This window comes from Strongylocentrotus purpuratus, unplaced genomic scaffold (assembly GCF_000002235.5).
Source record: "Strongylocentrotus purpuratus isolate Spur 01 unplaced genomic scaffold, Spur_5.0 spur5_contig_863, whole genome shotgun sequence".
NCBI lineage: Eukaryota > Metazoa > Echinodermata > Echinoidea > Camarodonta > Strongylocentrotidae > Strongylocentrotus > Strongylocentrotus purpuratus.
The window spans coordinates 944,078-1,175,000 of record NW_022145572.1 but is presented as its reverse complement, the minus strand read 5'-3'; the positions used below and the strand labels follow the sequence as shown (position 1 = coordinate 1,175,000).

At 37.9% G+C, this 230,923-nt stretch overlaps 9 protein-coding genes across 10 annotated transcripts; 7 read left to right on the top strand and 2 right to left on the bottom strand.

Annotated features, from left to right (window-relative positions):
• Window positions 1–37,791: 37,791 nt before the first annotated feature.
• On the top strand, window positions 37,792–60,172 carry LOC588093 (thyrotropin-releasing hormone-degrading ectoenzyme). The gene is made up of 18 exons (XM_030972477.1): window positions 37,792–38,108; window positions 44,064–44,355; window positions 44,766–44,886; window positions 45,606–45,760; window positions 48,089–48,202; window positions 48,770–48,907; window positions 49,910–49,975; window positions 50,394–50,554; window positions 51,615–51,821; window positions 52,393–52,481; window positions 53,087–53,220; window positions 53,708–53,911; window positions 54,774–54,847; window positions 55,303–55,404; window positions 56,006–56,170; window positions 56,568–56,708; window positions 57,579–57,660; window positions 58,802–60,172. Exons 1-18 carry the CDS (start codon window positions 37,792–37,794, stop codon window positions 58,964–58,966), a joined length of 2,727 nt encoding a protein of 908 aa, XP_030828337.1. The 3' UTR covers window positions 58,967–60,172.
• Window positions 60,173–62,713: 2,541 nt separating this feature from the next.
• Window positions 62,714–71,964, bottom strand: LOC115919293. Its single transcript, XM_030972711.1, has 7 exons — window positions 71,624–71,964; window positions 69,612–69,811; window positions 68,994–69,135; window positions 68,497–68,652; window positions 66,755–66,937; window positions 64,731–65,001; window positions 62,714–64,045 (listed from the first exon to the last, which is right to left on the bottom strand). The coding sequence occupies exons 1-7, from the start codon at window positions 71,634–71,636 to the stop codon at window positions 63,964–63,966; spliced, it is 1,047 nt and encodes a 348-aa protein (XP_030828571.1). The 5' UTR covers window positions 71,637–71,964; the 3' UTR covers window positions 62,714–63,963.
• A 2,528-nt stretch (window positions 71,965–74,492) lies between these two features.
• LOC591747 (brefeldin A-inhibited guanine nucleotide-exchange protein 3) lies at window positions 74,493–109,489 on the top strand. Its single transcript, XM_030972704.1, has 30 exons — window positions 74,493–74,576; window positions 76,762–76,951; window positions 81,204–81,328; window positions 81,771–81,908; window positions 82,407–82,475; window positions 84,448–84,552; window positions 85,537–85,573; window positions 88,402–88,486; window positions 89,035–89,154; window positions 89,613–89,737; window positions 90,307–90,530; window positions 91,168–91,280; window positions 91,769–91,947; window positions 92,541–93,226; window positions 93,578–93,725; window positions 94,165–94,337; window positions 94,793–94,958; window positions 95,890–96,006; window positions 96,795–97,013; window positions 97,853–98,096; window positions 98,583–98,936; window positions 99,344–99,692; window positions 100,549–100,728; window positions 101,704–101,968; window positions 102,489–102,756; window positions 103,256–103,500; window positions 103,992–104,379; window positions 104,971–105,199; window positions 105,827–105,957; window positions 106,358–109,489. Exons 2-30 carry the CDS (start codon window positions 76,867–76,869, stop codon window positions 107,967–107,969), a joined length of 7,179 nt encoding a protein of 2,392 aa, XP_030828564.1. The 5' UTR covers window positions 74,493–74,576; window positions 76,762–76,866; the 3' UTR covers window positions 107,970–109,489.
• Window positions 109,490–115,494: 6,005 nt separating this feature from the next.
• Window positions 115,495–130,322, bottom strand: LOC587957 (WD and tetratricopeptide repeats protein 1). 2 transcript variants are annotated; one of them, XM_030972687.1, is made up of 15 exons: window positions 130,221–130,322; window positions 126,883–126,999; window positions 126,084–126,167; window positions 125,613–125,659; window positions 124,886–124,997; window positions 124,336–124,523; window positions 123,554–123,690; window positions 122,877–123,044; window positions 122,248–122,469; window positions 121,459–121,651; window positions 120,783–120,959; window positions 119,893–120,137; window positions 119,066–119,243; window positions 117,731–117,923; window positions 115,496–116,808 (listed from the first exon to the last, which is right to left on the bottom strand). In XM_030972687.1, exons 2-15 carry the CDS (start codon window positions 126,934–126,936, stop codon window positions 116,626–116,628), a joined length of 2,181 nt encoding a protein of 726 aa, XP_030828547.1. In that variant the 5' UTR covers window positions 126,937–126,999; window positions 130,221–130,322; the 3' UTR covers window positions 115,496–116,625. The 2 variants fall into 2 exon arrangements, with proteins under 2 accessions (XP_030828554.1, XP_030828547.1); XM_030972694.1 differs by lacking the exon at window positions 130,221–130,322 and having other exon boundaries at window positions 115,495–116,808; window positions 126,883–126,969.
• A 4,206-nt stretch (window positions 130,323–134,528) lies between these two features.
• LOC115919322 (fibropellin-3-like) lies at window positions 134,529–138,426 on the top strand. The gene is made up of 4 exons (XM_030972818.1): window positions 134,529–134,659; window positions 135,211–135,396; window positions 136,437–136,576; window positions 138,256–138,426. The coding sequence occupies exons 2-4, from the start codon at window positions 135,239–135,241 to the stop codon at window positions 138,411–138,413; spliced, it is 456 nt and encodes a 151-aa protein (XP_030828678.1). The 5' UTR covers window positions 134,529–134,659; window positions 135,211–135,238; the 3' UTR covers window positions 138,414–138,426.
• Window positions 138,427–154,678: 16,252 nt separating this feature from the next.
• LOC580916 (caspase-3) lies at window positions 154,679–168,778 on the top strand. Its single transcript, XM_030972678.1, has 6 exons — window positions 154,679–155,055; window positions 162,584–162,893; window positions 163,481–163,782; window positions 164,335–164,510; window positions 166,470–166,614; window positions 167,391–168,778. The coding sequence occupies exons 1-6, from the start codon at window positions 154,908–154,910 to the stop codon at window positions 167,624–167,626; spliced, it is 1,317 nt and encodes a 438-aa protein (XP_030828538.1). The 5' UTR covers window positions 154,679–154,907; the 3' UTR covers window positions 167,627–168,778.
• A 1,963-nt stretch (window positions 168,779–170,741) lies between these two features.
• Window positions 170,742–185,354, top strand: LOC105447382 (DNA polymerase zeta catalytic subunit). Its single transcript, XM_030972471.1, has 16 exons — window positions 170,742–170,899; window positions 172,270–172,459; window positions 173,101–173,287; window positions 173,767–173,841; window positions 174,176–174,257; window positions 174,701–174,824; window positions 175,480–175,689; window positions 176,229–176,333; window positions 176,941–177,034; window positions 177,707–177,840; window positions 178,831–178,950; window positions 179,485–179,613; window positions 179,997–180,168; window positions 183,016–183,149; window positions 183,699–185,219; window positions 185,320–185,354. Exons 2-16 carry the CDS (start codon window positions 172,321–172,323, stop codon window positions 185,352–185,354), a joined length of 3,261 nt encoding a protein of 1,086 aa, XP_030828331.1. The 5' UTR covers window positions 170,742–170,899; window positions 172,270–172,320.
• Window positions 185,292–209,095, top strand: LOC115919278 (DNA polymerase zeta catalytic subunit-like). The gene is made up of 19 exons (XM_030972671.1): window positions 185,292–188,082; window positions 188,871–189,897; window positions 190,453–190,581; window positions 191,384–191,787; window positions 192,218–192,333; window positions 193,285–193,403; window positions 194,040–194,158; window positions 194,690–194,831; window positions 195,534–195,778; window positions 196,328–196,471; window positions 197,136–197,205; window positions 197,912–198,019; window positions 198,914–199,023; window positions 199,533–199,647; window positions 200,380–200,517; window positions 201,439–201,629; window positions 201,956–202,259; window positions 203,002–203,163; window positions 203,619–209,095. The coding sequence occupies exons 1-19, from the start codon at window positions 185,447–185,449 to the stop codon at window positions 203,772–203,774; spliced, it is 6,435 nt and encodes a 2,144-aa protein (XP_030828531.1). The 5' UTR covers window positions 185,292–185,446; the 3' UTR covers window positions 203,775–209,095.
• A 13,311-nt stretch (window positions 209,096–222,406) lies between these two features.
• LOC100890337 (cell wall protein DAN4) lies at window positions 222,407–228,142 on the top strand. The gene is made up of 3 exons (XM_003724747.3): window positions 222,407–222,631; window positions 224,534–224,889; window positions 226,545–228,142. Exons 1-3 carry the CDS (start codon window positions 222,621–222,623, stop codon window positions 227,537–227,539), a joined length of 1,362 nt encoding a protein of 453 aa, XP_003724795.2. The 5' UTR covers window positions 222,407–222,620; the 3' UTR covers window positions 227,540–228,142.
• The last annotated feature ends 2,781 nt before the right edge of the window (window positions 228,143–230,923 follow it).

The window sequence follows — 230,923 nt, the reverse complement described above, 5'->3', positions numbered from 1 at the left end:
GAAAAGACGAAAGATATGCGTTACCAGAACATACAGCATAGCTTGAAGGTATGAGGAAAATACATGTACTACCAATTAGAAAAGGATTAATGGGGCATTCACACGCAGAGTAATTACTGAGATTTAAATCTCGAATTTTTAATTGAGATCAAAATCTCACTAATTGGGAGCAGGCGAATGTGCATGTACAACGTGAACACAGTCATGTACTGCCAAATCGAAAAATGGTTAAATGGGCATTCACTAGCAGATTAGTTAGTAAGATTTTTAAATCGCTTTGTTTTAATCGAGATCGAAAGTTTACTTGTTGAGAGCGGATAAATGTACATGTGCAAAGTGAGTACTTGTACTGCCAAATTGAAAATGATTAAAGGGACATTCACAATTGGAGTAAAATTAGTGAGATTTTCATTTTTTTCGAAATCGAGTTCAAAAACTCACTAAATAGTGATAATCTGATCGCGATCAGAATATCACCTTGTATAAGGAGCGTGTGAATGTCCTTGTGTCACGGGAGCAACAAATAACTGCGATGAAAATGGTAACGTTGACAACGTGTACGACGATAGAGAAGTTGTTGTTGAGAAGAAGGATAAGGCTGATGATGATGATGATGATGATGCGATGATGATGATGATGATGATGATGTTGATAATGAAGATGGTGATGATGATGAATATAATAAAGCTCTCAATGATAGTAACCATTACAAAAAAGTACCATGGTAATCATGTTGTTTTTTTTTACAAATTACCATCCACCATGGTAACCATGGTAATCATGTTACCAAACAATGAAACACATTGTTTGATGACCCTATGTTTATCTTTGTTTGATACCATGATAACCGTGGTTACCATGGTACTTTTCATAAGGGAAGCTTTAGATGTCATAGTGGTAGCTGTGATAAGGATTAGGATCATTTATCAGAATGACGATGATGATAACGATCATCATCATCATCATCACAAGCGAGATGATGGCGATGATCCTCATTACCGTGATAAAGAGAACAAAAATGTATTACTATGTATTGTTTTGAATGCATAACATGTCTGAGGAGTTAGTTTGGGAAAAACATATCTGTCATCTTGAAAAGTGCAACTCATACAATGAGATCACGTCCATAATAAAATTTGCACAACCCATCGTTTTCTTCCAGGGATGCCTTATTTTGAAGCAAGAGACCTGGGGAAAAGAGTGAGTGTCAAAAGGTCATATGTCCATTGTCTCATCAAATTAGGTAAGAAAAATATCAAAATTATTGTTTAGCATAGGCCTACTACGTGTAAAATGAATGAGCTGTATGTGCACATCATCAAAATGATCGTCGGGAATATGACATTTTTAAATATATTTCAGCGTAATCTTTTTTTCGTGTGACCGTTTATACCTCAAGAAATTTTAAATTTGAACGAAAATTTCTCAGTAAGCTGGTAAGTATTAAAATGAAGCAAATATTGAGTATTTTTTAACTTCGTTGCCTGGCTAAAATTCACGTTATAATTCTATCTTGTTCTCTTTTAAAATAAATGACAGCAACTGGTGTATGTCAACATCTAGGTCATTTAGGTCCTTCTGGTTTCGCAGATTTCGGTTTGTTAACATTTACACTGTTCTACTTTCAAAAAATATTTTTCTGTGACTTTTTCAAAGTCAGGATTATTCTCTTTAACTATCAGATGTTTCTTAAGCCCTTTCATTCGACTGGAAGAGCATAAGATGCTACCGCAAATGGTCCGGGGAGATTCGGAACATAGAAATGGCATTATCCGTTCAAGAGATTGACATTAAGCTGGTCATCGTCTCCAAACATTGACAAATCACTCGAGAAGGCCGATGATTAGGAGTGTAAAATCACCCGATGATATAGATTTGCTCCAGGAGAGAGGTAGAGTCGCGCCCATTTGCGAGGGTTGTTAGTCCCGCTTTTTAAGAATGTTAGTGGCTCCGGAAGACGCCGTCCGGTCGAGGGAAGGCATGGAGAGAAAGAGAGAGAGAGAGAGATGGATAAATGGAGAGATAGGGGAGACCTGGGAGAAAGCAGGGACCCGGAGAAGAACGAGAAAGTGATTGTTAGAGATAAGGCAAAGAGAAGCGGGGATTAAAATGTAAAGAGCTGTGGAGATTCATATCGGAGATGTTACGGAGGGGGTATCAGCATGTTAAGTATTTAAATTAATTATTTATCACGATGCATGTTGCACGCTTGTAAAAGCAAAATAATCATCGTGAAGCGGTGTGTTTAATCGAATATCTTTATAAATGCGAGGATGGGAGAGTGGGTGGGTGCGAAATGTGGGATACACCAGTGACACACAAACACACGCCACGTTTATGTGTCGCGGGGTTTTAAAGAAACTGAGAATAGATATTCATGTGGAAAAGATATTGACAATAATGATGATGATGATGACGATAATAATAAAAAATAATAATAATTATTATAATAATTATATAATAATAACTATGATATTATAGTATTAATGACTGCTTTGAGAGAAATAGTTGTTTTTATACGCTCAAGGGAAGGTTAGAATTGTGCTATTACCCGAGGCGTGCCGAGGGCAATAGCCCAATTGTAACCTTCCCGAGAGCGTATAAAAACAACTATTTCTCGAGTATTAAAGCAGTCATTAATACTTTTATATGCCGAAAAAAAAAAAAAAAAAAAAAAAAAAAAAAACTTTTGTCGAAGATGGGATTCGATCTCTTGCGTACAAAAGGTGATGTAACTAAAATCACCGCCTTAAACCGCTCGGCTATCGCGCTCTGTTACCATACATAGCAGTTTTTTCTTATATATATATATATACATTAAAATGGATTGAAAACGGCTTCGCGTGGTGGATGCTTCGCGGCTGCTCCATTAAACAGGCCCTTCTTTTACTTTTGCAATGCATATTGGCACGAATTTAGATCAAGATCTATCGGCAGATGTTGTTTTTTTGTTTTTGGAAGTTTATTTTCGTCTTCATGTCAACAATACAAGATAAAATTGTCGGTAAGATCGATCGAGATTCAATTGTATTGAAATTACCGACCAATTCTTCGCACACGTACGGTATCCTCGATCGCTCAGACCATTTTTTAACATGTAAACCTATGGGGTAACTATGGAGACTGAACTATTTTCCCAATAACCATGGTTACTGGGATTATAGAACTGTTTTAACCATGGTTACTGGGAATTTTACAGAAATAGTTGAAGTTTATGAGGCTGGATTTCTTAAGTGAGGTATATAATTGTTTATATTGCTCACGTATCCATCCCAGGGGATGCTCAAGACACCTAATAGTATTTGTATTACCTGGTGACTTAAGGCGCTAAAAGTATCAAATGATAAATTCCTATTCCTACCAGAAAACCATTTACTAAACCTGGGTAGAGAGTGGCAAATATAGATTGATATCTGGACAAAGGACATTAGTGCAGCGACGTGACTCGAACCACACACCATGTGATCCACAGTTCGGTGACGTATCCTATTGACAAAGACACCTCTGCAGGCAGAGTAGAGTATTTTGAAGAAAAAAATCGAAGGGGATAGATGCCCTGACAGACAATTAATTTTAAGAGAAAATACATGGAAGGAGGAAAAAAGGACAAACGGAAGGAAGTGTTATAATAATGAAAAGAGGGGAAAACAACAGACGATGCAACTGGTAACCTTACATTAAAAACTTTTTGGAATGACTTAAAAATATGAAAAAAAGGGTCAACAGTTTCATGAACGTCAAAGACAATTAAAATTGCTTTCTTTCATAGACCCGAATTTCAATGTCTTATATTTATTAATGCCGGACAAATTGGAAGAGACATGAAGTTAGTACGATTAAGAAACAGACAAACGTACAAACATACATACATACAAAGATCTGGGAAATGATTGTGTTAAGAACACAGTCAGAGACCAAGGGAGAAAGAGAGGCAAGTGGTGAAGAAGTGATAATTGTTTTAAATTTATCTGTTAATAATTGAATAAATCATCCTTAATATGTAATTCACCGACACACGTGGGAAGAGGGGGCGCACGTGTTCTGCCTCTAATGGAATGGGGAAAACAGTCTTATGATGAGAAATTAAACAGAGAGGAAGATAGAGATATATGTACAGAGAGAAAGACTAAAAGAGGCAGGAGAGATGGGGAAGACTACGACTCGCTTGAATTGATGGCCATGTTTTCTCACATTTCATATACGTACAAAGAGCGGGGTTTTAGAAGAATGATCTTTTCTATCAGGGGAGGATGGGGAAGGGGGTTCGGGTTTTGGGAGCATAAGGGTTCTTGCATGCATTTTCTACATTTGTCTCACTAACATTATTTAATAACCAAGAAAAAAAAAACGTGTGTGTGGGGATCTTGAAGGAAATTGTGGGAGCTTGAGCCCCCAAGCGCCCTCTAGAACCGTTACCGGCGATGTCCCCCCCCCCCCCCCTCCCCTCCCCCTCTCGCTTACTGACATCACGCCTCTCAACGTCGGATTCAACCCTGATATGATCTGGGTTATAGTATAACCTCGTAATACCCATAAGACGCTGCAATATAAACCGTACATACTTGAATTTCCATCTACAAGTACATACGCATATTTACCTAAATCTCTAGCACGTACATCTTAGCCAGGCCTCTATTCTTTCCCGAGCTTGCCTTGCATAACCTTTTCCACGTTCTTTTTCATCGTTCATATAAAATGTATTGTTTAAACAGAATTCCCTGTTTAAAATTTTAAGGAATAAACACAAACATCGAAAATGTACACAGAAAAAGTGATCACTAAGTTTCAAAGTAGCAAATGACAAAGCAAAAACAGAGCGGGATATATAGAGAGAAGAAACAGAATAAGAAGCAGTAGGAGTTTTTTTTTTTTATTAAAAAATAATTTGAAAAACATATACAAATACGAGCTACACTCTATACGCCGCAGAATATGTCTCCTGTTGCGTATATGCTGATTCAAAACCTTGTCAACGGCGAAAGATGCAATTCTTACACCCCGTTTCTATTTTCTTAATCATTATGGGAACGATTTGTAAAGGTATTAGATACTTTAATCTAGCAAATAGGTACAAACAACCATTTCAAAACGTGTTATTCGCATTATGATCGGTCGTGTGAAAAGTTATCTTCAAATCTGTTTCAGACAAATATAGGCCTAGACCACCTTTAGCAGATGAACCTATCCAGGGAAGTAATAACATTATGAACCCGAACGTATAATCAACCATTTGTCTTTAAAATATTATTGTTGAGTGTTGAAGAACATGCGCAATGAGCCTTGTAATGGACTTCTCATTGGAAGGAAGCTTATGCGAATCATCATTGCAAAATAGTAATAATGGTCAAGAGATTCGTATCATAAAAAATCAAAATCGTTTGTATTTGTATTTGCCATTATTTCAATGTCACAAAAAATGTACTCTGTATCAAGTGTCTAGATATTGTTTTCTAAACTTCTGGCCAGGGGCCTTGATTCAAACTACTATCCAATAGAAGAAAGAGAGAGAAGCACAAATATGGGACCCCATTTCCTAATGAACTTCCTTGGTTTATTCACATTGTAACAACCTGGTAGGATGTACCACCCCCCCCCACCTCGCCGTTAATGACAGGAGCCGAAATGCGTCACTTCTTGGAGTATAGTAGACAAATCATTGCATAACTTTAACATTGATTTACACCAATGCTTCTTAATAAAGTACTTCCTCTTTTCTTTCAAAATTATTTTCATGGACATCTTTCAAATTTGAAGACGATCGCTTTCTCGTCTAAAGCCATGTACAGAAACATGATCGCATCTCAACCTGAATTTCTCTATCGTGAAATTCAAATAATTTGCACACGAGACCAGTAGGCATGATCGTGCATGTCAATTTGCCCGCCAGAATACTTATTTCTCTTTAGTTCGTTTTCGCCTGAAATGACGCGTAATAGAAGATTAGAAGATTGTATGAGAAGCTCAAATAATGTTATTATATTCAGCATTCCCAGGTTTCGTAGAATTCTCGAAAAAAATCGTTAAAGGTAAATCAGATTGTCGACTAGGCTATTTTTTATTTCATGTTCTTCTAGCTTATTTTTCTATATCATTTAATTTTGATAATATTCTCGCGAGACGTTACTTCTCTTCCTATAGTTCATTTTCGCCTAAAAAAGACACATAAATAATGAAATCAAAATGTTTTATAAGAAATTAAATTAATGGTATCATGAACAGCAATTAAAGGGTTCGTAGTTTTCTCTTAAAAATGAGCGAGAAAACAGAGTCATACGACTAAGTTTTTTGTATCAATTTCTCTTTTTTTGTCTTATATATCTCTGTTTATTTAATAAGTCGCTCGAAATATTATTTATTTTTCTAAAGTTCGTTTACGCCTGATACAAAATTAGTATGTTGTATGAGATGCTCAAACAATGTTATTATATACAGTATTTTTCAGGCTCGTTAAACTTTCAAAATTAGTTGAGTAAGCATGAATCATGTCGACAATGTTTTTGTTTTTTACTGTATTTAAAAAATAAAGTGAAATTCGATATGACTATAATAGAATTGTTATAACTTTCGCTCGACGCCTCGTTTTATCATTATATCTCAAAGAACAGCCAATGGACGTAGATTGTGCTGATGTCAACACTTTTACAAAGTGTTTCTCATGCAACGTTTCAACTTCCAGGCAAGCCAAATATGCCATTGGGCTATTCATTAATCTACAATTAAAGAAGTTGGTTCCAAAGCATGCTTAATCAACAAAAGTAAGTTCGTTGAAAGAACAGAACGTATATTATTGCTAATAATTAATATAAACATTGCGCTTCACCCTTTTCCCCAGAAAACATTTGCAAAGTACATTGATGTACGTTCAGACCTCCATTTGTAACTATGACCAAAGGCAACGATCCCCTATGTGGAGAGACCAATCGATTTTATGTTATCCATGCAAATATTTCTCTTTATATATATAAGCTCAAACGAATCACTCTTACATTCTTGATATTACGCCAACTGTGGAAAATATGTAAGAAATTGTCGCCAGTGTTATTAAGCCATCATGGAGTTACTTAATCTTTCAACTCAAAATATAGCTGATACCAAAACCTCAATTTATCAGAATTGTTTAGTTATTAAAAAAGATTCTAGTTACTACAGAATTCACCTTCCAGAATAACGTCTTAAGGGTTTCTTTCTTACTGAAGTTTTATTCAAATGGATTTCATCGAAACATTCTTGTGAAGGTTGTCAGATGAACCTGCATGATCACATGATCACACTTAATGTCCTTATCATTCTGACTTATGCCACATATATTTGGTTCATATGTGGCCTTTAACAGGTCTGGCGGCTGGGGGATCGTCTAACCATGACAAAGTCACTTTCAAGTAGAACGTCTTGCATCGGCGTAGATTGAAGGAAAAAAGGAAAAGAGAAAGAGATTACATTCACAACGAAGATTGCCCGGAAATAATTTCAAATATAAAACAACGATTTGTCGGTCGTTTACGAGGTGGGAGGTGAGAAGCGGAAGAACATGAAAATCGTGTCCAGAAAGTTCAGAAAACGACCTTATAATCACCTCGGTCATCAGCTGGTGAAACGCGCCGCCTCATTAGGACCTTAGTATTCCGGCCAATCAACGTTCACACTGTATGCTACTTCGGATTCCTTGCACAGCATAAGATGCCTCGCATCAGTTGCGCGTGTCCACAGATGGGGCACCTCTGTGAAATGAAAGAAGTCGGGCGTGCGCAGTACGTTTCTCCGTAGCTCATGTAATCATTTGGCGCCAATGAGAAGGTGACCTTAATCCAGTTGCACTCGTTAAAGAGCGGTGCATCTTCATGAAATTCATTAGCAAGAGCATTGCACCTGACCATCCCAAGCACTTTTCCTCGTCTCCAATTCCCCCCACACATGGAACGCGCGCCCAACTCAAAATAGCATTGTGCGACACTGCAATTTGATGTGCTCAATGTAGAATTATACATGAACTGATAGAGCATCGTGCAGTACCTGACTCGGGTCAACTGTGGCGATAGTGAAAGGAAGTGTGGAGAGGTTTTGTCTTGGAAAAAAATGCGTGGGCACACGTGCAATGTCGGCTCGTGAAACGCAATCACCGCTTCGCCCGTTGCATTATTACAAGCATCAACCGACAAAATGAAGAATGAACAAAAACTAAAAGAGGTGTCTTTAAATCAACAGTTAGAAGCAATTAGAGACGTTTGTGATTCACATAGAATATACCGTTTTACAAACATAATCATTCAAATTATTTCATGCATACTTTGTGAACAAAAGTGATTCTTGACAACCTGAAGGCTTGCTCGACATAGCAACAAATGTATGCAATCTAGATTCCAAGTATTGTAGTTTATTAATTAATAACCGGTTAATAGAATATCTCGTGACTAGGTCCCGAAGGAAGAAAGGGGAAAGAAACATCCATAAATTGGAATATGTTAGTAAACCAGTCCGTTGTCTATATGTGTATAGTGTCAATGTAGATAGTTATACAATCTTTAAAGCCTTAGTACATTGAATGGTTTTAGCATTTGTACACGAATATACATTCGGTGTTCAGGGTATTAAGAATTTGAAATGGAGTTATGCGCAATGTCACAGTGATGGAAAAATAGTTTCCCATGATTTCCCGACTTGTGGATACACCAAAGAAGTTATGGAATAACTATATCGAATTAGAACCTTCCAATTATGAAAAGAAAACACATGCTTAATAAATTATTCATCAAGAGGAAATGTATATTGTACCCATAGTAGCCATGGGCTATATACTGTATAGGGGCTGATAGGCTGTAAATTAATTACGAAAAATATTAGTTTTAAAGAATTTACGATTTGCCAATATAGGCAAGTCCTCATGTTGATAATTTCCAAAATGTTTTACAAAAGTGGGAATTCTCTAAAGCAAAAGTAGACTAAATGGAGTAACATTTTACCGATTGATGTTTTTCATTTTTATGTCTAATTTTTGTTGTAATGAGAAAAATTATTATTGGGATCTTAAAACCTCTATCAAATTCACAACTATTTCATATTGTGCTTATTTGTCTGTATTTAATAGAGGTATAAAGCTCAGACATTATTGATTTTCTGATATCTTTAAGATACTACGAAACTTTTCATTGACCATAATAAGTGCACATCCCATGTATACTGCCCACAGTATATTGGGCATCGCTGAATAGAATAATAAACAGGCCAGTTTGATCGGTTTGACCAGCGAAAGTGAATCATGTGATTATACTCAATCGTTAAGGTATATAGTTACACAATGATAAGATGTATATTGCAACATGTAATTGGCATTCAAGAATATCAAAATACTCTTTGCAATCATCAGTTATAGGGAATTTCCCTAAATATATCGGACCAAAGCTGCGTCCTGTATCAATCAAGTCGTTCTAATCAAATTATATCAAATAATCAAAGCGTTTTCATCGTAATATTACCAGTTTATAGGGCCATAGTAATTATAAACCCTTATACTCTTGGAAAATGGACCTAATTCTCCGAGCCGGCGTATAATAGAGCGTATCGATCGAACCGCGAGGCGACTCTCTCGGGTTGAGGACGTTTAAACAGTCGGGTGATCGTGTAACCCTTAGGCTGCGGACTCGAGGGACAAGCGAGTTGAAACTTCATTACCCCAGATTCCCTGCGTGGCAGATTAGCCGATCGATGAAGGCCTCTTGTCGAGGAAGTGCCGTTGATATGTCAGGGATGGAGGCGTCAAGGTCATACTCTAAACGATTAAAGTCACGAATTCAGAGTTTACCACAGCGGCCCGTATTTCACAAGGCGGAAGTGAGATGGCTGAGTTCTGGTAAAAAGTGAAGAAAATAAATTTGCGCTTTCTCATTAGTTGTTTGTCAGTTTGAAAGAATCTGACAGTACAAAATGTCCCCTGAAAATTGCTCCTCAAATGCCCTTATTGAACATTCAAGATTGAAATCTTTTTGTCGATATATAACAATACAGTATTTTGTTTCCATTAGCATTCTGTACGTACAATGTAAACATAATAGTTTAACATGGTATTGTGTGCTGAGAGCCAGTGTGTCTTGTTGACAGGAAATGACTGAAAAGTGTGGACTAACTCTCAGGCCATATGTTTGAGTAGTAATTATCATATACACAATACATTGCATGTTACTTCCATCAAGATTGTGTCAATATCTATCATTTTGATGATGCCCAAATCTCACAGTATACGCCAATACTTACGTAGGCCCTACTACACAATCACTATTTTCTAATTCATCTCAGTCAGTTTCCAAATGTCATCTTTCTGTACGTACGTTCGAATTAATCGTATCAATTCAGTTAGAACGTTTCTCTCATGTCTTTGACCTTCCCCTTTCAACACTTTATTGCATGCACATGATAAAGATTGGCGTCTCTTTTGAGACGCCGCTTAGTGGCCCTTTCTTGGCTTAAAAAATTCGGTTGCTTCTGGATCATTAAAGTTACAGTAAGGTCTCTCTAAGGGCTTAAAGAACCAAGGTAACACCATATATTATATGAAGGGTGAAATTTTATTCCGGAGATCCCCACCAAATCATTCGGTCTGTAATAAAAATAGAGAGAAAATACATATTGTTTAGTACTGTGCTACTTAAAGTTACGTATCTTCTTGTTTGACGATAAACAAATATGACCTCCTTAAATCAGTTTTCTTGTGTGATTTCGTTCATGTAGGCCGAATAATCAACTGCTATTATTGAGATAGCTGTTTAAAAACTTCTTTAGTTTACGCAAAAGTTTGGTGTCCCGACAATTTTTGTATCCGGACAGTTAATTTAAAACAGCCATTCGAAGAAGTTTATAAGTCTCATTTCATAAATCTTCTAGCGGTTGACAGAATTAGAGCGATTTAAACTTCAGCATTAAAATGGTTACATGGCAATACTAGGGAATGAAACACTGGCGGTACTGTTAGTTATGTAACATTATTTTATGTTTATACTTTGAGACACTATCGGATAAGTAATGAATGGTCTTTTAAATCAGCAGTAGATATTAAGTAAGTCCAGCGAAATGTTGCAGACCATTTGTTACTTTCATCTGGACGTAATACAAACTAATTATTAAGGCTTGTTCAGATAGTGGCGCGGTAAACCGCCTTTTAAAAAAAAAGCGCCTTTCATCCCTTTCTTTTAAGATAAGGTTGAGTTCTGGTCATGCAATTGCATTGTGAAAGAAACGGAGTGGATTCGATCAGAAAAGGTTGATCATTTAGCATATAAGTATTGGTGTGTACTGCAAGGTTCTGGAATCATCAAAATGATAATAAATTTGTCCCAGTCTTGGTAAAGTTACAAGCACTGTATACAGAAAGATTTATATGGGACTACCCTATATCTATCCAGTCAACATAGATATAATAATTTATCAAATATATAAATTAGTAGGCGATTTCCGGGCAAAATTTGTATTATCACGTATTAGTCAAAACATATTCTTTCACATGATTGGCAATAAGAGTTTCTTTTTCATTTGTTTTTTAAATGGAGGCGTTTCCAAAAATTGGTCTTTACCTTTAATAACATGTAATGAATGGCAACTGTACGTTACAAAGGACTCGTGCGTATTCACTGAGCTCTGTGTTATAAGATACAGAAATGAGAAGTGTATTTCACTTTGCGTCATCACAAAAGAAAATAAAACGACGCAGATTTGCCGCGTCATATCTGAACTTTCTAAATATTCTACTTTTATCTGTTTTAATTTTTTTCTTTTTAGTATCTTGAACGAGCTCCGTTATTGTTATTTTGTTGTGTGATACAAATTCTATTTACAGTCATGTTCTAAATGTCAAATGTACAGTGAAATGATGACGATTTCAAGAGGATTGTATGATACACGAACGTGTTACATTCAGGTGTCAGTCATTGATTCGTTTTATTTTATTTCATATGATGATAATGAATCTAAATATGTATATCTGACTTTGTTCAAAAAATTATTTTTCAAAAATCCCAGTTTTTGAATACATTCAGGATTAATGAAAACTTCTCCGATTGTATTATATATATCGCTATTTTGGTGGGAAATGTTTTGCTCTGCCAAAAACGGGTATTTTTTTTATATTTGTTATTGCCAGCAAAGAATTGAAATTTGATCATCCTAATGAGCCTTTCTTGTAGCTATGAAAAATATATAATTTTAAAACGTGTACAAATCTTAAGTTTTACGGAAAATAAATAAAAGCTTGACCAAGCTTTCCATTACCTTTCCATTCCTAACCCTATGATTTATCCTCCTGATGCACACAGTCAAATCCAATTACTGCTCCTATAAACGCAGTGAATAAAAGCTTAATTATGAAGTGAAATTAAATTGTAGTAATCAATCTATATTATTAGACCAATATTACAGCTGCGCACTGCTCAATAATCATCCATTGTCATACGTTGCACAACCTAAAACCCAACAAGATGTACTATACCTTATATAATTTTGTTTTAAATAATATTGTTACAAGTTTGTTCCCTTTTATGGGGTAGTAAATATTTTGCACACCTCTCTTAGTTATGCAACATTTTATATAGATTATATCATTACGGTTTGTTATATAATCCTGAAACCATTAAACCTTAGACAGCAGCGTTGTTGATTGATTTTGTTAGTTTATCTTCGTTTTTTTTTTTCGTTTTTTTTTTTCGTTTTACTTTGATATTATTGTGTTGTTGTTAAAAAGTGCGGATGAACAAAATAGCTGTAGGCAGCAAAGGTCATACTTACGTTCTGAGTGGTATAACATTCAGAAGTAAGAAGTGTGTTACGCCTTTATTTTCCCCGGTGGTTTCCCGCATTTGCCCACACTCTCCCTGCATAATCTAAACGAAGCTTTATCGAGGAAATTTAGGGCATTGAACAAAGGTTCAGGTTCGATATTCAAATTTGACTTGAAAGCGCTAACATCGGACATCCGATATCCTTTAACCATAACACTCGAAATCTGTTCTAAGAAGGACCGCTTGGAGAGATCTTTAACTTGAAATCTGTCTCGAAGCTTTCCGCTAAGGTAAGATGGGGTACGGAGATTGGAGACCTAGATCAGGAGAGACAGGTGGACGGAACGGGGGATGGGTAGGGGATAAATAAATTGGTGGGAGAAACAAGATTGGATGATTTTAAGAGAACCACCGACAGAGAGGTATAGCGCGAAACACATTAACAGGGTTTTCTCCATGTAGAGGTGTAACATTTGTGTGCGAGGGTAGGGCGTGTACTCGTGTGTGTTACCAGTATATACGACGGAAACTAATATTACGAAATGAGACACGAAATGCAAAAGGAAAGAAAGAATCTACAGGAATGAAAATGAGAGACGATGGCCGGAGGATTTGAGAGGGATGTAAATACCTGTAGATGGGAGAAGACGGTAAAACTCAATGAGTGAGGGGTGATGACAAAAAAAGGTGAGAAACGGAGACGGAAAAAAGTCCGGCTGTCCATGTATTTAGCTGATCCGGAAACGCGATGAGGAGGTATTATAAACGAGAGATAAAGAGAAAAGGGCAAGTGGATGCAATGTTTTGCAAACTTTTACCCCGTTGTTTTTGGCAAGCAGTACTTATTCAGCATAATTGGTGATCAAATGACACGAGCACGGACTATTAAAAAGGATAAAAATGAAGAAAAAAAATTAGTTATGCTAATTGCCAGCATACAAATACATTTCCACGGCAAACAAGAGACAGATACGATTACACCACACCTTTTGTATTATATATACACATGCAGAAGAATTCCTATAGATCATTGAAACGTAACAACTACATTACAGGTTTGGCCAATCATTTCAGTATCTACGTTTATTTAATTGTTAGTTTGTATATGTTACACGATTTCCACGGACGCTCTTCCGAGAGATTGGAGCTGCCAATTTCAGATGATTATTGACTATCCTGATTATACAGTGACGTATGAACGCATTCAATTACCTCATATACCTCGCAGAAAAAAACATTCATTTAAGAACATGAATTCAATAACTTCGGCTAAAAGAAGAAGAAGGGAATCAATTTCTTTTCTGCAGTAAGGCGTAGGAGTCTAATGGAAAAGGTTAATTCGTAATGTAAACCCGACAATTTAATGACGAGAGAAACCTAAGTTGAGAAAGTAGGCGGGCTGAAAATGTTTTGGACAGGGTCGATCCCATATCGCGATGCAGTACGTCATGGCAATTATCGTTACATCTTTGAGCATTCCCGTACTCACGAAGCTTCCGTGCTGCTCTGAATATCTCGTTATTGATTCGTTGTTATTTAGTTTAAAATAGCAATTCAATGGTTTTATTTACATGCTCTGTTAATTTAAATAGCATGCATCAAACCGATCGCAGACATAAACTAATTAATAAAAATCATCCAGTGGTAATGTCAATAGCCTTGTATGCCATGGTCTAGAATGCGCTATTATTGCATTGCTCTGTTACATACGAGGACATTATTTCATAGGCAATACAAAAGGGTATGGCAATAACCCTTGCTGAAGTCTTTATCCATATAATTTAAATATGCTAATTTGTCTTGTATACGTGAGTGGTATTGTAACACAAATATACAGAGCTCCCTTCAGACATTGATATACCGAAAGCTAAATACTTTCCTGTAAGCAGATATAAATTTCATGAAAATGTTCAGCCTTTAAATCGGTAATCCTTTATTTGATTAACAATAACTAACAAAAACTAAAATTGATTGAACCTTTAACGCGCAAATGTCCAAAAGCTTTCAATCAAGGCAGTTTCTAGAACACGTTCTGTCTTTAAACGTAAGATTTAGATCTTTAAAGCTATGGTTAAGTATAATAATATTGCACGATATCTTACGCATTTTAACACTGCAAATCTCTTTGAAAATCTCTTCATCCGATACGAGCATATTCAATTTTGTCCGCGTTACTTTATTTTTTGGCGTCGAAGTGGCCTTTTATCACGAGAGACAACAATATCTTGAAAAAATACTTGAATTCAACGTTTCAGTTTGAGAAGGATTCTTCACCCTATTTTTCATACAAATGTACACTACAGTTATCATCTTATTCATTACATTTGAGGAAGATTTTGTCTAATGCACATATTAGAAATATTGAATTTACTTGTCTACTTCGATGTCTCTCTCTCTCTCTCTCTCTCTGTTTTCTCTCTCCCTCTCTCACTCTATGTCTCTTTCTTTCTCTCTCTCTCTCTCTCTCTCTCTCTCCATCTCTCTATCTATCTCTCTCTCTCTCACTCACTATCACTTTATCAGCGTGTAAGTCTGACTCTAATTTAGCGTGATCATTTAAAAATATGATGCTCTCACTTGGAGAGAACAATATGGGTGAGCATAATTCACAGGTTCCTTAAAAATGACGGTCTTGGAAGAAAATAGACATAGTCAATATGTACACATAAATATTAAGATATATATATATATTATACTACATGTATATGTATATTATACCATGACATTGTGATCGTGTAAACATTACTTGGAGGTTAAGGTAGCATATGAGGGGGGAAGGAGGGAAAATATACCCATGCCTGTGTACAGTGACTTTAAAGTATGCACGGTTTCAGGTTTTCGAGTATACACAATCATAAATGACTGGCATAATATTGACAAAGTTAAATGGACTAAGCAGTTTGTTTATATCTCTTTCTCTCTCGCTCTTACTTTTATCCCTCCCCCCCCCCCCCCTTCCATGTGTCTCTGCTATTTCCCGATTGCTCACTCGTGCGTAATACGTTAAATCAGAACAGACAGCGCCCGTCAAAGCTACTTAATAAATGTCGTGCAAAATACTTTGTCGTGCGTGAATGAAGAGAATTCCAGAATTCTGAAAATATGAAATGCTTTCCAGCACGCAAATGGAAGGGGGAAAAGCAACATAAATGGTATTGTATCTGAAATTTTGTTGAAAAAAAATATTTGCTAATGATCATACACGCTCTGTCTGTATCTAAAACAATCGCAAGAAATAAGGGATACAATTTATGACATAGTATATTGTAACAATTACGACATCTTTTTTCAGTCAGAAATTACTAATTTGCATACACGGCATGTAGTCAAATGATTCATTATCATTCAAATGACTGTATATGTGCATCAAGAAAGAAGGAACCCTCTCCGAGGGTATGAATGCATGACACGTCTTGTTTAATACATTATATAATAAACCTGTAGATATCAAAGAACAGTGGTCCTAATGGTCAACATTTTTATTTGTTTAGAAACTTAAAGATAACGTTGAGTTCTGGTCTTGCGATTGCATCGTGAAAGAAACGGTGTGGAACTGATCAGAAAAAAGTTGATCATGTAGCATATAGTATTGGTGTGTATTGCAAGGTTCTGGAATCATCAAAATGATTAGAAATTTGGCCCAGTTTTGGTAAAAGTAACAAGCACTGTTCACAGAAAGATGGATAAGAGACTACACAAACATTTGGCATAAACATGAAGCCCACATTTTAAAGCTGTTACATGTAATATTTATAATATGAAGGCATTTGAAGAGCCATGCTCTCCAGGGAACATTGTCCCTCTGATTTTCTTCCACACTTGCATAATAAGAATGAAAATGCTAGCAAATTATTTATCACCTCTCCCCAGAATTAAACCTTCTCTTTAATGAATTTAAGATTCATGACGTGTTGAATATATCATATAATATGACGATCCCCTCATTTCACATAATGTGATAAGGGCTAGCATGGTTGGCAGAATGTGTTGGTTGATAGGAATTAAAATACCCGATATCGATAGTGTGGGAATAATTGCTTCAGTGTACGGTAATAATGTTTGTATTGCAATTCTATTTCCATTGTTGAATATTTCGTTGGAATCACTCACAGGCCTCTGCACGTCACTAATTGTACAGAAACATAGACAGTAGCAGTGTTCAAATTAAATACAATGTCCAGTATTTGCATGATTGCGTCAGGATAAAAAGTTACAATCATGCATGATGTTTGTTCAGGGGATCCACAAATGATTCTGCCCGCGGTTCAAATAAATGCAAATAACAGCAAGGTTGCTTCAATAACACCATAATAATGATATAAAGGTTGAAATGTTAAAGCCATTTCATATTTTGGTAAGGGCCCGAAAGCTTCTCGATAGAATTAGTTGATTCGGTTGATAAACAGCAAGATACTAATAATTCTACGGCGCTTTTAATACCTCTTTGAGTGGAATATTAAACGAATGAGAAGTGAAATGATAATTTACATCGCGGGTCATTATGTAATTTCCTGAATGCGAAATGCTTTTCCGCAGTTTAGAGTTCCTATTGCATGTCTTTTAAAAACACATAAAATCTGAAAAAGAACATAAACATATCGATAAGTTTCATTGCATTGCCTCTATCGACAAACAGATCTGGATATTTTAGCGACTGGGTTTTCTTTTCTTTTTATACGGATGATGATGATGATGAATATGATAATGATGATAATAATAATAATATTAATAGTAATACAAATAATACTAATGATGATGAAAAATTATAAAATAATAATAATGTGTGAGATTTTTAAGGCGCCAAATCCACTTGAAATCAAATACTCAAAACGCACTTGTGCAAAAAAAATGTTCGTTTAGCCAGGGCCAAATGCCATTTTCTTAGCGGAGGATAGTTATCGTAACTAGTAGTATTTAAATTCCCGCATATTTTTCTTTCAAACTAGAATCCAAGAGAGGGAAAGCGAAGAAAGTGTGGACGATGGGGAATATAGGAGCTAGTATGAGGGATAGAAACACAGAGACAGAGAAAGAGAAAGACGGGAAAATGAATCAGAGGGTATAGAGGTAGACGTTGGAATATAGAAAGAGAGAGGGAGAGGTGGATACAGAGAAAAAGAGAAAGAACGATACATTGGGATAACGAGTAAGAGTAAGAGAGAGAGAGAGAGAGAGAGTCGGAGAGAGAGAAATGTACATACGAGAGGTGGAAGTTACAACCGTACTACGAGCACCGATACGGAATGAACGAGAGCTTAAATGAGTGTGCTAACACACATCCGATGAGTATATTAACCGGCAGACGACTCGTTCGCGGCGCACGTTTTCCTTCTCCCGCCAAAACAAAGTCACTGTCACTTATTTTCACGCGCGTGTGCAGTCTCGAAAAATGAGCTCGAGTTGTCTCGTCATGCTCTCCCATTCCACTAGATAGAGAGATAGAAAGTTCACGCATCCTAGCATTTAGTGACCTACACCAGTCCTTCAGTCTTCATCTTTCTTTCGCTCTGCATCACACACCATATAGTTGCCTGGAGCATTTGTGAAAACTTCTTCGTTTCAAATACGCGTTTTGCCGATCACTTGTAATGATGGTCAACGGGAGCCTGCTTTTTGCTTCGAGAAGTTGTCAAACGGCGATATTTTATCGCTTATCTAATCGCCTATCGCGATCAACCTAATGAGTGAGATGTCAATGGACTGGAGCAACATCGGGAGAGAAAGAGGAGCACTTCGGAATTAGGTCCCTTCCGAAAATCGTAGCTCTGAGAGAGCCCAAAAACGAAATGCATTTCTTAATGTGAAATATCTTTTATTGGTGGGAAAAATGTACATTTAATGAGCCTAGAAGTCGTTGATGGATGTACCCCATGAACAGCAATCTATACAGGATGCCGAAGCCAAACCAAACATTAATTCAATTTGGTGTCAGATTCTAAGGATTTCGACAATTTCAGACACAAAGATTGAGTATTAATATCGTCGGATTAAAGGATTGTGTTACTGAGAGAAACGCGACCTGATTCTTGCTTTGCCCAGGAGGGTTTGGGTATCGAGTTAGTGCGAGGGAATTGAGGAATTTCTCAATTTTTGGTCGTTGATTGTGGTTCGTGTAAGATGTCACGGTCACCTGTGAGCGACAGACCGTTGGAGAGCGGGAGGGAGAACGGGTGTTGTCGACAAACTAACGATAAGAAAAAGAGCCTGCAGCTCCTTCATCACAAGACAGACTCGCAGAAGCCGCTGGTAGCGAGATGTGAATCGGAAGGGGTGGAAATCACAGCGGTAAGGATGCCAGGGAAACGAGAACACATCGTTAACTTCGTCTCACGGTCACGTAAGGGCGCGGGGGAGGACGAAGTCCGCGTGTCGGGAGGAGGAGGTTATCGACATCACTCCCGTCGTTGTCCACCATACTGCATGAAGAGCATCCTTTGTTTTGCCGTCCTCATCCTCCTTATCATCACTTTCGTATTAGTCGCGCTCCTTGTACGGAGTACATGCGATCACTTTTTCAACAAGCCCTCAAACACGAGTGCTCCGGATACCGTAGTTACACCAAGAGTAGGTCTGGTTTTCGAGCCATCAGCCTCGCCATTGGTGTGGGAAAACTTCCGTTTACCCACCGACCTGAAGCCGTCCCATTACGTACTCAGCATTAGAACTGACATTCACACGGGCATCTTTGCTGGGAACATCACCATTCATTTTGGATGCCTCGGGAGCACAGATATTATCCTCCTACACACGAAAGAGTTGAATTACTCGGTCGAATCATTCCGGTTTGTAACAGAAGGTGGTAATGAAGTAGTCCCTCTGAATGGACCGCCGACATTCTATGAGGAGAATGACTATCTGGTTCTACGGACCCTCTCCCCCTTGGAGCAGGGAGAAAGATACTCACTTAGTATGCAGTATGTGGCCAAATTCAATGCGAATCTTCTTGGTCTCTACCAGGGCAAGTACGTCACGTCCCAAGGAGCCACAGAGTAAGTACACCAAGTTACAAATTCCCCAATGAATCATTGTTTAACCTGCATTGGTTAGTTCGTTTGCTTAATCATAGAGAAGCACATCTGTCTTTTATGTGTTTTACAATCTCCGTCACATTGAATTCGTAGATACTTAGACCAGGAAAACCCTGAAAGCATTATCCAAGCATTTATTAGCATAAGGCTTGATTGTTATAATGGAATATTGTTTGGCATCATGCATGCCAGGTTCACAAATAATGAGGCAGCGCGTTAGATGCCTGTGCAAGGCTCGTATCCAATTCCTTAAAATGTCCCCATATTTAGCCATATAATTGCATTTAAGATACTTTTGCTTGTTTAAAAAGCTTTGAATGGTCAAGCCCCAATATCATGTCTGAACTATTATCTTGTAAATCACATCCATATTCATGTTACTCACGAAGAACACAAGACAAGCCGTTTCTACTAAGACTAGATCTATAGCTCCCATGAGGGAGATGAGTCTCACCTGCACCTCCCTCATGGGGAGTAACAATTAGAGATTGCGTTTTATAATCTCCGTCACATTGAATTCGTAGATACTTAGACCAGGAAAACCCTGAAAGCATTATCCAAGCATTTATTAGCATAAGGCTTGATTGTTATAATGAAATATTGTTTGGCATCATGCATGCCAGGTTCACAAATAATGAGGCAGCGCGTTAGATGCCTGTGCAAGGCTCGTATCCAATTCCTTAAAATGTCCCCATATTTAGCCATATAATTGCATTTAAGATACTTTTGCTTGTTTAAAAAGCTTTGAATGGTCAAGCCCCAATATCATGTCTGAACTATTATCTTGTAAATCACATCCATATTCATGTTACTCACGAAGAACACAAGACAAGCCGTTTCTACTAAGACTAGATCTATAGCTCCCATGAGGGAGATGAGTCTCACCTGCACCTCCCTCATGGGGAGTAACAATTAGAGATTGCGTTTTATAATCTCCGTCACATTGAATTCGTAGATACTTAGACCAGGAAAACCCTGAAAGCATTATCCAAGCATTTATTAGCATAAGGCTTGATTGTTATAATGAAATATTGTTTGGCATCATGCATGCCAGGTTCACAAATAATGAGGCAGCGCGTTAGATGCCTGTGCAAGGCTCGTATCCAATTCCTTAAAATGTCCCCATATTTAGCCATATAATTGCATTTAAGATACTTTTGCTTGTTTAAAAAGCTTTGAATGGTCAAGCCCCAATATCATGTCTGAACTATTATCTTGTAAATCACATCCATATTCATGTTACTCACGAAGAACACAAGACAAGCCGTTTCTACTAAGACTAGATCTATAGCTCCCATGAGGGAGATGAGTCTCACCTGCACCTCCCTCATGGGGAGTAACAATTAGAGATTGCGTTTCACTTGCGCTCCAACGCTTTGGAATGATCTACCACTCGACATAAGTAAAGCCTCTTCCAATGCTGTCTTTAAAGTTTTTTTTATTTTTTATAAAGGCACTTGTTTTCAGAAGCTTTTGAATAGTTTTGGATTGTGTGTCTGGAAGGAGCACTGATAATTGGTCAAAAGTTTGTTTTCATCACAGTGCAGTACAGTTTATATAGTAGCTGCGCTATATACAATTATCTAATCGTTATTTATTAGCATGATGTATTAGTTGTTGTTGGTGTATTTTTCTCATTACCATTATATGCAAACTTATATTACACCAACCTCTGTAGTATCTGTGATAAATAAAAGTATGTATATTATCCTTGAACGCCCAGGTAAACGGGAAAAGTGGAGAAGAAAAAAAACATAATTAAAAATAGTTCGCGTAACCTTTCAGTGGTGGTAAAAACTCTTACAAGACCTTTGAAGGGAAGTCCCCATATTTGTGTTCAAAACCAATTATAGGAAAGCGATCGATGCTATGACTTGCTCGGATAGAAGATTATAATGGCTGATGAATTGGTAGTAGTGAAGGGGTAGAAATTATGAGCGAGAAAGAGTTTGAAAACATCAGCTAGAAATAGGGTCTCGGCCATAAGATGACGAGATTCAGGCAATACAAAACAAAAAAGGTAGATGGGGAATATAAAGGATAGAAGCTAGATAAGGTGAAAACTGCAAGACAAATCAGAAACTCGTGATGAAGGAAGTCAATTTGCAATAAATTGCAAAAACCGTGGCATGGAGGTAACAAAATGGATGTGCAATATGAATAAGATGATATTGATTATCATATTAAAAGTTAGATTTAAAATCGTGTTCTGCGAAAAATTAGTTTTTGATATTCAAAAGTTGGGAATCAGACTCATATATGGCTGAAAAAATCGGGCTGATACATTAGAAACAATATCGTATGACTGCGATACTGAGAACTTAATTCACTAAATATCACACCACTCATACTAATCGCTGCAATAAACAACTATCCATGGCAATATGGTACGTGTATTTGTGTGTGCGCGCGTGTGTGACTGTGTGTGTGTGTGTGTGTTCTCTAATTATTTGCAAAGGTGACGTTTAATACTTCGTTTCGTGATAAAGGTTTATAATACCAGGGACCTCCCTGATATTGTGTATTTTGAGGTTTAAGAGCCATCCGAAAAAATCAACACAAGACCACTGAACCATCTAAACAGATAAATACCACTTTCGGGAATGTGGTTCTACGCAACCCTGAGGCCAAAGAAGTCTGACCTAAGTCTGTTCTATTGAATTGTTGATAAACACGAGAACATATAAACAGGGATCCTTCTATATATTACATTGATTATGTAATGTTCTTCACATGGTAATTGACAACAAAATGCTTTAGCTAATAAATTACATTTTGCAGAAATAATAAATGATACAAATAATCAATCAATATTCAATTTTAACTTGTTACAAATGTCAATACTTGCGAAATGCGATAAGTAATGTCATTCTCTTTAGTAAACCGTTTTCATACAATTTAACGCGAACGACGAGGGAAATACCATTTGCACGGTATAAGCGCAATAATGATTGCCTCCTCAAATGGATTCAAATGGATACAGTAACAATTTGAAGTTTTAAATTTTTTTTATTCCCTTGTATTGTTTGATTATGATGTCAGGAAAGAACGAAGGGGTGAGGTTGATTGATTAATTGACTTTATTTAACGAGCACAAACAATAATTAGATAAGAACATAATATGATAATGTGACAAAATTATTTTGGAAGGGACACCAAATTACAGCACATCTGGGACCCGTTTCACAAAGCCTTTTTTCAATGACAAATGACAAAAACCAGTCACAAATCTGCTGATAACCAATCAGAAGCAAGGATTGCAGTAGCTTATAACAAAGATTGTCATTTGTCACTGATGACAAGTTTTGTGAAACGGGTCCCAGTTCTACCGAGGGATCCAAAGAAAAATAAACCTGGCATGCATCTGCCTGAAAAGAAAATATATTATGCGATCAAGTTAGACCTCGTGCAATGAGGAAGAGTGATTCGAAGTTCATGGGATATCAAACTCTTGTAATGCACTGATTTTGCTGAGATTCGAAATCGCCAATCAAAATATAACAATGCTTAGAATGGTTGACTGGCTTGTATGCATCGGCTTACTTCGAATCATCGGGTCATCGGGTCGGGTCGGGTGGTCGCGTTATCCGACCTTTAGTGACAAATTCCCTTTCTTTACGTATTGTCGGGGGTAGTGTTGTGAAATAAACCCCCTTCATTTACAAATGGCCCTCTGGTCCAATTTACCCGACACTTTGTGAAAACCTTACGGCAAATATACGAAAGGTCGCGTACTCAAAATCGTGCATTTTCACATGATCTTCCGTTTCCGGCCCTTTCATGAAAGGTTGTGTAACGCGACCACCCGACATGACGCGAAGCCCTGATGATTCGAAGTAAGCCGTATGCATCGGACACGTTCAAAGGAATATATCACGGGAATTGCGTCGTGAATTTATGCATAGCTGCGATATTACCTTGGCAACGCGTGAAGAAATATCAAGAGATCAAGTTGTTATGATTCCGAGCCATGGGTATAGTCGGTGGTTTTCAGTAAGTATGGCGAAATATTGGAATTCAGGTTAATGGATGTTAATCCTAATCTTGGAAAAACCCTTATTTTACATGTTGTGGAATAGAAATCGTACGTCATAAACGTCTCCATCGGTGTGCTTTAGCATCAAAGATGACAGACACGGAACAGGAAAAGACAGTTATAAAGTGCTGCGTTCGAAACGATATGTACTCCAGATTGATCCTTAGTCTTGTCATACGTCAAATTTACCGATAGGGGTGTCTGGTGTGTACCAGAGTTTGAGGCATTCTGTTACAAAAGCAGCGGGAAGTATTAAATAGAAGACATGATGATAATAACAATGATGATAATAATACTGATAGTAATAAAAAATAGTTATGAAAATAGTAATAATGAGGATAATAGTAATAATATTATATATAAATAGGATTTTTATTGAAATCAAAACATCAAAAACCAAGAGCAAACAGTCCAAAGACTGACAACCGTCTTGGGTCAAAATAAAATTTAAATCAAATGTACATCAGAAAAGGCAATAATGAATAAATATATAAGTTACATAAGTTAAAATATCAAATAACTAAACTATTATCAATAAATATTGCAAAAAGGACATATAAACAATAACAACAATACCGGGTATCATTTTTTCCCTGTAACACCTCATTAGTATCTAAATGTATACTGCTGTTCCTGGGGTTGTTATGGTGCATTGGATACGTTCTCTGACTATGAAACATAAGTTACGGCGTTCGATTTAATCTTCATTTGCCACTCTTCACCCAGGTGAAGTAAATTGGATACCCGGCTTTTAGAAGAACAGTATCGACAAATCATAGTATTATTATCATAATCATTTTTAAACATTACAGCATATTGATATTTAGTTTCGAGGGCGGATCAAGGCACGGGACCCAAGTGTTATATATTTGATACATTTGATTCATGATTTTGTTTTTAATGAATGAAAAAGGGCTTTCTTTGTGCCCAAAAAATCTTTACATAATTTTCAGATTTTGTGTGGATTTTGATCGAATAAATACTCGTTTGAATCTTGCTAAACCAAACAACCATACAAACTATACACTATGGCGCACGCACGCACGCGCCCACACGCGCAAAAGTAGTACGCAAGCAATGTAAAATGACACAGATGCGTGTAATACTTTGGGACAAATTTCTGAAATCACAGATTTCAATTATTCATCATACCAAATTCAAGTACCCTTGAGGCCAGCGGTGGCTAGCCAGGCACAACGTATGTTTTAAATTGCCAGTCCGTTCATGTGTACCGCAATCCTATAGAATGTTCGTCATCAAAATATATTTCCAGTTCTTTTATCAGTACTTATATCCTTGTTCTGAAGGCCCATTGGTCTCAAATATCTCACATCCCTCTGTTAAGATTTAAATTAATTGTTTGTATCGCACATTGCAATCGGGGTGGGGGTACTTGTAATTAAAAAACATATAGGGAAGTTTGGTATTGAATCGGTCTCATCCGTAAATAGAGGGAAAGACATGTCCTACAAATAATCTCATTATTCCTCCCTATTTCCTCTGCCACAGACGTTACTTTTGGCACTTGATTTATGACGACAGAACATCAATATTTGAACTTAAGATACCATTATTTCCATCTCACAAATCTCTAAAAGAAGATGCATTTGTGCTACAATACAATATTTTGTCAATTACGTAAACAGAAAGAATTCTTGAATTAAGCGAATATCACTTGTTAGTGTTAACTGCTAACATGTCATTTTCTGACTAATCATATTTTTTTGGAAGAGAAAATTGCCCTTGTTACAGATGTTACTTTGAATCATCGTAGTCAGTTAACCTATGTAAAAAACAATATAGATAAGCGTAATATCCCGGAAAATTTAAACGCTAAATGGGATAAAACAAAGCTCGATGGACGACCTGATGTGGTGGTGACTACTGCTTCTGGTTATGAAGATACGTGAATAGATAATTGAATATTACACACTTTGAAATAAATATTTCCTTGTATATTACACAGTTTGAAACAAACATTGCATTTAACCCAGCCCAAGGAAAAACGTTCAACATGTCAAATTGAAATGGAACATTCACAAAATTTAATACAAAATTATTGATTTAATGATTCTCGAAAGAACTCATGACAATTGTAATGACAGAGATTGGCGCCGGAATAATGTTTTAGTAGACATGATTTTTGTGATTAACAACGCATTTATTTGACGGCTGTTGCAATGGAAGGTGACCTTGGGTTGGGGTCCAAGTGGTCTTAAATCCAGACATGCCCCTCGAAGCGACCTATGTCAATACCAAATGGATGCTTAAAAATCGATTTGTCTAACACGCTTAAACACTTTTCGTTCTTGCTCGAATTCATTTGCGCTTCGTCTTGGAAGTAATGGTTCGTTTTCCTTTTGGAATATCTTTTTTCGTTAGGTAGTCCTGTTAAGAGTTAAAGGTTCTGTTCTTATCTCCTGAACATTTTCTAGGTTAATGTGTTTGGACTTTATAGGATTTCATTTGGACCATTGACCTTTATTCCTATTCTTAAAATATTTCAAACTTATCTATGAGACAGATTAACTGGGTACAGGTTTTGTTTTACCTTTGGCAATGATTCCTTTATAAAAAAAAAAATTAAATTACAGCCAGACACGTTGATCGACCGGCAAGCAGATGGGGCTTTTATGTTCCCCGAAAACATTCACAGCAACAAGGTGAATAAATCCGAGGTCCCTAACACAAAGCTTAGCAATTGATTGAATTGATCACTAAGTGCAACCAATCGCAACAATGTACAATACGATCAATGTTACTGGCCCCAAAACAGAGTCTAGAATCATTTTACTTACATATCTACAAATGGCTTTATTTCTTTAAGGGTTTTCTTTGTTTATATAGTACAGGGTTTCATTACAAAGACAACGTACTGAGTTCATCATGGTGTGTCTGCATAATCTTCATTACTTTTTTTGTTTCACTATACGAAAGTATATCTTATAAAACACAATGTTTTAAGAGTATGCCTCCTCGTATCTTTCTTCAGCTATCGCATCTGACATGAATGAAGCAATGCAATAATCACGACTGAAAGAACCGCATCTGCACTTGTGCAGAAACAATTTTGTTGATCATCAATGACTGGAACCGTCAGACTTAATTATTAATCCGCGAATGTATCCCTGGAAGCCAACATTGACAGAAAAGCAGTCAGCCATTTCTAGGAGTGCACGTCACATGGCATGTCAGGGACTTTTAGATTCTGCACGACGAGAACGTGGACTGCCCTTTTAAGGCAATGTGACGTCACTGCCAGTGCCTTAATAGGACCTCACATTGCCTTAAGGGGGCAGTCCACTGTTCACATACGTTCACTGTTCATATACCTCCCTATACATTGTGAAAGGGAGGTATTTTATTCATGATGTAACAAATATTCAAGTGTAAGTCCAACCAAGATCAAGGCGATAGGGACTTTTAGATTTGTACGACGAGAACGTGGACTGCTACAGGTGACATCCTTTTAACGCAATGTGACGTCCTTTTAAGGTACTGCCGGGCTGCGAGTGCCTTAAAAGGACGTCACATTGCCCAGTTCATGTTCTCGTCAAAATCCCTACTTTCACAACGTAGTTACCTCCCGTCTCCGTGGCAGAGGAATTAGTGACTTTTAGATTTGCACGACGTGCACGTGGACTGCTACATGTGACATCCTTTTAATAAGGCAATGTGACGTCCTTTTAAGGCACTGCCAGTGCCCGGCAGTGCCCTAAAAGGATGTCACCTGTCATCAAGTCCCTATTGCCTTGATCTCGGTTGCACTTATATTTGAATGAATATATATATTTGTTCCATCATGACTAAAATACCACCCTTTCACAATCATGGACAGGGAGGTTTATGAACAGTGTACGTTCTGTACTTCCTGCGACCTTGGCGCTTTAATGATTACCTAGGAAAACGAAATTCCCTTTAACCCAAGGACAATGATCATCCATTTATTCAGTCACCATCCTATCAACCATTTCACTTCTAATACCAATCTTCATTATTGTATCATTATGACTTATGATCTGGTTTGTGTTCTGCAAGTGAAATTTAATCCATAGGACAATGCAAACTGGGGTTTCTCATTAAAGTGCTATTTCATATTTTATTGTACGACTAATATTGATGCGATTATGAGGGGACAATGGCTTCATTTGGATTCATTTTATTCGAGTGTTATCATGAATACTATTCTTTCTAAATGCTTGAAATGAATGGGGAAACGGGGGTTGATTGGTGAGATTAACATTTATGAGGATTTATGACGAGTCATATAAGTTATACAATTGTATTTAACTGGGAGATAGTGGGTCAGCGAGAATGGTCACATCTTTTGTATTATATCGTATTGTCCTCTAAGAAATCTCATAAATCATATACCTGTTGTGGTGACCTTCTAATGGAGATATTACCTTGTGTGTACATTAGCAACAAATACCATTTTTATTGTGAATTTTGAAGTTCTCCCTTTTGTCATGAGTGCACTTTTAAAAGATGATCCTTGGAATTGTTGAATGATTTAAGATTGACATTATACGCTGCAGTAAAACAAAAGTGTTATAAAATTGATGATTTGCCAAAGGACATTGTTAAGCCTGCCGAGTACGAATTTTGCTGACAAAAGTAACAAGCTTAAGAATCAATTCTAAAAGTTAATTTCAGGCCTCACAAGGTTTAACAGGACGTTTTAATTAGAAAGATTCTTTTGGGGATGAGCTGCATATTTGTCAATGGAATTTCATTTAAATCCAATCAACATCACAGAAATAATGATCCCCTTATCTTCCAAAGCTCTGACCATACTTTAAATCCACCAAGTGTCGTCTAGGACACACCCCATAATGGCGATTTTCTTCATTTTTGAGCCAGTGGTTCAATACACCCATTCCACTGTTTCATGGCATTGCCTTTGTATCGAATGATTGGTTCAATCAAACTATATCGTGTCAGTAATCAGTTGTTCGCTTATTTAAATGAGGAATACAAATCGAGGTATGAATGACTCAGCACTTACTTTAATGATGCTACAACCTACCGACCAAAAATGATGTATTTGCATCGTCCTTTCAATCGATTTTATTATGAAAAATATGGTTAATTATACACAGGCCTACAAAACCAGTGGCATTTTATCATCGATTGATCGTGATTAATGAAACATGATCAAACACACTTTCGAGAAATCAACCCAAGGCAATTTGAACAGCGTTGTGATTGACCCTCAAAGATGTGCGAACGATATAAAGACAAGTAACATGATCAGAACAGGATTTCTAAGAGAAATCTTGCCCTTGAGTTGATTTTTCGAAAGTCTTTGCGATTATGTTATAAATATAATGTTCGAGAAGTAAATTGCGCTTACCCTGTATCAATGCATATAATTGCTGTTTGCACTTTCTAAAGTGTAAAAAGCAATAATAGCAATAATACCTTATTAAAAAGATGTTGTAGTCGTGTGATAATACAAAAAATTATGACAAATGTGTCATTCGACTGTCGTTGGTTCTCCTCTGCCATTATACAAATCAAATAGCTTTAACTAATCAAAAGAGGTAAAGAAGATGTTTCAATTCCATGATTCGTTTCATACCATCCTTTCTTCATGATTCGGTTTCCCAAATGTATTTTACTGTCAGAATTTCATATTTCCGGGGCGATTCTATCGACGGATGTAATCTCCTACCTTTTAAGTCCCCCGGGTTTCTGTCGTTTGTCCCGGTACTCTTCAATCTTGTGATCCCAGGCCAGCCCGCAACAAACACCGTGGTGTCACCCTGGAAGAAAAAAAGAATCTTCCTTTGTGATCATACGCTGAGAAATAATCAATTAATTGGACATGCTGGAAAAGTTCACATGACTAAGACATGTAGGATAACAGTTGTCCAAGCTACATTGTGCGCATTGCAATATACTTAACACATGAGGCGTCATTTACCCCTAACGTAGGGTTGCGTTAACGTCTTCCATGGCTTTAGATGCGTCATTCTGACATGTGTCATGAAAGTCTTCGATCTTGAAACCCCAGGTCAGTCAGCTACAGAAACCGTGTTGCCTTCCTTGGGGAAAAAAACCTTCTGCTTTTATCAAATGCAGAGAAATAATCAATTAAATGGATGTGCTGGAAGGGTTTGCATGTCCAGGATGTGTAGAAGGAAGGTTTTCCAACCTACCTTCCGCACAATGGAAAACACGTTAAAATTAACCGAGGCCTCATTTACCTGGCGTGGGGCTGCGTTAAATCTGGCATAGTTTTGGATGTTTCTTTCCGACATAGTTCATGACACTCTTCAGTCTTGTAACCTCAGGCAAGTCCGCAACAAAACCCATGTTGTCAACTGGATGAAATCTTCCTTTTGAACATGTACAGATAATTAATCAAATACTTGGACAGGAGAGTGTATGTCTCGCGAAGAATTGTTTTCCAAACACTGACTCACAGAGCAGAGAGGTTCGTTTACCTTCTGCCCTCTGTAATACCCGTTCACACGAGGCGCCATTTCCCTGACGTCGGATTGCGTTTGTGTCGGACACGAGTTTAGATTCGTCATTCCGACTAGTGTCTTGATGATCCGCAATCTTGTAACCCCAGGTCAGTCCGCAACGAAAACAGTGTTGTTAATTAAAGGTACTATGTCCCATTTGCAAGCCAAAAAAATGAAAAAGAAAAATTCCAACTGCAATTGAAAGATAATACTAATTTAGAACTTCCCTTAAAAATGGTGGGGCTTGAAGATGTCTTCAAGTGGGAAAATAACGACTATAAGTTGTCAAATCGACTTTAGGGCTATAGTGCCCAAAAGTAATAGTCTTGATTTTCAGACAATTGTACCAAATGGTCATACGTTTTATGCTGCGCAAAGATTCAATCAGTTTAATCTTGGCCATCACAAGAAGTGGGTTATTGATGTAGACAAATGCTCATGCACCCTTTACAACTCTTTTCATGTATGTTATTACCAAAGAAGAAAAAAGCCAGTCAGTCACTCAATAGTGTCTGACAGTGAAGTCTAGCAAGTAAACGGGTTTCCTTGCATAATTTGAATATGAGGACACTGCTAACATTTAAATTTCACAGATAAGACATACATGACATATTCATAATTCCTGCAAAGTTCTACAGAATTTGAGGTTGGCTGCAAGAGGGACATAGTACCTTTAACGGGAAGAAATCTTCCTTTTGATCATATACAAATAAATAACCAATTACTTGGACAGGAGTGTGCATGTCTGTGAAAAAGGGGTTTCCATGGACTGACGCACAAAGTTTCGTCTACCTTCTGCCCACTGTAATACTTGTTGGACACGAGACGTCATTTGCCTGACATAGCACTGCGTTTTCGTCTTGTCTCGGTTTTTGATGCGTCCAGTGAATGTCGCATCGTACAAAGGTACAACATTAGCAGTACAGAATATTGCTTAAGTAATAAAGGTGTAGTGGCTGATTGCCTGCACATATTTGATTATCCCAGGTCATAACGCGATCGAAAGTTGTTAGACGGAAATTATATCGTACTGAGGCATTTCGGATTAAAGCAATGTACGTTTAAAATAATCTCGAAGTCTGTTAATGGAATTCCGTGGTTAGATAAACTGGCTCAGTGTAATCCTGAACGAATTAATCATGCAGTAGATTTGTTTTTTTATAGAAAAGGACAACGAGGTAACAATAATTCTGCTGCAAATGGCAGTTAATGAAAGGCAAAAGTCACATGAGCACATTTGCGACTATATGTCAATTTATGTTGTGCACTTACATCTAGACGATTAGCTCAATTCTTAAATTTCATTACTCAACCATTACTCAGCCTTTTTACCCTAACTCCCCAATTATTTTTCAATTAAAGTTCAGTGTTATGGAATAACAAAAAGCGCTCTGATATTATTTTTAGGCATGTTAACAATTCTCTTGAGACAAACAATGCAAGTTCAGAATACTGTTGAATCGCGTCATTTAATACCATTGTAACTCCTCTCACCTGACAACTTCTATTTTGCGAAGGTCAGCCAAGGTTCTTCTCACTTTTCTGATGATATAAAAGTTACGAAGCTATCGTAAAAGTAGTTTCCGAAGATCGAAATTAAATTACTTGACAACGAGTGGAATACGTTGAAGATAAAAACGACTCAGCTGAAACTCGGACTTTGGCGCTTTGCCAGGGGGTCCTTTCTCTTCAATAATCTAGAGGATATGAAGCTACTTACAATGTAATTTGCACTTCGCTAGGCTACAATTTCATCTCATTTCCCCCATTGCCACAAAAGACATCGGAATACATCTTGGAGAAATGTAGGATCCTCTTCAGGGGGACGGGGCATTCACTCCTTCCTGCGAACTATGTTTCCGACACAGAAGGTGTATACCCTACAATATGTTTATTTTTCAAATTTCCTTCCAGCTGCATCAAGTCTGAACAAATAAACCCTGCTCTAAATATATTTTTAAAAATGGTCATTTATTACGACTGATGTAAGTAGTCAGTATTCGCTAATGATTACAACAAGATTGTGTGCGGTATGTGCTTCGATATGTATGATATAATATATAGCACGAATGAAAATACTTATGATAATCACAGTGTCTTACGATGTATTGTATTGTAAAGTCCTTTGTTTTCTCTCTTGCTATTTTTTTATCTGGCGAAAAGAAAAATAATGATACTGGGTCGATCTCGCGTATTATATTATATTCTCCTATTTTCAGTAAGGCTTTCAGACAACTAACGTGACTCACCGAATGAGATATGGTATTCAAGAATAAATCCTGGTCTGTAGCTTGATAGATACATAAAACACCAATGAGTCAGTGGTATACTTTTGGTACTCCAAGCGAACAAAATTAGTGACATAAATGTGCTACGGCATTCAATGCAGTATTACTAGAAGTTTTTACTAACAATAATTCAAAACTTTAATTGTAGAATTGTTATGGTTACCTAAAAAAATCATTTTGACCTTTACCCGCTCAACAAGTCAACACAAGTAGTTTTAAAAGGAGAAGATTGTTCTTAACTTCTTCTACCCATCCCGAACCCGTTTACAGCCTTCATGAAAAGAACCTCTGCATCCATGACCAAAATGAATTATAAATTCTGAAATCAATTTTTTTTTACTAGTATTGGACAATCCGAAAACTATGTAAAAAAGTTCAACAAGAGATATTGAGTAGTTGTAGGGCAGACACCCTAAGCATTATCACAAAACGTGACGAAGGCATCAACAAGATTGTGAAATATCAAGATACTAAGGTGTAAGCGCATTTATTTAGTATAGCAGTTTTATGTCATGTTTTCCCAGGGTACTAATGGGTGATATAACAATCATAAGAACTGGAACTGTTTTCCTAAAAAGAATCTAGTCTTCCAAACTTCACATCACCTAAAATAGCAGTTGTCTTTGGGTGCAGATGATGCTGATTTGGCTAGACTCATCATTTCCTTGTCTCTAAGGACGACAATTGAACAGGCTGATCTACTAGTAATCGTATTGATTTCCTGATTTACTTACCGGCTACACCACCGCCCCCTCATTTGGTGAAAATCATACCGAACGCACCCGTTTTTAGCCGTACGAGCTCCAGGGTAGGTGCTCTCCTTGCGCTGAAATGGGAATTATCTCGCCAAGATCGGAGATCAAGAGGGCGATAAGATGCTCCCTCAAGGATGGCGTGGAGGTGTGAAGAGGGTAAGAGCGTTGCCCCCTGGTACTACTTAACCCCAGCCCTCTTGTCTCAACAGATAGAATGAACTACAATACCATAACCACATACTGAACAGAAATTGAGACGCGCCAGGTTAATATCAACAAATTTGCAACCGCTCCAGCTTCATTTCTCTCCCTTCTCCTTGTTTCAATCTTCACTCAATTTACGTCCAATTTCTTATTTAACGAAAGCCTTATGATGAGTTTTATAATGGTGGTAATGTTCCTGAAAAGAAAATGAGCGCAGTTTCAATTCCGAATGACCTACATTTCCAAAGGCTAATCCGCCAAATCGCTCTACATCTTCAAGGTTTTAAGATGCATTGTCCATTATTTTGGAAGGTGGTGGAGAGTTAGGGAGGGGTGCCTAGGAATAGAGACTTTAGACTCATGGTTTCAGTCGTAGAGTCACGTAACCTTTCCGTTAGAAAAACCCCACTTCATCCAAGTATTATGGATGAGAAAGAGAAAAAATATTATGCCTCATTCTTCTATATCATATTTTCGTGACTATTCAAGTTGAGTTATCGGACCTTTAGAAGTGTGTAATCTTCCACTCAAATCTTTGGGTAAAGCTTAAAGAGAAAGTTGAGTTCTGGTCATGTGATTGCATTGTGAAAGAAACTGTGGAATCTATCAGAAAAGGTCGATCATCTAGCATATAAGTATTTGTGTGTATTGCAAGGTTCTGGAATCATCAAAATGATAAGAAATTTGGGCAAATCTTGGTAAAGTAACAAGCACTGTACACAGAATGATGTATATGGGACTACACGAGCATATGGCGAAAAAAAACTACCCCCGATTTTTACGATGTTTCATGTCATATTTAGAATATGAAGGTATTTGAAGAGCCATGCTTTTCAGGGAACATGTTTAATCTGATGTTCTTCCACACTTGCATAATAAGAATGATGACGCTCACAAATTATTTTTCACCTCTTCCCAGAACTCAACCTTCTCTTTAAACCAGATATTTTTTGTATAGGCCCATTAGTGATTTCAGTTTCAGATTTCGATGAAACATGAATATCTAAAGTTTGAGTTTAGTTTGAAACGTTCGCTAAAATGACAAATTCAAAGCAAAAGGTATTCTTCAATATTTTGTCAAGCTCATTACTCCACCAAAATTGATCCTTAAGAGTTTAAATGTGCATGCAAAAAAAAAACGCTAAAGAACATGCAATTTTATATAGGAATACTATCAACTCTAAAATGGATTTTCTAGATTTGTCATTCGTAAAGAACTTCAGCATCATCGGAAATGTTCTAGTAAATTTCCCGGATTATGAACAGGATTGTCCTTAAAAAATTGCTTGTGTAAGTAAAAAATAAATAAGGTAAAGATGGTTTAAAGATGTAATTCTTTGCTCAATGAATGATTAAACCACGTCGCCTCGAAATTTTCGACTTACACATGTCCCTTCAAACATGTGAATGTAATATGCATGTGACTTGGTTCGGGAACAGATGAAACAGACAGATATAATGTTAACCGAGAGTTTCGGGGTTAACCGTTCGCGGGATGATTAGTCGTCTAATAGATTTCGTTCGATGAGTGGGCGTGGGCGTAATAGCGTCATTTGGCAGACTGAAATATGAATACGATGAGAATGAATGAATCGAGCCCGATAACCATGGATTAGGTTGATCTATAGTTAATTTCATTTTGTAATAAGTTGCTTCGAAAACGTTTGATTAATGTGCCATTTCACTGGCACGTAGCAGAAGTGAAAGAGGGTAGAGCCCACGGAACAATTGTCTTTTGTTTTGACAATGTGGGGAGGGAGGGAGCAATCGATTAGTACATTATTTTAGCAGGACTTCTGCTTTTTGTTCACAATAACAAATTATACTCTATAGATATTGTCGACCTATGTTTCTATCTTTTATAAGCAATTAAGTACACTTGAGGTATTATAAAGTTTTTAATACGTATAGTTAATAGAAATATCATCCCCCCCCCCCCCGCGTAGCGATGTGAACACCTGGGAACAGAGAGCGCAATGTGAATGAAATGCTTTTTTTAATGACGTAAGTGCCATGTTGGGGATCGAACCCATGACCTACGTACCTCCAGGCAAGTGTTTAAACTACTCGACTACGGACCTCTACATTCTCTCCCAACACTGTACGTTACCTTTAAAATTATATCAGATAAGAAGAAAAGCAATAACAGCATGTGGTCTTGACCACGTCTAACATTAGAAATGCTTAAGATAGTCCGATGAACCTTGCATAGCTACACGTATGTGAACTGAAAAGCAACGTGTAATCTTCAACAGTATTTGATTGATTGACTCTTCTAAGGCTGATCATGATACTACTAATACTAGCAAGGATATGTGTTATTAGATGTAACTCTTGTTTCAGTCACGAATGATCGGTGTCTCGAAACCAATTCAAATTTGAATTTACTTTACCATTTGATAGCATTATAACAAAATGTCATACCTTCTATGCTCTTGAGATTTGATTCATGGTAGGATAAGTATCCAAATTTCATTTCCTAAATTCATTTTCATTATCTTGATGACTATTCACCAAACCCTTCCGAATGACTTGTCAAAATTTACTTTGACATGTTAAATACTTGTATGTTTAATATTTTTATTTGTCAATATGAATCGACAGTTTCAAATAAACAAATATATATTATTTCTTAAATGGTATGCATTTTCTTATTTTCCTCGTTGTTTCAAGATTGAGTAAGGTGTATTAACCTGACATTCTTCACGATTTTGTGCAGCCCATGGTATCTCCACTTTCCCTAATTTAATTGACACAGGGCTATTACTAATAGATGGTATTTACCTGCTGCGGCGGGAAAGGCTGATGTGAAGAGCGTTTCTTAATCTTAAATTGTCGACAATCCCCGTAAATTTGACCTTCCCAATTACCCCTGACAGTTTTCCAGTCAAAGTCATTCGTCTCCGAAACTCGCTCAGGGCTCGCGGAGATTTTCTTTCCGGGGATTCTAGCTGTTATATAGATTGATTTGTAATTGTTTCTAAGGGATTTTTCCCCGTTTTATTTTCCGACTTATAATCTTTTATCTAAGGGATTTGCCTTTAGTAACCAGTTACTAGCTTCCATTGTGTCGTCTATCCTAATTTTCGTGACTTCTTCACTGATAGAAAAGAAAGAGAATGCCTTTTAGGCAAATACAGGTATACAGTTTTTTTTCCATTACATATATTTAGAATATTTCTAGGAAGTTATTCAATAGGGGCTTTAGATAACCAGCGCTAATTTCCGTGTGGGGGCTTTACATTTTCAATCTGATTTATATAGTTGTAGAAAGACGAATACACGACAGATATGTCGTAAAGATTTTGTTCATAGTAAGGAACTTCTTCTTTTTAACACATCTTCTTTATATTATATCAAACTACAATTTGAAGTATATTATTTGTAGGACACCTATTAAACTTTAGTTCATTTCTATGATTGATTTAGTCTCGAAATTCTTGACGGTTATTAAATCTTTATAGGTTGAAGATAGTGGTAATGAGGATGATAATGATTATGATGATAATACAAATTAGTAGAAGTATTCGTATTAATAAGTAGTAGTAGTAGTAGGAGTAGGAGTATAAGTAGTAGTAGAATTAGTAGTAGTAGAATTAGTAGTAGTAGTAGTAGTAGTAGTAGTAGTAGTAGTAGTAGTAGTAGTAGTAGTAGTAGTAGAAGAAGAAGCAGTAGTAGTATTGTTATTATCATCATCATCATATTATCATTACATTACTATTATTTTGTTCCCAAATTTCGTTGACTCTTGCGATTACTTACTCAAACCTTTACTTTGTCCTAGCACCAAGTTTTCTTTCCTCCTTTCCCGTTGGGTTAGTCCTTTCATAGCTTTTTCTCCGTTGATGTTTTTTTCTTCGATTCAGTCCTGTTGTGATCTTTGATTGAAGAAAGCGGTATTGTTTCCGTCTACGCAGCATGATCATTGTAATACCTCAGTCACACAGACAAGCCGATTCCAAATCGAACCCACACTGATTCTGGCTATTCAGAGTCATGTTCTTTTGTTGGTCGGTCTTTCGTCGGTCAGGTGTCGGTCTCGTCGGTTTGAATTAGGTTTTACACACCCACTCTTCCAATACCTCAGTCACAACGCCAAACCGACTATCGATTTAAATGGTTTATCTTCAATTTATTGGGCTTAATTAAACTTTACATTCGCACTATCGACGGTCCAGCGATAGTATCGTGTGTATGATTTAAGTATTACACTCATGAACTATTGTAATACGTCAGTCAGACTTCCATGTCGATTCTAAACAGACTCGTCAGTCAGATTGCCATGTCGATTCTTAACAGACTCGTCAGTCAGACTTCCATGTCGATTCTAAACAGACTCGTCAGTCAGATTGCCATGTCGATTCTAAACAGACTCGTCAGTCAGATTGCCATGTCGATTCTAAACAGACTCTTCAGTCAGACTTCCATGTCGATTCTAAACAGACTCGTCAGTCAGATTGCCATGTCGATTCTAAACAGACTCGTCAGTCAGACTGCCATGTCGATTCCAAACAGACCCGTTGGTCATATTGACTGCAATGTCGATTCTAAACAGACTTCTCGGTCAGATCGACTGCAATGTCGATTCTAAACAGACTCGTCGGTCAGATCGACTGCCATGTCGATTTTTAACAGACTCGTCTGTGTGACCGGGGATTTAAACCCCACCATCTATTGTGTACAATTTAACATCACAGGTGAAACTGTGCGTGTTACGGACATGACCCCCAATGACTTTCACAAATTGCATCAAGGACAACAAAATGTTTTACGCCTTCCTGTTGAGTGAACTTGAACTTTTACCATTCAGCATTACCAGCAGTTTACAGGTCATCGTGAACTTTGAGGTGCAAGGAACTGATTTTGCCCGTTGTTCAACAGTTCAACAGTTATTTCTTCCACATTTTTCCGCATTGTTTTCTTATTTTATGTATTGATAAATGTATGCTTAAAGAGTGTGGAACGAAGAGGAACGATACGGTTTATTAAATAAATTCTGTAACTTTTGTTCATATCTTTCTACATTAGACCATGAAATGCGCTGCACATATAACGTATGAGTACTTGAAAGAAGTGCTTATAACAGGGTCAAACTGGGATTCAAATTTTGAGTACGAAATCTTCTTCGTTTCATTTACCTACAAAGGGGGTCCCTAAAAAGAAATATAAAAAAAAATGAGTGACTATACTTTCCACACAGGTCATGGCCTGGAAAAGTTAGTGCATGGGATGAAGTTAATCATGCAATTGTCATCATAATTATAATATGAAAATTGCTGTGCATTACCAACTAAATATAATTATACTTCAGTTTAACCTATTGATCAATGTAGAAAATGAATGATGAATTGATAGCAATAGGGCATTTATTATATGAAATTCGATTCCTTTTTTGTTTCCAATTGAATGATGAATGACTTCCGTTGCCATCATAGTGAACAGATAGCTGGACATGTCCTTAGGTCAAGAAACTTGAACCAAACATGTAATGTATACATGTAACTAGAATCTTGTTCACGTGTGATCATACTGAAGTCTTCCAGAAATGGAATAGACGAGGATTGAGTTTGGTACTTTTTGTGAGGAAAAAATTAACTATATTTAGGGTTTCACAAGGGCATGTTCACGATTTAGTTACATTGTACATGAAAGGAAACACTGACTGAGAAAATTTGTCGAGAACGAAGTTTACATTGACAGATTTTGTGAGAATCACATGGTTAATTTAACCCCATGCAGTCACAACGAGAAGACCAACTCCAGACCGATAATCAACCATTTGGTTTATGTGATGGTGTAATTGAGGTATACAGACTGATAAAAAATAAAGATCTTTTGCTTTTTATAGCGGAAGAGACCGTTACAAAGTAAACATTTTTAAAAGTTAAATAATACCTATGTCATGAGAAAAATGAAGATAAATGTCATATTGAAATTATTATATTGTGATCATGTTTCTTTACAGAAAATGCATAATTATATAGGAATCACCTTTCTATCCTCTAACGGGCTGTATTTTTAAACGGAATGACTCTCGAAGGTTCCACAGATGCAATCCAGGAAAATAAAACAAACTATTCCTTTTTCATGACCGTGTTCTGATAAATTTTTCAGGTGATTTTTGTGACATGATTATTTTGTTCCCTCATTGTTAGGCTTGTTTTTCTTCTACTCTTGGTTAAGTCAAAAGGATAGTTACAAAATTGTCTCTTTCCATATCCTGTGCTCTTTTTTGGTGGTATTGAAAGAAGAAGAAAACCCATTTGCGATTAACCTCGAATTACGTCAAGTCTCCTGTTTGGTACGACCTTTTTTAATGCTTTTTTAGTTGCTTTTAAAAATATTGTAATTACACGTAGATGAATTGGGTATACTTTTGAAGGATTTCTACCCGATTAAACGTACCCAATTTGAATTGAACTTCATAGTCACTAGGCGCGGACGTTGTGCTTCCGTCTTATTCTTTTCTGTTCCTCTTTTCATTCCGCCATGGGATTGTACCTGAAACTGGATCGATGCTTGAGGGCACGTTTAGCTAGAAATACCAATCAGCCACCAGTCTCATCCATCATCTGCTACATTTCCTCCAAAATCCTATCATTGATATATCTCCTATTTTACGTCAACTTCTTTCAACTTTTTTTTGTTTCTCGTCCATAAAATAATTTGTCTTTTTAATGGCATAATGGAGGTTACAGAAAATTGATAAAAAATGTGTCGGCAACAATTGGTCGTTGTCGGAAGAATTTCAGGAGTAAGAACGAAAAGAAGTACCGGTTGATTTTGTTTTGGTTTGCTTTTGCGTAACCTTTTTTTGGGTGAATTCCCGGTTTCTCCTCTTTTTTATGGTTTCGTTTGATTTTGTCATATTTTTATAAAAATGCTTCTAAGAAGACCGATCGAGAAGACGTCCTTCTTTTCTAGCTGGTGAAACATTTTAATCATAACTTACATTCACCTATTAATACATTTGTTTTAACTTGTTTTACGCTTTCTCATTTTTTCATAAGATGGGCTGTCAGTCTACATGCATGGCGCCGTTTATATGTATGTAGCATGTTTCTGGAACCAAACTCTTCATTGGTGGCAAGATGTAGTGTTAAACAGATAAAAATGAAGTGTGCAAGAACAGATTGGATAGATAGAAATACATGCTGTCAGCAACCCTAAGCTAGTAGAAATATGACTACATTTTAAGCGACACTGACCTCCTTATGAAGTAATTATCCATCAAAAAAGGACAGTCATCTAGAAAGAACGTTGACTTCCTTGTTAACGTCAAGAGCTATATAGAAAATGAAGGCATGTGTGCGCGTGTTATGTGCGTGAGTGATAAAAGTGTGTATACCAGACTATAGCTACGTGGCGTTGGTGCAGTATGGAGCTAATAGACTGTTATTACATGTTAACTCAATCAGAGCGTCCTTGTGAGAGCAGTTATCAGTGCTATTCCGATTGCTCTAATGAAGGGTAAATTTGACGAGTATATGCGAGTTAACCTTTTGGTAATTATGTTCTTCAGAGCGATTATGCCAAAGCAATGGAGCGCATTGAGTTGTAATTTGACAATTCTGATGGCGAGGAGAAGTTGTTTCATTTCTCTTTCTGGGCTTGTCGTCGCCACAGATGCCATATGATGGTACTACGCAGTATAATACAACATACTGGTATTGCATAGCCTCGGTTAAGATGAAATGTTTGGGTGTTGGGGTAGAGGTCATTGCACGCCCTACATAAGAATTAACGAGCATCAGATTTTGAGATCCAATATTTTAGAGTAATATCTTGGTTATGAGGCAGTGTAAAGATTTGTCTTATTTCAAATCATGGCAAAGTCCCTGTATTGTTAACCATTACCTCTTGCAAATTGAAGGAAACGGAAGGATTTGTTTTTACTTGCGTCATCGAAGGATGAGGGAGAGGGGGAGGGGTTCTAAATAAATGAATGATTCCGTGAGTGTAATAACTGTTCGAAGAGCGGCCAATCGTGCTTCATCAGGAATAATATTCGACTTCTCTCACTTTCAAGTAGGCGAATCAGATCGCTTGTTCCGCTATATACATAGATTTAAATGTGAATTTATATATTTTGTTTCATTTTATTGTTTTCATATAAATGATTTAGTCCCTGTATTGTTAACCATTACTTCTTGCAAATTGAAGGAAACGGAAGGATTTGTTTTAACTTGCGTCATCGAAGGATGAGGGAGAGGGGGAGGGGTTCTAAATAAATGAATGATTCCGTGAGTGTAATAACTGTTCGGAGAGCGGCCAATCGGGCTTCATCAGGAATAATATTCGACTTCTCTCATTTTCAAGTAGTCCGAATCAGATCGCTTGTTCCGCTATATACATAGATTTAAATGTGAATTTATTCATATTTGTTTCATTTTATTGGTTCAATATAAATGATTTATAAGTGGAAGGAAACTGTCCATTAAAAATAAAATATTTCATCTGTATCCCTCCATTTTACTGACCAGACTGAAATGTCTACATTTGTTTTGTCATGCATTTCTGTCTTTCCATATTTATTCTGCACCGCTCAGTGGAGAATTGCAAAGTGAGGTAAAAATCAATGAGGACACAGTGTCAATACCTGCTCGAAGCGTCGACACGGTTTGTCATTTGGGAAATAAATAGTACAAACTCTCGTTAGCACGAGGAGAAAGGAGTGAAAGTGTTCAATTCAGTCACACCGGACAAATAGTTAAACCCTCCGGGGTCTTTCGGGAGAAGAGTGCGTTAATCACTACGGGAGCCGCGATATATATACTTGTCATGGTGGTTTTGTTAAAGGCAATACGGATAAAGTCATAATTTAGGTGATGTGGTTTGAGGTACTACGAGTTTAAATATGTTTGCAGTGATAATTAATATATTAAATTATTTTTGAAAGCTCTTAAATTTGATAGACCCGTCGGATCTGTCTTCTTCTGAAAGGTACAATGTTTTTCCATTGTTTTTATTAGTGTTTCTTTATTTTGATGTCTTAATTTCTTCTTTACAGAGAACTTTTAATGTTTAATTTAAGATAAAACATCATCCATGAAATATGCCTAATATTAATGTATTGAATTTTGTTTTTATCATGTTTACCTCAATTTGGTAGCCATGATTTTCATTTATACTTGCATTTTAATTTTAAGCGAATAAAAAACATGAAATGACAAAAATGAAATAATAGATAAAATCAGGGATTTACTCCTGAAATAGTTGATATGCAGATATCTCAAAAAATGCCGGAGGGAATTCCTTTTGATAAGGAATTGCCCCGTTCATCCCTAGGGGAATTCCAAGATAACGAGTTATTGAAATCTATCATGCGAATTCGACTTTCATCTGCGCTTTGCATTCGTTTACATAATCCTGTAAATAGTTTATTTTTAAATGAGCTTCATGACTTGTGTGCAATGATTGTTTTTATTTTTGTAATCGAGATTTATTAAAATAACTTTATTTTAGGAGGAACTGTCTATGTTTCATTCATGTCTCAAAAGATATTACAAAAATGTAAAGTAAAAAAAAAACCTGTATGAAAATATAGACATGACCCCCCACCCGCAGATGCGCTTTCACACGGGTACACACACACACACACACGCACCAAAACTTACTGATATATTGACATCATATCATATCGAATGAGCAATTTAAAAATAGCAAGCTCCGCCCCCCCCCCCCCCCCCACCAGACTGAATCTCTTTTATACACCATGATCTCCGACGGTATGTACTTAAATATAAGTATGTTGTGACCCCTTTACCATCCAAGGAGCTATTTTGATTCCCAGGGACTTTGATAGCTCGTGTAATTACGAGGTTCTTGCTTCCCGGCGACAGGGAAAAGTATTGGAACCGAAGGGTACGTAATATAAGGGGTGTGTGTCGCTAATGACCACGCTGACGATGCCCACGAGGCAATCAGTAATGGGCACGGTGAAAGAAGATGAAGAAAATCCTTAACCACTTATGAAAAGTAACGACAGATAGCAACCATGTCACTGTTCATGTTAATCTTTTTTTACTCGATGGCCTTGAGAATGAGTGGGATCAACAGCCTCAAGAAAGACACTATATATATATCATGTACAAACATGTATATTGAAACGAATTTTCGAACAGTTGGTATGATTGATATTCAGTTCATAGGCTTCTATTTCCTTAGGTATCAATCGTATCACAACAAAAATATCACACTCGAATTCCGCTGGTGACCTCGAATGCCTAATTCAGAACACTGACAATTAGTGGTGAAAAGAGATAGCACATAATCGTATCGTACGATAATATCCAATACTTTGATTAACCTCAGTTCTGTGAAACATGCTCCAGCGGCAATTCTTCCATAGAATATATTACACTAAGCAAATTCCCAACTTTAATCCTGGACCAGTCACTAAATAGGCTACCTAACCCTTATCCTAGACATACAGCCGAATCGCAACTCTAACCCTAACCTTAGAGACTTCTGATAAAGTAAGTTTGACGAAAATTATTTATTTATTTTTGTTTATAGACACTATGTTGCATCGTTCCTCTCGCCTATCCACGCTCGACGCGTTTACCCATGCTTCGACGAGCCCGCCTTCAAAGCTAACTTCTCCATCAGTATCATCCATCCCGTCGGCTACAGCGCCTTCTCCAACATGGACGTCGTCGACCAGCAGACGATTCCGGCGAGGACGCCCGACGGCGAGGTGTGGGAGACGACCTCGTTCAGGACCACGCCAGTGATGTCGACCTACCTTGTTGCGTTCGTCGTCTGCAAATTCCACAGCAAGACGAGAGTGGTCAGAGATGGAGTTGAGGTATTGTTTATTTTGATATGTTTTTTGTTGTATGTTGGGAAATGTGACCTGAAATAACACCAGGGCTATACATTTAAAAGCAGGCTTACTCCTGGATAATCTTTTTTTCATTACACTATACAAGCTAAGAGAAGAAGATAACTCGAAAGCAATGTACAATTTGCTTGCTGAACATGCTAAAGATTTTGCATTTTTCAGCCCTATCCATGTGCAGACTTTGGAATTACGTCATCCAGGAGGAGTGGTTGTGACTTTTTACCAGACAATTCTTCTTTCCTTCTCTTGCTCTCTTCTTTCGTTTTCTCGTTGTTCTGCCAAGATCCCTTCTATCATCTAACGAAAGACAATAGACTATTGTGGTATATGTAATTTCACTTTTCTTTCCCCTTTCTATATGTTTACGGTTGAAGTTCCGAGTTTGGGCAAGAGAAGACGTAATTGACCAGGCGTATTTCGCGCTTGACATTGGAGTCAGGCTTTTCAACATTCTAGAAGATTTCAGCGGCTTCGATTATCCATTGCCCAAATTAGGTATGTAATACGCAAGATTCTACACCACCGATAGAGCTCCTTTATAGACTATCACAATATGTTCAAATAGGAAAATGATATATCTGATCAAACAAACATTGTGTATGGGTCACTGTAGGTAGATCAGTTTAGATCTCACACCTCTTACTTCTGTTGAGAGTCAATAGAAGAATAATTTACCTTTGAGGCAACTATCAGAGTCTTTGAACGGTAGAAATGCTCTCTACTTTTCTGCTTTCCGATGAATAGAATGTTTTCTTTCACAACCCTGTGAAATCGGCTAGGTAAACCCTTTATTTTCTCAAGAACTAAATCTTCCTTCCAATTACATATATATTCAAATATATTATCAAATGTTTCTTATTTTAAGTGTACTCTATCAAAAGTTCCCCGTGTAATATATAGAACAGTTTGCTTTCCTGGTGATGGTGATGGTGATCATATATTAAAAAAAATATATATATATACAAAATTTAATGATCGACAATTCGAACTCAAAGTATCTTTTTTTGAGTCTGTTACTAAGCCTATTAAGCAGTAGTAGTATTAGCAGTAGTAATAGTAGTAGTAGTAGTAGTAGTATAGTAGTAGCCGCTGTAATAGCAGCATCAACGGTGGAAATTATTGGATAACTTGTACAGCACAAGGTTAATCTTCCACACGGTCTAATACATGTATATCTCTAATTCCTCAGTGCAAAATATGGGTTTTTCTTTCAGATATGGTAGCCTTGCCTCAGCTTGCGGTTGCCGGCATGGAGAACTGGGGTCTCGTGACCTACCGCGAAGAATACATGCTCTATGACGAAAGAGAGACACCAACAGAAACCCTTCAGGAGAACACTTTCATAATCGCCCATGAACTCGGTCATCAGGTAGGATGCATGAGCTCTGCTAATTTCTTGAACTCTCTCGGTGGGGAAACGATGTGGACCTTATGTAATCCGTGAGGAAAACTGACGTTGATCGGCAGATAACGTGATGTTTGTTTTTTTGTTTGATTAGTTTTATTTCTGCGTTCAAATAACAAATACAAGGTTATACATTTTTACATAAGTATTACATACATAGCAAATCATGTCTAATAATATTATACAATAACCATAATAAAAAGCATACAAACAACTATAAAGGATATTTGTATATTTTTCATTGAACTAAAGAGATACATTTCAGAACACAGGAGACCGCCATCGTGAGCGGTTAGGCTGGAAATGGATGGATGTGTAGACGTAAAGACTAAAAGTTGATTATTGAAACTCTTTTGCGAGCCGCAAATATAAACCATGCAGTGAACAAACCAAGAGTGGTTCATGTTCTCGATATATAGGAAGTGAATTTCAGTACGGAGTCTCTGTTATTAATATTTCGTACCGATTCCGGTTACGTAGAATGCTAATCGATGTTTCATACCATGTTCAAAAATTACAAATTTCACGCACAGAAAAGCTATGCATCCCCTCTGCTAGGCAGCAGCTAGTAAAACTGTGGCTACATGATAATTATGAAGAAGCCATGTAGTGATCGATAAATCTAATGATGTATTGATTGGCATTTCCTCTACAGTGGTTTATCTGTGGTGTGTTTTTGTGTGTGGTAGTTGTGTTTTGTGAATCCCACCGGAATGAGCAGTGTTACACAGGGTAAAATTTGTAGGAAATCGGTGTGAAATTTGTTTAAACACGCATCAGGACAAATAACCCCCTAAGCAATCATCCCTGGAAAATTATTTCCTGGAAAACTATCCACCCCCCCCCCCTACCCCGAGGACAATAACCCCCCAGAAAATTGTACCCCGAGTACCATTACCGCCCCGGAAAACTACCCTCGAGGACAATTACCTCCTCCCTCCCCGAGGACAATTCCCCCACCCCTGAAAATACTCCATAGGACATTACCCACCCCCCCCCGCCCCACAGGACAACAAAGGACCACCACACCCGAGGACAATTCTCCCCCCCCCCCCCTCGCTTTTCGTAAAAGGGGAAGTCCAGCCTGATAAAGGTTGGTGTGTAAAAAAAAAAAGTTTTGTCGGGGGGGGGGGGGGGTAATTATCCACGGGGGGGATATCTCCGGGGGCTAATTTTTTCCGGGGTATTCTGTCCTTCGGTGTAGTTTTCCGGTGGGGTAAGTAAGGGGGGTGATTGCCCACGGGGTAATTGGCCTAGACAGTTTAAACACCAGTAACACAGTGTTTGAGACACGGGCTTATTTCCTACAGGGAAATAGATAGCATCAGAGGTTGCCTAAAGAGGTCATCCCTTCCCCTCCTTCCCCTCCTTCCCCTCTCCATTTAAAGTAACATTTTAACAGCAAAGCTGGGGGCTGGAGGAATATTGCAAATTCACTCTCCTGTGATGTTTTTGAGGGGGGCGTTCTTACCATTTTTGACAATACTAGATCTGTCCGTGACTCGTATGATAATTGATTGATCCGCTGATTTTGTCTCGAATTGCTGATTTAGTTTTATTCAAAATGTAAGTATTTTTAATTTTAAAAAGCCCACAATAAGTAGGGCCTATTCAATACACACATGGAACACATTTTCTATCAAAAAACATTTCAGGGTTCCTTAGGCAGTCACGTTTATGACGCTGCCTAATCTTTCAGGGTTTTCTTTTTTAATACTGAACAACAATCGAACGTCTGAGAACGAGCAGCTGGTATATGAACTTTTTCAGAACTGTTGTTATCATATAGCCTATCAAATTTGGGAGGTGCGATGGCTCAGTAGTAGAATAGTGGTGTCGTAACCGGAAGGTCCCGGATGCGTAACCAAGTCGATGCGCTAGTTAACTTTTTCAAGGCATTAATCCTCATTGACCGAGTCCCTGGAAGATAGCTTAAAGCCGTCGGTCCCCTGGTTGCTTACTTACGAGCGTACGCATGCTTTCTTAGCAGTCAGGTAAAACAAGCAAACAAAAAATTGTCTATAAGAGATAATGAACATGTAGAAAGTAGTATTTTTAAAGCCCCATCGCACAAGTTTGGCCAGGAGGGATTAGACCTCCCTGCATGGTCACTGACATGTAGTTATCTCATCAAATAAGCTCTCAATATAAAACAGAAGAAAAAGAGGATCATGGGGGACCAATGGCCACCGATTAGGCATTGTTTGTTATTATAGAGGGCGCAAGTAGCATAAGTAGTGCAGTGGGGCTTTAAGTAAATATTCCTTCTTTTTTGTGTGGTGCTTTTGACAGTGGTATAGCAACCTGGTAACGCAGGTGTACTGGGACGAGCTCTGGCTGAAGGAATGCTTCGCTACAGTCATGGGAAAGATTGCCCTCGAACACCTCTTCCCAGACTGGGCCATGGTAAGTTGGGAAATTTCCCTTTTCTTCCAATTTTTTATTAATACCTAACCATTAACGTTTCCCTGGATCGTGTTAACCCTTAATACGGCTTGAATCCTCATGGAATATGTGCAAAATCACCATTGGTGTAATAACTCATTGGAACATCAAGGAAAATGTCCATAAAGTTCTAATTTTTCATTTGATTTTGATAAAACTTCCGTTAAAGAAGTCTGTACAAATTTCAGAATAGAGTATTTAGCATAAAATATCGTTTCAAAGTTTCAAAACAAGACCTTGCTTACATTAGTTTTTATCACCTGACGAAGTGTTGCAGATAGCGCACGAAACGTCGTGATCTTTTAGATTCCTTATTGACCACATTGCGAGACAAACGAATATCACTAGCGATATTATTTTCGATACTACATCCGCAATGAGTAATATATTTAGCATTAAGAATACTATTGCCTATCAAAGTGGATTAAAATTTAAATAATTAAAAACACGGTCATGTCGTTTTTTTATTTAACAAAAATCAAAATCTGTTTATAAATAAACAATCTTCTTTGTATCATGTTCGTACAGTGGGATGAGCAGTTCGTGGTAAAGGAATTACAGATGGTAATGAAGCTGGATTCCTTAGTGACGTCACACCCTATCCAGCAGCCGGTCACCAGGGTGGGTGACATCATGGACAACTTTGACATGATCAGTTACCAGAAGGTATGTGTACAAAGCAATGTTGTAGTCGAGTCCAGAACGTCCACGGCCAAGACTGCGTCCAAGACACTACCTCTTAAGACTGAATCCGAATTCAAGTAAAAGAAAATGGTTCTAGGACACCTACCCCCCCCCCCCGGACATCTACCCCCAGATAACCACCCCCAATCAACTCCCCCTTAGGACAACTACCCCCTAGGGCAACCACCCTCTAGGACAATTACCACCCGGGACAACTATCCTAGGGGCAGTTGTCCGGGTGGTAGTTGTCCGGGGGTAATTGTCTGGGGTAGTTGTCCGGGGGTAGTTTTCCGGGGGTAGTTGTCCTAGGGGGTAGTTTACTGGGGTAGTTGTCCGGAGGTAGTCGTCTTAGAGGGTAGTTGTCCTAGGGGAGGTTATCCAGGGGTTGAATGTCCAAGGGGTAGGTGTCTGGATACGAAAAAAATACCTCTTAAGTCTGAGTCCGACTCCAAGTCAATACCTTCAAAGTCTGAGTCTGAGTCCAGACTGTACCGGAATCCCTTTCGCCACCTTATAATCTATTTGTCTGATTTTGGTCCAAGTTGACATCTTACATTCAAACTCGATAGCTAACACTATGAATATGACGGACAAAGAACGAGGACAAAATATACAGTTCCTCAGGTAGATAAAGGAACATCCTTGTACTGCTATTATGTTAAAATGTGTTAAGAGGTGAATATGCATGTGACACCTGTTCTACACATTTTTACATAATAGCAGTGAAGGGATGTTCCTTTGTCTACCTGAGGAACTGTATATTTTGTCCTCTTTCTTTGTCCGCCATATTCATAGTGTAAGTACCGAATCATCAGCTACAATCAATCAATCATCACAGAATCAGTATATCACAGTCATGAAGAGACAGTTACCCACTATGATATTTTAAAAAGACAGATACTCAACAAGGAAAACATCATCGTGTGGAAGACTACAATGTTCTTAAACGTAGAATTATTACGAAATAATCTATATTCATTTCAGAGCCCTGCTATTCTCCGTATGCTTGAACACAGCATTAGATACGAAACCTTTAAGGAGGGCTTAGAGGTAAGTTGAACTACCCTTTTACTCTTTTTAAATCTCATTATTTCACCAGTACCTATATCAGTTTATGGGTAGTAGTAAATTTGAAACTACTTTTCGAAAGCGTTTGACTGCATTCATGGTTGTCAATCCGTTGCAAGCTAGAACGAGAAGAGGATAAACTGACAAAATATGAAACAATAAAGCATTCAAATTTAATTTTCCTCACATCCCGTAGTTGAAATATTGATAATTGTTTTTAATCGTTGAATATAAGAAGAAAAACCCTGACCTCGTTTGTTTTAAGTTAAAAGGGTTATTTCAAAGTGAAATTCGACGGCTTTAAATTAGCTACGGATCTAATAAATCTAATGATATCATTTATTCCTTCCCTTCTCGTTATTATGATCATGAATTAAAACTTTTCCGTCTTAACTTCTAGGTATTTCTTCGCAACAAACAGTATGGCAACGCAGATGCATGGGATATTTGGCGAGCGATTACATCGGTAAGTATTAATGTCCTGTGGATCCCCCTTCCTTTTATCCACATACAGCCTGATAAAAAGTTTGCAAATACACAGGCTCTGAGAAGAAGTGAGCCGTATCAACGACAATTGAAAAGATATTATCACTAAAATCAATGTCTGTAGGAAAGTTAAGAATTATTAACGTAATATATTCAAGATCTTGTCTCTGCTTTATTGACAATAGCAGATAATTCAAAACTTTTCAAGTTAAGATAGAATAAAGGTTGAAGGAGAAGTGAGAGAGTGAGAGAATGAAAGAAAGAGAAAGTCTGCTCGACATCCATTTCGTCTTTATAAAGCCGCCAAATTTAAATATTCGCAGGGCAGTCGGTAAGGGAATTTTCCTAATGCATCTTATAAGGTCCCTAGTTGTTGCAGGCAAAGATCTGTGCGATAGATACTCGAAAATCAATTCAGCGAATATTGGCAATTCCAACTCAATCCCGAAATGAATGTATAAAGGAGGAAATTTAGGCATAAATACGCAACTGTATAAACTAACGATAAAACTTAACAATATTTGACAACGGCGTAGCTTACAGGGGGCTACGTGGAAATACAGAGAGGGGAAAGATATCATAAAAAGATAATTGCACTTCTTTCCGCATCATCCGACTCGACAGTTTGTTCTTTGCATGTCATTCATCCAACAAAAAAAATGTACATGATTTTAAGACCTTTACCAAACCTCCTCCAAATACCGTAGAAAGGAAGGTTTTAATACGGGGTTCCCTCTGTCCTTAGAATGGTATAAATAGGGGTGTTTTACATTTCGACCCTTCATTTATTTTTATTTTCTTGGTAATATTAAGGGGTAGGGTTAATTTAGAGAACTTGGAGCAGTCACGTGTTTAGGACCTAAGAGTGATTCGAAAGGCGTAAGTTAATCACTTAAGGGGAAGAAGTTGGATTCCAAATTCTTTAACGATAAACAAAAATGGTGGCACCATTCTTTGAGGCAACGCATCCACACGAAATCACTTTTAAAAAATAGCTCCCAGCATTATGGGATCTTTTCAGTGAGTGCGCAGTACTCAATCAAGCACCGATGACAGCCAAGCATGGGTTACACCAGCCCTTCTACAAAGAGTGAATATATCACGATAGAAGCTTAAAAAACCTTATACGGTAAAGCTTAAAATGTACCTTCGTCATTATCCAGGTGACTAAGGCTCACGGACAGTACCGGGACATCAGCGATCTGATGGCCCCATGGTTAGGTCAGATGGGCTATCCCGTAGTGACCGTGTCACGTGACTGTGGGCAAGACATGGTGTGTCTTCATCAGGAGCACTTCCTGTTGGACAAGGGCAAGGCAGAAGTGGATGAATCCCAGTACAAGTAAGGCTGTTGTTATGAATGGTTATTTAGTCCAAACGTGTACTCAATAAAAACTGCTATCAAGTGTTTCATTATGTTGAAGTTGTACCGATACTTTAGTATGGCGGATGACCTTACATAAACTCGGCCTATTCGAAGCTGTAGTAGGTTTAATTAACAGCAGTAGTAGCTATTATTTACAATTACAGTTTCCACACATCGTTGTTTTCACCACATATTTACATAAAATAGTTGTTCGGGTATAAACTTCCCGGGGGTCGGGACTGGCGTCTTTTGCCCCAACATTTGTTGGGGGGTCTGTGTCCGTTTCTATTTCTGTTTCTAAAATGCGTATAGATTGACTTTCTCTCTTGGGATGAAAATGGAATATATTTATCAAAATGTACTAGGCAAGCTATCAAACTACATTTATTATTTCGGCAATGGAAAAGTTTGACGGAGGATATGAATGGGTCATAATAAATCACACCAAACCTTTGAACTTTGCTTACGATGCTGATGATATTTACATAAAATCGAGTGAGGTAACAATAAAATAGATACCTCATGTAACTTATGTTGGTTTTTTTAGATATATTTGGCCTATTCCAGTGACGTTTTCATCTGCTGCTAGTAATGATATCGTTTCACCATACACGTACTGGCTAAACACTAGATCAGGTTGGTATTTCATTCCACTTATCACACTCCTGGCACCGTACTTAAATCAAATACAGTTTCGAATTATATCAAGTCTTTCTGACTTAAATTTTGTGAAAGGGTTTTTTGATTTACTTGTCAATTCGATTATTTTGTTGATATAGTATTGCTAAGTGCTCTAGCTGATAAAAAAAGTAAAAAAAACATAATGATAATGTTTAGATAATAATGTAGCTTTCTCTTGATTTACATCAATTTAATCTTCTTCTTAGTTAATGACACACTTTATTGTTGGAGATGAAACGATTAACACCATTTATATGCTCAATTGTCGTGATGATTGTACTCTGCTCACTGTAGGCCTAGTATTTGTTCGTTCGGTTGTAAGCTTTAACTGTCTAGCAATAGAAATGTCGAGAGAATAGAAAGTTCATTGACTGATATTGCACCTCAACTTCATATGTAAACACTTGAAAAAGCTTGTTGCCATATCCCCGTTTCGCTACAGATTATGATGGGACGGGATGCGAACAGTCGTTCTTGAGATATATCTGATTAAAAGTCAACTATTGAATCTCCTAACAGTAAAATATTATCTCTTCAAATTGTCCTTACCATTATTCAAGGAGCGTTTGCAATCCCAAATGTCCAAAACGACCAGTGGATACTGGTGAATGTCAACAGGACCGGTTTCTATCGGACCAATTACAACACCCACAACTGGCGCCTTCTATCCCGACAACTTATGGAAGACCACACAGTAAGTGATTTTAAACGTTTATTTGTATCCTATTTCCCAGTCCTAGTAGGTCCTATGTCTCTGTTAGTGTTAGGTGTGAACGTTAATCTGGGGGAACGGTATTATTTTACTATCGTTCATTCTCATTTCATGATTTTATAGAAATTACAGCAGTTAACCGACATTTCACAAGAGAAAAAATATAGATCTTTAACAATAACATTTTCAAACGTTGGGAAAGTTCTCTTTCAACTAAAATAGTATTTTGCTATTTTCATTCGTAGGATCAAAGAGAAATGAGGAAGGCAAATTGTTACCATGGTATGGATCAAACTAGACCGGAAGCTTCAGTTTCTGATATCGACGGTTGTTCCGCTGAGATTACATCTGGCTCCTCTGACCGCATGTTGACAAATGTCAGTTTTATTAAAGAATGACCCATACCAGACGGTTATTTCTGTCTAGGATCCAACGTGTCCTATTTGTCTTAATCTTCTCTTCTTCATAGATCATCTCACCCGCCAGTCGCGCCGCACTGATCGACGACGTTTTCAGCTTCGCCACCGAAGGTCGTCTCAACCTCTCCATCGCTCTCGACCTCACCAGATACCTGGAGCGCGAGACCGACTACGTCCCTTGGAAAGGCGCAATAGTCACATTCGAGTACATCGATCGCATGCTGAGAACGACGCCCGTGTACGGTATCTTCAAGGTTTGTTTTTAGTTTCGTATCTTCGTCAATGCCCGAATATAGATCGGGGGGGGGGGGGGCGTTTCACAGAACTTGTCATCAGTAACAAATGGCAGTTTTTGTTATAAGCTACTGAAATCCTCGCTTCTGATTGGTTATCAGCAGATTTGTAATTGAAAAAAGGCTTTGTGGAAACGGGTTCCTCTTCTTCCGTCTTAATGTTAATCTTTATGAATTTCTAGTTTCTTGATTTCACACTGATAATTTGATTAGTTTCTTTTTTTCAACACAAATAAAAGGAGCCCAATGTTACTACTGCCTCTTATCATTCGTTGTATGATTGCATCTTCTTTTCTTTCCTTTTTTTTAAAATCTAAAGTTAAGGAAAAAATTGCTTTCACTTGTAGGCTGTATTTCAGCGAGAACCGTACAATGCAAAATTTATTAAGAACAAGCCACGATAGCAAGGGCTTATACTTACAAAACTGTCCATATCATCTCTGGAATGTCCACTGGGACATAGAAAATGCTCAGGTAGATCTCAAAGTAACAAGTAACTGAAGAGAGGGGTGTAACTTGGAACGTCACATTCCTTTAAAATGAATCGACATGTTCATATCTTCATTAGACGAACTTTTGAAATGAATTTTCATCTTGCAGCCTAGAATGTAAACAATGTGTCGTTATTTTTAGTTTAAATTTACTATCGATGAGATTTCGACCTACTTCATGATTCATCCTACTTCATTTTTAAAGCCCCATGTCAAAATCAGGAGGTCTGTAGTTATTACAGAGGTCCATAATCATGGCACAGTTTTTTTTTTCTAGGATGGCCAGAATTTTGTTTGAAATAAAGCTTTTACATTTTTCTTGTTTATTTCAGGAGTACATTCTGCATCAGGCTAGAACTGTATATGACTACGTGGGATGGAACAATACTGGGCCGCATCAAGAAAAGTAAGGAAATTATAAATACAGGTCTGAACGAAATGAGTATACTAAAACCAGTGAGTTTAAGGTGCAGAGATAAACAGCGCAGTTTCGATAGATTTTATGTGATACCTTTGTGTTTGCTTCAGGGCAAAAAGGAATGAATTTTGTTGGTTTGGGAAGTTGACTGCGGGAAATAGTCTCTGGAAATTGTATTAAACTGTTTAATGGTATGTTCCGTTTCGGAGTGATGAGATTTGTTTAAAGTATGATGAGCCTACGATGATAAAGAGGGAAGTGAATTGACCAATAAAGACGGAATTGATTGATTAAGTCAAATCAAGAAAGAAATGACATAATGTAACAGAAATATGTTTACATACATTCCAAAATAACTGTCACATTTTGAATATTATTTCCATAAGATAATAAAATTTTGCCTATCATTGTTTGTATTGTTTTTATATATATCTTCCAAACAGGTTATTACGTGTGGTGATTCTCCAGCAAATGTGCGCATATGGACACGAAAGCTGCATTGCAAAAACGAAAGAATTGTTCCAAAACTTTTCAAACGGCCACGCGTAAGTAATACCAGTATTTGAATTAAACTATTTGTAAGCTGTGCCAATGAATGTCAGATAAAGAAACAGCATAATCCTAAGATCATTTCAACTTCTACATTTTCTGAATTGTTTCGTTGATATCATGAAAGGCCATAACCCCTCTCCTTTCCATTCTTTAGCTTATCTTGGTAATTGTCACATATATTTTTATATTTATTTTTATCCTTCCCCGAAAACCGTCCTGGATCTGACACTGTAATTGCAAAAGATTCTCTTCACATGCGATGAAGAAATTCAATCCTTCTTTTGAACTCTCTCAACATTTCATTCTTCCGCCCTCAATCCATCAATCTCCACCCTATACATCATGGAGGCACGTGTCAGTTGTGCCCTTTAACCTCATCTTTGATAGCTTTCGTTAAAGTAAACAACAAAATCCTGTGCCCCCATATTGTGTTTTTTCTTCTCTCTTTCCGTTTTAAACCCCTAAAAACCTTTTAAAATGTGAAATCCTTTCTTTTCTTGTCAGAGATATATTGAGTAAATTAGCACCTGCAAAATTATGCACCCTTCCACCTTTTAAATAAATCCTGAATCTACCCCTGTTCCCCCCTTTTAGGATTCCACCCGATTACCGGAGCTTTGCCTACAGCACACGGGTAGCCTCTGGGGGAGCAGACGTATGGGAATCGACCTGGGATTCCTACAAGCAAAGCTCACCAGGCGAAGCAAAACACTGGTTGGCGGCGCTCACGGCCACAGGGGAACCATGGTTGATCAACAGGTGGGTTCTACCACTTATGCTTGGGCGACAATTCCTCCACTGGCACTATCAATATCGTGCATGAACTATGCTAATAGAATCCCCAACTTCACCCCTGAACCAAACACTTTACTTAACCCAAAAGCGAATGACAATCCTACCAATAAACCTTTATCCTTGATGAAATTATGTGTTTCCATTTACTGTTCCACTTCTTTCTGACCCGCCTGACACAGAAGCTTTTTCATGAGACAGGTTCTGTGATTGGCTCTTTGGCTAGTGAATATTCATGACATGAGCGCGGTTATCTTTCGTAGCGCGAAAAATACATAAATTGTAACGTCCACTCTTTACCAATCCTATATGAATTATTAAAGAATGACTTTTAATGCCATTTTATTGACTGTTATTCACCTAGGCTTTTATCCCGTACTCTTGATCCTGAGCAACTTTCTCTGACAGATACGGTTAGCGTATTCCAGTATGTGTCAGGGAACCCCATTGGAGGATACTTGGCATGGAACTTCTTCAGGGACCAATGGGATTTGTTGAAAGATAGGTATGGACGATCTTTAGAAACTTGTACGTGGGCCTACATTCTTGCCCAGAAGAATTAATTTCGACAGTCGTTTAATGAGAATGAAATAAACTCTCCTCTTGTGACTAGATGTGTGATGATGAAAACGGTGATTGTATTATGATTATGATGAAGATGATGATGAAGATGGCAATGATGACAATAGTGATGATGGTGATGATGGTGATTATGATGAGGATAGACTAATAACGGTGGTGATAATTAATGGTAAAGATATTGCTTATGATGTCGATGATGATGCTGATGATAATTGTTTGGTGATCGATGATGTTGTTGATAATGAGAATAATGATAATGTTCACAATGATGTTGAAGATGAGGAGTGTGATAATGATGATGCTGATGATGTTGATGATGATGATTGGAATTATGATGCTGATGATTCTGATGGTGGTGAAGATGATGATTGATGATGCGAATGACGTTGATAACAGAGGAATCATGACGATATAGATGATGACTGTTAATTGTGAGGATGATGATGATTGTGATGATGACAATATCGTTGCTGACGATGATTATGGGGATGATGCTGATGATAGACCAAATGATGATTATCATGATGCTCATCTTTATCATTGTTGCATTTTAATTAATCAATAACATGTAATGGATTTCAGGTTCTTATAAATACTAATAAGGGAAGTAATTAATCTAACCAACACCTTCTATCAATTGTGATATCAAATGATAGAAAAAGACATTGGAAAGGTAAATGTAGCTAAAATAATAAAGTTGTATGCCCCAGATATAATTAAGATAAGATTTAAGTTTACTACCAGAAACATTTGTATTAATTTGACATTTATAATTTCTTCCTATGTCATCTAGATATGGATCTGGTTTGTTTCTAATGGGCGACATTATTACAGCTGTGACTGAATGGTTTAATACCCAATACCAACTTGAAGAGGTGAGAATTGTATTTAAAGAATAATGTGGTTCCTTGTTTCATTTCACAGTGGAAGTTTATTTATGAGTACAAAGAGCATAACAAGCGAAGAATAAAAGAAAGGATTTGATATGCTGAAAAGTCAAAGAAATGTAGATATTAATCACATTAATATTGCAAGTATTCTTCATGAATGTTCAAATACGTGTATTTTCATTTTAGTCTTGAATATATACAGTCAAACCTGTCTATTAAGACCACCCAAGGGAAACAGAAAAAGTGGCTACTGTAGACAGTGGCCTTTCTAGACAGGTTCTACCAGGCGCGGATCGCGGATCCAGGATTTCTTAGGGGAGGGGGCCCAATTTTTTTTTTTTTTGCTCCCGAAAATTTGAAAAACGCGCCGGCCAAAAAGTCGCTCAGTGGGGGGGGGGGGGGGGGGGGGGGGGGGGGGGGGGGGGGGGTAGTGAGCACATTTTTTTTTTTTTTGAGGATCAAAAAAATTTCAATTTGCACCCCCCCCCCCCCTTGAGCGCCAGGGGGGGGGCCTAACCCCCAAAAAAGGTAAAAATCACGTGATTTTACATGATTTTTTTCTCAAGGGGGGGGGCCGGGCCCCCCGGGCCCCCCCCCCCCCCCCTGGATCCGCCACTGGGTTCTACAACACATTTCTTTCTGAAGGGAGAAAAAATACATGGCCACTATAGATAGGTGGCCTTTATACAGAGGTGGCCACTAAGACAGGTTTGAAAGTATGTATCTATTGCTAATTAGATACAAAGGTACAGGTATGAGGTAAAGGTATGAGGAAAAGAGATATATTGAAATCCAACAGTTCCTCATAAAGAAGCTCTCTCATCACTACATCTTATTATCAGCCCCTACTTCACTTTCAACCTCATCTTAGTTAAGAATGTTAGAATTTAGTTTGTAAAAAATGTGAAAATCTGTAATCTGCAAAACCAATTTTGCTAGCACTTTATCGCTACGCAGATTCCGTATATCAACACGTCTTGTATAACAGTATTTTCAAATTTTGTCCAATAACCATCTATTTGGAATCAATTATAAATCCATGTAACTTTTCACTCAAACTATTCCATTTTCTGTAGTTGTTTTTTCCATCGTTAATACTTTATTTCTTTTCTGGAATCTTTCCTAGCTGGAGACATTTATTTCGAGCAAAAAAGAGGACCTGGATAACTTATCTGGCGTCAGCAACTTCCTACAAGCCGTTGACAACACAAAGGCCAATATCCGTTGGATGGAAAACAACTACGGGCAGCTGGAAGTATGGCTAGAGTATTGGAAAACACAGAAGTCTTGAACAACGACGCTCAGGATTATTCTTTCTGTAGGATATTTTGAGTGATGCAATTTAGGACGCGACTAAAGGAAGCTTTAAATGCTTTTCAAAGCCACTGGATGTAGCAATGCTTCTACTGTTGACTTTGGTTGGTGTTCAGAAGAAATCAGGAAAGTATTTGAAAGTTGAAAGTGAAGGAAAAGTTGGAAGGGTTGCAAAACTTTCTGAAACAGACAATCGAAAACCAGGAACATAAAAGAGGCATGATGACTAAAGCATGATGACTAAGGCATGGGTGAATTGAGACATTTCTTGGTGGAAATGCTCATTTTGAATCGAACTGAATGCCTCAAGAAAACTGGTATTTCAAAGGCCGAAGACAAAGGGACATTCAATTGGTTAATCGGGTAAACAGGAAGAGTCCAGCGAATGATTGCTTGACATCTTTGAAAATGCTGAACTTATGCGTGCAAGAAGAATGAGAAATGTGTACTTTGTATATAACTAAATGCATAGAAATTATAAAGTTATGTGTATTATCCCTCTGTAAATGAGGTGCAGGAAGCATTATTATCAAAGGGACCTGGAAACTAGCAAGGGCATTTTTTTTTCTTTTGCTCAACAAAATGTTTTGATAACAGATTGTTACTGTAAGTTGAGTGAAGATCTCCTATGTGTAGTTGTCTTTTGGCTTCTGTTTTTGTTTTCCTTGTATAAACATAACACTCATGAGGCTAGGTTATCAAGCACAGCCTTAGGGTGGCACTTCATTCAATCTTCGACAAAACTTATCTACAGGTTCCTGTATATAATATTTGTACATGTATGTTTGCATAGAGGCCTCTAGCATCAAGATTCGAAAGTTGCTTTTAATAGAGAGCTATGAACGATATTTGACTTCATGATTTCATCAGTGAATGTTCAAGGTCATCACCATGGGAAGAGACAGAGAGGGAGAGAAGTGGATAAGCAAGTGGATGAGCAAGATGATGATAAAGATAACTAACACGGAAAACATGAAGAAACTGATCAAGCTACAAGAGGAGAAAGACAAAGAAAGAGGAGAGGCTTTGAGAACTTACAAAAACAAAGGGAAGTTGAAATCTGCTACATGACATACACTGTATGAGGAGAATAGATACATTGGACTGCACAGAATGAGGAAAAGAACAGTGTTAGAGAGGAAATATAATGTACTTCCTTGGTCATTGTATAGTTGTACAGTTGGAGAAAATGAAAGGAAGAAGCAAGCCTTCATTAGGAATACTAAAATATACATGAATAGTGTTTCCAGTAATGTAAAAGAGTATTCAATAAATGATTCTCTAGTTAACGGAAAAGGCAAGAATGCAGTGATCATTTGAAAGCCTCAAAGTTTCTGTAAGTAAACACAAGCCTACAGTAACTATTGGAGGATCAAGATATCTAGAAGAAGAGGTACGAGTGTACATACATGTAAGTGAACAATGTGTCCATTAACCATGTGAATATATAGATATTGTGTGATGTATATGTACAGATTAATTATGATATTGAATTGTTTGAGGTAGTCCTATTTTGAAAGAATTTTGTATTTTCATAATTTGATCTAATTATTCTTGTATCTCTATGTTAGATATTTATGGAAATATTTATTGAGTATCTTGTGAGTTGGTAAGCCCTTTTGATGTTTACTCTTTATTTCAAACAGTGACAATTGTATATATGAAACTGATTTGTAATGGATACGGTCTCGCTACAAAATCTTGTTTTATTGAGATTCAGTTAACACTGCTATTGAGAAACAAAAACAACTTCAAGAATATAACATACAGCAAAAATCATCTTTAGATTGTAATTAGAGATTTTTAATACTAAAATTGTCAACAAAGTAAGGCAGTATTGGCTCAGTTTTGAAAGACAATTTTCAATTCATTATTGGTAGGTGTAACTATAAACAAGTAAGAATTAAAGTGGATCCATTGCTATTATATGACACTGAACAATTGATTATCAACTACTATGAAGAACTACTTCTCTCTCAGCATAAAATTTGTGCTAATATTTCAAAATTAATGAAAGTATTTTGTGACGATTACTCACTGAAACGATCAACCACCTAATGTTTGATGACAGGTTAATTAGTCTTTAAAATACAAGTACATGTGACTGGAATAAAATAGCACAAATTAATAAAAACTTTATTGAGACTGGTGCCCATATCTGATATGCGGAGAAAGTATTGGAATGTGTCAATTGAAGATGTACACACAAGAAAAGATGTGACAACAGTCTATTGAGAGCCAAACATTTCCTATGGCAATGCATTTCAATTGAACAAGATTTAATGGAAATCATCATTCTACTACACTACCTAAAAAAAGGGGCCTTTTCCTTGAAATATACAGCAATTGTTAATCTAAGCACCCTGGACCTTGCAAATCAAAGTGCTATGATAAATAGAAGAGCGAATGGAATCCCTTCAAATAATAACAAATATAACAATACACACACATTTTACAATGCACTTAATACAATGTTCCTACACACCATGATGCCGTTATTCTTAAACTTTTAGGCAAACTGAAGTTTAATGCTTGTCTTGCAAATGGAGAAATCAGATGACAGGCATGTTCATTAACAATTAACAATTTAAACACATAAATAAAGATTAAATTGGAAATTGAGAAGGGGGGTGGTTTGAAAATTTAGTACAAGAAATATCATCAGGAATTTTTTTTTTTAGATGTATTACTAAAAATATTTGTAAAAGATGACAAAGAAGTATCACATTCTTGTAAATCATTGATGAAATTAAACAAATATTAGGGGAGAGGCATCAAATCCATTTTATTTGATTAAGTAGACAACTGTATGGATTCATAATACAGAGTAAATATTTGTTATCAAGAAAAAATAAACAATTTATATGTATGACTAGGAATGATAAAAAATGAATAAAAAGGATCATCACATTCTTGTTCATTGTCAAAGAAAGTAAAAAAAAAAAAAAAAAAAAGTATGTTAGGGAGAGCCTCAGAGGCACAAAATCTATTTTACTTGATTAACTAGCTGGATGGCCTGATTTGGATTATTAATTTTTAATTTTTGTAATAAAATATTTATGCTATAATAATGAATTGTGTGACTGCAGCAACAAGCCATCATTTAAATGGACCAATTAATAGTCTTCTGGTAGGACCAAGATCTAGACCTTCTCTAGGACCAAGCTTTTTATTATAATGTTAAAGATTATAGTGTGAAAAGAATTTTGTAAGAATCTGATACTGAGATTGCTCAGTGGAAAAGTGAGTACTATTTTGATGTTGTGTAAATACATTAATCTGTATTCCATTTTGTTTCTGTGTAAGATAAATTTACAAGTACTTATTAACTATCTTTGTTTATTTATTCATCATGTTGTAGTGTACAAAGTTGGATAAACATTTTTTTTTTCTACTTGCATGAAGTGTTGTACACATACAGTGTATACGGTATCATAAATCAAAGGATTTGTGCACTACAAAATTACTGTTCACGAATATACGTTAGGGCATGGGGTGTACTATTCACTGCCTTGACTGTTTATGTGACGTGCGCCCAATCAGCTGAGAAAATTACACACCCTCTACGCTGAAATAGAGACAGTGGGATGTGTGTAAGGTAGTACAAAGATGATTGACGAATAACAAGTGTATAACAACGGGACAGAATCCGAGGGGTGTTTCACAAAACTTGTCATAAGTGACAAATGACAGTTTTTTTTGTTGTTATAAGCTAGACTGTTATCCTTGCTCTGGTTCGTTATCAGCAGATTTGTCACTAATTTTTGTCATTTGTCATTAAAAAAAGCCTTTGTCAAACACCCCCATGGACTATGCTCTTGCATGTACAAATTTGAAACATATCAGTAGCTTATGGAAGTATAGAAAACATTCAGGCCATTGGGGTGTCCCACATTTCATCCCAGTAGTCATTATGAAGATAGATTTGTTTGGCGCTGTCTCAGGGCAGTTTACAACAAATTACAGATTTTGTTTTAACAAAAACTTTGACCACTCACAGAGAACTCTTTTTGTGTTTTAAAGACTATGTACGTGTACATGTAAATAGAGAAATCTCACTGTTGACTCAAGGCTACAATGGCCCAAAAAGATAATGGTTGAAATCTAGCCTGGCAAATATACATGTGTATACATAGTTTGAATTTTCATTCCTTGATTAAAGTCAAGATCTGGGATATTAATCATTATATTAATGCTACTCTCTGTGAATGTATCTTGGCTCAAACTCAAGTTAAAGAATTCAATATTGTCTGTACATAGAAAATTTGATTTAGTTCTATACATGTTTGTAAACCTGTATTTAAGTACTCATTGTGTATATCTGTATGTTAGGAACAGACCTAATTTATATTTGCTCTTGTTTGTGTGTTGTACTGTATTATATTGCAGATGTTTTTACTGAATAAATCATTTATTTACCCAGTGGTGACACAGTACATCTATTGTCTGAAATAATATACTCCTTTATTATTTTAATACATTAAGAAGCAAGTAGAATGAACGAACCTGTATGGACGGATTTTCACATACAGCAATTTTTATCAGTCACAGCATATCAGATGACCAGATTATAACTGGATTTTGAAATAAATTACCACAGTTACAGAATTCAGCGTCTCAAACCTCATCACAAGACAGCTCTGGTACATACATGTAGAGCTTCACAATGACATTTTTCACAGATTAAAGTTACTAGCATCCGAGTGCATGGTGCCCCAGCTGAATCTTCACGAATGTGGGGGTCCACAGTATATGTTGGGAGCCCAACGCGCATGTTTTAGTGTCGAGTCCTGCAATCTTCCTCAGCTTCTCAAACATGTTGCATTTCAAGCACACCCAACATTTAAACATGTCGAAGAGATGTTAACTCGGAAGACTCACCCACTCCCTAAACTTATTGCTTCACTCAGTTGGGGTTGTTGATGGGCACATTCACATACAACCAAACTTCCATCATTCAGGCTGTACGTTTTGTCACCTGGCAAAGCCCAGAAGCCCTTTCTTGACCAGCGTTTGGACGTGCTGTCTGAACTCTGCATCCGCAGTGCGCATCATCCTGAAAAGAAGACACAAAGGAATCAAAGAAAACGTGTGTTAGATACATGTTCTGCTAAACTCTAACTATAATCCCCATTTAAACTTGCTGCAGAAAACATGTCATATGCTGCCTATATCGAACAAATTAAAAGGTTTAAGACTCATTCAGACATGACACAGTGTACCGCCATAAAATAACCCTTCCTTTTCTTTTACATGTAAATCAATGGGAACTGTACGCAGCAAAGGTCCTAGTGTATTCAATTATCTCTTTGTTGTAACAAAGGAAACTGAATACGAAGTGTATACACTTGACGTTTTTTATAAATTGTTCTGCTGCATACACCCTGTATCTGAACAAGCTTCTACTGTGATACCCCAGCACTCTATATCACAAGAAAATGCAGTAATTCTGCAAAAAAAATGGGTGACTCTGCGCACATTTAAATTGTCTCTCCTTTTGAAAGTAATGATCGTGCCCATCATATAATATCTTTTAGTAAAAAGTTTAAACTACATCCACTATTTATTTTGCTATTTCGAGGGAGACACCAAATCATTTACCATGAGGCTTGTTCACATCTAGCCAAAAAAATAATGAAACAAAGAATTTGAAAAACAAATCAATTCTTCACAGTTCATTTATGATAGTGTTCATAAAGCTTACAGCAGAGAAAGAATAAGTCTAAATTGGGCATGTATACCTTTGAGCTAGATCTGGATTCGTCTGCAAAGCCTCAAACAGAAGCGGCGTCTGTGGGTGACCGAAGGCTTTGACCACATCCGGGTCAGCCATGATCTCCTTCATCTTGGCTTCATCCTTGGCCGTTGCCTGCTTGGGGTTAGTACTGCTGGACACGGTCAAGTCTGCACCAGGACTATCATGAACTTTGACCTCTTGGACTGGACTCACCTTGGGGGCGGCAGACGTAGGTGGGGGTGCTGATGATGGACTCAGGGTGGAGAAATGGTCCCCTGTGAAAGTGAAGAAAAAAAAAATTAACATTACCACCACCATGAAACAAAGAGGTTGATGATGATGATGAACAGCATTTGTATGGCGCCATATATCTGTTCCAAAATAAAATTCAAAGGCGCAAGCTCCTCCAATAAAATTAGCATTTAAATGTCTGAAGGAAGATATAAGTTTTGAGTGAAGCTTTAAAGTGGTCCAGGTCCAGGTTTTCAATTTCGCGAAAAGATGATGGGAGGGAATTCCACACGTTAATGCATACAGGCTCTTTCAACGGCGGTTGTCACAGCGGTTGTCACAGGAGAAAGTGTGAATTTGGTGATCAAACACTCACTCCAGCACCCTTTTCTCTGTGGTCTATTTAAAAAATATACATGTAGGATAACTGGCGAGTTGCAACTTGGACCATACTCTGGAAACTGTTACATTTTTCACTTTTACATGAAAGACATATACAGTATGTTGTCATAACAAACTGTCAATCCCCCCCCCCCCCCACTCCGGGAACGGAGGGACCGCATTGCGTGTTCACAAAATCTCTGGCTCGTAACAAAAGAAAAAGGTCTACACGTATTGACTTTACACACCGGACTTATATGCTGAAAAGGGGGGTGCTGAAAAGGCTTGTATAACAAAAGAAAAAGTTCTACCCATAGGGGGGGGGGGGGGGGGGGAGGGGGGGTGCTGGGAACACGCATTATCATACCCTAAATAACACTGAGTGGGGGGGGGGCCGGGCTGTCAATGTACAGAAAGACTTCTTATTGAAGCCTAATGCAGTTGTCACTTTCAATTTTATTCTGTGCAGCCAGCTTTCAGCAGAAAGTGTAGCCTGAGACTACGTGCCTTTCCCAAGGCCTAACTTGGGGCCAATCGGGTATAATACGACTACGGACGACGAAACCGCAGCAATCACGTGCAGATAGCATACGCGAAACCGAAGCATAAGGAGAACTTCGGTCTGTTTCGCGAATGCTGACCATGTAGAGTTTAAGTCACTGACTACTGTTAATCAAGTCCATTTGTTTACGAGCAGTTGTCCAAAAGAAGACGTAGATGGCGTTAACCAGTATTTGCCAAGCTACACTCCCTTTAACCAATGAATTGTAATTATTTTACTAACATTAAAGATATCAGAGGTTTAAAAATCACCCATTGTCTATACGCAAGATTTATGATTAAGATTAAGTTTCGGCATAGTGTTAAGGTCCTGGATTAAAGTTAGGAAACTTAAAACTGTTTGGAATAGAGTGTAGAGCAATTATTACAAGAGAATGTCAAACCCTCTGAGCAAGGCATATTTTCTATACATATCTGACATAAAGCATTGCTTATATATCTGGGCAGTGTCTTTTAAGGAGGTAATATAAATCGCAAATAAGTTGCGATTAATATCAATCTATATCAACTATATGAATATCAACTATGAACATGTAGGATGTTAATAATTCAATTCCTCTTTAAATCTGCCCACTGTCGTGCCAGACGGGTTTTACACAAAGATTAAGATCGACTTTACATTGGACTTAACTATGACAGGCCGTTCCTGCCACTGTTTGCTTTCACCATTATGATCTTTAGATAATATTTTTTCCTTCAATAACAAATTATCAAAAAATGTCAATTCTGTAGATTTGTGACCAAGAAACTTAATGCCAGTAAACGGTGAGAGCAAACAGTGGCCTGAATGGCCTGCCATAGTTTACTCCAGCTTAAAGTTGATCTTAGTCTTTGAGAAACACCCCCCAGGCCTACCTAGAATTCCACAGAAGTCCTGAAAGAATGACTGAATCTCTGGGTTATCCTGGAAGTACTTCATGGCGCCCTGAGGGTTAGACTGGAACATGGACATGGCCTGACTGAACCGAGGATCTGACAGCTGACTGGCCAAGCGAGGGTGCTTCTCTAACTTGGACAGGAGATCATCGTTTACCCAGTCTGTATGGAGAAACATGTGAAAAGAAACGGTTAAAGAACAGACCATCAAAATTATTTGCTGTGTATGTTGGAGTTTTCATACTCTGGTATAATATAATCAACATAACACTATCAAATATTAGTTCACTTATTACCGCCACTGAGTCTACTCCAAACTGGCTGCAAACTGACTCGAAAGCAACAGACTGTTGGATATTCAGGGCAATGCCATTTTTATTTATTTGGTCCATTTGCAATATATTGTCAGTTTCAATTAGTGCTGTAACATCACGGATATCTCCAATTTCGTTTAATCGTCAGTCAAAACCGGACGGTTTTCAGTTAACAATTTAAAAAAGAAAAGAAAACAAAACAAAAACAAAAACAAAAAACAAAAAGAACAAGAAACAAAACAAAAAATTTTTTTTTTTGTTGACCGAGCGGGAAGGACTTTCATTAAACTGCGAGGTGCATTTGAAGGTGCCGATTTGTGCTTGTGAAGTTGTCGCAAATAAAATTAACAATGTCGTTTTTAGAAGAATGTGTAAGATTATTAATGTAAATTAAAAACAGTAGAGGACCTAGGAAAGAACCTTGTGGTACGCCGTGTGTAAAAGTTGGATGAATTATTATTATAAACTGCATATTGAGATCTATTACAAAGAAGATTACTTTCAAACCAAGATGACAGACAAATTGGAGTGTTGTTCTAGTTTTGGAGTGGTGAGTCAACACACAAATTACTGAGCTGGGAGATATTGCTAGGCATAGTGCCAGGTGGAGGTGCATAAATCGAAACTTAAAAAAAAAAAAAAAAAAAAAAAAACGGGAAAACGAAACCGTCCAATTGAAAACGGAATCCGCCATGGGCGGTCGGATACCGGACGGTTAACTCTTATCGTGCCACAGGGCTAATCCCCACTGTGCCAGGTTGTTTTGGAGATAATCTGATTAACGCGATGGTTCTATGAATGGCGAGTGCAAAACAAACAGCACAGCCCAATGAGCATGAACAATAACTGCTACTACGAATGCGCCCTTGCACGCACATGGCACTCAATAGGTAGCGTGCATGCAGCCTCATGGCAGGCTATGGGTTAAACGTTTGACTACAGAACTAGTTTCAATGGTGTCACAAAAAAAATTGAAAGGTAAGGAGATACGATAACATCTAGAACACTCATCCTTGTTCTCTTTTCAATTATAGCAACAAAAAAATTCTTCTCTTTCTCTCCTTCTTCCAAATTGAAATTTAGCTGCGCTGTGAACTTTCTGTCTTCTTTTCTTTCATTTCAAACTACAATTACAATGAAGTTTTTAAAGCAAAGTAATGTTGAAACTTATGTAGCAATCAACAGAACTCAAGCCATTCTGGGATTGTAATCGCTCATACCAATCTTCAACAAGTGCTAAAATTCTTCAGGGCCCTGTTTCTAGAAACTTGTGTAAATAACAAGCTTCGGTAATTGATACAACCCACTGAAATCATAACTATATTTGATTGGCCATGAACGATTGGGCACTTTTCAATAATGCGTTTAATGAAACCGGGCCCTGGTTCGCAACGGACGTTTATTCACCTTTGTTTTCGAGGAGAGGAGCACTGGCCTTGAGTGCATCCTGAACCTCCTGGATCCTCTGCGCTCCATTCTGTGCACCATCTCCCTGAGGTTTGATGAGCGGAATATCCTCAAGTCTGTCTCCTGATGCAGCAATCTGGCCTTTGGTTGATGGCTCTTTAAAGGTAATACATAGTTTTGGTATGGGGTCATGAACTTGGTTCAAATGAACATATTGGAAGCATATGCAATCCTACAACATTCCATGATCATTGTCGCAGTTTAAAGTGATGAATTGTAAATAATAAACTGTATAACTCCTTCTCAAGATCAAGATATTAATTTAGCTATAAAAGAATGTTTCTTGACTAAAATCGACCTATTGGCTATTCCCGTTTGGAAATTATATATCACAACTACATATTCTGACATTTTCCTGGTAGCAGGGGCATCCATATCAAGATTGTAAAGAATCACTATCCAGCCATTTTTCAAAATTTCCCAAAACCTTGCATTACCTTTAAGAGGGCGCTGTTCAGAAGTTTGGGAAGATGCTTTAGAGGATGACTTGGGTGCAGAGCCAAATAGGAATCCTTTCTTGAGGCCTCCAAACGAGTTGGATTTTTGAGAAGCTGGTTTGTTGGTCGTGGTAGGAGGAGTCTGATGTAGAAAGGTGGAAAGAAAGAGTGAGATAAAGATGCAAACATACAGATTATTGGGCTAGACCAACTCCATACGATTACAATGATGAGATATTCTACTACACATGGAAGATGAAATCATCTGTTGAACATTTGTATGCAACGAATACATGTAGTGGTACATGTACCCTGCTAACTCCTAATTCAGTTGCTTCTCTACAAAATCTTGCATAAATGTGTCTCTTTTTTACCAACAGTGCATGGACATCACATTCATATAAAATTACATAAAATTTTGTTCTGTAATACGATTCACCTTCGAAGCTAACATACTTCTAAACTTAGTTGGCTATGCTTTTTATTGCTGAACTTGATTTTAGCAAAAACACTATTATAGTTCATATAGGAAACATTGTCACTCACTTCTGGTACTTTACTTATAAATGTCACAAAAATTGCCCCAACCCCATGCCAAGGAATGACCTAGATACCTACCTTGCTCTTGTCTCCCTGCTTGGTATCTCCCTGGGTTACCCGAACCTTGGGTTTATCCTTTGGTTTTATACAACCATGGGGCGATGACGACGATGATGATGAAGCTGATGATGATGATGCCAAGCCCTTTCTCTCCTTTATTCCCTGCAGTTGCTGGGCTTGCTTCAGCAGCTCACTCATGTCCTCTAAAGGGGGTACATCTGTATCAATTCAATAAGAAAATTATGAAATCCATGACATCACCTTAAGGCTTAATACAAAGAAGGGAAAAATTGGTCACAAACAAATTTTAAAATGGTTTCATAAGAACTTCTAATTAGAAGCATGTGTTGTGTATATTAGGCCATGAGACGATCCAGATGAGGCATAAATATGCAAATGAAATTTGTGCTTATAGAAAATATGGTCCAATTATATTAACTTTAATTTGCCTCTGCTCGAATTCTGGCATGATAAATGAGCTAGACTCGAATCTGTCATGTCGCTAGGCTGTGCAAAATTAACTCATAAAATATTTTTGAAATATTGAATGTAAATTTCTTAAAGGTAATAGATTCTAGACTACAAAGTTTTGGGAAATTTCGAAAATTGGGTGGGTAGTGATTTTTTACAATTTTTATATAATTGGATGCCCCTGTGAATGTATTATAAGTCTAGAAAATTCAGCCCCTGAAGCACTACTGCTTTCGAGAAAAATTTAATGAAAAAATTTACAGGTACTCCCGGTAAATTTTGATAAATTTCAAATTTCAATGGTAGCTGCAACCATAAAAATCTCAGAATAGATCTAGACTATGTAGATGGGCCATTCCATGAGAAGAAGGACATGACATCAAAAAAAGAAATGTACCTCTTATGTTAATTCTTTGATTTATCAATAACCTTATGCCATGGATGTTCATAAAACATTAGGGCCTTTCAAATTCAATACAATTTTTTTTCTCATTTTTGTTGATTTCCTAAGATCTCAAACTATCATCAAAAATGTACATGTGGGACTGTAGCTGAAAAAAACCCAATTTATTGCAGATTACACAGGATTCTTGTAATATTTTTTCCTGAAAATTTCGCTAAATGGAAAAAGATGAATATATTTCCATATTCTAAGGGGTCCTGTGGTATTTAATCTATTACATAGGGGTGAAAATGGCCTCCGGACAAAATGTAACGCGAGTTACCGTAACGTGAGTTACCGACATATTTGCTTCCTGCATTTTACTAGTCCATTGTTTCTTATCTTTAATATTGTGATTTTATACTAGTAAGTCACAACCTACTATCAAATTAAAGTAGGAAAGATTTTGTCAAGATTGTCTAGTATGAGGAGAAAAGAGGGTCTCGTAGAATTGACCATGTCCTTTTTTTGTAACGCGAGTTACCGAAATTCAATAATCCAAGAATCTAAAAATGTTTGTTCTTCAATTTTCTTTTTTGTTTCATTCAGTTGTTCTATATCTACCCTGTCCATGTTTGAAAAAAGTATCTTGTAGATCCTAGCAGTTCTAAAGATATAGATATCTAGGCACATTATCGTGTCAATGTACCCATTAAGTGTAACGCGAGTTACCATGGAATGGCCCAGATGTGATATATAATTTCCAAATGGGAATATAGATCTAGAGCTAATTGATCGCGCTTTTAGTCACGATACATTGTTGTATAGCTTAATTAATATCTTGACCTGGAGAGGGAGCTATAGATCTACAACATAAAGATTTTATTATTTACAATTTCATAATTTTAGACTCGATTTCAACCGCGACAAGGTTCACTGAATATTGTAGGATCGCATTATTAAGCTTCCAATATGTTCATTTGAACCAACTTCAAGTGACCCCATATTCTACCAAAACTTTGTAGATGTCTATTAGGTCTACCTTTAAAATTACAGTTTGAAATTAACTGTCCGGATAAACAACCTAGCTGCCAATATAATAAAACACACTCCTGCAATTACAAATACAAATTACAATGCACAAAGTCGTAAACGGTGCACGGTGATGTGTGATTACCTTCGTCTTCCATTCTGTCTCCTTGAACTTTGCCTTTGTCTTCACTCTTTGTTTTTGTCTTTTAACTGGCAGTTGATCTTGTGAATACGATAACCTACTCTCGAGTGTCAAATTGGTGTAGATCTAGTCCTAGATCCTCCGATTATTGAACGAGTTGACAACACTTTCCGGCTCTGGCTTTGGAAGGGTCGATGGGACGCTTGTGCATAGCAACGTAACTCGTTCTTTGACAGACGGGGAACTCCCCGGTTGCAACGTTGAGCGACGACGTACGGTACGCGTTTAGCTGCCGCAGTACGATGCACTCGATCAGCGTATACATGCAATTTTAGTGCGTGTATGGTAGAGGTAGATAGCTAGGGAGGGGTGGGGGAGAGGGTGTCTGGGTCGGGGGGGGGGTAAAGGTGGCGGCGATGGGGTTAATTGAGACATAGAGCTATAATATAGAGTATAGACTAGAGTATATCCGGCCCAGAGCCTGTTCTCCCCCTAAATTCTCTCTTCAAATTCAGCCATGTTAAAGGAAATGCAATTTTTTTTTTTTTTGCGGGGGGGGGGGGGGGGGGGGGGGGGAATTTTGAAAATTGCATGGATGGATAGAATTTCTTTAAAATTTTGATGTATTTGGATGCCCCTGTTATAACTATCAGCAGTAGAAAAATTAGCCCCTAAAACACTTCTGCTTTCGAGAAACTGAATAATTAACATAGCACTATATACCGGGGCTCCCGGTAAATTTCAAATATTTCAAATACATTCTAACTGCGACCATGCATGAACATCTCAGAATATGCAGTTCTGATATATAATTTCCAAACTAGTGGAATAGAAAATCAGTCGATTTTAGTCAAGAAACGTTGTTTTAAAGCTAAAGTGATATCTGTCTTGAGAGGGAGCTATACAACAAAGAGTTTATTATTTACGATTTCAACACTTTAGACTCGATTTCAGTACGATCATTGAATATTGTAAAATCGCATAGATAATGCGGCTTTCAAAACTTTGTTTTACCATAAGAAAGCACTTCCTAACCCTAACCCCAACAGTTACCCTTCAGAGGAGAAAGAGGGAAAAGCGCTGCTTTGTGAGATGATGATGGGATAATAAAGGTGTTAAAATGAAGACTTTTTTCTCATATATCTCATTAGAAGACCCGTAATTTAAACGAAATCTAACAATTAATCAAATAGCAACTACTCGGGCAAATCTGAGAAGAAGACTGGTGAAAGTATGACTCGTGAATTTGGAAAAGATATGTATATGTATTTTGTTTAAGTTGTTATATAATCATCATATAGGCCTATGAGGGCCTACATGTATACGTATGGGCTCTTTAATTGGGGTGAACCGGTATGTCTCTTTTTAAATCTCTAAGTAGCGCACCTTTTCAGGTACGAGAAGTGGCCCTTTTCACTTTGATAAGTGCCCCTTTGCCTTTGTAAAAAGTGCCCCTTCTCCTTTTAATAACTACCAGTTTTTAACTCCGATAAGTGCACCTTTTATTTTCACATGTGCCCCTTTTCCTTTCTAATAAGGTATTAACTATATACCCTTTTCATAAATTATTATATTTTCACCTCTTATAAATTGCTCCTATCAAAATCTGATGGGTGCCCATTTCCGTCGACAAATGCCCATGTACTAGCTCATAAGTACCCTTTTTCATCCCTGGTGAGGCTCTATTCAGGTAGGCCTATAAGAAGTCATTTTCACCTCTGACAAAATATACCCTTTGTTTGTGCTTTGCAACGTGCTCCTATTCTTTTCTAATATGTGTCTTTTCCCCTTTTCCTCTCATCATTAAACGTGTCCCTTATTTAAAGCGACTATAAGAGCAATTTCCCCTCAAGCTCGCTCGCTACACTCACTCACATTTATAGATGATATAATTATGTTACTTAGCCAAGGTTATTTCAATCTTCCGTTATGAGAATGTGCTTATAACCCCATCAGAATTGGGTTTTTTCCTCTTTATATTAAAGATAAACAAATTCGCACTGCGACCTCAAAAATCTTTATTTTTTTCCTAGCTCGCTTCGCTCGCTCACGAATGAATATTCAGACCATCACACCCAACTGCAAAGTATGATGCTTAAGCAAATTCTTGTATTGATAAAGAGGGGAAAATGAAAGCATCCCAGATAATGTAATCACAATGCAGAAGTATATACCAATGTCTAAAAAATTGTTTAATTTCGCTTTGAGAGTTCCCTTTGGGCCCTTCATTTCTCCAGAAAGTGCCTTTTCTGTTGGTGTCCCCCGCCCCCTATTTTCGAAGTCGCTCCGCCGCCCTTGCATGCATGTTCATCTAGTCAACAATGCAACTGCATGTTATATTAGGGGGGGGGGGGGGGATAAAAGAGAGAAAAATCGGGCTGATGATATATCGAGCTGCTCGAGTTATTGGAATTTTAAAATTGCCAATTTCCGGGATAGTTGTAATACATTTTCATTAAAAAACGAATTTTAAAAATCGCTTGCTCCTTTCGGTGGCTCACAATGAAAGTTGATGTTCAGGCAAGGGACGTCAGCCCCCAGATAGGTATCACCCATGAGTTCGTTGGTATCACCCCCTCGCCCCAGCTATTCCATACCGGTTACTTGACGCCGTCTTGCAGATCAATGTTTCCCCTGCACAGGTTCCAAGCTGTTCCAATAGTTGAAAATACGACTAGATTGAAATGTTACAATGAATTTGTACTTAATTTAATTGTTATGAATTTTGTTGTATGTTTTGATGATTTTAATTACAATGTTACCTTTGATCCATATAGTTTACCGCTTCCTAGGATAGCTGCGATCATTGCAGGGCCACATAGATTCTTAGATTGGCAATCCAACAAATTATTTCGATCCAGATTGTTGTCTAAGTTTCATTTGCGGCTTCGTGGACAAAAACGTAAACAGCTGTTGTGCCTGCTCTGTTTTCACTGCTGAGATTGCTATTTAAGAGGTAACGTGTTTCACATTCAGGCATTTACATAATTTACAAATAATTATCCACCTAAATTCTCTATTTATGTAGTCTTTTATCAGTGTTTTTCCTCTCAAAAATAGTCACACAAGAAACCAGTCCCACCTGTGAAGATCTGTGTAGTCATTTGATCATTTGATTTCGCAAATTCGTGCTATAAAAAATATAGACCTAGATCTAGGCCTATAACTAGATGAATTCGTCACATTAAAGACGAATGAGGTGGTCTGAAAGGGAGAGGCAGAGACAGAGGGAGGCAGAGCAAGAGACGGAGACAGGGAGATCAAGAGGGGAAACGGAAAGAGAAGAGAGAGAGAGACAGAGATTAGAAGGAGAGGGCCAGGCCAGAGTATTCCAGGACTCCTTCTTCGTAAATACTGTTAGGGACTGGAACAACCTTCCTCTACAATTGTTATAAGCCCATCCCTGGTAACATTTAAAGCTAAACTCAAACAAAATGTATAAGTCTTTCCACATGCAATGCGCTTATGTCTTCACAAAGTTAGCGTGGATGTGTCCTGAACAGACATTTTGCTGACCTACATGTAACAATACAGATACAGAGGGAAGCCCGGAGGCAGAGCAAGAGGTAGACCGAAAATTTCTGTCTCTTTCGTTTCGTTAGCCTCTGATTTAGGTAGGATCGGCTCCTTTCTTTAGAGACAGAAACCGACCATAGACGCTCCTGTGCAAACGTATTAGCCATTTTTGGCCAAAGAACTTTGCCAAAAATACTCAATTTTAGCGGATGCATATATATCCGATGCATTTATTTTTTAAAATTAGGCCTAGGCTATGATTCATCGGTTCTACTTACCAACTTGACTGTATAATGCATTTGATAATCCCTTTTCATGAAATTAAGAGTCAATATCGACATCCATGTTGAAAATCTTGCAGCCATATTTTAAACTCTCACTGCGCATGACTCATCTAAATCTCATCCCTTCTAGTCTACGATCAAGGCAACATGATTATGAAGGAAAAACTGTGCACGAGCTACGAGTTCATAATGACGTTATCACAGTTTCATCATCATTTTACCTTTGCCTTTCAGGTCTAAGCAAGAGGGGGAATGGGAGACAGAGCTAGATAGAGGGAGAGGGTGAAAGAGTAGAGAGACTGAGAGAGTGATATGAGAGATGTAGAGACAAAGCAAGAGAAGGAGAGGGGAAAGGAAACAGAGCAAGAGAGAGGAGAGAGAGAGATAGATGCAATAGAGAACGTAACTCCAGGGAGCTCCAATGCCGAAGGCGTCAGAGCTCTAGAGCCCGCTTTTGAAAATATTCAAACAGCGGGTTTGGTCACTTTTTTTTTCTTGCAATGTGAAGAGGTAGTAATTCCAATTTTGACTTACAATGTTCTTCGACTCCTCTGGGCAATTTTCCAACCACTTTAAATTATAAATTGAAGAAGTCTTTGATTGGAAAAGGGTGATTCTTCGTCCTAACCCGACGATTCATCCATGTTGTATAGTCGATTCATCAAGGCAAAGTGACAGTAGCATGCGCAGCAGCGGCGAAGCAAATATGAATATTCATATAGAGCGCCGTTTGCCCGAAATTGCTGAATATGCAAGAGGTTGAGAAGGACTCTGCCTCTTTGATTCATGCATATTCAGTAATTTTGAGTGAACAGCAAAGTTAGAGGTCATGGGAGATCAAAATGAGATCAGTTGTCGGGTCATAAAGAGATGAAAACCCATACTACAATCAAATGAATATGGGTCAACAAAAACTGCTCAAAACACCATTTTTATATTCATTGTCACTTAAAAATTGTTGAATTACAAGAGAATGCATACTCTTTGAGAAAATACAAAAACTGTCTGAAATGTGACCACGCTGATTAAATACATTTTAATTTAGCTCTAATGGTTTTGTGGTGCTCAGTCACACAAGTTTGTTTTCTCTACTTTCTCAGAGTATTGATTTAATCAAACCATAAATAGGTTTAAAAGGGCCTTTTTTATTCAACCTACATGTACCGGTATACACTGTTGTGAATTTATCTCATAACTTTTTTCAGTGCAACTTCTTTGCATATATGATGTTGAACTTTAGTCTTTATACTATCACAAATAATTTGTTCTATGAAGTGGCAGAGCGTGATTTGATTAATGGTATCTTTAAACTTTACTCAATCTCCAATATTTTTCTCTCAGGATTTTCCCTGGGGAGAAGCTAGAGGAGAATGGAGTGAGGTACTGTACACATGTACAGAGTCCTTCAGATCTTGTTCTCACTCGGTTGACCTTACCTGACCCACCATGGAGGGGGTATTTGGACAGATCCTCAAAGAGGCAACGTCAAACAAGCATGCAGCACTACGGGAAGCCGTCAGTCAAGCACAAGGTATTCATTCATTCATTTTATTTCCGATTGTCATAAAAAATACATTCAACAATATATTATACATAAAAAAAATATAAACAATAACAATGCACAGAATATGGAGGAGCCAGCAGAGGCCATTGGCCTTTCAAAGGCTGGGCTAGGCTGGGTACTTGTATACATGTGCTTAAAATTGACTGTTCACTGTCAGGATAATATTCCATTGGACAAGTGTTCTGAAACATGTCAACAAAGACTGGTCCTAATTGGCATGTGGTCTTTTTGTGAAGGTTGCTTTACATGTTTCAATGGAACAGTCTGCTCAGGGGACACAAAAATATGTTCTTTCAGATGTGTGGTCTTTCTATTCAGGTGGCGACTGAAGCAGCCTTCAGTCAATGTATTTTAAATCTTTCATTCAAGGGTCAATCTTCATCGATTTGACAGATTGTCCAAAATATACCTGTACCGTATGTTACCTTGACATCCTCCCAATATTTAATGGAATACCTTGTTTATTTCGCTTATTACTCGGCAGGTACAAGGTTTTAAAAAAAGAAATCAGATTTACTGAATAATTGTTATATGGCAGATATATATGCAATTCAGATCAGATCTTGGTCCACCAATAACATACTGTAGTTTACGAAGTTGTTCTGTCAGACTCCAAATCCTGTTTAACTTTAGCCAAAATATATGTAGCTCACTGTTCATTGAGGACAGAACTAACTCTCCTTGAGTGCTTGCTAAAAATCAAGTGAAAAACTTTAGATCTCCCGTATGGTAGATAACTAGGCTTGTTTGTTTGTAAACATTGATAAAAGGTCAACTATGTGTGCAGGTACACTGTACAGTATATTTGTCCTGGAAAGTTTGTTTTTTCTCTTCAAACTTTTCAGCATTTACCGTGCTTTAGTTTATTTTTTTCACTGCTGACAATCAATTAAATGCCAATATGCCATGCCATTTTTAAGTGAAACAAAAATGAAGTCTTTGTAGAAAGGTGGTTACTAAAGCATGTTTGACTGTAGTTATGAGGGAAAAGGCTGCAATGTTCAGGGGAAAAAAAATTAAGATACATTAGAAATTATTAGAATTCACTGATTTGTCTTTTAGTTTTTCCATTATGATAGATGTACATGTATTAGAACGTAGACCTGCATACCTAGTGTATCACTGCAAATTTGTTACTATTCCTGTATTATACAGAAATCTACTGGAAACTTAAAGAAATTTAAGGGGGAGAGATAGATAGTGGATAGTGGGTGCAGCAACAGATTCTTGTGTGCATCTACATGTACATGTACATGTAAATATAACACGATCATTGAGACTTTCATAAATTAAATCTGAGGCAGTTTCAATTACCCCATGCATGCCCTTTCAAAATTACGAAACATTACAAGTACACATACAGTGTAATAAGTCATCCGAACATGATTGCAATATGATATTGACATTGCTCTTGAGTTGAAAGACCTTGTGACCATGCTACATGTAGAATAGAATTAGTCTGTTTAGAGCCAAAAGAGCGTTACTCTGTATCAAAGTATGTGAGTTAACGCCTTTCTGGCTCCAAACAGACAAAGCACTTGCATGGTTTTATTAACCAAATACACTATAGTGTAGGTGTATATATTGTCGAGCTCATGAGAAATTCGAATAGTGTTCACAAGCAGCTCCAGGGTGCTACAAGAATTTTTTTCACCACTTGCCCTGTCGGGCAAGTGGGTTTTCAATTTACTTGCCCAAACAATATTTCCACTTGCCCAAAACTTTAAAGCGAAAAAGGACTCGAGGTTAAAGCATTTATTATCTCGTAATGATAAGTTAGTGTTTTAGATAGCAAATTAATGCACATACATGTACAGTGTAACTGTACTGAATAATAACCTAATATGTCAAAGAAAATGGTCAACAAAGGATGGTTGAAGGTTTAAAAAACGCATTTTATTGATTCTCCATAAATAATCAGATTCACATGAATCTCGGCAAGGTAGAATGGTTCAAGCAGGTTTAAGTTTTTAATATTCAGTCATGTAAAAAAGCATAATGACCCTGTTGTAAAAAATATGATACAAACATGTCATTAATGGTAGCCACATGTACCATGGTGCAACATCACATGTGTGTCTGTGCAAGCCGCTGTCATTTGGAAACGTAGGCTAATTTTCAGCTGTTAATAATTTGGGTCAACTCTTCCATCAAGAAACGTCATGTAAATAATGGGTAATCAACTATTTTAAATAAAGTACGGACATTTTTATTTCATCATTCACTGCTATAAATATCATGCCAAAATTTGTAAATTCTTACTAAATAATAATATTGAAGATATTTTACGATAAATCTCGGATAAGTATGCGAAAACTAGACTAAACAACGTCGCTAAAACCATGAAAACAAAACAACAACGGCTTATATTCTGGGGGTCTCGATACTATTATCAAAATGACTCGCTCGGTCGGATCTTGAGACCGCAGTAATAAATTGAAAACGAGACAAAAACATTCATCTGATTTCTATGAGCAGCGAGTTTTAAATAATATGTTCACAATCATTAACAGTCATTATGAATAAATATCAAACATTTGACTTTTTGTACTTACTAGAAAATCCCTGTTGTTTATTCCATTCCGATTCGCACGTGTTCATTTCCCTAGAATAATGACGTCATATTTGGCGTGATTCAACCAATCGGCAATCAGAGAATAGCAAAGGCCTGTCGGTGCGGCCTGCAGAGCTAGAGAGAGAGAGCGCGAATAAGCTCGCAGCTGGTACGATCGCGCTAGCTGTCTCTAGCTAGCTCACGGCCGGCCGTGCGTGGAGGCGGAGCGGCATTCATGGCTTGAAGTGTCACTGTTGCATGCGCGCTGAGCTAGCTGAGCTGGCTAGCTGTCTGTGAAGTTTTTTCGAAATCGGAACGATCGCTTTTTTGCTTCTGGATTTTGACGACGGGTAAGAAGTTGACGGGTGAATGGTAGAGTTCTTGGACACTAGGAAATTACTGTAAAAGTATCACTTGCCCGAATCGGGCAAGTGATAATTTGATTTACTTGCCCGACGGCTCAATTTGGTTGCCCCGGGACGTCGGGCAAGCGGGTTTGTCGCGCCCTGAGCTCTCATTACCAACTGTTGATTTAAGAACATCTGTTGCCACATCTCATTTCCTTTGTAAACAAGGAGCTGATTGAATGAGTTGCAATTGTTTGTTTAGTATTTACAGTATTTAATCAGTACATGTACATGTGTACATGAAACTTTGCCTAGTAAACCATCTCAAAAAAAGCTGCAGCAATTTTTTTTGTTTACCTACAGTATGTATAAATTAATGGCAACCGCACGCAGCAAAGGACTTGTGCATATTCACTTAATTCTGTGTTGTAATTAAGATACAAAAATGTGAAGCCTTTTACACCTGATGTCATCATCAAAAATAAACTTGTGTTTTTGCTCTGTCATATCTGAACGAGCCTCAAAGGTCATATGCATGTTTTTTTAACTTGGTGCCTCCAATTTTAATGAGATTAACTTTCACTGAAAATATGTTTGTAAAGCAAATTGTGGAAACAAGATTTTATAAAAAGAGAGAAATCAATATTTCATAATTAATATACTACAACTATAAGTGAATATTTGTATCTTGCAAATACATGTATGTACAGAAATTGTAATATATAGAATTTAGAAACAATACATGTGACTGATGTGTAAGTAACATAAAGAAAACAAACAATCTGAATTCTACATTCATACAAAAGCTGTTGAACAAGTACATTGTCTATGAATGATGACTTATGCATAAAAAGATACAGGAACAAGAAGAATGATAAAATAAAAAACAATCTTTGCCAAATTTGTATTTTTATTGAAATACGCCTGTACACATGCTCAATCCTTCAGGATAATGTGCAATATTTATCTATTTGTCTCATCTAAACTTTCATTTGCATTCTACTTTCCATGAGTTCTAAGCATTGACCCATCCACTTTTCTCTTTATTCACAAACATGTTAGCATTCTATAGGGCTCTTATTCACTTCTAAAGCCTACCGTAATTAACGGTGTATTAACTGCACCTTTTTGCCGCCACAAAAAATTCAAAGTCGGGGGTGCGGTTTATACACGGGGGCGGTTTATACAACGTTAATTACAGTAATCATATTTTGTCTCTATACGTACTACTACAGTATACTGATAGTCTGTTTTCAAATGGTTGACCAATTTTTATTAACCAGGTCTGGTTTCCCTTTAACTATTTTTTTTTATGCAGGGGCATACAGCCAGGAGTCTGAGGCTTCTACACACTCACAGAGAGAAGTCTGTATTGAACCATTCAAACTGTGTCTGGAGTCCAAGACTAGCAAGATTATTCCACTGGGGATCACTGGACTTCAGGTTTGAATGCTGACTTTTTTAAAACTTTTAACTTTTTAACCCATCGACAGTCGAATTCTATCTTTCCCGTAGGCTTGATACATAGATTGAAAAATCAATCTCATTGTATCGTAGAGGTGTGGTGGTCGAGTGGTTTATTAAGCACTTGACTTGAAATTTAAAGGTCGTGGGTTCGATCCCGATAAGGCATTAATCTATATTTGCCACTTCATACCCAGGAGAGAAATGGGGACCTGGTAGGGTGACAAAAGCCTTTGTGTTAGTAATTGCCATATGCCCTCACGGTGACCCTAGGGAGTGAAGATGGTACACATTGTGCATGAATGAATCCCATGAGCGGGGTTATAATATCTGCAAAGTGCTTAGAGACTGTATTTCTTATTAAGTACTATATAAATCCAGATTATTATTGTTTTATTATTGTGTGTTTTGTTCCCTGCAGAAAGTGGTAACAGATGAGAAACTGAAGTGCCGAGAAGGGGAGATAGAGCATGAGGATGACACGATGCCAAACCAGATTCTTAGAGCGGTGGCCATCACCCCCTCACTCAGCGAGGATCACCAAGTTGAGATCATGAAGGTGGGTATCATGACAATATGATGGTGTTGGTCTTAGTGATGATGATGATGATGATGGTGATGATGATGATGATGATGATGGTGATGATGATGATGATGATGATGGTGATGATGATGATGATGGTAATGATGATGATGATGATGGTGGTGATGATGATTATGTTAATGATGGTGGTGATGATGATTATGATGCTGATCATAATGATGATGATGATGATTTTTATAGGGCGGTGAAAGTGATGATAGTAGTCATATGTTTATGATAGAAATTGCCATCTGCCCTCAAGGTGACCATATGGTAGGATATTCCCTAGAGAGTGGAATTTATGCAACTTTGTACATTAATGAATCTGATGATCGGGGTAATAATAATATCTGTGAAGCGCTTAGATATACATGTGTATTCCGTGTCAAAGACTATATGAATCCAGGTTGATTTGTTATTATTTATGATTTAAATATTTTGTAGCAATATTCAAATTTGTATATTTTCTTTTAGCTTCTCCTTATGGTAGCCTGTTCCAACCCATCCCATGTATCTCCACAGACTGTCATCAACATTGCCAAGGTAACTATTCCAGGAACTTTTGTACCTTAACCCTGTCTCTCCTTTTACAGCTTATCTTTAAAATTTGTCAGCCTCTAATACAGATGTGTATATGAAATTAAAAGATGCACTGATATGCTGTAATAGGGGTAGACAAAAAAAGAGAGAAAACGTGTGTATGTCTTGTTTTCCTTTGAAATTGATCACCTAGTTTGAAATGTTATCAACGTGATTAGAACCTTCTATGGGATTAAGAGTATGAGATTGTAACTTGTGTCTCCATCGACTAGACAATTTTTATCAAATTCTTCTTGTCTCTCCTCCTTTGCATCAAATAATACAAAAAAGGGAGTTGCAGGAAGAAAAAAAGCGGGGTGGGTGTGTGTGTGTGTGTGTGTAATTGGGTTTTTACAGGCGTGTATCTATCAGATATGAATATTTACGTGTGAGGACCGACCTCTAATGTCACCATCCAAAAGACGTGGGTTGAGATCGGAATCAGTTTTATATGGCCGTAATAGAATGCAATATTGGAGGCTCCTCTAAAAAAGCATCAGCATAATTTACGTAATTATTGAATAATCTTATAAAATATGTTGATGCCATGGTCGCCCCCAGTTCTGCCAGTCAGTCTATGTACAGAGCAAACCTGAGGTTACCAAGGCTTGTCAGGTGACCATTCTTCAGGTCATGACAGACGTAGCCCAAAGCACCAATAGACAGGTAGAAGTGATATGTTACCAGTCTCCCCTCACATATAGTGCATTCCCTGCTGCTTGCTGCATTCATTTGTGGTTGTATTTACACTGTGTGTGTATTTCTCTTGTTTCAATCTTTATCATTGTTCATGTGTATATACGCATAAAACATGTTTTGTTTCATCCTGAAGGTGTTACATGTACATGTACATTTTGATGCTATACATGTATGTAATCTTGAATTCTAGTTATAAAAAAACAAAGAGGCACTGTACACACACAAAAGAAAATCTCTGTCTGTGGTTTAATAGACAGAGTAAAAGTCTCTCAGAAATCATACAGAAATTGATCACTTAATTGTCTAGACCAGCAGAGTGTAAACAAGGTATAATTTGTTGAAATAAAAACTTGAAAACCATGAAAAAAAGCAACAAGTACATGTATACACATTTATGGACCAGATTTTTGTGATTCTGGCAGGCCTAAACTTTTTTCTCTCAAAATACTTTTTGTCAAACCTCCTTTGTATGTAGCTTGTAATACTCAGTTGCAAATATTGTTTGATTTTATGAGTTTGTTCATTATTTCTAGAACTCAAATTACTATCGATGAAATGCTATCAGTGCTTTGTGTATGTCAGTATTATGGTCAATGTCTACTCATTGCATTGTTGTGAGAAAAAAAAAAGCATATCAACTAAATGTATTAATCCATGTTAATCTTTCAACCATAATTGTAATTGACATAAGTATGCTATGCTTATTGTGAGACAGTGACTTCGATGTTTGTATGATACATTCTATGTTAATCTATCACGTAGTTCATTTGATTGTTGTGATGTTCCTGACATGCCATTCCTTTTTTTCTTGGTCATTTTCTTGCTCATTCTCCTCTCTTTCTTTCTTTTATTGCTCTCTTGTTTTCTTCTCCTCCCTTCTTTTTCTTCTCATCCTTCTACTTGTTCTTCTATATCTACTTTATATTCTTAAGGTCTATGTAAGATTTTTTTGGCGACATATGTGATGTCATATTAATCCAAATGATTAGAATTCAAGAAAGTAACCAACAACAAAACTCTACAAAGTAAAATTTGTTGTTAAAAACAAGAGACATCTTTCCACACACAAAAACGAATGTTCTGTGCATTTTTTTCCCCTTCAAATTTCAATATGTTTCATGAAGCATTTTAAGAAACATGCATTTATTCACCCAACTACCGTTATTTTCACTTGACATACATGTATTAGTAGTACCAGCTTGGCATGCGATTTTGTTTTTGTGTGTGTGCCCTATAGGCTTGCATTGATTGGCCGTCTGTTGCTACCCGTCATCCTAATCCAGCCAGTAACGCTGCTAAAATCACGCTAACACAAACTTTACGCATGCTCTGTGAATCACAAGTAAGTCTGCTTCATGTTCTGTGTTCGCATCCATTGTTTTTTAGTATGTGTACATGTATAAGCCGTTATTTTTGTGAGAGTTTTCTTTTTGCAAAATGTCATTGTAGTAGAGATGATTTAATGGTCTATAGCTGCATATGTGCAAACATGTAATGTAAGGAGCCTGTGTTCATTATCTTGAAAAAAATTGCTGAAATGAAACCTGCCCCTGTCATCCGCAAAAATACACAAATTACCTCTAGAATAATTGATATAAATTCATTACATATTCCTAAGAATTTAGCCTTTTTGGAAAGACTTGTTTCAGTGCTTGTTGTGTATTCTATAATTTGCTTTGTGAGTTAGGACTTCATGAACATCCAAATACATCCACACATTTTGCTTTTCATGTCATATTTTGTGGTTGTTTGATTCAATGTTGCTCTTTATCGATGTACATGTATTACATTTCTGTAAAAGACGGCGTATTTGAAGTACATATAGTTGCATTTCCTGTAATTTTTGAAAGTACAGTAGTTCTTTTTTGAATGAATTATTATTGTTTTACAAGTGGCACTGAGCTATCAATTGTTCAAACACACAATTCATGAAGTATGCATATTTCATGTTCATGTTACATGTTTTTTACAAGTTGAGCAAATACTCTTTTGAAAATGAAAAGATGTATCTTGAGCATTTTCCTTTCATTATTTTATTCTGCTGAACTTTAAGCTCTATTCTCAGTTTGGTTGTGATCTAAAGCCAAGTTTAAGAAAGCATATTATTATTATTATTATTATAATATAAGCTTTCAGTGGTCACTCTATTAACTCGTATCAGACCAAGAACACATTTATCATTGGGTTTCAAGAATATTGGCCTTGTGTAATGTGCAGAAAAATGTCATAAATTAGATTTTTTTTTTCAAAATTGAAAACCGATCGCACTGGTTCATTGCCTACTTTGTGTACTCACTCATAACATAAAATGCTATTTTCATCCCAGGTCAAAAACACCATCATGCTAGACAAAGGAGAGATGGGTAAGAACTTTCATTGTTTCAGAAAAGAAATAGCTTCGGAATTGTTCTCATTATATTTAATATTCCAATGCTCCAAGTTCTTTTGATACATTTTACATGTAGCCTAGCTTATATTTACAGTTCAGTACATGAACAGACAGAGTTTGGCCAATTTTAAATCAATGGGCAGCAAATGCCAGCAATACATTGTCATACACTGCCCTCTGTATATTGCTCTGCATTTTACATGTAGGAACCCATTCATTACAATATGATAAGTCCATTCCTTATTCAAGCATTTTTAGTTTTAAAAAGACTTTTAAATAGAAGCTTTGATTCTTCAAAATAATATTCCAATGCTCCAAGTTCTTTTGTTACATTTTACATTTGTCCAATTTAAAATCAGTGGGCAGCAAATGCCAGCAATACATTGTCATCCACTGTCCTCTTTACATGTATATTGCTCTGCATTTTACATGTGGGAACCCATTCATTTCATTAATATACATGTACAATATGAGAAGTCCATTCCTTATTCAAGCATTTTTAGTATTAAAAAGACTTTTAAATAGAAGCTTTGATTCTTCAAAATAATAAAGCCTTCAAATGTTCATATTCTTCTCCTGATGCTCATACAGGTTGAAGATTCATTAAATGTACTTTTTCAAATACAATTTCTGTCAATAGTTGTAAGAGGGTTACTTTATTTTGTTATTAAGACAGGCTCAAATTTTATTTGACTTTTTTTATTTTTTATGTTTTTATGCTACTGTCGGGGTCTGATGGAAAGTAGTTTAGGATTGACTGACAGTTGTAACTTTCATTATGTACATGTACATCATTCATATGTTTAATTAATGGCTTTTCTTTAGACATTATTACATACAAAGTTCTGTGAACATATGTGGTTTATTGTTTTTATTTAGACATTATTTTAGTTTTAAATTTCAGTCTGATTGTATATTCTTTTTGTTAGTTGAGTAATAATATACATTGTACAGTATGTCTGACTATAACCTTGATCACCAATTTCTTTCCTTTTCCAGACATTGTCACAGCACCTTTCCCCATTTTCTATGAATTTCATGAAAGCTGATTGTTTTGCACATCATACTGAAATATGTGTAAGCGTATTGCAATGGACTGAAGAAAGTAAACAGAATCTGGAGCAAGAACGAAAAAAATAGTACTCTCACAGTGTACATTCACGAACATGCAAGTGAACAGAATAATGAGGAATAAATCAATGAAACCTGTGGAATATACTTTCAATTGTAGGCTTTATCGCTTGCTCCACATTTTGTTACAGTTTTGAAGATGTATGTCCATGTACACATACAAATGTATGTCATACACATTCTCAAGCATATGATCCAAGTAACACTGGACTACACATATTTTTTTTTATTACAGATATCAATCTGGAAACAATGATGCAGTCTGTAACCATGGATTTAAAAATCATTTCAAAGATTGATTGGCAACTCTGACTGTTATGGAAATAACAGCGGCCATCTTTGGTTTAAATCAAATTATATTGTATCAAGTCCAGTCCAGTTTGCTCATTCTACATGTACATATAAAGCACCATGGCATAACATTGCCTATTACCATGTTTGTGAGATTGACATACATTTATGTGTTCATGTTCAAGTACATCTTCAAACGTTTCAGTTGTTTAACTCATCTCCCATGTATGTTATTCATCACATATTTTGATTTATTTCTGACATGCCTTTCATTGTGGATTTCATACCTACGTAAGTCATTTTGCACCACTAAATGCTTTTTTGCATTTTCTGAAAATGTTTTCAAGATTAGCTTGAAGTGAATAATATTTGTCTTTATTTTTTTGCAATTATTCTAACTTGTACCACATATGAAGTAAATGCTGCCATTTGAGATTTGAAAACATGAGAATGATTGAATAAAGAAATATTAATTATTTTGTCTGCTGGAATACAGCAAATAAACTATTTAATGTGATACGTTCAGGCCAAAATAGCACATCTCATGTTAGCACTTGAGAATATCTGCATTAAAGCAAAATATTTGTGCATACGGGTGCTGCACCTATGGTAATATGCATTAACTAACGTGTGTGATGTGAACCAATTTATGAATGTATGTGGTAGTGGCTATTTTACTCAAAAAAGCAAAAGGGCTTGGCCATTGCAAAATCCAAATTCTCACTTTGGGACACAAGACTTGTTAAAAGAACTATGAAAACTGTGAATGAATTTATAACTCATCAGGGATGCCAGTTTTCAGGCAATAGACTGAATTCAGGCCCTAGGGACTTATTTTAGACCATAGTTTAGGCTTTTTTGGTGTACAAAATAGCTCATTCTAGGTGATTTTCAGGCCCTCTGATCAATTCTAACTGGCATCCCTAAACTGATGCATATATTTGTTTACTGATCATGGAAAATATTGCAAAAAGTGTAATTTGAGTAGTCGCTTAAGAATAACTATCTCTTTTTTAAGAATGATGTGCTGTTAGATCAATAAAATGTAGACTACCGGTATGTAATCTTATAAAAAAGGAATAGCATGCTTTTATCAACAGTAATGCGTCTCCTTAGTAAAATGCATGGCAAACACCCTGGCAATCCAACATCTCTTTCTTATTAAGCATCACAAGAAATTTACTTTTGCTTTAGTTTTGCTTGCTTGCTTGCATGTTGAATCTATATTACAGAGAAAAACAAACTCATTTTGAGCCAGAGACTAGATTTCTTTACACACCATATTTTAGTTCACATTTATTTTTCTGGTGTTATGCATGACAATTTGATGACATTTTATTTCTGTATAATAACCATTCTACTCGTTGTATTACATTGCAGCTTCTGTTGATGGTAAAGACCGACTTTGTGGTGATGTGGTTGCTGTACTAGGGTTCTTATGTAACAAGGTCTCAGAAACACACAAGTAAGTCATCCTTCTCTTTTCTTTTATGTGTTTTCCATTGATAATTATTCTATTCTTTCTCCTCTTCCCCTCCCATTCCTCCTACCTAACCCTGTCATGTACCACCACCTCATGCTTACAGACTGTACTTCCTCCTTTCCTGTCTCCTCCTTTTCCTTCTGTGTTTTTCTATTATTTTCTATTATTTTCCTTATTTTATGTATTTATTTATTAAAACATCTTTTGACAGGATAACATTGATCAGCTTGCAGGCTGTTTTACATAATGGTCCTGCATAAAGAAGGAAAATACAAATTTAAGAATTGACAACAAGAGTATTAACCAGGAAAATAGCAGTTTTATACAAGCTGTAAAAATGGGAACAATATAAATAGGAAAAAAACATTGGAGGAAAAAACGGAAAAAGGGGAAGGAAAAAAAAAAGATATGCATACATCTTGAGGAAAAAATACATTAATGGATAAGTGGATCTACACAAATTATTATCTTTAATCTACCTCTGTTATAAAAAGATGAGAACTTATTGTAATATTCTTTCTTCTTTTCAGAGCTGGAGCCAGCACCCAGAATCAGACCCAATTGACCTTTGAACTGGAAGCCATCTTGGCAATGCTGAGCAACATGGAGCCTGGCCTGCGAGGCAGTTCAGCCTTCCAGAAAGTCCTCTGGTAAATACAGGAGCTTGGCTTATTCCAGTCACTCAAATTTCTGTATTTTTCTTTTATTTATGTGTGCTTGATCATGTAAGTGCAGATGTTCAGTTGATTGCAAGTTTTATTCAATTGAAGATTCACTGTCGAAATAAGACAAAGGGCTCAATTCCTGTATCATAGTAACTGATGGATTCTGAGTATGTAGTGTACAAAATACAAGTTGTAGGCCTGCTTTGAAATTAAAGGAAATGTTGCGTAGAACCGCAGCTACTTGGATATGTACAAGTTTTGTGACTCTGCGTTAGATCCCACTGTACATAAAATTTCACACTGGTTTGTTATCAAATCTATTTTCTATGTTAGCTTCAAATAGAGATAAATGCCATAAATACCATTTTAGCTATCTTTTAAAACCATTGTCTTTATACTGTGTTTCTGGTTTTGTTTGTTTGTTTATGTTTCTAATGAAACAGGCAAGAGTTGTGCCCCACACTGATAGCCGTCCTAGGCATCCCCAAAGACCAGAAATCCATCATCTCTTCCAGCTCCTCCTCCTCCTCCTCCTCCAACCATCATCCCGGCGATCACCATCATCCAAGTAAGTAAGGTTTTCTGTGCAGCCTCCTTCTCCTTATATAAAATAGGACAAATTAGGTGTTACTTAGATGAGAAACTGACAGAACGACTAGTTCTTAGTCTCATAATATGTCATATCGATAATTGTAATGCTCTTCTGTATAATCTACCTGAAAATCAACTGAATTGAATCCAAAGAATCCAAAATTCTGCCGCACGGCTTGTTACGAGATCTCGTTCAAGTGAACATATCTCCCCTATTCCCAAAAGCCATTCCTCACCATTCCACAAATAAATACTTAATTCTACGGGTCTCACTCTTTTCAGATTGCATCAGCTGAACTTTGGAATAAATCTAAAAAACTGTGATACTGTTGACAGATTTAAGGCACGTTTTAAAACATTTCTTTTCAAAAATACTTTTCAATGTTAACGAGAGGAATTATGTTGAGCATATCTCACTCTTCTTATGTTACTCTATCCACCTTTCCTTCTTACTCTATCTCACAGCGCATAGAGATACATTGTGATATGCGCTATATATTACAGTATATTATCATTATTATTATTATTATCCTCCTGGTCACCTAGCCACCAACCACCATCAAGAGCATGGCAGGGGATCTAGCAGCGCGGTGTCCGTTCCCGTCTCCTTCCGCTCAGCCAGGCATGTCATCTACTGCATAGCTGGAGAACTGATCAGACTGGTGGGCTGCGTGGCGTCCATGAGGCCCGTGATTGGTTCGCTGCTTCACAGGATGCTGCTGTTCCCACCCCCTTCGCAGAGGAACGAGGCCCTCAAGGTTCTTAAAGAGGTGAAAGCAAAATATGATTAGAAAACAATAACATTTATACCCAAATTCATGTACGATATCTGTATCCCTTTTGTTACTTGGTGTACGCGTTAGTGATACCAATACTGTTAAAAAAAACTCTTGTTAACATAAATGTACCTGTAGGTATTACCTTAAGTTTGTAAGGGTAGCCTTGAGATCTGATATTGTAGAAATATTATTTCACACCAAATTATCCTGAAAGTCCAATAACAGCACCAAATAGGATATCTGCAAACTATTTTGGAAAAAACTGTTCAAGAGATGAGTATTAAGTGAAGATAAGAAAACGGAGCTAGTCATACCAGCTTGTGTCAATCAATGGTTCAGTGAATGTTATTTCCATCAAGTTTTTGTTAGTTTGTGTATATATTACTTATTCAAAGTACCACTCTGGCAAGTGAGAGACAATTTAAGTTTATTTTTAAGGCATTTTCTAAATGCAGTCCCATCACTAAAACTCAAAATGAGTTGTTTTTTTTTACTGTAAAATATATTAGAAATTTGTTGTGTTGCACTCATGAACATATTCATGTACACCATAGCTAGCCTCCTTTTTTTTCCAGATTTTTAAAACAAATTGACTTTTTATTAACTGGAACATTTTCCTCCACTGTAGATACTGTCTGCTCCGGGTCGGATCCTAGACCTAGCTGGACCAGCGATAGAGGGAGCTGAGATCACCAGCATGTCAAACAAAGACCACAAGGCAGACCTGGACTTAATCAAACTGTGAGTCCATATCTCAGCTTCTATACCTCACTACATGTTACACTATAACAAGAGATAAGAGATACATGTAACAAGCAATCAGAGAAGTGAATTAGAAGAATTCTCCATGTTTTATGGTGTCATGAGCCTTCAGACCTTTGTGGCAAGTGGTCAGTTATTTTATTTGCATATTCATAGTGTATACCTCTTAACTATGTCATCACTACCTCTACTATGCCTTGTCCAGATTACACTTATTTTTATGTAAATGCTATGGTATCACTTGTAACCCAAACATGCATGTCTCCCCTCATTATTTATTATACCCCTTCCTAAGTCTGCCACAATCACCTATTTCTTTCTTGGACAAAACATAGCCATCTGTAAACTTCAATTTCAATTCAAGACATCCATTCCAACATCTACGGTAAATCTTCAAGAATGCCCTTTTAACTAACCACAAGATGATGACAATCTGATATTTCTCTCTTTTTTTCCTTGGGTTCAAGGCTCATGGATGGTATATCTGAAGCATCAGGTTGCCATGAGGTGTGTCTGTCTAGCATCGGGTGTGTGGGGGCGCTGTTAGCTTCACTGGAACAGATCAGTCATGGGAAAGGAATGGGCCAATGGCAGGCAGAAGAGATCGTCAGGAGAGCCAAGGAGAAAGAAGAAGAAAACAAGAAAGGTTAGATTAAGAATTTAAAGAGTGTTGCAGATGCACTGTGACTGCAGTGTGATAATTCCTAAAAACAATTTTATTTGAGGGTTATTGTATTTTTTGCGCCACAAGGATAGTCTTGCTATAGTCTTGCATATAATTAACACAGAGCATTAAAAAGCATGGTGCTGCTCGTGGCCTAAATTGGCATTGGTATTTACATGACTTAGTATGAATAATTGCTTAGTGATGATCTTAATGCGGTAAGAGATATATAGAAATGAAACTTCATGGTCTTCTTATTTATTTTAAGATGTGTTACATGAACCCTACATGCCAACATAGAACTGTTTGTCATTTCACGGAGGGGGTTGGGGGGGGGGGGGAGGTCTGCTTATAGAGATTATATTTTAGGGTCAACTATTTGAATCAAATGTAATCTTAGGTTATGGGTGACTTTATGTATTCTAACGATGCAAAGCGAATGTGGGGAAGGGGGGTGGGGGAGGTGATTGGTCTCCCCTTGGATGACAATGCTTTAAAGACATTGGCATGCTCTTAGTTTGTATTTTTTGAATTCTTTAACTGACTTGATAAAAGTTACAATCGTCACATTTCAGAAATGGAACAAGAACTGGATGGACTACCTTGCCTTGCACCAGAAAACCTTCATACCAGCTTCCCGCCAGAGCGTAAACAGACGCTGCTGGAACTTGCAGGAGCCTACAGGTCCGTCACAGGAGACGAGGACAGGCCGGGTGAAGGAGTGGACAGGATCGGACTGCCGAACAGAGATGGAGAGAGAGAAGAGGATGGGGATCTGCAGGAGGTGGATCCCATCACGCCCAGAGGAGGATGCGACAATGGAGATGGATTGGAAGAAGATGGAGGGAAGGAGGAAGAGGTGGTGGATGAGGAGGATCCAGTCGCTCTTGCTGCAGCTGCTTTCGCTGCCGACGACGATGATACACAGGACGATGCTGTGGATGATGCTACCAGTGATGCAGTCCAGGATGAAGCAAGGGAGGAGGCAAGAGGCAAAGAAGAGAAGGAGGAGGGGGAAGAGACCAAACAGGTTGCAGGAGAAGGGGGTGAGGAGGACAAAGAAGAGCCTTGTGAAGATTCAGGAGAGGATTCACCTCTTATTTCTCCGGACACGGATCTCAAGAGCAGTGGCCAGTGTCCTGAAGCAGATGCCCAGACGTCAGAGAATGAGGAGAAGGAAGGAGAGAAGAAGGAAGGAGAGAAGGAGGGGGCAGCTAAGGGATCATCTCTACCAGGAAGCCCATCGGCCGCTGCAGAGAAGGTCAGAACTCTTTGATTTGATTTCTTCTGAGTATTCACTTTCTGTTCATTCTATGGTGAACATGTAAATGCGGAGCTGTATGTATTTTACACAGATTAATTGTATATTTACAAGTATGTACTTACTTTGTCTATATCTATAGGATGTAAAACAGAATGTTGAAGTTTTGTTCTTTTTTATGTAATTTGATTATTTGTTGTGAACTGCTGTGTCTGTCCAGGGCCCCATTTTACAAAGAGTTGATATCAATCGCAACTTATTTTCTGGAGTACATTACTGCATATTTTGATCAATATATACATGTCCATTATGATTGGCTCATCCCGTAGCCTTTCCTTTCTTGTTTGATAGGCTGCTTTCCTCAATGCCAAGAAGGAGAAAGAAGCTGCCCAGGACTTCGCTGATGCTCTCCTTGCCATGCTGCCTAGATTTCTAGTCATCGATGATGTGATGGATGTTGATAAGGCCATTCAGCTCTTTGCCTCCAGATATGTGATGGGTAAGCAAGGGAAGTAATAGAACAGTTTAAGATTAAGGGATGTTATCGTCAAATTGAACAAATTAGGCTGTCGTCCAAACATGCTGATAAATGAGGACATCCTTGTACAGTTTTTGTTCGACATTTTTTAATTGATCACATAATTGTGACTTAATCAATATTTTCCTTTGGCATTACTGTTGAACGGGTTAATGATATATGTTTATTTTGCAAACGAGTATTATTTTTGCCACGTCTATTATTGTTGTGTCATATCTTTCTTAATGTACTATAAAATTTTATTTTAACTGTTTTGTATAAACGTTATGCTTTTTGATGTAAATATGTTCATGCTTTAATATTCAGGGCCCCATGGAAGACCACTACCATTGGTGAATGGGATACCCTGACAAATGTTTAGAAATTAATATTACGTTTCCAATTATTTTGCTCTGTGCAGGCTATACCATGAAGAAGACCGATGCAGAAGATGACAAATCTAACAAGCTGAACCTGACCCCGGTCATCAATGCTGATGGTATCTATGTCGCTACTTACGCCTGTCTGCTACTCAACCTTAAACTTGTGAGGAGCGATCACTACCAGAACCCTGCTTCCCTGCCTCTCACTCAGGTGAGTTATGTCCATACAGCATTTATGTCCCTGGTGCATTTAAGCACACTGCTATTGTAATGCCTTTTTTTTCAACAAAAATGGAAGTGGGTTTACCATAAATTGCAAAATATACTTGACATTTGCATAATGGGTGATACTGATGAAACATTTGCTGTCAATCACTCCAATCTTTTTTTCAGTTAAGAATTCATAAATGATAATGATAATACATTCTATTTCTAGAGCGCTTAATACAATATGTTTCTTAGCGCTTTACAAAAAATGGCGATATTCAGATAATAGTACATTAAATCAAGTATCATATTAACAAAGTACAATTAATAACTACTAAACAACCTACATTCGTTAAAAATACAGAAGCACAGATACAATGTACATCCAGTCAATACATTAAAATACAATAGAATACAATTAATTTTAGTTTTTTTTAAATTTTTGTTCCCCCTCTCCAGAAACAATTCATAGACAGTGTGCACTACAGTGGAGTGTTAGTCTACCTGTCAGCCACTTGGTTGGGTGAATTGTATAGGATAATAATTACAAGGAACCTCCTGGAGGACGGAGGCTACCAGCCTGCCATGGAACACTGTAACCGGGCTCTCATCTCCATCCTGACAGGTGAGGAGAAACTTGTTAATCATAGGCAGATAATGAGGAAGATGATGATGATGATGATGATGGTGGTGGTGATGAAGATGATGATGTTGGTGGAGATGATGATGATGATGATGATGTTGATGATGTTGCTGTCATTTTTGTTGATGAACGTTGTGATGAGAAAGTTTGAGCTTAAGATTTTGGTGATGACTATGATGATAGATGATGGTTGTGGTTCTGATAGTGATGACAGTGGTTGTCAGGATTTTGATTGTTGTAATGGAGGTGAAGATGATGATGATAATGACTAAAATGTTTAGTTTTATTAGTATAACTATTCAATAATTTTTTAAATGATGATTACATTAGTGGTGATCAGGGTTCCTGTGATGATAGAGACCATGACAAGACGATGCTGTTGATAAAGATGCAGATCCATATGGTGATGTTGATATATACTACTGATTGTGATGTCAGTGATGATGATAGTGACAATGTGTAAGAGTAGAGGAAGCGTTATGTCAATGATGATGTTATACAAATAATACACAGGTGTGAGTGCGTTTAATATGGTCGATGCAGCGCATGAGGGTATTCACTATGGTGCAATAAAATTCAAGAGGCGTATAGCCAAGAGTATTTTGTACCATTGTGAATACCAGAATAGCGCTGCATCGCCATAACATCACAAACGAAAACCTGTGCATTATTTGTTTTATAAAATGGGTCGACAATCTTACTTTGCAAGGCCATTAGATGTGTCCCCGCAACCTTCATCCATGGTTGTTATCACCAAACTGCACCCCATGCAGATGGTACCATGCATATAGTAAAAAATAATGCACGGTCACATGATCCATTTTGACGCTTCTCATTGGCTACATTCTTGATAACAATAGAAGCTACATGTACAGGAGAGCTTGTTGAATATTCTGTGTCCTCTTTCCTTCAGATCTTGATGGATTAGGAAGCCAGGAGCTCGGTGGTCAGATGCTTCATGATGCTCCTGAATACAATCAGGGGATCGGAACCCTACTAGTCAACAACGCCAACCTTGAAGGATCTGCAGGTATGATAGTGATTTCATTTAATTAACCCATTGACTAATAAATTATCCATTTCCACATGCTTTGATACATGAGTTATCAGGTTCCCATATGTACCTTTTAGGTTTAACTTTACCGTGAAGGAAGCTAGTACACTGTACAGAAAACTCTGCATAAATTGAAGTTGCCCAAATCAATTTTTTTTTCTATTAAAGTTGATTCAAATTTTGTTGACCAAACTATACAAAATTTGTGTTATTTACACTTCCTTAGTCAATTTGTTCATAGATCAAATTATTTTGTGCAGTCCCAACAGATTTGACTTATGCAGAGTTTACTGTATATGGTTGTAATACGTAACACACCTATGCCTTTAATTCCCCCCCCCCCCTGGGGACTTGGTAATTACAGAAGGGCACCAGAAAACCAACTTTGTTTCCTATGCCAGGACTCTCTAGTCAGGAGACCACTATTCTAATATTACATGTAGGTCTTTCTTAAAGACATTAGTCTCCTGGTTGCTTTAATAATTACAATCCTACACACGCTTTCTTGATTAGCAGTCAGGTAAAAAAAATAAACAAAGTGCCTAATGTATCACACAGAGGTTCACAGTAGCTGTTTTCACTGGGGTCAAGGTTTAAAATCTATGCTTTAGCTCCCTGCTAACATTTTAATTTATTGAGACCTGAATTTTGAATTTGGGGCCCCCTTGCATCCTGGGCTCCTGCTATTTTTGTGCTCTGTATCTATGCTGCCTGTACTATACTTCACCTGCAATTAACCTCTACCCACTTATATATTTTTGCAGGTGAGGTGTTTGCACGAGAGCTTCTGACGACCTTCTGGAGGCGTATACTGTCCATCCTGTCCATCCCGCTCTCCTCCAAGCACACCCAGGTAGGCGGTCTGGCCTTCCTGCTGGGCAGTGAGGGGAGCAGCAGCAAGGAGCAGAACTCCAGGGACAGGGACGCCATCTGTCTCAGTCTGGATGGTCTCAGGAAGGCTGCAGAACTCAGCTGTACACTAGGTAAGACCTGTGGGGTGTTTCACAAAGATCCTAAGTTGAACTTATCTCTAAATTGGACAATGATGGAAAGCTGTTAGCATCTATCAAAATATTTTGTAAAAGCTATTTTAAAAGGCATAAAATTATTCAAATCATTCATATTTTCTATTACCAAGGAGATTTCATGTTCTGGATGTGGAATTTATAAAAAGTCTAAAATATTTGAATTTTCGCTTTTGAATATATTCTATTTTAAGGCTACTCTCCATAATTTTTAAGTCCAACTAAGAGATGAGTTTGACTTAGGATCTTTGTGAAACACCCCAAGGAATAAGAATTCAATAATATGCACATGTAGTATTTTGACATATCAGAGAAGGAGAGAAGCAGGTACGTGCATATAAGTACCGGTATATATTCATATGATATGCTCACCAGGTGAGCAGCTGGCCTTTACATAACTGAGCAAACCAACCGCCATCCACTTAATCCCTCTCTTGACACAACCTTGCCTTTAACTTTTATTCCTTATTGATCCTATCTGTAGGCCTCCAGACCCGTTGTGCAGCTGTCCTTGGCCAGCTGAGAGAGGCTTCCTGTCTCAGTGATAATCCCACTCCTGACGCCAACCAAATTTTGTTCCTAAATGATCCTACTTTAATAAACCCTGCTTGTAATCCTGGAAGAATTTAAATGTATTACCATCTCTTTTTGCTCCTCGTAATATGTAAGTTTTTTGTTCCCCAAAGATCCTACTTAAACTCTGCTTGTGATCCTGGAAGAATTTTGAATCTATTATCATGCCTTTTTTTTCTCCTTGTAAAATTTAAGTTTTTGTTTCCAAATGATCTCACTTGTAGGCCTCCAGACTCGTTGTGCCGCTGTCTTCGCCCAGCTGAGCGAGGCATCCTGCGCAAGCGACAATCCCACTCCTGACACCCATCCTGCGGAGACGTCCTCCAGGATGGCAAGCCTCAGGGGCAAGCTGGGCAAGGGGCAGGGGATGAGGCTGCATGCTGCCCATGTCCTTAGCATGGACGCACTGCTCTCCATGGGCCTTGAGATGGGCAGCCATTCTGCAGAATGCTGGAGCCATGTCTTCAGGTAACTGTGTGTGTAATTGGTTTTTTACAGACAGATTAGATATCATTATTTTCGTCTGGGGACCGACCTTTAACCTGGTCCGTCTGAGTCAGTTTGTTGGCGAAGACAGAGAGCTGACCATACCATGAACATTACCGCTAGACCAACTCACATCTCCCTAAAAGGAAATAGCATTCGTAATTTTATACCATTATCTGCGACATTCAAATAGGTAATAGTAGTCACCTCTACATAAAGATCACCTGTATGATGTGGTTGCTTTTACTGTTTCCTCAAAGACAATGTTTAAATGTTGATGGATATTGTATAACCTACAGGGAGAAAACAAATCAATATTTTGGGATAAACTGTATGTTATTTCATTGTAGGGTACAATTTATCGCTCTACATAAATCACAAGGTGTAGAAGTATTGCAACATACATGTGCATTGTATGTATGGAGATGTTGTGTGCATGTATCTTCATCTTTATTGATTTTTCAACAGGTGCTGTGCCTTTGTCTCACAACTCGAACACACGCAATTCAGCAGCACCGAAGCCCAACCCTCGGTCACCCCCATGCCCAACGTCAAAGAATCCACCCGGCCCATGGAACCGATGGAGGAGGCCATGGCGGACGAGCTTGACCTCATTCCCCCCTACATGTCGGGACACGTCCCCGTAGCCCCTCCCCCTGCCGCCCAAGCCCCGCCTCCATCGTCGTCGGGGATCGTCGTGCAAGAGTTCATCAAGAAGGAGATGGAGGAGTTGGGGTTTGAGATTGGGTCAGCCAAGGGTGGTCTCCTCAGTGTGGCCAAGGCTGCTAAGGTGGTCTGTGGACTCTCTGCTGGAGTTGACAGGTACGCAATGGGAACATGATGCTACTGCATATAGGTGTCTGATAATTTCACTTTTCAACAATCAATTTGGAGACTAAGAATTCTAAATTTATTACCCTTGAGTTTATTTTTGCATAAGACGCATTTTAAAAGTAGATTTCCTTTGATTTCACTAGTAATACCATCTGTGAATATCTTGAAATCAAAACTGAAAGTGCATCTTTTCAATTAACTGTAAATCTAAGCATATCAGGAGTTGGTAATGAGGATTAGTGCCTAGCCAAAGGGTATGAGCACAATGACTTGGTTTTGAATCCGAGATGTTCCAGTTACGACATCATTGCTCTACCACCAAGCAATCGCGCCTCCCCACTTTTTATAGTCATTTATTTAGTTTTTTTCTTGAATTTATACTCTCTATTCCTCAGATTATTTGATGATGCTGCATCCAGTCTAAACCTCCACGCCCTTCTGGGTTTCTTGCGCGAGCTACGGCTTGCCTCCCAGGCCCAGCTGTACCGCTGCTCCCAGTCACCTTCATCTGCCAAGGGCGTCGGTCCCATGGGGGAGGATGCTGCCGGTCATACCCTAGCTGACGACCACAGCATGATCACCCCTACCTCGCCCAGTAAGTCCCTCCCAACGGTGGGAAGGGCAGAGACGTCCCTGCTGCTGTTCAGGTTGGGGGATGTGATCCTGAAGTGCGTGAGGCATCCCAGTCGCCCCGTGATCCACATGATGAAGGCCTGGAGTGTCGTCGCTCCTCATCTCATAGAGGTAAGATTAACCAGTAGTTAAAGGGTGTGTAGCATGGCAAATACCGGTTGACAACATCTACTACTTCCTTTGGACAAATGCATGTAAGACTTGATTGATGGTCAGCGCCCTAGCATTCGCGAAACAGACCAAAGTTCTCCTCACGCTTTGGTTTTGTGTATATTGCACACACATGAATACTGCGGTCACGTCATCCGTAGTATTATACTCGATTGGCCCTGATTCAGGCCAAGGGAAAGACATATAGTCTCGTCATGCTACAACTCCTTTAAAATAGAGGTGATGGTGGTAGTTGTGATAATGCTGATAGCCATTGTGGTGACAGTGATACAAATACTAGTGATTCACACGTATTAGCCAAGTTGCACGGTCAACAGGAACCTTTCGATACAGTCAATCACTTGTGGACAACTCTCCATGACTTTTGTACATCAAATTTCATGTTTTTCCTTCTTTCTTGTGATTGAGATAATCTACTCCCCTGAAAGCAAGGTATAGAATGCAAAATGATATTCTACTTCACATGTTATGAAACCGGATCAAGAATACCAATAAATATGAAGAAAATAGAAGAATTTTGAAATTTGATGTACAAAAGGCATGGAGAGTCGTCCAAAAATAATGTCATCAAATTGAATATCGCCCTCTAGTGACTAGTCATTTCCAAAAGCTTCAACTTCCTTATTCCTTGCCCAACTTTGTTCAAATTTCACTGATTTTATTCAAATATCTTAAACTTTACAATAAAAGTAACTAAGTATGAAGGTTTTGGTTCCCTTTAAGCTAAAAGAACGTGTGAATGGTTATAAAAACCCAGACAATGTACATGTTTACCATGACATTCTCTCGTCTATAGTCTGCCTGTCACAAGGACCGTCACGTGTCCAAGCGAGCCATCGACATCATCCACGATGTCCTCACGGAGGTGATGATGTCCAGCCAGGAGCTACCCCACTTCAACTTCCATGAGGCTCTTCTCAAACCCTTTGAGAGTCTGCTGAGGCTGGAGCTCTGTGACAGTGATGTCCAAGATCAGGTAATAGCCACAGTTAATCTACATCTGCCTTTCTCCAACCAGGTGTACTGAATCATAAATAATGCTTGTGTTTCATAAAGCTGTTCGTAAAGTTACGCATGAATTTACGAACAACTTGAATATGACGTGCCAGAGAGGATGCCCAAAGTTTTTCCAAAATTTTTAACAAAGTGTGACTATATTTCCAATAACCTCAATTAAATTATAGCACAAAATATACTTTGCATTAAAAATGATTGTTATAATAAGAATGTTAATCTATATCTGCACAGTTCAACTTAAGTTGATGCAGTTAAAAATGATTGAGCATCCCATTTGGCTTTTCATATATAAGTCATTCGTAAAGTCATGTGTAACTTTACAAACAGCTTTATGAAACGCAGATGTGGCATGTAACCTTGTAAGTCAGATACACCAAGCAACAAACATACAATTTCTGACGTTACATACTGTGAAAATGCAGGGTGATACAAAAACAGGCCAAAACATTTAGAGTAATTGTCCGATTTTTGCAATTTCATTTACAATCTTTGAAATGTCATCTTTCCAGCAAAAAAATTATTGTTAACAGTTTATTATTTAATTCTAAATGAAATATCATGTATTATACTGCTAATTGGTTTTGCATTATTTTAATTTTCAATACACGTCAGATGGTGTAAATTCCATGTGCGGTAACACTGGAACAATCGATTGGAGGAATGCACTATAAGAAATGGTCCCCTGTGGAAGAATTATTTTGATTATACATGTATATCCTATGATATACCTGTACACTGTAGAAAAGGAAGTGTTACCCATCATTTCTGTATTGTTTGACGTTTTTCATCTGTTGTTACCGTTTGTAATTATTGTGCAATGATGTTATGATTATTGTTATCATAATGCATGTACGAATTACTTGATTGATAAAATTTTTAAATGATAATAAAAAATGAATAAAAAACACTGGTATAATCGTTTCCTCCCTGTTAGGTCGTCTCTTCAATATGTGAGCTTGTCGAGGGATCCTTTTCAAACATCAAGTCTGGCTGGCGCCCTCTATTTGGAGCCCTGCGAGCGGTGCGCATGCAACCCCATCAGCATCACGAATCGGACGACTCACCGGACAGGGCGGAACACCCATTGGCCCCGGTGTGCAACGTGTTTGAAGCTTTCCTCAACACAGATAACGTGACTGTGTTTGCGAATGCTGCCATTGACTGCATACTATGTCTTCTGAAATTCGTCAGGGGTGGAAGTGAGTTGAGACTGACGTTTTTATGCAATATAAATATTTGAATCTCAAGTCAACAACTTGTTCACTGGTATTTTTAGAAATGTGATAAAAAGAAAACTTATTAAACCTTGTACATTCAAAGAATGAAAAAAAGTTTACTTTGCACAGATGTACACAGACATGGATTAGAATAATTGTGGAACATGATTGTTCATTTGTACTAATGATTGCTAGTAACAAGTGCAGAATTGGAATGTTTTAGCCAGATTTTCATGAGGTGAGGTATAGTTCAAAAAGCATTCAAAGGATAATGATTTTCTGATGAGAACCTTACCTTGACTAGTATGTGAATGTAATGAGTTATCAGTACTAGTATTGCTTGAAAGTAGAACATTTAGATGAATATTGAAATAAAGAAACACATTTTTCAAAAGCTTTTTCTGAAGAAACCTTAATATCTAAGCATGTAGTTCCATTATAACTCCACTCCTGCCTTTACCACTAAATTGCATATTTTGTTATCATAAATTTTTTTCTCAAGACAATGCTGGTATATCAGAAACCAGCAGTGAGGCTGAAGAAGGTGACGGTAGCGGCTCTCAGGCCAAGCCCTCATCCCCACAGCAACGACCCCCAATGACCTACGGTGTCTTCGACCTCTGCTTCCCAGCGCTCAACTACCTTCACCGGTGCCACAAGATTCTTGCCTCCATTCACCAGATGCCATCCTGCCCTATGTTCAGGGGAGCGCATTCCATCAGGCTGGTAGCCAGGGAGAGCTTCCCTGCAGGAGAACTGTCCCCTCAAAGGTTAGCTACTAAACGTGGATTGGCATTCATTTGAATCCAACTTGCTCAATCTGTACACGTGGTCCACTATGATAATAATAATGATTATAAGAATAATAATAATAATATGTCTTGTTTACCAAGGGTAGCCTCATCAGTATTAATACTGTTCTCCCTGACGGCCCTGCAATCATATTGTTACTCAGGCTTTAGCCAAGTTCCATGATAAGGCGCTCAAGCAATTAAGGAACACCTTCCATTGTCGGTAACTTGATATTCTCTATAATACAGAATTGAGCAAGGGAACCCCAGAAGATATCAAGATGATGCATGAAACTGGGCACAACTCCATGCTGCTGTTTTAGTATGTGGTAAAACAACAACATGGCTGATACCATTTATATGATGTGCTAGGCAATTCAAATTAGTGATGGAAGTAAAGAAGCTTTCAATTAGGAAACCTATACCAACTTCTCTAGAAATAGATTGACAGTAGCATGTTTTCTCTTGCCTGGTCTAGGTCCTTTCCTCTCCCAAGCTCGCCAACATCTCCTAGAAACGGAGGGCTGTCATCCCTCGGTGTAGATGATGCGCTCTTCCAACCTATCGCCATGGAATCAGTGGATGACTACACAGGCATCATCCGGGTGTGGTTCCTTCTGCTGGAGGGGTTGACAGGAGCGGTGGCCCTCTGCCCTAGACGATACCAACCTCCTACTCTGGAGCTACTCTTTGAACTCTTGAGGGTGATGGCAGTCAATCCAGGTAAAAGGAGATCGTTAGGCACTAGTTGTGTTGATTTGATTTGCTGTGATTTGACTTTTACCACATATTGCAGGGATGCCAGTTTTCAGGCAATAGCCTGAATTCAGGCCCTTGCGAGTAATTTTCAGACCATAGTTTAGGCTTTTATGTGTACAAAATAGCTCATTCTAGGTGATTTTCAGGCCCTCTAAAAAATTCTACCTGGCATCCCTGATATTGGCAACATAGTAATAAACAATGATGAATCTAACACAAACTTACTGGTTTTTAGTCATTCTCGACATTTAACTTCTTGTAACAGAAAGCAGATTCGGTAAGAACTGATATTGCTTTTGCGTAATACTATTCTTTGACTGGAATCTTTAGATAGTGACAGTGCCCGTCATTTCTCAATTCTTTTTTGTATTCGACAGATATATTTCTAGAGAGCTTTAGTTTCATTTATTTGATATTTTAGTTCATCCATATTCTCCATTTTCTCACTGGCTCAGGCCCCATGTTTGGTGTCTACGCTGTGACCGAGCTCCTCCTGCCTATGATGCACTCCTGGGTCCGTCGCAACCGCCACGTCCACTCCACCTGGGACGCCACCACCGCCAACTTCAAGCAGGCATGTGGTCTGGCAACCGACCTTGTGGTGGAGCACCTGACCCAGGAGGACACTCAGGGGAACTCCCCGTCAGCTACTCAGGGGAACCCCCAGCCGGCTACTCAGGGGAACTCCCAGTCGGCGGGTAGCACGGATGGGGCAGAGGATATCCCACCACTGCCACCGGTAAATGGCCGCTGCCTGATGCTGAAGCAGATGCTGGATATCCTGGTGGAATGCATAGGGCAGTCCAATGAATCAGTGGCCAGGCTAGGATGCTCCTGCATCAGGTAGGCTGCTCCAAAGATATATTCAATCATTGAACCAAGAGCAGCACACTTGAGAGATTTGAAACTAATGATAATAGCATCTCCTGAGTCTGAGTCCAGATTGAATCACAAGGTTGCTACAATTTTTATATAGATTGAATGTGCTACAGATTCCAAAGATATATTCAATCATTGAACCAAGAGCAGCACACTTGAGAGATTTGAAACTAATGATAATAGCATCTCCTGAGTCTGAGTCCAGATTGAATCACAAGGTTGCTACAATTTTTATATAGATTGAAATGTGCTACAGATTCCAAAGATATATTCAATCATTGAACCAAGAGCAGCACACTTGAGAGATTTGAAACTAATGATAATAGCATCTCCTGAGTCTGAGTCCAGATTGAATCACAAGGTTGCTACAATTTTTATATAGATTGAATGTGCTACAGATTCATTTCTCTATGCTTTTTTAATGATAACTGTATATTAAAAAGGAGATATTTGCCTGGTAGAAAAAGAAATATGCATAATCATGTGATACAAATTGATTATCGATCGATAGTATATATTCTTGAATCTTTCTCATTCAAAAAAATATCATCGCAGACATCTGTTACTGAGTGCTGGTCCTAGTTTCACCCATGACATGTGGACGGTGGCCTGCAATGGCATGCAGCGAGCTGTGGCGACCAGCCTCCGCAGCATCAGACAACTGATGTCCTGCTTCCAGCCCGGTTCAGACGACTTCATGGGCGATGTCTGCCCTGTCAAGGTCGCCGCTCGCAAGGATGTGACGGATATGGAATACCTCAGGCTGCAACAACTTGCACAACAGGTGAAACCATCATATATGAGACCTGATTATATATACTGTCAGTTAAAAAGTAAATTATTCATACCTATAGCAAGGTTTGTAATTTTTCAATTATGTGACAAACTAATTTGTCCCAATTTTTTTTGATAATGTGACATATTAAAGCTTATATCTAAAAGTATCCAACAAAGGCCCTAATTCAACCATCCACCTTTCATTCTTGAGTTATGACTTTCATTCTTGAGTTATGAAATACAAACAAAACATGAAATTCACAAGGGGTATGAATTCTTCAGGTGTAAAGTGTATTTATGTGTACATGCAAGACAGGGTGCCCTTTTGATCCTGCCTCTGCTACATAGGTCTGGAAAAGTCAAAATGTACAGGAACCTGTTCATTGAGTATTGATACTCTGCTAGCAATAAAAATGAATGATATAGAAGTCACAGAGCATTGTTGTTTGTTATAGAGTAGTTAGCAAATACTTTGCTTGACCTTTTATTCAATTTTCCTAAATCATAACCTCCTGTTGTCTGTAAGACTAAGAATTTATTGATTTAAGTAAAACATCAAAGTTTTGCGACTGAAAACGTCTCACTTACAGATTGTGCTGTGAATATCACCAATGATTTTCTCCATTACATGTAGGTATTCCAATTGGATTCCCAGCGACCTCTTTCCATGGAGATGACCCCTCAGGATGACCCGAGGTCATTCATCTTTATCATCTATCCTCCTGATACGGACCTCACCACCAATATTGATCAAATTAAATCCAGGTACAATATGAAGTTCTCATGATTCCCTATGGAATAAGAAGCTACCATTTTTTAATGTATAATCATGTTCATTTTTTATGATTTTATTAGAAATACAAAGTATTTTAAATGATTGTGTCTCTAGTATCTCTGGAATAGGACTCACAGACCTAGGTACTATCCCATATTCTTTCTTAACTTATACTATATGTATTGAGTAAAATCATTAATTGACAAGTAAATGCGTATTCTGTAGGAGGAAATTTATCAATGTTTTTGTGCATCCTGTGGAAGTTGAACCTTGATAACAATTGGATTCAGAGCTTTATTTAGTATTTTGTATGTGTTTGTGTTACTCTTTAATGGGGTTAGAATATTTTTGAATGTTAAATAACATGATCTAACTTTGTTTTCTTCTCAGGGTGTCTTTCCGTGGTATAGTCCTCGGTCTGTTGGCTCACCAGCTTTTAGTTCAGACGCTAGGTACCATCCTCCTCCATGGGTCTGAGATTCAAGTCTCTGGTGAGCACACCGCCATCTCCACCACTAGCCTGCCGTCAAAGCTGAGCCCCCATGATGGAGCGGATGGCCCCAACTCACCTACTACCACCACCAACTCCAGTAAGGTTCCCCCATTCGACTCTTCACTACCGGGCCTCCTGGCGTACCTCTCGCCCCGGAACCTCTCTCTCCTCCTAGAGTGCTTTGTTCAGTCCTACCAGATTGCCTGCGAGTTCAACAGCAGGCCAGGGTTGAAGTTTCTCCTGCAGAAGGTGGCCAGGTTTGAGGTGGCGGCCAACCTCTACTGGCAGGGTGCCATGAGCTTCACCTTCTACCTCCACACCCTCCTGGAGCTCTGCCACCACACCCCTCGCAATAAAATGGAGGCGGCCCACATCAAGGGGATCATACGGGCGCTGTGCAGGCATGAGGGTAGTCCTGAGCAGGTCACAAAGTTTGGAGAAGGGGACATGGGTCCAGCAGAAGAGACGACATCGAGCACCGCCTCTCCTAATGGAGATAACTCTCGTCAGCGATCGGGTACCTTGCAGAGTAGGGGTAGTGTCAGCAGTGTCAGCAGCGTGGACAATTTGCACCTGAAATGTGACTTGACCTTTCACCCTACCTCCATGGGGGATCTCGATTGGCTGATTAAGCGGCTTCATGGTATCTGTAACGATGTCTGTGCCTCCTTCATTCAGCTGCATGTTACCCCAAATTGTGGTACGAACGAGGCCCCTCTGTCCTCAGACATGGCTCTCTTTTTCTTAGTGGCACCCACTACGTCACCTAAAGAAAGCCGGGACAGGATGTTCACCTTTGAACTTGAGGATGATCCTCTGTCTGATGGAGACATTGATGATGACGAGGATGATGACAAGGATGATGAGAAGGAAAGGGAAGCCAATGGCGAAACAAAACAGAGCAGGCAACACCGAAGCAGTCTTCCAAGAGCCAAAGGTTTCAAATTTGCCTCCCATTGGACTCCTAATGTCAAGTATGGGTCGGAGGTCAATGGCGATGTCAGGGAGCATGAGGTCAATGTGATCGAGCAGCGCAAGAAGATGTTACAACAAGGAAGCAGTGGGGAAGAGGAAGGGCAGATCTACACTGTAGCAACCAAGAAGGCCATCAAGAGTCTCATGCAGGAGTACAAGAAGCGCAAGCTCCACCACTCCCGCTCCGTCTTCGTCAAGAAGCCCACCTTTAAGGAGCAGATGTACGGCCGCATCAAGGCCAAGGAAGCAGCTGCGAAGCTGACGCCGGTGGAGCGCCAACGCCGCAAGCAGATCCAGGAGGAACAGAAGTCGTCCATCCTGCAGGACGGAGAGGCACAGATGCAGACGTGGGGCAACATGCTGGGCACCATGCTGAAGCTCCTACAGCTCCTACCGGACGAACAGTTCAGCGCCTTCCTCCCGGCCATCTTCCCTTGCATCAACCAGCTCGTATGTCATGTGACCAACGATCAGGTCAGGCAAGGGGTCATGGAGTTCATGGACAGGGTCGCACGCATTCATGGAATCGTCTGATTTCCATGTTCCACTTGCAGATTTTTCAAATGTACACTATACTTTAACAGTTAATTATGAAACAAGTAGTTTTCATTGACTGATGACTATGTAGATTTGTTGTTCTGAATAGCTCTGTACTTACTTTTTCTTAAGGTTATTAAAGAATTGCTTACTTTTTCTTAAGGTTATTTATTTGTTTTGTTTATGTGTGTAGATTACTACCGTATTGGTTAATAGAGATTTTGCCTCTTTCATCTTGACATTACTTCAATCTTATTTCTTATGCTGTTTATTTATATTGTGCTATATTATATTATTGAAAATATATTAAGTAGATCTTTTAAAGTAAAGTTTAAGAAGATCTGAGAAGATTATAGCGAAGAAAAAAATAAGTGGAGCAGGCAAATTGTCTCATGATCATCAATGTACATTTATTATTCAAACTGTATTTGGTTTTGTGGAGGATTGAATACAGTGATCTGTTTTATTTTACTATACTATCCTGTGCATCATTCTTAGAAAAACCTTGAAAAAAGAAACAGTATTTTGATTCTGCTGTGCAATATAATGATACATTCCATAAGAATTCATGAAACAGAAAATCAGGCCAATCATTTTAATAATGAGTGCAGTTATTAACAAAACAGCTATCAGACAATTCATTAATGTATCCCAAATTAAGGCAGCTTATATCGCTTACTTTGAAAAATTTGTTGTCATTGAATTTACTCAGATTTAAGATTTAAGCAAGTTGTTTATTGAAAAGGGCACAAGTGTAGATGTGCAGTATTCTAATTCTCATTTGATAGATTTTAATTTATTTTCAGTTGTTTTATTTTGCTACTAGTAAGAGGCTGATATATTACATTACACATAGACTTAACATCATTTTAGAGCAGGGGAAAGGTAGTCAAATTTGTTAGATAAAAGGCATGTCTATATCTTTAAAACAAGAATTGTTTGAACTGTAAAAGAAACGGATCTATGTTTGCATTTAGAGTTAGAAAATTCCACAAATTTACACGCTACAATGTGCATGAATTTGATTTGATTATATTTGATTTTATGACATTACTTTGTATATGCTTGATTCTTGAACAGCTTTAGTTTTAGATTAGATTAGCATAATTAAAGGATGTATAAGTTGTGATTTAATGAAACTTATTTGTGTATTAGATAATCCTTTTTGGGTAGATATGAGGAATAAGCCTTCCCTTTGAACTTCCATTTAAAAAAAGAAAGGTTTACTATCACACTATGGTGGAAATATTTCTAATTATTTCTGAGTATAGACTATTGTAACTAACACCTAACATTATACATATTTGCCTACACATGGTTTCTACAGAAATTATTGGCCAGGAATCATCTTGATTGTTTTCATAATTATACCCAAATCAACGCTTTGAATACATTTATTTACATAACGGCATGTGCATGTATTGACAGCTAATATTTTCATTGACATCTTGGATATTATCTGTATAAAATTATGTACACTTGAAATATTGTATCAAACCATATTATGTTCATGAAAATGTCTGATGAAAAAGAAAGAAAAAAAAAGATGCAGATACCAATAAATCAAATCAAATCTAACCTTGATTACATTATTTTGAAATAATGTACATTCTTCTGGTATAGATATAAATAAAAGTACATGTACTATAAACTACATGTCTTCGATCTTTGTGGCTAATGTACGTGCACATAGAGGGTAGTGAATAAATTTCAAGGAGAAACGTGTTACTATTAAGTTTGTTCAAACTACACCATAAAAGTTTGGTTCATGTGGGTTATGAGGCCTTTGAGGTTATTTTGCCAATTATATTAATTTTATTTAAGTAAATCAGAATTCAATATGGCTGTCAACTCGGTTTCTTGATATCTTTGCAATAAGAAAACATAAGGGTCAATTTTGAGTTGGGTTTACGGCCACAAGAAATTTCCCTCAAATACCTACTTACAATGATTTATTTCCTCCAACATTCTTTTACATTTCTGTAACTGAAGAAGGAAAAAATTGCATATAATATTTATGAAAAAAATTCATTCAAACACTATTAATTCCTACTACTTACTACATGTATGTATTCCAGGATTCAGTTCTCATTGCCAAAAAAAATGCTCTCCTGCTTTAATAATATTGATCATTCCACTGAGATAATCACATTTGATCATCACGATTATGATGGTTTTATAATTTATTATACGTGCAATTCATTTTCTTAATCACCTTTAACATGAATCATGTGCAATGTTTATTCAGGTATTTAAGTGTATTGATATAAATTACATCATGAGGCATGTATTCTTTTATTTCATGTATATTTATTCAAATTATGATATGGATTAATGATTTGCCATAAAAATATTTTAATTTTGTGTATTTATTTAGGTATTTAGTTATTTATGTAGTTACATATTTAGTTATATATTATTGATAACTTTAGATGATCTAAGGATAAGATTGAGTTCTAGTCATGCAATTTCATTTATAAAAGAAACTGGAAGTGATTGGAAAAGGTTGAACTTGTAGCAGATCAGTATTGGCGATACTGTGAGTTTTTGGAATCGTCAAAATGATAAGAAATAGGCCCATACAGTCTTGCTAAAAGTAACATGCACTGTATAGAATTTCTAGATAGACGGCACTATACAAATGCCTATTATTATTATTATTATTTACACAGAAATATGTAAATTGTTTAATGGCATGAGGTCATGCAAGCTAGGGTACGTGAATAATGTAGGATTTCAAAAATCTTTTAAATTGATATTAGATATCAATCTTAATCACTCTGAAATAATGTGGTTCAAAATACTCAAGTAGAATATCACAATATTTTCATAATCTGCTTTTTGTTTTCTCAATCATAAGGTATCTTGATTCTTTATTTTATCATTACTAATCTGACTTATTGATACAAAAAGAATTGCAGTTGTATTATTAGTGTAGACAAGTGCGCACATGAAATGCAATTGGATTCTTCATTGCCTTGGCTCAAACATTTTGAGCATTATACATATACATATAACTGAAGATTCTGTACTAGGTTTGTGTACATTAAAGTGTTACAGTTATCCAATCTGATGAAAACAGTAAGTACAAATGAGTTCACTGTCAACTGTGTTGGGGAAAGAGTCTTTAGTTAATAAATACTGTAAGAGAACCTTGTAGTAAAAATTACAGTTAAAAAGTATTTTATAATTTTGGTGACTGCCTTGCAGTTGCACACTATAAGCAATTGATTATTGGTAAATTGTTAGAAATAGAAAAGATCTTTTAAAGGGTATAGAGACTTAAATCCTTGCAAACCTATGGTTGTAAACATGGAGATTGATTAAATATAGAAAGAAAGAGGACTTGAATGTTTGTGTTGTAATATTTTTTTCTTATCTCTACGTTGAGAAGGGTGAAAGGGATGAAGGAAAAATTGCCATTTCAAGTTGAATATGAGAATGACTTTAGCAACATGTACCCCCTTCTCACTCCCTCTCTCTCCCCCTCTCTTTTCTCTCTCCACCTCACCTTTCATTTTCCCTCTCCCTCTCTCCAACCATGAGGAAAATTGAAATATGATGTTGCTCGAGAAATAATATATTATAGTTGGACGAATTGAAAAAGGGTGACATCTCTCTTTATTTTTTATTATTTCTCTCTCGCTCTCTCTCTCTCTCTTTTTCTATATCTTTCTCACACACACACACACACACACACTCTCTCTCGCTCTCTCTCTCTCTCTCTTTCTATATCTTTCTCACACACACACACACACACCCACTCGCTCTCTCTTTCTATATCTTTCTCACACACACACACACACACTCTCTCTCGCTCTCTCTCTCTCTCTTTCTATATCTTTCTCACACACACACACACACACGCACTCTCTCTCTCTCTCTCTCTCTCTCTCACATACAAGCACAAACTCTCTCATTCTCAATTCATCCTCCTTTACATGAATGAGACTTAATTTTGTTCATAATCATTTGTAATAGAGCCCAAGGTCTCACAGGATATGAGGCACCATCATCAAGTGAGCAGTCGGTTCACCTGTCAGAGCCAGAAGTTCATTAAGTCATTATTATACACAGAGTTAATGCCTTCTAGCTCCAGACAGTTACAATATCAGACACTCTAGACAAATATGAAAACAATTAAAAAAATCAAAAAGAGATCTACCACTCTTCTGTGTGCTGGGGAATGCATTTCCCCAATAATCTTTTATCAATATTTATTCACCCCTCTCATATATATGTAATGCAAAAGTCGGTGACAAAACAAACAAAATCGGTATCACCTAGTTCATAAGAACATATGTATTGTACATTTGTGGGTGTATTTACAAAACTCTATATAAAATGTCTTTTGTATTTACATGGGAATTACTTCATGCAATATAGATCAAAATCATGGTCAAGAAAATTAATAAAAAAAAGTAAAAGCAATGATATGGACAAATCAAAATATCATTTAGCGTGCGACTGAAGCAAAAACCTAGCATACAATGAGTTTTGCTTCCTAAAGGCTTCTCCAAATATGACTCTGTAAACAACCCCTAAAAAAATCTGTCACATTTTTTTAAACGTGTAAAGAAATAATAACTGTGCAACGAAGAACTTGCACGTTTTCAAGGAGCCCAGAGTTCAAAGATAGTAAAACGTGCAACATATTCAACTTTATGTCATCATTTTTTTCTTTAATTCAGCGGTTTTGCCGCGTCCTATCTGAACAAGCATACACATATTGCAACTTTTGAAAAAATCAACGCCATGATGTAAGCCGTAAAAATACTATACTTGCTTTTTCTTTTCACGACATAGCCGAGACTACATGAAATACACTTTTGTTTCACCGTTTTTAGTAAAACGGATCAATACTGTATAACTGTTCATACAATTTTCTGAGAGTAAAATTAGTTTTTTGTCAAAGGCCCAGGGGGTGTCAGTGTTTTGTCAATTATACATGTACAAGATATGTTCAACTTTTCATGAATTCATGTCATGTACAGTAAACAACTAAATTAATCATACCTTTGGAAATTTCATGTTTTATTGCATTTTTCATAACTCAAGAATGTAAGGTGGACTGGTTGAATTAATGCCTTTGTTGAATACTGTTGGATGTAAGCTTTAATATGTCACATTCTCAAGAAATATAAATTGGGACAAATCAATTTCTCACAACTGTAAATATAAGGAACGTTGTAAGACTTTGGTCTTGAGTGTTTTAATACCACTGTCGCACATGTACATCAAATGAGTAATGCCAATCTTTTTTTTAATGACTTTGCATGCTCATTCAAAATGATTTCCACAAGAATTTTATTGGGAAATTTAAAGTACCGGTAAACAGCTTTCTGCAAAACACTGTCACCTTTTTTAGTATATCAGCTCTTCAAAAGATGGGATTCCTCGACAGATAATCGATGGATAGTTACATCACCCATCCTCCTAATGATTATCCACTATTATTAAGCCAAAAGACCCGTTCAGATACGACGCAGCTAAACCATGGCCATTTTTTAATGACATGATAAGCTTCATACTTCTGTATCTTACATCACAGAGCTCATTGGATATGTGCAAGTCCTTTGTTGTGCGCAATAATTACCATTACCACATAAAAACAACAACATGGTTGATTTTTGTGGCGGTTTAACGTGCCGTATCTGAACAAGCTTTAGAGAACTAAATGCGCAAGTAGCTCCCTAGCAAGGATATGAATAAAGGATAATTGCTCTATGAAATACATGTACATTTTAATGCATAAAGTATGGGGTTAGTTGTCCTTGTGAATAATTCTCCAATAGCTACATGTATGTTATTTCACCCATGACGACCCTTATATCCCCTTTGGACAACTATCTCACTGAGGTATATATATTTTGCTCCCCAGACAATTACAGGTCCCTCCCTAGAACCCTAGAAGGAAGTAAATGGGGTTAACTACTACAACCTCGGTGAATTGTAGTATTTAACATGGTACAATGACAGATCCATAATTCACTAAGGGGTGGGGTTGCCACACGTAACAAACAAAGGCTTTTCTGTCATCAGGGCCCCCGTCTTTAATACAAAGACTTACGATTGATCCAAATCAATTACAAGTTTGTAGTCTCCTTATGTATCTCTTATGTAGATGCGATTGATATCAATCGCAAATAAGTAACATTTGATATCAACTCTGTCAAGGCTACAAACTTTTCTTACAAAAACTTTTTTTTTTAATCATCAATCCATGATTATTCCTTTAACCCCTCATTACTCATCCTATTAAAGCCCCACTGTCCTACTTGTAGCTACTTGCTCCCTCTATATAGAAAACTTCTCCAATTGGTGCCTGTTGGTCCCCCATGATCCTCTTTTTCTCATGTTAGTTGAGAGCTGAGTTAATGCGATAGCCACCTGTCAGTGACCTTGCTGTGTGGTCTAATCCCCTCTGGCCCAGTAGTATTGACGGTCTTTAAAGGAGGTAGTGACCAAAGGGGAAAGCTGACCGTGGTCTTGGAGAGGTGTAGACGTTGTCCAGGGCTGGCCATTTGAGGGTAGTTTTGTCAACAAGATTTTCAATCCCAGTACCATGCAAGTAAGCACACAGGGTTCATACCTCTGTACAAGCAATAATTGTTTCATGTAAAATAAATAATACTTTGCAAAACTATTTTATGAGATACTGGTGAAAAAAGAAATTCACACAATGAATAACATAATAAAACTCATGTCCATATATAGACTAACTGATCTAAAATATAATTATCTAAACACAAATAAGAGAATACTTCATATTTCAGCTCCAAATAGAGTTATTATCAAAAACTTAATGGATGTGCATTATAAATGAAATAATCATAAATGCACTCTGAAACACGGGTTAAACATGATTTTGCAATATATTTTTAATCATGACTATCTCGCGGAGCAATTGTAATGTATTCACAGGCAGCTTCATTGATGGGTTCAAATATCAATATTTTCACTGGTGTTATGCAAATCAAATTAAATCTCCATGCATGTCTACAAGTATTTTTTGGACATCCCTACAGGTCAATCAGTTTAAAACCACGTTCACTAGAACACTCGCTAAGCCTAGGTCCCACTAGCCATTGGAGTGTCTTCAAGCGCTTTTAGGAACAGAACAACAGGAACACCATGGACACCTTGTCCTTGACCTACATGCCATATGAACATCAGGGCCCCGCCTTATAAAGAGTTGCGATTGATCTGGATCAATCGCAAGTCCAATTAATTGCAATTCTGTAGTTTCCTCTCTATTATGTACAAAGTTGCGATTGATATCGATCGCAAAATTGTGATTAATCGCAACTGTTAATGAGGCAGGGCCATGGGCCGATTTACAATTCAATACTTAGCATACCAGTAAGTAAGAAATTTACTAAGTAAATGGCTAAGTTAAGTAATTTACTTATCTCATATTCAAATCGCATTTTAGACTTATACTTACATAAGACAAAATCTAAGTAAAATACTTAGTGATAAGCATTGTGACGTCACACGGTCAATCAAAAGTAATGCGCAATTGATACATTGCAATAAATGCGCGCTGATATAATTGTGCGCAGGTTATAATACTGCGTAAGAAAACCATATGCCTGCCAATCAAGGCCTCCAAATAATTGACTTAAGTCTGGTATGGAATTGGCTTAGGTTTAGAGTTAAATACTTAGCCAAAAATGTGAATTAAATACCCAAATTGGCTAAGTATTTTATCTAAGCCGAATACTAAGTATAAAGCTTACATTTTGTACTTAAGTATTAAATTGAATACCGGCCCAGGTGTCCATAAAATACTGTCGGGGGCATTGTGCACTGGAGACGAGGGAGAATTTTTGTAAATCACTAATAAAATACAGGGACACTATCCCCTGAACTTACTAGCTACAGTGTACAAGTACATGTAGGCCTGCATGGTGCGTTTAAAGGTGAGTACATGTCTTTAAACTTTTTGGACATTGCTACTGGATGAACCGTTTGGAACCGTGTCGCCAAGAATATTGCCAGGCCAAGATCACATATCAGTACCAGGTGAGCACAGAATACTGTCAGGAACATTTTGAGTTTCGTCAAGCATTTTCGAAGATCACAACAGGAACCCTCAAAGGCCATGTCCTCTGGACTAATAACTCAGACCTACATGGCAGAGGGTCATCTGGGACCCGTTTCTCAAAGCTTTTTTCAATGACAAATGACCAAAATCGGTGACAAATCTGCTGATAACCAATCAGAAGCAAGGATTTCAGTAGCTTATAACATAAACTGTCATTTGTCACTGATGGCAAGTTCTGTGAAATGCCCACCAGGTGTGCATAGAATACTGTCAGGGTTGTTGTGCACTTCATGCAAGAAGTGTCTTTAAACTTTCTTGGAAGTTGCTACATGTTGAACAGCTGGAAACCATGTCCCTCTGAATACTCACTAGGACTACATGGAACATAAGCATCGCACGCGTGTGAAATATATGTACACCATGTAAAGTCAGAGGGCATTCATCCAAGCATTTTTTGGATATGACTTCAGGTTGAACAGTTTGAAATCAAGTCCTGTTAGGTGTGCATGAAATACTGTCGGGTGTTGTGCACTTTAAATGAGCGTCTTCCAACATGTTTGGACATCACGACAAGAACACTTGGACACCGTGTCCCCTGGACCACTAGCTAGGTCTACATGGCATGGGGGCATCAGGTTCATCGTCCGAGCCATCTGTGGAGATTCCTGTGATGCGGTAACCCATGTTCATCAGCATTACCTCCAGGGGGTCGGCTTTCATCCGCCTCTGGTTGGCTGTTGCTGCCGTGTCGGGCTCTGTGATGCAGCGGTCGTTGCTGCTGCCGTCCTGGAGATGGTATATAGAAGCATAGAGAACAACAATGACTTGTTGCATTCAAGTATATTATGTCACCTTTTCACCTTCTCCACTGAAATGTGGATTTACAGAAGAAGTATGAAAATATCCTGGAAACAAATGAAAACCAACCAAGAGATATTGCAGGGCGTAAACAAATTGCACTGGCAGGATTAGTTCAGGAGAGAAAAGTCAAATACTTTGGTCATATTAAAAGGCACCAAAGCCTCTTAAAGGATGTGTTGGAGGGAAGAGTGGAAGGAACTAGACCAAGAGGGAGACCCAGAATCAACTGGGAAGAGAATGTCAAGAACTGGAGTGGACTTAAACTGCAAGAGTTTACCAGAATGGCAGAAGAGTGAAATGGAGAGATGTTGCAATCAACCTCCGAACCAGGAGAAGATAGATAGATAGAGACCTTCTCCACTCCCTGGGGATCATTCCAGCCAGGCACCAATTAACAGACACTCACAATGCTAAGCATATTACCATGAATTCCTTTATCCTCGTGACCTTAGGCATTGGCTTTACAACCATGTACAGTATGTATCAAGCATGTAACAATGTACAACGTACATTCATTCACTTTCTCTCATATATTTGGGGCTCAGATTCTTGCTACCAAAATAAAATTGTAGATATCCATCATCTCTGTCTAATTGCTTTGAGCCTCACAACCTTGAAATTTAATTTTCCCATCATCACTTTCGTCAGCATCATCATCATCATCACAATGATAATCATTATCATCACCATCATCATTAACGTTATCATCATCTTCAGCATCATCTTCAGCATCATCATCATAACAGCATGAATTGTATTTTTGACAGTGCTCTACAAGTAGCAGCTCCCCACATAACTAATGCATTCTGTTAAAATACAAAAACAGCTTCTTTTTTTGCAAACTAACCTGAGGTCGAGGGCTCCATAACCTGACGACAGGGTCAATGCCACTGGTTGCTAGGAGACAAGAGGATGGATGGGGTTGAAGGCAGTTGACAATGGAATCGTCCCCTCTCAGAACGCGAGCAATGTTGGTGGTCTTCCGATCCCAGATGAAGAATGAGCCGTCGTCAGAACCGGCCATGATGTATTGGCCATTACTGAATAGGGATATGATTGGGTCTCTTATTGGCTACTGATCATTTAAATTACCATCTACATGTATGATCAGTTTACATAGCTATATTGAAGTAAGATATAAAGTAAAACCTGTATAATTATAGAGACCACTAGAGAGAGAGAGACATGAAAGGTAATCTTTATATGCAATAATGCAGGTGGTCTTTATGTACAGGTTCCTAACATGTTACCATGAACAAACCCTGGTCAAGACCAGGAAAAATAGAAATAGACAGGTAGTCTTCCTGCACCCATGGTTGCAATTAAACAGGTCCGACGGTATTAACATATTGACTGCTAAAATTGTTATATTTCCTGTAGGATTAATACAGAAGCCACCCTGTTCTAGTAGGCAACGGGTTAAGGGGCACATGTCCATGTAGACAATTCTATCAAATATGTTTTCCAGGGTTTGATTGCCTAACAAACTAAGAAACCAAAGCAGGCAAACCTCTCTTTCAACACATTAGAACAAACATGATTGTTCATGTAAAACTCTTTTGACAATTATGCATACTTTCATCTCAAGAGGAAATTTTATCAGACTTAAATTAACATACCAGTACTGAAAGTACATACTAAAAATGTAAAGACTATAATGTTTCATATTTCAAGACATATACTAAATAAATGATCTCCTTAATTCAAAAGAGAGGCGAATATGTCGAAAAAGGATATAGTGGGAACCGAGTGGAATTTCACAGATTGTAAAGAGGGTATGGGGAGAACATGGGAAAAGATAATAAGACTTAAGGTGGAAGGCTGTAAATGGATTGGCACCAAACTATTTACAAAACCTTGTTAATCCTTACACACCAGCTCGTAGTCTAAGATCATCACACCAGCATCTTCTTAATATCCCCAAGACGCCAGTAGCCTGTGGTGAAAGGGCTTTTTCAGCTGCAGCACCTTCTCTTTGAAATAATTTACCATTTAATTTGAGAATCATAACTTCCTTAGAGACCTTTAAATCCAAGCTGAAATCTCATCTTTTTTAACAATACCTATGACACTCATCCAAACTCTCTCATTCTTTCTATTTTTCTTGTGCGCCTTGGAATAGAACTGTCTAGATAGACGGCGCTATATAAATATGCCTATTATTATTATCGTTATTATTTACCTTCCAAAGAAGTTGGCTTCCTTGATATCTGTGGTTGTATTGCAGTGCCCACAGTATCGCTCCGTGTAGTCGTACGCATCGTTTCTAAGTTCATTCTCCTTCGGCCCTACTGCCTCACTACTGGACGACTTTGAACCGCCCGGCGGAGAGTCTGGCCACTCCTGATCACTGGGGGCTTCTGCAAAATGGGAATTTGGAATTTGAGGAAAGCATTAAAGGTGATAAACTTGGTGAACAATATTTAATGCCTTATACAATGCCTTCCAAATGATAAGCTATATGTATACCAAATGGGTTCACATTTAATTGCATTTGCAGTATTGAAAACAGTTTGACTATTTGTCAGAAATTTTTTAACTGTATATTATCTCATAACAATATTGTATGATTATGTACTTATATGGGATAAGAGTAAATATGTCTGTTACAGTTAGTCAAACTTAAGGTTATTATTCTACATAAATGAGGCTGTTTAGGGTTAGTTTATATTGGATGTGCATGACTACCCTGACGCAGGGAGCAGCTTACGAAATTGAATGCTCACAGAGCTTCATGTTCAAATGTTAACAGCGGATTGGCCGAGGATGTGGGGAACAGTCCCATCTTATCTTAAATAATAATATTTAGTTTATAATAGCAAATAATATATTATAATAACAAATGTCTCTAAGCACTTTACAAATATACTATTACCCCGGTCATTGGATTCAGTGCTTGCCCGCAGACACTGTGTGCACAAACTCCACTCCCTGGGGAGCATTCCAGCCAGGCGTTACTTGACGCTCAAAAACTGTTTGACCAACAATGACGGCCGCATCCTATCTTACCGTTAGTCCGTTTGTCTGAACTTGAGAAGACGGCAGACGTGATGTCCCTCTCCAGGGCCTGGCACTCGGAATACTTGGCGTACTCCGGGAACTTGGTCTTGAACGACTGCAGGCACTGATGGGCCTCGCTGGACCAGGTTAACTGAAGCAGGCAGCGAGCCAGACGGAAGTGGGCCTTGCGATGCTTGGGGTCTAGCCTCAAGGCACTGTGGCAATCACGGAGAGCTGCGTAAATGTCCCCATCCCTGCATACGAAGATGGTTTTAAAAACATTGATCAAATATTCATTTGGTATATTTACGGGAGACAGAGCAGGCAGCAGGGCTAGAAGAAAAATCGGTGTAGACAGGTAAATACATATAAATGAGTTAAAGTAGGCAGTGGGCTAGAGGGAAGTGGGCCTTGCAATGATTGGCATCTATGTAGTCACAGAGAGCTGTGTACAAAGGTGGTTTTAAAAACACTAATCAAATATTGAATTGGTATACAAAGGAGACAGAGCAGGCAGCGGGCGGGACAGATGTGGGCCTTGCGATGCTTGGTGCCTAGGCTTCAATTTCATCAGGCTAATCAGGTAACTTTTCACACAAAAATTATCAATAATGCATTTTCTAATCTTGGTCCATTTGTTACAGAGCACGAGATGCATACTTACCTACAACAAATACACAAAGTGTATCTAAAAATTAATGCATATAACTTGACCGCCTTAGGTGTCATTTAGATATATCATAAACATCAAAAGGCACCTCAAAAAACAATCAAACAAACAAAACAGCAAAATTAGCATAATATACTTCAATACAGACAGATACATGAGTATGCTTGGAGGCCTTCGCTGCATGCAACAACATTTTTTTTTCTTCTATAATCAATCAATTCTGCTTTACCATCCCCTTTTCATGTAAGCTGCTGCTCTGTTGCCGAAGAGTATAGCGTGGTCAGAACACATGCTGATGGCCTGATTGTAGAGACGGATGGCCGAGGTATAATCCTTCTTGTCACAGTAGAACTTGTTTGCTTCATGCTTCCATGCTTCGATCTTAGGAGGGAGTTCTTTGGTTGAGCTGAAAGGGGGAAAGAGGAGGAAAGAGTACAAAAATTGGAGGGTTTAATATGTTATGGGGGTGGTGAAATGATCTGAACTGCATTTACTAAAGATGGCACCAATAAAAGCCTTGGTGAGGTGCAATGTCATAAGTACAGTACACGTTAAATATACAGCAAGCATCATGAATCATAATCATCATCTTCCTCCCTTATATCCTGTTCTTTTTTTATGGAATATGCATGGTACACTGTCATTTTTATCAACAACACAACGGCAATTAACACCAACATCCTCATCAGTATCATTATTATCATCATCATCATCATTGCCATCACCATTATCATCACAACCAACATCTCACCATCACCACCATCATCATCATCATCATCATCATTATTACCATCATCACCACTATTCTCATCATCCTCGACACCAACATCCTCATCAGTATCATTATGACCATCATCATCATCTCCATCAGTTACATCATCCTATTTCCCTTCACTATCCCTCACCCTTTTCTCCGGCTTGGGGCGGCATGTGACCTAGATTGATGCCTCTCGCTGTGATGCGAGTAGCCCGCCCTCGCAGCTGAATCCTCCTTCTTCATGCCGTTGGTTGGCTGGAAGAGACCATTTATTCCGTTAGCAGCTGGATCTACAGATGATCCGTTAGACGATAATGCTTCACCTATGTGTTGCTGGACTTCTGTTCAATTTAAAAATTGACATGAAGACAATAATAATTTTAAGCCATTGTATATCGATAGTCATCAAATGCCTGTCACAGAACTGATATCATGGGTGAGACATTAATCTATCTGCCACATGTTCATGGAAATTGCTTCGGTGAAGTCTTGATTACGCAATTTATCTAAAAAAACTCTTCTGAAATTTCATGACACTAGATTCTAGGAGAACTGTTTTCTGGACGGATACCCACCTAATAATAATAATAATATTCGGTTTTTGTATAGTGCATATCACATTTCAAGGAATAATCCTACCAGGTAGTACAGCATATCCTTGGGAAATGACCCTTTGGACAAATACCACTACCCCACTCAGTCAATGAAGCTCCAGCAACTACATCAATGGTAGGTGTTCATGGATTAATTTGGAAACCAACTTTCATGAGGAAAATTGTCAAGAAAAAATAAACTTGGAGCCTCCTCAAAATCTACATATGAAGATGCACTAAAAAAAATTGCCATTAAACAAGGTAGAAGATTCTGTCTTAAATTTTCTCCTTAATATGCTTTGTAAATAAATACATTTAAAAAAATCAGAAATAAAATAACATACCTTTACAAACACCATTTGTACAATACCCATTGGAGCTTGGAGCCTGGTAGTCGCCAACATTGTAGAGTCTGGGCTTCTGCCTGTTGTTTACATCAAACAGATAAACTTGTTCTCCTCCAAGGTTTGCTAAAAGTTCATGACCTGTAGGGCCAAAGGTCACATATGTTGCTACCAGTGACCGATATCTCCTCCCTCTGTCTTCTTCCTTGACAGGTAAATGTCCTGCAAAACATAACAAGTGATAGCTGAAATAGTCATGCGATTGGTGCAATGCATCATGTTTTCACCATCTTGGAAAGCAAACATAAGTAAGTAGCTCAAGCACAATGTACATGCATTGTATATAGATAACATAAAATACGTCTATGTCTTTAATATTCACTGAATATTTTTTTAATTGAGCCTTCATTACCTTGTACAATTTTGTTTTATAAACAGCACATGTGTGTAAATTTATGAGCAAATAACTACATGCATCAAAAGTTGTGGCATGTTCCCTTTGCACTATATGTGTACATAGTAATTCTGTGCTAAGTGGTACATTGAGGCCTAGAAAATATACCAACAATTCCATTTGCATTCTGCATAAGTTTTACCCCACTGTAGTATTGAACCCTAAACCTTCTCACCTGCTATGAAATATTGCACACATCCCCTTGGCACTTCACCATGGTCGTCGGGTTCCGGGGCGGGGGTCCTCCATGCCGACCTTAGAACCTCATCTCTTGAGAAGTGGACAGCATGAGGGTTCAACATGCGAATGTCATATAGCCTGATGAATGGATCACTAGCACCGACTAGTAGAGAACAGAGATCAAACAAGGGAAAATATTATACAGTCAAATCTGCTTTTAATAGCGATAACCTGTTAAGAAAGACATGTCAATGAGGATCACAATTTTGTGTTTCTTGGACAGTTTCCCACTGGAAAACAGTACAAAGGGAACCTGTTAACGATGGAAGTTACAAACTGATTAAGCCGAGGGACGCAGGTCGAAACTGAGTCACGTCTTTCGGATGGTGACGTTAAAGGTTGGTCCACAGACGTATATAATCATATCTGATTGATACACGTCTGTAAAAACCAAATTACACACACATACCTACACTCCCCCCCCCCCCCCTGTCTATAAAGACTACATTCATTACATGTCTACATTGAGTGAGAGGGAACTCAAGAAGTAGAATTTGAAAGCAGCTACAGTGGTGAAATAAGGACAATAAATGGAATGGATTATAGTCCAGCTAGTCTGCTGGTTAAAGCATAAAATTGATTTCAATGGATTTAATTTCTAAGTTGTCTTACCTGCCAGTTGCTCAGGTCTGTGAGGGTTGATCGCGAGGCACTTGCATTCCCCATGCTTGCCGGTGTAATAGTTGAGATTGATAAGGACATTGTTACAGCTATCGCTACACAGGTGGGGGGACCTCAGGTCAAACTGCCTGGATATAGCAACAGCAACAAGAAGAGAAAATTAAATCATGTTACGATGTATAGTAGAGCAAGTCTGAGGTATTTGTATCATACATCAGTATTTAAAATACAAAAATAATAAAATAAAAACAAAACTTATCATCCAATCTCATCTTGCACTCCAGGGGAGTGTTACACAAATACTAAGATCGACTTTAAGTTGGACTTAACTATGGCAGGCTGTTTATGCCATTGTTTGCTTTTACCATTTACTGGCATTGGTTTCTCAAGGGACGTACAAATCATGGTCACAAATCTACAGAACTTTATTTTGTGATAACTCATTATTGAAGGAAAAAATATCATCCACAGATCATAATGGTGAGAGCAAACAGTGGCATGAACTGCCTGCCATAGTTAAGTCCAACTTAAAGCCCCACTATACTACTTATAGCTACTTATGCCCTCTATATAGCAAACAATACCTATTCAGTGCCTGTTGGTCCCTATGATCCCCTTTTTATTATGTTAATTGAGAGCTGATTTGATGAAATAACCACCTGTAAGTGACTTTGCCGGGAGGTATAATTCCCCATGACCAAACTAGTGCAGATGGGCTTTAAAGTCGATCTTAGTCTTTGTGAAACACTCCCCTGATGAATAAAGTAACATACCTTATCGTCCCATCTTCCCCCGCACTCCAGAACATGTACGGGAGGTTGGGCACCACCGCTAGTCTCTTGACACGACCGGCATGGCAGCTGAAGGCATGTGTAGTCTCGCCCCTAGGCACGTTGTGAACTCTGACTTTGCAGTCGGCAGCCCCGGTGGCTATGGTCTCGTCTTGGGAATTTGGCAAGAACTGTGGAGGAAGGGTGTAGTGGTGGTTATTTTACCTGACTGCTAAAAAAGCATAAATGCTTATAAGTAAGCAACCAGATGGCCGACGGTTTTAGGTTCTCTCCGATGGAACTGGTAATGAGGATAAATGCCTTACCACAAAGGGCACTAGCGCATCGCCTTGGTTTCGAACCCTGGTTGCCGGATCACGAGACCATTGCTCTACCAACTGAGCTATCGCGTCTCCTGTGTAATCAACCATCTGATTGAAACATATCTGTAAAAACCCAATTACAAACACACACATATTCATATAGAGAGAGAGAGATAAAAAGCTATAAAACATGTTTAAAAAAATATTACTCCAAAATTGTCTTTCCTTACTTTAAGAGAGAAGATATTTCCAAGGTGGCCCGTCCGTATAGTTGTCAATTTTTTCCTTCTGTGAGGATCCCAAATCACGGCCGTTAGATCGTCCGAACCACTGCCTAACAATCTGAAATTTTAAAGAAAAAAACCCTAAAAAGTTATGATATGAAGCTCATTTGAGGTGTTCACACTTGTACAAGCACTGCTTTTTAGTGGACCCCTCTGTTTCAAATATGTATTTCTACATTTGTTGTAAATGTTTATAATTGATTTGTAATTTGTTGTTAGAAACATAAATAAATTGAAATTGAAATTGAATTGAATTGAAAGGAACCTAATTATATCAAGAGAAGCCCAATGTGTACAATGTAATTATTGTCAACAGATGTCATGGACAGTTAGATAAACAGGATATAAACAAAGAGTAGCAGTAGCAATGAAAAGACAAGTTGTCAGATTTAACTCTCTTTTTTTGGTATGAATTTACAAGTAATTCTCATTAAAGCAATTCCATTCCGTATAGGAGATGTTACATTCCCACTATAAAAGAAAGATACAAACGAGAGACAAAGGCAACATAGACTTCTGCTTATAAATTGATAATAATATTATTCTTGCAAAAATTGAAAAGAATGTAAGTTGAAGTACAGTGTACATATCTGTAAGTCTAAGTGGATTTACTTGATTGTACATTCTACATTGTAGTATAAACATGTTAAGTAATATGTTCTGGTACACTTACGATCCTGATTCATTCCACTCCAAACAGTTTACACACCCGTTATGACCCTGAAACAATTGAAACACAAAATATGAACATTAAGGGGCCATTCTTGTCTTTACACAAGAAATATGGGATATAATAAAACTCATTGTTCATGAATTACAACAAGGTCAGAACTGTCAGAGCATCAATGAATGAGATATGTTTTCTAAAAAGGAGAGTTTTACACCAAAAAAGTAATAAAATGTTCTGTAAAGGGTTTCACAACTCCTTTATTTATCCTATATTTATACACAGTTGAAATGTTTTCTCAGTTCAACTATGATTAGTACTAGTTAGAATTCACTGGTATTTTGCATTTGCAATACAACAGGTTACCTCAAAACCTCTCAAAGTCTTGTTTTGCTTTAATCATTACCAACGGCAACCAGTGGTTCCTGTATTAATCTTAGGGCAAGCGAGATAATCTAGAAGTCAAAGAGCTCCTACCTCTAACTCATGTTCCAAGCCCAGTCTGTTGATAAGTGTTTCATCTACATGGTGAATCTGTTGAAACTTCCTCACAGATATGTCCTGGACAGAAGAATGAAAGATAAGAGCAATTAATACAAATCATTACTAGAAATATGAGAGATAGATAGGGGGAAGGAAGGGGGTTTAAAACCCTAAACCACCAGACCACAAACATACTTAATACCGTATACAAATAATAATTACTCATGAATCTATTCCTCTCAGCTGAAGTTATTTGACTGTAAAAAGAAACTATTTTAATCCCTTGGAAAGAGAAGTAATTAAGGAATATAATTCATTCCAGAATAAACTATACAGTACTTCCCAGAAAAAACAAAACCCCAATTTATCGATGTTTTATCATAACTTAATCACAATTATAATTAATAAATGACACATATTTTTAAAGCTCAGATCATTTGATGCAACTCATAATGATGCATATTTCAAGCATTAGTGATTAAAAACAATTTGAAGAGAGGGTACCAATAAGTCATTTGGCGGACGGTATCTGAAATTCAAAGAGAAAATCACATCTCTAGAAAGTTCATTTTCTGCTCTTTCATACGACACCTCAATCAGGAAAAATGAGCCAAAAATAACAAAGTTCTGTTTGTTAAATTATTGCTTGCATTTCCATAATTTAAATAACCAAATTCTTTTTCACTGGCTGCCTGCCATAGCAACAAACACAGTTGACAAAAGACTTAACTCCGTTTCATTGATGATCAGCCATGCATCGAGTGTTTACAATGCACCTCCTCCTAACACTTACCCTAATCTCTCTCCTCCTGAGATGATGCAGGACACTAGATGGCCTGGTGTCCATGGTGATTTTATCAAGATGACCTTTACAGTGACCTCATGAACTCGACCATCTGACCCATAAGCCCTGCCGAAGGAAGAAGAAGAGTCAATGATTTCACACATGTACAATTACAAACAACAAATGCAAATGCACAAATGCTTCAATCTCTGATATGGACAGTAGTTACGCTGAAACTACGTCTGGCTCCATACATTGACCACATTTATACAGTGAATGAAGTACATCGTACAGGTTAGGGAGGGGAAGTTACCCAATGCAGTTTGTATGTGATTGAAAATGGACAGATAGCTGAGAGATACATACTCCTTATATTTTTATTTCTCCAATAATTTTTTCGATTTTATCTTGATACTTATACTAAAGTAAATGGGTGGTATTCCGGTAGCGCGTACTAAGTTAGCGCGTGCTTAGTTAGTTCACACTTTTATGGAGTGCCTGTTGTGAACTAATTTGCCCTGAACAGATTATTTAAATCCGTCAATGAAAAGTGTCCAACAAATTAATTTTGCACTGAAATAGGAAGAAAAAGATAATATGAGTATACACTAAATTTCAACAAAGTCCTTGGTAGATTATCTTTGTCATGAATATTGAAGGAGGAAGATGAAACCTAGCATTCCATAGAAGTGCGAACTAAAATTCTTGTTTAGTCTGGACTTAGTCCCGGCTTAACTTAAGAGAATACCACCCCATGAAAATTAGATCTATTTCCTTTCCAATCATCATTTGTTTCTAAATGAAACTGTTAAGTCTAAAGATAAAAATTTATCTATTGATCCACCCGGGGGTCTCAGTCATGTAGAAATACTATAAGCATGCATGACCACAGGTTTTCCAGCAGGCATCCCCTAAGCGAGGATTTCTTCTGAAGCCAAAATACACCATTATATGAGGATATTGCGTGTTTTTCCCCCGAATTCACACCCTATAAACAGTTCACCAAAGTGTACTCCTAAACATGTATTGTAAAATTGTTGCTCATTGTCCCCTGAATATTTTGAAGTGCGATAGGGATTACCCTTTAAGTTGTTTAAATCGGAGTCAGGATCTAGAAAAATACCTGATTAACGCATATAGCAGGATTTTGAAAAATTACCCTTTTTCTCGAAAATGGATCGTTTTTTAACCTCTTAATGCGGCACCGTGCAGACCGCGTCCAATCTATAAAAAAAACACCCCTTTATGTACCTTAAGCGTTTTCTTGGTCATGCAGCGCATTCTTTATACACTTAGTGACTTGCACTTACAGTATTTATTTAGTTTTGACTGAGAGTCTGCGACCCCTGTCCTATTAGACCGAATTTTCCGTCTCTTTCGTTCGTTAGCCTCTTATTGGGGTAGGGTCGGCTCTCTCTTTAGAGACGGAAACCGTCTATACACATTCCCTTGATAACTCCACGGCCATTTCAGGTCGTGGCGTTATGCCCCCAAAATCCCCCAAAATGTCATTTTACCTCATGCATTGATTATTTAAAATTAGGAGAAGGTTATACTACATCGGTTCCACTTACCAACTTGACTGAAATAATCCGTTTAATGGTCCCTTTTAATGAAATTATGGGTCAAAATCGACATCCATGTTGAAAATCTTGCAAGCCGTGTTAAACTCTCGCTGCGCACGGAGTCATCTAAATCAATCTCATCCCTTCTAGTCTACGCCGAAGGCAAAACGATTATGAAGGAAAAACTGTGCGCCATCTACACGTTCGTAATGGCGTTATCACAGTTTTTCCTTCATAATCGTTTTGCCCTCGGCGTAGACTAGAAGGGATGAGATTGATTTAGATGACTCCGTGCGCAGCGAGAGTTTAACACGGCTTGCAAGATTTTCAACATGGATGTCGATTTTGACCCATAATTTCCATAAAAGGGACCATTAAACGGATTATTTCAGTCAAGTTGGTAAGTGGAACCGATGTAGTATAACCTCCTAATTTTAAATAGATCTAATCAATGCATGAGGTAAAATGACATTTTGGGGGATTTTGGGGGCATAACGCTACGACCTGAAATGGCCGTGGAGTTATCAAGGGAATGTGTATAGACGGTTTCCGTCTCTAAAGAGAGAGCCGACCCTACCCCAATAAGAGGCTAACGAACGAAAGAGACGGAAAATTCGGTCTACTGTCCTATGGGACTGCATATGGGATGGGAAAGGATGACACATAGTAGGGTGTCTGAACGATTTTTCAATTTTCAATTTGGGATCGTTTTTCACCATTTTTGTTGGATATTGGAGTAAAAAATGTAATCAGAATAATACCTTTCAAATTTCAAGACTCACCGATGTTTCTATCAAAAGATACAGCCCCTCAAAAACTGTGCAATATTCATAGCATTTTGGTCAGAATGGACAGAAAAGTGGTTCACGCAGAGTTATAATTTCTGCTCAAAAGCTGCACAGCTAATGCACAGCACGATATGCAAAGCGTGGAGCAAGGGTATTTTCAAACTGTTGTAACAAATGATCCCTTGGGACTAGAGAAAAAATAAGTGCATGGATATATTCTTTACAGCTGGCCCAACTTATCCCTCGGGGGGGGCAGTTCGTGAAATTGGTAAATCTCCGAGTTACCATGGAAACGATGTTTAAATCGCTGTTTTGAGCAAGATATATTTAGAATTCCGGGGGTGGCCCCCTATGGGGAATATGGAGAAAAACCTGCTCTTTCATATGACACCACATTTATTGAGTTTCACCTTCAGGATCATTTGTTATAAAGGTTTGAATTTCAAATTTTTCATAAAATCATTGACCAATTTTGCTTGGTCGCGCAATGCATGTAGACCACATAGGGATGTGTGCAATCTCTATGGGAAAGATTTTAGCACACAACATCGGGTGCGCGATCAGACACCCTACACATAGTCTATATCACTCATCAAAAGAATTCTCCATACCAGAAGGTTATTTATGTCTACGTCAAATACAGACATCATAGAAAGTGCGTACATTACTACTAGTACAAGTCAGTAACACCTGACCAAAGAGACACTGGTAACACAAGATAAGACAGTCTACACTAAACAATATCTACAGTACACGATATGCATTACACTCAATCTACGGATCAGCTGCTGTGCTGTGCACTATCCACACACGTACATTTACCACTCACTCTCGAAGATGAACTCGATCCAGTCCAGTCCCTAGCTCACCCACACACAGCTCATCACAGACAGTAAATAACTTGTCAAAAGCAGAATAACAGCACATCAAACCTGCATACAATTTCTCATTCGTTATCACTTCACAAACAGAATCTTTCCCACATAATACTTACACAATTCCTTAGAAACAAGCTTATTTCTCAGACGCATACGACCTTTGACAGTTCGAGATAGCGTACAGTGTACATGTTGTATTGTCGGTCAACCTATTATTTCTCTAGAAAAGGCAAAACAAAGCTACTGCGCATGCTCATATCTATTAAAGGGTAAACAACCAGCTGATTTTTGCAAGCAAAAGGACATTCGGCCAGGCGTAATATTTTATGTTGTTGTTGTTGTTGTTGTTTTAGTTTTTACTGGCGTGTATCATTCATTTATGAATATTTACGTATCGCGCTTTTGTTTAGTTTGATTTGAGGACAATTTAGATTTAATTCAAACCGATCAACTGCCAAATAGACAAATTATTGTCATAATTATACAGTGGCGGATCCAGGGGGGGGGGGGGGGTTGGGGGGTTGGGGGTTGCAACCCCCCCCCCCCCCCCCCCTTGGGCGGCCCAAAAAAAAAAAAAAAAAAAAAAAAAGGAAAAAAAAAGAAAAAAAGAAAGAAAAAAAGAAAGAAAAAAGAACGCACGCTGGAGAGAAACCCTTTCAAGTGCAAATATTGTGAGAAGATATTCAACTCATCAGGTAACTTAACCAAACACATGATAACTCTGGATATAACTGTGTATTTAACTGTTACTTGATTTAAAAAGACGTTATCATGCACTGCTTTTTATGGTCTCCATTGTGTTAATAGATGCCAGGAAAACATCACTTACGGGGTTCAAATAAACACCCCAAAAAAAATCGGCTCGGGAAATTTGAAAATTGGGTGGAAAGTGATTTTTTACAATTTTGATATATTTGGATGCCCCTGTGGATGTATTATAAGCACAAGAAAAATTAGCCCCTAAAACAGTTCTCCTTTCGAGAAAAATTGAATATAAAACTTTACCGGTGCTCCCGGTAAATGTTGATAAATTTCAATTAGCGCCTACGGCCGTACAATGGTAGCTGTGACCATGAAAATCTCAGAATATGTAGTTGTGATATATAATTTCCAAACGGGAATAGCTAATTGGTCGATTTTAGTCAAGAAACATTGTTTTATAGCTTAATTAATATCTTGACCTTGAGAGGGACCTATATAACATAAAGAGTTTATTATTTACAATTTCATAACTTTAGACTCGATTTCAACCGCAACAACGATCCCTGAATATTGTAGGATCGCATATGCTTCTAACATGTTCATTTGAACCAAATTCATGACCCCATCCCAAAACTTTGTATTACCTTTAATTGTCTTTGCAATTCAGCGTTTGCAAAAAAAAATATCCTGCTACGCATAGCCTCCGACGCGCAGGACTCATAAATTGACGAAATAGTTAGAACATAATTATAAATTAAGACTTTCGAAAATCAACCTAATTAGGTTATTTCAAAGTTCAATAGGCCATTTTCATAAAGTAACCAAATTCAATACAACTTTGTGAAGTGCTTCATTTAATACAAATTATTTCATTCTGATAAGAATAATCGTATTTCATTATTCAGAATGCAAACTGCGTAAATTAAGTGTTGATGTAGGTAGGGCCAACCTAACACAACTCATGTGTATGCAATTCAGATTCTGTCTATTGAATACTATTATTCTTATATGAAAACGATCGAGGCACTTCACAAAGACGTATATATGCAATACATGTGGAAACATTACTAAAATAGGCTCAGCCTATTAAAGTAGATATTCATTGATTTTAAATCTAGCTTAATTTTCATTATTGCAAAGTTGAAACTTAAATTTGAAACTACGTCTGGCTCCATAAATTACAAAACGCTTAAATACAGCCCCGGCATAGCACCTGAATAGCTCTCCGAACGCTGCTGAGATGTGTGAGATCACAGAAGGGACATGATTTGCACAAGCAGACGATGTCCCATGACATCTCACACATTTTCAGTGCCTGTGTTTTCATCTTCTCCTGAGTTCTTTCTCTTACTTCACTACCGTCAGGCTAAATGTATAATCTATTGCCTCACTCTAAACCCCGCGCATGGTTTTATTTTGATGACAAATGCAGCGATACAAAAATAAAGGAATCTGTCGCTTGTAAACAAAATAAGACGCCATTGTATATTCAGCTGCAGACACCGCGGTATGTTCGGCGTTTTAAGAGGGAACAAATGCCGTCCTTAATATCATTCCGGGGGCTTTTCAATTTGAAAGTCTGGTTTCTTTGATTGTTAATTAACCCCTATCCAGTGTATTTCCAAGCAAAAGATTTTAGTTATCAGAATCGGGTCATGTCCCCGTTTGATCGGTTTGACGTGCCATTACATTTATATACACTAAACTCATTATAATTTGACAAATAATAGCTTTGCAATTATGTTCATTCTTTATGGGATGTCGTCTGCTTGGGCAGTATTGGTCCCTGTTGTGACGTCATTAAAACATCGTTATTTTTCTGGCGAATCTCTCGTATATCCCAGCTGCTATGGAGGTGGTTGTATTTTTATTTTTATAAATCACCCGATATGTAGCTGACCTCAAACTTGTACGATGGCCATCTGTTAGCTTACCAGTTTCTAGTGATACATTAGTTGACATATTTGTGATTTTCTTTGAATTTCACCTTTAAACAATCATTACATTGACGTGTTAAGTAATCGGAGCCTGTTTTATGAGATATATATTACAATTCTCGAGAGTCTTTTCGATCGATCGTATACCAAATATGGAATTTCATTGAATTAATCATATTGGTGTTATTCTTGTAAATGGCATTCATTTCCACATTTATTTTTCACCCCATTGGCACCTTAAACGAATATTGTTGTTGTTGTTGTTATGTGTCACCATTTTCTTTTATAAATCATGACCCGAACCCCACCTACCTCCTAGCAGTTGGCTCTTTTTTTGTTTTTCTTTCTTTTCCTTGCTTGCGCGCGTGTCATATTATGATGATTTAATCGCTCTTCCCCTTTTATTAACAAATCCCTTGACTATAGCCCCTGGTTACACCAACGGAACCGACAATTAGACCGAACAAACAATTACATTAACCCGAATGACCAAACATCGGTTGGTTTGAAGAGGGTTCGTCGGTGTATTTGATTTAGATTGAGATGCAACTAAAAAGGCAAACACAACCTGGATAGTTTTCTCCGGTGGGGGGGGGGGGGGGGGGGGGGGGGGGGGGGTGGATGGCAAGATGGCGCGTACCTATTATACAATCGCCTATACGCAGTCTGCATTCTGACCATTGAAATGATATGGCACAGGTGGATTACGTATAGTTCGTTATACGGTTGCCAAAGAAAACCGCGCCTGTTTTGAACCAATGGTCTACAAGGTGTATTCAAATTCAATTAATACAAGCATTTTTACTAATTTTATGTATACTTTTGAGAAACAAAATGTCTCTTGACAACTGTCTTGCCAAAGGCTTGTTCGACTTATCAACAACTAAGGCCATTAACAAATATATACATGTTTAGCGTCCCCGCCCGCTTCCTTTTGGGGGGCCGCCTCCTATTTTTTTTTTTTTTTTTTTTTAATTGTTTATTTATTTATTTATTTATTATTATTATTATTTTTTTTATTTATTTTTTTTTTTTTTTGAAAGAAAAAAAAACATGAAAAACACTGCTAAAATGGCTCTATTTCTGATTTAAAAAAAAAAAAAAAAATTGTCGGCGGCCTTCTTGAAAAAAATAGCCTCGACTGTCAGGGAAAATGTACCGAGCGGCAATTTTGAGCGGCCATTTTGAAATAAAAAATAAAAAGGGCCTCCTCCTTCCTATTTTTCGAAAAAACAGGACGCTAAACATGTTTTTTTTTTTTATTTGGCCTAATGTATACAAGGTGAATTCTATCCACAGAGATGCTATTTTGTATATAGCAGGTGAATCATGATATATAGCCAGTGGCCAAGGTTTCATGAGAGTCTTGAGAGAAACATGCATAAATTGAAATACATTTTAATAGTAAACACCTGTTCGTTCGTCACAAGTATGCAGTTTTTGAAAAAACTTCCATCAATTAATAGGCCATTTTCGTAATGTAACCAAATGTAATACAAGTCTTTGTGAAGTGCCCCAATACAAATTATTTTATTCACCTGATAAGAATAATAGTATTTCAATAGTCAGAATGCAAAATGCATATATTAAGTGGTGCTAGGTAGGACAAGCCATAATGTTTGTCCTACCTGGCAAAAACCTATGTATGCAGTTCGGATTCTGTCTATTGTAATACTATTATTCTTATCAGGTGCATGAAATAGTTTGTTTCGAGGCACTTCGCAAAGACGTATGCATTAAATTTGGGTACATCGTGAACATAGCCTATTTGAACACATTAGTAAAGTTCTTATTTAATGCCACATCATCATTTGAGAAGCATCTCTCTGGAAAGCAGCCGCGAAAGATAAAAAGGACATTGATAATTTCATTTGAAGTAAACGGTGTCTCCTCATTTTGGAAGAGCTTTCAGTTGGGTAAGTGACTGTCTTCACATAAATACGTACTTTTAAAATAATTTCCTATCTGTTTTTTAATTATTGATGTTGTCGTTGGATTTTGTGTGTGCTTTTGTTTCTTTCTTAAGACGTGATGTCGTTTTTATTGCTGTAGGTCTTTCTATTAAAGTGTGAAAGTGAGAGACACATCTGATGGCTACTGTAACTAGATTCTTGACTAAGCTTACGTGTTCAACTTTAGATTTTCAAGTAAAACCCGACACGTGTTGAATAGTGAATGAGTTAATCTTATAAATTTAATTTGTGACAGAGATCCCGTAAACACAAGAGCTTGTGTAGAGTACACTCAGAAGATTTGCATACTTATTATCAAATTTTGTCAAAGCAAAGGGTAGAGAGGGATGAAGGAAGAGAAAGTCAATGCGAGGGAGAGAGGAAGACAGACAGACAGACAGAGAGAAAGAAAGGGAGAGAAAAGGAGATGAGAGGGCCATTTAATTAATCCGCTGTTTCATGGAGTTATGCAATTCATTCATTTTTTTTTTCATTTAAATTTACTTTTATTCAAGACGCCACACCACAACGAGATATTCCAGTATGGCTAGTTTCGTCAACGTCGGCATCGTGATCGGCATATTTCTGCTCCTGATCGGCGGCGGGGTCGACGAAGTCCAGGGACAGACCGTTCATTCGGCTCTTCTGACCAAGACACATACTCCGGCCCCTCCACCACCGTTCAGAGAATGTGCATGCAGGTATAAAATGAAGTACTGTACTAGTTGTGAACACATGAAACTTTCAATCGTTGATAACTCAAAAAGCTGAAGCTCATAGTGCTTGAGATTGAATTGGAGGTTTGCACATTGACGAAGAGTTAAAGATACCATGTCCCATTTGTAGCCAATATCAAATTCTGTAGAACTTTGCAGGAATTGTCATGTATGTCCTATCTGTGAAATTTAAACGTTAGCGGTGTCCTAGTGTTTATATAATGCAAGGAAACCCGTTTACTTGCTAGACTTCCCTGTCAAATACTATCGAGTGACTGACTGACTGGCATGTTTTTTTCGTTGGTAACAACATTCATAAAATGAGCAGGAACATGTACATGAGCATTTGTCTACATCAATAACCCACTACATGACTTGTAATGGCCAAAATTAAACTGATTGAATCTTTGAGTAGCACAAAACGTACGACCATTCGGTACAAGGGTCAGAAAATCAGACTATGGCTTAGGTGATTGCAATCACTCATGTCGATTCGACAACTAGTGGTCGTTATTTTCCGACAAAAAGCCATTTTCAAACCCTTTTGTTTCGAGGGAATTTCTAAATTTCTGAAATTCAAGGGCACCTTTTGTTACATACATGTATAGGGTAACGATTTTTTTTTTTAAGGACAGTCTGTTGCAAAAGGTATTTTGAAATGACATGACAGGTCGCGCTACCCATTATATATAAAGAGAAGTTCAAATGTCATTGCCTCATCTAGCATAAGACCTAGTGACAAATTTCCTCATTTACCGCTCGTAACTAGCTAAATAGATATTTAGTAGTCGGAACGTGTTGAATATAAGCATACATTAGTTGGGTAGGCCTACAATTCTCCTCCGGGGAGGGGGGATTGCGCACACTTTTTTTTGCAGGCTTGCTGTTTAGAGACCAAGGGTGATGACATAATAATTCTCAGTGCGTTTGTGTACTACTTATCATAATGCATTATGTAAATCTAACATTAATTATCAACATTGCTATCATTTAAATCCATTAAAAAATTTCGTTCTCCTTTTCAGCTCAAGCCCGTGTCACCATGGAGGAGTGTGTACGAATAAGCGCATTGGTGAAGGAACCGCAGCTACCATAGACTTTGAATGTGATTGTAAAGATGAATGGACAGGCGACGTTTGTACCGATTGTGACACGACAACTAAAGGTAAGTTACAGAATTCTGTAGTAAAAGGCCATATAGCATGAAAAGTTACAATTAGTTGTCTCACCTTCCAATTAATCGTATCTCCTTCCAATATAGTATCTCCTTCCAATTAATCGCATCTCCTTCCAATTAATCATATCTCCTTCCAATTAATCGTATATCCTTCCAATTAATCGTATCTCCTTCCAATTAATCGTATCTCCTTCAAATTAATCATAATTATCTCCCTCAAATTAATCGTATCCTTTTAAATTAATCGTATCCTTTTAAATTAATCGTATCCCTTTTACATTATTTGTATCCCTTTTACATTAATCGTATCCCCTTCAAATTAATCGTATCACTTTCAAATTAATCGTATCTCCTTCAAATTAATCGTATCTCCTTCAAATTAATCGTATCCCTTTCAAATTAACCGTATCTCCTTTAATCAATCGCAACTTTTAAACTTACGATTAATTCCATGTTACAGATATAATTTAATGTTAAGATACGAGTCAATGCAGAAATATTGGAGATATTTTACCGATTGAATGCCAGTCCATCTATATGATTAAGGCCCATGGAACCTTCTCTTCCCTTCTCTTCTCTTCTTGGTAAAGTCTTATATGATAACATAGACTTATATAGATACGACTGGCCATGTAAGTAAATTTCTAATTCAGTAGTTTTTCTAAATATTTGTAAGCCAAAGTTCATATCTTGAATAGATTTCCAGGCCTTTAGATGTTGCAATTTTAAGTAACTGGTTTCCTAAAACCATTTTATGATCATATTGTCACATCTTTATTTCATATATCATACTGGAAAAGGTTGATATACTAGGCATTACACGTAGTCTAACTTTATCAATTCAAACAAACTGCCTGCCATTTCTGCTTTGTCGCTGTCTCCCAACATGTAACCGTGGAAACTCGCCAATACTGTGTTTCATACTAAGGCTATTTTGTAGAGGTGTTCTGGTCAAGTGATAAAGTCAAAGGACTGTAGAACTCAAGGTTTGGGGTTCAATGCCTAGCCCGGGACTGACGTCCTAGCTTTGGCAAGATGTTAATCTACATTTGCCACTCTCCACCGTAGTGGGTTAATGTAGACGCCTAGCTGGGAGTGGAGAAAGTGCATACATGGTCTTCGGGCAAACCCGAATCCAATGACCGGGGTATATTTTTTTCTCAATTTTTTCAATTTCAAGTTTTATTTCTGCATTTTCCATAAACAATAACAAAAATAACAATGAATACATTTTAGCAATATAATAATAAGTAATACAAGTAGTAATTCACAAATAAATAAATATAAATAATCAGTAGTACAATTAATCGTATTTGAAAAGAAAGAAAAGGGGGAGAATGCAGAAGACCGATATCGTAAGCAGAGCTTGAAATGATACCGGCCTTACAAAAATGTAAAGCTTATCCACAATCGTAGACGCTTAAGCCATCGTCGATGTTATAAACGCTATATAAACGTGGAATATTATTTTTATGGCTCTAATATGGAAAAAGATGAATTCAATTATAACATGGCAGATAATCAGAAGATATAATATGTGTGTTTTTTGTGTGTGTTCTGTTTTTTCCCCGTGTTTTTTTGTTTGTTATACACGGTATTTAATTGGATATGGCTGGAGTTGGCACAAAACCGTTCTAAGAATGATCTGTTTTCATTACCTTCAATAGAGATCATGTGCACTGACGTGTGTCCCAGCCGAAAAAACCAAATATGTGAAGACGGCGGAGAGGGTTCCATCGTAGCTTTGATGCCCTGCGACACAGGCACGGACTGCTCAGATTGTTTCGCCCGATGTTTGCTGAAAACCCCTCCCGTAATGCCTTAGATGGAAAATAAATGTCTGCAAATTTTTTTTTTTTTTTTTTTTTTGGGGGGGGGGAGGGGGATGTACAAGCATTATTGATTGTGTGTAAGATTATTCGTTCATTCATCTTGAGTTATATATATACATACTATTTTTTTTGTTATTGCAGTGGTTATCACTGATCACTATAAAAGAGTAGAACGATAAAAAAAAATTGATGTTGGCGCTCTTTCGTTATGAGAAACCTTCTAAACTTAACCACACAAACACACACCCTAGTTCACTTGCGAAATAAGTTCAGTGAAATCCGCACTGTATCCAATTAAGCTTGATAATCACGGGGTCAATATTGACACCATAATTACCGACATACATCACAATTCTATTCATACTTCACGCATTACTTTTGAAATAATTCAGCAACTATTACCCATGCTGGTTTTGGGATTTTTCAGAAAAATAATGAACAAAACTTAATGGTACTATGTCCCATTTGCATGCCAAAACATCATAAACAAAATATGAAATGTTAAATTTAAGCTCTACAGAATTTGATGTTGGCTGCAAATGGGACATAGTACCTTTATAACGGCCTTAGACCAAGGCATTTATTTGAAAGTAAAGAAATCAACCATATTTCAATCTTCAATACCCGTAATTGCTTGTGAATTATTGATTCATCATGATGTCTGTAATATTTCAAGGTCACCGAGATTAAATCTTGTCATTTTCACTGTGTCCAAAGTAATTTTGAATTGATGGGTGTGACGTAAGCATGTTTAAAAGCTTTTGCGTATTGTTTATTTCAGACTTATACAGAGGTAAATTTATTTTCAATAACATTTTTTTTAATAATTAGCCTGCATTTTATTTTCCATTTAAACTTCAATCATGTTTATTTTAATCTGCATGCTAGAAAACTGTTTCAGAAATGTACATGTCATTCTATCTCAGAATAGAATAACCACCATAAGTTTCATATCTCACAAATGTGATTAAAATATGTATAACATGAGCTATATTTCTTTTTGATTTTACAGCAGCTTCCAGTGTTCAATGTCTGGTACTTTAGATTATTAATATTATAGATTTAGGGGGAATGTGAGAAAATGTGAGCGCGGTTTATCTTTCGAAAAATGAGTTGTGAAATGCTGTAAATAGGTCATAGGAGAGAGGGAACAGGTACTGCCTGTTGTGGTAGTCGAGGTGTCACAGTGTCGAGTGGTTTAGGCACTTTACTAAGGTCATGGGTTCGATCCCCAACACGGCAGTAATGTCCTTTGGCATTCATTAATCTACATTTACCATTCCATACCTGGAACAGAATTGGGATCTGGTTGGATGCCATAAACCTTTGTGTTAGTAATTGCCATATGCCCTCATGTTGAGCGTATGGTAAGAATACTCCCCAGTGAGTGAAGATGGTCCACATTGAGCGTGAATGAGTTCGTAGACAATCGCACTGCTGGTCTGACGGCACTACGATTCTGAGCCGATTTATCTTCCCCTCCCCCTCCCCCTCCACCACTCGGATCCCCCTCCCTCTCCCCTCCCCCTCCCCCCCCTCCCCTCCCCCTCCCCTCCCCCTCCCCTCCCCCTCCTCCTCCTCAGAGGAAGCATGTTATCCCTTGCAATTTAGATTGTATTAATCATATTACTATTCAGATCCTCGGTCTTTTACGTGTTTGAATATTCATATAAAACGCTTTAACCTATGTTTTTCAAAAATCGGATTCTAGTCGATTCGTGTAGTATGCGCCGGGCTTAAGAGTGCGTGGGTGTGTTGGTATATGAGGGTTGGTGTAGGAGGGTGCGTGTATGAGGTTGGGTGTACGAGTGTGGGTGTACGAGGGTGGTTGTACGAGGGTGGGTGTATGAGGGTGGGTGTATGATGGTGGGTGTATGATGGTGGGTGTATGAGGGTGGGTGTATGAGGGTGGGTGTATGAGGGTTGGTGTAGGAGGGTGGGTGTATGAGGGTGGGTGTATGGGGATGGGTGTATGAGGATGGGTGTACAAGGGTGGGTGTACGGAGGTGGGTGTACGAGTGTGGGTGTACGAGGGTGGTTGTACGAGGGTGAGTGTATGATGGTGGGTGTATGAGGGTGGTTGTACGAGGGTGGGTGTATGAGGGTGGGTGTATGAGGGTGGGTGTAGGAGGGTTGGTGTAGGAGGGTGCGTGTATATGAGGGTGGGTGTATGAGGGTGGGTGTACGAGGGTGGTTGTACGAAGGTGGGTGTATGAGGGTGGGTGTATGATGGTGGGTGTATGAGTGTGGGTGTATGAGGGTGGGTGTATGAGGGTTGGTGTAGGAGGGTGGGTGTATGAGGGTGGGTGTATGGGGATGGGTGTACGAGTGTGGGTGTACGAGGGTGGGTGTACGAGGGTAGGTGTACGAGGGTGGGTGTATGGTGGTGGGTGTACGAGTGAGCGCATCGGTGCGTGATTATGTTTCTGTGCTTCTGTTTGTGTCTGAGTTTCGGGGAAGTATTTCGCATAGGGCACGTTATAGTGGGGTAAAATTATCCTGATTTGTGTAACTGTCTGATAATGTGTCCAATTTACTACTTGGAAATTTTGTCCGAGAGGATTTTGTTCAGCTTTAATTCTGCGAACAGCCTCATAAAATAAATGAAGCGTGTTAAGTCTTTAAAAAAACGACCACTTCGAATGAAATGGAAATGAAATGCAATGAAAAATGGTTGCTATAGTAATAACTGAAGTGGCGTTTATCAACTATTTCATTCACAGAGTTATGAAGGCCAACGACATGGATCTCACCTCATAATACAGTTGTGCGATAAATATCACCCGAAATAATGACGATCTAAAAATGGAAAAGCAAATTTATTTTCGGCTTTGGCTATCTCCCGATATTAAAGTATAAATGGAAGTATTCACTTTTTACGCAAATACATACAAATATAGGAATTTCCTCACTATTTGACATAATGTCAGTCAAAGACAAATATGAAAAAAAGGTCAAATATATGCCCACCTCTTCAAGAGGAAGAGAGAAAACGGCCTAAATAAACAAAAGTGAAAAAAGTGAGAAAAGGGCAATGCTATTTTAACTACACCATTTTTACGCCTTACGCGAGTACAGCCTGTATGAAAGAAGAGTCATTAATCAATATAGTGTATTTCCGTTATTGACGATAAGTGACATAGAACAATGAGGGGGAAATGATTATTATTAGGATATTTTTGTAACAAAGGATTCACACATAAGCCCTGGGCTGACAGTGTGTCTTTTTATTTTCCGATCTTGCATGCTGCCCTCTCTAGTAATACACATCAAATTTGTCGAAGACTGGTTAATCACCGTTTGTAAGTTGGTCGCAGTATGAAATCATATCGCAAAAATAGAAACAATATAATTCATTTAACAAACTTCACGGATTTGGTTCATTATCCTTAAAGGGCCAATCTAACCAAAACAGGCTGTAAAAAAGGGGAAAAAGACATGTAGAATAATTTTTGACGGAGATTCCGAACATGACATTGATTTTTCTTAGAAATCATCAATGCTTCTGGAATCTAGCTTTAAAAATGACGACTCAGAACGCGCAGAAAAATGCCCAGTTTCGGTGATGCTGCATTTGACATCATTGCAGGCGCCTCTCCGGTGACAAGGAGGGTGATTTAGGCATTAATTTTTTATTTTTTTTTTATTTATTTTTTTTAAAGGCAAACTATGATATTAATTGGGGGAAAAAGAAATTTATCCCAAAAATAATATGCGCTTGATAATCCCAGTACATTTCTGGCAATTTCGTCATTCCTAATTATGAAATTATGAAATTATCAAATCGGACATGCCCGCAATGACGTCAAATGCGTCATCAAGTCACGTGACCGTATTACCTTTTTCGAGGGGCGTAGCCCAGCAAGCGTGAGAACTGTGAAAAATGGATGGCTATTATAATTTTTGGGTCAATTTAGAGATTGTCTGAAAAATCAGAGGCTGGATTATTAATAAGTAGAGGTGTATTCATGTTTTTAAAGGCTATATTAGTTGGGTTAGAGCGGCCCTTAAATGTTTATATTTTTTTAAAGATTTTTGTAAAGTTTAAAATAAACCGGTATTAGTGTTTTACAAGTCTTCTACAATTAATTTGAGGCAGATTTCCTATTTCCGGCCTATATGTGACCATTATTGAAGTCAGATGAACTCATTTATTCAATAGAATTATGCAAAAAATTAAACAAATAGTCATAGCCGTAAAAATATCGCTGAAAGCCGCAAAGTAGAATGCAATCAATAATCACGAGTGGAAGCATATATCCCGAGATTTCATGATTGCTCTCTGTTTTTTTCTTTAGTACAATTTGTTTACTTCATAAAGTACAAAGATATAATGTATAATAAAATTGTGCCCGAGAAATCGCATTTAAAAGCCAGTGCCTTGCGATAAAAACACATCGATTCCTCTTACAATAATAATAATAAAAACAGCAAAACGGAATAAAAACAAAGCACAAATTGAAGAGAAAATCATTATCACTGTACAAACATGTTATGTACATATTGCCAACGATGGACAAAAATAGAAATAACACCCTGTAAATCGTTGGCTTATGAGTCAAGAGAAAGCCCTTGGCGTTCAAAATCGTAACATATTGGTGGAAGATTTAAAACATAGATGCATAATGCCTACATTAATCAGGAGGGTATGACGAGTGACACAAATGTGCTTTCTTGTTATTGGACGTTTTATTTGGCCAGCTACTTCATAAAATCAACTCCAACAAAGCAGTTGTATAATTTGTTTTCCAATTACTCAATCATACTGCCAGGTACAGTTGGGCAAGAAATTTACATTCGCCTGGAGGAAAAATATTTTACTTCGAGTTTCACTACTGCACTCATTCCTATACACAGTCACACATAATGTCTAACTATCAGAAGGATTACCGATGTTTACTAATATACATTAAATAGATACCAAACTTGACTATCTTCCTGAAGTAAAAAGTTTGCTGGAATGGGTGGAGTTGGATAATGAATATTGCTTTTTTACCGTGTGTATGTAAAATGTTCAGCCTAATTGTACATATATACACAACATCTCCCTCGTAATAACGTTGCTGAGATAATTTTGTACTCCAAAATTTTTGGACATTCAATAAAATCCCCCCCAACAAAACAAAAAAGCCCCAACCCCCCCCCCCCCCCCATAAAAAACAACAAACACATAAATAAACAAATTGCTGCCCGGGGCAGAATAAACGGGCACAATTTGTGTATATCTGAAAATATATTGTTTTGCCCTCCGCAAACCCAACCCCTACGTCCGACGCTGTTTGGAATTAGGTCGGGTTGTATCGTAGTTTCAATTTTGGTTTTCAAAAGACGATGACTCTGTATACAATATTATAAGATTGAATATCAGGTGAGTATAGGCCTACGCGACAAGTTCGGACTTGCCCGTCGGAAGTTAGTCAATAATCGATTGCCCACTCGAAGGCAAACTGGACTTCCATGATAAACTCCCATTCCGGAAGACCCTCGAGGCCGTGGCCGAACCGGAGATCGAGTGTCCGTTGAGAAAATATAAACAAAAATTCATTAAGGCGATGGCGATCGACAATAGGTGACACCGCCGGAGGGTTATCGGGAATCAAATAGACAACAAGGCTGAATGGCCACGATGTGACCCTCTTTAAGTTCAAGATGAGGTGGATCTAGGTTGACTTTGTATGGTCAGATGGCCAAGCGACCCACTTATTTGTTCTTTCGTGCAAGGAGTGGAGTAATAATAATAAAAATGAGAACGACATCGTAAGATACGATAGCCCCTTCCCCCGAATAATCTCATTTTTGTATAAGTATAATAAGTCTACAATAAGCATACAAACGGAATTTCACAGGCATAAATATCGTAAATGAATAGATCTTGAGATGATCAATTCTTTTCATGATTAAAAGAGCCTGCATTTACTGATAACATTTAAAGATTCCGCATTTTAGCCTTTCCAATCTGCTACTGTACATTAATCAGATGTTATGTACCAATTTTGGAGCGGAAGGCATTTTAATGCAAATGAACGAGAGGGGTCGATCTTTTACCCAGTGAGTTTACTGAATCGAAAATAAACCGCAAGCAAATGTACTATGTTGATTTTCGTGTGTTTCTTGATTCATTCATTAGTAATAATTATTTCACTATTATTTTGCTAAGTAGCCAAGTACAATTTCTTTTCATGCAAGGGTTTTCTATTTATTTAATTTTATTTAATTTCAACTTTTTATTGGTTAAAATGTACATCTGAAGATTAGAAACCTTTTTGCTTATATTAATAGTAGGCTCAAGTTTGTTTACGTAATAATTGCTTTAATAATAGAATATAAATAAATCGATAATATGAAGAAAATAAACTGTGTGATACGTATGATATAAATGCCAGATTGGTATAGATCAGACTTGTAATACACAATACGTAGAATCTGGATCACGGTTATACCCTGTTCTTCTACAGCAAAGGTTGATATATATATATTTCCATCCATAGTTATTTACATGTAAATGCCAGCTATATACCATCTTCATTTCTACGCATGCTGTATAATCGACACAAAACGCCCGCAGACAAACCGCATGCAAAAAATAAACAAGCATACATCGAGAATTAAAACCACAATTCATCGATCTATTTTCACGAGCACACGCTGAATGTTTTGATTATATTTATCCAATGTATTTCCATCTACATTCAGCATACATTAGCGTGGAGCTATTAAATTGCTCCGTGGACGTAATGGGCATGGTTCTCGAATGCAGTGGGGTGGTTACAAGGGGCAAGGACTGTCACTTCCCAACCCCCGAATGGCAGAGAGAGAGAGAGAGAGAGAGGGGGGGGGGGGGTGGGGGGTAAAGAAAAAAACACCACTATCTCAATCTGCCCTCATTCTCCCCATCATTCTCCCCTCTATCTCCCCACCCTCTTCCTTCCGCCCTCCATCAGTCTCTCTATCTCTCTCTGTCTCTCTGTCTCTCTCTCTCCATTTCCTAAATGTCACTCCATTCCTCTCTCTATTTTACCCATTTTCCTTATTCTTCATTTCCCCCTCCCCTCCCTCTTTCTGTCTCTCCCTCTCCCGTTCTCTCTCCTTCTCTCTTCCTCTTTCTCTCGTTTATTCTTCATCTTTCTCTCACTGTCTTTTTTCCATAGCCCAATAAACACCACCCCCCCCCTCTCTCTCTCTCTCTCTCTCTCTCTCTGTTTTTTTTTTTGCCCACTTTCCTCTTTATTGTCCCTCTCCTTTCACACCCATGTCTTTGTACCTCTGTTCCTTTCCTTTCTCTCCCCTGTCTATATTACTCTTTCCCCCTCCAACTCCACTCATCTTTGTTACTCTTCATCCTATTCTCCGACCGACCACCAAAATCCTGATCATCCAGAGTACAACAAAACAAACTAATGGACATGGGGTCCGCTTTCATCGACCGTCGACGAACAAGCCAGCTAGGAAGCATTATTCATGTATACGCCTCCTTCCGCATCCACTCTGCAAAGGTGTGTAGGTAGCATGAATCATCACTCCACATTAAAGGTGTAACACTAACAAATAGGGTGACAAAAAAACAGAGCCAGTATATTATGATGGGCATGGGAGCAACTTTGGAATATCCCACCACTAAAACTGACCCAACGTTCGTTGGGTACCAAATGCTTCACCCATAAAGCTAAATCTCGACCTTTTTAAGTAACTCTCACCGTAACCCTAACCCTAGGTCTTTGACATTAATTTTATGTACATCAACTCTTATTTGTGGGGTATTCTAAAGTTGAACCTGGGCGTGTAACCAAAAAGAAACAAAACTCCAAATATCGTGGATGGTTGCTTTTGGTGTTGATGCTGTTGTTGTTATTATTGTTGTTATTGTTTTGTCTTATTTATCCAGGGTAGCCACATGCAGATATCAGTCTGATCAGTATTGATACCGCCTACGGGCACCGCAATTATTATTATCACCCCAGCATTAAATTAGCAGGTAATTAGCATTTTACACCTCGGTCAAGACTCAAGAGGGACAGCATTGGGCAAAACACCTTGTCGGAGGATGTAAGCATCGAAAGAGTTAATCGTACCTGGGACCTTTCGTACAAGAGTCAAGAGCCTTTACCGATATACCAAAGTGCTCGCGGAGAAACGAGAACATAATTAAATACCTACAGAGAAATTTTGCTTGATCGACAGGTTGGATTGAAAAACCACCTGTCTACTTGGACAGCATTTTTCCCCCACAGAACAAACTAATCGAAACCTGCTCTATATTTTATATGTAACCTGAACATAAAGACCACGTTTGAATTGAAGATAACATTTCTTGTCTCCCTTGGGCGGTCTCTGAATCCAGATTTTAATTTGGGCAGTAATAAAGATTAACAGTGGCGGCAGTATACTACTACAAAATTTCAATTAAGTTTTCCCAACTTTTCGTTCGCTGCTCTTGATAAAATGTATCCGAATTAATGAGGGGGGGGGGGGGTAATACGTAGATGACGATGACACAAATTGGTCGATCTTCTTTCGGTGCGTTACTGCATTCGTAATAAATCTCGAGCAAATGTAGTCATGATTCATTTAAGTATCCCCCCCCCCTCTTTTTATTAGCGTTATTTCCCTTTTATGGTGTTCTAATTATCTCTCGTAAGGATTTATGTCCAACAGATATATGAATACATGTAGATTGGGCACGTAGTCTTGAATTTCTATGCTGATTATATCCCTTACACAAAAACTTGCAAATTGGAGTAATTTGATACCCGATTACGATTTGAAGTTCATCCTACATAGGTGCTATATTCGTGCAACGTCTACTGATGTTCAACGGTCACCATGACGGTTCTATCAAATGTGGTGATGGTGAAGATGATACAAAATTATTGTTAAATATATGGTGATGGTAGTGGTGGTGTTGACTTTCTTGTTCACGAAGTTGATTATTGGAAAAACAGTGATGATAATGATGGTGATGATGTTGATAATAATGATGACATTGTTGATGGTGGTGATTATGATGATGACAATGATTATGGTGATGATGATGATGATTGTTGTGGTATGTGTTGATAATGATGTCCACACTAGTGATGGAAGGAAAGATGATGAGGAGGAGGAGGGGGCGGATGGCGGGGGAAGGGGAGGAGGTGGCGGTGAGGAAGGACGAAGAGGATAACGATTAATCCTTTTTTTCTCGATTAACTGTCTTTTCGAATTTGTGTTTCAATTTGAATTCAGTTGGTCCGGAGCGTATGGAAACTCTTAAAATCCAATCATCTTCCTTTCTTATTCGATATCATGATTTTGTTTCACATCACATTCGGCGCAATTTTCGACGATTTTCACCTCCATCATCGGACCGTGCTCAGTTGGTGAAGACTGAGCCATAAATCTTTTAAACACGGAAAACTGTCATCCAGTTGCATGAGCAATTAGTTCGTGTTCTGCATTCTATTGACACGGTCAAGTTTTGTTGGTTGCTACTGGGATTCCCTGCTAGATTTTTCTTACTCTTTTGTTCATCATAGAAATACACAACTTGTCTCCTTATTTGAATGTCTCTGTGGCAGACAATGTGACGGTACGCGAATAGTGTTCTTACGGCTTGATTTCGAAACAAGCTACGTCCATATAGATTGTATATTTTGTCTGATCCCAGCGTTTCTCCAACAACACAGTTTTATCTGATATTGTATGGAATGCAATATATCATATTTATATAACTACGACATGAATGGCGGAAAAGAAAAATGATAAATAACTGAGAGAACAAACGGAAGAGAGAGGGAGGGGTGGACATGGAATGTCAAAAGATCATACGACCCCACCCCCGTTCCACACCCTTCGCCGAGGTTGTAGGTTTTATAATGCATAGTTCTTCACCCTCTTGAGACCGGTGGTAGCCCACCTCTCTCATGAGTGCCCCTCAATGGTTAGACCGACACTGACCCTCTGGTTACATATATGCGGCCCTTTTATATAGGCTTGATAATCTATTTTGTTTAATCACATAAGTTTGTTTGCAAGTCAAATCAGTATTATAGAAAAGGTGCCCGTCTGATGTTTATAAAATAAAATGACCTTAATATGGAGACAGAAAAGCCCTATTTCTGTGTATAGACAGATAGAGTCAGATTCATTCGCATCAGGCCTTCGAAAGCATGTTGTTACCTTTCCGAGGGGATGACACTTGACTTGAAATAGGTAGCATGGGAATTGTAGTGAGGACTGTGAGGTATAGAATTCAAAACGGGGCACCGGTGCAATATATCATCAAACATTTTGGCGCGTATTAAAGTTACAGATTTATGACATCTCTGTTCCGAAAGCCGCCATCGATTGGACGCAGTAGTCTACAATTATGTTCTCTTTATCAATAAATCATATCTAAACCTGACCATTCTTCCTATAGATGAATATGCATGTTCATTTGGGGCCATAGGACGTTTAACATGTGTAATATATAGCTGGCATATCACCAACTAATTTTAACTTGAATTTTATTTTGGCATATTAATAATATTCAAAAGGGTCTTTTATAGCAATTGCACGCTGTCAAACTTATAACAATATGACCCTCTCATGTTATGTATTCCTAAGAAAGGCGCAACTACGAGGCACATGCCCCATGCATCACAAATAACAAAATAGAAAAGAGAAGAGGGAGTCAAGGGGGGGGGAGAAGATGATATAACCACTTCCCCCACCATCCCACCCCCACCCCATTACTATCATGTTTAGATGGTCTTGTTAATTTCCCCATTTTCATTCACTGAGTAACGCCGGCGCCACACCCCACCCCGATGCCCGTGCCCCTTCAATGTTTGGGTCCACGGTACGCCTGCGGCAACTAGCATCAATGATCACAGAGCTAACAGGCATTCTTAAATTGTACTCAGTGAAATCCTCTTTTAACCCCCCCCCCCCCCATATCCAATTTTCAACTCTTTACCCTTATTATGAAACCAAATAAATCCCTGTCATACCTACTAGCATAAGAACTAATGCAGCTTTAACTTCCAATTTCAATATCACAAAGGTAAAGGAAAAAGGCATCATGAAGCCAGGCTATACCTAGGTGATCCCCGATCGGTCTGACTCATCGTTGCATAAATAGAACTCTGCGGCAAAACATCATTTCCCCGGCCTCCCCCTCTCGACCATCGCTTATCAAGCTAAAAGGGTTGACAAGCCGATTGTGGAAGGGGAGAGAAGAAACGAATAATTCGAGAAAAAAATCCGGAAAAAAGGATGAAGAAAATTATTATCTCTGGGTATTTCCATATCCGGTTTCGTTTCAGCACCATTGATTTCGCGACCTGATAGTTATACGCACATCGTGTATCCGTGTGTGTAATGATAACATTTAATTGTTCTTAGTAAACTTGTCATCTTCCTTTTAGTTAATTAGTATATGGATGTAAAGAAGGAGATATGATTTAAATGATTCAATCTCTAGCAATATCGTATTTGTCAGTAGTAATTATAAACCCGGGTCTTTCCATTTAATTTACGGAATATATACATGTTATCTAGGCTAGATGGTAAGTGCTGTATACGAGGTATCATCTCTTCCTGATACTTCTCTCTCTCTCTCTCTCTCTCTTTCTTTCTTTCTCTCTTTCTCTGTATTTGTCTGTATGTTAGTCTGTCTCTGTCTGTCTCTCGAGCTCTCTCTCTCTCCTTCTCTTGCATGTACACACACACGCACTCCCTCACTCACTCTCCCCTTCTCATCTATTATTCCGTCCTTTATATTCTCCCTTCTGTTTTCTTGCTTCATTGGAGTTATATTCAAGTCTTTTTCATTAAGAGAAGCTAGCAAAGGTGATCAATCATTCTCTTTTCTTTTAATTATACCCCCATCAGAACTCTACCAAATTGATAATTGTAGGATGATAGGAAAACATATGGATGGCAAGTCGAAATACTGATTAGTTCATTGCGTCCGATTTCAGATACAGTAAAAACCTGTGTTTAAAGACCAGTCAAGGGAGAGAAAAAAGTGGCCTTTATAAGATAGATTGATTTAGTTCAGGTTTTAATGGGAAATTTTTTTCAAGGGAAAACAAATATGTGGTATTTTATAGACAGGTGATCTTTCTATATATACAGGTGGTCGCTGAAGCAGGTTTTACAATGTCCACTGCATTTAATGCAATCTACCTGTTTAAGAATGGTAATACAAGTCATGAATTCTACCTCACTCAACACCCGCATTGCGAATCTATAAACATATCATTTTTCATGACAGCGAATAAAGGTCCCTGAATGAGTCATAACCCGATGTTTCATTAATATTGTACACTGTACGTGTGCCATTTAAAGCCACACGTGGACGAGATACAAGTTTTTTTTTGTTATACCATGCACTCATCATTTTGGAAATTAATTTTCTCATATGAAAGGGAGTGGAGAAACATATAGAGAGATGAAGACAAAATAGGAAATTAGACGATGAGGAAGAAAACGGAAGAAGGGCATAGAGGGAGAGAGAGAGAGAGAGAGAGAGAGAGAGAGAGGGAGGGTGAAAAAGGATGATGAGGGGAGAGAGAAAGAAACGGCGAGTGAGAGAGAGAGAGAATGGGAGAGAGATAATGGGGACTTTTATATTTGCACGTCGACATAGTGGACTGCTACGTGTGACGTCCTTTTAAGGCACTGTGACGTCAAAGGACGTCACACGTAGCAGTCCACTATGTCAACGTGCAAGTCTAAAAGTCCCTAATGAGAAGTGGGAAGATACAAAGGCAGAGAATGAGGCGAAAAGAGAAAAAAGAAGACACGAGAGTATGGATAAAAACATCCATCAACGGACCATTCCTGAAATGTAATTATACCCTCTGAATAAGTTATGACCAATAAAGATCCGAATAATTTCTCTGACCTAGTGAAATTAAGCTATTATGCACGAATTGCACTGAAAAGACAACCCTTTTGTACCTTGAATATACCTTAAGGGCCGCACCTCGCCATCGCGGTGATGAAGATACAGAAGATGGTAAGGGTCCCATGGGACCCATTTAAAAACCCAGGTTGGATAGTTGTCGTTTTGAAGCTGAGGAGTGTGGGGCATCAACGGCAGTTTGTGGCAGCTTGTTCCATTTGTTTAAGAAGTCTTTTATTGAACAGAATGATTGAGAAGAGGGTGCACTGTAGATACACACTTCTCCATAATAATAGCCTGCCCTGGGAAAGCTGAGTCACATTAAACGTCAATGAAAGTGCATTATGTTGAATTAATACGGAAAGCCAATAACCATGACGACGTGCTTCCAAGGAGATTTGATAAGTCGTTCATTTCACAGCAACTCATTCTACCAAATGTCCCACAAATTTGACCTTATTTTGTAGATCGTGACAGAAAAAAAAATCTTTAAAAAAATATAAACCGAGGGCATAACACCCTTTCACAATTTTGGGTATAAGATTTAAGTGGTAGGCAACAATCCTCGGTTGTATACTTAAAAAAATATACGATGCATGAAATTTGGCGGAGAACTGCAATGTGTGTGCGTGACTGCGTGTATGTGGGTGCGGGTGTGGGTATTTGTGTGTGTGTCGGCGCATAAATACGGTTAGTGTGTAGCTTAGGAAGCAGTTATGTTATTTGATTTGAAATTATTCCTTGGCGTCAGAAAAACAAATATTGTTTTTAGCAGTAGCCTGCTCAGACTGAATTCATTTCTCGTGGCTCTTATGCGGTGAATCGACGCAATATAAATGGAAATCGGTGAAATAAATAAGCCTTTCGAAGGGCGCTGTATGTATAATACGATATAGAGCACTAAAAATGGAATACATGTATAATTTACCTAGTTTCAAGGTATTATTGTTCGTAAAACTTGTGTTATGAAAATGCGAACAAATATTACCTTAGAGGCTTAGAAAACTTGTTTTATTACCTCAGTAAGAAAACAAAAATACTTTCATGTGAGATTGTTTTTCGAGTGTAATCCTAATACACATTTTTTTGGTGATATTAATTGCTTTTGTCTTTTATATTCTGTAGCAAGCTGTTATTTTGTTTTTTCATTAACGAAATCCTAATTTTTAGAGACTATTTAAATTTTAGATGTGATATGAATATTTATGTATAATTGATATTTCATCAAATTATTGCGTTGATCTACTGATCTATCGAATTAGTATCACAGCGACGCAAAATCACTTTTTGACCTTTTTGAGGTCTTACTTATCCGTTAACAGCAAACATATTCAGTACGTTTTCGAAATAAATGTTGTATCAATCGATTTATCGTTGGTTATTTATTTCTCTCTCGCCAGAAACTCATATGAATCTACTCTCAGGCTAATAATATAAGTGCATGATTATTGTTATTTTTGGATAAGACATAATGCCAGCAGCGCAGGCCTCTAAAGCGATATTTCTCGATGAATCATCATTTTGATAGAAAAACATAGATACTCAACCCAGGGCCGTCGCTGGAATATTCCGAATAATGGGGGGGGGGGGGGGGGGGGGGGCAAAGAAGAACATGAATTATTGATGATAATAAATAAAAACCTTGAACTATAATGGGTGTGTGTGTGCATTTGGTCGGGGTTTGATGCCTTTTACTTCATTGCCCCTTTCCAATCAGATGCTGTAAATAAGATTTTGTGTTTGTTATTACTGTTGATGCTGTTCTGATTTTAATAAAACTATGTTCATATTGACCCCCCCCCCCCCACCCCCACACTGACGAATGTCTGTTCATGATTTGTTCACGTAATTGTTTATCTACAATCAGAATGTTGTTATAAATCGACCGTCCACTGAGACATTTATTATCAATAATATTATGATGCGTAGAATCAATCAAATTCCATTTGTTTTACCGCAGTGAGAACGAGAAAAAAAAGACTCTCGAATGCCCTGATTTTTAATGACACACTGGGATATATTGACTTTTGATTTTATTCTGACACAATGAGTGCGTTTATTGATTTTATGTTAAGATGAAGCGCGTGAGTTTTAAGAAGTTTTCTTTCGACTTGATTATCTGACGTAAAATATTGTGTGTGTAGCATTACAAAGTAGGCCCATACTAACAAGTGATCAATACCTGCTTTCGTGAATTTAATGATATCTTTTGGAAATATCTCAATTGGAAGAGGATCGATCTATCCACTTTGAAATGTATAGGCAATATTACACTTTTGTAGTATTTTCCCCATTTTCTCTTTCTTCATTTATCAACGAGTGTCAACTTAATGGCGACAATGGCCCTGTACACTGCAATTATCACCAGTGACTCACTCTTACTTCACATTATTGGTATCAATACTCTTTGTTTTCATCCTGCTCCGCACGAAGGAACAGAACAACATTTCCTTTCTCATCCTCACTTCTCAAAGTTTTCTCAGCGAGTCAACACGTCTATTTATTTGAGAACATCATCTTTACAGTTCTGAATATGTTCTTTCATTCACTGAGAACAACTTTCCTTTTATCTTCACTTTTGCTTTTGCTTTAGTTTTTGTAATGATTATCTGTGGTGATTTTATGAGGATTGTGCAATATTTGGAACATTTTTATATATTTGGAGGATTCATGCCTGGGAAGCTCTACACGCACAAAGTCTGAAGTGAGGTTGGTTTTTGTTCCGCTTAGCGACCATTCCCGCTTCTCTGACATAATTATTCAGATTTTCTCTTATTATAGAAAAATCTCTGTATGTTTATAGAACCGCATTTTAATCTCAGCTTAAGCTAAAGTCAAAATTTCGAAGTTCGCAAATAATAGCGATAAGATTCACCGGGCATCAAAAACATCGTGTGTGCGTGTGTGTTTCAATTAGTAACGCACGCACAGACACCCTCGCGCACACACACCCTCGACTATACAATCATTTTGGACACTTAACCGTGAAACGTTCCATTGATCTGCGCAGACCTCTCGCAGTTTAAAAAAGATTCTCACGAGAACTTTGAAAATTCATAACCTTTCCTCATATTTTTAAAGCACAATCAGAAGCCGCAATTTCGACGACATTCTTTAGGCCTACTTTATTTAAATGAGTATTAGGATAGACATGTTTGTGTCATACTCTCCGTACAGCTGTATTTGAAAGTCTTCAGAAGGTCATGTAGGCTTAGCAAAAACGTATAAAATGGAATTATTTGCCATTTTCGTCAATAATATTTGTTTAAGGTTCGCCCTATAAGGTTATAACGTGGCGTATTGCGTGGCGCTTTTGCGCGCGAATAACTCATTCTCGACACAAATTCATCGTAACGCGAGCAGACGACAAATCGACACACTGCCGTCGGTACATGCATTCTTCAGACGATCACTTTGTGAGCGTTGACTCGACGCTGGGGAAATCAACACTTGGGTATGACTTGTCGGTATTTCCCCGCGTTCTCGGATACGAACACTTCTCTCGGCTAAACCGTTGTGTGTATTTACTTTGGGTGTTAATCGTTTACTTTGTGGACAAATACTTTAATCTGATAAATATTACGTGCTTGAGTGGGATATTACCAAATAAGTGGTCATGGGGTCAAAATTGTCATCAAACCATCATTTGGTGGAAGAGCAGTGCGAGGAGGAAGACTGGAAATTACGAAGTAAATCGTCTTCGATGTCGTCTGCTATGGAAGAGAGTAAAGCATCAAATGTTTGCGATAATGATTCGGTGGACGGTGAGTTCGCACGGTTAATTAATTTTTTGTGTCTACATAATGCTTTTGATATTACAATTAATGTTCATTAGGTGTAAATCTCAATTCTTCGTTGATGTTGATTTTTTCTTTATGCATTGAAATAATCAGGTGCACTTCTTTGTAGGCCATGTTCGTAATGTAATCAAATTTAATGCATATATCTTTGATAATTTCCTTGTTAAAAAATTATTTCATTCACTCGTTACGAATAATTGTGTTCCAAAAGTCAGAATGCGAATTGAACACATTAATGATTAATAAATATGCAATTCGCATTCTGACTATTAGAATTAATTACTCGTAACAGACTAACAGGTGAATAAAGTGATAAAGATATGTGCATTACATTTGAATGCATTACGAAAATGGCCTATCATTGACCTGTTTACATACATATATGATAGTTATTCTATTTGAACGGCGAAGACACATTTTTTAAACCTTTGGATGAATTTCCACAAAGGAGGACAACAATGGGGAACTTTGATCAAAAAAGAAATCCAACCTTAACACAAAACTACTTTAAAAGAAAGCAGAAAGTAAAGTAATGATTTTGTATAAATTATACCCACGGACGGGCACTTCAAATTGGTTCAATCGGTGATGTCACCGTGACGTAGTGCCGCACTAATTTCCCATTTGTTTCAACACACAAAATGATTAAAATGTCACATTTAGTAAAGGTTTAAAACTCAAAGAGGTACCAAAGTCCCCTGTGTCGTCAGATTAAACTGGATGAATATTATGATAAGACGTGTCGCCTGCGGTGAGACAAACTCTTATACATGTACAGGCATTGCATATACGAGGAAGGGTCACGGGTCCATACATATAGCCTGTGGATATACAGACCTCGTATCGCTGATTACAAATTTGAAAAATATCAGATTAAATTCTTGTGGACAGTAATCTTCATCTGCAGAGACACATATTTGATGCAACATGCTGAAGTAAAAGCAAATTTGTAACAATATTTTATAATATTATAAAGATGAGAAATATATTGTACGTCTATCTGGAATGGAAAGACATTTTGCTGTAAACAGTTGTTACAATTGTTGTTTGTATCTAAATATTATGGTTGATTAGTGGATATGTCACCGGACTGTGGATCACAAGGTCCGCGGTTCAAGTCCCACCGCGGCACTAATATCCTTTGGCAAGACATTGATCTACATTTGCCACTCTCCACCCATGTGTTAAATGGGTACCCGGTAGGATGAGAAAGCTAATGTGCTTGGATTAGCAAGTGTGCGCATGGAAAATGCCGCCTGGCTGGAATGCTCCCCAGTGAGTGAAGAATGTGAATGCATTGTGTGCGGGTAGGCCTGAATCCGATGACCGGGGTAATAATATGATTGCAGGGCCCTCAAGGAGAACAGTATGATGAGGCTACCCTGGGTAAACAAGACATATTACTATTATTATTATTATCTGAATGCGTTTAAACATGCACATAATATTTGATTTGTTTATTTGTGTGAAGATTATTAATAAATAGCCTGTTGAGGGCTCAAAAATTGAAGAAGAAAACAATGTTGTAGTAATAAATCTCGGCTGACAGGAGTTTAATATGGAAATCCGAAAAAAGACATTTGGGGAAAATTTCGGACGCAGATTAGGGTCGTAGTTTTCGTCTCCCCCCCCCCCCCAAAAAAAAAAAAAACAGAAACAAAACAATTGCATTTCGGTTTTGCCAGTCGCCTGCGAAAAACATTTCGTTTACGGCATAATGACTTTTGTGACACATGTTGGCACAAACTTGGTGGCACAGAAATCTGTAACGATCAACAGAATTGTATATCCAAAGTAGCAACATTTCGAAAACTTAACCGAATGGTTATCTAAAATACCCTATAGAGTGGTCAAGTGTGACGTCATCATAAGACTATTTTTTAAATTTATTTTCCGAAAGAGCATAAAAAAATAAAGTCCACATGTTGAAAACCAATCGAATATGTTTCGTATAGGCTGACATATGACCATCCGAATAAATAGATTTCAATAGGAAATCACTGTTATTTTGCTCTGGTTCGTATGATGTCACAGCTTATGTTGATGTCACAGCTTCGGTACTCTATTGGATATCCCAATAGGAATCATGTAGTCATTGGTGATGTTCGCACATTTCAATAGGTGACAGAGATTGGATCAGTGTCTCTTGTTGATTTTTCGAAAGTCGTTGCTTTCATGTTGATTCTAAGGATTTATATTCACATTTCTTTGCTCCTGGCTTTTTTTGTACACTTTGGATATGTCTCGCTCAGATCCGCGTCTGTAAATAAAAAAAAAAATCCTTTTTTGGATGACTCTAACTAAAATAATCATGATGGTCGTTCATTTTTGTCCTAATAGTGTGTGTATAGTTCAGTTGCCTTCAATGCTCGAGTGTAAATACGAATAATTATTTCGTAAAAGAGCTTAATCCCATTACCTGGTTCTTAGAGGCGGAGCCAGGATTCTCTTGCATAAGGGGGTGGGGGAGTCCAAAATCACTGCTCAGGGGGATATCTCACATTTTCAACATCGTTTTTACTCCAAAATTTTGCTGGGCCACACGAGCACAAAATCTTAGTACACATTATTTCTGTTGTGTATTTGATGAATGCGAGGTTGGGATTTGTCAGTGGTGGGGAGGGGAGAGGGGGTGCATACCCCTTTTTGAACTGCCCTCCGCATACAACGCTAATAATCATGGACAGCGACCGGGTAGACCTTTAGGACAACTTGGGTCTGCTAGCGCTATGACCCAAGCAGACTGATGTAAAGATGCAGACAACAGAAGCATTTCAAGTCATTATCGATTGGACTATCATCATCTTGATAACAAATCTGTGCCATGATTAGGTCATATTTATGTACTTTCTAGATGCTACTGCAGACGACAGTGTCTGGGTATCTAACCAGAAAGTCAAAGATTTCAAAGGTTCACATAGTACAGTCTGAGGAACCGTTAGGGGGCAACAGAATTACATACAAGAAAATATATCCATTACTCAAACCAAGGATCTTAATGTGTCTTCCCTAGTGCTTGATTTTAAATTAACTTTCGGTGTTTATTCCAATGAGTCCATTCGCGATTTTACTTCTTCCACCATACACGTACCTTTTCCTGGAAAATATATTAAATACGATATAGGGGATATAGGCTTACCCCAAACTGTCTATTGGAGGATAAAAATGCTTCGCTCTCCAACCCTCCTCCTTTCCCCCTCTCTTTAAGTCACTTTCTCTCTCTCTCTCTCTCTCTCTCTCCTTTTAACAACCATTCCAATCTCCGCATGTACAGTATTCTATAGTATTAGCACATTGGTTTGAACTTAATAAACGGTGGCGCCGTCGACTTCTGCTCTGGAATTGAAAACGGAATTCGCGAGGGAGCCGCAATCCGTGCAATCCATTCTTGCAAATTAAATGACAGATAAGTAGTGTGATTCGGATTGATGCCATTGTCATCAGTGCATTCGAAGATCTAGACGTATTAGATTCCTCAATCCTCACTTCATCATTGAACGTTATTTGGCAGAGTCACGGTTCGTCTTTTTTAAACATTTGCTGTGGAAGAATGAGCCCGAGTCAAATTTTGATATGCTACATGCTCACAGTCATGCATGTGCCTTTTCTCATTTTGGCAAATGGGTGTGCTTCCCCACCTATATGCCACAATAAGAACAATCATAAAAGGCAGCCCCTGACCATGCCCTTTAAAAGTGAATAGCTTATTTGTTAGTGCAAAGGAATTGTTTGCGAGAATATAATTTATAAAGTTTACTGATTAATATAAAGTGTCATAGATATTGATAAATGGAGTCATGAAAGGATATATCATGTGCAATCACTTCCTGAAAAGAGGTAAGAAAAATTATACCAGTTTGATGGGTAACAATGTAGTATCGAAAAGGGTTACACATATTATTAAAACTTGATCATGAGGCGAAAATAAAACTTTAAAAAGACAAACTGGTGACCCTGCATCCTGTAGGGGAAAATAAATCAAGGTCTTACAATACACGTGTGTTTAATGTTGAACTCTGATTAAAAGTAGTCAAAAATAGGCGAGAACAACGTTTATAAGGGCTATCTGTCCGAATTGACTGCAGCTTAGAATATTATTTAAAGCGAAATGATCTAAAATGTGGCATAAATATACACTACTGAATGACACGAGCCGTAACAAACTAAAAACGTGAACAACAGCATTACTGAAAACAACATATACGAATAATGATTATTCTTGATAACTGTTTTCAGTGTCACATCAGATTACTAGATTAAAATTCATTATGACGTAGACTCCCATTTCATTGAATATATGTCATATCTTGTGATAATGAAGCAAATCAAAGTTGTTTGTATTTAAACCTGAGTTATACGTGTTGATCTACATGCAATCCATTTTTCGCTCCCGTGAAGTGCTCACAATCGTAAACTTTGCCCTATTTATTATTATCACAAAGATAACATTATAATTTATGCTAGAGATATATTCGTATACATGTCTTAGTTATATTACCGTAGCAAGTAGGTTATACAACCCTCAATTTCCTTTGCGTATTTCCCTCTCTTTCCCACTCTTTCCCTTTCTTTTTCTCCCATTGTAGTCTCTTTTATATTAAAGTACACCGATTTAGAAAATGTACTGGTCATCATTTTCATCACAAGACAATGTTCATTCCCATAATTGCCCCCTCTTTCTCTCCCTCTCTCTCCCTTTTTCTCTCTTTTTTTTTTCTCTCTCTCTTTCTCTTTCTCTCGCATTCTCTGTAGGTCTATTTATCTTTCACTTTCCTCTGTGTCTATCCGTCCGTAGTCTGTCCGTATTTTTCTTTCTCGCCCGCTGTCTAAATCTCTCTCTCTCTCTCTCTCTATCTCTCTCTCTACCTATCTCTCTCTCTCTCTCTCTCTCTCTCTCTCTCTTATATCTCTCTCTTTCTCTTTACATTTATTTACCCCTCCCTTCCTCCCCATGTTCGTTTCTCTGTCTGTCTGTCTTTCTTGATCCTTCTTGTCTTTCTTGATCCTTCTTGTATATATGTCTCTGTATGTCTCTGTTTTTATACACACCCTTTCTCTCTGTCTCTGTCTCTCTCTCTGTCTCTCTTTAGCTATCAATCTCTCTCTCTCTTTCTCTCTTTAGCTATCAATCTCTCTCTATCTCTCTCTTTCCCTTTCTCTTTCTCTTTTTCCCTCTATAATTAGGCTAGTCTTATGAGACTAGATTGACTCGTCTGGATTCAAAACGTGCTTCATTGACGTTCATCAGGAAGCTATCAAATGTACTACTATAATACATGTAACAGATTGTAATACCATGAAACTGGGGAAGATTCACGAAGAAATTCGTTAAGGGTTGTTCAATTATGGCGCGTTGAACCGCTGCAACAACAAAAAAACTCAGAGTTTTTCTTATAGGTTTTTTTGTTAACGTGTTATAAGATACAGAATTGCGAAGTTTATTATATTTTACGTCAGCAATCCATCATGAAAAAAATAAATAAAAAAACGCAGTGTCATATCTGAACGAGCCTGAAGTGGGGTACATAGTACCTGCATCAGGATATAACGTTCCATTGTGTCACGAGGACTATCTATAATCAAGATTAAGCTTTCATGAACTATTGTTTATTATGTCTGGCTTGGTCAACATTCACTATATCTAATGCATTTGGTGTTCAAGCAACTCGTCATTAGAAGTCGCACAACTTTAATCATGGTGTTGTTCTTGTTTACTTTTAACTCTGAGACATAGTTCGCTTTCCTGCTTTTACCCCACTCTATATTTGAAGTTTGTTAGCAAATAATCGTCTGATCCAAAACGGGAGCACCCATTTGTGAAGTTTACTTGATATTTCAAATTGATTGTTTGCATTGTGTCACGTCCTCTTTCGGTTGCATATACGTGAACAGCAGATATGGAATTTATTTGTACATACTGCAATTGATAACGAGTATACGTTTATTGCTTAATATTTCTAATTGAATGTTTGCTTCGTCTCACGTCCTCTTCCGATTGCTTATACGAGAACAGCAGATACGGAATGTATTGTTTACATACACATCAATATATACGTTTATACTTTAAGACAGTTCAAATGGTTCCGGCTCATTTGGATGGACGTCATTTCAGTCTAAAGATACGAGTCGGGAAGAAAACAAAATCAACATGATCATTCATCAATAGAATCGGTGTACTCTTCCGGAAGACGATTTACTGTTATTGGTTTATTGAAAAGGAGATACAGTCAAACCTACTTTAGTGACTACTTGTCACTTGTCTTCAAAGACCACCTGCCTACAAAGACCACATTTTGTGTTTCCCTTGAAAATAATTTTTCAGTGAAACATGTACTAAAGGCACCTGTACATACTAATACCACCTGCCTATAATGACCACTTTTCTTGTATCCCTACACTCTAAGAAAAAACCCTTTACATAAAAATGAACCCTATTGAAGGAAAAGGGGTTCAAAAAAGGGTGCAATATAAGATTTTGCACCCTTCCCACAAAAATGAACCCTAACGACCCAAAAAGGTGCAAAATAAAAGTTTGCATATTGCATGCATATTCATGATTACTTTCCACGTGTTCACATAAAAATACATTTATCATATGATTTGTTAAGCAAATTATGACAATGCACATCAATTTTGTGATTTGTATTTTCCTTCGGCAATCATTAATCAATAGATTATTTTGTCTGATCATGTTACAATTACATTCACGTTTTAGCAATATATATATATTGATTATATGATTACTAACCAAGAAACATGCATGTTTAATATGTATTTGTGTACGAGCAAAATGTCACGAGGCGTTGTGGCGTGCGCCTGTAATCCAGCTAAAAAAGTGGAAGTTACAAACTGATTCAGCCGAGGACGCAGGTTCGAAACTGAGTCACGTCTTTCGGATGGTGACGTTTAAAGGTCGGTCCCAGACGTAAATAATCATTTCTGATTGATACACGTCTGTAAAAACCCAATACACACACACGAGTATTCCTCGATGATGGGTGCAGGATTGCACCTTTTAAAGGGTGCAGGATTGAACCCCTTAATGTGCTGCTATTGCATCGGTTTGCACCCCTAAAGGAGCAGGATTGAACCATTAAGGGAACCAACAAGTCTCCTAAAAGGTGCATTCTGGCACCCTCCTAAAGGGTGCAGGATTTAACCTCTAAAGGTGTTGCTATTGTTGCATCGGTTTGCACCCCTAAAGGTGCAGGATTGAACCATAAAGGGTACTAACATTTCCCCCAAAAGGTTCAATCTGGCACCCTTTTGAAGGGTGCAGGATTGCACCTTTAAAAAGGGTGCAGGATTTAACCCCTAAAAGTGCTGCTATTGTTGCATCGGTTTGAACCCCTAAAGGTGCACAGTTGCACCATTTTTTCTTAGTGTGTAGGGTGGTATTTATAGACAGGTTTCACTGTACTTAAACTTTGCAAGAGTTATAGTTATATTCAATTTGAACGACTTTGGTAAACAAAATTTGTTTTTCTTTCAGGACATTCCACCAGTATGAGCCGAACCTCAGCTGGCCTCAGTCACGATTTCGGGGAAGACTACGCCGGTGTTAGAGAACTTGGGGAAGAAGAACCCGCTTTCGACATCAACGAGAACTTCGACTTCGATTCGGACCGCATCACAGTCGACTCGGACATGATGACCATGGACAGCATCTGTGATGGTTTTGACGTGGTTGAAATCGGGGATCATCGTGACGTCGGCATCGGAAAACGGCAACGTCCCAGTAGGGCAGCCATCTTGGCAGGTGATAAGGCATCTGACAAACACAGTTCACCTGATAGAACAAGGCAAGTTGCTTTTATTATAGGGTGGGTTTTTCGTGTCTGTATAATCTAAAACGATTTAAAATGCTACATGAATATATATCATGTGTATATATATGTAATAATATATACGTTAAAACAAGACATGTAGAATCTATTTTAATAAATTTCTATGCAGCGGCGGAGCTAGAATCGTGGTTCAAAGATAAAATTTGTTCACTATACAATGCAACACTATACAATGTGACACTTACACAGTGAACCGAGGACATCAGTTGTACTAAAAAAATGTGTGTCCCCAAAAAATTTGATTAAAAACAAATCATGTTTATTGTATTCTGGTCAGGTGTCCATTCCTCTCTTCCCGACCTTTTATTTTTCATTTTTTCTCATATTTTCTCATTTTTATTTGCATTCTTGCCACAGAATTCATACAGTGCCCGTAGCAGTTGTATGTAAATAGTTTGAAACTAAAGACAATGTGTAGCCTAATATCTGAATGCACTATGAACAGAGACAGTTTTAAGATATCGAATCCAAAAAGAAAATCATGCAATCATTCAAACAAAATGAAAATACGAGTATGTTCTTATTTGCATTTCTTCCATCAGGTCCGCCATGGTTACCGATTCGAACATACCAAATGGAGACATTTCACACTCGTTACAACAGCTGCAGAAACTAAATATTAAAAGTACCGTTCAACCTGTGGTTTACAAGATGGACTATCCGTGTCGAGGAAAGGCGGTGATTGTCAATCAGACCCGGTTCGATCCGATGACTGGCATGTCGAACCGGGAAGGAACGGACCCGGATATTGAAGGACTTGATCGAGTGTTTAGCAATCTCGGCTTCCGGACCGAGGCTCATAGTGATCTGACGATAGCCGAATTTAGAAAACTTCTCAAAGAACGTAAGTTATCCTTGGAAATGACTTTCCATACGACTTTCTGAGTGATAGAGTGGCTTGTGCTAAAATAAGTAGGACAGAAGAATTTACTGTTTAAGAAATTGTTTGTTTTTCAGATGTGCGAAGTTAAATTCATATATATATATATTTAGTTACATTATAAAAAGTTATCGAAGAAATAGCATAAATATGATTCGAAACTTATTAAATGCAGCGTTCACTTCGCACAATCTAAATACATAGCAGATAGACCAAACACCCTTCCAAAATCAGGAAAATATCGACTTTTAAGACATAGTTGTTCAGATTTCATCATACCTTGGCAAGACTGTAAATTTCTGTGGTCAAGTCGATACAAAAAGCTCATGATTACCAAAAGGAAATTCCGTTATCTGCAAGTAGTATTATCTTTTCAATGAGCAAAGTCTACATGACCGCTTCTTCATTCAAATATTAGCAACTTGAAGTACTCATTACACGTACAGCAAATACCATACTTCGATTTTATGCCACAATCGTGATGTTATTGCGCATTGTCTTCCATTTTGCTTCCAGTCAGCCTTGAAGATTTCAGCAACGACGATTGCTTACTGTTCATCGCCATGAGTCACGGCGAAGAGGGCGTCCTATACTGTAGAGATGGCACAGTGGCAGTTGACGAGTTAGTTTGTCGCCTGAAAGGGATCATGTGCCCGACACTAGTTGGAAAACCAAAGCTCTTCTTTATACAGGTTTGCATTTATCATCATTTTCACTATAAGGTCCTTATTTGTATGCACGGATTGACATTTCCAACTGGAAAAGTAGATCATGGATTCTTACTTAAATATAGATATATTTTATATGTCTTCCTAAAACGTTATTGATCAATATCTATGACTCTTTAGATTGATCAATACAGCTATGAGAGCATGTAAACTCCCTCTATAAATAATAGATCATAAGTCATATTGTCACAATTACTTCATGAAGTAGAGATAAGACAGTAATAATTTATACGTTATGGGCAACGATATACTTGTACTGTTGCAACCTCCGATTAGAACACCCGTCAGTGTATCCAGGAGAGCAGAGTGCTCCTTTATCAGCTTACCGCATGTTTTAGTAAGCCAGTGTTACTTGAAATGTTCACTTATTAAAAATGTCCTCTTATTCTTTAAAGCATTCGTATGAGAGTGAAACGAATGGAGCATTAAAGAATATAAGATCACACGGTTGCATTCGGTTCGTACAGAGTTGAACTGTCATCGTACGATTTCATGAGGCACAACTTATCCATCATGTTGATTGTACTCACTTCGTAAAGCTCATAACTCCGCACGATGTCCCCCAGTAAATGGAAACAGTTGGTTTAGTGCAGGGCAATCGACCGCCTCAAAAAAGAAACATTAACATAATGCTGTAGTAATAAACCATAAAAAGGTTTCTAAAAATGCCTAGAGTAGAGGTCTTAATTACGAAGCAAGTCGTTGACATTTTACAGCGGTGATCTAGACCTTAAGATGTGGAAGCGAGGACGTATCCTCGGTTGGATATGAGCATGATTAGTGTCTACTATTGTGGGTCATAAACGTTGCTCCGGTGACTGTTGTGCGAAGCAACTCACTCCCGCTAGATCCCTCCCTTCTTCTCCTACTTTTCCATCAAACTGTAACTTTACGACTCTCTCTCTCTCTCCATAAGTATATATTCTCTCTCTCTCTCTCTTCAAGAACAAAACTTATCTAGCTATCTTTTCATGTCCTACATTTATCATCCACGCGCTTACAAACACACCTTCTCTTCTCTTCTTTAGTAAAAATCGTTCTTCCTACCTCATTATAAATGACACAAAAACACGCACACACACAAACAAATCCCCTCTCTCTCTCTCTCTCTCTTAATATCTCTCTCTGTCTTTCTTTCTTTTCTCTCTCTCTCTCTCTCTCTCCCTCGCTACCACCACCCCCTTGGACTATTCTTCTCCAGTAATAACTGCTCGAGTTATTGTCTTACCATCTTCCTTTCATAATTCCTATAAATTGCTCCTACTAAGTACATCTCGTTTGCCTCCTGTGACTTCGGCTCTTACGACGATGGTGTCATTAAACTTGAAATCATAATTCCGTTAATACAGTAGACGAGACAAAATAAATGCTCTAAAATAAAAGTATTTTGATAAAACATTTGGAGAGAGCGAAATAGTTTGTTTCTCTCAGAATGACGTCAGGGCAATCTAGAATGTGAAGGGGTGGTGGTGTCTTGGAGGCCGCCCTTACATGTAGGATAACATAATGTGAGAGCAGCATGATTTGCTCAGGATATGCCAATCTTGGCGTCGTTTAGTTGCAAGGTCTCTGGTTCATTTCCTATCTCTTTCATTCTTTTTTTAAAACTATCAAATGTTAAATGTCTTACTTCGAATCTTCGGTTCATCGCGTCGGGTCGGGTGGTCGCGTTGCCCGACCTTTTGTGAAAACATGCCCCTTCATTGACGAAATGTCGGGGTAAATGTTCGTTAAACAAGGCCTCTCATTTATAATTGGTCTGGTCCAATTCACTATGTGAAAACCTTTCGGCAAACGTACAAAAGGTCGCATTGTCTTCCACTTTCGTTTCACGTTAGGTCGTGTAACGTGACTACCCGCGTACGTTATGCCAGTTTATTGATTTATATAATTAAAGATCTATTCTTTCTAAATTCTGTACAGGCATGCAGAGGCACCCAGATGGACCATGGTGTTCGTGTTCCTGCCGGTGAGGGCGACGATGAACCTGATGCTGCCCTCGGCCAGAAAATGTTTTACACTATTCCGGTGGAGGCAGATTTTCTTATGGCATTTTCATCAACGCCAGGTGAAAACTAAAGCATTTCCTTCAAATTCGTCATTTCTATGAAATATGTTTTTGTTTTCCCTTTATATACTTTAACTGTAAATGCCAGAGTTATGTAAGTATTTGAAGATGAATCGCTTTTACTTTTTAGTAGATCTTCGATGGACTAACGATTTGCCAAACACATTTTAAACACTTATCAACATTAATATGTTCAATTATTAATACCCTTATGCTAATTTGGTTTGATAAAATGTTCCTGTTAATGTTTTTATTTCATTATTTGTTATTATAATTATCATTACTATTATCAAATTATTGCTTCAAATTAGCAGGGGCAGATCCTGGATTTTGTAAAGACGGGGGCAGATTTCCTCTCCAAAAATCTTTTGCTAGAACAACAGAAAAGGTTTTTTCTTCCTATTTATCGGGGGATTTTTGAGTCAGCTCGGACACAAAACACAATCTATGAGGGCACAACTTTGTTTATGTACCAGTAAAGGGAGTAATGCACCATTGGGTTTGAATATGGGCAAGGCCGGTTGACCCCCTTCCCCTAACTCCACCTGATACCTCCCCTGGCTGGGGAATTCTGGGGGCGTTTCACAAAACTTGTCATTAGTGACAAACGACAGTTTTTGTTATAAGCTACTGAAATCCTTGCTTCTGATTGGTCATCAGCAGATTTATTACTGAGTTTTGTCATTTGTCATTGAAAAAAGGCTGTGTGGAACGGGTATATTTCCTTAAACGTTGATTTATATGTATTTTTGTGTTGTCCTTTTTGTCTCCTGAAGGTTACTACTCATGGCGGAGTATCCGAGAAGGATCGTGGTTCATACAAGCCATCATTACCATCTTTGAGAAATACGGAACGTGCATGGATGTGAATCAAATGATGACCCGTGTGAACAGAGCTGTCGCTTATCGATACGAATCGATATCCGGTGACGAGCGGTACAACGGGCGAAAGCAGATGCCGTGTTTTGTGTCAACACTAACGAAAGAACTTTACTTCATACCGAAGAAATAATGAACGAGTGATATTCATTGCATATTTATTATTAATTTGTACAAATTTAGAGACAATGACTATCGGCTAGATGTTTCACTATGCAAAGTGTATAACAATGCTTGCAAAAGCAACCTCGCAGAAAAGCTTTGTGTTTTTGACACCTTTCGCGGAAGATCTGTAGATCTGGGAACACTTCATTCCGAATGAAATGAAGAACAAATGATTTTTTTAAGGAATACATTATTTATAATCATGTAAAGATTTAAAAATACCGACAATGAGCTTGGCTGATATTATTGTTCGAAACGGAGAGGCTACAACTGCGAGAGCAACACATACGAATGATGCCGTGTTTTTATTTTAACTTTCGTGGAAGATCTATAACATCAATGATCAACGGTATTGACCATGATGTGGAATCTTGACATTGACATGAAACGTTTGTCAGCTAATTATTAAAAGCATTCAATGCTTAAATTGTATTTTACTCGACGATCATGATCAGTAGCCGTGTTTTGTGAATTTTTGTCTCAACGTTTATAAATGAAGTATTTATACACCAATGAAATCGTGGAAATACAACGAGCACTGACCAGTTACACATTATAAAATATAGTGTATAACTGTAAAGATATGAGAAAAACAAAGACTGTTTAGTTTATCAATGTATACTTTGAATATTTGCTCAAATTTGCAAGAGAAAGCAGGTAGATGCCATTCTTTTCTTTGTTATCAACGTTGACAAAATAAACTTAGGCCTATAGCAAAAAATGGCAAACTAATGCTAAAGTCTAATATATACATGTTTAAAAAAAACACGATTTGAGCTCGGTTTAATGATATTTCAAATCATTTTAATATGATTGCAGATGACCTGTTTATATTTCAAAGTTCACGAGAGAACGTCATACCGAATATGAAACGGCCACGCATGCAACGATTAATGTTAAAGGAATAATTACCAGCTTTGTTAATCAGTACTTTGATGGATGGGTTCTGCTTGATATATTATTACTGAAGAAGCAGCGTTCTCGTTATCAGTGTATCATGGTCCATGGTTATATATATTAAGTGCCTTGGTTATTTTAGCAAGGGGCACATAAAAGTACAAACAACCTGCTGTGAATCAAACAATTGGCATTGGTTACTAGTAACTGGGTAGGGGTAAGTGGTCATTGCCCTAATCTTCCCTTTTATTCCAAATTTAGTTCTCATTTTCTGAACTGTAAACAAAATGCGCCATTAACCGAATTCAATGTTATACTCATTTTTATTTTTATTTACAGCTGTCCTTACTGCATGAAACTAGCTTTCGTTTTTAAGCCTTTAAAAGTTTCTTCAACAGACAAATGAAATATCGCTTCTTAGAACAACAACAAATTAATCGCAAATGTTTTCTTTCAATCAATCCATTGGCATATATTTTGATACTTTAAGATATATCCAAATAATTCATGATCTCATTAATATGTGTTATGTCATTCCCATGCCTCCATATTTCAATGGGAGATGGAAAAGGCAAAATAGAAATTGCCTGAGGTTTCATTTTCGCAGCTTTTGCGATTGCATAAAAATGACTTTGTTCAATACTTACTCGTATTTCCATGCATTAAAATAAACGCGTCGTCTTTAGATATTGATTGTGTGATGAAAGAAATATGAATGTTTATCCTAACGAGAATTAAAGCACGCATTTTTCTAACATCTTTTGAACTTGTAGTCATTTCTAAGAATCATGTCTTCTCTCTTTCCTTCTTCCTCCCCCCCCCCCTCCTCCAAGTATCCCTTTATGTTTAAATCAAATCGAATGGTGAACTGATGTGATCAGTTGTAATAAAAATAAAAACATTTACAATCTAGAGGAGAAATAATTTTGGATCGCAATTGAATTCACATCTAGGCATACAAACACAGCCTACAAGAAACATATGGATATATTTATATATGATTCTGTTTCTTCCAAAATTATTTTAAAGCCAGATAGAGATAGAGAAGGGGGTGGTTGAATAAAACATCGGGGAAAAGAGTAAGAGAGGAATACAGTCAGAGTTGGGGAGCGAGATCGAGATGGAGATCGAGAGAGAGAGAGAGAGAGAGAGAGGGAGAGAGAGAGATTGAGTGGGAGAGACTATAGGAACTGTGTGTGTGTGTGTTTTTTTTTTTTTTTTTTTTTTTTTTTGGGGGGGGGGGGGGGGAGCATAGTGAATATAAACCGAGAGTCTGTCTCACGAAAATGTTAGATCATCATCAACGGTAAACACAAGAGCAGAATTTAAAAAAAGGAGGGAACATACGTTTACCTACCGGGGGGGGGGGGGCACGTGAATGGCTAAAAGGAAACATTTTTTTTGGTTTTTAAGAGTGACTAGGAAGAGAGGTGGAAGTTTCCTGTGATACAATCACTTCCCATAACCTAATTTGACAACCTTTTTAGATATCGCATTAATACTATAGAAAGAGACCCCCCCCCCCCCACCACGACACAAATATTCCTCTTTATACTGTATGTGGCTTGATCTACGCTTAGAGGTATAGAGATATAGTAGGACAAAACAAAGGATCTATATAGATATCGTCCATGTCCCAGAGTAAATTTTGTATCGAAAAGGGATTTTTATTTTATGTATATATTTTTGTAATCTGGAGAAAGACGGTATATAATTATATATAAGTTAATACTTAATACTAACTAAAGTATACCAAAATGCTGTATAAGTCTGGAGGGCCTCATCTATATTGATAATTGATGCTTGACGTCACAATGAGTGACCGGTGTCGCGTGCCGTACACGCGTCCCCTCTGGTAGAACAATGATGATTTCTCAAGCTATCGCAGCGGATTTTCTAATTAGTATACGTGACGTCACAAAGATACCAAACCCCCAGTAGTGAGACAATGGGATGGAAAAAGGGAATAAAAACGGAGAGTACCAAGTAAAATGTGTTTTTTAATGATTACAAAATTCACAGAATGGCATAAAATAATGTAAGAATAACCCGTAATACGGTATTTCTGTTCGCATATTTGTGATCTCTCTGCCCATAAATGGACACCACAAGACCTCCCTTTGTCCAAGAGAAAAAGATGGAAAAGATAATTTTAGACGTACGCCATCTCTCGTCATAATCAGGAAAGGCTTGCGGATGAGTCACAAAAATAACCCTGGATCGTGAATTTATTTTGGACCACGGTCATGTTTTGACTCGCCTGCGCCTGAAAATGTAAAATTTTCTTTTCAATGTTCGATGGATGTATCAAGTTAATGCGTGAGAAGCGTATGCAGAGCTTAACGTAAGTATATCATCACTTATTTCCATATTATGCGGGCACATATGCAGATAATTAAAAATGCAAGTTTTGGTTTTACTTCGGTCCCATACGTAGTGATCCATGTCTGTTAAATGTCTGGAATAAACATGAAATTGAACAGATCCATGTTTCACTTTTAGTTATTGTTTGCTGATGTTGTTGTTTAGTTGTTTTGTTGTTGTTTTTGGATTACGATGGAGTATTTTGTATTAATATGAGAGAGTAAATTAATATGTTTTTAATATTATTGTGTGATAACATAACTGAATTATTCGAATTGAACAGTGTTTTGCTTAATTTCAATTTCATAAAATCAATGATGATGCGTATCAAACTATTTAATAGTAGAGACTAGAGAGTGATTAATTATTAACTGATTACGACTTTATCATTTGTAATGGTAATATCAACATCAACTTTTTCTTCATCAATATTTTGTTCATCTTGACGAAATTGAATGTTCTCCTTTTCCTTCTTCCAGTAATTTGAGTACTGGCCTCTTACGTTTGTAAATAGAGTATGCTTGTTCTTTGAGGGGTGATTTTGTGTCTTGTGGACACTGTCCGTTCATGATGATGATCATCTTTTTTTCCATTTTCTACTTGGGGATCTATGTTCCTTTTAAATTTTATATTCCCTTTTTTATTTCTTTTCCTTTTAATCAAACATTATTACACCTGCTTTAGTTTAGTGATAATATGAAGTATGATATTGATATTAAATTTCATATTATCACCAAGCACTTTAAGGCTACTCTAGTAAACATTTGCTATCATCGTTTTCATACTGCTTGTCAAAAGTTTATCTTGAATTCTTGATTCAGTTCTGTTTTTGAATTCTTGCTTCTCTTCACTTTCTTATTTGTGTCCGATGTCCGATGCACTCTAAATTTGATATGGTGTAGATATTACACCAGATTAACAATTATTTTACCTTTTGGACATCCCCATTAGAATGTCAAATACTGTTTTGTTGTTGTCTCCAGAAACTCTCTATTGGGGGATTTGTTGTATTACACAGAAAGAAAACAAAAAGATTACTTATTTTTATATAATCTTACAAATTTCAAAAGAGCCTTATTTCAGTTCTCAAAAGCACTTTAGGAGCTTTCTCCCTACTGTTAAAGCCCATCTGCACTAGTTTGGCCAGGAGGGATTAGACCTCCCTGCGTGCTCACTGGCAGGTGGTAAACTCATCAAATCAGCTCTCGATTAAAAAAGGGGACCAATGGTCACCGATTAGGCATTGTTTGCTATATAGAGGGTGCAAGTAACTATACATATAAGTATTGCAGTCCCGCATTTAAATCATTAACATCTCCCTTTTATTTTATTTGCCCACTGCTCCATCAGGAAGAGAGATGATTGATAGCTGCATGTACGTGTAGTCTACCACCAGGCAAGATGTTTTCTGTTCGGATTGTGACCCTCAACCACTACCAGGCACCCCCCATTGAAGATTTGGATGTGACCTTCTCAGAGTTCAGGGGGTCAGAGGTCAGGCAGGTCCCAGTGATCAGGGTCTTTGGCTCTACTCCGTCTGGTAAGTAAATATTCAATGGATATCAACTACTTGGGAGGCTGATTTGACATGATGAGTGTCTGTTTGTTGAATTTGATGTAATGTCAATTAGTTTTACTTACAATGTAGGTGTAATTATAGGTGCATTGGTTAACTTTCCCATAAATATTTTTTGTCATTTGCTTATCTATTTTGTTATTTATTGTTGTATTAATGTTGTTTTTATATTCAAATTTGTTATGATTGTAAAGCGCATAGAGAAATTTTCAATTTATTATGCGCTTCATAAATATTCTCTATTATTATTATTATTACTTTTTGTGAAATCTACAGAGCTGCAGTAGTTGAAATAACCACTGAAAGCAAACAACTGTTTGATTTTCGTTTAGTGTAAGCCTTTCCATCTTAAGTAAAGTTGTGATTTCTCAAAGAATTTTCTAGAAAATAGCTAACTCTTATTTCTACTACCCTTTACATTTGATACAAATTGGAAGTAGTCCGGAAATAGTGTAAGTAATTGTTGCATTTTCTATTTTGACCAAGGAAAATATTAATAATGAATATTGAAGCTGACTCAAGCGGTACAAATTTTTCAACCCTTTATATTTAAAAACAGAAGTCATATTAACAGAATATCATATGAAAAAACATTCATCCTACAGGCCAGAAGACCTGTCTGCATGTCCATGGAGTCTTCCCCTACATCTACATCCCTTACGATGGCTCCCAGCCGACTGACCGCTACCTCCATCAGATGGCCAGCAGTCTGGACACTGCCCTGCAGGTGGCCCAAGGGAAGGGCTCGTCCACTGTCCAGCATGTCTTCAAGATCTCCCTGGTCTCTGGCATGTAAGTATCCTGCCTCCATGATGAAGATGATGATCCCACGATGCTTTACTTCGTCAAAGTTTGAGGGTTACGCCAATTATAGTTTGCTGTCATTTGTAATAGCAGATTGTTGTAATTTTTTTGTAATTTGTTTGAATAATATTTGGCATATTATTAAGTTTCATTTTGATTAATTTGTATCTTTGCTGATCAATATGTTAAGTATTGTGCCTGCCCCCCCCCCCCTCCTCTTTTTTTTTGTTCTCACAAAATTTAATTATTAGTAATCATTTCACATTGTAGATAAATGTTATAATTCATTCAGATCAAATAACCCAATGATTCTATAAGTTTACACTATTATTATTATCAATAAATCAGAGTAGTGCACTGATGTCTTTGAAAACAATCATTTTTCAAGTTGGTGATTAAACAGATTTACTTCCCGTAATGCATCCCATCTGTCATATTATTCATAGACATTTATTTGATCATTTCAGACCTCTTTATGGATACCACAAGTCAGAGAGGCAGTTTATGAAAATCTATTTCTACAATCCTGCTGTCAGAAGGAGGTAAGAATATTGGAACTTAAAGTAAATTCATGGAATACCATCTACTCATTACAAAGGATGAGGGATTTAGGCAATTGCCCACAAAATGATTAAAGATTTTATTGCCACCTGATGTCATAAATTTTGGATTTATTCAGAAGCATTTCCTCATTCTATTAGCCTTAAGAATTATTTTATGTTTATCTATTAAAGAAGAGATTATATTTTCTCCAAGAGAATCAAATTGAATTGAATTGAAATAGATTGAATTGAATTGAATTGAATTGAATTAAATTGATTAAAATGAGTCAGCTTACAAACTGGGTAGCATTCTTATTGCTTACTTTTTTCTCAGGGCTGTTGAGCTTCTTCAGAATGGTGCTGTCATGAACAAGATCTTCCAGCCTCACGAATCACATGTTCCTTTCAATCTCCAGGTGAGGAATTTCATGTAATCATTGCCACGGTTACAGGTTAAAAACCCTGTCGGAAGTGACAAGTGAAATAGATGAACTATGTATCAACGGAAAGCTCCTAAGCTGTAGATTACAAGAATATCAATTATATGTTATTAATTTTTATGTTCTCATTTATATCTCAGAATGTCCATATCACAAGCCCAACTTTAATCTGTGTATATTTATAATGCATAGGATTACAAAGCATTAGAAAAGTGGAAATAATGTGGTGCCAGATTAAAAATAATAATAATAATAATATTCCGCTTTTATATAGCGCCCAATACATCAATACAATGATGTGCCTTAGCGCTTTACAGATATTATATAAAAGCAGTATTATATATGAAATTATCAGAATTTCTTGTTGGCTATTTTACAAAGTGAGTTTCTTCCCTTCATATATCTTTGCACATTGACAGTTTCTGATTGACTACAACCTGTATGGAATGAACATGCTGAACCTAGCTGCAGTGAAGTTTCGGAGGCCAGAGGAGGCAACAGATTCATCCAATCAAAAGCTTTCTTCACCAAAACCGTCCACAAGTAAGAATTCTTGCGGATTATATTTAACAACAAAAAAATTGTAATGAATTGAACTACACTCTAGGACATCTCATCCCTGGACACCTAGAACTTGTATAACATTTCTCTGTGGTGGTTAAATTTATAAAAGAATTGCCCTTCAATACCTACCTCTACCACAGTACTTGTGTTCGACAACCTTATACTATCGTTGGATTGCCTGATATAGCAAGATAACAAAAAAATAAACCCTTGGAAAACGATATTGTGCCTCTGGAAAACTAACTCCTAAACTGCTTGGGTAGTTTTGTATGAGGATAAATGGGCTTTTTCATAAGGAAATAGTTACCCACAGAGTATATCTCCTAGAGTGGTAGCTGTTCTTAAGAGGGTATTAGTTACGGGGAGGAAGTTATAAGGAGCTAAATGAGGGGTTGTTGACCAGGGGGAGAGAGGAAGGGGGTAGTTGTCCTCAGAGGCAATATTCTGGGGTGCATTCATATATGATTACCTTTTAAGAATATAACAATGCAAATATCAAATACCTTTAATATGTAGAAGCTTTATGAATGTTTTCCCTTTCCAGATATTAGCAGACCCAAATGCATAACTGGTAGTATGATTACTGGGATAGTAATTTTCCTCATATCTGTATCTCCTCCCCCCCCCCCCTTAGGCTTCCAAGCCACCAGCCCACCCGGAGCACCCACCCCCCTGAGACGACGCCACAGCAGCAGCGGCAGCATGAGCGTCTGCACCCAGGTGTGGGGGGATGAGAACATCCCCTCCTCCCAGTGGCTTGGGGAGGACGTCAAGAGGCAGAGCTGCTCTGAGCTGGAGGTGGACGGCGTCGCTGCCGATATCCTCAACAGGATGGACCTGCAAGGTGAGTGGTTGAGGATGAATGGGGGAAACCCCCTTTTTACAAACAGGGAAAATCCCCTTTTACAAATGATTTATTGGCCTATGCACAATGTTTTACTCTGAGCAGACCCAAATGATTATTCATTTAGTATTTCACACTTTTACAGTCCTATGTACATGTGTATCAACTCGTCAAGTTACACATTTTCATATTGTGTGGCTTGGTACATGACTCTTTTGATTTCTTCATATAGTTTCTGAAATATGTACCATGGACATTTGTATTTATTTTCTGTGGCATTACAGAATCTTGCTAAATAACAGGAAAGGGCAATTTTGTTCACATGTATGAAACTTGTATATGTATACAGTACATGAACTTTTTGTTTGACAGGTGTATCAGTAGATAAAACTGAAGAAAAAGCTCATTATTGAATATCCTATGAATTACTACTTGCTTATTAGGCCTGAGACAGCATCTGTAGCACATGCCTTAACACCAGGGAGATAGAGCAAGTGTGGCAACATGGTACAGTTTACATTTTAAATTTATTGTATTAGATAATGCTGAGACGAACCCAGGTCTGGTGGGTATTTGGGAGGATGAGAAACAGAGGAGAGAACAACTCGATCAGATGGATCAACTTCTTCCTCCATCATCACCCGGTAAGAAGTGTTGTGTGGGTGTGTGAGAGAGAGAGAGAGGGAGAGAGAGAGATAGAAAGTGACAGAGACAGAGAGAGAGAGAGAAAGAGGAAGAGACAGAGAGAGAGAGAGAGAGAGACAGAGATAGAAAGAGGGAGAGAGAGAGAGAGAGAGAGAGTTGTATAACTTTTTAAGTACAAATATAGATTGTGTAAGTTTGCATGAAAGACTGTAGTTTGTACAGATCTATAAATAAACCCCCAAAATACATACCGGTAGACAAATGTTCAAGGAAATAAAGAAAGTGAGAAGGGATTTAGGAGGGGGAAAAACAAATCTTTAAAATGTTTGTATATAATTCTTGTATAATTGAGATATTCCGAGTTTAAAGAGCCTTAGATATTTTAAAGTGACTCTGAGATACATTGTTTGTAAGCTCATCTTTTAATAACGCCATGTTATGTCAGACATGAAATCTCTTAGTTTGATAATTTTTCCATTTTCATGATTCTTAAGCTCATCATAATTCCTGTAAGCTCATTTTTTTATAATGGCTCCATGATATGTCAAATATGAAATCGCTTATTTCCATGACTTTTCCATTTTTGTCAATGATTCTTAATTTCAGAGCGGGGAGATATTCCACTCTTGAGTGCAGAGAAGAAGTGGAAGACAAGGTTACAGGAGATTGTGGAGAAGCAATTTAAAGACCTGCAGGAAATGTAAGTGATTTCAAAGTTCATATATGTCTAATTTCCTTGCTGTGCTATTAAAAACAAAAATGATGGCTTTTAATGATGGTGATGATGATGATGGTGATAATAATGATGCCTATGATGATGACATTGATGATGATTATGATGATGGTGGTAATTGTGGTGATGATGATAATGATAAGAATAAGGATGTCAATGAGATAAAGGATGTTGCTAACAAGTTTGGGGTTTATGTTAATGCTATGATGAGGAGGAGGAGGATTAGGATGGTGATGATGATGATGATGATGATGAGGAGGAGGAGGAGGATTAGGATGGTGATGTTGATGATGATGATGATGATGATGATGATGAATGAGGAGGAGGATGATGATGATGATGATGATGATGATGATGATGATGATGATGATAAGGATGATGATGATAATGATGATGATGATGATGATGATGATGATGATGATGATGATGATGAAGATAGCAATGATAATATTGATAATCATGTTGATGATGATGATCAGGTAATAATGATAATAAAGATGATGGTTAAGAATAATTTTTTATTATACAAATGATTATGATAGAATGATATAAGGACGTGCTCCTTTACCTAGGTTTTAACCAACAAAAAATTCCTTCTTTAAGCATCATGCATGTTTGCTCATTCAATTTTTACCATAGGGAGGGTCAAGTTACTAGCAGTGAAGATGAGCCCATGGACACAGAGAGTAGTGAAGAGGTCATGCCACCCTCCCAAATTAGCATCCCTTGCACCCCTGCTAACGAAGTGGAATATCACTACTCACAAAATCCAGGTAATCTATCTCCAGAATTCTGTGCATCTTTCTTGGTATGATGCAGTAATTCAACATTTTCTTAAAGTGAAAATAAGTCTTTATCTCACATACCGCGCAAGTATTGGAATCACAGAAAGGTAAGTAGAGCTGCAGGAGGGACACCAAGCCTGGCGGAAATCATCAAACATCGATGAATAGCGCCAACAAACTAAACCCAACAACAACAACAACAACCAGTCTTAAAATTTATGTTGAGAAGTGTATTAAACAAGTGTAAGTGTACAGATGATGAAAATCTCGCGTTAACCCCACTAACACTCTGCAAGTTGTACTGATTTATGAAACTTTTGCTGTGGCAAAACTGTTGAGTACAATTTACAAAATTTGATGTCATTGAATTCTTTGGTTTTACAGTAATCCATATAAAAGAGAAAATAGGTTTTACAAGGTGCCCATATTTTAGGTACGGTAATTCCTGGATTTCAGCATCTTTCATTTCTCTATTTTTTAAAACATTTCAGACCTCCTTTGGTGCAACACATATCAGTCGTTGAGATCCAGAAGACTTAATGCCATCCTGGATTTCAATATACATGATAGGGTTTAACACTGCCTAGTTTTCAGGCTTATTATTGAACACACCTGAGGGTATTTCACAAAGACTAAGATTGACTTAAGTTGGATTTGAACTATGGCATGCCGTTGATGCCCCTATTCGCTCTCACTATTTACTGGCATATGCTTCTCAAGGGATGTACAAATCATGGTAAAAAGTCTGCAGAATTTACATTTATTGAAAATTCATTATTGAAGAAAAAATATTATCTAAAGATTTTAATGGTAAGAGCGCCATAGCTAAGTCCAACTTAAAGTCGATCTTAGTCTTTGTGAAACATCCACCAGGTCTTCCTCTTTATTATTCTTACATTTCATTCATCAATGATATGACAGTTGTGGTAAAACATTGAAGTGAATGAATAGAGAGTGGTGATCATTTTTTGTCTCCAGCAGACAGTGAGCCCTCTCAGAGGCAGAGCTTCAGCGGTGATGTTGCACCAGTCGTCAACGAGGAGTTGGTCTACTCCATCCTGGAAGCCTCACAGAGATTGTCACAATCACAGGCACAAGGTACAGCATTGGCTTGGCCATATTATATTTTTAAAAAACGTTCTCAAACTACCTGTTTGGTCTAAATGGTTTGGTTTTCAACTTTCTGTTAAACTTATTATTAATTACAATAATTTTTTTTAAAAAGACACACAAGTAATTGAAAAAAGGGGGAAGTAGTGAGTGAAACTGGTAAACTAGTATGTGAATGGGGAAAAGCAAAAGCAAAAGTCACTTGTCCAGGTTCATCCCCAGAGGAATTATAATATCACATTGTATTAACAGGGGGGGGGGGGCAGTCATTGGAATATTACATTTTTTTTTTTTTTAAACATAGATTTCAGCTGAGTTACACAAGACAAAACAAACCCTGAAAATTGATGTCTATATGGTCTCCAGGGTTCAGAAACGAATTGACAGGAATTAACTACATTGTGTTGATTCATTTTGCATTCTTGAGGTACAGATTATTCTGCATGCTGCGTCACCGGTGAAATGTAAAATTTCCCCTCATGTTCTGTTACAAAAGTCTCTTTGCTTGTGCTGTTGATGCAGATACGTGTGATGAGGAGCTTGCTAATCTTCTGGTAGATCTTGTTCATGAGGAGGAAGAAGAAGACCTGGTACTATCTGGGAGAATGAGCACCCAAAGCTCGAGGGGAAATCCAAGGCCATCTGGCATCGGTAAGTATGATGATGGAGATAATAATGATGTGCGCCTTGAGCATTTGATTTTCAGGCTGATTTGGCACCTTAAAAATGTCTTATTATTTTTATGATGATGATGATAATGCAGTTGACGATGACCATAGTTTTGTAGATCTTGATTTAATAGGCATGACGATATTGTTGATGATGTGAGGAAGAGGAGGAGAAAGCTAGTAGAAGAGCAGGACAGGGATAGCAATAACAATGGTAGCAGTCCAAAAGTAAGATGATGATGATAAAGATGATGATAACGATAATGGTGATAACGATAATGATGATTATGATAATGATGATGATTATGACAAAGATGAGCATCCAAGATAACTATGAGTGTGCTTCGTTTTTTTAATCACCATCAGATATATCCGACTCTGATGATGAGGACAGTCCTGAGCTTGAGGCCCAGGCGGAGAAGGAGATGTCACAGGCCTGGATTATTTTAGATGAAGAGCTTGAGAAAGAAGAAGAACAGGCTGAGGAAGATAAGAGCAGAAAAAGTAGACAACCAGCTGATGTCAGTCAGAGTGCACAGTGAGTTTAGCCTGATAGACTTAAAACACAAGAACATTTTTTTTTGTGGTCATCCTCTAAAAACAAGGACAAATTAACTAGAAGTTGCATTTAAGCCTTGCTCGCTTACAACACAGTAAAGCAACAGTAGATGCAGTGATGTAAAACTTCAAAAATGCATTTAAATGTTGTAAATGTATAGTGTCTTGAATGTTTTGTTTTGAATGTTTTGAATGTTTTCACTAGACCGTTCACCATGGACGACCTGCTTGCTGCCATCAAAGCAATGAAAAACAACAAAGCTGCTGGACTTGATGACATCCTCTGCGAGCAGATCAAACAGCTTAGACCAGGCGCCCTCAACTGGCTTCTCAAAATGTTCAACGAATGTTTGGGCACCAACAACATCCCAAAGCTCTGGAGGAAATCCAAAGTTATTGCCCTATTGAAGCCTGGTAAAGACGCAGCCAGTCCAAAGAGCTACAGGCCTATCTCCCTACTGTGCCATACATATAAGCTGTTCGAGCGGCTTATCCTTAACCGCATCGCCCCATTCGTGGATGAACATCTCATTCCAGAACAAGCAGGGTTTAGGCCAGGAAAATCATGCACTGGCCAACTCCTAAACCTCACTCAGTTCATTGAGGACGGGTATGAGAGTAAGCTAATCACCGGAGCTGCTTTCGTTGATCTCTCTGCTGCCTACGACACCGTGAACCACAGAATCCTTACCAGGAAGATCTTTGAGCTGACAAAGGACGTGAGACTGACTGGACTCATCCAGACGTTGCTGTCCAATCGGCGATATTTTGTGGTTCTCAATGGGAATCGCAGCAGATGGCGCAGACAGAAAAATGGCCTACCACAAGGAAGTGTGCTCGCACCGTTACTCTTTAACGTGTACACGAATGACCAACCGATCCACCCAAACACCAGGAGCTTCCTCTACGCCGATGATCTCTGCATCGCCACCCAGAACCAGTCTTTTGTGAAGTTGGAGGAGTCCCTCAGTGATGCCCTGGCCGGTCTCATCCCATACTATGCGACCAACCACCTGAGAGCTAACCCTGATAAAACTCAGATAAGCGCATTCCACCTCAAGAACAGGGATGCCAACCATCAACTAAGGATCAGCTGGTATGGGAAAAGGCTGAAGCACACTCCCAACCCAGTCTACTTAGGCGTCACACTCGATCGCTCCCTTACCTACAAGAACCACATTGCCAACACAAAGGCAAAAGTTGGAGCCCGCAACAGCATCCTCAAGAAGCTAGCCAACACCAACTGGGGGACTGATGCCAGAACAATCCGGACGACAGCCCTCGCGCTTTGCTTCTCTGCTGCGGAGTATGCATCACCAGTATGGAGTAGGTCGGCCCATGCACCCAAGATTGACCCAGCTCTAAATTCATCTTGCAGAGCGATCACTGGATGCCTAAGGCCAACTAAAGTAGAAGACATCTACTTGCTCTGCGGTATTGCCCCTCCACACGTCAGAAGGTTGGTCTTGTCCCAGAAAGAAAAGGACAAACAAGAAAACAATCCACTCCACCCACTCTTCGAACAACAGCCAGTGGGCAAGCGGCTCAAATCCAGACACAGCTTTCTGCACTCGGTAGAGCCTCTTAATACTAGCCCTCACAACCAAAGGATGACTTTGTGGTCTAACCACCTTCAGACCACTCCACATAAACTCTCCCTCAGCCCGAAGGAATCCCTCGCAACCGGCTCCAGTGAGACTTGGCCTACCTGGCTTAGCCTCAACCGCCTAAGAACTGGCTACGGTCGATGCAGAGTCCTAATGCAGAGGTGGGGTCTAGGAGACGAACAAACGGCATGTGAATGCGGCCAGGAACAGACAATGGAACACCTGCTAGTCTGCCCACTCCTGCCAGAGCCATGCACCCAAGATGACCTGGAAGCCGTTAATTGCCGTGCTAAAGCCTGTGTGGACCACTGGACGGGACTTGTGTAGTGACTCGATAAGAAGAAGAAGAAGAAGAATGTTTTGTGGTATAATAGTCCATTCACTTGAAACGCAGTCCAGAGGATGAGGGATCAAATCCCAACATGGCACTAGCATCCTTTGGCAAGACGTTCATTTACATACATGTATGCCACTCTCCATCCAGTTCTTGATGGCTAAAGGTTATGCTGGAGCACCACATATATGGCCGCTTAGCTATAGCCAGAGTAATACTATTGGAAGACCAGGGACCCGCTTCTCAAAGCCATTTTTAAATGACAAATGACAAAAATCAGTGACAAATGTGCTGATAACCGATCAGAAGCAATGATTTCACTAGCTTATAACAAAAACTGTCATTTGTCATTATTGACAAGTTTTGTGAAATGGGGCCCAGGAGCATCATGACATGATGGAGGTGAGCACTATTAAGAGAAAGGTCACTTGAGGGAAGCTTGAGGAAAGCCACAAAAGTGGTCTTTGTAGAAAGGTAGTCATTATAGACCATTGCTTCTTGATGAATGACCAATTTTTAATGAGAATCATTGTTTCAAGGGAAACAACAAATGTGGTCTTCATAAACGAGCGATCTTTCGATACAGGTGGCCGCTATAGCAGAATTGTATGATAGTGTTTCTAGGATCCGGGCTACCTCGGACCTGGGGACAACTCAGCCGGCTGTAAAAACTGTCATGTTTTGTCATTTTACCATAACCCTAACCCTAACTCTATCCCTACCTAACCCTAACCCTAACCCTATACCTAACCCTAAACCTGCAAAAAATGACCGTTAATGCAGTGGGCTCCAGTTGTCCCTGGGTCCGAGTTAGCCTGACTCTGTGTTTCTATCATTTGTTCCTCTTTCTTTTATTCGCTATCCCCTTGTCTGCTTGCCTCCATAGGTTGAATGAGCTCATTGGTGAGATAGAGGAAGCAGGGGATGAAGCATCTCAGAGGTCAAGCCAGAGGTCAAGCCAGAGCGGGGATGTGCCGATACCTCAGCTAGATGGAAGCTCGGACATCAATCCAGGGGAAGGTCAGTTTCATTTAAAGCCCCACTGCACTACTTGTAGCTACTTGCGCCCCCTATGTAACAATGCCTAATCGGTGTCCGTTGGTCCCCCATGATCCTCTTTTTCTTATTTTAATTGAGAGCTGAGTTGATGAGATAACCACCTGTCAGTGACCAGCAGGGTGGTCTAATTCCCCCTGGCCACCTAGTGCAGACAGGCTTTTAAAAAAAATTCTGCGTTTAACCTAGTTCACATTAAATTTAGTAAAACACCTCTAAAAGTTGCGTGGCATAATAAAATGACATGAAAAGTAGGGCGCCTCACATTTTGTACCTTGTAACACTTGTAGATAAGGGAGCATGCTTTATATGAGCCTTTGTACTGCGCAGCTATGTTTTTCCTTGTACCCATATTTGCAATTAATTCACCTGGAGGCTTTTCTTCTATATTTGTTGTCTTTTGTTTGTCAAGACATCAGTAAAACACTATAGATACATGTAGGTATGCTTGTATATATGGCGAACAGTCCTTGAACATAATCTTACATGTCACTCTTTGTTTTTGTATACCAGGTGAAAGGAAAGACAAATCAAAGTCAGTTGTTGGTAGCGGCAGACAAGGATCAAAGAGTCCTCGCAAGCAAGACAGTGCCGTAGGTTCTGAAAGGCCGTTGGCAGCAGACAAAATTGCCAGGAAACCTCACATGGCTGTTGATGGTCCTCTAGGGGATATCTGTGATGCCTTAGAGCCCTTGGAAGAATCTCCTAAAAAGAAACGTGCTCCTGCCAGAAAGAAGAAGGGACTTTCAATTGCCTCCAGAAGTACAAGAAGTCCAAGAAAACTCATGAATGGAAGACACGATGAAGCTTCTCCTGTCTTTGAAAAGGCTGGTAAGGTCCAAAGAAGAAAGGCCAGTAATTCTTCTAGATCAGCAGGGAAACGGACCAAGCGGATACTTCAAGGTGAAGGCAAAGTTGAGAACTCTCATGAGAATAGTTCACACAAACCTCTTGTTTCGCTTGGAAGAGGAAGAATGGGAAGTAAGAGTCCACGTAAGTCATCAGAAAGGGCTGACTTTCCTTTCTGCGCTGAAACAATGTCCCGTAGTCCTCAGAAACCTCTGCAGGGGCCACTAGAGAAGTACTCTAATGCCATTGAATACAAACTTGCACCTTGTTTTCAGTATGCTGAATCACTAAAGCCAAAAGATTACACAAAGTTACTACAAAGGGATACCTCTCCCAGACCTATGGATACCAAGAAAAGGAGACATAGGCAGCCATCAGGAAATGAAAAATGTTCAACAACTAGCCCAAGACAAAAGAGACGTGGATTGAAGAGCAATTCCCCAAGATTAAGAAGGAACAGTTCTAAGGTGGAAGATGTTGACAATCCTCCATCAAGTGGAAGGAGGAGGAGAAACTCAACGAAAGAGGAATCTCCCCAACAAAGCTCTAGTGCCACAAACAGCAGTGCTCTGAGAGTAAGGAGAACCAATTCAGCGGTTTCTCCCAGGAGAAGAACCTCTCAGGAATCTACAAGGCTTCAGAGTGTGTCTTCAGATGAAGACTTTAAAGAGAGTAAACCTCATGCATCATTTCGAAGAGGGAATACTGGAAACAAGGACACTCGTAAAAAGGTAGAGGAAGGGAAATCGAGTAGGAAGATGGCCAAGGGCATAAGGTCAAAGAGAAGCTATCGTCAAACGCCTGATATCCCAGATGTTGTCAAAGACTGTTCTGTACCTACGGAACCGGCCAGATCTCCTGGTAAAAATGGAAGTGGCAGGGGAGGAAAGAAGAGCCCTAGAAGGCGGCAGCAACAAAATGATAAACCATTCATCTCAGACAGAATAATCCGCAGCCCTCACAAACCAATGGAAGGAGCTGTCTCGGTATACATTAAAGCCATTGGCTATAAGATAGCACCTTTGTTTCAGTATGCAGAGTCTGTTAAACCTAAGCCCAAAGTGGTCATAGCTCCTTTGGAACTATCCACATCCCCCACGAACATCCTAAAGAGAAGTAATAGCATAGCTGTCAGTGCCTGTGAGAAATCTCCAAAGATTCCAGCCAATGTTGTCCGAAGAATAAGTATGCCAGTTGGAAGCTCCTCAGATAAATCAATTCAAGGCCCATCAAAAAGTCCAAAGGCTCAAAGAAGGACCAACAACCTATTTGACAAATCATCCAGATCTCCTGCCAAACAACGTAACAGAGAACCTGTGAAGGTTGCAAAGAGAAGCCGTCCAACAGCAAAGGCTGAAGTAAAATTATCTCCAAGGCAAAAGAGGAGCAGACCAGAAAAGTCTACATCCTGTATGGAATTGGGCTCTGAAGATCAGTCCCAGTCTCCTCTGTTAGATCGATCATTTGTCTTTGATAGTATTCTGACTAGTCCATCAACAGTGGGTAGGGGACATATGGGTCAAAGAAGTCCCAGGGATTTGAGGAAGTTGGAAAGCAAAGGGTCACCTGTGCCTTCTTCCAAACAGATTGGAAGATCACCTCTGAAAGGTGTGAGGGATCTTTCTGGTAAACTGGTGCAGATTCAAGCATCTGATAACAGAACAATCCAAGATGGGGACTTGGGAGAATTCAAGACTGAACATAGAAAAAAAGCTAACCGTTTGAAGACTGACAAAAAGGAAAACCTATCTGACAAGAGCAAAGAGGACAAAGAAATGAAGCATAAAAAGGCAAAACAACAGCGGTCCAAAGATGATAAGGGGACAAAAAATACCACATCCCAAGGAGATCGAAAGAAAGAGCCAAGGGCGCGGAAAAAGAAAGACAAGAACCTAGATGGAAGGAGCGAAAAAAGTAAAAAGAACAGAGGGCCTGAAGAAAAACCTGTGAAGAAGGGTCGAAAGCCTTCTGCATTAAAATTTCATCCTGTCACTATGCCATTCGTGAGGCTGAGGGAAGCTACATGGCCAAAGTTGAAAGCATGCAAAGAACTCAATCCCAATCTCATCTTGAGAAAGCTTTGCTTAGATGAGGGAAGCTGGAGGGAAGTTGTCAGGAATGCCCTCTACAGAGACCTCAATCGACTGGCAAAGAGTAAAAGAAGTCTGGGAGATGAGGAAAACACAGATGCTAAAAGAGTCAAGAATGGTATTAGCACCCCTTGGGGGAAAGGCCCAGCATCGTCATCACCCAGAAAGGAACAGCTGAAAGCCATAATGGTTGCAAAACAAGGCAAGGATATCTACAAAAGATTAAAAGGAGCAACTCCAAGGAGAAGAGCAAAGTCCAAGATACAAGACATCTATGGGGGTGGTCCTGACAACAAAGTTTGGAACTTTGTTCCTCCGATCACTCCTCCAGACGACGAGATCACAAAGAACCCCATTCCAGAGATCTCAGAAATGAGCAAGGATGATTCTCGAGATGTGATGTGGCGGTTGGCATGCTATTCTCCACAGCGTCCAGAGAAGATTAGTTCTCCGCCGAGATGCTGGTCTCCACTGAGCAGGATATCTGATACCGAAGAGGAATACGAGGAGGATGATGAGTACATAGACAAGGAAAATGGAGTAGCGCCCCTGCCGGTTGAAAATGTTGGGAAGGAGGAAGGGACAGTTGCTGTCCACACCTCTGATAACGAAATGGATATTATTGAGAGAAACCTTGGGCAGATTTCAGACTTTAGCGTCTATGAAAAGATGCTAGGCGGCACAACTGCAGGAAGGTCCCTTCAACAAGAGACAAAATCAACCAATGATGATTTTGCCCTGGAGCATTTCCAGGAAGATGTCTCTGGAATCTTTAATCACCTCCATGGAAATTTAGAGAAGGACGCCATCTCTGATGAATTTGCCAAACTTGATAATTCTGTTCCCAACAGCCATGTCAATAGGATGGAAAGGGGGAAGCAGATACCATCTCAACTTGGTCAAGTTTCTAATCAACATAGACGAACAAGCAAGGTTAATGGTAGTCACTGTACTACTGAAGCCCAGGTTCACCATCATGCAACGAGTAGCCAAAGTCAGCAACTGGCACGAGATAGTGCAAGCAAATCTAGAGGACATTCTGTACCACAGAGTAGTCCACTTCTACCTCAAAATAATATCCCAATGCAGGCTGCTTCTCAATCCAATTCTGAGGGAAGTGTGAGTAACAGTTCATCTCAGATTCCTCCGGGCCAGAAGCCTCCTCCATATTATTCTGACATAACCAACTCTGGATCATCATCGCCATATACAGCTCATTCTCCACGCAGCATTGAGAGAAGCGCAAGCAACTCCAGCTCCATTCAATTCGCTGTCCATAGCCAGGGTAAGACCTTGCAGACACCAGGATCACAAGAACCAACAACCATTCCAGAGACAGACTCTGAACATAGTAGTGGCAGCCCTCCTCAGCATCAGTACAACTCCAGTCAACCTACACAACTTACCACTCAAGGAAATCACTCCAAAGAACCAGTTATCCATCCAGGAAACAGTACCAACAACCAATCGGTGTACTACCACGGTGCTTCGCATACAAGCCAAAGCATGTACGACATGTCCAGCCATTCTCTTAATCAGTCAACGGCCTATACCAATGATAGGGTGTCAAACCAGAGTCAGGGCTTCAGCCAACCGCATCTTCCGCCCTACCCGTCTCCAGGTAACAATCAGGGATACCCACCTCCGTACCCGTCCACCCAGTCCTCCTACCCCAACCCTCCATCCCAATCCCCTAACCACCAGCACCAGTCGCCCAGCTCTGGATCGCAGACCCACGCTGCTTACAGAGTGCCCTATCAACCGGGTCCCCAGCAGCACCCGTACCAAGACAGCAACGGATCCACGGTCCCGGCAGCCAAGCCCAAGATCTGGCGGCCTGTGGCTATGCCTCCGACAGACACCATGGTTAGGAGCAGCCTCCAGGAGTATGGATTGCCAGAGGTTCACCACCAAGGTGCATACTGGGGAAATCCTCAGGATCATGCTGGGAGACAGAGGTGAGTACTCATCATGTAGATCCTTTGAAATTAGAGCCCCATTGTCCTACTTGTAGCTACTTGCTCCCTCTATATCGAAAACTTCCCCAATCAGTGCCTGTTGGTCCCCATGATCCTCTTTTTCTTATGTTAGCTGAGAGCTGAGTTAATGAGATAGCCACCTGTTAGTGACCTCACTGTGTGGTCTAACCCCTTCTTGCCCAGTAATGTTGACGGTCTTTAAAGCTACACATACTTACATTGTAACTTATAGTTTTATTAGCGAGATGTTTTAGTCTATCCACATCTTTCCAGCGACACGGGTTCTATACCAAGCCCATACGCTAGTGCCCTTTGGTAAGGCATTAAACCTCATCACCAGGTCCCTCTGAGAGGACCTAAAGCAGTTTGTCCTCTGGTTGCTAATACTAACAAGCATTTATGCTTTCTTAGCAGTCAGGTAAAATAACTACAACACACAAATTGCTATTTATAAAGACCTACTTGTACTTATATGTAATTGTAAACATGTTCTCATACTGTGACCAATGTGTCAGAAGGAACTGGAGCTTAGATTGGGGACTTGTGTGTATTGTCTTAATTCAAAAACATTTTGACATGATTTGCTGCTTTTTCTGAGCGTGATTTTTCTGTACCAAGGGCTAAGTTATGGAAATTATATATTACATCAAACTTTATTTTTTAATCAAGCAGTCAATAGTTCTTCCAACTGTACTAAAAGGGCAGATGTTACTATTACTGATGCCACATATTTCTATTGGTTTTTTTTGGTCTTGATTGTCATACAGGGAGGGCCTTGGCCAAGCACATGTTCAGACCATGCTTCCCTCATCACTGCAGCCTGCTGAAACCCCCTGTGGAACAATGGGACTGAACCATTGGCAGACAGTTGTCCAATCACAGGGAGAGGCATCATCTTCCCAGGGCTATCCCACTTCTCATCAGGGGTATAACAGAGATGCTGTGTGGATGCCTTCAAAGTATCCCCCACCTCGAGGATCAGTGGCTGGATGGCTGAATACCAAACAGCCAGGAGAGCAGAGACATGGCTTTAGGCATGACAATCCGGCTGCTCCTCCAGGGTACAAGCAGAATCATGAACATGGGCAACAAGCTGTGACACTGCCACCCACCTCACCAGGACAGAACACGCCTTTCTTGCCACAACAACACAATGGCAACCTGCCCAGCCATCAGAACAACCACTACACAACATCCCAAGGACAGCAGGCAAACATGGAGAGTGATGGTCGCAACAATGCACCACAGCTACCACTTAGTGGCCAGCAAAATGTGATTCCGCCACAAGGCACTTCGCCCTTGCAACCTGGTGCTTACCCGTTACAGTCGTCGACCCAGCAACAAACTGCAACTCCTAGGCAGCAGCCTCTACAAGCAACTCAACCGACGCCTGCTGCTGGAGGGAGTAAACATCCAACATCATCCCTGCGTGCATCAGCCACACCTTGTGGAAGCAGCAATGGCATTCCTGCTCAGGGACAACCTGCAGCAAGGGATTGCCCCAATGACCCCTCTACAGCTACCGACTCCAACAACCCAGCCACAACTCCTGGTGGCAAGCAGAAAACCAGACCCCTTAAAGGTTCCAGTATGATTACTCCCGTGGCTGGGATTCCTAGAGGGGCGCAGAGTTGTACCCCTCCTCTGTCAAGCACCCCACTACGCCCATTGTCAAGGACTGCTATGATGTCACAGGAACAACCTGGAGTGACTCCCATTGCCATGCAGAAGCCTACACCCCTCATGGACCTTACCAAGATGAAGCACCCTTCCCTTCCATGCACTCCTGCACAGGTAAGCATAATGGATTGCCAAATCTGTACAACTTGTTGAGTTATTCAAATAACAATTAATCCCATTCTGTCGCTCTCTTAGAAACTTTCATTTCTCTCACATTTTTCACTCTTCCATCTTTTTGTTCTATCTCCCTTTTTTCTTCAAATTGTTGCTGGACTGTTTTGTAATTCATCTCAGATTTTTGATTTTCTGTCTGTAATATTTGAAACAAAGTCAATGGCGAAACCCGGTAGAGTGAAAATGTCAAGGAATGTTGCTCGTTAGTGAAATTGTAATTACATGGTAAAATAACAATGCATAGGTAAAACTTAGACCTCATATTAAAAAGATACTTTAGACATCAACTAGGATAGACATATACAGGGAGAGAGAGAGAGAGAGAGAGAAAGAGAGAGAGAGAGAGAGAGAGAGAGAATTAAAGAGAGAAGGAGAGTCTGGTAGTATATTGTTAGTATTGATAGGTAGGCATATCTACATACATGTTCTATCTCTATGGAGTGAATTTAAACTCTTTCAATCAATCAGTGCATGGTATGCTTTTGTCCGTCACAGGTAACTCCAGACGCTGCACTGAGGAAGAAACGCTCGTTGACCTCTCAGATTGAGGGACCGACCCCAAAGAATACCTATGGCTTCAAGGTCAGCCAGGGAAATGTTCAAGATGCAAAAGCTCTTCATGTGGTAAGAAATCAACTTTTCGTATCTTCTTTCCCTCTAGTTTTCTCTCTTTTGGTTTTGTTTAATCTTGTAAAAAAATTATCCAGTTGAATTTAACATTATTTAACTTTATACTTTTCAATGCATTAAGTCATAATTTTGTTGTTATTTGTTATTGAATTACTATATAGGTAAAGTTACTACATGTATTCATAACTTTACTTAGTGTATTTTCTTATATTTTACTGTAAATATGACAAAGTATAGTATAATATGATTTACACTTTTGCCATGTTCTAATTTCACAATAAAACCAAATTAAATTGAATTGAATTGAATTTTTCTCTCTCTCCCTTTTACTCTCATGATTCTTGTAGTAGGAGATCAGCTTTATCTCTTCTTTCCCTTAATTCGTCTCTTCATATCTATCTATCTACCTCCTGCACTGTCATTATATGTGTAACATTTTAGATCAACAGATAATGTTAGTGCTAAAGTGTCACATAAGAGGTGTACTGGTCTAGTTGATTATAAGTCAACAGACAGTGGATAACATCAAATGTTGCTTGAATCCCTGTCGCGGTATTAACGTCCTTTGTCAAGCTATTAATCTATATTTACCACTTGCCACCCAGGTGACGTACATCCAAAGAGGTGCCTGGTAGAATTTTTTGAGGGCATTATCATTGCCCCTTAATAGCTAAAGTTGGATTATTAAATGGAGTATGTTTTCGTAGTAGCTACCCTGTGTAAATGTATCTAGCGATATTCCTCTTTGGGTAGAAAAGCCGAGCTAATGGGAATTATTTCTTTGTTGTTTGAACAGGTTCAGCACCTGACCACCATGAGTCTTGAAGTCCATGCCCGTACAAGACGGGACTACCATCCCGACCCTGAATTTGACCCCATACGAGCCATATTCTACTGCATCCATACAGATGGCCCTGACAACAAAGCCCCACCCGGTAACCATCACCGTCACAATGTCGATGACCCCAAAGCTTCGGCAGATGCGAGCAAAGACGTCAGTGATGAGGGTCACAGCAGGGTCGGGGTGATTATGGTTGACCTCTCAAAGAAGGGGTCAAAGGGCGATGGAGGGAACGTGACTGACTTGAATGTGGTGACCCAGCGTGATTGGATGGCCAGGTCAGGGGTCATGGGGATAGAGGTCACGTATGTGGAAGAAGAGAAGGAGATGTTTGAGGAGTTTGTCAAACTTGTTAGGAGGTAAGATTTCGAGCTAAAAACTACCATCTACATGATCTATAATTTACAAATGTGCCTTGAATTTAAGGAAGAAACCAACTATTATGGATAAAAATATAAAAATTTGGGCAATTAGATATTGTCTACAACACTGTAGGGGTTGAAATATATTGTAAAACAGCAATGTTGCTAAATGATATTGCTAAATTAAAAAAATATATCGTTAGATGATAAGGTGTGGCAATCTCTCAAGCATTAAACTTATATCGTCATACCTCTGTATGCTTCTGTATAATTTACAATTGCAAATGTATAATGATCGTAATCTAGTGTTTACTACCGTGATGGTCATGATCATACTATGTAAAATTTTGAACCATGCAGAAATAAATATAGAAACAAATAAATAAATAAAGAAGAAATAATACTATTTCTCCTTGTATTCTTTCAGACATGATCCAGACATGTTGGCAGGGTTTGAGATTCAGCAGCTTTCGTGGGGTTACCTCTTCCAGAGAGCAGCGTTCCTTGAGGTACAGCTCTGTCAACTAATCTCAAGATTACCAGGTGAGTCAGGGTCAAGCTCGCTTTCCATAAGGACCGCTATTCCTAAGGACCATTATTCATAAGAACCGCTATCCATAACACGTGACAAAATGAATAGCGATCCTTTATGAATAGTGGCCCTTATAAATAGCGAATAAATTATAGACAATACCTCGCTACTCATAAGGACCGCAATTCATAAGGACCGCTATCCATAACGCGTGATTAAATGAATAGCGGTCTTTTATAAATAGAGGTCCTTATAAATAGCGAGCAAACCCCGTGAATCAAGCCTTCAAGATGTGTGCTGGTGCAACAGACATCTTTAAATGATGATTATTATTATTATTATTATTATTATTATTATTATTATTATTAATATTATTATTATTATTATCATTATTATTATTATTATAATCTTTTATATTTTCCCAAAGAACATATCGTTGAGAGGAAATTTGGTCATGAGGTATTATAACTCACTTGCAGTCCAAAGAATCCATATTACATCCCTTCCATTACATATCTGTTATATTTATAGCCTAGATTACACTCTGTTAAAAGTGTATAAAATTAAGGGTATTTGCAATCTAATGCCTTGTTTACTTTTCTCAATCCGTGCATCCGCGTGCATTCGACTTGAAACGATGAATTAGAAGGTGGTAAAACATAGACGTTCAAACTCTCACCCTTTGGCTGTTTCATTTAAAGGCTATCTGCACTAGTTTGGCCAGGAGGGATTAGACCTCCATGCATGGTCACTGACAGGTGGTAATCTCATCAAATCAGCTCTCAATTAACATAAGAAAAAGGGGATCATGGGGGACTAATGGTCACCGATTAGGAATTGTTTGCTATATAGAGGGCACAAGTAGCTACTAGTAGTGCAGTCCCGCTTTAACTAGTACTTAACAATCAGAATTGAAGCGACATTGATTACAATCCTTTTTTTTATTGTGTCTGTCCCTTCAGATGATAAGCGTGAGAGTCACTTTTCTGCAGACAAAGATGCATACGGCGCCGACCACATGTCAGAGATCACAGTGGCTGGAAGGGTTGTCCTTAATCTATGGAGGATCATTAGGCACGAGGTAAAGTGTAATACCCCTATTATATAGCCCTGATTGTTTTCTTTTCTATGCCGTCCTTTCTCCGTTTTTTATTTTTCTTTTAAAAAATAGAGAGAAGGTTGAGCTCTGTTAAAGGGATTGGGTAACTTTGTCTTAGATTCTGAAACAAAATCCTGGATTTAGCTCATGCTGCGGTCATAATTATCAACCTTTAGGTCAGTCAGGAATCCCATGGCTTTTACAAGCCGATCGCCTGTCTGATTATCAAGATATTTATGATTGTGACTCAAAATTTCAAAAACTGTTTTCCTAACGGTTTTTTATAAATACACTACAGTCTATTGGGGAAAATGAGTATGGAAAAACCGGTCACTCCAAGATTTTACTTTTTTGAGGCACTTCATGATCATTTTGAAGCGCAATTTTGTTAGGGCTTCAATAATACACCATATCACATACATTGATAATACGTAGGGCCATTCATCTCAGATTTAACATTGTTAGGCGATACCTTTAATAGTTTTGTGAAAATAATTGCATTGAATTTGAACATTCTTTCAAATTGTTTGGGGTAGATAATCGTGCATATTACACTAATTGATTTCAACATCAAATATTATTATTGAAAAACACAATTCCATCTTTGTTTCTTTACAGGTGACTCTTAACATCTACACCTTTGAGAATGTTGCATACCATGTCCTTCACCAGCGGCTCCCTCTCTTCACGTTCCGCTCCTTGACCGACTGGTTTGACCACATTACCGCGTTCTACAGGTTTGTGGTTGATTCCATGCCAGAGACTTTCAATGTCCAGCTGTACCTTTCTTGTTTCAAATCCCTTGTTGTTTGATACATGAAATTGTAACGTACAAGAAAATTCTGTATTTTTGTATACTGCATATGACGCAAGTCTTTTAAGTTTTATCCATGTAATGAAACCCCCCCCCCCTCCCCCCCCCCCCAAAAAAAAAAAAGAAAAAAAAAAAGAAGAAGATGTATGCATTAGATTTGTGTATAAATTATGTAAATGGTCTATTGAGATTAGATTTGGAACAGATTTTGCAGGTGATTTATTCAAAATGATATAATTGAATTTACTACAATAAATGATACGTAAATCACAGTTATGAAATTTAGAAGAAAAGAAAAAAATTCCATGTTCTTGTCTACCGTTAGTCAACAATATTTCCAAAGATTGTGAATGCATGTATAAAGGAAGTAATATTTAGTGTATCCTAATCCAACATGCTCATTTGCCAATACTGCATTCTGAAACAATTCCATTTATTCAAAATCTCACATTAGGTGGAGGACAATTGAGTACTATGCTGACAGAGTGAAAGGGAACATCCAACTTATCAAGAAGCTCGATCTGATTGGAAGGACCAGCGAGCTGGCCAGGCTCTTTGGTATCGAGTTCTACTCTGTGCTATCAAGAGGGTCCCAGGTATGATCGTAATTATCATTATCATAAATGCCTCATTCAGTTTGGTATTATTTGTTTGCATGTGACCAGTAGACTTTTGGTAGTTGCAATTAGTAGTTGCAAAAGGAATTTGAGAGAAAAAGGAAGATTAGGTTGATAGTGAAAATACTTTGTCCCATGTGAAAATATTTTAGGTACAGGTACAATTTTTTGAGTGTAAGTGATATGCAGAAAGTATTAACAATCTGCTCCACATTATGGTGATTTAAAACGTACTTTGATTATTATGTGATCAATAATTCAGGAATAAATCAGATAGATCTTCACAAAAAACGGTTTCATTACGAGAAGTGAAGACGATGATGATTTTATTTTACCTGACTGCTAAGAAAGCAAGTAGGTGTGAGTAGTTAAGACATAGTGGAACTATGGCTGTATGTCCTATCCAGGGGACTTGGTAACTCAAGATAAATGCCTTAGGCTGTAGTGCATCGACTTGGTTTCAAACCACGGACCTTGATAAAAACCCATTGTACATGTATCTATGGCTTTAATCCAATTGACTTAGAGTAGTATAGTACGTGCCTTAATACCAAAGGCACTAATGCATTGACTTTGTTTCGAACCAGTGACTTTGTGGTTATGAAACACTGCTCTACCACTAAGAGATCAAATGTCAAATGATCCAATTACAAACAACCTGCTTGTTCCTTCATCTCACAGTATCGAGTCGAGTCCATGATGTTACGGCAGGCCAAGGGCGGGAATTACATCGCAGTATCGCCCAGTGTCCAGCAGAGGTCGAGGTCAAAGGCGCCGGAGTGCATCCCCCTCGTCATGGAACCCGAGTCAAGATTCTACGAGGATCCCGTCATCGTGCTCGACTTCGCCTCCCTCTACCCGTCCATGATGATCGCATACAACTATTGCTTCTCCACCTGTCTCGGTCGTGTAGAACATCTTGCCCAGTATGCATACTCATTGGTTTCTTCATTCTATTAATTAACCAAATTTTCCAGATTATTTGAAAGTGGTAATTTATGAATCTGAAGACAATCACAACACTCTTGAATAGGCGATGTGTTCAGCTATTGAATGTTTTATTGTTTGATTATCATTACGGAGAAGGTGAGTTTGTTCTTAGCTGTCTCTCACTCTCCATCCTCCCTAAACAGTTGGACCAGTCAGTGTCCACATAGGTTTGACCCTAATACCTCAGTCACACTGCCGAACCGACTTTAGACCAACTCCAGATTGACCGATTCTCAGCCGTAGATGTATTATGTAACATTTCCATTTGGTCTGTTGTCAGTCTGGAGTTGGTCTTGTTTCGGTCTGACTAGGGTGAAACAGTGTGGACTTTGTAAAGGAGTACAACATAAGTGTTAATGCCAAATTGTTTTAAAATAGGAAAAATTGAATAGAGGGAAACTAATATGCAGTCTTTCTATTCATGTGGTTACTGAAGCAAGTCTGACTCTATTTTCCTTCTCTTCATTTCTCTTTTATCATTACAGAGGCGGTGAGTTTGTGTTGGGCTGTCGCACTCTCTCTATCCCTCCTAAGCAACTGGACCAGCTCCTGGCCTCGGGTGGTGTCCACATAGCCCCTAACGGTATAGCCTTTGTGAAACACAGCGTCAGGAAGGGTGTCCTCCCCAGGTGAGTTGGTCTATGTCCCTCAGATAGGATGTATAAATAGAGGTTTCCTGGCCTCAGAGGGTATCACATAGCCCCTAACGGTTTAGCCTTTGTGAAACACAGCGTCAGAAACGGTGTCCTCCCCAGGTGAGTTGCTCTATATCCCTCAGATAGGATGTAAAATAGAGGTTTTCTGGTTAGGAGAAATACGACACGTTGTGCGGTTACTTTGCAGACAGGCATGACATATTGATGGATAGAAGTCAAGTTTTGAAGTCTGTAATTCTTTGTTTTAGTATAAAATTACATATGAAAATTTGCTAATTTCAGTCCTCACATTGCTGTATAGTTTGGGGCATACTTAGATGCCCAGGGCTATGAAAACCATGGAGTGATCATACTTTGTATTTATTTTTCATTTATTTATTTCAATCCCTGGCCTCAGATGGTATCCACAAAAATGAATGATTAAAAACCTGCTGTTGTGGTACACGTTCAAGAAATTTAGCCATTCTATTATTATGAGACCACTGCTCGACTACCACTTAGCCATCGCGTCTTGAGTTCTGAAAAACACAAAAAACATCCAGTTTACAAGGGCTATGAATAATTTTGTTGTTAACTGTATGTCTATCAGTTGTAAATGTGTGGGTTTTAGAGGTCTAATTTCTGTTCTCTTTTGCAGGATGTTGGATCAGATTCTCAATACAAGGACCATGGTGAAGAAAGCACTTAAAGACCATAGAGGAGACAAGGTAAGACCGATCAAATAGAGAGTTACAGAGCACTTGAAAAAGAAAAGATACGGTTTCACAGTTATGTTGATATAAACATGAATACAGTGGAACCTTATTATAAAGAGATCTTTTATAACAAGGTTTCTATTTTAACAAGGTGATTTTGCTGGTCCCAGCTTTTTATATTCTAATTTTTTTTGTTACCCTGATATAACAAGATTCCTGATACATGTATAACAAGGTGATTTTACTGGTCCTAGCTTGTTACATCTTTTGTTTTTTACCCTGATATAACAAGGTAATTTTCATGATCCCAAGGACCTCGTTATTACGAGGTTCCACTGTATCTACAGAGCAGATATAGATCCAGGAATGTGGAAGTGGGTGTGGGGGTGAGATGTCCCCAGATCCCTGGTAGGTGTACTGTAGAAAGTGACTGATTTTCAAAATGGGGTCCCCAGCAAATCAGGATATGGAAATCCATCGTAAGTCCTCAAATCAATCGCAAGTTTTCAGTCTCCTATCTCTTATGTACATAGCTGCGATTGCTATCAATTGCAAATAAATTATGATTGATATCAACTCTTTGTAAGACGGGGCCAGATTTACAAAGCAAAAGTGTCATCAAATGCCTAAGGGGGATTTGATATCAAATGTGCATGCCCCTTTCTATATGTAAGTTTTCGTGGATTAAGTTTCACTGATGTTTTGATTTTATTGTCAGGTGTTGGAGAGGATGCTGGATAACAGGCAGCTGGGGCTGAAGCTGATAGCAAACGTGACCTATGGCTACACGTCGGCTAACTTCTCTGGACGAATGCCCTGTATAGAGGTGAGTGCATCTTGCAGCAAGTTTGAAAGAATTAACTCAGGAAATAAGAGGGTGATTGAGAAGAATGTTTTTCATGTTATGGTGGTGATGGTGATCAAGATGATTATGATGAGGTGGAGGATGAGGATAACGATGATGAAGATGATGACAATGATGACGATGATGATGATGATGGTGGTGATGATGATTGTTATGATCGTGATGATGATGATGATGATGATTATGATGTTGATGATGATGATGATGATGATGATGATGATTATGATGATGATGATGATGGTGATGGTGATGATGATGATGGTTATGATGTTGATGATGATGGTGATGATGATGATGAGGAGGAGGAGGATGGTGATGATGATGATGAAAATGATAAAGATCTTGATTGATGATGATGTTGTTAATGAGGATAATGGTTATAGTCAGCTATATATAAACTGATGGTACACAAATTTCCTACACAAATATTATTGCGTAACTATTCCCTAAATGTTTAGTATAATTATATAATATTGACTGGCCTTGAGGGAGATACCACATATATTTCCCAAACTAGACTCATATTGCCCCGAGTGAAAGACGAGGGCACTATGGGTCTTGTGAGGGCAATATATGTGGTATCTCCCGAAAGTTAGGCCAGTCAATATTTTTATTGTTATCCAAATCAGACAGCTAGAGCAATTACATATATGACAATCTCAAATTTATATTATATTTACTGATAAGCTCTTTTAGGATTACAACAAGTGTAATATGATTTTGTAAAATCACTGCTCAGATGTCTGATACAGGTAATAATAAGTTTTAAGGCTAATGATGGTAAAATTTGCAACAAATATTTTCCATGACCTTATATAAATATAAAGATCTCTTTGTCTTCATGTACATTTTCAGGTTGGTGACAGTGTAGTGAGGAAGGGGCGTGAGACCCTAGAGAGGGCCATCAAGATGGTGGAGACCACCGCTAAGTGGGACGCTAGAGTGGTTTATGGAGACACAGACAGGTGATTCTTAACCCTTTATATCTCTCCATCTCCCACTCTCTCTCTCTCTCTCTCTCTCTCTCTTGTATGTGTTTCTAATTCTTTCTTTGTTTCTCTCGATTTCTGTCTTTAGCTGTTTCTCTAGGTCTATCTTTCTATCTCTCTCTCTCTCTCTTTCTCCTCTTTCTATCACCCTTTATATCTCCATTTCCATGTACACGTATCCAACTTTCCAGCGTTTTGTCAGTCAAGTTAATTTTTCTCTTTGCTTTTTGATAATAGGTCACAAGGCTTTCACATCACTATTTTATTTGTTTTCAAAAGATCTTGAAAACCTTAAATTGCCCAAAAAGTAATGTTTAGGTTATTTTTAATTCCATGTTAATTTGAAACTTGTTATCAATATGATTACCGGTATTCATGATTTTGTTATTGCATTATAGAGCATTTTAATAACATCAATCTTAAAATTAGAAACTAAAACTCTCTTTCTTTCTCTTATGTCAATTATCTTTTGTTTTGTGAATCAGTTTGTTTGTGCTGGTGAAGGGCGCAACCAAAGCAAGAGCCTTTGAGATAGGGAGAGAGATCGTTGCAGCCGTTTCCGCGGAGAACCCTAAACCTGTCAAACTCAAGCTGGAGAAGGTCAGTTTTGCACTTATTATATCTCATAATCTTCACATTAGATGTGTCATAGTTTAGTGGAAAAAGATGCTGTGGGAAAACCCTATTTTAAGTTTTTGTCAGGTTGCCAAGGAAATTTAACTTCTACTTTGACCGTTAGTCAGTCTCTATATTCTTGTATATTTCCCATCATGATAAAGGCGCTTAATTATTTAAAGACTGTATTGTTAGAAATTTAATGCTGGAAGTTAAACTCAAACATTAAAAAAAATCATCTAATCTAGCATTTTTTTAATTACATGTATACTCTTGCTTTCTTGTACAGTGAAACCTGTATATAAATACTGCTCCAGGGAAACATACAAAACACACTTTAAGAGCAGATTGTCTTTATGTATAGTTCATTTAATACCAGTTTTAATGGGAAATTATGCTCAAGGGAAACAAAAATGAGGTCCTTAAACACAGGTGGTCTTTCGATACAGGTGGTCGCTATTTAAAGCAAGTTTGACAGTATTATGATAGATTGAACATATTGATGATTTGTTGTTTTCACCTCTGATTATGCTTCATAACCTTCTTAACCTTCTTAAAATTGTGATGATTGTTAAATGTTATGTTAAAATGTAATTATTTTGTCTGTATTTATATATTTATGTAGATGTATAGCACCTTTATTGTCCGAAGACAAATTTTATGTATTTTTTACATGACAATAAATTATCTTGAATCTTGAATCTTGAATATATGTAGGTGTACAAACCATGTGTGCTTCAAGCCAAGAAGAGGTATGTGGGATACAAATACGAGTCACCAGATCAGAAAGAACCGGAGTTTGACGCCAAAGGAATAGAGACGGTGCGGAGAGACTCATGTCCTGCAGTTGCAAAGGTACGATTTTGGAGCGTGGTGGTAGTATAAGTAGGGTTACTTGTACAGTGTAGTTTTTGTTTCGGTTGTGGTGTTGGCGGGGCTGATACCAACTTAAGGTGATGGCGATGGTGATGATGATGATGATGATGATGATGATGATGATGATGAGGATGATGAGGATGATGATGATGATGATGGTGATGATGATGATGTTCACGATGATGATGGTGATGATGATGACGACAATGGTGATGATGATGATGATGTTCACGATGATGATGGTGATGATCATGATGATGATGATGATGATGAGGAGGAGGACGAGGATGATGATGATGATGATGATGACGAGGATGATGATGATGATGATGATGATGATGATGATGATGATGACGATGATGATGGTGTTAGTGTTGATAAGGATGGGGGTGGACATGAGAGATTATATGATGATAGTAATATGCATTAGGAGACTGATTTGGAAGGGGGTAGCAATGGCTGGGATTGTGTTAATATCAATTATAGCTCATTCGTTGTTTCAACAGCAAAGAACCAAACTTACTCACTTTGGAAGGTGATAATGGTGAGGTGCACTGACATGTGCTCAAGCAACATTTGCTCTAGAATTTATTTTGTCAATGATGTAGGAACTAGGTAAGGTTTGCAATATGGGTTTAAGGTTAGGGCTCAGGTTACAGTTATATACACGGATGATGTTTGGTCCAGGATTGAATTTTGAAAATTTGGTTCATGTAGGATGTTGATCACAGAGCAGTTGTCGACAGATGGTGATGGGCATTATACCATGGTGCAGTTGTTGAAAATGATGGTATTAAGAGAGGTTGTGACGTTGCCCTCAAATAAAATAATCAATATTCGTAAAAAAATGATTTCCATGGCATTACATAACAGAAACCCACCATTCCTTTTCTCCGCCAGATCTTGGAGCGGTCGCTCAAAACCCTCTTTGAGACCAAGGACGTGTCAAAGGTCAAACGTTACGTACAGCAGCAGTTCCAGAAGCTCAACGCAGGTCAGATCGGTCTACAAGATCTCATCTTTGCCAAGGAGTACAGGGGAAGACAGTACTATAAACCAACCTCCTGTGTGCCAGCATTGGAGATTGCCAAGTAAGTTAGATTCAGCGGAGTTTCTTTAAAGTTTTTGAAGAATCTTTTTTGGAAAAGATTATCAGGATACCAGCTTTATGGAGCTTCGTCAAATTGTTGATAAATATTTCGCTTTGGTTTGTATCTATGTAAATTTGTTTGTCCCTAAATAAGATTTATCAGCTAAGGAACAGATGAAAAAACAGAACACCATGGATTACCTCTGTGGAGAAACATGTACGTGTTCTTCCTGCCATGAATATTTGTGGATTATCACTTTGTGCACCAATTGATTTTATTAGAAGCTATTTAAAAATCTACCCACATCCTTCGTCCCCTTTCCTCAGACGAAAACTTGCCGTGGACCGTCGGTCGGAGCCCAGGGTGAGCGAGCGGGTCCCCTACGTGGTGGTCCACGGTAGCCCCGGCTTACCCCTCATCCAGCTGGTCCGTACCCCTCAGGACTACCTCCAGGATCCCTCCTACAACCTCAACGCCCCTTACTACATCACCAGGCAGATCATCCCGGCGTTGAACAGGGTGTTTGGTATGATGGCTGTAGATACGTTGGAGTGGTACCAAGAGCTGCCAAAGGTAGTCCATGTCAACACCGTCCCCAGCAAGGCTAAAGGCTCAGCTAATGCCAGGAAGGTGAGATTTGGGCGTAGATTATTCAAGTTTGGATTAGGATTACTTTTAAATCCCATCTGTACTAGTCTGGCCGGGGGGTTTATACCTCCCTGCACGTTCACTGACAGGTGTTTATCTCATCAAATCAGCTCTCAATTAACATAAGAAAAAAAGGATCATGGGGGACCAACAGGCATGGTAAGGCATTGTTTGCTATATAGAGGGCGCAAGTAGCTTATAAGTAGTGCAGTGGGGCTTTAAGATTATGATAGGATGATGATACCTTGGACTATTGTCAAAAACTGCCAAAGGTCGTCCATATCCATACCGTCCCCAGCAAGGCTAAAGGCTCAACTAATGCCAGGAAGGTGAGATTCAGGCTCAGATTATTACAAGTTTGGATTACGGTTTACTGTTAAAGATCTTTAGTTTCATGGATGTTGATATGATGGAATCTATTCAAATACTGTCAAGGGTTGTCCCATGTTAATACTGTCCCCAGCAAGGCCAAAGGATCAGCTAATGCCAGGAAGGTGAGATTGAACTTTAGATAAAATTTTAGATTGTGATTAAATCCAGCTATAAATATCTTCAGAGAAAACAATCTTTGAAATCAATGTTTCCGTACCTGGTTATCTATTAAGACAAAACAAGATTTCCGTCCAGGCATTTCGTAGCCCTTAAATATTCTTGGACGAAATTTGCTGTCTATGGTACAGAAAGGATCGATAATCATATTTTCACCATGCTCTTCCTCATGCAGGGCACCATCTCCCAGTACTTCTGCAGCCTGAACTGTGCAGTATGCGATCGTTTGACCCAGTCTGGTCTCTGTGAGGTATGCCGGTCAAGCCCCCAGACAACGGTCACCTCATTGATGAAGAGGGTCCAGGATTGGGATCGAGCCAGGGCACAAATAAACAAGGTAAAGCCAAAGGGATTGACTGTGATTTTTTACCTTTTGTACAAACCCATTTATTGTGCCCGGATTGTTTTCACTCCCTTTTGGAAATTTAACTTTTTGAAAGGAAAGGAAACCCTTCCCTTGGTGCTTCTATTAAAGGGAGTGGGTCGTCAGTTTCTGTGTGCACAAGGCCATATTTTGCTGACACCAGACTCGGCAGAAATACCTTTAATGTGTGTCCAAGTCTGAACACAGCGAACCAGTAGGCCTATCAAGAAATACCCCCTAGTCTCTAGGAGAGGGAAAAGTGCAAGGCATTACATAAAGCCGGTTGGTCATAAAACCAAAGGCTAATCTTGGTGATTGACAACACCTGTTATTGGTTAAACACAGTGTTGAACTCCCCATGAAAGCCTACTCCTATACATCTTTACAATGATTGGATATTTTTTTTTGTCTATGACACCTGCTTGCAGATCTGTACAAGCTGCTGTGGCTTTGCCGACAACAAGCAGCATTGCGCCACCCTGGACTGCCCAATCCGGTTCCAACTGGTCAAAACCGAACACAAGATGGAGAAAGTGGCACACTTCCTCTCATTGGTGCAATCCATAGACCCTCCTAGTACGTGAGCTCCGATTGGCTGACTGTGCTACATGTATGTATGTCTGTCCCTACCAATCAAATTGGACCGTTGTGTTGTTCTCTGCAATGAAGCTGGGATCGATTTGTCAGTGTACGAGTGTCCTGCAGTACAGGTGCAAAGATTGATTGAGATACGTGTACTTTTCTGAAAAGATATCCAGTATCTTAAGTGTATATTACAGTATGTGCCATATGTAGTTATGATATATTAAATACCAAGAACATGTTTACAATTCTCTGTGTATTTACAGTATACCTGTATAGAACTTTAAGCAGTACTTTGCACTTGAAGCATGGCAGAGGCTTGAAAAGAGTTGCTTACTGCAGTACCATAAAGAACAAATTCAACAGTCGTCATATTAAAACGTAAAATTTCTTTATGCATTTTTGTGTCAATCGCTCTTAGTGATTTTTTAATGTTTTTTTTAATAAATTGTACATATTACCTGCAAGTACAGTGACTTAGCCAAATTTGTGAATACACCTCACGACATGAGATGTTACTTGATTTGTATGTTTGATTTCATTGCGTAAAATATTTTGATTACAACATTTGCTGCATTTTAGGCCTACCTCCTTTGTCCACCATAACAGTGTACCTGTAATTATGAATTGTTCACTTCTTTTAAGGTTAACTTAGGCAGATATGTTTTCTACAAAAAAATCCCCTGAAAAGACTCAGATCGAGTCATCCATTTCATTTAGAGGTTGCACTACACACCTTTAAACCTGGACGAAACATTGGACGGGGTGATGCCCGTATCATTGACTTTGAGACCCACTTCTGGTCAAAAAAGGTAAAATAATCCATGTAGATTTAAAGGATCAATCCTTCACTGAATAGGGATTCTGGCTGTCCGCTATCGCCTTCCCTCCAGTGCTATTTAACAAATACCACTGGTAACCCAAGTTGATTGCCAACCATCTTGCTTGATTCTTTGTAACTGAACTAACATCTAACAATTTGCCATCATGGTATATGAACATGCAGTTATGATCTTGCACTGAAATAAGAATAAAGATGCTGTGAAATCTTGTACAGTATTCCCTTACAGTCTGTCAGAGATGTACAATTGAGATTTGTCCCATTTGCTTGCCCTGCTGCGAAATGATATTGCCTCTAGATATAGATGTCGCTAGGAGCGATAAAATATTAACCTTCAGTTTTAGTACTGAAAAACCACTAACATTGGCAACATGAACTTCGAAGAATCAGTAATGCTAGTCCGTTAATAAGCTGCACATTTTTTGAAGAATCCGACCACTCGTTAAAATCACAAACTATGTGGGCTCATAAAAATTCATGTTTTTACAGGAGCTTATAAATTGTTTGAATAGGAACAATTAGCATTAAGATGACGCAAAATGGAAATGTTTTTTGACACATTTTTTCAGGATAAATGAGGCTTCATAGTGTAAACAGTTTTGAGAGTGTAGACCTTATGTTTGGATAAACTTGACATAGCTTGACTGAGTAACTTAACTTTTTTTTTTTATATTCAATAAGTGCTGCAAAAAAACAACAACATTAAAATCAAATCAAATGTATTAGGTGCCAAATATATGCAATTTCGTTTGATAACAGGATTCACGGTCTCCAAGAATTCTATGCATCTATGTTTTGGTTGTTTTTGTTTAAATCAGACGCAAAGCCGCTGCCATTTTGTACTTACATGTACCTTATGTATTTCTGGTTTATTTCTAGTTCAAGATGAATTTGCACTCATTAATAATTGTTCTTTCCCATCCTACTGTCATTTGTTTGAACCATTTTTATCCATTGGTAAAGTAAAGTCAACAAATGTTATTGTTATGTTCACCCTGGTTTTCATGTGTTTTTGTTTTCTTCTAATGAGTACTCGGTGCTCATGTTTGATATCTGTGTACTGATGTTTCCTGAATCCAAATCAAGGTTTCGGTGTCATCATCATCATCATTATCATCATCATCTTCCAAATTTATCCAAGCAACTCCATACTCCAACCTTATTTGGCTTCCCTCGTGTTTATAATTGGTTCGTGACCTTTGAACCCAGTGAAGTGCCGAATCATTTTGGCGTTACATTTATGCGTTTCTTTGACTTTTTATTTGTAACATATCGATCTGAACTTGCATTGTAAGATTTGATTATTATGGAAATCTTACAACGTGAAAATGTTTGTGAAAAATGGGGTGTATTAGTTATCTATTGCAAATTACAAATATGTTGAGTATTCTAGGAAAATCATTCTAGGAAAAAAAAGACTTTAGTGTACTATTGCTCTCAATCGAGTGCTGTAAATACATTTGTACATTTATAATGTTGGTTTGAACAACGCACTGCATCTTTTTGTAAAGGTTCTGTGTTTGTATGTTTTTTTAGTTTACTGACTTATTTACTGTTTATAATCAGGTCACAAAGATGTATATTAGGTTTGTTTTACTCTATAGCTCTGATACTGCTGTAATGAAATTATCATGATCATGTATGCGTCTTGTATTATTTAGGTTGTTCATGTGGATTTGTTGTTGTTTTGAGAAGAATTTTCACGTAATAGGTATTCACACTATTTTGATAGCATTCACTGAATAAATGTTTACTCAAATCATTGCGTGTATTGTTTTTGCATCAAAAGTTACTAGCAATTGTTCTATAGTACCAAGGGAGCTAATCTCCTTAATCATGATGTTTTATTTTGTTTGTTGCTAGGGAATATACCTAGCATACACTTTGTCAATATATGAATTTTGAAACAGGAACGATAATTGGAAAAAAGTGAGCTAAAATATACAATGGCGTGTACAGATATATGTTGTACAAAATCAAGAATGATGAAGAAGATGAAAAAAAGGGAAAGAACATTTTATTTTCATGCTCTCTTTCTTCTTTCATGTTATCATTAAAGGTTTTTAGATAGGGATGTATTTGTTACTGAAAAAAGTAAATATGAGGATGTTCACCTGTGTAGAAAAGAAGAAAAATCAAGCTCATCATGATATTTTTGTGCTGTTTCATGGAACATTGTAACCGATATAATGTCCATGTACCTTGTTTTATTGTCTGATTCGAGATATTGATTTCTTCTTGTTTCTGTGTGTATTCATGAGTATATTAAATTTCAAGTGTTTTAATTATGCCAACTGGTAAACATCACTTTTTGTTGTAGATATGTAAATGTATTGGTTCTTTTCCACCCCTGTGACAGTACAACTCCTAAATTAAATCATTGACTGAAAATTTAAGTTTGTCAACCCAAATGGGTAATATGACACAGAGATATTGATCTGATTTTGGCAGAGTTTATGAGAAAGAGGTAGATTGATCAAGTTCATGCACGTTTTAAAATTGTAATGGATTAAGAATATGGTTGGAATATAAAAAAAAGTCAGTTGTATATTTGACTTAAAGGAAGGCTATGTAGAAGTGTATATATTTAGGATGAAATGTACAGCAAAAAACATACAGTTTAGCAAGTTTCCTAGTAGATTGTACACGTAGCCAGAGTATCGGACCAAAATGATGTGTGTTAATGTCGCATTGCATTAGTCAATCATAGACATTGTTGTTACGAGTCAGAAACTAAAGATGTGCACTTCATGTTTTGTTGTCACATATTATCTTTGTTTTATGTTTTTACCACAACAGTATTTGACAGGTGGAGCATCTTGCTATATGTTTAATCATGTGGATTATATTAGTAGATGACAATGTTGCTTGTGGTCTCCTCAATAGGTTTATTTGTTTTTTCTTTCGTCTCTTGTTTTGTTTTATTTGTTGAGATTATTGACCAGTTTTATCCTTCTTCCCGCTTACTTTGATATTCTTCAGTTGTGAAAAAATTATGAAAAGTATTCAGGAATAGATTGTTGATAACAATATCATGTGCAACGATCCATAGCAGCCAAGCTGTGCTTGTGAGAGGAACACATACTATCTAAAGCTTGCCTAAACACAGTGTTATCGATGTGATAGTGACCCCGATGATTTGAGTGGCACGTATTTTGCATTATTCTTAAATTTCTGCAAGTGAGCTCAACTTATAGCGCTTGTATGGCCATACGAGTGGAGTGTCACCTTGGTGACGTTTACGTATTATATTTTGATATAGAATTTCGTGGAGTATATAAGCATTAAGAGCAAATATCACAGAAAATTTGATTGATTTCTGCTTCCGTACACGTACTATGCCGCTCATGATTACAATGTAATTGAAAATGGTTGTCAACAGGAAGCAGACTTTTTTATGTTCGCTATTTTCTCGTCCCATTGGCATTTTTGTTTTCAGTTTACAATTTTCAATCATATTGCTTCTTTTAATATACATTTTAATTTGTATTAAACTAAGGAAAAGTGAAAGAAAGAAATAATTAGTGGCAATTCAAGGGGCGAAGCCCATTCATAAAATGCCTCCATTTTCTTTCTAAAAATGAGTGCCAACGCAACTTTGCCTCTAACAAAATATGCACGTAATCGTTTAGGACTTTATTGAAAAGACTATGTTGGTTTTTGTGTCCACCGGTGCAATAGATACATATATTACATCAAATTTTGTTTGGTTTACAGAGAAATCACCAGTTATTGAAGAGAAATATAAGCGTTTCCCGTATCTATGTATTTGATGACCTTGAAATATTTAAATGTGAGGTGGACCAGTATGACAGTTAATTGATTGTTTTCTGCTGATTTAATTGGGGGCTCTTTGTTATGTTGTATTTTGTCATCTATTGATTGTAGATTCGTTGTTAAAATAGATGAGTAATAGAGGCATGTTTATGGTAGGAGTTAAATAATCATGATTGTGGTAAATAATCATCTGTTAGTGTTCATCAACTTGTACTTAATGTGTTTACGTTTTTTTCCTAGAGTAATTTGTTTTCTAGAACGATGCTCGTTGAATTTTCCCTTCTGCAAAGGTGGAAACGTAGGGTGGACTTGTCGTTTATGTACATACAAACATTAGGGGTCCCAGCGTTGATCCCTGTGGAACTCCTCAATGAACAATACTTAATGTACTTAAAACACATGAAGGTTATGTTCCAGCTTTAGCGTGACTGATATTGTAAACGAAACGTTTCGGCCTCTAGCGGGCTCGACGTTAAGGTGTTGTGGGAAAAAAGAATCTATGTTTTAAATAGATGTTTTGTGAACTGAAAATAGATCTCGTTTTGAAGGTTATGTTATTGTATCGTCTGCGCAAACGAATCATGATGTAATGCCATCTTATATTTTGTACATTTTTGCGCTCGTGGTGAGTTCTACTTGTAGTGTTGTAAGGATTGGATAAGAAAGTTGTTTGGCTGAAATAAAGGCTTACTTTTGAAACGCCAAGAGGTTGTGCTGATCTTAGTGTTTTTTCTGTGTCTCTTGCGTGTGAAAGCGTTGCTTTTATGCTCGTTGCACACGAAGAGAATTTTCGATTGCGTCAATAACTCCAATGGTCAAGCAGTTTTCATGTTCTTTCTCTTTCTCTCAATTTCGATTTCTTCCATCTCTCGCTTTTTAAGATCACAGATCCCTCAATAAACACAACCCGTACAGATAAGATAACGCACTGTGATTTATATATAAATATAAACAATTCAAATTTATTAGGCCAAATTATCTAAGCACAGTTGTTCAAAGAGAGATCGTCGGAGGTGAGATGGTTTTATGCCAAGATAGATGATTTTGATCTTGAGATGATTTTAGTCTGAGCACCTGCATCCTTCAGGGACCCAGTATCGAAGGATCTCTGTTCCGTTACGTCGAAACCTCATCTTATCAAACACGTGATGCTCCTGATAGAATTCGCCATTCTCATCCTGGAGAGGGAGAGGGAGAGAAAGGCTGAGATATAAGGATATATAGAGATATAACGAGATTCATTTAGTATGTATACATAGTCAATATCCAAGTCTAGTTAAGCGTCATTTTTATAGGCGCTATCTTCCTTTCAATTTCTCCTTCTTCTTTTTTTTTCTTTTTCATTCCTTTTAAAAATTTTATACAATACTATTATTCAAGCTACAATATAATAATATCATAACAAATATTATCAATATAGGATTGCACAAGCTAATAACTCACACAAACGCAAAGAGTGCCCTCTGGGGTCCACCAAACCCATCCCTTGGGTCTCTTTCGCTCTCTCTTCTCTTGGTAACGATGGAGACGTTTGCGAATGCTCTTAACTGAATAACGGAGAAATGGACATTCGTTGAAATACAGTGTAATACGTATTGATAATATTACAACAAATGAAATAACAAGTTTTTGTAGCTAAAACAAAATTCCCTTCTTAAAACAATAATATTCTTGTCGATTTTACACAGTCATGTAGATTTCGCTTTTTAGCGGTGTGTATGTTTGATGATGTATACTACACTTCTAACGATTTATTTTGGTGATGTAATATATTACACTTCTTTAGCGTGTAATCACAAATTTTACTTACGTGGGCATCAATCTCTTTATCAAGAAATATCTAGGAATGTATGCTATATTCTTAAAATAATTATATTCAAAACCGTTAATCTATAGCGAAAATGCGTAATATATACGAACTTTGATTTTTAGATGGAAAGTAGTTAATAATAAGCATATCCTTACAAATAGAACGGGATTTCTTCGTGTTCTGCTTCACAGGCCGAGACTCGACTGCCTCGTCATCGTCCTGCTCAGACTCTGAGAAGATGTCGGTGGAACTTTGGTTGATACGGTCGTCGATATCCGTACTAGTGTTGAAGGAAGCTGCCCATGATAAGGAAATCGAATCCTCGTCAAAATCGCTGACGATGATGGACTCATCGTCGTAGTCATCTGGAGAAAGAATAACACTGTTCAACGCTCGTCCTCAGAAAGATATTGCATAATACAATTATCTTGAATATGTAGGAGCTTTACATGTGTAGTAGTCCACAACCCTATTTAAACATTTTTCTATGTTTTCATAGCATTTATAAGTGCTCGATAAGCTTCTGCTTATGTGCTAATGTTGTTTTTTAATGTTGTATGTGTTTATTGTTTGCGTACTTACTTTGATTTGGTTTGGTTTATGCGCGAATATGCTTGATAATTTACTCAATTGAAAAAAATATCTATATTGCCAATCAGTTAAATCACTTTTGAAATGAAAAAGATGAAATGAAAAGATAACGGGAAAGATATAGGAGTATGATAATCGGGAGAAGAAGAAACAAAGTAAGTACTTACTGGGGTCAGTTGTATCTGCATTCTGGTTGACTGACGTCATGCGTCTGATGACGTCATCAAATGAAGGCATGGAGAATAAAGACGGACTAGGAGCTGAGACACTGGGATATCATCTACATCCTCAGTGCAGGCCAAGGGAGCGAAACAATGTCCAATGACTGAAGAACAAATGGAAATAGAAAGAAAAGAAAAAATGTGTTTAAAAACATAATTCGAAAGTAACAATTACGCAGTGAAAAGAACAGAAGGTTGGATTTCTTCAGAAGAGAAAGAGTCAGAGAGTTATTTTCATGTCATTGACATTGATTTATTGTATTTGCTTTGTATAAAATAATGAAAAGAAACATCATAAATGTAATATTATCGTAATTATTATTATTTGCCAAGTAGTTTCAAGTGCATCTACATGATATCATATTATCAGAGAGAGAGAGAGAGAGAGGGGGGGGGGGGAGGACAAACACAATGAAAGAAATACCGCCTCGCCGTGCACCTTTGGTTTTATTTGAAAGTTATTTTTAATTCTTGTAAGGTACGAAACAAAGATGTTTTACTTCTATATATTAATATTAATTACCTTCTGTCTCGGTTTCGTTTTTCCCAGTTGGCTCATGATGCTGAATCTGAGGACGATCAAATTTAACCGTACTATGAGTTCTAATTCATTCATCAAATTCATAATTATTGTCATGTTAAACCTTGCTTTTCTATATTTAAAGCCCCTCAACTTCAGTATATACCTTGTCTTTAATAAAACGTTTCAGAAATGACACTGTAATCTCAATTCTATCTTTAACTCTGAAATGAACTTTTAATGCTAACTTTAGAGAATTAAAACGAAATACCTTTTTTGATCATGCATAAGATTTTTTTAAACAATTGAGATATTGTGTCATTCAAATCGACAAATAACCTAATCTCTGTTCTGTTAATACTTTTTTAATAGTCATTCGGTACTCAGCCCTGTATTGGAAATGTGCAGGTGGCCTATTTATCTATGTATCTTACATGTACTTCATTGTAAAGTCAAAGTCATTACAAGGTGACTGAGATGCAATTGTTTTTATATTTATTTTATCCAATCTTACCGCATCTTTCTTATTCTTCAGATTTTTGTAGCGTCCCTGGTACTTGCTCTGTAAAGTACCCATGATGAATTTGATCAAAGATCACTTTGAATAATTCAGAAAAGCCTATTTTCTCGGAGAGAAATTAGCAATAGTATCAGCTCTGACAGGTCAGAAATGAGAATGTTTGGAAAACGCAAGGGAACGCGCAGCACCAGTTTCTGTGGCAGCATCTGATGACGTAACAATCAAGCGCTTACATCCAAGCGCGTCGCGCAGTCTTTTGATTGTTAACGAATAGCACGTGACACGCATAATGATGACCTCAACGAACTTTTTTTTTAAATATTATTTTCTCATTTGTACATTATTTTCAACTATTTCCATGTTTATTACAATTTAGAGCCTTTAAAACCCTTCGAGAAAAGTTCAATTGGATAAGACGGCTAAATCCAAATCAATGTGTAAATTGTGCAACAGTTAATAACTTGATAATAATCCCCCCCCCCAAAAAAAAAAAAAATGATTAAAATTAAACGTTTTTGTGTGAATGATGTTGTAAAAATCAATTCTTAGTTGTACAAAAATATTAATGTCAGATAACAATGTTCATACAATTTATTTATTGGACTGACCTCGATGTTATTTTGTTAGTTCTTTTTACCAAAATTATGACTATGTATATTTGTTGCTATTAAATGAAAAATAAAAATCAAATCAAATCAAGTTTAAAACACAATCCTTGCTGTTTTGCTTTTGCAATTTGCTTATGTTGGTGTGAAAATCAAAGAATATAAACAGTTTAATTATGATCACATGCAGTCATGTTTCATCTAATGCTTATTTTGTCTTTTTATTTCATTGAAGTCGGATTTTGATCGATGCCATTGGAGTTTTTCTCATTAAAAAAACCCCACTATATATACCGTAGGCCTATACATATTGTTCTTTCTCCTTTTTTAGGTTCTGGCTGTGGTAAGGAAGATGAAATATGTGTTTCTCCCTATCCTAGGAAATTACAAGATAATAGTTTGTCTGCCGAAGAATTCTGTCTGAAATTCTTTGATGGATAGAAACTAGATTTATAATAAACGATGGTAGAGGAAGAGAATGAGGGAGAAAAGAGAGAGTGAAGAGAGAGGGGGAAATGGAGGAGGAGAGAGGGAGAGGGAGAGAGAGAGAGATAGAGAGAGAGAGAGAGAGAGAGGGGGGGGGGGTGTTCTAATCAAGATGAGGACAAAACAAGAAGAGAAAGGGGAAATCTTAGAGAAATGAGATGCAAGGATCGAGAGGGAAAATGAGAGACAGATAAATAGAGAGAGATGGTTTACAGGGAGGAGAGAAAGAAAGAGAGATGACTAAACGAAAACACGAGGAAGGCAGAGTGTGAATGAAAGATGACGGATGGGTGTGTATTATATTGGTATATTTTTCTCTTTCGCTCTCCTTCTCTCCTCATCATTTATATAAATGAATTGATGAATGAATGAATGAATTAATTAATTTTAAAAGAGGGACGAAAAACAGTCGCTCGGGGTCCTTCAAGTCATGACTTGTATGAAAGCTAGGCTCTGTACGATATCACTCTTCTGGCATTCAACAGACAGCGCTACTAGCCTGTATATACTGCTCAGATTGACAAAGCATGTCAATATCTCATTATACTCTCATGACTTGTTTAGCTGTATAAAACAAATTAACAATGTTACTTGTCGTCGTACCAGCCCTCGAATGAAGCACCGTTACTTGTAAAGTAGCTGTCAACAAACAAGGAAAACTTACACAAGACAACTTAATCCTCGAGACGGTGCATGATTCTACTGCTTCTGGTGTATGTCTCTATTCGGTCAATCGCATCTCTTGTAATGTTTGTTTTCGTATAATCTGCTTCATGAAAAGGCGCTATAAATAGTTTTCTTGTAGTGTTATTATTATGAAGCAAAGAAGACCTAAACATCGCCTTACAGAATTAATAGGGAACTGGACACCTGAAGAAAGCAACTTTTTGATAGGAGAAAAAACAAACCGATCACCAATAATCATTATGATTTGGGAATATTGCGCAGATATGTCATGCGGAAGGTAGCAGACGATAAGACTAGACTAGTTAGTGTTCTTAACATTGTTAAAACTCGATAATGAGCTATAATTGCACAGAAACAGAAACATATTGTTCTATTGGATTTAATTGTACCATTGATGTGGGCTTCGATGGTTTTAGTTTAAAGTCTTGCAACGCATATTATGTACGAACGATCTACTGTTTAAAATGAATTTAGTCCCAAGAAAAGAATGTACATTTTGTAATGAACAGATTGAAACAGTCATACATCTGCTATGTGATTGTACTCATCTTAAAAATATTTGGGGTAGGTTAGAACACTGGATTAATACTGGAACCGGAAATAAATTAACATTTTCATTACAAGATAAATTATTTGGTTTGAAAGGTTCAAATAATTATGCATTGAATTGTATACTGATTGTGGTAGGACAGATGGTGTATACTTGCAAAATAAAGAAACAATTGCCCGACTTTGATAATATTAGAGTTTCGATTATAAATTACTTCAAAAACGAAAAGTATATTGCAAATTCGACTTGTAGAAATAATAAATTCACAAGAAAATGGTTTCAATTCAGTAATTTATTTACTTAAAATGATATTTTTTCTGTATTTGTTTTTCTTTCCATGAGTGTCAGAAATGAATTATTGATTTGTTAGTTTTCTGTCAACAGTTCAACAATACTTATAAAAATTATTTTCCAAAAGTAGATTTATCAATGTGTTAACTTTTTAATCAGTTTTGTTGTCAAAAAAGAAGTACAGTGTATTGGACATAGGCTAGTCAGCTAATGGCCATTATATTTCCCCTATTCTTTTCCTTTTCTCTTCATCATTTTTCTTGTTCTTCATTTTTCTCTCAATTTCTATTTCTTCCAACTCTCGCTTTTTAAAATCACAGACACAACCAATAAAGATAAGATAAAACACTGTGCTTTATATATAAATGTATATACAATTCAAATTTATTGAAGCAAATTATCTAAGCACGGTTTTTCAAAGAGAGATCGTCGTAGGTGAGATGGTTTTATGCCAAGATAGATGATTTTGATCTTGAGATGATTTTAGTCTGAGCACCTGCATCCCTCAGGGACCCAGTATCGAAGGATCTCTGTTCCGTTACGTCGAAACCTCATCTTATCAAACACGTGATGCTCTTGGTAGAATTCACCATTCTCATCCTGGGGGGGGGGGGGGGGGAGAGAGAGAGAGAAAGGAAGGCAGGGATATTATAATAGTTATATATACAGATAGAAGGGTAGGAGAAAGTTACATAAATAGAGAGAGAGAGAGAAAGAGAGAGAGAGAGAGAGATACAGAGAATTTAAGGGAATACGCGATGAGATGGGTTGAATGAGCGAGAGGGGTCGGGAGAAAGAGAGAAGAGACAGGAATATAATTATGATAACGTTTCATAATAATTCATGATTATATAGTATCTATGCTAAACATTATCCAAAATAACCTTTTAAAGTTTGAATAACAGAGAGCACATTACATGTATGAATGTATACATAGAAAATGGCCTGGTCAGGCGTCTTTTCCCCCCTTTTTTCCTCTTTTTTAAAAATCCATTTCAATTTTTTTAATTTCAAATTTACAATATTATAATGTCGTAACATATACATGTATTATCAATAAATACATTACACAAGCTATTTACTTACACAAACACAAAGAGTGCCCTCTGGAGTCCACCAAACCCATCCCTTGGGTCTCTTTCGCTCTCTCTTCTCTTGGTAACGATGGAGACGTTTGCGAATGCTCTTCACTGAATAACGGAGAAAAGGACATTCATTGATGAAATTATAATCTAGATATAAAAACAAACGAAAATATGTATCTTATGTAGCTGAATCGATTTCCCCTTCTTGAACAATTATATTCTCGTCAATTTAGCACATGTAGATAACAGTTTTTAGCGATGTATATTTTTGACACACTTCTAACGATGTAATATATTACACTTCTTTAGCGTGTGATCACATTTTTTTTTACTGACGTGGACTGTAGAGTTATATCAATCTCTTTTACAGAAATATATAGGAATGTATTTTAGTTTCTCTAAATATTTATATTCGAAACCGTCACTCTAGCAAAAATGCGTAAGGAATGCAAAATCTGATTTTAGATGAAAATTAGTGTATAAAAATCCTATTCTTACAGATAGAACGGGGTTTCTTCGTGTTTTGCTTCACAGGTCGAGACTCGACTACATCGTCATCGTCCTGCTCAGACTCTGAGAAGGTGTCGGTGGAACTTTGGTTGATACGGTCGTCGATATCCGTACTGCTGTTGAAGGAAGCTGCCCATGATAAGGAGATCGAATCCTCGTCAAAATCGCTGGCGATGATGGACTCGTCGTCGTAGTCATCTGGAGAAAGAATAACACTGTTCAAGGCTCGTCCTCAGAAAGATATTGCATAATACAATTATCTTGAATATGTAGGAGCTTTACATGTTTAGTAGTCCACAACCTTATTTAAATAGTTTTCAATATTTTCATAGCATTTATAAGTGCTCGATAAGCTTCTGCTTATGTGCTAATGTTGTTTTTTTAATGTTGTATGTGTGTTTATTGTTTGCGTACTTATTTTGATTTGGTTTGTTTTATGCGCGAATATGCTTGATAATTTACTCAATTGAAAAAAATATCTATATTGCCAATCAGTTAAATCACTTTTGATATGAAAAAGATGAAATGAAAAGATAACGGGAAAGATATAAGAGTATGAGAATGGGGAGAAGAAGAAACAAAGGAAATACTTACTTGGGTCAGTTGTATCTGCATTCTGGTTGACTGACGTCATGCGTCTGATGACGTCATCAAATGAAGGCATGGAGAATAAAGACGGACTAGGAGACATTGGGATATCATCTGCATCCTCAGTGCAGGCCAAGGGAGCGAAACAATGTCCAATGACTAAAGAACAACATGTAAATAAAAAGAAAGAAGAAAAATATATAAATACATAATTCGAAAGTAACAATGACGCAGTGAAAAGAAGGTTGGATGTCTTCAGAAGAGAGAGAGAGAGAGAGAGAGAGAGAGAGAGAGAGAGAGAGAGAGTTATTTCATGTCATTGATATTGATTTATCTTATTTGCTTTGTTTCTAATGAAAAAGCGCTTTATAAATGTAATATTATCGTTATTATTTTTTTTTTGCCAAGTAGTTTCAAGTGCATCTACATGATATCATAATACCAGAGAGAGAGAGAGAGAGAGAGAGAGAGAGAGAGAGAAGGACAAACACAATGACAGAAATACCGCCTCGCCGTGCACCTTTGGTTTTATTTGAAAGTTATTTTCAATTCCTTCAAGATACGAAACATAGATGTTTTACTTCTACATAATATCAATTACCTTTTGTCTCGGTTTCGTTTGTCCCAGTTGGCTCATGATGCTGAATCTGAGGACGATCAAATTCAATATGAGTTCTATTTATTCATTGAATTCATAATCATTGTCATGTTAAACCTTGCTTTTCTATATTTAAAGCCCCTCAACTTCAGTATATACCTTGTCTTTAAAAAAGCGTTTCGGAAATGACACTGTAATCTCAATTCTGTCTTTAACTCTGAAATAAACTTTGATTGTTAACGTTTCTGTTAAACGGTAATGCTAATTAGAAAAATAAAAAGAATAAAACGAAGTACCTTGTCTGATCATGCAATCGAGATATTGTGTCTTTCAAATCGACAAATAACCTAATCTGTTTTCTGTTAATACTTTGTAGTCATTTGGTACTCAGCCCTGTATTGGAAATGTGTAGGTGGCCTATTATTGTATCTTACTTCATTGTAAAGTCAAAGTCATTACAAGGTGACTGAGATGCAATTATTTTTCTATTTCTTTTGTCCAATCTTACCACATCTTTCTTATTCTTCAGATTTTTGTAGCGTCCCTGGTACTTGCTCTGTAAAGTACCCATGATGAATTCGATCAAAGATCACTTTGAATGGTTCAGAAAAGCCTATTTTCTCGGAGAGAAATTAGCAATAGTATCAGCTCTGACAGGTCAGAAATGAGAATGTTTGGAAAACGCAAGGGAACGCGCAGCACCAGTTTCTGTGGCAGCATTTGATGACGTAACAATCAAGCGCTTACACCCCAGCGCGTCGCGCAGTCTTTTGATTGTTAACGAATAGCACGTGACACGCATGATGATGACCTCAAAGAACTTTTTTTGAAATATTATTTTCTCATTTGTATTCCTTCTTCCACTCAACTATTTCCATTTTATTACAATTTAGAGCATTAAAAACCCTTAAAGAAAAGTTCATATGGAAAAGACGGCGAAAACCAATTCAATGTGTAAATTGTGCAACAGTTAATGACTTTAATAAATTACACTTGTAAAACAAAAAATTTATCTTTGATTAAGATTATACTTTTTTGTGTGGATATTTTAAATAGTTAATATCAATTCTAAGTTGTAAATAATTATTATTATTACCCGTATCAGACATCTGAGCTGGTCATTTACAAAACCGTATTGCCCTAGTTTTCACTAGCAGTGGGAACGAAGGGGTATATTCTTTGTATTTTCCTTGGTCTCCCTGCGCGTATTGACTTTGCGTGTAGAGACGAGTGAAAATATACCTTGGTATTTTCCACGGTCTCGCATTTTCATTGCGCATCTATTAATATTATGCGTACGAGAACCTGCGCACTTTGCGCGCACTCTATTGTGACGTAATAATCACACCAAATACACACTGTTTGAGTGTATTGAAAATTTTGTCAAGCACTGGATGCACAGTGTTGGTTTGACAAAGTTTGTTCAGTTCTTGAGATTGTCATGGTGGATGTCTGTATTTGCTCTAGATGTCTGATTTGGATAACAATAAAAATATTGACTGGCTTTACTTTCGGGGGATATCAGAAATATTGACCGCGCTAAGACCATATTGCCCTCGTCTTTCGACTCGGGGCAATATGATCTGAGCTTGGTCAATATTTCTGATATACCCCTCAAGGCCAGTCAATATTATATAAATGTTAGATAAATATCATGTACATACAATGTTTTTATTGGACTGACCTCGATGTTATTTTGTTAGTTCCTTTTACCAAAATTATGTCTGTGTGTATTTGTTGCAAATCAAAAATCCAACTCAAATCAAATCAAGTTAAAAACACATTTACTGCTGTTTTGCTTTTGCATTTTGCTTATGTTCGTGTGAAAATCATAAAATATAAACAGTTTTGTTATGATGACAAGCAATATGTTTTATCCAACGCCGTAATTGTTATTTTTCCCCTTTATTCAAGTCGGTTTTTGATAGATGGTATTTAAAGTTTTACTCGTTCAATTTATATATAAATATATATATATACTGTAGGCCTAAATACATCGTTCTTTCTTCTTTTTAGGTCCTTACAGTTTTAAAGAAGATAAAATATGTGTATCCTCCTATCCTAGGATATTACAGTTTGTCTGCCCAATTCGGTCTGAAATTCTGACGGATAGAACCTAGATTTATATAAACGATGGCAGAGGAAGAGAAAGAGGGGAAACAAAATGGTGAAGAGAGAAAGGGGGATAGAGAGAGAAAGAGAGAGGGAGGGTGAGAGATATGGGGAGGGGAGAGAGGTAGAGAGAGAGGGGGAGAGAGGAGGTTGTTCTAATAAAGAAGAGGAAAAACAAGAAGAGAGAGAGAGAGGGAGAGAGAGAGATGGTTTACAGGAGGGGAAAGAGAGAGAGAGAGAGAGAGAGAGAGAGAGAGACGGTTTACAGGAGTGAAAGAAAGAGAGATGAGTAAACGAGAAACACGAGAAAGGCAGAGTATGAATTTAAGCTAACGGATGTGTGTGTATATATATTTTATATTGGTATATTTTTGTCTGTAGCTCTACTTGTCTCCTCACCGTTTATATAAATGAATTGATTAATTAAGTAAGTAATTAGTTAATTTTAAAAGAGGGACGAAGAACAATCGCTCGGTTTTCTTTAAGCCTTGCAAGCTAGGCTCTGTACGTTATCACTCTTCTGGCATTCAACATAAAGCGCTACTATATATTTTGTTATACTGCTCGAATTGGCAATGCATGTCGCCATCTCATAATACTTTCATGACTTGTTAAGCTGTAAACAAATTGACAATGGTACTTTTCGTCGTGCCAGCCCTCGAATCGGTAGCACCGTTACTTGTAAAGTAGCTGTCAACACACAAGGAAAATCACAAGACAACGTAATCCTCGAGAGGGTGGATTCTACTGCTTCGGATGTATGTCTCTATCGCATTTCTTGTAATTTGTAATGTTTGTTTTCGTAAGTGCTCTGTATCTGCTTCATGAAAAGGCGCTATAAATAGTTTTGTTGTATTGTTATCATTATGATGCAAAGAAGACCTAAATATCACCTTCCAAGTGCAAAGGAAACCGGACACCTGAAGAAAGCAGTTTTTGAGAGGAGAAAATAACACTAATCACCAATTATCGTTAGGATTTGGTAATATTGCGCTTATTAGACTGTGTTCACTTACAATTTCATGCGGAAGGTAGCAGACGACAAGCGTTCTTAACATTGTTTCAAATTGACAATGCAAAAACTTTGTGCATTTTCAATTTTGAACAATGTAAAAGTTACAAGCTTGTAGTTAGGAAAGTATTTGCGATAGGACTCGATAGAACCGCCGTTTTTGTACTCTCTCCGTCTCTTGTAACTTTCGATTGCTCTTCGGCTGTGTCAATACGACGTCTATACGACGAGCAAATATCAAACACTTTAATATGCATTTTGTCACGTAACTGCATTTTATGTTCAACACATTAATGTTTAAATGTTTCACAACAATGTGAGAACAGTCAGAACAGATTTCTCTGATGCTCTCTCTATCTCTCTCTCTCTCTCTCTTATCTAACTCTTCCTTTTACCTCTTAAAGCCCCACTGTCCGACTTATAGCTACTTGCTCCCTCTATATAGAAAACTTCCCCAATCGGTGCCTGTTGGTCTCCCATAATCCTCTTTTTCTTATGTTAGTTGAGAGCTGAGTTAATGAGAAAGCCACCTGTCAGTGACCTCGCTGTGTGGTATAATCCCTTCCGGCCCAGTAGTATTGACGGTCTTTAATTTCTCTTCCTTCTTTTTTCTGTAATTCATGTATTTTTCTTTGTAATCGATATCATTTTGTGTCTCTTCATTTAACTAATTCTTATTCTATTTTCATCGATGAGATAGTGCTAATCTATGAACATTTTCTTGCAGGCCCGAATAATCTGACATACAAATAATCAATCTAGATTTCACCCAAATTAAATCGAATATAATCATTTGTATGCGATTTGCTCAGTACATTTCATTGTGTCTTAATTACCTCTATATGATTTAAGGAACTTTTTGAGAGAAGAAAAAACAACACCAATCACCAATTATTATTAGGCTTTAGAAATATTGCGCAGATTAGACAAGTTCATAACAAAATGTCATGCAGATATTTAAGGTAGCAGAAGACAAGAGTTCGTTACCACTGTTGAAAATCGACAATGAGCTCTAATTGCACAGACGAGAAAACAAAAGATACATGCTTGTAGTTAGGAAAGTATTTGCGATAGGACTCAATAGAACCTCCGTTTTGTACTCTCTCCGTCTGTTGTATAACTTTCGATTGCACTTTTGATTAGACTCTCGGCTGTATCAATATACGGCGACAATACGACAAGCAAAATATTTCAAACACTTTAAATTCCTTTTTGTCACCATTTTATGTTCAACACATGAATGTTTAGATGTTTATGAACAATGTGCGAACAATCTGAAAACATCCCTAGTGCTCTCTCTCTCTCCCTCGCTCTCCCCCCCCCCCCCTCTCTCTCTCTCTCTCTTACCTAACTATTCCTTTTACCTCTTTCTCTCACTTCTTTTGTCTATAACCCCACCAACCTCCCTCTCTGCCTTACTTGTTTTCCAATCTACCGTATTTTCACCGGGCAACAGGGTATTTTCTCCCCTTTTCCCTTTTCTATTACCCCACCCCTACCCACTTTTTCTCTCTCCCTCCCCCTCAAGCTCCCCCTCTCTCTACCTCCCTCTGTCTTTATCTATCCCTCTCTCTCTCCCTCCCTCCCTTCCCCTTTCTCTTTCTCCTGATCTGAATCTTTTCATCGTCAAAATCCCGTCCTTGGCACTAACTCATTTTCTTCCACCCAATCAGCCCCCTACCTCTGTATCTCCTTTACACCATCGAGCCATCCCCTACCCTTAGATGGCTTCTATTTCTTCTCATACAAATCAGTGCCCCCTTGGACGAATAATCCCTCTAGCAACTTGTCTATTTACTCTTTCTTTTGCTCAATCGTACCAACTAGTTCCCTTTTCTTTCATCTCGCGAGTATTTACACAAGACATGTCGCTGGTTGTATATAGTAACCGCTCCAAATAGACGCCATTATCAAAAAACACGGGGACTAGCAGAAGATGGGTTGATTCATCTCGGCATCATGGCGCCCTAATTGGATTAACTGAGGAATATATTCTGCTAAGTCAACTAGAGAGAGATCTCTTCTCCATGTAGAAGTTCCTAACATGTCAGCAAGGTGGGTAGAAATATTATAACCATAAAAGTTTACTTAAATATTGATTTATGTATTTTAACAAAATCATCCTATAGGAAAAGCTGAGACCATCTCAAAGTAGCTAGGCATGCTAGGTCTGACGTCAAATTTGTAAGTTGGTATTATCGGTCTTCTGTCTTCAATCTTGAACGCGCTGACTCCCATTAAAATGATATCTTTTTTTTTTCTTCATTATTATCATTTCGGAATTTAACAAAAAGTAAGATGTGTCTCTTTCTCTTCGTGAACAATTATAATCTTCTTTCTTCATTTTTCATAACTTATTTCTTCCAGTTTATGAGCTCTAGCTTTTATCGCACCACCTTAAATATTATGTGTATTTTCATCAACGCAAAGAAAACATTTCGTTTAACTAATATGTTACAAATCATTTTTCTTTTTTCATCGATGAGATATTTTTAATTTTATACATGAACATTTATTACAGGCCCTAATACTCTGACATATTTAATAATTAACCTAGATTTTACCCAAATTAAATAAAATAAGTTAATTTATATGCAATTTGCTGAGTTCACTTTATTGTGTATTTAAAATATTTACCTTTATATGATTCATGGAACAATATTACAAAAAAAAGTCGACCGATCTACTAGTTACAGTTATCGGGGTATAACTCACTTTACTCAGCAAAATTTACCGTCCTGCATTTTTTTTCTAGTTGAATTTCATGTCTTTTTACAGAAAATCCTAGCGATAATCAATTCAACAGCATCGTTCCTTACTGATGGGCCATGTAAACCCGATTGTGTAGTGAATAATTCATGCGGTTAATAAAACCACAAAATATGAAATAAAAAGTCAATATTGGTGATGACGAATGTAAAAGCGGTATCTTCGTTGTAGCAATTCTATTTATTGTTCATAGAATACATATACCTCATAAAATACGTTAAGATTATCTCCTTCTTTCTTTAAAAGCTTTTGAGCTTTTACTCTTGACGACATACAGTGCCAATTTTAATCTTTCAGACAGCTACACCAGATCTGCAAAAATCCAAATTGTCGTTCTTTGTTTTTAAAAACCCGAAAATTTAAGAATAATGAAAGTTTTCTCTTTGGTCTTATTCTGTCTTCCCCTTTCTTTCAATTATAATATGCCAAATTTTAAGACATAAAAAGTGTCACGGATATAGTATATACGTTTTAATTCTAGATTCATTCTAGATTCACTGTAAAATTCAAAATATTGTTCTAAATTCTAATGTTTTGGGGTAGGTTTTTTAGTCCCTCTGTTCAGATGATCAAGGTCAATTTGAAACGAATTATAATTGAACGAAATTAAAAGAGTAAGAGAAAAGGTGAGAAAAAGAAACCAGAGAGCAACAGAATATAGGCTAGAAGATAATTTTCATGATTAAACAAAACAAATAAGAAAAAAAATAGGACATGAGCCCCTGATGAAAAGGGTTAATGATGGGGGGGGGGGGAAGAAGAGAAATATCTGAAAACTATGAAAGGGCAGTCCAGCATCATTGCATCAGTGGCTTTACCATTTCACCGATTGCTTGTGAATTTGTCAAATTTTTACTCATCCGTTCGTCCAATGTTGTGCTTTTCTTCGAATGAGATTCTGATGGCTCGATAAAAAGTGACTGCTGTAGCTATAGAGGGGTAACATTCGTGTGGATTAAATTCACTAAGGAGGAGGCGAAAAAAGAAAGAAGGGAAAGGGAAAAGGGGAAAATGACAAAAAACGAAGATGCCAGGACCCCCCTAATCAGTATAGCCTTGTAAATATGCATTTTATTTTTCCGATTAAGAAATGTGCCCCCCCCCCGTCCACATATTGATGGACTCACGTTAGTCAGTATCTACGTACTAATCCAATTTTTCTCTTTCGTTCGTTTTGCGACGACGCAGTGAGTTCTCCGAGGGCTTTCGGCGATCCTCAAATCCGCGACGAGTCCTTCGGGAGGCCTGGAGCCCGACATTGGACCAACAGCCCTCCACCCAGAACACCTACAACGACAACGGCCGTGCGCCCCAGCAGTCGCCCCGTCACTCACCCCGGCGTTCGTTCCAGCACAACACCCGGGTCCACCCCATCAATGATAGGAGTAATTATGGAGCCCTCGAAGCAGGGAGCGGGGCAGGGGGAGGAGCAGGAGCCGGTGGTGGAGCTGGAGGGAGTACTGTGTTCATGATCGCTACCATAGCTGTTTTATCTACCCTCATTATCGTCGGTGCCGCACTAGCCGTTGTTTATTTCGCAACAGGTAAGTGAAAACACCCCTCTCCCCCCCCCCCCAATAAAACAAAAAATCCTTTTCTGTCTGTAGTGTGGTTTTAGAGAGTTTTTGCCAATATTTTTTATTCGACTATCACGATTTAAAATGAGCCAAAATATACTCTGAAAGTCACTTTAAGAAATAAAGTAAATTCAATGCTCCCCCAGGCCTTCCGGTCGCGTGACTATATGGCATTATTATAATAAACTGCCCTTCCATCCACACTTAAGCGGTACTTAGATTGCTTGGAGTCTCTCAACTTCTTTCTTCTTTTTGTTGTTGTTGTATTTCTCTGAATAAAACATTTATTCACGAATCAACTCCTGGTATTTTTTTTCAAAAATGAAATCTAAACGTTACTTTAGCATGTAACTAAATTTGGTTGTGTGGATTGTTTTAATAAAGGAACTATCATTTGCAAGATTTGTTAAACATTATTATTTCTCCTACACTGTCCACAGACAACTAACATTCACTTGTAGGTTAATGAAAGTTTTTGTTTTGTTTTGTTTTTGGCGGGGAGTATGCAACATTGCACCATGTTGGATGCTGACAATTTTGTTATCCTAAAGTTTGATCACCTTACTGTCTTGTTGTTAAGTTTCAGTTATATACGTGTTGCAGTCTAGTGTACCACAATATAGGGGGTTCGAATTTTTCCAGCAGCTTTAACGTCCCTTGACAAGACATTGATCTACAGTTGCCACACTCGACCCAGTTGTAATAAGTAGATACCTGATGGGAATTTATTCGTTGAATACTTTAGCGCCGTAGGGCAGCTAGCCTACAACCAGGCTAATACTGTCACTTTGTAGGCACCTTGGGCTTCAAGTGTCAAGATTTATTCTTTACATGCATGCACTGACGCTTTGTTTTCTGGAGCTACAGTAAGGGTCATATTCTGATATTCATAATATCTAAAATCCTTTGGGAGCGCACAGAGACATAATGTGATAGCGCCAGGCGCGTACACAGGGGGGGGGGGGGGTTTTGGGGGGTTAAACCCCCTCCTCTTTGGTATTTTTATGTGTATAAACCCCCCTAAAAAAAAAACTAAAAAAAAAAATTCCCCCCCCCCCGCTTATTCAGCGGCCGGTTGAGTCGTTGCAATTTTTTGGGAACCAAAAAAAAAGAAGAAAAAGAGTGTCCTCTTACCCCCCCCCCCCCCCCCCGCTTATTCAGCGGCTGGCTGAGTCGATGCGAAATTTTCGGCCCGATTTAAAAATGTTAACCCCCCCCCCCCTTGAAAAATTCCTGCGTACGCACCTGGATAGCGCCATACATAAACAGAATACTTTCATTATAAATAACTGCACATCTTGTTCCCTTTTGCGTCATTCAGCGTGTTGGGGCTGCAGCAACGCTGCAAGGACAAAAGGACAATTTCTGCGGCTTTAAAAAAGGTGTAATTTTTACTTTGCACCCAATAGGCGAAGATGTTTTCGATTCAGGTAGTTGTACATGTGTTGTATAATCACTTCTCCGCCGTTATATGGAAGCCATAATGTATAACCTAGGGGCAGATCTTTCAACAAAGGTGTTACCTTGATGTTTCTATAAGCCATGATGGAGTCGAATTGTTAAGTTAAGTAGTCAGTCCTCCGAATGTTTCGATTGTTTTTCTGTTATTCTTTTATTCACAGACATCCAATTTGGTAGCTCGTCATCCGAGGCCACCACTGCGGCATCGATAGCAACCACACCGACAACAGCTGTCATATCGACCAATGCTCCTACCACAATTGCAGTTGCCACTATCCAACATGCAAGCTCTGCAGCATCTACAATCACAAAGGCTACTGCAGCCTTCACGTCGACTGTACCTACCACGGCCGGAGCTGCTACCACACAACCTGGCAGCTCTGCAGCAACTTCCACATTGACTAATGCACTAACCACGGCCGGGATTGCTACCACACAGCATGGCAGCTCTGCAACAACTTCCACATTGACTAATGCACTAACTACGGCCGGAGTTGCTACTACACAATCTGCCAGCTCTGCGGCAACTTTCGCTACCAAGGCTGCAACCTCCATGTCAACTAATGCACCGACCACAACCACAGCTGCAAGTACCACCACACAGTCTGTCAGCGCCACAACGAATCCTTCCACCCAGGCTACAACAGTAGACATCACTACAACGCAAGAACCATCAACCACTGATACCGCCACGACTCCTTCCACCCAGACTCCAACGGTCGACATCACTACAACGCAAGAACTATCCACCACCGATACCGTCACCACTCCTTCCACCCGGACTCCAACAGTCGACATCACTACGACGCAAGAGCCATCAACCACCGATACCGCCACGACTCCTTCCACCCAGACTACAACAGTCGACATCACTACAACGCAAGAACCATCAACCACCGATACCGCCACGACCACAGCATCTTCTCCTGTTGCTACCACAAACGAAGAAGTCACTACGGAGGAGGAGGATGAGTTCACGTTTGTCATGACGACCGTTGATTCCTCTGGCTTGACCACGAGTGACTCTTCGGATCAGACCGGACCTACCGCAGATACTCACACAGGGGTGACGAATACAGAGGTAACGACCGAAGAGTTGACTGCCACCCCTGCAGATGCAGCAACGGTCGATTCCTTAGTAAAACACCATCACTGAAAGTGACCTTGTGACTTAACGCTGCCCAAGAGAGGTAATTGATGCTTGACGTAGGATTGCGTCAGCAACTGACCTCTGACGCACTATGTGAGGACGATATCGTAAGAAAAGGTGATTGGATAATGGACAGTCCAAACATTACTTTAAATTAACACTCCCGTAGGGGCTAATAATGAGCTTCACAGGTTTGATTAGCGCACGCAATGACGCAATCGTAATAACGCCTCGTGTGCAATGGACATACATAAGGTTATCTCACATACAAACAAGATTGGAAAACAAATGTACGAGCCTTACTTTGAATTATTCCTGGATGGGCTAATGACCTTTCACAGATTTGATAAGCGGTGTTGAAGGAATTTGAAATAGGACTAGATGCAGAATTTTAAAGGTGTAAATTGTAAATATGACTGGTTATGAAATTATTGATATCTAAATCACAATATCATCGTCGGTCTCGCAGCTGAAGACGAATAAACACGGTTACCAGTCGTTCGACTGGTATGACACCACTACCAACCACATCATACCGAGAGGGTGTTTCGCAAAGACTAAGATTGACTTTAAGTTAGACTTAACTATTACAGGCTGTTCATGCCACTGTTTGCTCTCACCATTTACTGGCATTGGTCTCTCAAGGGACGTACAAATCATAGTAAAAAATCTACAGAATTTACATATTTTGGGAATTCATTATTGAAAGAAAAATATATTATTGAAAGAAAAATATATTATTGAAAGATCATAATGGTGAGAGCAACAAGTGGCATGATCCGCCTGCCATAGTTAAGTCCAACTTAAAGTCAATCTTAGTCTTTGTGAAACATCCCCCAGGCATCCAAGTAAAATACAGCTGGCGTCGGACATTACACAAATCGTGACATAAAACTTGAGCTTTAGTGATGAAATTTCTAGACAACCAAGAAAAATGATAAAAAGACGAACCTTTTTTTTCTAAAAAAACGCGAATCGACTGAAATTTGCACATTGGACGATTAAAGAATGTCAAATATATTGAGATGTTAAGTTCCATGATTATTCTTTTAATAATCTTTCAAATATTCCTTGGATTTTTGTAAATAAAGCTTTACATTTTCGACAAATTGTACCTTAAATAACTCATTATCATAACTAAGTCTCTGGGTTACAAGAGTTGCTCCAGAAATTCAATTGCGATATACAATATTCTTTGGTATAAGACATATTTCATGGGCTTGATTTAAAAAATAAAATAAAGTCAATAGTCATAAACGTATTCCAAAGAAATTTTACATCCTTCAATATAACGATGTGCAAACTTCAGTCTGTAGATCAACTATAAAGGTATCAACAACCTAGAGTGTCAACATGTGACACTTTCTACTGCTGTAGTTTGAAAAAAGGTGTTTTATATGACGTAGCTTAAACGTAGTCAGTCTACATTCTGTCATAAAAAATTGTAAATTGTGCATGCGCGTGTTTTAGTTTGCTGTGAAACTCAACAAGAATATGGATTGAATGGAAAAGGTATTATAGATGATGTTGAGTACATATTTGTAAAAGTGTTGAGACCTATTGTATATCTATGTCTGGATATTTCTATATTTTAGGTAAGAAATCTTTCTATTTTTTTATACTGCATTTTCGGTTCATAGAGATTCCGTCCAGATCAATGACGTAGCTACAGGATACAGTGGCACAGGGGCAGCTTCCTCCCCTCCCCCCCCCCCCCCCCCATTCAATGATGCAAAACAGACAAACGAGAAAACAGAGAAAAGAGAAAAGAAAGGTGAAAGAGACAAGGAATGTGTCAAGGAGACAACATATAGTACCCCCCCCCTCCCCCATCTCGATGTACTTGTTAATTCGCATTTCATCCATCCAATTGGGATAACGCCACCCCTTCCCAAGCGTCATTGCCCCCTCTATGCCTGGACCCGGATTACGCCACTGGGCCCTGTTTCATGAAACTTGACATCAATAACAAGTTACAAGCTATTGTTATAAGCTACTGAAATCAAAGCATCTGATTGGCTGAGTGCAAATTTATCATAGAAATTAAGCATTTGTTGTAGATAAAAAGTTTTATGAAACGGGTCCCCGGTCCTGTCAAAGCTCGTTCAGATATGACGCGGTAAACCGCCGCAAAAAACAAAAAAACAAAAAAATGTGCGCAACAAGGGTCCTGCGCATGTTCACTGAGCTCTGTGTTATAAGATACATAAAGGTGCGACGCGTATCAGACTTTACGTCATCATAAAAACCGCCCTGGTTTTGCCGCGTCATTTCTGAACGACGCCTTTAAATTAGACTTTAAAATATTTCAGTACAATATGTTTTATCACAATACCAATACATTTTTCGTTTTTGTCTCAATGTACTTTAATAGTTGCTAGAGCCTTATTTCTTACATATAATTGTGTGCAATGTACCTATTTTGTTTGATGAATTAAAATATTTAACAAAACAAAAAATCCATATACTTAGTTATAGTTTTTATTGGCCTCTGTGTTCACAATGTTACTAATGGTGGTTGAACGACACTAATTGCTCCTGTGACAATTCCTCCGCCGTCGGTATCCTATGCTAACCAAATTAGAGCTTTAATACCGATCCAAACACAATACCTTAACCTAACCCTATCCATGAACTTAACTGAAAATCCGATTGCAATCCTACGCTTAACCCTATGCTATGTTAAATCTAAGATGCATGGGCCTACGTGCTATCAGAGTCTGTGATATGGTGTTATATATTGATGCCCTAAAAAAAATTGCGCTTCAAAATGATCATAAAGTGCCTCAAAAAACAAAAAATCTTTGAGTGACCGGTTTTACCAAACTCATTTTCACCAAAAAACTGTCGTGTTATAAAAAAACGTCAGGAAAACGAAAAATAGAATTATCAATTTCCAATCATAAATATCTTGATAATCAGATAGGCGATCGGCTTGTAAAAGTAATGGGTTTCCTGCCTGACCTAAAGGTTTATAATGTGATTGCAGCATGAGATAAATCCAGAATTTTGTTTCAGAATCTGACGCAATGTTTAATACCGAGTCACTTAGCACAGTTGTCGCCAGAGCAAAATGTCGGCAACATCTCAATTCGAAGAAGTCACATTTCGATCCAAGGAGTAAAAAGTTGCAAAATAAAGAAGATCTAGCTAGGCTATGTGCTCTATGTACGCAATGTTAAATTTCTGTTTATAAACCGACCTCTGAGCTCGGCCACCGCCCCCCCCCCCCACCACTTAGGGTCGGAATGACCGCATGCGTGTTTCCAAAATGTCCGGTAAAGGGGTACTTTTCGTGCGACAAAGTCCGGCCCGAGAATAATATTGTAAAAAAAAAAAGGGGAGGGGTGTATTTGACTTTTCTCTCTCATCTCTTTGATCTCCTGAGAA

What these genes read in the sequence shown, in the direction of transcription:
- LOC588093 (XM_030972477.1), top strand. Translation starts at nt 37,792, where the DNA reads ATGTCGATTCTAAACAGACTCGTCAGTCAGATTGCCATGTCGATTCTT. An exon ending in GCTCTGAGAAGAAGTGAGCC is followed by an intron (nt 50,555 to 51,614) that starts GTATCAACGACA and finishes TATACGGTAAAG; the next exon opens with CTTAAAATGTACCTTCGTCA. An exon ending in AACTTATGGAAGACCACACA is followed by an intron (nt 53,221 to 53,707) that starts GTAAGTGATTTT and finishes TCTTCTTCATAG; the next exon opens with ATCATCTCACCCGCCAGTCG.
- LOC115919293 (XM_030972711.1), bottom strand. An exon ending in AGCAGGGAGACAAGAGCAAG is followed by an intron (nt 69,136 to 69,611) that starts GTAGGTATCTAG and finishes TTTCTACATCAG; the next exon opens with ACTCCTCCTACCACGACCAA. An exon ending in TGAACAGCGCCCTCTTAAAG is followed by an intron (nt 68,653 to 68,993) that starts GTAATGCAAGGT and finishes TTACCTTTAAAG; the next exon opens with AGCCATCAACCAAAGGCCAG.
- LOC591747 (XM_030972704.1), top strand. Translation starts at nt 76,867, where the DNA reads ATGGAGGGGGTATTTGGACAGATCCTCAAAGAGGCAACGTCAAACAAG. An exon ending in GCTAGACAAAGGAGAGATGG is followed by an intron (nt 85,574 to 88,401) that starts GTAAGAACTTTC and finishes ATTACATTGCAG; the next exon opens with CTTCTGTTGATGGTAAAGAC. An exon ending in TGCCTCCAGATATGTGATGG is followed by an intron (nt 93,726 to 94,164) that starts GTAAGCAAGGGA and finishes TGCTCTGTGCAG; the next exon opens with GCTATACCATGAAGAAGACC.
- LOC587957 (XM_030972687.1), bottom strand. Translation starts at nt 126,936, where the DNA reads ATGGACACCAGGCCATCTAGTGTCCTGCATCATCTCAGGAGGAGAGAG. An exon ending in TACAAATGGTGTTTGTAAAG is followed by an intron (nt 121,652 to 122,247) that starts GTATGTTATTTT and finishes TAAATTGAACAG; the next exon opens with AAGTCCAGCAACACATAGGT. An exon ending in GCTTACATGAAAAGGGGATG is followed by an intron (nt 120,138 to 120,782) that starts GTAAAGCAGAAT and finishes CTTCGTATGCAG; the next exon opens with GGATGGGGACATTTACGCAG.
- LOC115919322 (XM_030972818.1), top strand. Translation starts at nt 135,239, where the DNA reads ATGGCTAGTTTCGTCAACGTCGGCATCGTGATCGGCATATTTCTGCTC. An exon ending in TTCAGAGAATGTGCATGCAG is followed by an intron (nt 135,397 to 136,436) that starts GTATAAAATGAA and finishes TCTCCTTTTCAG; the next exon opens with CTCAAGCCCGTGTCACCATG. An exon ending in TTGTGACACGACAACTAAAG is followed by an intron (nt 136,577 to 138,255) that starts GTAAGTTACAGA and finishes TACCTTCAATAG; the next exon opens with AGATCATGTGCACTGACGTG.
- LOC580916 (XM_030972678.1), top strand. Translation starts at nt 154,908, where the DNA reads ATGGGGTCAAAATTGTCATCAAACCATCATTTGGTGGAAGAGCAGTGC. An exon ending in AGTTCACCTGATAGAACAAG is followed by an intron (nt 162,894 to 163,480) that starts GCAAGTTGCTTT and finishes TTCTTCCATCAG; the next exon opens with GTCCGCCATGGTTACCGATT. An exon ending in GGCATTTTCATCAACGCCAG is followed by an intron (nt 166,615 to 167,390) that starts GTGAAAACTAAA and finishes TGTCTCCTGAAG; the next exon opens with GTTACTACTCATGGCGGAGT.
- LOC105447382 (XM_030972471.1), top strand. Translation starts at nt 172,321, where the DNA reads ATGTTTTCTGTTCGGATTGTGACCCTCAACCACTACCAGGCACCCCCC. An exon ending in CTTTGGCTCTACTCCGTCTG is followed by an intron (nt 172,460 to 173,100) that starts GTAAGTAAATAT and finishes TTCATCCTACAG; the next exon opens with GCCAGAAGACCTGTCTGCAT. An exon ending in TTTAAAGACCTGCAGGAAAT is followed by an intron (nt 177,035 to 177,706) that starts GTAAGTGATTTC and finishes TTTTTACCATAG; the next exon opens with GGAGGGTCAAGTTACTAGCA.
- LOC115919278 (XM_030972671.1), top strand. Translation starts at nt 185,447, where the DNA reads ATGGAATTGGGCTCTGAAGATCAGTCCCAGTCTCCTCTGTTAGATCGA. An exon ending in CGTGTAGAACATCTTGCCCA is followed by an intron (nt 195,779 to 196,327) that starts GTATGCATACTC and finishes TTATCATTACAG; the next exon opens with AGGCGGTGAGTTTGTGTTGG. An exon ending in GACGAATGCCCTGTATAGAG is followed by an intron (nt 198,020 to 198,913) that starts GTGAGTGCATCT and finishes GTACATTTTCAG; the next exon opens with GTTGGTGACAGTGTAGTGAG.
- LOC100890337 (XM_003724747.3), top strand. An exon ending in CGTTGTTTATTTCGCAACAG is followed by an intron (nt 224,890 to 226,544) that starts GTAAGTGAAAAC and finishes TTTTATTCACAG; the next exon opens with ACATCCAATTTGGTAGCTCG.